The sequence below is a fragment of the Barbus barbus genome, assembly GCF_936440315.1.
Source record: "Barbus barbus genome assembly, chromosome: 48".
Classification (NCBI taxonomy): domain Eukaryota; kingdom Metazoa; phylum Chordata; class Actinopteri; order Cypriniformes; family Cyprinidae; genus Barbus; species Barbus barbus.
In genome coordinates this window covers 10,343,872-10,625,545 of record NC_136726.1, presented here as the reverse complement: position 1 = coordinate 10,625,545, position 281,674 = coordinate 10,343,872, and the positions used below count along the sequence as shown (strand labels likewise).

Below are 281,674 nucleotides of genomic sequence, written 5' to 3'. Positions count from 1 at the left end.
GGTTCCAGGTTTTAAAGGGATAGTTCACCCAAAAATGAAGAATTGTTCATCTTCGGAACACAAATTAAGATATTTTTGATGAAATCCAAGAGCTCTCTAACCCTCCATAGACTGTCAAGGCCCAGAAACGTAGTAAGGACATCTATGAAGCTATGAGAAAACTTTTTGTGTGCAAAGAAAACAAAAATAACAACTTTATTTAACAATTGTTCTCCTCCACGCCAGCCTGGAAGATTTTTGAACCATTTTGGAGAGTATCATGAATGAATGACAGAATGAATGAGTAATGAATGACAGAATTTTAATTTTTGAGTGAACTATCCCTTTAATATTAGGATCCATTTCCCCTGGACCCTTGTGGAGCCGGGCCTGTATTTTTTTTTTTTAATGCTTGTTTATTTATTTAAATGGTGTGAAGTTGAGGGACCTAATGATATGTCTCTCAAATCCATTTCACAAGCATGTATCAACGTGGTGCTAGCAAATTAAAGATAATTAATTTTTTAAAGACACAAGGTGCCGCTAGTATATAACACCCCACTGTGAAAGGTGGCCAAGAGGCAGTGCCAAATTAGCACATGAAATGCGAAATCCCAGTCAGGCCCATCTTGATGTTTGTATTTTGAAGATAGGGGATATATTATTATTATTATTATATATTAGACTGATCATTTTCGGCATGTTGTTATTGAACTGGCTAACTTAATAAAAAAAATAAAAAAAAGTTCTCTAGTTTTAATGTTCAACTTTAATTTCAAGAGAACACAATAAATATAATACATAATAAAAATAATTATTGCTTTATTTACTTTTTCTACAGCTTGATGTTGAATATTGAATGTTTTGAATATTTTTTTAATAAATAAAATATTTATTTATTTTAATTAATAATTTGATATTAATTTGGTTAATTTTATTCAAAACAGAAAATAACATAATGCATAATAAATAATATTGATCTATTTGCTTATTTGTCTCCAGGTTGATGTTAAATTGGTTATTTGAATAAAAAGAAACAAATAAAAATCGGTTACTTTGAAAAATAAATAAATATAATAATAAGATTTATTTATTTACTTATTTATTTATTGTATTTTCTCCAATTTGTTATTGAATTATTTATTTTTAATCAGAGAACATAATGTATATATAAATAAATGTATAATGAATAATCTGTCTGTCTGTCTATCTTTCTATTTTCTCCAGTTTTATGTTGATTGGTTAGATTTTATCAAAGGAGAAAATAATAATAATATTGAATTGGCTTATTATTTTCTCTAGTTTGATGTTTAATCTGTGCAGTTTAATCAAAACATAAAATAAAAAAATATTTATTTATTTATTTGAATTTAATCGATTTAAAATATCTATTTTTTATTTATTTATAAACTTTTTTTTTTTTTTCTTCTTCAGTTTGATATATAATTGGTTGATTGGTTGATCATTGTCATAATTTCTGGTTTTGATATCTGGTCAGTAATGTAGATGAATTTCTGTGGAAAGTGTCTTTGAATATATTGGTCTTTGGCCATACAGCATCACATACTCTCTGTTCTTGGTGGCTACGGTGTGCTGGGCATGAATATTTCTGCCTGAGCTCACCAATTATATGAGTGGAGAAAAGAGCACGCTGGTGGCGCTGACTGGGCGTGAATGAAGCTCGGAGCTAGCAGAGCTGTGCTGAAAAGAGAAAGGAGAGCGGTAAGCAGAGAGAATACAGACCCTGTGTGGTACATCTGTGAATGAGGCCACAGTTTGGTTACCATGGATCCAAACCGTAGTTTTGTGATTCACATTATACATTAACCTTCAACAAAATGAAACAACTTTTGGACTTCTTTTTGTTTATAGAAATTTTTACTATTTGTATGATACAAATTAGTGTGCGTTCCTCTTTATTTAAACTCGCGCAATCAAATTATATGGTCGTATATGTCTGTAGTATATTATGTGTAGTTATTTTTTAATAAAAATATTTGTATTTATTTATTTATTGAAATAACGTCTTCTCAGAGCTGTATCCTGTAATACAGGAATTATTCCTCTAGAGGACACTATTTAAATGGGCAAGCCAATGCAAATACTGTACAGTAAAGCTTGTGTTGGATTAAAAAAATGTTTGAGACTCTTTTATATTTAAATTTCATAACTTTAATGCATTCTTACTGATACAAGCTTTAACATTTGGCTGAATATGTGTAGGAGTAAGAAAATTACTAGTTTCTTATTAAAGTAGCTTGATTTAAATGCATTTTTAAGATGCCTATAAAGAAGCAAAAACTGTTTTTAACTTTGATAATAAGAAACGTGTCTTGAGCAGCAAATCAGTATATTAGAATGATTTCTGAAGGATCATGTGACACTGAAGACTGGAGTAATGATGCTGAAAATTCATCACAGGGATAAATTATATTTTAAATTATATTAAAATAGAAAACGGCTGTTTATTTATAGTATTTTTGATTCAATAAATGCTTGGTAAGCCTGAGACTTTTCTCAACAACATTAAAAAATCTTATTTATTCAGACGTTTAGCAACACTGCAAAAAATATTTTATTTTAAAAAACAAAATGTTAAAATTGAGTGTTAATATTTCTTTTTAATTCAAAGGTAAAACATGATTTTTTTCCTGCCCTATATTGGCAGATATTTTTGTTGTTTTAAGCTTGAAGTCACTTAATTGTGATACATTTTCAGAAAACAAGATTCTGTCATTTTGTTTCTCAAGTAAACGTATCTTGATTTAAAAATATATAGATATTTGTACTAGAAAACAAGACAATAATACTAAGTTTTTTTATTTGCAGTTTATATTTAGAAAAGCTTCTTCGGGGCTAGATGCAAGTTTAATGAAATAAAGAGTTTGAGAGAATCTCTTAGGTTATTTTTAATCATTTTTACAATTGTTTAATTTGAATAAAATGGGGCCTCTCTGGGTCATAACACTATATGTCAAGTCTAGGATTCACAACAATTATCCTGACAGAATTAAATACACAATATGCTGGCATGGAGAAATGGTGATTCTCATGGCATATTGACACTCACAGAAATAAAAACACTCCAGTGTCAAATGCTAATAAGTTGCTTGTTTCAGTCTGACTTTGATTACAGGCCAACCGCTTTGAATCACTTCAAATGCAAGTTCTCAATGCCAGAAGTCACACAACACAGCTTTAAATGAAATGCGTAAATTCCCTGCATTCGTTTTCACACATGCTCTCAAGTGCTTTTCTGCTTGTAAATAGGCTCTGCGACTTAAACTAAAGAACAGCTTTCCAAAGCATCCTTGAGACTGCATGCAGTTTATTGCCTTTATTTCTATACATTGCATTTGACAGAGATCACTTCTCTATGGTGGAATAACAGTAAAAGGATGGAGGGCTCTAATTAGCGAAGTGGCTTTTGATTCGTGCCACAGAATGGCTGGTGCAAATGCACAGGGCAAGAAGATTAGGCGGTTTGCTAGGTGACGTACGGCCAGGCCCTTTTTTGCCTACTGGAAGCCCGGTCATTGAGACTGAGGAGCTTTAGGGTGTTAAGCAGCCGGGGTGCCAAAGGGGCTGTTGTATGGGGTGACAATAGAGCTCCCTGGGCCCAGACAGAGGATGTGATAGGGGAGCTAATGCACCCTCTTGGTGCAAGAGGAGAAGAGTGAGGTAAGCCAGTTCTTGTCTATTTAACATGTGCAGCACTCAGTGCATACTGGGTAATGATTTATGGGTATATTATAATAACTTCCAAATCACAAAATTAACTGTAAGTATCATACTTTGGCTGTTCACACCAAGGACAAGCTATAACAATAACTATACAGTTTTAATAATCATTCCTTATATGAGAATACCCAGCTGGCACATGACCGACCTTCAATGTTTAAATGTGGTTGAAATAATGTCAGTTGTGGTCTCACTCTCAACATTGAAACAACACTGAACAAGATCTGTGCGTTGAATCAGCTTAGGCTACTTCACCAACTTTTAAATCGTTGAGAATTCTTTATCGATAACAACACAGATTTTTAGCTGTATTAAACGCTAGTTTTGCTGCTTGATACTGCAAATTGGTGTGCCTTGCCTTATTATTTTAGTCTATTATCTTAATTATGAACACACTGGTTTGTAATGCAAACAGTTTTACCATTTACTACACGTTCTTATTCTTTTCGTTATTTCCCTATATCTGCTAAAGAACCGATAGTCATGCCCATAGGCTTACTTCCGCGTTTAGGAATAAGTGCAAACAGCCAAACCCTGGATATCTGAGACAATATAGAAATCCTGGCAAGGACGCGTCCCGTAAAAAATGGGCTGTATGGTCACCAGAACTGAACAAAGTTTTTTTAGTACCGTTTGTTCCATGTGTGATCTTCCGTCAATGCAAATGGAATAAAGTACTAAAAACTCTTTGACAGAGCTTTCTGCTTTACTTATTCATGTGTGCACTACAAACTACAGCGCTCAGAAGCGTATTTACCCACCACGCAAAGTACGCAATTGCAAACACCCCCTCCCAGAGATTTGCTTAGGGCCCCCCATAACGTAAACAGTGTAGTCCGATTTCCAACCAAATGGCTGTTATTTTTAGGTTGTGTTTACACACTTCATTTTTCTTGCTTTTCAGTTAATTTTTCTTGGTTCCTTTGGTCTGGACTAAAACGAAAATGATTAATTTAGTCCTGGTTGAACCTAAAGATACAGAACGAAAGGCATAACGATGTGGTCACAACCTGAAACAGTGGTTCTGACTCATGTACTAAACTGTTATGAGCAACAGAGCTCCTATGACAAGAAGAACCAGGTTTGCTTCAGAATTTTGTCCCTTTTAGGACAAAAAAAATATAATACATTTCAATAGACAAGCTGCGGGCCGTTTGAAATTCGTCTACGGGTCGCATTTGGCCCGCAGGCTGGACTTTGGACACCCCTGCTGTAGTGCCTAAGTTCAAGCGGGACGTTAACCAAACATCTCTTACTCTTTACTAATTATAGCACGAAATAAACCTACCGCTACTGTGAAGTGAAGTGAAGTGAAGTGACATACGGCCAAGTATGGTGACCCATACTCGGAATTCGTGCTCTGCATTTAACCCATCCAACGTGCACACACACAGCAGTGAACACACACACACACTGTGAACACACACCCGGAGCAGTGGGCAGCCATTTTATGCTGCAGCGCCCGGGGAGCAGTTGGGGGTTCGGTGCCTTGCTCAAGGGCACCTCAGTCGTGGTATTGAGGGTGGAGAGAGCGCTGGACATTCACTCCCCCCAACTACAATTCCTGCCGGCCAGAGACTCGAACCCGCAACCTTCGGATTACAAGTCCGACTCTCTAACCATTAGGCCACGACTTTCCCGTGGACTTTCCACTACTGGACTCTGGAGCAGTGGAAATTCATCCTGTGAAATGACGATTCATGATGGGCAAGTCTGGTTTGGCGGATACAAGGAGAAAGTTACCTGCCTGACTGCATTGTGCCAACTGTAATGTTGGGTGGAAGAGGGATAATGGTATGGGGCTGTTTTTCAGGGGTTGGGCTTGGCCCCTTACTACCAGTGAAGGGCAATCTTCAGAATCCCAAGACATTTTAGCCAATGCTATGCTTCCAACTTTGTGGTAACAGTTTGGGGAAGACCCTTTCCTATTACAGCATTACTGTGCCCCAGTGCACAAAGCACGGCCCATAAAGACATATTTGGATGTGTTTGGGATGAACTGAAATGGAGATTGTGAGCCAGGCTTTCTCGTCCAACATCATGAATGAATGGGCAGAAATTCCCACAAAAACATACCAAAATCTTGTGGAAAGCTTTCCCAAAAGAGTGGAAGCTGTTATAGCTGCACAGAGGGGACCAACTCCATAGTAATGTCTATGTGTTTAGAATGCAATGTCATTAAAGTCCTTGTTGGTGTAATGGTCAAGTGTCGCAATACTTTTGTCCATCTAGTGTGTATATATATGGAGATATTTTTTTTTGATGGTGCTACATACAATGCAGTTGTGTTTAGTTTAGCAACATCCCTCATCCACAACATATTTCACTTTCATGGCTTTTGTTTCTGACTAGGGGTCTCACTTACAATAAAAATTCACCCATCCCTGAGCGAGTGAGTGTGCGTTAGTTAGTGCATATGCCGGGCTGATTGTGAAGAGGAATGCCATTGAATTTGAACCTTTTTTTCCACGCGCAAGCCTCTTTTGTGCTCTAGCTGAAGAAATCCATTGTGCAGCTGGACACCCTGAGAAAGAGGGAGCTCAGAGCCGTTGTCTGCAGATGCTTCTGCTCGGCCTCAGGGAGCTGAATGGGGTGAATAGCGTCGGAAACAGCCATACCCAGGCAAAACAATACCGCTGGGCAGCTTTGAAGATTAAGAAATTAGGGATGGGGAGGCTGGGGCATAATTACAAATGCTGTTTTCATTGTATTGGATATGCATACGTTTGTGCGCGAGTTGTACTTTTGAGGTCCTTTGTTGCGAACTCTCCAGCCTTTTGCGTAGTTTTCCCAGTTTTTGGACATGGATTGAATATTTCAAAGCACTTCAGCTGGGATTGTTGAAATGTTCCAAATGTGAAACTCTCCTGATTCGTCGGTTTCTTTCCTCCAGTGCCAAATCAAAAGGAACGCAACAACTGGCCTTTACCTCACCGTTCTCCTGTTGCTAGGAAACCCTCGAGCACCGCTTGAGTTCCTTTTTAAGGTCTACTCCACTCGCCACATTTTCCTTTAATTGAAGACAGCTTACATATGAGAGGAAAACAATTAGCGCTTTGAATACTTTGTTTGCTGTTTGTCAGGGTCGTATCGCTCACCGCCTCGCCTGCCTGGTGGCTCTGTTGAGATATAAGAACAGAGTCAACATCTCATTTGAGCTGCTAAGTGTGTTTAATTGAAGGACTTAAACGCTCACAGCGTGTCACATCTGTAAGAGCTGTAGATGTAAACCTTCTCATAGCTGCACAACAGGCTTGTTTTCTCATTCAAATGCCTTTGTAGGCTTTTTATGGATGGCTAGTGCTTTTTCCTGCCATTCTGTGCCGCTGTAATGAAACTTAGCCACTCAGTGCGACTGAACAGACAGATTTAGGCACTGTTTTATTATAAATAAGGGTTCTCCGGTGTTTTTTCTTCAGTGTAATGTTTTCATTGTCAATAAAATCTAAAGATTACATAACTAACCATACAACAACCAGAGTGACACCAAGTCAAATGAGAGGAACTCATTGCACAGTGATTGGCTGATTACACTGTCATGGTGATAAATCCCACCTCTCAAGCCTGAATCCATCAAATTGGTGCAACTGATTACAGAGGAAACGAGTCACTCATTTGGGCAACACCACTTTTGTTTACATTTGAATGAAAATAAACTTGAAATAACTTGAAACGATGATGGTGGTTTTTAACGCTCTCAGCTCAGTAATATTAAAGGTACATTTCTGTGATCATGTGATCACCTATGGTGTTTACTGAGGATTTATTGACTAATTATTTGAAAAGAAGGTGGCTATTAATAAAAAAGTAGATTTTACTTTAATTGTCGTTTCTGATTATTTGACTTTTATTTTAGATGCGATATGAAAAAAGTTCAAAAATACACAAAACGGGCTTATTTTACTTACATGAAAATAATGTTAATATAAACTTTCTAAATATCATAATTATTGTTGTCTGTTTTTAATTATTATGACAATTTTAGTGTGAACAGTTTGTTTCTTGCTTGTGAAGCACTTTAAGCTGTATTGATTTGCTACATAAATAAAATTTGATTGATTTGATTGATTGATTTTGATTCATAAATAAACATACCAAAACAGTTATTGGTTTAAAATTGTGATATATTTATTAAAATTGTATTATTTATATATTCTATATTTATATTATTATGTTTATACTATTTACATAATATATATATTAGGGCTGTTAGTTGATAAAAAAATTTAATCTAATTAATTACATGATGTTTCGATTAATTCATCTAATTAATTGCAATTGCAAAATAAATTTGATTGTGAAAATACCCACAAAAGATTTTTTTAAAGCTATTTTTTTGTTAAATTAGAAAGTATCAAGTAGACATTACAAATTGTAGCTTTAGAAATCTTTATTTGATTAAACAAAAAATGTATTACACATAAACATTTAGGCTACAAAGGCCTAACAAACTATGAAACATAAAAGAAGATAATTTGAGAAACATTCAGTATTGTTTGTTCATACAATGAAGTCATTGGTAACCAAAACAGCTTAGTTACCAACAGTCTTCAAAATACCTTCTTTTATGTTCCAGAAAAGAAAGGTTTGAAACTATATGAAACGATTGTTAATTAAATGAAACTCTAAATAAGAAACTAAATCTGCCAGCAGGTGGTGGTAAATGTCTTTCATTCAATTCGTTCAAACGGCTGATTCATTCAGTAATGAAGTAAACGGCTCTCTTTATGAATGGGCTTTGAATCATTGGTTCTCACAATTCGTTCAAATCGTTGAGTTATGCAAATAACTGCTGTTCACAGAAAGAGGGAAACAAGGTACAACACATGACTATGGGATATCGCGCTCTTGCGCCATCTGCTGAAGACACCTATATTCATGTCTGAAAGGCCAATGACACATGATGACGTGGGCGAGGCTACCTGCCCACAGCATATAAATGCAGTCGCATGCATCATTCCCTTTGTTCAGTCCAGCTCTTCACAGAGCCTCCGACTGCACGGGGCCCAGAGGTGTTGTACCTTGTTTCCCTCCTTCTGGGAACAGCAGTTATATGCATAACTCAACATTCCCATTCAGTCGGTTCACTCGGTACAACATATGACTATGGGACATATATTCACGCCCCGCAAAGTCGCCGAACTAAACGTAAGGGACCAGCACCTCCACATACCCCATGCGTTTCACTGGAGCGACGGGCCTTGGCTTGCAACCCCTACAGTGAGCACGCCCAACTAGCTGCCGAACAAATGTCCTCCACAGACACTCTTCTAAATAACGCCCATGACGTAGACATGCCCCTTGTTGAGTGCACACGCACCCCCGTAGGCAGGGCCAAACCTCTGCTCTTGTATGCAATAGAAATCGCCTCCACAATCCAGTGTGAAAGGCGCTACTTAGACAGCGGCTTCCCCCGAACCGGGTTGGCAAAACACACAAACAGCTGATCAGAAGAATGCATAGCTTGTGTCTGCTCCACATACCTACCTATAGCCCGCACAGGGCACAATGCATGAAGCTTCCTGTCCTTCTCAGAGTCAATAGAGAGGTTTGATAGCACGGGCAGCTCAAATGAGAGCGCACTATACGCCCCTGACAAGACTTCAGGTGTATACGCTGCGTTCGGACACAACACCACTCTCGACCCATCCAACGTGAATTGGATGCATGTGGGATGCACTGACAGCACATGCAGATCCCCCACGCGTTTAGCTGACGCAAGCGGCAGCAGCAGAGCCGTTTTATAAAACAACATCCTCAGATCTAGGGATTCTAGCGGCTCAAAGGGAGGTTCACACATGGCTTCTAGAACTAGAACCAGATCCCATGACGGCACCATTGACTTCGTAATGGGCCTCAAACGCTGTGCCCCTTTAAAGAACTGAACGGCAAGCGGGTCCACGCTTGGCACAGCACCATTTATGCCCTCATGACAGGCCGAGATGGCCGCTAGATACACCTTCAGTGTGTAATGGGCGCAACCCTCTTCAAACAATTCTTGCAGAAACGTCAAAATCTCCGCAATCGGGCACTGATACGGCGATAAGGATCTCCGCCCACACCAATCTTCAAACATGCGCCATTTCAACACATAAAGCCCTCTTGTCGATGGGGCCCTAACGCTCTGAATTGTGGCCACCACATTGATAGGGAAGCCCGCTGGCATTAAGGCCCTGATATACTTCAAACGAAATCAAAGAACAAACTGATATGGCGTCATTTCAAACAAAATCAGGCCGAAACAAAGTTAGTTTTGAGTTCATTTCGGCAGTTCGATACAGCTCACCAAAACAAACTGTCTGGGGAGTTCGTTTTGGCTCCTAAACTCCTTTGAGCTACCATTGGTCTGTGGCGATTAGGCAATCGGTGGGTATGTTCTGGAACTCCACCTTCTTTGACGCGCAATTTTTTCCCCCCGGTTCATTTCTCATTCAACAAAGGTCAGGCAGGAGAACAACATCTCCAAGTCACTAGCGACATAAATAAACTGTGTCGAATAGCTGAGCTGCCACAAATAAATCCGCACCTGTACAATCACTCGCGGGGAGACTTTGAAGATTCAGAGAAAGTATTTAATTCCTAGAAAGAAATCGCAACAAAGCTTAGTGTCGACAACCCGGAGTTATGCAAAAAGCGATGAAGAGAAACATCGGATACAAGTTTTCCAAAGCCGTGAAAATACTGAAACGAAAGAGTTAAGATATAAGGTAGCAAATACCAAATACATGTGTTTCAAATAAATGTTACACCATACTGCTGCTGCTGCTGCTTTTGTTCTTTCAATAAGCGAATTTAAAAGGTAAACAGTAAATGAAATGCCATAACATAAAATAATAATGAATGAATGTAATAAACCTTTGTTTTTATCAAATTATGACAACACATAAAATATAAAAAAGTGTAGTAATTTATCCAGTTTAATAAAAGACCTAGATACACCTTCATTCCATCGTTGTTGTGTTTAGGGCAGATGCGCGAGCGTTGTGACACGCGTTTACATTAATCTACATGCCGCCTCCAGCAGCGCGGGGGTGTTTTTCCCCCAAACGAAGAACGAAAACGAACTTCTTTTGAAGTATACCGGGGCCTATAGTTTCACCCCCTCAGCGGGTAAGCCCACAGAGACCAAAGCACAGCTTGAGGATGCAGAATCTGCCCCCCTGCCTGTGGTGAGAAGCTGAGCGCTTCTCAGGGGAAGACACCACGGCGTCCCCGACAGTAACTCCCTGATGCCCGTGTACCACATCTTGGCTGGCCAGCAAAGCACCACCAGAATCAGTGATAGACCCTCCTGACGCACCCAGTCTAGAGTGGGCTGTATCAGATCCACCGGTGGAAACGCATACAGCAGAGACCTGGGCCATACATGCGACAGAGCGTCCACACCCAGCGGAGCACTCGTCTGTGATTGAGAAAAACAGCAGGCAGTGCGTGTTCTCTTCAGATGCAAAAAGATCCACTTCGGCCCTGCCGAACCGAACCATTCAGATGGCCCGGGACGTGCACCACCCTGAGTGATGCTAAATGTTCGCTGCTCCACATCAGGAGCTTCCACGTCAGTTGCAACAGGGGAAGAGAGCGAGTACCCCCTTGCCTGTTTATATACGACACCACTGTCGTGTTGTCTGTTCTGACCAGCACATGCTTGCCCCGCAAGTGCTGGGTAAAGTGTTCCAGAGCTATGAGTAGGCCATGAGTCCCAGCAGTGTCAACACCAACTGTAAACGGATCCACTTGCCCAGCTGAAACTGAGTCAGACACCTGCGAAAATTCGTAGCAACAGCATAGCTGTGCTCCGTACAGAATCTCTATGGTTTATCTCTAAACCAAGATATGAAATCTGCTCATTTGGAACCAGGAAGCTCTTTTCCAGATTTATTAAGAATCAAAGAGCCCGCAAATGAGAAGCAAGTGCCTGTGTCTGCAACACTGCTTGCTCTCTGCTGTCTGCTGCCAGGAGCAGGTCGCCCATGTTGGGGAAAAACAGTTAAAACCCAAGGACCAGGTATGATGAACAAAGGCCAGGAGTCAGAGATGCGATTAAAGAACAATTTACTGAAGAAAATTGTTTGCATTTTCATCAGCAGAAGTCAGCTTCAACACATGCAATGGAGTTTGTGGGCCACTCTGCTTTACAATTCAAAAACACCAGCAATTATACCCTAACAGAGGTTGCTAATTGGGTCAATGCATAAGTCATCAAAATTCTGATTGGTTCTAAAACCTAGATAAACTTACGCAAGCTTGAAGCATATCTTCTGACGACTATTTTGGTGACAAGTGATCAGAGGTCAGACGCAATGCGTCTCTCCAAAGATGTATATCTGATACGCTGTACATTGGCAGTTGAACATTTGTCCTGGGACTGTCTGAGCTTCTCCCTGTACAGACAGATACTAACACACATACGCAGAGAAACACTTATCTTACTTCAAGGTTGCCTCAGCCCTAAACCTTATCGGGCATGGTTACACACACAATGAGAGCAGCTTCTTAGAGAGTAAAAAGGCAGACTAAAGCCATATTCAACTTATTCTCTAACATGCATAAATGTAACTTTGATTAATAATTATTCAGGAAATATTATAATTAATATTATTATGAAAGCCATTGTAGATCTGCGATCCACTCCTTCACCCAAACAGGCGAACACTCTCATCCCCTGATGCAGTAACGCTGCCTCCACGCATTTCGTAAAAATGCGTGGCACTAGGGATAGGCCGAACGGCAGGATTGAATGCCCCCCGAATGCCAGCTCTTCTGTACTGGTGGAGGGGCAGGCCATTCCACAGACAGCTTTTCCGCCGCTCTTTGATAGAGATCCATGAAGGGATCGTCCCCCGTCTTGCTACCTCCCGCCGCTTCGGTGAGCGAGGGAGAAGCTGGGATTTGTTCTGCCTGAAAAGCGTAGTCAGAGAACTCTTCGCCTGCATCCAACGAGACAGAGTCACTTTCCCGATACCCAAACTCCCCACCGAACTCAGGAGCAATCAGAGGAATTCCTCCTCCTTCCTCGGCCTCCACGTGATCACCCCAGCTCCCCGCGGCTTCCTCAAGAACGGCCAGAGCCACCTCTGTGTCAGCCTCAGAGGACAGAAGCGGACCGTGACTGGCCACTGTCCCACCAAGAACCTGCTCCACAAACGTCACATGCCGCTCAATATCAACTTCTTATTTACTTAACTGTTGTATAATCACATTTAAACTTGTGATATTGGGGACAAACAGCACTCTATGATATTGCTCTCGCTGCTCCTGTGATATCAATTACTGTATGAAATGTAAGATGACATACAGGTTTGGGGGCGGGGCCAGTGCGTTAATTTTTAATAACTAATTAATTAAGCTAACGTGTTAAACTGACAGCCCTAATATATATAGTATATTCAAAGTGTATTATTTAACTTGTCTGCAAAGGAGTGTAAAGCTATATTCAAATACAAATTTAATGTGAATGACTTTACAAAATAAGCAAAATATTTTTTTTTTTTCACAAAATCTGCTATTTTCTATTCTATTTTTTTCTATTGCTATTTTTTATTTCTGTATTAAAATACTCACAAATGTAGCAGATTTCTGGTTTAAATGATTAAATGGTTTAACAAACCATATTTTATATATTATGTATTTGTATTATTATATCTATTTCTATTGTAATGTGTTGTAAACATCAGTAAAAGCAGTGAAAATGAAGAGCGAGAAAGAAAAACACAGAGCGAGTGAGCGACATAAAGACAGCAGTGATAGAGAGAGAGAGATAAAAGCGAGGTAGGCATGGAGTCAAAGTGTCTGCATCTCGCTTCGCCCTTTCTTTCGTCCCCATATTGCTGAGATGCGAAGTTTGTGTGTGAATGTGTAAGTGTCGTCTGTCCCCCATCGGGAGGCTGAGACGTGAGTCTGGGTTTGGCTGTGCCCCTGAAGCTCAGATGAATGGCACTCACTGCTCCTTCTCCTCTTTTCTCTGACAGGGCTCCAGGAACCTGATGTCATTTGGAAGCACTTTGATTTAAAGCCTCTGTTCGAGCCTGTGAAGGAGTTTTTTGTTCTGCTGCTGGTATGTAGAGAGCTCCACGCTGCAGTGGACACAACTCTGGACCTGGAGAAAATGAGTTTGGGAAATGGGACTCATTCTTGTACACACTGGCCTTGTTGCATTCTGGTCCACACAATGACAGTTAATCTTCATAAAGTGTGAATGGTAACCATGGGTCTCCAAACTGACAATGGCTCTCTGGGATTTCCAATGCTGATGCTGCATCAAAAACTCTGAAAGCATGGGTACTGGATTAGCACCCAAGCAATTTCCAAATTATTGTTGGAGACGGCAATGGTGGTTTGAGGGAAAACCACAGTCTGTGGTAGCGGAAAGCTTAACAACTGCATCCAAAACATATCAGGCATTGTGGCCTTTGAAGAGTTCGGTACAACCCCCTATACAGAGCTTCCTAATCAGCAACTTTCCCAGCATTCAAACTTTGGCGCAGTGACAAAACACTGTTGCCCTTCATATCAAACTTGCCATTACGCAAGTTACCCCATTAACATGTGGACTGACTCTAATAGGTGCTGTGAGAGTAAAAAAGGCAGGTCAACACATCATTTGTGGTGCTTGCAGTTTAATGTATCATTGGTTGATTTTCCCAGCTGTATAAACAAAGTAATCTAATAGAATATTATGTTAATGTGGTCGTCACTGATTTTGATTTACAATAAACATTGCAACAAACAGCAACATTGCAAAACAAATGTGAGATATGAAGTTGCAATTATGAGATATATCCTAAAGTTGCAAATGTTGGATTATGAATTCGCAATTATGAGATATAAAGTCACAGTTGTGAAATATGAAGTCATAATTGTGAGCTATAAAGTTGCAAATGTGAGATATGAAGTTGCAATTGTGAATTATGAAGTCACAATTGTGAAGTATAAAGTAGGTAATATAGGATATGAAGTCGCAATTGTGAGATATAAAATCTCACATGTTGAATATGAAGTCGCAATTGTGAGATATGAAGTTGCAGTTGAAATATAGTCACAAATGTGAGATATGAAGTCACAATTGTGAGGTATAAAGTCACAAATGTTGGATACGAAGTAACAATTGTGAAATATAAAGTCACAAAAGTGAGATATGAATTCGCAAATGTGAGATATGAGGTCGCAAATGTGAGATATAAAATCACAATTGTGAGATAAGGAGTCGCAGTTGTGAGAAATAAAGTTTCAGTTGTGAGACATAAAGTCTTAATTTAGTCACAAATGCGATATATATAAAGTTGCAACTGTAAGATATTACAGTAAGTCACCACTGTGAGATATAAAGTCACAAATATGAGAAATAACTTCGCAAATGTGATATATTCAGTCACAATTGTAATATTAAGTCACAAATGTGAGATATGAAGTCGTAATTGAGGTATAAAGTTGCAACTGTAAAATATAGTCACAAACCTGAGATATGAAATCGCAAATATGAGATATAAAGTCACAAATGCGAGATAAAGTTGTAAATTTAAGATGTATTTTTAAATACTTAATTAATTTTTTTAATTTTTTATTTTAACTCTTTTTTTCTGATTCAAAACGTTTCCTAGTACCCTTTCAAAAATATTTTTATTTTCTCGAATAAGATGCTTTATGCTCGACGCTGCATAGAACAGCAGTGAAAACATCTATTTCCCATCATTGCATATTCTGTCATAAGTGACAGTTAAACACTTAATAAATGTTATATTTATTAATAGTACAAGTATTTTGTTATACTTGCATGTTAAATCTAAAAAAAGAGGCATAGTTGATAGTCAATAATGATGTGTCAAAAGTCATTACATCCATTTTGACTTATTTCTTATGCTCCCAAAGCATGCACTCAACTGCGGAGAATTGCACAAAGTTCAGCAAAGGCAATAATTCACTGCTTTGAATGATCTGTTAGCTTTTAGGGATGTTTGCAGTCTTGTCACTATGGAGCACTAAACTCTCGGGAATGTGGAATCCTGTTTTCTTGTGAACATTTAGGCATGTTTAGACTTATTCATATTTGCCCAACAGCAACACACAGCAGAACATATTTTTATTCTGAATCTATGCAAACAGAATACTGACAATCTTTATTTGTGCTGTGCAATGCAAATGTTAAATTGTCTACCACATGCTTATATATGTATTATTTATGAAGAAAACTGAATTTATTAACAGTGTCAATTTTATTTATTATTATTATTATTATTATTACATTGGTCTTTTCTATTATCTTAAATGCATCAAACATAAAAAAATATTTTAAGAGTACAGAACTTAGAAACACTGTTAATTAAAAGGTCATTTAAGGACAACAGGATGTTTATTTGTTTGTTTCTTATTCATTAATTTATTTATTTTTACTGGATGAGATTATAAGTTTATCAAATACACAGAAATAAATATACACCCATATATACAAAACAATGCTGCTCCATGGATGTAAATGCAGTTTTAGTGGGCCCCCGTGAAACATGCAGTTTTGTAACTGAAGAACAGACTCTGCATAAATTAAAGATAATCCTTGGTAAATTATGTTAATGAATTCGCATGGTCTCTGCGTTCATAACATGGGTAGTATATTACTAGTTTTGGGACCCAATTTTTTGTATCAAGTTGAACTGTAAACCACATATTTAATTGAATGTAAGTCTCCAAAAGGCGCACAATATTGAAAATAAAAGCACTTCCAGTTCCATAGCTACTATGCCGTCATCGAAGATGTGAAGGTTACATTATCTGATCTTTCTCCACTGTTTTTTTGTGTGATGCTGATCTTGGTTTGTTTGAGCAGTGTCTGTTTAAACAGTCTGAGCTTGTTGTGCCTAATGAGTTGTGCTTCTTATTAAATTGAGCCAAGTTTCCTCAACAGCCTTCAGAGATAACCTACTTCTGAAGAGTGTTGCAAGCCATGGCTACTTTTCTGAACATGCTGGAAATAGCATATTTATTAGCCAATAAAAGCTAAATTCACAATCAAGATATAGCAAGATGTAAAAGCATAATTCTGACTTTTTTCTTGCAATTCCAAGTTTACCTCTCACAATTCATCTTGCGAGATTACCTCTTGCAAGTTTGACTTTTTTTCCTCATAATTCAGAGTTTATATCTCACAATTCTTATTTTTATTCTCAGAATTGCATTTTCCGTGGTGGAAACTGGCTTTGATATAACACTTCTTTGATGAGTAATAAACATTTACTATACAACAGAAACTATTAATCATTATCATTACAAACATTCTGTACTTTTTCCTCACCCTATAGCCTAGTTTCTGCTAATAGAGTCAACATGACTCACTCTTTGCTTTTGAGTCAAATGTTCTGAACTAACACTGTTCATACAAACGAATCAAGGAACATTCTGATCCCTAAGGATATATCTCATTCAAGCAGTTACACCTCTCTTTCTCTATAACAAATATTTACCACACCTTTTGAAATCTGATCATCACATTTCTCATAATCTCTTTGCATTGGAATGTGTCTTAATGGAATGTGTCTGCATGTGCATAAAAGGGTGCAAAAATGCATATAACATCTTGTTTTCAGGGTCACTGATGATGCTTTAGCTACTCTTTTAGTTAACCAATATTCATTCCCTCGAGTTAAGAGGTCACTGATATTGGCATGGATATTGCATTTAACACCTTGGTCTTTTGTGGTTGTTGCTTTATTTCACAAAATTAATCATACCTATTTATACATGAAGGCCAGTTATATCCTAAATTTAAAAGTAAAAATTAAACATATTACACAACAATACACACGTTGTGTTTCCATGTTTTATGCACTAAAAAATGCTGGGTTATTTTTTTTAACCCAAATGTTGGTACATTTTATTGGGTTCTTTTTAATATTTTTACCCTGGTGCTAGGTATTTTTCTGTAGTTGCTGGGTCATTTTTTTTCTACCCAACAGCTGGGTTGAGCCTGTCTCCGATTAAACAACCCAGCTGCTGAGTTAAGGCCGGGCCACACCAAGCCGACTGTTGGCTTTGGTCGCCGCTAGTTGTTTGTACCGACCTTTACAGTCAGAGCACGGGCTGTTTGAGTCCTCTTCAGGAGAGTGTTTCTCAGTGCCGCTTCCACCGATTTGGTGCACTTATTTAGCGAAATAAAGGTATACGTTTTATAAAGTCTTTACTGTGCTGTAAATTGTATTATTTTACACAACGCAACATAAGGACGAGATGTCAGTCAGCAGCGGGCATGGTGGAAACGCCTTTGGCCTTGCATAACATAAATGGATTTTATTTGTTTTAGTACTGAGTTTAAGTTAATTTGATGTAAAAATGTGTTCTTAATCATAGCTACTGTTTGTTTATGGGCAGGTTATGGAGTCAGTCACGGCATCTTTCAGCTACGAGTGAAACGCGAGGCGGCGGTCTTCACAGTTCCCCCGCGAACAGCAGCCCTGCACCGGCTCAGATTTCGGCGACACACCGGGACAAGAATTAGCACTATTTCGGTGAAAAGCGATTACAGAGATCAGTTGAATACACTTAAATTAAAATGCTAATTTTACTTCACTACTGTCTGCCTCTGTATATTGGCCATAGAACTAAAAATGTTGTCTTATTTCATTTCACATATCTTTCACCTTACTCCACTTGTCTGTTCCCACTGCGTTCAGATGTGAGGATTGCGGAATAAGAGCGGAGCAGAGAGTGGAGTTTTTCTCTCGCCTCAGGAATGGGGATGGAAAACCCGGAGTGGAGCTGGAGCGGGTCGGGAAACCCCCTGTCTCTCTCCGCTCCGCTCCAGACCCAAAGCTTTCAGATCAGTGAACCTTCATTTGGAACAAATTTCATCGATAAAGAAGAAATATACGAACTAACTGGGCACGTTTTGCCTGAAATGTAAGTTACTCAAATTTAATAGATTATGTATAGAGTTGTATAAAGATAATATATTGATATATTTTTAAGCAGACACTTTTATTGTAGTATCTTATGTTAAAGGTATGATCATCTATCATCATATGAAAGTAATAAAGTCACAATCATCTATGAAAGTAATAATGCATTACAGTGTGTATTATAATGCAGTAAGTATTTCTCATAAGATTATTAAATGCAGAATAATCCATTATAGTCTGTGGTTAGAATTATTTTCGCAAAGACTTTCTAATTATATGTTGTACATTTAGGATGCGTTATATATACAGTCTCCATAGAAAGTGTTACCAAACTTTTTTTGTGTGTGGTGGTCTGTGGGCGGCGCGCGCACTTCCAGCCGAACTCACGGTGCGCGAAGCGATGCGCTTCATCCGGACGCGCGCTCATCCATGCAGCGGAGAGCGGAGTGGATCTGACCGCTGAAGGGGGTATCTCCTCCCGTTACCCAACCAATGTGATACCTTCCAGCTCCTCGGGAGAGGTGTTCCTCTGTCGTCTCGATTGTCTTCACCTTGTTTATGCCTAGCAGCAATATTTCTTCGCATTCAGAGAATAATGGAAGCGCTTGCGACGAGATGCGCACTCTTTCTCGCGCAGATCGCACTCTTCAGTAAAACAGGTATGCATAGCAGGAGTCTCTACTTCACTTTATGTGTTTTTAATAAATCCTTCATTATTGGGCTTATTAATGAGTGTAGTTTATGTAATGCAGTACAGTGCTGGATGTTATAGGTTACACACCAAGGGGATTTCTATTGAACTTGGGGTTCAAACTTTAAACATGATGTATTTCTAGCTAAACGTGATCTATGCCCAACATTTCAACGTCGTTCTTTCATAATGAGTCACATCGTGGCAATTCAAATAGGCCTATATATTTTTGTCTGCTATGTATGTTGTATTGTATTGCCAGTCAATACTGAACAAAAGAGCATGAAACATTGTTTAAACGGAGAGTCTGCCTGAGCATATGCTTTGTAGTTATATAATGCCTCTAAATTCATAATCATCAGCTCAATTAATGGATTTTTCTGCACTGTAAAATATTTCAACCATTAAAATTGGAAACTGTAGTGTAATTGCTTTATATGTATGCGATGCCAAATTCACAACACTGATAAGTTCATTCACAGTTTCTGTTTTTGCACATAAAGGAAAGAATACTTGTAAATACTGTTAAGTGGCATTTAGTCACATTAGCTGACAGGAATCATATCAAGAAAAAGCTGTTTTATTCTACATGGAGTGGGTTCCCCTTTATGGGCACTGTCAGGTTGAGATCACATGACCAACAGTGTAATACAAATGGCTAAGTTACTACTACTAATAATCACTAATAACTACTAATATACTAATCAATAATCAGCTAGCACCTGGAACAGGTGTATATTTGTTGAGATTGAATCCAAGAATGTCTATTATAAGGAGGAAAATAATAAATAAAAGAAAAACAGATAAACAGATTCAATGCAAAGCAGAAGCATTTAGTAAACTTCATTCATCCAGACCAATAGGTGTCAGTATAGTCTAAAACCACTGACAATACTGGAACCAATAAGAGCACAATAAGTTCACTTCTAAGGTATATCTACCTTATCTTACCTTTAAATTGACTTGTTGGTCTAAACTGTTAAAGAAAAATGAAAGAAATTAGAGAACGTTTTTTAAGCCTGTAACAAAAATTTGGCTATTGCTGTTTGTAGTTTAGTTTGTTATACAGTGCAAGTACCCTATGTGAAAAAAGCATAACTTGGCTCAAAGTTAACATATGCCACTATTGTTCAAACTTTCCCCGAGCCCAGTTCAGTAGAAAGTGACAAATGCTTATACAAACCCAGGCTTCAATCCTAGGCTCATTATTTTGTCTGCTATCTGTTACGAAGTGCCAAGGAGCGACTGATATGCCTGGATTAATCTTTTGGATGCCGTCTGAGACAAAGCCTCTAAGAGCTGGCCAAAGCCATTTTACTTAGGACTTGGAAAAGCCCTTTTGTAAATTAGCTAGTGAACCAAGATAGTAAGTCGGTACCTGCTAAAAAAAAAAAAAGCACTCAGCTGCTCCTTCGTCCCTTACTACTTTTCTTCTTTTCAGTTTGGTGTTCTAAATGATGCCGTGATGAAATGTGTGGCACAAAGGAAGGGCTGGATCTTTAGGACGCGAGCTAGTGAATGAAATCTCTCTCTCACCATCTGTCTTCCCAAGTGTTGTACTATAGCTAACAAATTTTTTCCCTTCTACACTTTTTTTTTGGCACTGCTCTGTTTTTCCACTGAGAAAGTCCCTGTGTTGTTTGTCGGGTCTTGGGTTTGTGACAGATGGTAGTTGCGGACTGTAAAGTTGTCAGTCTGGGGTTCACGCGACCCCTCCCCTGCCACATGCCTCATGTGTGTTCACCTGTGAGGGACGTGTGGCAGTGTGTGTCTCTACATGCTCCAATTAGTTGTGTGTCCAAGCAGAACTACCGTTTTAGGCTTAAAGGTGAAGTGTGCCATTTTTCAATGTTAAAATACACATCTCTTCCAGAGTGAAACAGGATATGTAGCTAATGGGGAAAATAACTTATACATCACTTATACATCAGTTACAGACTGAATGCAAGTTTGGTAACTAAATAGCTGTTTGACTACATTATCCAATAGCCTATGTGGCCTCAGTGATGTCAGCAGAAAATGAAAGTTGTTTCGCTCATCTGTTTTTGTGCCATTTCTGACAGATTGTGAGCTTGCGCATTTGCAAAGGGGATGTTCAGTGATTTTTTTTCAGCAGGTTATATCGTCAGACCAGTAGGTGGCAACAATTTTTGTGTAAATCACTGAATGGTTCATTCAAATGATTTGTTCAAAAACACTGATTTATTCTGAAAGCAAAACATGATTTATGAGGGAGCCAGAAAATCATTCACTCAACCATTTTGTTAAAAAAAACAAGAATCATTCATGAAAGAAATAAGTGACTCGATTTATGATGGAGTCACATAATCATTCACTTAACTGATTCATTCAAAAACATTGATTCGTTCAGGAATGAAACAAGTAGCTCTCTTAACGAGTGAGTCACTGAATCATTCACTCATCCAGTTTGTTCAAAAACAATGAATCCTTCAGGAACGAAACAAGTGAACTGATTCATTAGTGAGTAACAAAAGATTCATTCAGCTGATTCATTCAAAAACACTGATTCGTTCAGGAAAAAAAACATTTGATTATCTTCATGAGTGAGTCATAGAATCGTTCACTCAACCGATTCATTCAAAACACTGGTTCATTTAGGAAATGAAACAAGTGACTGTCTGAATTTATAACAGTGTACCAGTGTACTTTCTTACTATTTTATCATAGTAAGATATGGTATAAATAGTGTAGTACATACATCTGAATGCAGAAACTGTTTTTAAGATTAAGTCATTGAATTATTCAGTCAAACAATTCATTCAAGATCACTGACTTATTCAGGAGTCATTGAATCAGTTACCCATTTATTCAAAACACTAATTCATTCAGGAAATGAGACTAATAACTGGCAGAGTTTGTAATGTAATTCAACTGTTTTTATGAACGAGACATTCAGTCAACCTCTTTGTTCAAGAGCACTGATTTTTTTTCCAGAGTAAAACAAGTCACTTTATTTTTGAGTGATTTATTGAATCATTTACTAATTTGTTCAAAACAATGATTCATTCATTGGCTTCATTTGGGACTGTTTTCATTATTGGAGCAAAAACAGAAAAAATAACTAGCCATATTTTTTTCTGAAATGTAAATCATTCACTTTTAACTTCTTGATAGAACTGTATAAAAACATTATCTCACCTGCAGTCATGCTATTGTTATGCATATTTCTTTAATCTTTGTGTTTGTTCAGTGTTAAAGCATCTGTTTGTGACCAGCACTTTTTTGTCTGTTTTTCTTTTTGCTCTTTGGTGGGGGCACTTGGGGTAGCTTGGCATCCAGACCCCTGTCCGAATCTACTTGTGAAAGCGCGAGCAGATTTCCTCTCGACGGCAGCGGGGGCATTTGATGAACAGATTATTCGGTATTAGGCTCAAGCACATTCACTCAGGCATGCGGAGGGGACACACTGAGTCTCCGAGTCCTGTCTTTTCTCTCCTTCCCAAGACAGTGGAGGGGCCGAGCCTGAATGGACCGGGGCGGTGGATGGGATGGTGGCGAGGGGGGCTTCAGTGGTGAGCCAAATCTCTGCACCATCCTGCCCATGGCCTTGGGCCAGTCCTGCTTAGTGAATTATGCTGTCAGCTGCTCGATTTGTTTGTGCCTGGCTGGCAAGAGGCGGCCGGTGCTCGTGGACATGCAACAAAGTAGGGTGTCTGGACAGGAAGGGGGGTCTTATTGTATGTGGCATGTGAGTGTGACGTTCAGGAGGGCCCCTGATTTGTCCCAGTGGTGGTGCTCCCATGTCACAAAGGATGGATGAGCGAGTTGGGGTACTTTTGTGCGTCTGTGTGGGAGAGAGGAGTGAACTTGAACTGAGAGTGTCAAAGGCTTTCCTCTTTGCGTTTTTTTTTATTGCGAACACCTATGAGAGCACTGCTGGGTGTATTTATAGAGTTATAAAAGAGATAGTTCACCCCCCCCCCCCCTCCCAAAAAAAGTTCATTTACTCAACCTGATGTTTTTCCAAACATGTATGGCTTGCTTTCTTATGTGGAATGCAAAATATGATGTTTTGAAGGATGTTTCAACTGTTTTTGTCCATATAGTGAAAGTGATTAATTCTATAGTCAAAAAAAAATAGTTTTTTTGGCGAATCTGATCCATTACATTCAGATCCACTTAGATTTTAGTCTAAAATAGCAAAAAAAAAAAAAAAGGATTTTTTAGAAACAGATCCAAACCCTGTGCAAATGTAGTTAGATTTATTTAAAATCTGTATAAAAATTTTTATTTTTTGACCTTCTTTTGCAAACGTATTTCCCTGAGAAACCTTGCATTTGCTCACAAAACTTTTAGTGTTTGTTTGCAAAAATGTTGCAATATAGTTTTTCCTCTCACCTCATATTTCCATCACAAATTTTTGGCAAGCAAATGGAAAACGTTTTCAGGATACTGCATAAGTTTTGCAAGCTAATTCAAAGTTTTTCGGGGGAATGTAAAAGTTTTGTGAGAAAACGCTAAATTATAGATTCATAGATATAGAGTAGAATAGAACACATCATTATTGTCATTGTTAAAGGAACAATGGTTATTGCACATTGCCAAATTTTTATTATCACTGCATCCCTGATTAAAATGTTAGGATTTTTGTAAATGTATGAGTTTGATCGGTCAGACTAGAGTTTTTTTTCTTGTCGTTTGTGACAAACAATTCCCTCCAGAACACCTTAACATCATAAGATAAGACAAAAACCACTTAAAAACTCTTAAAAAACTCTAATTCAATTTCCAGTCTTTCATATGCCATTTCATCTCCTCAGATTTTCCTTTAGCTCTAAATCCAATGAAAGAAGTTTCCCTCACTCTGTGTCCCTTGGGAATCTCAGCATCTTCATCTCAGTGCATATAGATTGACAGGCTCTGCCGGGGCCCCAATGGCTCTCTGCCGATTGGGTCAGTATCCCTGACTTGCCACTTAATTAATGACAGCAGACTAGGGTTTGCTGTCATGCTACTGAAAGAGCTGCTTCCGTCTGCAATTGGAGAAAACAAGAGCAGGTCTGTTGAGTGCTAGCTTAAGATGCTTTGAGATCCCTTCCTGTTCTTTTCCAGGCTAGAGGTGTGTGGTCTAGATCTCTGCTTTCATTCAGTAGACCTTGGAGAGGATGCTGAATACAAATCAAAGTAAAGTTTGGACACTATGATATAGTCGCTTGGTCTCTGACACTGTGTGAGTATAAAGTCTGAGGTCACTGGGAGCACCCAAAGAGAGGACAATCAAAACTGCTTGTGTTTTCTTCTTAAATCACTTGTGTTCTTGAAGTAGCTTCAACTCTGTTTGTATAGAATGGCAGCAGTTTGAAGATTAATAATTGATAGTATGTATAGGACTACAAAAGGTTGTATTGTATACTCTCCTGAGGGGCATGAGCTACTCTACCTTACACAGTATCTTCTGACAAGGATGAAAGCACTATATTTTAGCACATATTTTATTCCTGATTTGAAAAGTCATTCAAATTTAATTTCAGCAAACTGTTACAGAGATTTCAGTCTTTCCCCTTTCAAGATAAGAGCTGTATTGTATATGAAATCGCTGCTTGGGGAGTTATGAATATGGCTGTTGAGTGAACTGACTTATCATAAAGGGACTTTGGTAAAGTACAGTAAAAGTCTGGTTAAAAAGACTTTTACTTCATCAATACTTGAACTTGGGTTGCCAAAGCACAACTATGCTGGATGTCAGATCGCTGCCCACTAGTCTCTCGACTCTGATGAAAGGGTCGGCTTTCAAAGGTTAATTGCAATCTGAACTCATCATAAGACAATCTATACGCTGTTGATGCCTGAATGAACATGTTGACTTTGATACTAGCAGGCTAGTTTTGCTCATATAAACAGACTGTTCTGATCATATAAACACTGAAGGTCTCCTCTTCTACAAGAAGATGACACAGATCCACATCTGGGTAAGGAGGAGACAGCTGGTGGATGAGCTGTGGGTGGTTTGCTGATCTCCCCCAGATTGGGCTCAAATAGGACAAAGACCAGGGCAAAAGCTTATCTCACAATCAAGGCTCTTATAAGATTTACAAGCGCATTTGACAGTGCTGAGTTACTTTCCTCTTATGATGTCATCTGAGGGCTGCAATTGTAGATAAATTATCATCATTCGACCTTATGTGATATATGATCATCATTTTACCCTATGTTGTTCTTATGTTGTTTCTTAGTTATGCAAATGTTAAAGGAACATTCCATTTTATAATTTTGCGAACATTATAGAAGCATTAATGCTCTCAGAAGTTGTAACATTGAAAAAATGTTAGACTAACATCCAAAAAAAAAAAATCCTATTAGTCAGATGATGACTCCATAGACGCCTATTAGAGTTGAGATTTTAAATGAAAAGGTTTCAGTGTCACTCAAGGACACTGCAGCAGTTGACAGTCCTCTGGATACTCTCAGAGTCTTCCCCCATTTGAGAATCCGTGCCCTTTTCAATTAGGATACCACTCCAAATAGCTACTCGCATGGGTCCTCCAGGCCATCAAAGAAATAATAGGAGATCTTCAGAGTCTCTTAATTAGGGCTGATTCTCGTTAATCCAGTTGACCCCGTCTGCACCATATGTCCCGGGGAAAACCGCTGTGGCCCGATGCAGGTGAAAGAACAATTACAAATTCCTCCCCACTTTTTCATTAAACTCGTAGTAATGCTTTTGGAATATGTACTAGGCTGAGTGGGTAATCTCTGGCTTTGAATGAGAGGAGGAGACACATCGGAGAGCCTCTAACACTTCTTGGAACTCCCATTGCTCCAGCCAAGATTCATCATATTAAACTGCTTTATTACTTGGTGTACAAGATACTCTCATACAGACTTCAAAGAGTATTTGAAGCTCTTTGGTTCATATGATGAAATATTCTATAGTCCTGTTTCTTGACAGGTGTTGTGACCCAAAAATGGATTTTAGGTCTATTCTGATTGGTTGGAAAATAATATTCCAGGTAAAAAAAATAAAATAAAAAATGTAAGAAATATTTAAATTGTGAAGTGTTACAAAAAGCTAAAACTTTTCTAAATGTCCAAACCTTTATGCTCCTATTGCTGTCTAATTATGAGAATTAATAATTTCCCTGTTTGTGGTTTTGGCTCTTAGTGAGTGCTGGTGGGCCCTAGATTAAATGTATTTTTGTCTAGGCTGGCTCATACCTAATCAGAAACTCCTTATGTTCCTCATGAAGCCTCTGAGCATGTGGAAATCTGGCTGTAATGATTCGTCTCAGATGTACAGCGCTCTTTCTTCATTGAGAGAATGGCTCTGTATACAAGATGTGCGTCTGTGTTGATCATTTCTCAGGATGTTGTTCTTGCTTAGATGTTTTTTACTGGCATTTTCTTGACAGCTTCTCAGAACATGACTTGACTCGATTAGCTTCCAATAACATTCAAGACGTTTCATCAATAATTAAGTTCTTTAGTTACTAATTGGATATACCACATTTTAAAATCCTGATTAAATGTTTTTAATCTTGATAAAAAATATAAAAAATATACAGTATTACATTTATTGAATAATAATAAAAATAATAATTTTTGGCCGCCCAAAGTTACAGCATGATAATTTTTTCAATGATCAATCACAAATCCAGTCTATTCTAATCCAGATATTATATTACTAAAGACAGAAATAGTTGATCACAGTCACAAAATTTGGCACTAGCACTCGAGATAAAGATTTTGTCTTCTCAAAATAATTTTTTTTCTCATATTGCGCAATTAAAATAAGTGCAAAATGTAATAAAAAAAAAAAAAAGGTTGGAGCCATGGCTTAGAGAACATTGAGCTCTGGTGCTCATGTGGGAGATTTGACTTTGCATCTGGACCGCATTTTGATCACACCTGTTTGATCTGGTTTCTCTTCTCTTTGAATATCTAAGCAGCAAAAAAGAGAATATTTAGTTTGAAGATGTCTTCAGAATGGGTAGTTAAATTGACAGACATGACTTTTAGAGCACAGAATCATTTCATTTTCATTCCAGTTTTGCTCTTGTTTTCTTTCTTGCTTTTCGCATCTTTTTTTGGCCTTTTTTTTTTTTGTGAAACAGCGTCCCTTTTTTTTGCCATCAAAGCACTTTTTCTCTATAAAATAGAAGGCTCAGATGGATCCCATTTTTAAAACATGGCCAATCTAACTATAAATATTTACTGCTGTTTTGCATTTGAGGCAGAATTGAGTGGTACACTTCACTTTGTATTTTTTGACTCAGGACGCTGTTATAGTCACATCAAGAGCTTGAGCTCACTCAGTGAAGTCAAACATTAGTAAACTCGTAACTTCAGGCAAGTCTTTGTGGAAGAAACTGGTCTGAAACTGTGTTCATGGTGGTGGATGTGAGTTGGCCCGAGGTCCATTTGTTTCCTGCAGTAATAACAAAAACGTTTCCTGCATGCTAATTAGCTAAAACGTCTCTTTGGCCAAGATAACCTGTCTTAATGTGGACCGGGGTTGGTATAATTTTCTTAAAGGGATAGTTTACCCAAAAATGAAGATTGTGTCATCCTTTATTCACCCTCATATTGTATCAAACCTATGGACAGGATGCATTTTAAAGATTGAGCTGTGAACTTGAAAGATAGTGATTGAATCATGAAGTAAACTGAACTGGATCAGTCAGATTTATGAACAAATCATTCAGATTGGTTCATTTATTCATTAAGAAGATCCAATTCAAAAGATTAATTCATTCATTAATCAGGGACCACTACATCGCTCATGAACACACCAAGACAAGTTTTTTTTCTTGTCAATCATGTATTTTTCCATAATATTAATTCATTTTAAAAAGGCATAAATTTAAGATTTTTATATTTAAATTGCATAAAATTAATAAATTATGCACATTTGTCAGTTGGTGTTGTTCTTGGCTTTTAACATTACTAAACATAGTGGCTAATGCAATACCAGCTGACAACAGGATGATGAGAAATAAATCACACTTACAAGCAATGTCCTGTCCTTGATGAACCCGGTCGCTATCAGTCTTATCGGGTAACATAGCAGGGTTGATGCTGGAATGCACCGGAGCAAGATTACAGTGCAATTAAAAGCACATCCTCTACCCACACACACTTCAGCAGCATCACGTCTCACACTCCAACAGAGATTCTGTGTATCCTACACACCTATAAGCTTCATCTGCTCAATGTGGCAACAAACTGTTTGCTCACTCTGTTTGCTTGCTGGCTGCGTTATTGCTATCAATTTCCATTCAGCCAGCTCAGTAAAATACTCTTCTATAGAATATTTTATATTAGGAGTAATTATTACAATGTAAAAAATCTAAATGGATGCATGCTATTCCTAAATAGACAAAAATTGACCTGGTCTTGACACATTTTCGGTTGTCTCACAGGAAATTGAAGCTAAACTTATCGAGGAGAGTTTAATAGCGAGCCTTTAGCATAATTCTATCCCTCTTCGTCAATGCCTGATTATAATGTAGCGTTATCATGATAGCTTGTTTAGCATGCTAACAGCTTAGCATGGCATCTGTTGACTAAAATTTGTATGAGCTTTTCATGTTAGCTTGTTAAACAAAGGCTAACTGAACATACAGATAGATGGCCAAATTTACATGCTAATCTTGGCTATGTGCTGTTGCTCACATACATATAGATATACATATACTAGATGACTTCAAAGCTTATTGCCATAGATTAAGAGCTTAGAAACAGTAGTTTTGATATTATTGGATATGAATAAAAAAGGTAGAGGTATATGACTGCATCGTTCTTTGTTTGTTTTGTTTATTAATGAACAACAGAGTTTTTTCAATGAGCTTGGCTGATACTGATACCAAGAGCAATTATATATATATATATATATATATATATATATATATATATATATATATATATATGTATATGTGTGTGTGTGTGTGTGTGTGTGTATACAACACACGCACACATATATATTAGTGCTATCAAATGATTAATCGCGATTAATCGTGTCCAAAATAAAAGTTTTTGTTTACATAATATATGTATATGTACTGTGTATATTTATTATAAATACAAGCACATGCATGTATATATTTATGAAAAATATGTTATGTTTATGTTACATATATTTATATATAATATCAAATATAAGAATATAAATGTACACATGTAAATATGTCATTATTTTTACTGTATGTGTGTGTGTATTTATGTATACATAATAAATATACACAGTACAAATACATAGTATTATGTAAACAAAAACATTTATTTTGGACGCGATTAATCGTGATTAATCATTTGACAGCACTAATATGTATATATATATATATATATATATATATATATATATATATATACAGTCATGTCCATATTGACACATTTTGATTCTCAGATCATCCACCACTGTTGTCCTCTGTGGACGTCCAGGCCTTTTTATGTTGCTGAGCTCACTAGTGCGTTCTTTTTTTTGTCAGAATGTACCAAACAGTTGATTTGGCCACTCCTAATGTTCCTGCTATCTCTCTGATGGATTTGTTTTGTTTTTGAAACCTAACAATTGTCTTTTTCACCTGCATGGAGAGCTCCTTTGACCACATGATGTGGGTTCACAGCAACATCTTCCAAATGCAAATGGCACACTTAAAATCAACTCCAGACCTTTTACCTGCTTAATTGATGTAGAAATAACAAAGGAATAGCCCACATCTGCCCCTGAAATGGCTTTTGAGTAAACTGTCCAATTACTTATGGTCCCTTGAAAAAGGGGGAGGTAAATATTAAAGAGCTGCTATAAATATGGAAGAAAACAGGAAGGGGGCAAAATCTTTTTCACACTACTGTATATATGTATGTTTTGTACTAAGTGCAAGTAGTCGCTGCTTTTTTTTCTGCGATCCTGTCAACAGGATTTTAACAAAATCACCCTTTGGTCTTTGATTTCTTTTTCTCACCTTATGTTGCCCGGGATTAATCTTGAGTGCTGCTCTCTTCTGTCTCATCTTTCGAGATGACTCTGTTGTGTGGTTGCACACCTTTAATTTCACTAATGACAGCTGAGGTTTGAAGTGTCTTCTTCTGGCACATGTCTTCAAGGAGTGGTTGTCTTCTCTCGTTCCTAATGCATTCGAGTGGTAAGGAACAAAGGGTCACCTTCCTTGCATTACCCTCTTGTTACCTTTCTGTATGGTCTTGGTTTCTGTTCCTCTTTAAAGTCCTCATGTCAGTCCTTTCATATCCTTTTGCTGGTTCTTATGGAACCTAAAAATCTTGAGCCAAGATGCTTTGCCTGTTTTTTTTTTGTTTTTTTTTTCATCATTTACTCACCTACATGTTATTACAAACCTATTATTATTCTTTCTATTTGGAAGAACCTTGGGGTCTGAACAACATGTTGTTCAGCTTTGACAATAATTGTAGGAACTGAGCACTGATATTTTTATCCTTTAAATGTTACCTAAATAATTTTTTTTCCGTCATAAATATGATGAAATAGCTATAACTATGTTGATGATTGAAGTGAGTGAACAGTTTATTTATGACAATATATATATATAATTTTTTTTTTTTTTAAATGACAACTATACTGATATAGTTATCCTTATAGGGTGGATATATCTTTGTCCTATTGTAATTTGTAAAAATGAAAGGCAAGTGAACCACCATTGAATGTTTACAGCTTCAAATAAGCTTATAAGCTATAGAGCGTCATTAGAGAAATGTCTGCAAAACATTCGAGTATGTACAGAGTAACCAAACCTCCTCACCTTGTTGTCTAGTATGCAACAGGTCCTTGTTATATTTCATTCACTCTCTGTTACACCATGTACCAGGAAATCAAGCCCATAAGCTCTTGGCTCACATGAGAGCTGTTGATTGGGTGAAAGGGAATATGGGTCCTGTCAGACAAAAGCAATCAGACAGGCAGCAAGGCGTTACAATGCATGGACCAGCAGTCCCGCCGTGGCTGTCACGGCCGAGCCACTGATCTCATTGTTGTGTTTGTATTGATACGGTGAATGGGGCAGGCCATGAGAACGGACATGGGCGCAGTTCAGCGGAAAGGAGCGAGTGAATGGTTGCCTCTCTGCTGACTTCAGAGCTTTTTCATAATTTATTTTCCTTTGTTATTCTTACCTGTGTGGTTTTCAATGTGGCTCAAGTTTCAGTACGGCTCCTTGCAGCTACAGGATCAAATACAATCACTTGATTATGTTGTAGCTGTTATCTTATATTGTTGATTACTGTGATCTTGCTCCTATTAACTAGCTAATTTTACATTTTTCTGTTTAAATTACACTATTGATTCCTTGTAATGCAAATGTCTATAACCTTTTCTTTCCTTTATGAAAATTACCCAGGGTTTTACTACAAATAAAACCAAAAAAACCAATGGTTACTATAGTTAAACCATGGTTACCGACAAATTATGGTTTCGCTGCACTAACCATAGTTTAACCATGGTATTTGTATTAAAACTTTGGTTAAACAAATGATATTCACTGTGTGCCAAAAAAAACAAAGTTACTTTTACTACAGTAAAACCATGGCTAATTTTTGTATGGTTTACTTAAAGGGGCAATTCACCCAAACATAAGGTATGTTTTAAATGTATTTTGACACTAATAGCACAGAAATGACTTTTGTCAAAAGTTTTTCTTTGTTCTCCATTTGAAACTAAGAGCTTGGCTGAATTTGGAACCACAAACTAGCATGCTAAATTTTTTGCCATCATTCTGTCAAATGGTTAATGGGATGTTCAGTTGGCTAGCTAACAGCTTAGCCTACTAGCTTAGCATAGAACTAACTGGTTAAGTAACTGGCAGAAATAGTACAAGTGTGTTAGTGGCTATGCTATTCCATATTTAGTCCTTTTCTAAACTAGTTAGCACTATGCTAACAAGCTTGCTAATTGACGATACATTCACACATTTTTAATAATACATTAATTACAAATAATAATTACGTGATATTTACCTGCTTGAAAATATTTTACATTAGTTCACACTTGAGTATATCATTTCTGTGATGTGTTCTTTTTAAAATTACGCTAAAGTGTACTTCTATTTCATCATTGTAAAAAATGACCATGAATTTAAAGGTAAAAGACTGTAAAAATGCTACAGTAAAAACCTGTTAAATGGTTAACAGTAAGTTCTAAAAACTGTATTTGACATTACATGTAATTGTTTCATCAGGTGACTCTCATCACCATCTGCTTTGGGTGGTTATCAGTGTATTACAAAGGTACAAAACAGATTTCAGTACTTCGTGGTATATTAACATTATATCAGTGAATGAAATTCTGGTATTTAACTGTAAATTAAGTTAAAACCATAAAACCTAAAATGTTACTTCCGTATTTATTATGGTAAAATTCTGGCAACCACAGCTGCTGGTTTTTTACTGTAAATTTTACAGATTTTTTTTTTTAGTTACACAATCAGTAACTCTATCAATTGTATTTTGGCAAAAATTGTGGTTACCATAGTCATTTTTGTTAGGGTAATGTAAAGAAACAAAATACACTTGATTGTTGTCAATATTCCCAGAGCGTGCTAAATTAGTTCAGAAAAGCTAAACCCTGGGTGAGCTATAATTAGCATGTATGACTAGACGTGTGCAGACGTTTGTATGGCCTAACAGGTGCACAGACCGTCTTGAAAGGACCAAAACCAATGTGTAGACAGATAGACAAAAGCTAACAGAAAGATGAGCCAAGACTGTACTTCTGTTGCTAGTGAATAGGTGGGCAAGCCTGTTCAGTGTAGGGTATCCTAACTAAAGGTGCTTCATGTCAAAGCCATTGTTGCTTGTATTGTGGCCTTTCTCCCAAGGGTAAGGGCCCTCTTTAGGGAGGTTTCTTTCATCTTTTAAAAGCATTAACATGGCCAGGTTTGGCAATAGACTGCTGGAACCGAAAACGATGTTGGCTTAAAAGGAATGGAGGGATTGTGTGGTTTAACTTAGTTTAACTTGTTGACAGCTTAATAGACTTCCTTATCACTCCTAGAACTAAACAGTGGGCCTTAAAGGCAACTCTTGATCATCTTGGTCACTCCCCAGGACAGCTGTTTTCTGGTAATTCAGCTCCTATTTACATGAATGGGGAAAAAATGAAATGTTTATAACTGTTGTTGACATTATGTCTGCAACAAAGTCATTCTCTAAAAAAAGAATGATTTTTTTCAGATTTGTTCAGATTTTTTTTCCTCCCATAAAAAACTGAATGGCAAGTATTTATTGACATTGTGATATTATTACTACTTTTATTAATAATGTTGCCAACTGACATTATTACTAAGACTTTTGATTATTTTATTTTTTTATATTTAATTTTATTTGATTTTATTCTAGTTTGGTTTTTAATTTTTTTATTTATTATTATTATTATTTTTTTTAAGTGTATTTTTATTTGATTTTACTATCATTTTAAATAAAAAATTATTTAAAATCCAATAAAATTCCAATAAAAATAATTTTCTAAGATGGTTTTAATATAATTTCAAAATGCACAGCACTGATTAGTCCAAAATCAATAAATTATGGCAAATAAATATACCTGTATATAGGTTTTTTTTCTCCATTCTGTCACAGAGGGAGTTGTGGTTCCTTGCCGCTGTCGCCTCTGGCTTGCTCAGCTGGGGACACTTAATTTCTAGTGATTATCGTCAATTTGATTTAGCAGATACTATTTAAACTAAACTGATCTAGACAATGCCATCTCTGAACTCAATAATGAAATGCCTTAACTGAAAATTGAGTGTTTAATCTTATTTTTTATACATTACTGACACTCTGTCCTCCAATTTGATACTGTTAAGTGCTTTGACACAATCTGTATTGTTAAAAGCGCTATATAAATAAAGGTGACTTGACTTGACTTGACTCGACTGTAAATATAGTAGAAGTGGCATACCAGATCAAGGAAACTACGTTTTTTTTGTAGGCACTTAACAGATTAAAAAATATGTAAAAATGTAATATTACTTAATATGTAGAATGGAGGCTTTTACATAGTTTAATATGGTGTTATATATGGACTAAATACTCAAAGGACATGTTTGTTACCATAAGAATGACCCTGGTATCATAAATATTGCTTATTTAGCTTAAATCACTCAGAAGTCTGGTCAACTGGATTTATATTCTAAAGTAAACCAAATCTATCATCAAAAAGGCAATGTCTCCGTCTCTGTTATAGTTGACTGCTTAGGATGTCCCGTCTGTCCGATTTGTTCTGTTTTTGTTTGTCTGAAAATGGCACAGATTGAGTTATGGACAGTTATGGATCCGACCCACATGCATTAGACATGCAGGCTAATTATGTGCTAATTAGAGCATCGGCTGAAGGCTTTTAGAGTTTATATGCCTCTCCCACTGCATCTGCTTCTCTGTTTGTTTACTAGAAGTCAGTTTTGGAGTATTAAGGGAATACATAATTAATCCAAAAAGTAAAATTCATGTTGTTCCAATCCCATATGACTTCAATGGAACACAAAAGGAAAAATAATAACTCCTTTTTTGTGTGTTTTACATAAAAAGAATGCCTTGGCTTTGGAATAAAAGCAGTAAATAGTGAAATAGTATTTTTCTTTGAAATGCAAAAAAAGAAAAATGATGTTCTCAGAAACAAACTGAGGTAGAAGGAAACTCCATTCCACTGAATGGTGAATAAGTTCTTTTGATAATCAAATAGGATTCAATAGGGGGCAAAAAGTCAATTGTGGGACTAAATGAATCCAGTAGTATTTCGACAAGGATTGATTTGATGTATTGTCTCCTATATAGCATGTGATTGGACCCAGTTCTCACTCACCCAGTTCTATTCTGCTGAATGGATCAAATATATATATTGTATATATATTTGATCCATTCAGCAGAATAGAACTATATATATTGTATATATATTTGATCCATTCAGCAGAATAGAACTGGGTGATAATATAATTTACATTTTGCAATGATTAAAAAAAGCTGAGAATTTCTTATCGAGTAAAGAGATATATAAACAATGTGTATTATGAATATTTTGAATGATTTTCTAACTTCCAATTGTTTTACTGATAATATATTAGTAATGAAAAACATTGTATTAGAAAAATGCAAAATAGACCTTTTGATGACTTTATTCGGTTACACATTTTTATTTAGCAAACATATTTAGTAATTTTGACAGAATAAACTGATATTTTTTTCTTTTTCAGCGGATGTATCAGAAGCATATGGATTCAGATCACAGAAGAAACTCTCAGAGAACATAGACTGGTCGTACGCAGGTGGGTGTTGAATTCTAACTGTACTCACATCTTATTTATTATCTCTGCATAGTGAGCATAGCGATTAGACTTTAGTCTGTATAAAAGGCCTGCCAAAAAGATGCACTCTGAACTGAAGCGCTGGTGGCATCTTCCCCCATCCCAGTGCAGGTTTAGGGATCATCGTTGTCTAAGCATGCAGGGCTTAATGCCACAGATTAAACTCATCCATATCTAACTAGGCTTTCAGGGTTAATATGGCCTAAATTGCAGGTCCTGTCTGATCTCGCCCAGCCAATGCATGTCAAAGTTTACAGGGTGTGTTTGGGCTTTCGTGCACTGTGACTCCATGTTGTGGCTCCGTTGTTATGTTCATCGCTGCTGAAACTGACTTCATGTTGTTTTTAATCCCAGTATACCAGAGATTTTTTTTGTCTTTATAATATAGTGTTTTAAAGTATTAGAAGATGAATTATGAATTTTTAGATGCTTTAGGGGACGTATTTTATACTTTTGGTTGCAGTAATTTAATTTTACATAATTTCCAGGAATTTCTTTGATCCTGTTTAGGCTGCTCTTGATGCCACACCTTTAAGACTTTATGCAAATGACCTATTGTGATTACCTTTGAAGTGAGTAAAAACGCCCAGTATCAGTGAATCTGGAGGGTTGTATTTGAGTGTGTTGAAGGTTGTGATGACAATGCAGTGACCATTTATAAACAATTAGCATGTAGCATTTTAGCATTTTAGTTTTCATGCATTGAGGAAGAAGTTTTGCGTTAGAGTATATCTTTACAGCACATCAAAAGACCCAGCTAATATAGAACGTTCTCAGAAGTTTGGCTAACCTTCTGGTAAGGTTCTCTCAAAGTTATAAACAAATATTCTTCCAGTAACAGTAATAGACTGTTGTTTTTAATAACATTCCCACAACATTAGCACAAAAACTCATTCATGGAAAGCTTTAGTTGGACGCCCAACTGACTTTTTAAAATGTTACTGCTCCGTGTGCCACACAAGTCTTGAAAAGTGAAGCCAAAGCGTCTCAATCGCCCCCAGGTGACTGGATGCAGTATAGGTCATAAACCCCGCATTCTCCATGTATACTAATTGATCGAATAAAATTACACTTCAAATAAATTTTTTCCAAAGATGTTTTCTGTCATTTTAGGTAGTTCTTAGCCTTCTGTTGTACGTTCAAGTGTTCATTTTTCTAATAAGTTTGCTTTTAATTAGTTATTCGATGCTATAAAAATGGGGTGTGGTGTCATGATTGTGAGCTTGTGATTGGGTCTACAGGAGTTTGGGCGGGACTTTGATTCCGCGGCTCCACCTCACGATCACTACTGCGCAGACTTGGGCTCCAAATGATGTCATTTTCACAAGATGACAGCGGCCATACTGTGAATGTTTTGTCTTCACTTTTCTATAGTGGAGACATGTCGTCCGTCTGTAATACAGTCTATGGTTACAACTTACTAGTTTCAGATGGTTCAGAGAACAGAAAAAATAACATTCCAATGATGTTTGCAAAGTGATAAAATGTTCCCTTAAAGGGATAGTTTACCCCAAAATGAAAATTCTGTCATTAATTACTCACTCTCATGTCGTTCCAAACCCGTAAGACCTTTGTTCATCCTCAGAACACAAATTAAAATATTTTTGATGAAATCTGAGATTTCTGACCCTCCATAGACAGCAACGCAACTGACACGTCCAAGGCCCAAAAAGGTAGTAAGGACATTGTTAAAATAGTCCATGTGACATCAGTGGTTGAACCGTAATGTTATGAAGCTACGAGAATACTTTTTGTGTGCAAAGAAAACAAAAATAACGACTTTATTCAACAATTTCTTCTCTTCGTGTCACATGGACTATTTTAGCAATCTCCTCACTACCTTTCTGGGCCTTGAATGTATCAGTTGAATTGCTGTTTATGGAGAGTCAGAAAGCACTTGGATTTCATCAAAAAATATTTAAGTTGTGCTCCGAAGATGAACACTATGAGTCTTATGAGTTTGGAACAACATGAGGGTGAGTAGACAGAATTTTAATTTTTGGGTGAACTTTAACATTTTCTTTAACATTCATATAATCAAGAAAATATTAAACATTTTAAAAAATAGATGTTTTGAACATTCACAGAGCTTTCAGAAATTATGTTTAATAACTTCATGGGAGCAAAATTTTCGTAGAGCATGTTTTTGTAAGCTGGGGAGAAAGAAAAGTTGTGTTTTTTTATTATATGGCCCCTTGAAGTTTGGGAAGAGATGAAGTATCAAATCAAACAACATCAGTGACACATTTTGTATCTCTCGTCTTTTCATCTCCAGCTCTTTCCCGTTTCTAGCACAATGGAGAATTCCCCTGTCTCGCTTTGTTATTGAAAGTAGGCCAGATTTGATATTCTCCTTATTGTTGTTCACTTTTGATATTTAGCTTCTGATCTCTACGATTTACAGATCCTTTGGAAAATGATTTAGAAGATGATCTGAATCTTCAGCCTGGAGCTCAGAGTTTCAGAGCAAACATGTTTAGTTTAGGAAAGATGATCTATTGAGTTTGGATAAGTGAAGAGGTTATCCATCTCCTCAAACCTCTTGTTTTTGACCCGTCACAACAAACTAGATCTGGGTGTCATTGGAGGTTGGCACAACAAATGGGGCATTACAGCGTCCGGACTGCATGCTGGTGGTTGGTCATGCAGATGGGACATTGTTCATCAGCATTACCCAGAATACTGCAGCTCCTCCTCCTTGACCCGTTTTTCACTGTGCATGTTGTTAATGATACTGAGACACGAATAATCAGTCCTTGTTCACTTTATTTAACAATTCATTTTGATTAAACACCACTGAATCAGGTTTCTTGTTCAAACATGATTGCATCTTGTTATACTGACATTACATTTTTTGGCTTAACTTGATGTTTTCATTTTGAAAGAACATGTTTCAATCAAGGAGCTCTAAATAAGTTTTACACTTCAGTTTTACACTTTATATTATGCATAGGGCTGGATATAGGGAGAGAAAATGTTTAAATAAAGTGTTATTTTATGCATGTTTTGCACTTTGACATTTTAAAGACTTTCTGTTATGTTATGGTGTTTTTGGGCAAGTTACCATTGTGGTGAAGTGTGGATCGTGCGGTTGGGTTGAGGACCTGCTAAAAAGAGTCTAAATGGATTTTAATTAGAAATAAAAGCAACTGGGATTGCAATTGGGATTTCACTCCAGTGCAAGTTTTAGGGATGCGCACAGGACCATCCTTAAACTGCGAACAACTAACATCATATGTGTAAATAAAAGTTGTATTTTACTTGCTAGTATGTTATCATAACAGTTTGGCTGAACTTGCATGGACAGTGGTTCTATACTCTAAAAAATGCTGGGTTAAATACAAACCAGCACTGGGTAAAATATGGACGAACCCAGCGATTGGGCTGTTTAGACCCATGCAGCGGTTGGGTTACTGCCCAGAAGGTTGAGTTAAACATTTAACCCAATTGTTGGTTGAAAACAACCCAACATGTGTTCTGTCCAATATTTACCCAGCACTGGGTTGTATTTAACCCAGCATTTTTAGAGTGTACATGATGGAAACATGTTATTTCTGTACTTCGATATTTCACTTAGGATGAACTTAAGCAAACTGTGTAAACTCAACTAAACTTAGACATTTTGTTACTGAACCTTGAAAAAATCATGTTTGTTCAAGCTCTCAGTGTATTTTCTTGGGCAAAAAACGTCATGTACAATGCAAGCATGATATTTGAATTAATTAATTAATATAAGAGTTTTCCCTATTATTCTGATGTAACGGTGACATGCAAACTGACTGATATTCCAAATGGCACAATTACCTGATAATGCCCACATTTATTATTATGTGGTTGTGGTATGTATTTGGTTGAATTCAATATGAGCTTTTCTTTACAGAACATACATGGTGTTTGTTACTTGGCCGTTGCTCCGTTTGTAAAAGAGAGACAGATAGAGAGAGAAAATAAAGAATGAGAGAGAGAGAGAGAGAAAGTGCTCATGATATGAAGCTGGACTGGTCTGTCTGCTGTAAATCTCTTGGCCTTGAAAGGCACTTTATCCATTAGCTTTAAACACCAACATCACACAGACCTGTTCACAGAACTACTACTGCTACTTCTACTACTACACTTCTCCATTTCAGTCAGATTTTTATTTTTTTTATAATCATACCTTAAAAAAAAAACATAATTTAGACTTTGATTCAGCAAGCAACTCTTTCAGCAAGCAATTAATTGCATTTCCCTTGACAGCTGGAAGGTGGAATGGAAATGAGTACTGGTTTGTAAATGTATCATTGTGAGAAACTGTGTACACATGAGTTTGACACACTTTTTCCATTCCTCTTGTCTATGATCATAAGGCTAAAAACTGTTTATTATTGTTATATATTTTGATAATAATATTTTGATTTAAAATAGTGATTAAATATCCAATCACTATTTAGCAGAACAAATATAAAATACATAAAAACTAGCTGCTTGTTCCAACTCTGCCAACTTGCTTGCTAAACAATTTGGTTTTAAATCAGCTTCAGTTTTTTTCCTCCTTATCCTTTCATTCCTTCAGTTCCAGGTCCTTAAAAAGTGTTACCTAATAATAATATGATGGTTTTAAATGCTTAAAACAACCAATAGGCTACTTAAGACTGCATTACGATGATTTTAGAAAACATTTTACTTAACAGAGTTTTTGAAACTTTGTTTTGTGCCTAACAGCAGCTTTTATTTCTTCATTCATGTATTGTCTATGTTCTGCTGTATTTGACTCAACTGTACTGTATTCTACTGTACACCAGTGTTTATGGCTCAGCTGGGGGTGTAATGCAGCTATTGATATGCTAATGGCAGTGACCTAGAACTGCTGGTGATCTGGTTCATGGGCTTTGTTTTTGTGCTGTAGGGACCTCCAGAGAGAGGACTCGGATTAACCAGAAAACCACTACATATCTAATGATGCACCTGTGTGTCTGTGTGTTTGTACTGAAGCACAGAGGATCATCCTCTGACATTTATGAATGATTTTAAGAGGTTTGTTTATATAGTTCATCTCCATTTCCCACAGGAACTCTAAACCAAAATAACTGGGCAAAGAAATACCCGTCATGCAACAATGCCAAACAATCACCAATAAACATTGAGGAGAGCCTGGCACAGGTCAAAATTCAATTCCAGAAGCTGAGATTAGAGGGATGGGCGGAAAAGACATCAGACTCCACTACAGTAAAGAATGATGGGAAAACAGGTGAGAACAACTGTATTTTTAATATCGACCCTTTGTGTATTGTATCAGAGGTGAAAAAATCTTGATGTGAATAGACAGACCATTCATTTCTGTAATGTGTCATTCGTCTCCAGTGGCCATTGATGTGGGAGGAGATTTTTTTGTGAGTGGAGGGGGACTCAGGTCCAAGTTTAAGGTGGGACGTATCACTTTCCACTGGGGCCTGTGCAACGCCTCCTCTGACGGGTCGGAGCACGGCCTCAACAATGAAAAATTCCCCCTAGAGGTATTTCACATAATCAAATAACATCAATTCAAATTTATTTATATGTCTATTTCTATTTATTTATTTCTATTTTATTTTTTTGATATTATATCTTTATTTACATAATTATTTCTTTAATATTTATTTCATTTTATTTATTTATTATTTTTATTTTGATTATTTATTAAGTTACTGCATAATAAGCAGGATAATGTACAGTCAGCCGGTCATTTTCTTGATTATTTTCCAGATTTCTGAATGCACATTATCTCTTACCACTGGAAGAGTGAATGTGTACAAATGTTGATTAGACTGTTTGTTTCTGGTGCAGATGCAGATATACTGTTATGAAGCAGATGTTTTCAGTGGCCTCGATGAGGCCCTCAGTACAGGAGGAAAGATCACAGCATTGGCCGTGCTGTTTGAGGTAAATATGGCAGCTTTATATTTATGTAGATTTCAGTTATTTCTTTAAATATGTTTATTATTCATACCCTGTAAACAAAACCTGCCTAGTTAGCTAAGAAAACATGAACTTAATTCCTCATTTTAATCATGTCTTAGATATTTGTTCTGGAAAACAAAACTAAATTCTTAAGGAAGAGATTTTTAACATTTGTATATTGTTGCTGATTCTCCACAACATCTTTATGTATTGAACATCCTCTCTCCATCAAATTAATAATCTTAGACAGGCTTAGGCACTATTCGAAACCTCACCCCACCCCCACCCTGTATTTAGCCCGAGGTACAGATCATTTTCAGAAATCCTCATCTTCACACGGATGTTTTGATGGTAAAGACTGACATGACTTAATCATAATGTGTTGCTAAATCTTCAAAATATGTAGGTTTTTCCCTGAGGATATTCTGGTATACTGCATAAAGTTGTGTGCTCGTGTATATTGTGTTGTTTTGTCAGTTTGATGCTGCATGTTTTGAGAGTGTAGCTTGTATGAACATGTCTTATTTTGATATATGTGGTTAAGATAAGAGGCAGCAAAATGTGATTTCTTGATGAAAACTCAAATCCCTTTAGTCTAATGCTCAACAAGCACATGTGCAGTGCTCAGGTGTCCACAATCTTTTGGCCATGTAATGTATAATTTATCATGTAACTAAATATTTTCTTGATTTTTTTTAATGGTTCTCTCCACAGATAAGCACTGAGGATAATGAAAACTACATGGCCATCATTGACGCAGTCAACAGTGTCAGCCGTTATGGTAATGCAGACTTCATATATACAGTACATTTACAAGTGTCATATCCTACATTTTTGTAAAATATTACAGGAAAATCTGTTTTCCATGAGACCCCTTTAAGCTTTTCCATGTCCACAGGCCCTTAAAGTGACAGTTCACCTACAAAAGAAAACTCTGTCATCATTTACTGTGTGACTTTCTTCTGTGGAACTTAAAAGCAGAAATTCTGACTGTCTTGGTGGAGCATTTCCGTAAAATGATAATGAATGGAAAAATGCACCATAGAAGTGGTCCATACGATTTATGCTCTATATTCCAAGTTGTCTAATATTACTTTCTCTATGGGAAATAGAAAGTCATATGGGTTTGGAATGCCATGAAGGTGTATAAATAATGACACAATTTTCATTTTCATTTGAACTATTCCTGTTTTCTCTGGTCAGGAAAGAGTGGCCCCGTCTCTCCGTTCACCCTGCAGGGTCTCCTTCCCAGCTCCACAGAGAAGTACTTCACCTATAACGGCTCTCTGACCACCCCACCCTGCTCTGAGACTGTGGAGTGGATCGTCTTCAAAAACACGATGACCATCTCAGATGTTCAGGTCAGTATAATGGACAGTTTTAGAGCACTTACCTGCTAGCATATATTTCTGGAATTACATGAGTTATATACAGATTTAAGGGGGGCCGTTCACCCAAAAATGAACAATCTGTCATCATCTAAGGCTTTCAAGCTTCAAAAAGGACACAAAAGCATCATTAAAGTGGTCCATACACCATATTCCAGATCTTCTGAAGGCATCTTGACATATGTCCAAACTTTCTTTGAATTTACTACTTTTATGATATCTGTATTTTTATTTTCAGTTGTATTACAACTGCTTGGAAAAGAGTGGCCAGCACATTCTTTAAAATTTCCATTTGGTGTTTGGAAATATTTTTGGGTGAACTCCTAATTCACCCAAGGAGACAGTCTCTGTTATTGAGCTCCATGTGCTGACAGATTAAAAGATGAAGTCAAAATGAAACTAAAACACTGCTAACAACAATTGCTTAATATCAACAAACACATTTCACACATAAATAATGAAAATTTCCTTGTTTTGTCTGATACAAGTTCAATTAATAATTCAAAACCTAACACAGGAATTCCACGGCCATAAAGGGAATTCAGTTTTTTTCCTACCTAAAAAACCCTTAGGCCGTCTTCACTTGGACTGATATTGTGACTGTGGCGTCTATTTATCATTCGGCATCCGTTGCGCAACACTAACTCTATGTGACACACACTCTCAGGAACTAAAAACAATTAGCTAGAACTGGTACACAAGCCCAAACATGATAGTACAAATATCAATTTGAATTCAGAGTGTTATCTTGGTTTGATAGGTCAGTTTAGTTTCCTGCGTATGTTTTTACATTGGATCTGACATTTGTTTTCTTAGAAATCTGTTAGGTCATGTCCAATAACTATAACATTAGCTGTGCTTTTGGCAATAAATTCTAAAGTTCACACAAAAAGGAAGCCAACTCCTTCCAAAAGAGGAAGACAACAACAGTTTTGATTATTGTTTTGTTGGATGGCACACATTCAAAAGCAAGCTATCATTAAATGGAATTAGAGGGAGCGAGCGTAGAGTTACACGTCACAAAAGACTCTAAATGCTTAAATACGGCCTTTGTGTTGTGTTGCTGTTGCCCTCGAGTGACTTGCAAGTCGATACAAGCTACAGTTGAAACACACGGTGAAAGCAGGAGTTTTACCGCAAGGAACAAACCCACATCTGTCGACGTCACAATGGGAATGACATTGACTCACACACATTAAAGAGCAGCTTTGATGTCTGAACACAATACTGGGCGTCTCGCCGCTGGGCTACACTGTGTTTGTGCTGTGTGTAGTTTTTGTGATGTATAGAGATTCAATAGTTATGTTATGTTATAAGGTACATTTATGCCTCATAATGAGGTTGTAAACAGGATCATAGCAGTTTATCATCACCTGTAAGCTAAATCATCTTTGCCAATTTATTTATATATACTAATTTATATAATAAAATATTTATTGTAATTTACATTACTTTCAGTCTGTGTATTAGTAGTAGGAATTTTCAAGTGAATCTTTATGCAGGTTATATTGATATGCCAGTAGCTGGTGCAAAGTAGCTGTCTTTATGAGTGAGTCCCTGAATCATTCACTCAAATCAGTTTCAAAAACATTGATTAATTCAGGAATGAACAAGTCTTTCATAATGAGTCAGTAAGTGAATCATTTTCTCAAGCGATTTGTTCAAAAACACAGATTCATTCACGAATGGACATTTGGGGCCCAATTTGCATACCATCTAACCTAAATGCTATTTGAAATTAGTAATCTTGAATGCTATTTAGAGTGGATGGTATACACGTAAACTGAATCATCCACTCAAGCAATTCGTTCAAAAACACTGATTCATTCAGGAATGAACAAGTTTGTTTTTATGAGGAAGTAAATCATTCGCTCAACCAATTCACAGATTAATTCAGGAAGAGACAAGTCTGTACTTATGAGAGAGAGCAGAGGTGGAAAGAATTTTACTGAAGTACAAGTAAAAGTAGCAGTCTAAAAATCTACTCAAGTAAAAAGTAGCTCATTTAAAATGTACTCAGAGTAAAAATTACTTTTTAACAGTGGGAGGGAGGCAAAAATGGGAACGGTCAAGGTTTTCAAACTCAGTTCCTGGAGGGCCACAGCCCTGCATTGTTTAAATATAACCATAATTAAACACATCTGATCCAGATAATCTAATAATTTAGGTTTATTTGAAAACTACATGGTATGTGTGTTGGAGCAGGGTTGGAACTAAACTCGGCAGGGCTGCGTCCCACCAGGAACTGAGTTTGACACCCCTGGGATAGGCCTATAAATCTCAAACTAGTTGTTTTTAATTAAAGAAATCAGTTATTTAGAATAATAAGACATTTGGGCTGTTGCCAGGCAAATTAAATCAGTATCAACAAAATTCGTTTTTGCAATGCAGAGGAAACACAGAAGCTTCATCTGAAGTGGCATTTAGATGTATTTATGTTTTATGCAGGACATTAATGCATTTAACCTGCAGGTACAAATGCAGAAATAATGTTTTTATATATAAGACATACAATTTTGAATACTCATTTGAAATTATAAAAAAAACAAAAGAAAAAATGTATACTTTAAATGTGAAATTAAAACCGCCAGTAGGTGTCAGCAAGTCACTGTTAATAAGTGAGTCATTGCAATTGAACCGAATCGTTTAAACGGTTGATTCATTCAGGAACGAAACACCGTCATTGATCAGAGACGCAAAACTGTGCTGTAGTGGCTATGTTTGGAATTACTTTTGTTGTCGAAATAGAGTAAATAAATAACAAAATATACTTAAGTAAAAGTAAAATGACAGATTTTAAAAATAGAAGTACACAAAAATGCTACTCATTTACAGTAATGCGAGTAAATGTAATTCGTTATTTTCCACCTCTGTGAGAGAGTCATTGAATTCTCTCAAACAATACATTCAAAAACACCTGCATCCCAATTTGCATATTATCCAACCTAAATGGTATTCAAGTTTGTAATTTTTAATATTATTTAGGGTGGACACTGAATTATTCACTCAACCAATTAGTTCAATAACACTGATTCATTCAGCAAAGGACAAATCTGTCTTCACGTGTGAGTCATTAAATCATTCATTCAACCAATTAGTTCTAAAACACTGGTTTATTCAGAAATGCAAATGTGTTTTGCTTATCGTTTTAAGAACAGTGTGTGCAAGACATTTGTGCAATAGTTAAACACATCTGTCTAATGCAAGTTTATATAGAACACAATGGAATTTCTTTTTTGTTAAACCGTTGTATAGAAGCAATATCAATTGCAAGATACTCTTGCTCTGAATATCTAAATGGTGGACATTCAGAGCTTGTATGATATTGCCTACTTAACAGTCAGACTAATGGAGGTAGTATGAGGAGTATTCATTTTATATGACAATTCTAGCTGCTTTTAAACCCCTTCAGATCACAGAAACAATTTAGTTTCCAGATTTGTTGTCTAATCTGTGTCACCGTATGTGTCCACAGCTGGAGATGTTCTGTGAGGTGATGACCATGCAGCAGGCTGGATATGTAATGCTTATGGACTACCTGCAGAATAACTACAGAGAGCAGCAGGAGCAATTTATGGGACAAGTCTTCTCATCCTACACTGGCGTCGAGGAAGTCCACACTCCTAGTGCGTACTTCACAAACACACTTACACGCATAAACAAACTAGGGGAGTATGTGTCTGGAATCGTTCACTCTTAAGGTCGTAAAGCATTCAGGCAGTTTTAGGGTCATGGATCCAATTAGCCGCCAACATGATTCTAATCCCAAACAACTGCTTCTCAATTAAATAAGGTTTCTATTTTTATATGACGAAGCCCTCCAGACATTATCCTACTTTCTATTTATAAATATAGACAGACATGTGTCCCATTTTTAGCCATACGCAATGCTTTCATGACCCTTTATGGATGATTCCCACTCATCTCACGGCTGTTTTATATGAAGCATTACTAATAAACTGATGTAAGATTTTAAAACCCAACAAAAGGCTGTACTTGTTTAATTATTGAATTTTTAATGATAAATATATAAAACTGTCACCCACAAGGTTTTGGAGGCAAATGGTGCTTCTTTAGATCTTAATTTCTAGATTACTATAATAATTTAATCATTATTATTTAAGCTGTAATCTAAAAATGAACACTGTCTAAATGTATAAATTAAACCAAATGCATAGTGGATATATATATATATATATATATATATATATATATATGTAATTTAATACACCTTTCAGAATCTGCAAAATGTTAACTATTTTACCAAAATAAGAGGGATCGTACAAAATGCATGTTATTGTTTATTTAGTACTGATTTTTATAAATTCAACTATTATTTTCTCTTGTGGACTATATGTAAACATCTTTTATGTGAAATATCTTATTCAGGTCAGTACTAAATAAACAATAACATGCATTTTGTACGATCCCTCTTATTTTGGTAAACTAATTAACATTTTGCAGATTCTGAAAGGTGTATGTAAAGTTTCGACTTCAACTGTATATATAAACATACATACATACATATACTGTATATACTGTGTGTATATATTTATATATATATATAGTAAAAAAAAACTTGTATAATTTTTTTTATTTTTTATATTTGACAATAATACATGCCTCTTCAAAAATATAGGTGCTCGGGACTATAATGTCATTAGAGAAAATGAGTTGTGTAGTGTTCATGATTCACAAATCAATTGCTGAGTCTAACCTGTTCATTTTAAAGAACCACTTACAGATCCAAACTGGTTTGCTCTCAGACTTTCCGCTTTAGTAGATCGTTGGTGGAACATCGATGCCCCCATTTCAGATTCCTCCGCTACAGGGTGAACTGGCACGTTTGGCACGTGGGAGTTGTTTTTACAGAGGCCATCGGCAATGGAAAATGTTCCACTTGTGTCCTTTCAAACACAGATACGCTCCAACTTGTGTCTAAGCTCCTGGGGAATGTCATTTACATCCTTAATGCTGCATTATTACTTTGTAAAGACTGACTGATTACTTATGACATCATTTAAACCTTGGGAAAAATGAAATGTGAGGGTGGCAGTGTGCTTAAAAAGATTTAAGGGCTAATATTTACGCTCATCAGTTTGGATTATTGATATTCTTTGCTGGATTTGCAGTTTCCTGTAAGTGCTTTACTATATATATATATCATTCTGTTAGGCATCCTTCATATACTGAGAGACTGTTGCAATCTCAGAATAACACAAAAAGGGAACGTATAGCCGAAAGCAGCCAGACAAACCAGATTTACTTAACCTCTCCTTCACTGTGCTCGCAGTATTAACAAGGTTTACTCACCACTATTCAGTCACATCAATCTCTCTGCCTCTCTCTTTCTCTCTCTCTCTGGGTCATGTATCAAACCAGTTTTGAGTTGCTAGGAAACTGTCTCTTTCTGTTTGCCCCCTCACTTGCACAGGCTGAATTCAGTTCAAACTGTTCACACCTAACAGACCAAAATTTATGTTAGTGTGAACTGATTGCATGAATTTTTCTAAATCAGCTTTTACATTTCCCTTAATTTATTATCCTCATTGTGTTAATTGAAAGTGGTCTGTCACTTGCAGTTTTAATAATTAGATGTTCAATCATAACCTTAGACTGTATACGTTTGTTTGAGATAAATGCAAGACATGACCTATAAATGCACATGTGATCACTCCCAAATGGAATTACGTCAGCATAGGGATGTTTGGAATGGAGCAAACTCCACCTTTGCCTCGTTGAGGTAAATTTCTAATTTACCTGTGTATTTATAGTCCTGTCTGTGCAGTGTTATTTCGTCTGGTCTACTCGTTACTCCCCGGTGTTCCTGGCTCTGTAAGCCTTGCCTTGCTGTCTTCAGTAAAGTATGTTATTTGATCTTACATCCTCATCTGCGTGTTCCTTGTTCCTCCCTGCTGTGTGCACCGTGACACATATGGAGTGAAGAGAGCATTTAACATGACCAAAATAAATGTATGATAGTAATAATTATCTTTCAAACCAATAAAATGGCATATAAAAACAATTAATATGTGTTAGAAAGTCACAAAGTTCTTCATATGTTTTCATAAATATTATACATAGCTATTATTATATAACGTAATCATACATAGTTTTCTTTCATGATAATGAGAAAATTTGTTAAATTGATTAGTAAAAATCAAAAGTGATTATTGTTTGTTACCGGGTTAACAAAAAATATTTTTAATGTATTAAAAGTGCTTTTAAGTACCCTTTATGATTGGATATCACTTATAAGTATTCTGATAGTAGGCAGATTGTTTTTCATCTGCTGGTGCTTTCTGCCCTCTTGTGTTAGAAGCTGATGGGTGGGGGTACAACCAGAAACATTACACATCAGTATGCTTTGCTATTGAGAACTGTGAGGGTGATGAAAATTATGCGGACTGTGAACTAAACCAGGCTATAATCGGCCATAATCTGACTCAATAAATAGTAAAGACATTTAAAGTGTTACAAAAAAAATTCATATAAACCATGTTCTTTTGCACTGTCTCTTCATCAGAGAATCCTGAAAAATAAAATAAATCACAGTTACCACATAAATATTAAGCAGCACAACTGTTTTTAACATTAATAAAAAATATTTTTTTCTTGAGCAGCAAATCAGCATATTAGAATGATTTCTGAAGGATCATGTGACACTGAAGACTGGAGTAATGATGCTGAAAATTCAGCTTTGCATCACAGGAATAAAATACATTTTGAAATATATTAAAATAGAAAACAGATATTTTAAATTGTAAAATTATTTCACAATATTCCTGTTTTACTATACTATTAAATTAATACAGTGTTGGAGAGCATAAGAGACTTACATTAACAAAAAAAATCTTACAGAACCCAAAGTTTTGAATGGTAGTGAGTGAAGTAGAGAAACCTGTTGATACCGTGTTATCTTTTCATCTGACACTTTTGTATAATGTAATAAAAGGTTCAAAGTGCATAATTTTAATTCCATGTGTTTGTGTGTGTTTGCTGTTGTAGTTTGTAGTTCCGAGCCGGAGAATGTGCAAGCCAACCCTCATAATCACACCAGGATGCTTGTGATCTGGGAGAGGCCACGGGCTGTTTATGATTCGAGCATAGAGAGATACTCCATCACCTACCGGCCGGCCAAGGGCGATGATGAATCGGCCTTAGAGTACTTGACTGATGGAGACCAGGATGTGGTAATACATTAACTTTTTGTCATAAACATCAGCTATTAATGAACGCATCTTGAAAATCAGACCTAGATCGATAAGGTCACCTTTCCATATTTTACCTGTTAGAATTTGAATAACATCTGATAATCATTTGTGATTAATTTTTTTTTTTTTTTTCCACTAACAGGGGGCGATCATTCAAGACCTGGTGGCAAACACTAGTTACATGGTGCAGGTAGTTGCTGTGTGCACCAATGGTCTGTATGGCAGAGTGAGTGACCAGCTGACCGTGAACATGCCCCTGGATGATCCTGGTAAGACCAATCGCGCTCGCCGCCCTCGCATCCGTGGAGAATGAGTTTACAACACTCATTCCCCACATAGTTTTAGTGCAAATGTTAGACAAAAACTTACATATGTTAAAAAAAATCCTTTGCAAACCAGTTACCTTGTCTAGAAGATGGTGTGGCGTTTTTAGCCAGAAACATACTTTACACAAGTACGTGTTTATGTAAACATAGATCCGAATGCTTGACCTATGCATTGTAAGAGCATGTGTCCTATTGAACATACAGTTTGTGCTAATGGGCCATTTTCCTCAAGTATTAAAGACTTTCTGACACATTTTGGATTTTAGTGACACACGAACTTGAGTTTGCATAGCTATGTTCACTTATTTGCATTTGACTAAAATTCAGTAATGTAATGTATAGTGTTAAATCAGGCTAACACAAACCGACTGCACATTTGACAACTTAATAAATTGCTGGCAATTTCAGTAGAATATTATAACTTATAAAAATGTTTGAATTTATTTGTATTTATTTATATGCTTTCATTAGTTTGAACTGTAAAAGGAATTTCTGGTTTTAGGTAGACTTTTTAATCTTTTTCGGTGTTCTTATACATACCTGTCGTCTTAAAGGATTTTACTCTTATTTTCTGTCTGTCTAACTTGTACTTTGCCATCACTATCTGCATTTTCTATATATTCAGATATTTTTCTGTCTCTCACAAATACTCACGATTTCAATGGACTATTTGTTCTTTTCGTGTTCTTTCATTGGAATGTTGGGTCTGTATTTTGCTTACTGATTTATAATAAACTTATCTGTCTCTCTGAGAATCCCTGTCATCATATTTCAGTGTGCATGGATATGTGTTGTCATTTTCCAATTGTCACACATTTCCTAAGTCACAAGACACTTTTTTCATTATTATGTTTATGATTGGGTTTACATCAGTGAAAAGGGGCCAGTCTGTCTGATAAAATCATACATCTTCTACCTTTGAATGTTTCCATGCTTCACAAACCGATCTTGTCCACATATCATGAAATTTCTGTCATTGAGTTTGATCCCATGACAGGTAAGAGCCTGCAAGAGACTCTAAGCTCTCTCTATCTCTGTGTGCTGGGAGGCTTTTTAATGCATGAAGGTGTCTAAACTCTCCTGTTGCGTGGTACAATATATATAATAAAAAACCGACCCTTTGACCCAAAGATTGCTCCTTTGTATTCTCTTTGTATTGAAGAATGATCTAAACAAACTTCCTGTTTGGTGGTGGCCTGGTTGACCTTTCCTTCCCTCTTAACCTCAGTACTCTCAACAGCAACAGTGAATACCAAATGCCAAAAAAGTTACTTTAAGGCATTTGGTTTGTCATTGAATACACATTGAAAGTTTGTGTTTTTACGTTTTCTTTTTCTCAAACTTGAGCATTTCTTTGTCCATCAAGGATGAAATTGTAAGCACTGATTAGTTTTCAAATGTATCCGAGGTGTGTGTTTGTGTACATTGTGTGGCACAGTTTTCAAAATTATTTAATTAAATGAAAAGACTGACTGAAAATATTGTTACTATTGGATATGTTTACCAATGATCTTTTCATTATACAATAGTTCAATATAATACCAGATAGTTTAGTTTCAGTGTCATGGACATTGTTATAAAAATGTAAAGAGCATACAGAACACTTACCTATAGTTGACGTGAATCTTTTACTCATACAATTTTTTAACTCTTTTATGTCTGGTTAATTTTCAGAAACAGACAATGACTCTGACTCGTTTGAGTATGATGAAGAGGTAAATGTCAACATTACTTTAGTGTATAGTTACTTAAGTGATTTTTTTCTACAATAGAACTAAACACATTTTTTCTCTCTGTCCATCACTTTCTTCTATTTCAGGAAGACTATCACATCAATCCCTTTTTGATCAGACCTGGCACAAATCAGCTTCCATATCCTTTCCAAACCACTACCACTGGCCCAAGAGTTACTACAACACAGCGCCAGGTCCATCCAGTCTTCAAGACAACACCAAGGACTCATGAAAGAAGACTCCCGGTAGAAGACTCCCAGAAGACTCATGATCATTATTTTCCAGCAGGACACACAGATAAACCTACTGTGAAATACACAGACCAACCTACCGTCCACGCAACTATAAGCACCAGTTTTGTTGTTGATATACATACCACTAGACCAGATAGCTCTAGCATTGTAGCAGGTGTATCCTCAAAGTCTGATGGCCAAAGCAATATCTTCACAGATTCTATGACAAGCGTTACCCCTGAAACAAGAGTCATCCCTGAAATAAACATCATCCCTGAATCAAGCAGAACCCTTGAAACAAGTGTTACCCCTGAAACAAGCAGAACCCTTGAAACAAGTGTTACCCCTGAATCAAGCAGAACCCTTGAAGCAAGTGTTACCCCTGAAACAAGCAGAACCCTTGAAACAAGTGTAACCCTTAAAACATTTGTAATCTCACCTTCGATAGACACAGAGGTTGAGAAAGTGACTCAACCTGTAACCGACTCACACAGCTATGGGAAGAGTTCAGTGACTATAGCCCCATTGCCTGAAATCCTAATGGAATCAACTTCCTCTACCTTCCCCCCAGAGGTCCCTCTGTGGCCTACAACTGCTAGCTTTCCTTTTCCAACCACTGCCGCTTTCAGCACTGTTCTGTTGCAGACCACCCAGCCGGTGTTTAATGGTGAGAGTGCCTCATATGCCCCCTCTGTATCTGACACTTTGTCCTACGTGCATGCAAGTCCTCTGTCCCCCTATTCCTTAAGCAGTGTGTTGTCTGAGCCCATCCCTGACTGGGACATCCCGTACACTGTTTCCATGCTGGTGTATGGTGGTGCACAGTCTATCACTCCTTCCCCTTCCTACCCTACCCTATTCCTCACCGGCTCTGTGTCTTATTTAGACATGGAGCCTGTCTCTAGTGGTGATTGTAATGATGATGATGGTGATGATGATATTTTGTCTGGGTCCATCTCTACTGACCCTCAGTGTAGAAGTACTCTTCCCCTTCAAACGTTACCAGAGGTGACTGCTTCTGTGGTCTCCATGCAGCCAAGCTCTGAACATGACCTCTTTGAGTCCCTCAGTATTTTCTCCACGCTGAGCACTCTAGCACATCTCCAGCCTTCGGTTCCTGTTTCTAACGACTACTCTCTGATGATGACAACCCTTGACTCCGACTCTTCTCTCTCAGGTAGCGTTAAGGACTCTAGACTGCTGACGGAATGGGTAGATTATTCTCTAGTAGCTCCTGCATTTAGTCAAGACAGTGGTGCATCTTCTGAAATCTCTCTGCATACCTCTTCTAACTTCCTGCTGTCCTCCTCTACTTCGGGACTGTCCCCTTGTAGTGGTCTCTTGGGTGACCCATCTAGTCCTGTTGAACACCATTCGTTTCTGTCCACCTCCAGTGCCGGTACTCTTCTGTGCAGCGACGCAGACTTGGACCTCCGCACCGAGGCTCTTTTGTCTTCTCTTCCCATTTCCACCATGCCTTCTAGTGACCTCGGCATTTCTGTTTCAGCCACTGTCAGCAATGCTGCACAAAAAGCAACTGGACAGTCCCAGGGAGTACCTGCTCCCGTAAGGTCTTCTACTATTGCGCCAACCTCTACTCCAGATTTCATATTCATACCTACTCCTGTGGTGCCTCCAACTGTTGCACCAACCTCTGCCCCAGAATCCATAACAGTGGTTGCTCCTGTGGTGCCCCCAACCATTGCAGTTTCCTCTGCTCCAGAGTCTAGTTCCATGCCTACACACTCTGCAGATGGACTGCAGGAGAACAGTGCCTCGGGCTGGGCTCTCGACTTAGACTGGGGCCAGAGCTCAGCATCAGGAGATGACAGTATTGTCCCATACATCACCACTGCCACTCCTACAGATGTACCTCCTGACGAGACAGATGATGTGAACGAGGAGCACTCTTCCTCCTTCTACTTCGAGGGTGAGAATGGGACAGATATTGAATCTACTGAATTCAGAGTCACTCTGCGCCCTAGCCCGTCCTGGACTTTAAGAGGAAGTGGGGAAGAGGAGAGCGGATCAGGTGAAAACCTCACAGATAACGAGACATCTTCAGACTTCAGTATTCCAGAGCGCACTGAGAGGGATTCAGAGGAGGAACCAGTGGAAGGTAAAGCTCTCGGTTGTTGACGTCCATTCCTGAAGGTGCTTCTTGATTTAGACATGCTCAGTGAAGCTTGATCAGTGAAGAGTCTTGAAGTACGTGAAAGCTCTTGCTGCAATGACAACTAATCCATCCTAAAAATGCCATAACCCACCACAAATGTCACCTAAACAGCTAAAACCTCATCCAGAAAGTATTCTGTAGAAGTTAGTTCATTGGGAAGGTAAGATCGAAGAGCACACTACAGTGTCCTTAATTAACATATGCGTCAAGTCTACTGAGAAGTTAGACTAAATGTTAAAGAAACATCATCTTAATTAGAAAATCCCATCATCACAATATGTGTCTGTTTCCTAGTCCCATGTGATTCCTATGTGTTCTGTTTTGTGTTGCACGTTCTTCAAGTGATTATTTGCTAAAATGTGTATTAGCATGCTCACATCTGTCATCAGAAACATACCAACAGCATGTTTTCCATCTCAAGTTGAATCCAAGACACCTGGTTATACATTTAGACATTACTGTAGAGTTTATAGGCTCAATTTGTAGATTTATCCAGTGCTATATGATAGAGTTTCTGTATAGCCATTTAAACAGCATGGAGGCATACCATTTGAGCTAAGATTTGGCTTAGCTATGTTAGCACTGTTTGATTATTCTTGATTATTCTTCCATAAGTCATTTCACTGTTTGTCCAGCAGAGAGCAGCAAATGTCTTATATTTGGTCACTAGTAGGTGACAGCTAGCAGTGGCAGCATTGTGTTTTGGCTGGGATGCCAGGTCATCTCAGACAGTCCTAGGCCAGGTCTTAAGCTCTGAAACGTGTCTGTCTGCAATAAATCATGACCTGTGAACTCTTTAGCTTCTTAGTGTCAAAACACATTTTTGATGGAATATATTAAGTGGTGCTATACCAATCCTTATAGATGACATAATGATTAGAGTCAATATCTTGTGTGTCCGATAGCTTGAACTCAATATGTTAAACAACAAATTGTATTTTTTAGTTGTTTTATGCAGATTTTGAGTTTAGTTCAAAATAGCACCTTTACCAAAAACGCCAGTTTTTATTATTATCCTCTGCACCGTTATTGCATCTACATACTGTCGATATTCATTCATTGTTTTAAGCCATTTTTTACTTTTTAATTCGTTAGTGTAATTTGTTTTTTATTCTCAGTTATTGCATGTATTAAGGCCTACTGGTTTGCAAAAGATGTCATTTTAGAACAGTAAGATAGGTCTTGATCTGTGTTACAAGTTATGTGAAGCGTGATAGTTCCACTTGTCTTGAAGGTGTGTAAAAAATATTTTATAAGGTATGTTTGCATTGTCTATCCTACATTTTTATTGTTTAATTATCTCAGTGCGCCAAATATGTTTGAGTCTAATAGGATTTAGCATTTTCCATCAAGAACATTGATTGCTGATGCTGCTCTGATCTGAGTATGGTGTTTTTAACCCATAGACGCCGGTAACAGCAGTCATGAGTCGCGGGTGGGCCTAGTGAACAGCATAGAGCGCCAGAAGGCGACTGTGATTCCTCTGGCTGTGGTCTCCACCCTCACCTTCCTGGGTCTCATTGTTTTGATTGGCATTTTTATCTACTGGAGGTAAGTCCTATGGGTAACAGCATCTTATTTAATATAGAATTATATATTTAATAGAAATGTAAAACTCATTTACATTTTTAATTAACATAATTTTGTTTTATTTCTATTTTGCATACACTTGCTGACCCTTAAAAATATATACAATTAAATAATTTTTACAACATATTTTTGACATGGATGTTACCCAAGCATATTTTTCTGTGCATTTATCTCTGTTTTGGCATCATTCATGCATAGTCGGACAGGATGCATGGAAAACAAAAATATCCTGCTGCTCATGATTTCCGTCATATTGTTACTAATCCATAATCATAACAATCGTCGATAAGGAGGAGCGGTGTGGCCCCATGAGGAGCGTGTTGTCTGTCTGTGATGGGGGTCTAATCTTGGGCACAGACCCAATCTCACACCCACCGGGTGAGGGACCACCTCAAAAGGAAGCAAGATAAACAAGCCATGATGTGGTGGTGGTCTCTCTCTCTGTGTGTGTGTGTGTGTGTGTGTGTGTGTGTGTGTGAAACCGCCCAGAATTCACACCAAAGCGGTAAAAATGGTCCTTCCACACCAGGATGGAAGTCTGAAATCCTGTTTACCATCAGATATTCTCAACTGTGAAATAAGCAACTTTGGCAATCCCATCAAGAACATGTCTCAGATGTGTAAACAGTTTAGCGGCACAAGATTGTACATTTCTCATTCCGACGAGCCTCTTGCCCCTTCAGCATATTGCTCATGCTTGACTTTTTGTTGTTACACCGTGAAGATTGCAAGGAGATTAAATCGGTAATCTTGAAGCCAGTGATTAAATCTCTGATACGCTGATCTGTTGTTTGTGGGCCTACAGGGAACATATGCTGCCAGGCTGGTGAAAGAACCTCCATGTGATTATGTTCAACACGACCAAGTCATGTTCATGTCTTGTTTGTGCAGCTGTGGGTGGTTCAATCTCAGCAGAGCATGGGCATGTACGACTGCTTGCTCATCTGTAGCTACATGGTGCTCATTTGGAGAGCAGACAGATGCGCTCTTAATGTCTTGAAACGTTAGCATTAAATCTGTGTCGCCCATCATTGTGGTCACTAATCCCTTCCAAGAAGTTTCCGTTGTAGACAAAACAGTTCAGGAAGTCCTCTGGGTGATCCTGTTAAAAACGTGTTGTGGATTAGACTGAATATGGTTTTTGTGTTTATTTTTTAAGCTTAGAGTTCAATCTCCAGCACATATATGGATAAGACAACAACAGCATGTTAGAACCATTTATTTTTTCTATGCGTTTTTATTAACTTTGTGTCAAGGTAATTTGTGTAGTACATCTGCCTTACAATGCTATTCAGTCAACAGTACTTATGTTACATAAAGAGAAGAAAAAGTGTTTTTTGCCGTTACAGGAAATGTTTTCAGACTGCTCATTTGTACATCGAAGACAGTACATCACCCAGGGTTATATCCTCCTCGCCATTGCTGAGCCCTACAGGTAACACATTTTCACAATTGTAATAGGGAATTTCCATTGATACTAATGATATTTGGTATTGGTGACAGCTTGTGATATGATATAATAACTTAATGCTTATCTTTTAATTTACTTAAAAAGAAAACATAAAAATGTAATTCATGTACTTAATTACTTGAAAACACCTTGTCAACGGTGACTGTTTTTAATTTCTAAATTTTTGGGAGGCTTAAATTAAAAAATGTCAAGTGGTGTAACTGTCCTGATATTATAATGAAGGTAAAAATGCCTAATTAAAAACTAAATTCTAGAAAAGAAAACATTAAAAGTAGTTTGGCATAACTTATTAACATAATTTATTATATAAAATTATTTCAACAAAACTGATTGTAATATTTAAAAAACTGTCATGTGGTGCGACCAACTTGCAAAAAAAAAAACATGAAATCATGAAATCGCTGCAACGACCCCTACAGACTCTCTTGTGTCAAGGTCAATAAGTCCCTTAAAATAACAGATCCGTGTCATGTGGTGCAACTCCCTAAAACTTGATGAGATACATATATATATACACACAGTCATGGTCAGAATTATTGGCACCCTTGGTAAATATGATCAAAGAAGGCTGTGAAAATTAATCTGAATTGTTAATCCTTTTGATCTTTTATTTTAAAAAAAATCATAAAAATTTAACCTTTCATTGGATAAAAAGAATTTAAAATGGGGGGAAATATCATTGGCCACAATTAACGAGACCCTTTTATTCAATACTTTTTGAAACCTCCATTTGTCAGTTTAACAGCTCTAAATGTTCTCCTATAATGCCTGATGAGGTTAGAGAACACCTGACAAGAGATCAGAGACCATTCCTTCATCAATCACTCCAGATCCTTTAGATTCACAGCTCTATGCTTCTTCTCTTCAGTTCACCTTACTCATTTTCTACAGGGTTCAGGTCAGAGGACTGGAATGGCCATAGCAGAAGCTTGGTTTTGTGCTCAGTGACCCATTTTTGTGTTGTTTTTAAGGTTTGTGTTTGGATTATTGTCCGGTTGGAAGATCCAAACATGGCCCATTATAAGATTTCTAACAGAGTCAGTCACTTATTGATTTTTTATCTGTTGGAATTTGATAGAATCCATGATGCCATGTGTCTAAACAAGATGTCCAGGACCTCCAGCAGAAATATAGGCCCACAACATCAAAAATACAGCAGTATATTTCATTGTACACATGGGGTACTTTTTATCCCTGTGTTCACCAAACCCATCTTGAGTGTTTGCTGCTAAAAAGCTCATTTTTTTTGTTTCATCTGACCATTGAAGCCAGTCCCATTTGAAGTTCCCGTCGTGTCTGATAACTGAATATGCTGGAGTTTGTTTTTGGATGAGCTAGGATAATTTTTCTTGAATCCCTCCCAAACAATATGTGGTGATGTAGGTCCTGTTTGACAATTTTTTTTAAAGGTTTTCTGACCCAGAGACTCAACTATTTTCTGCAATTCTCCAGCTGTGGTCCTCGGAGAGTCTTTAGCCACTCAAACTCTCCTCCTCACCGTGCATTAGGACGATATAGACACACGTCCTCTTCCAGGCAGTTTTGTAACATTTTACAAATGCTTTACAAACAAGGTTAGATTTTTGTGAGTTTTTTTTAATAAAAGATCAAAAGGATTAATAATGCAGGTTTATTTTCAGAGCCTGCTTTGATCATATTTACCAAGGGTGCCAATAATTCTGACCATGACTATATATATATATATATACCTATCTATATTAAATACAAAACAATATTGATTCAAATGTATTCAAATTGTAAGGAAAATATGTTTATGCATTTAACTGGATGGTTAAACCACATGACATCATAGAGTCATTTGGTCCCCACAGTTTAGGGAAAAGCAGAACCACATGCAACTTGTCTTGTTATTTGTTTTACATCATTATTGATCAATGTGTACCTCAAAATTACGTTCAAATGCTAATCATGCTCAAATAATAATTATAAATGCGTTTCGCTGCTGTTTTGGTCATCAGACATGTCATTTACACTTCCAGGTGAACACGAACCCCAGTCAGTAAAGAAATTTGTGAAGCACGTGGCAGAGCTTCACAACACCAACTCATTTTCTAGAGAGTTTGAGGTTCGTATCCTATCATCCCACTCTCTTTTGACACTCTTCAAGGGACAGCTGTCTCATGTGAGCCTTGATATAGCAGATCAACATGTCATTAAGGCATGTCTTAATTATTTGTTTGGTTCATTCAGGCACATATATTCACTCTCTATCCATTCATGCGTGAACGCAGGTTGCTGGTAATAAATGAGAGTTATAATTAGGTCAGTAACGCACTCAGCTCTATGTTCCAGTCAGGTGCACAAAAAGACCCAGTTACAGCTTCATTCACATCAATCAGTGTCAGATTATAGATTCTCACCATAACATTAAATTATTCACACTTCATGAGATCATGCAAAAATCAAGAAAGCTTTAATTGGACACAAACGAGGCAGTAAACCTAATTATTAGTTCTTGTCATAAGCACATCCTATGAAAAAGTGTTGGATATGTTTCAGAAGTTCCTGTATGCGTTGCTTTTTGTGTCGTGTTCAGGCTGAATTATTTTAGTGATATGTGGTTTGTGGCATGCTATTTATGTTAAACAACTGCACTGATACACACAGTAGTGTTTTGAATGCATGTTTTGTTCAATACATAGCAGCAGGTCTTTGGATTCTGTCCATTTTGATTGATCATAGTTGATATTTGTGGCTACATTCCTTGATTCCTGGATATTTAGTGGCATTCAGTTATTATTTTGACTTTGTTACTCTGAATCAAACTAAAACGTTCAGCATATTGATTTCAAAGATAAATTATTTCCCAAGATAATCATATATTTGGGTATATTTCCACCTTTCTGCAGTTCTAAAGATTAAAGAAAAGGATTATAAAGATATTTAAGAAATAAAGTTTGCATGGAAGCCTGTTTCTGCCTTTGAACTTCATGTAATTTGCACCTAAATTTCTTGCCTTTGCGACTTCGTATCTCACAGTTGTGGCTTTATTTCACAATTATTTCTCATAATTGCAACTATATTATGTAATTTAACATCTAACAATTGCAATGATTATCTTGTGACTTCATACTTGCAACTTTATCTCACAGTTGAAACTTTGTCTCATAATTGTGACTTTATATCTAATAATTGGTCATTTATTTTTAATAATTGAGACATTATCTCACAATTGTGGCTTTAAATAACAATTGCATTTATTTTTGAAACTATTTCTCATCATTGCAACTTTATTTCTTGTAATTTAGAGGCTTTAATTATTATAATTGTGAATTTACAGTATATCAATATAGCTTTATTTTTCAAACTTAATTTCTTCACAGTGCGACTATACGTATATCGCAGTTACATCTTTTTTTAACAATTACAACTTTATTTCTTGTAATTGTGAATTTATATCTCACAACTGTTATAGTTCTCATAATTGCAACTTTGTTGCACAATGTGACTTTATATTCCCCAATAGTAACTTAATTTAATTTTAATTTTGACTTTATTTCTCAGAATTGTGACTGTAACTCACAGTGTTACTCAAAATCTCACAATCTGACTCAATTCTTACTTTAGTGACCAATCAGCATCCAGAACTGAAACTTATAGACAGTTAAATGAGCAGAATCCAACCCAGGCTGTCAGTGCTTTATCTGTGTGCTGTTACGTGTATTTCTGGTGCACAGTTTGTCACTGTATTTCATTGCTTTTTTTGCATTCTCACCCCCCATTAGATATTGAAAGAGTATTTTGAGGTAAGCCATATCTCCCTTTAATTGGCTTGCATTTGACAGCTTTAGCATGAATTTGTGATGTTCACTTGTGAAGAGTCTTTGACTATGTCTTTAGTGTTGTCACTTTATGGCAGGCTGTTTGAACATAGGATTGTTTGTGTTTTTAGGAAGTTCAGACGTGCACTGTGGACCTCGGAACAACAACGGACTGTTCCAGCCATCCAGAAAATAAGAACAAGAACCGATACGTCAACATTTTAGCCTGTGAGAACCACTGCCACAAATAAATATAAGCATTAGATGCATGTTTCTGTGACTAATATAAAATTGGAATATCTTCAATTACATCCTTTAGATGACCACAGCAGAGTGCGACTCGCACCCCTAAACGACAAAGATGGGAGAAGCGGAGGGGACTATATAAATGCCAACTACGTGGATGTGAGAGATTTTACCTGAACTTAGAAGCGTTGCCAGGCAAATCATGATAATTTTATCATTATTTAATCAGTGAGGCATGACTACCTCAAAGTGTAACCGTTTAACTAGAACAAGTGATGAAAACACTTAAAAAAAGCACTGCTGATTTGCTATTGATTTAACTGTAGAAAGGTCAGGCATGGTGGCGAGTGTGAGAAAGTGTTTGGAGCCCCTATTGTAATATTGTGTCACCTGAGATGTTCTTTCAAAGTTTTAAGAATACTTGCTCTTCCCCTTCCTGTAGCTTAATTTGTCTCTTCTTTCCGTTTCACACAAGGGTTTTAACCAACATAAAGCCTACATTGCAGCACAAGGGCCCTTAAAGTCCAGCACAGTGGATTTCTGGCGGATGGTGTGGGAGCAGAATGTGGGAGTGATTGTTATGATCACAAACCTGGTGGAGAAAGGAAGGGTGAGCCATTTTAGTGCACATTCTACCTAAATAGATGAATGCAATATCTGACATTTTAAAAATAGTTTTCTGTCATCAAAAACATTTTCATATGGCTTCAGCGTTATGAAGAGGATAAGAATGAGTAAATTATGACATTTGTTTTTATGGTGACAAGACAATAACAAATATGGGTTCATTCAGCCTGAACACAATAATGTTTGTCCATTTCACAGAGGAAGTGTGACCAGTACTGGCCTCTGGAGAACCAGGAAGAGTATGGATGTTTCTTGGTTACTGTTAAGAGCACAAACGTCCTTGCTTACTACACCCAGAGAACCTTCACCATCAGAAACACCAGCATAAAGAAGGTATCATGTTATGGGCTGATATTAGAGGGGTTTTTTTGCATTTATTTGTATCTGTCGATGTTGGATATTTAATTGTGAATGTTTTACCTTTATTTTTACATTTAGATTACCTGTGCCATCATCTAAAACTCACTTAAAGTTAATATTTAGACACTATAAAACACTATAAAATTATAAACACTATAAAAAGTGTTTATAATTTTATAGTGCAGCACTACATTGCAGCACAATTATAAACACTATAATTTATAAACACTGTAAAAATCACTTAGCAAATTTCAAGATTACTTAATTTTTTTGTATTGTACATCATGCTGTGATGCCTAGATTCACTTTCAGCATTTTAAAATCATAGACTTCATTTTTTACATTTATTTAGACAAAATAATTTAGGATTGTAATATTAGTATCAAATTGTTAATATTAACTGATTAATTAATTAAATGTTGATATTTTAGCATGCTGATACTCTTTCTTTGTGCAAACAATCACAGGATTGCATTAACTTTGTTAGTTTATAGATTACATGTATACTTGATCTTTATCATTTTTTAGGGTTCTCAGAGAGGTCATAGTAACGAGAGGACGGTAATACATTACCACTACACACAGTGGCCAGACATGGGCGTCCCGGAGTATGTCCTGCCTGTGCTTTCATTCGTCTACAATTCCTCTAGATCCCAAACAGAGCACATGGGGCCAACGATTGTACACTGCAGGTGGGCTACAGCACTCTCTTTAAATGTACCAAATGTACCAATTTAACCTTCTGACGTGTGTGTGTGTGGTTTAGTGCTGGAGTGGGCCGAACAGGGACCTACATAGTGTTGGACAGCATGTTAAAACAGATTAAAGCACAGGGGACAGTCAACATTATGGGCTTCCTCAAACACATTCGTACACAACGGAACTATCTAGTTCAAACAGAGGTGAGTGAACAGCAATTAAAGTCTCTCAAAGTCTTCATAGTGCTCTATAAAGAAAAATGATGCATTATTTACGGTTTAATCAATCCTTAGTGTCGCTTAGAATTTGGACTCAAGTTTCCTTCTCAACATCAGTTGTTCTGGTACCCTTACAGGAGCAATACATCTTTACCCATGATGCTCTAGTAGAGGCCATTTTGAGTCAAGAGACAGCGGTGCCATCAAGCCATATTCATCAGTATGTTAACAACCTCCTGACCCCAGGGGCCTCATGCAAGACACGACTGGAAAAGCAGTTTAAAGTAAGTGTGCTCTCAGTTCTTAAGTGATTTCTGAAGAGCACAGCTGGAAGTATTTGTACCACCACAGCTGTAGTTGAATAATAACCTGACATACGTGACAATGACCTTGTCATTGCAGTTGGTGTGCCAGTCGAATGCCAAACAGAATGATTACAGCAGTGCTCTGAGTGACTGCAACAGAACGAAGAACAGAAGCTGCTCTCTGATTCCTGGTGTGTTTATTGTTATTCTTCATTATGGGATGGATGGACGAATGAAAAGAGACAGATAGACAGTTTGATAGACAGGTTGACTGACTGACAGACAGACCGATGGATGGACGGATGGATTGATGGATGATAGATAGGTGGACAGACAGACGAATGGATTGACAGATAGACAGATGGATAGACACATGGATGGTTGGACAGATATTGGGTTCTCTGAAGTGACTGTTGTGTGTTTTGCAGTGGAGAAATCCAGAGTGTGTTTGTCCACATCAGCAGGAGAGACGTCAGACTACATCAACGCCTCATATGTCATGGTGAGACACTCAGCGGTTCTCCAGTCACTTCTCTATAACAGCTTATTTAGATTCATATCAAGACTCATTCATGCATTCACATCAGGGTTATCGACAGAGCAAAGAGTTCATCATTACCCAGAATCCTTTGCCCAGCACAGTGAAGGACTTGTGGAGGATGGTGTGGGATCACAACGCCCAGGTTATTGTTTCATTGCCGGACACGAGTAGCACGGTCAGTACAGCTTTTATCGCAAACTGCTTTATAGCGTCACACTCATTTCCTGCCAGTCTTCCAGTGTTGAATGAAACAGATTGTCCTTTCATTCATCTCATTCACTTTCTCCCTCCCTCTGTCATTTCTTTATTCCATTTCCAGACAGAAGACAGCGAGCCAATCATACTCTGGCCTGTGAGAGAACAGCCAATCAGCTACGAGACGTTCTCTGTGTCGTTAAAAGGGGAGGGCCATGTGTGCCTGTCCAATGAAGATATGTTGATAGTGCAGGATTACATCCTAGAGGCCACACAGGTAACATCATATCTGCTGCACAGCCAATCAGATTCCACAGCTAATATTGGCAACATAAAGAGGATCAGAGATTTTACCCACAATGCACCAAAGGAAGGTAACATACGAAAGCTGAGATAATCGATTTAGAGAGATGCAAATGAGCGATTTCTTTGCGTCATTCCTCCAAAATCGTTCAAAAACATGAACACAGGCATCCGTTTTAAAGATCACAGCTGGTGCCTGCCGTACGATTGTGGAAAATATTAGGAGGAGCAAATGGCTGCTGACGAAAGTGAGAACAGTCTGTTAAACAACACATCTGGTGCTTTTCACAGACTTAGCATTAAACCATCTGTATCTGCTGAAGCATATTGATCATAAACACACACACTTAAAAAAAACAAAATTCATCCAAAAATGAAAATTTGCTGAAAATGTACTTACCCTCAGAGCATCAAAGATGTAGGTGAGTTTGTTTCTTCATCAAACCAGATTTGGAGAAATGTAGCATTACATCACTTGCTCACCAATGGATCCTCTGTAGTGAATGGGTGCCGTCAGAATGAGAGCCCAAACAACTGATAAAAACATCACAATAATCCACAAGAAATCTATAAGACTCCAGTCCATCAATTGATGAAACGAAAAACTGAGTGTTTGTAAGAAACAAATTCACCAAGGTGTTTTCACTTCAAAAAGTCCCTTCAAAATACCAACCAATCCATAACAACACTTCCTCCAGTGAAAAAGTCCATCCTCTGTTAATCCACCCACATATTTGTTAACCTGTTTTGGGCTGTTTTCGCATTGTTTCTGTTTCTAAAAAATATTCATGAAAAAGCGTCTATTAATTGAAATCATGAAACTTACACAATTTAACTGCAATTTATTAAGTCTAACAAAAAAAAATTAAGGCCCTGTGAAATTTTTTTTTTTTTTCATTTTTTTTTTCATTTTCCATTAATTTTCTGGATTCCATTTTAATGGTTTCATAAAATGTAATAATTAAAAGCATCTCTAATTAATTGATTTTATGAAAAAAATATAAATACAATCCTTTTCAGAAATGCTGTGTTGTGTATTTACATTTTTCTGGTAGACCTAAATATTCCTTAAAAATAATGCTTCAATAATAATTTTATTAGTAATAATACTATCATTGCATTAAGTAATATATTTCTGTCAGTTTCTTCAAATTAAACCAAAATTTAATTTCTGTTTGTTTAAATGACATTTTTCTCAAGAGAAACGGCAAAATGCTCATGAAGTGACTGAGAGCATTCTAGAGATCATGTTCATGTGTTCATGTTCTCATATTTTGATTGAGGCGTCAGAGGTTGAAAACCGCATGTGTGTAGTAAACAAAACCGCGCATCTGTGCAATTCATTCACAGAGAGACGTGCAGACTCATTCATATTTAAATGATATTTTTACGGCTTAATGTTCCCAAGCACTTGTCTATCACATTTTGATTTAAGTTTACTGACCTACTTTTGATGTATCCATCCAAAATGGGGCAAATTCCATGACATTCCATGTTTATACAGTAAATAACATCTTTTCGACTGGATTCCACGATTCTGTCCTCGTTTTCCACATCGCAGAAATCATAGGGCCCTACAACGGATTGTAGTTAAAAATGTCTTAATGGATGTGTTTATTATAACCTCTTTTCTCAGGATGATTTTGTTCTAGAAGTGAAGCATTACCGGGCTCCACGCTGGCCAAACCCAGACAGTCCCATCAGTAACGTCTTTGAGCTGATCAACGTCATCCAAAAAGGGTCCGGCTCCAAAGATGGACCTATGGTCGTACATGACGAGTGAGTTGCATCTTGGCCCTGAAGGAGATGCACACTGCGTCTTGGAAAAGACATGTTATTTCTGTTCCAGAAGCTAGTGAGCCACCTCACTGTCTGCATCGGCACACACCCCTGCCCAATAAACCAGCAGGAATTTCCAGTCTGGTTTATGCTGCTCTATATGTTGGAACAGCTGTTGAACTATAATAATAACTGGTAAACAGTAAAAATAGTAAGCATTTGCTAAATAAAATAATTTGCTTTACTTTTATCAGTGTGCTACAACCAAAAGAACGGATTAAAATATTATCTGGGGAAGTATTTAGTATTGTATTTAGTGAATCTTAGTTATTAAAAAGCTGAAGAGAAACATTTTAATTCTAATATGCGGCTGTTAAAATGCTAGGTCCAGTAAGATTCTCTTTTTTTATGTTTTTGAAAGAAATCTCTTATGCTCACTAAGTCAGCATTTATTTAATCATACAGTTAAAATTTTAATATTTTTTTTCTAGTTTCATATGCAAGTCATGGCCAAAAATATCGGCACCCTTGGTAAATATGATTAAAGAAGGCTGTGAACATTTTTCTGTATTGTGAATCCTTTTGATCTTTTATTTAAAAAAATTCACAAAAATCTAACCTTTCATTGGATAATAAGAATTTAAAATGGGGGGGAAATATCATTATGAAATAAATGTTTCTCTCAAATACACGTTGGACAATTATTGGCACCCCTAAAAATTCTTATGAGTAAATATTTCTGAAGTATATTTCCATTCATATTCACAATTTTGAGCACTCCAGGGTGATTATGAACATGAAATGATCCAGCCATGGCTTCCTGTTTCACAGAAATATAAATACGAGGGAAAACAAAGCCCAAATTCCCTTAATCATCCATCACAATGAGAAAAACCAAAGAATATATTTCTGATTTGCAGCAAAAGATAATTGAGCTTCACAAATTAGTGAAGTGGCTTTAAGAAAAGAGCTAGAGCAGTGAAAATTCCCATTTCCACCATTAGGGCAATAATTAAGAATTTCCAATCAACATAAGAGGACGTGTGTCTATATCATCCTAATGCACGGTGAGAAGGAGAGTTTGAGTGGCTAAAGACTCTCCAAGGACCACAGCTGGAGGATTGCAGAAAATAGTTGAGTCTCGGGGGCAGAAAAAAAAAAATTATATATATATATATATATATATATATATATATATATATATATATATATATATATATATATATATATATATATATATATATATATATATATATATATATCAGACACGACTGGAACTTCAAATGGGACTGGCTTCTATCGTCAGATTAAACTAAAAAATTTTCTTTTTAGCAGCAAACACTCAAGATGGGTTTGGAGAACACAGGTATAAAAAGTACCCCATGTGTACAATGAAATATACTGCTGTTTTTGATGTTGTGGGCCTATATTTCTGCTGGAGGTCCTGGACATCTTGTTTAGACACATGGCATCATGGATTCTATCAAATACCAACAGATAAAAAAATCAATAAGTGTCTGACTCTGTTAGAAATCTTATAATGGGCCATGTTTGGATCTTCCAACCGGACAATAATCCAAACACAAACCTCAAAAACAACACAAAAATGGGTCACTGAGCACAAAACCAAGCTTCTGCTATGGCCATTCCAGTCCTCTGACCTGAACCCTGTAGAAAATGAGTGAGGTGAACTGAAGAGAAGAAGCACCGTCATGGAGCTGTGAATCTAAAGGATCTGGAGTGATTCTGGATGAAGGAATGGTCTCTGATCTCTTGTCAGGTGTTCTCTAAGCTCATCAGGCATTATAGGAGAAGATTTAGAGCTGTTAAACTGACAAATGGAGGTTTCAAAAAGTATTGAATAAAAGGGTGCCGTTAATTGTCCAATGTGTATTAGAGAAAAACATTTATTTCATAATGATATTTCCCCCCATTTTAAAATCTTATTATCCAATGAAAGGTTAGAGTTTTGTGAATTTTTTAAATAAAAGATCAAACGGATTATCAATGCAGATTAATTTTCACAGCTTTCTTTGATCATATTTACCAAGGGTGCCAATATTTTTGGCCATGACTGAATTTGTTTATTTTAATAATTAATTACATATTTAGTATTCAGAAACTTTTCTTACCATTAACTTTAAAACAATCTGCTCAATATTTTTTTGGAAACAGTGATACGTTTTTTTTTTTTTTTTTTTTAAGAATTCTGATGAATAGAAAGTTCAAATGAACAATATTTATTTGAAATAAATGTATTGAAATTTGAAATCAATCTTTAACAAATATCTTTTGCATTAAAGCGTTAAATTGGTAAAAAATAATGGTATTTAAATATGTACTTTCTGAATAATTTGAATTCTTAAAATAAAAAAAAATTAAAATAAATAAAATAACTTTTTGACCCCAAGCTTTTGAACTGTAGTGTATATAAATTTGAACTTTATTTATATAACACTTTTCACAAGACATATTGTTCCAAAACTGTTACAGAGAATATTGTAATTAATTAATACATCAAAAGCTCAAACTTAAAGTTATGGTGTGAAGAAAGAGAGATCAAAGAAATTAGTTTCCAGTAACTATGTTAAAACTGCAAACAAATATGAATCACCAATAATGTCAAATTCAGTTTTATTTTGATTAGTATTAAAATATTACATTTTTGTTACTATCGATATTTTTTGTTGTTGTTAATTTTATTAGTTAAAGCTGCAGTCTGTAACTTTAGCTCTAGTGGTGAATAAACAGAACTGCTTTATCCCTGACAGAAACATGCAGTGTCCAAAAACAAGGTATCTTATCAGACAGCATAAATTGGGAGCACATCTTTGATGCCTAAAAATTCTGTGTAGGAGTGCGGCTCACTAGAGTGAAGAACTGAACATGCTTTATCATTGATTTGTTTAATAATCTGTGTGCAGTCATGGTGGTGTGACTGCTGGAACGTTCTGTGCGCTGTTCACTCTACTGCAACAGCTTGAGGCCGAGAGCGCGCTGAACGTCTACATGGTGGCCAAGATGATCAACCTCACGAGGCCTGGAGTCTTCACTGACATTGTGAGGGTTCATCTGCCTGCTTTCATTCAAGACAACTTGTTTTTTGTCCCACTTGTATTAAAATCAAACACACTAAAACATCAACCACAAATTATGATATTTATACTAGAAATTGTTTTATACTATAATACATGCATATATACGGTTATATATAAGACAGTAAAATTATACGTATAATGTGTTAATTATTATAATAATTTTATTGGGTCTATAAAGTATGTCTATATTATATTTATAGGTTAAAAATTATGTAGTTTAATATTAATCTTTTATAGTATGTATGATCTTTTATATTTGAAGAATTTATTTTTGTAACGTTAGTATTTTCCATGTGTCTGCAGACTATTGGCATTTATACATTTTAAAAGAAATGTAGTGTTTTTTTTCCATCTCTCTGGAGTTGGCAGCAGTTCTGATGAGGAAAAGTCCGTCATTAATAATCCTGCCCTGAGGTGGAATTAAGGGAAAATGTAATATTTTGAGTGGTATGTTGTGGTCAAACTACCAAAATGTTCTTGTTTTGTTTTTTGGTGGGATAGGATCAGTATCAGTTCCTCTACAAAGCCATTTTGAGTTTGGTCAGCACCCAAGAAGACGAGCGAGCGTTTCAGTCCTCCGATAACAACAGCACGGTCCCAGGAGGCGTCTCGAGTGCGGCCGAGAGTCTGGAATCCTTGGTGTAACCATAGTGACGAGCCGGCACAGGAAAAAGACTGCTTTTTTCTATCAAAGAATGCTCTTGTTATTCCACAGTCCATCTCTGAACTGATAGCGCTCTGCTGGATCCAGCGCCGGCATTAAATGTGTGCCTTTGTACACTCCACATTTTTATTCATTGTTTCTCTCTTAAATCGCCACCTTGTGCTAATGTCTTACGTACTAATGTCTTCTCATAGAGTCATATTTATTTGCTTAAAAGCTTGTTTAAAGGGAAAACACTTTTTTATTTTAATAAGACTTTTTTTATTAGTCTATTTTTTGTAGTAGAGTTTCAGCCACTGTTTTTTCATACAGATATACAAAGAAAGTGGCAAAATCAGTCGTGGATTTTGGGCAGGAAATAATATTCTAATGTGTAAATAATATTACAGCAACCACGTCGATGGACCAAATTTCTATTTATGTCTAGAATTTTATATTTGAGGCACTAGTGCTGCAAGACATGGCTGCATTTGAATAATTTAGTCAGATTTGAAATGTTTTAATATTTCTGATGCCGCTCTGTTTTGTTACTGATGTAAGATGTTACACATACTGACACCGTTTAGCTGTACCAGATGTTTTTGTCTGTTTGTAGGATTAAACGAATCAAGAAAGCAGACTGGTCTGTTTACACTTGGATATTTCATATGCTTAGAAATGCATAGACTTTATAATTCTTGTTTTTTGACAATATTTTTAAAGGAATAGTTTGTTTAATAATGTTCCAAATTAACCCTAACCCCTAAAAGAAAAAATCAGCAAGGCACTTACAATAAAAGTGAATGAGGCTAATTTGTAAATGTTAAAATACTCAGTTTTAATCATGTAAACAAAACATTATGTGCATATCAACATGCTTTTAGTGTGAAAAAAAATCACTCATTAACCTTTCCTGTGTTTAATATTTTTGTAAAAACCATGATACAATTTTTCAGGATTCTTTGATGAATCTAAATGACAGCATTTATTTGAAATTCAAATGTCTTTACTGTCATTTTTGATCAATTTAATGCATCCATGCTGAATAAAAGTATTAATTTCTTTGAAAAAATCTGACCCTTAACCCTCAACTAATATATTTAATTTAAATATAATGTAAGATTTTATATATGGAGAGAGAAAGAGAGAGTCATATAAATATTACATATAATATCACTTTTTAAGTAAATTATAATAATAAAAATGTATTGTATAAATATTAGTATATATTATTTACATTACATAATTTTTAATTAAAAAGATTACTTAAATCAAAAATGCCTTATAATGTATTATGCATTATATATTATGTACATGGTATAATAATACAAAAAAGATTTTGATACAAAAAATGCCTTACAATGTATTATGCATTATTATATATGTACATGATATAATAAAAATAAAAAAAAATATAAAAACAAAATTATGTAAGGGCTTTTTAAAAAAAAAAAAAAAAAAAAAAGAAAATTTGTAAGCTACAAATTTCTGCATTTAAAATCTCTCCATTCACTTTAAGTTCAAAAAGAAAAACCCAAAAACATTACTTGCTTATGTAGCGTTTTTGGTACCAGTTTCGTGCTTTAGTTTCGTCTTTAAAGTCTCCATAATAAAATATTGTCTAATATTCTGGTTTTCATCTGCCCTCGGGACAGACTCGTGTTGATTACAGTCTCCAGACAGCAGCCGCTAGCCTCATGTCAGCTGTTAATTCTGAACTTGCTTTTCTTGTTACCTCGGCATCCCTGCCAAACCACAAGAGGGTCAGAACAACAGTCCTTAAGTTCTCCATCTGGCCCAAGAGGTCAGGAAAAGAGAACAACGGCAGGTTTCCTTAAAGACGTTTGCCAAATAGGGTTGTTTTTCAATTAACTAGTCCTCCTCAAATTCATCATCGAGACGATGCTTCTGGCAACGAGCAGGTCACTCCTTAAGCCACTGCATCTTCAGGAACCGATTATTATAAATCCACGGCTTAAGGGTTTGGTGACGAAGATGACAGCTACATGAGTTATGACATAATCCCTTTGAAGAATCGCTTGTAATTATTCCTCAATTCTAATCCAAAAGGTCATTTACACAAAAATATGGGTCAAATGGCCAGACACGGTCTTGAGGGGCAACTGGTAACTTCATTTGCATTTTTAACTTCTAATAATTACAGCCCCAATTATCCTGCGCTTGGTGGCCTACTTTATAGTGACTGCACTGATGGCCCCTCACCAGACCAACGCAGACTAGGCCACCAGGCAGCCAACAAGGGTGGAAGAGGGGGTGAAGGGTAATTTCCTCTAATTTCAGTCTAATGAAGATGACAAACAATCATTTAGATGCTTATTTGAAGAATGAATATAAAACAATGAGAGAAAATGCAAATGTTTTATTGGACAAAATCTAGTTTTAAAACTCATTCTCCAGAAGTTCAAAAGAACAGTACTGATTTGAAATGGTAATATTTCAATGTCTTTACTGTCATTATCGATCAATTTAAATTTGAAAAGTCCTTGCTAGATAAAACATTTAAATTTCTAAAATTCAACTAATGTCTAATTTAAATATTATCTATCTATCTATCATCTAAACTTTTGACAACTTGCATATTTTATTGTCTAATAAAAGAGGAGGGGGGGGGGGGTTTAAGGGTACAATAATATCCTGTAATTTCTGTCTAATGAAGATGTTAGACAATATTTTTGACATTTATTTGAAGAACAACAAGAAAAATAAAACAAACGCAAAGGTTTTATTGGGAAAAAAATAGTTTTAAAACAACTCTTTAGACATGCTGATCTTAAAATCGTCTCGATTATTATGCCCCATTATATTATGAACATTTATATTAATGTTTGAAAGTGAAAAAAATAAAAAAAAATCACTACAGTGCCAAGTTTCACATTTAAGAAAATTCAGTTGACATGATGTTAAAGTCTTACAGAAAATGGCTAATTTTATCAGTAGTATTCAACATAACATTATGTTTTGAATAAATATGATGCTACTGCTTGTTTGAAGTCAAGTGAGGCAGACGTTCATTTAAACCCTTTGAGCACAAGGGTAAGAAAACACTGACGGCGTATAAAGTTCATTTTCTATGCCAGGAAGTGCAAATGGGATGGTTCCGTGTCAATGTGCTTTGTGGGAGTTCATTTACACTTCCAATTTATGACAACACTGATAAAAATTAAAACAGACTGTCTAAATCTACTTTTAGATTCAAGATTGAAAAAAAAGTACTAACCGTTGGATCACTCTGAACTTGACTGTTGGACAAGTTAAAGATCTGCAACCGTTCGATGTGGAATATGTGCAGTGATGGATGTTTCGGTTTCATTACACACGTGCCACAGAATGAGTGAGTTTGAGCTCTTAAGGTGTGTGGTTACTCTGATAAGGTGCTCTTGGTGATGCACTGGAGACCCTCCTCCTGCAGTCTCTTCAGAACCAGACTGTAGATGTTCTTCGTCATCGGCACCACGAGTCCTTTAGTGGTCAGTTCACCTGCAGTGGTACATCACACACTCACAATAAGTCAAAGTGACTTTATAGGACAGCGTCTGGGCATTGAGTGGAATTACATTCTGGAAATGTTATATTTAACATTTAAATATTTGAATAATAGTGCAAAATTAAGAACAGATTGCAAACTACTGATGTAATTACAGTGGAATGAAACTAAGAATGCATGAAATATCACTGATATATCAGTATCAGAGAATACATGTTCCTTTTTAATGTCCAATAATTAAAATAGGTATATTTAAGATATAATTATATATTTAAGCCAAAAGGTTATAACCCAATTGATCATTGGACCTCACATTATTGCAAGCTGGTCTACCTGTTATTAAATACAAATAAAATTAAATGTTAAATTAAAATACAGTGAGCATTGTGTTATAACTTCATATTTTTAATTTTAGAAAAAAAAGTTTAGAAATGAAAGTTGACCATTGACTGTTTAATAGCAGGCGTATGTTAAACAGAATTTCTGCAGTTGCAGCTTGGAGAAAAAAAACTAACAAAAAATTAGGGGGAAAAAGGAATCTGCTGATATTTTTTTCCTTTGCATATTTTACACATGTATATTCCCAATAATTATATCTTTATTTAAAAAAAACAAATCAAAATAAAATGGTCAAATATAAAACAAAAAATAAAAGCAAAACAAAACGAAAATAAAACAAATAAAATGAAAAAGAAATAGCTTCATTTGATACACAGAGATTTTTTTATTCATCTCACAAAATGCACACTGATATATAATTTTGGGCAAAATATCACTTAGCAGATTCAAAGTATAAATAATCTGTATTGGCCCAACTTTATATATTGGTGTATCTCTAAAGGAAATTTACTGCTAAATAAGCATTTCAAGTTGAGTTGCACTGACCGTTGAGCACCATACGGGCTGCAATGGCTGCTGGGTAGCCCACAGTTTTGGCCATGGCTGAGTATCCACTGGGATCCCTGTAGACCACCAGACTGATATGTTTGGTCTCCAGCTCGCCCGTTGGGTGTCTGATTCCAACATCGTTCCTCATGATGACCATATCGCGCTCACCTTTAGCTGCGCGAGACAGAATGATCCAAAAACAGCAATCATTTATCTGGAACTGGATTCGTTTAAGACATTTAACAGCAATACAGATGGATGATCTTCAGAAACGCATGCTGAATCTTCAAAGCTCTCTGAATCTCATGACATAAGACAGAATAACATAAAAAAGGAAGAGGAACTGTCTCTTTACCGAAAGACAGTTTGGCCTCCAGATGCTTCGCAACTGCTGCTAAGATGGTGTCGGCGTGAGGAACCGGCTCTTCACTGAGCATCCCGAGCCTGATGGGAGTCACCCAGTCAGTTACTTTCACATATGTACATATACACACACACACACACACACACATACATACATACATACATACATACATACATATACACAACTCGAATTCCGGAAATGTTGGGATGTTTTTTAAATTTGAATAAAATTAAAACTAAAAGACTTTCAAATCACATGAGCCAATATTTTATTCACACTAGAACATAGATAACATAAAAAAAATGTTTAAACTGAGAAATTTTGTACAATTTTAAGCACAAAATGAGCTCATTTCAAATTTGATGCCTGCTACAGGTCTCAAAATAGTTGGGACGGGGGCATGTTTACCATGGTGTAGCATCTCCTCTTCTTTTCAAAACAGTTCGAAGACGTCTGGGCATCGAGGTTATGAGCTTCTAGAGTTTTGGTGTTGGAATTTGGTCCCATTCTTGCCTGATATAGGTTTCCAGCTGCTGAAGAGTTTGTGGTCGTCTTTGACGTATTTTTCGTTTAATGATGCGCCAAATGTTCTCTATAGGTGAAAGATCTGGACTGCAGGCAGACCAATTCAGCACCCGGACTCTTCTACTACGAAGCCATGCTGTTTACATTGTCCTACTGAAATAAACAAGGCCTTCCCTGAAATAGACGTCATCTGGAGGGGAGCATATGTTGCTCTAAAACCTTTATATACCTTTCAGCATTTATAGTGCCTTCCAAAACATGCAAGCTGCCCATACTGTATGCACTTATGCACCCCCATACCATCAGAGATCCTGGTTTTTGAACGATGGTGATAACACGTTGGAAGGTCTCCCTCCTTTTTAGCCCGAAGGACACGGCGTCCGTGATTTCTAACAAGAATGTCAAATTCGGACTCGTCTGACCATATAACACTTTTCCACTTTGAAACAGTCCATTTTAAATGAGCCTTGGCCCACAGGACAAGACGGCGCTTCTGGACAATGTTCACATATGGCTTCCTTTTTGCATGATAGAGCTTTAGCTGACATCTGCAAATGGCATGGCGGATTGTGTTTACTGACAGTGGTTTCTGGAAGCATTCCTGGGCCCATTTAGTAATGTCAATGACGGAATCATGCCGATGAGTAATGCAGTGTCATCTGAGGGCCCGAAGACCCCGGGCATCCAACAAAGTTCTTCGGCCTTGTCCCTTACGCACAGAGATTTCTCCAGTTTCTCTGAATCTTTTGATGATGTTATGCACTGTAGATGATGATATTTGCAATGCCTTTAAAAACAACATTCCTCAACGTCAGATTGCAAAGTATTCCACAATCTTTTTACGCACTCTTTCACAGATTGGAGAGCCTCTGCCCATCTTTACTTCTGAGAGACTCTGCCTCTCTAAGACATTAGAGAGCTAATCATGTTACAGACCTGATGTCAATTAACTTAATTAGTTGCTAGATGTTCTCCCCACTGAATCTTTTAAAAATGTCTTGCTTTTTCAGGCATCAAATTTGAAATGAGCTCATTTATAAGGATAAGGAGGACGTGACGTGTGGCCAAGTATGGTGACCCATACTCGAAATTTGTGCTCTGCATTTAACCCATCCAAGTGTAGACACACCCGTAGCAGTGGGCAGCCATTTATGCTGTGGCGCCTGGGGAGCACCTGGGGGTTTGGTTCCTTGCTCAAGGGTCTCACCTCAGTCGTGGTATTGAAGGTGGAGAGAGCGCTGCTTATTCACTCCCCCCACCTACAATCCCTGCCGGACCTGAGATTCGAACCAGTGACCTTTGGGTTACAAGTCCTACTCTCTATCAATTAGGCCTTTTATTTAGTGGATAAAAGTGTAAAATTTCTCAGTTTAAATATTTGTTTTGTTCTCTATGCTCTATTGTGAAAAAAATATTGGCTCTTGTGATTTGAAAGTCTTTTAGTTTTCATTTTATTAAAATTTAAAAACCGTCCCAACATTTTTGGAATTCGGGTTGTGTGTGTGTGTGTGTATGTATATATGTATATGTATTTTAGAGATGCACATTACAAATACACATAATATAAAAATAAAACAAACAGTGCTTTATTTTCAGGTACAATGGGTGTATTTAGCAGGAGCATTCAATTAAATTGTAGTGTTTTATTTTTATATTTGTTCATTCATAGACTGATTCCTAAAGCAACTGTATTAAAGTTTTTCAGTCAAGAATAGTGAGTGACTTTCCTCTTTGCGTTTTGTTGTTTTGTTAACGTTAACGTTTAGTTCCCCCAAAAATAAATATTCTGTCATCTGTCTGTCAATTCTGTCATAATGTTTTATTTTTATACCATCATTTACTGAAAATTTGTTTTAAACCTGAATGAGTTCCTTTCTTCTGCTGAACATAAATGCTATTTTGAAGAATGTGGAAAACCAAACAGTTGCTGGTCCACAGTGACTTCCATATGATTTTTCACCCCCCTAATATCAAAGTCAATGTGGACCAGCAACTGTTTGGTTGCACGTTCGTCAAAATATTTTCTTTTGTGTTCAGCACTAGAAAGAAATTAATACAGGTTTGGGACAATGTGAGCGAGTAAATAATGACAGAAATTAAAATTTTGGGTGAACTATCCCTTTAAATGACAGTCGGCTGCATGTTTATTACTGTCCCTTTAAGTTTAAGACCTGCACGCATCTAATATACAGGCAGACATCCATTTCTCTCGCAACTGTTAACTTTCATTTTAGACATAACCAAGTCTATATGTAAACCTTGGGTGTATTGACATTATTAGCTCAAAAGAAAACTTAGTTTAGTAATCAGGCGCTGTTAGACAGATGTTTTAGTGCGTGCGCTTTAGGTGTACGGGCTCAGAAAAAGTGCATGTCAGACCAGCGCGCGAATGAAAAGCTTAATCTACAAGGCTTTAAAACACACGCAAATTACGTACTTTTGTGATTGCGAATAAGTGCAGTGTTCCGTGAGTGTACTTCACCGCTGAGTTAACACTGATGTGAATGGATGTGGCATTGTACAGTATATTGACACGGAGCCTCCAGAACTGCAGCTGATATAATGTGCGCTGTAGCACGATAGTATGATATACTTTACATGACAACTTCATTCTGGAATCCTATTACAGTATTTTTCACAAATAAATAAAACAATTTTAAATAAAAAAATTTAAAAAGACATAAATAAAAAGGAAGTAAACACTATAACCAACAGTGCACTCAGTAATCTGGGAACTAATCTAAATCTGCAAGGTTTGTCAAATTAATTGTGTATTAGACATTCAAAGATTTGTTTAAATGATATAGAGGCGTATTTGCTGAATGCTGAAATAAATGAGAAAGTGTTAAATGCCTTTCTATTACTAATAATACTGTATATAATAAAGCAATTGTTATAATACTTTTTTGTATACCTTTTAATTTCTTTGTTTAACAGTTCTGATTATTAGACAGACTTCTATCCGTATAAGGCAGAACTGTTAGATGGCGAGAGCAAACAATAAAGAGGGAGAATGTGAGCGCTGTGTGCTCAGGTGCTACCATACTCAGTGCCGCCAAAATAAAAGTCTCAAACAAATGACTAAACAGAAAAACTTATCGGTTGATGCCGATATTTGAAAAATGTCAAATATTGTCAGATATATCGGCCTTGGCGATATATCAGTCGGCCACTAGATGTCTATAATAAGTCTATAAAATATTGTTAGTAAACTCCTAAACCCACCATCTGAGACTTTGCATTCTGAAGTCATCCCGTCCAACCCGCTCATAAACGGCGTCTTCAAACACACTGCTGCTCACAGATGTGGACAAGCCAATCTGCCTACAGAGAAGCTCTTTCTGTGTATGAGACAAAATGGCATTTACAAATAAAGGTATGTATCAATATTGTTTTGTATTTATAGTATATATTTTCATAAAAAAAAATAAAAAAAATAGACATTTAAGGTACATAAATCCAGACCCATGAAACAGGAGAAGCCGTGTGTCCCAGCAGTGGACAGGGTTCAGTGTTGATGAGTCCCAGTTTGACAAAGCCACTCATTGCAGAGGAGAAGCCCTAAAGACACATACAGTTCATGATGACACACAGGCGCTGGAGCAACACTGAGTTTACACTCATCTTTACATCTCATTAGCATAAATACCCTGAAGCGCAGAGTTCCTCTGATGAGTGTGTGCGCAGACTCAATCCCATACGGCTGTGCGTATTTGGTGCTGTCCCGGTTGGGGAAGCCTTCCAGGTTGAAACCCGGCATGAAGTCCATGGGCCTTGTGACATCCAGGAGAGCCCCGCCGGGAGGAACACTGACCACCTGAACAGACAAACCACATTGTATGTAAATGTTTTTTATTATACTCTTATACGGCTTTCGGGTGGCTGATTGTTAGACACTGCAGAATTGTAGAGGTGATTTTTGAAGTGTCACCTGATTGTCTTTCAGATAGATGGCTGGACTGATGGTGTTGAGCAGGACGCCGTACGGACTCCAGCTGAACTTATAACGCAGAGGGTTGTCTGAGCACTCTGGGGCAGGAAGACCACCACAAAAAGAGCTGTACGATTCCACCTGTCAAGAAACAGTGATTGAAATTTGGAGAAACTACAAGAGCACCATGTGATTTGATCAAATGTTCACAAAGACCAAGCTCTGCCTAACCACTAACTAAGTAAAAATGAACATTCAAGATGCCGTGAACGTTTGTTGAGGTCTGTCAATATGTCTTCCAGACATGGTGAGGAGTGCACCAATGGTGCGACAGTATGTCACTCTATCGCAAATACCCATCAACACATCCAAGTGATAAACAAACACGAGTGCATGCATGCAATACCTACAGTGCAACCGTCTGCCTTGGCCTGGTCGATGCACTCCATGGCCAACATGTGATCAATGCCAGGGTCCAGACCCATCTCATTGACAATGGTGATGCCAGCATCCTCGGCACTTGGGAAACAACAGCCAATCATGGTGAAGCCACACACATATATAAATGAAGTCAACCAGAGGCAGTTTAAAATTCAATAAGGTGAAAGAAAGATAATTTCAGTGACTGATTTGAACCTAACTGACAGTTCTCCAAAATATATAAAAAAAACCTGTCTGATTCATAAATTGTTGAACTTTTCAATTAATTAGCTGATCCAGTTAACAAAACCAGTCTAAATAACTCACACATAAATCTGGTTCTTGAGTTCAACTCACCCTCTCAATTTGTTTGCAACAGTTGAGTCAATGACATGATGCTTATTTTTTTTGTCCTATCTATTCATTTTTTTCAAAAATATCTCTTATGATGACCATGTTTGTAATTTCTGTATTACAATTCATTTTGACATTTTTTGGGTGAGCGTAAAGTCAAAAATGCATTATTTAAAAAACAATTAAGAAAATTCCTCACTAAAAATACTAATTTAAGTATTTTGACTGTTTATATTTATTTCTTAAAAAGATAATAATATTAAGTACAGTATTTGAACAACACTGCTTCACTTCTTTGTTTGACATGTTTGCTCTCAAAATCAATATGAAAGACCAACAAAATTCAAGTGCACGAAAACAAAAGCAAAACACAAAACCAAATCAAAGCAAAGCAAAAGCAAAGCAAGAAAAACAATCACACATCAAAAAAAAAAAAAAAATTACGCTAAACAAAACCAGATTCTCTTCGCCCTCTGGAGAAAATGATGACAGAATTTTCATTTTTGGGTAAACTATCACTTTAAAATTTAATTGTTTTCTAAGAAACAGGACGTCCCCTACCTCTTCTGAAGCTCCTTCATGGCTGGGCTCAAGTAACTGGCGGTCACCATGTTCACCTTCATTTTAATGCAGTGCTTAGCTACTTGTGGATGAAATGCATATGGCAGCATGCTAGACACCAAAAACAACAAAAGATATGACACAAGTTAGCTTTAAGTGTGTACGTTAAAGTAGAATTTCTAATGTCAAAGCATAATAAAGTGAATGATGATTATGCCTGATGACGATGTCGTGGTCTTTGATCAGAGACTCGAGGTGGCTTTCCTGGCGGGTGATGTCCAGCATCACGGCGATGGTGTTGGGGTACTTGGCTGCCATGTCTTCAGCCTGATTCAACAGATTTGATGCTGCGATGCAGAGATCACACAAGATTTTTTTTTTTTAAAGAATTTAGACTAAATGCTACACTGCATTCCAGACGGATTTTGAGGCGGGAACATACCCACTGTGACCTGAGTGCCAGCGTCCCTGGTGAGATACTCAATAACTGGCCCAGACACATAGCCAGCACCCAGCAAAAGCACCCGCTTCATTCCTGCTTTCTTTAGGATCTGCTCTGATTCCCTGTTTGCCAGATGGTACAGCCATTACTACTAACACACACACACACACACACACACACACACTCTCACTGGCCAAGCAATCTGTGAAATCAGAAAATATATCCTGCTGGATAGTGATCTTAAACCGATTGAAAGGGATGCAAAACCCACAAAAGAACATGGGAAGATCTTGTAGGATTGTCCAGGAGATGAAATTAAGAAAATTTAAAACACACCAAAGATTAATTTTTCATTCTACTACAAGAGTAAACCACCAAAAACACAGAAATGAACAATGGCACTTCAAGAGCAGAGAGGGTGCCTAAAAAACTGAAGGAAAACATATAGATATACTTCTAGATCAGCCAGTTCTCCATTCAGAATATAATCAAAGCAGCTTAAGAGGGCTGTTAAATCAACATTTCGCTCCGCAAGTCCCCTGGGAGACACATGTGATCCAAGCTCCCCCGTCGCTCAGCCTAATTGGATCTGATGCGGCACATGAGCAAAAATGTAACACTTAACCCCCAACCACCTGCATGCCTTTCTCAAAATACCATTAAACTAGACATTCATAATAACCACTAAATATGCGTTCAGATCAGGGTTTCACTGCTATTCAGTGCTACTTTTAAAAGCTCTCATAATTAGGTGCGTTAGTTCATAATATGGCACACTTTCATATCAAATAGGAAGGTTTTGCTTGGCCTAACAGTCACTTTTACCACAGTTAAAGGGTGTTAAGGAGCATGAAACCCCTAAACCATTAAAAATTTTACTGCCTCCAGTGGATTTTAGCTTTTACAAATCAGTGGCAACAGAAGAATAATAAAAGACAATTTATCACATGAATGTGCAAAACTACATATTTTTTAAAAACTGTGGGTTGCTTGGAGGAGAGAACTAATTAGTTGAAATACAGACTTGCCAAATAAGCAGGTTGAGACAGAACCGATCACAGGGGTCTCGAGACCCAGTAGTGTAAGATAAAAAAAAATCATAACAAAATAGCATGACACAAAGGCAAAATATGTAGTGCATGACTGCACTGTGTATGTGTGTGTATATATAAAAATAACACTAAAATATATCACATTTAAAAGATAATACAAAAAAACAAGAAAATAAATAATTATAATACTTTAGTTATTTATATTAATAATATATGATATACATTACAATATAATACATATAATATACAATATATAATATTAATGGTTTTTTTTAAATGCTATTATTAAATTTAAAACTGTAAAATATTAAAAATTGAATAAAAATAGAATTAATTCATTAATACTAACTAATCATTTTGTCTATATTGCACTATATATCTCGTAATCAGATGACCTTAGATCAAAAGCAATGGCTTTCTTAGACGGTTTTCATTCAGGATGAGAACAAGTATATCAAAACAAGTCAAATGGTGGGTCTTTAATGCTTTCTATTGATTAAATGGAGGTCAATATTGGCTTGTGGGTGGATCCATTAAGTATATACCACAATGGATAGAAACAGACTTGCAAATTCAGTGTAATGTTTTGTCAACCTGGTTCTTCACAACTGAATGAGACAGCACAAAAGAGTGTTTTGAGAAAGACGTGTTGACTGCGGAAAGCATAGGAAGCTTTGATTAAGTCTTGAATAAGAAAAAAAAAAAAGATGAAAGGAATGAGCTATTCCATTTAATGAAAATGATTCAAAAACGTGATAATCAATTAATGGCCATGAATTGGCACGTGAAAAAGAAGCTTACCTTGGAGAATAATTGAACTTAAACTAAAAAAAAAAAGAAGTGGTGCACTGATTTCTTTTTCTGGCATGCAAAAAATCCCAAGAAAAAGAGCGAGTGGGAGAGACTGTGGCTGCGGTGAGAGAGTAAGATTGTCTACCCATGAGAGAACGCACTCAGCGGACATGTGCTCTAGCCAAGCAAGGTGTTAAGGCAGTGCAGAAGGAGGCACACAACCTGTGTCTGAACAAAAACACAGTCAGAAACTTTTCACTTTACTTTTGCAGTGTATGACCTTACTAAGGTTTAATGGTTCAAATTCATCCTGGGAAATTCATTAACCTCACAAAACGGTGCTAAACAGGCTGTTTCTCATACCGGTTTCATTGGGATTTTACAAATTAGTCTCAAATAATATAGAAACATTTACATTATCATCCAAAAGAAGCAATATGTGTGTAGTTTCTGACACTTTTGAGAGAAATGGGGGTCTATATCAGCCCTGCATTTTTATCTTTTGCATATAAGCAGTGTCTACATTCAGGAGTAACTTAAAGCAGTTGGATCTACAGTGATAAGAGAACATATCAAGGCTACAGGCTGTTGAGAGCTGGGATATGGCAATGTTTTTACCTGTCTTTCAACCTGTGAAGAAATCTTCAGAATAAGTCGGCCATCCTCAGTGTGTAAGCATATCATCCAAAGCAATGTTACAAGAACTTCAGTACCTCATAAAACACATCAAGACAACTGTCCAATTGGACAAAAACACACTCGTACACTTAAAGAGCTATTGTAACACAGGATTGAACATGTGATTGAATTAACTTCAAGGAAATAAAAAAAAGTCCCTTACCTCCTTTCTCGAAGTTTCTCAATGTATTCAAACTTAGGTGTCAACTTCCCATTGGAGGTAATTACAGCCTAAATTGAGAAAAACAATGCATGTAATACAAATAATACTACTGCAATGTGCACCAAATAGATTTAAGATGCTAACAAAAAGTACCATGGTATTGCATTTATTATGCATCATGGTATGAAGTACCTGGAACCTGAAATACCATATTCACTTTTGAATTTGAATCAGTGGAGCAAACCGAATGCAGAATAGCATTTGAATCTGAATTCAAGTAGAATTAATAAAAACTGCAATGTTATTTAATAAATTAACTTTCATTTTATGGTTCATATTTTAAAAATGTATTCAATGCAAACAATTTCTTTAGTATATTCTATACACTTACTAAATACATTCATGTTATTTTCTTGAGATTACACAATAACAATGGCCTCTGTTCATTACTATTCAAAAGTTTGTGGTCTTTAAGATTTTTCTTTTTTAAGAAATTCATATTTTTATTCAGCATGTATTCAATTGATCAAAAGTGACAGTGAAGAAATTTACAATGCCACAAAAGTTTTTATTTTAAATAAATGTGGTTCTCTATTCATCAAAGAATACTGAAACAATTATAAAAAAATTATTTTCACAAAACTATTAAGCAGTTTTCAACATTGATAATAAGAAATGCTTCTTGTGCAGCAAGTAAGCATATTAGAATGATTTCTGAAGGATCATGTGACACTGAAGAAGCTTTGTCATGACATGAATAAATTACATTTCAAAATATGTTATAATAGAAAATAGTTATTTAAAAATTGTATTTCACAATATTTAAATGTTTAACTGTGTTTTTGCTTAAATAAATGCAGCCTTGGTGTTCAAAACACTACAAAAATCTTACAGACCCCAAACTTTTGAACAGTACAGTAGTGTATGTGTGAAAAAAATTCATTATTTTTGCAATTCCTTTCGGTGCTGCTATGAACTTTCAATCTCTGCACTGATCTAAGCCGCGGCCCTTACCTAAAAGTAAACAGAAATGTGTATTTCAGATTTCTCAGCTTTAGTTCCATACTGAAAACCAATGGATGTGTGGATGGGCTCCAGTTGAAACGCCGCCCATTTAGCTCGGAGTCAAGTTTTTCCACACATTTCTGAGTCTGCCTTCTGTGCAGCATTTTGTGCAGAAGTGTACGACCACACACAAACACAGCTTAGAGAAAGCATTTCTCCATGGTACAAGAGCAAAAAAAACACCCTCTTAATACACTCACATCTCTGACTTGTGGAGAGAAGTCTTCTTCCTCTAGCGTTCTGGTGGCGTCTGATGGGAGCTGTGGGACAAAGGCTACCATTACAAATCTGCTCAGATCATCAGCAGCAGTATCCACCACATATTAAATTCAACCAGCCAAGAAACAAAAAGCTCTCTCAGTCATAACCATACCAGTGTTTAAAGCAATCCTCCCCAGAGCAAAGCATCTCATGCTGTTGGTTAATTACTCTCCACCTTGTGTCTAATCTTACCATCTCCCAAATGTAAGGGAACAGCCGGTCCCCAAAATACTCAGTCGCCTCAATGGGCAGCTGGGCGGGCAGGTTATCAATGGAGCACATGAGAATGCCGTTACCTTCCACACTGCAGACAAACCAGATTAAGTATCAGTTTAAAAACTAAAGTTTTGCCAGAGCATTGCTATGGTGTTCTGAGTCGATTTTAGTGCTTTGCTAAGTGGTTTCTACAGTGTTGATGGGGGACTGGCTCTTTAAAGGTTCTTTCCACATAGTAACACTTCTATTGAGAACCATACTGTCTGAAATGGTTCTTTGCGAGAACAGAATTCCCAGAACTTTATTCCTTGTTTTGTTTTTTAATCTAAAACCTTCAAAATTCTTTCAATGCCACCTCATTAATGATTTCTGGAGCTCAGCCATACAACTACACAGTCTGTCAACACATCCTCAACAGGTACTTGATATCCTTCAAATTTTAACTTTAAAAATGGTAATGATTTGGTTTAAAACATTTAAAGCGTAACTGGTTTCCTACCAATTCTGTCCTTTTTTGTTTTAGAATATGAACAGAACATGTAACCAGCTCTTTATTTGAGGATACTTTTCTCCACTAAAAATAAAAGTACCTAATTGACACAACTTGCTGACAGTTTTGTATGACCAGGTACATACAGGAAAAGAAAAAACATTCTAATATTAATAAGTAATACAACAGATAATATTAAAATATACATATTAATAATAATAATAATAATAAATAAACTATTATTGAAAAGGTTCTTTATAACACCATGAAGGTTGTATACAGCACTGCTAAAACATAGTTCTTTATGGAACCATTAAAACTCATTACTCATAAAACTCATTAAAAGGGTTCTATTACACAAAAAATGGTTCTATTGTTACAAACTGACGAACCCTAATCTGGTATGGTTTAGAACCATTTTTTTCCTGAAGTATGCATGATATTCTGGTCTCTAGGCATAACTCGGGTAAGTCTTTGGGACTTCTAGCTTGTTTCACCTTCCTCCAGACCAAGCTTTGTGCTGAAGTTTAATATTCAGTGTCAGGGGGTTTATGCAGTTGGAGGAAGTAGTGCCACACCTGCCACGGTCAATATGCTGGTTGGCATCATACATGCAGAAGGGATTCTCAATAGTGGTGCACTCAGTCATGAACTCAATGGAGCCGCCTGTGTCTGCAGAGATGTCACAAATGGCCAATAATCTGAAATTCACAGAGGATAAGATGTGGTTTTCTCAAGCAAAACTATTGTCTGACTTTATAAGGGTCGGCTTTTATGATATTTTAACAGTAAAAGCTCACTTGTGAGGAAGAGCAGGGCAGCCGTGATCAGGTGATGATGATGCAGGTATAACGGGTCTAATCAGTCGTTGGGCGTCCAGTCGCCGCAGCAGTCTGGGAGTGTGAGGGTCCCAGTATATGCCATTTATCAGGCAGGTTGTGTAAGGGGCCACCTGTGCAAAAACAATGCATTTCAGTCATGTTTGCTTTTCAGACATTCAATAAAAGACAGTCACATTTCAGAGAAATTTAGCAAAATGTGTATGGAGAAATTCCAGATCATGTGGGTTTCCAATGAAATAACTGGATTTTGCCTGCGATGGAGGTAAATGCGACCGTACCTTAAAGGAATAGTTCACCTAGAAATGAAGATTTGCTGAAAATGTACTCACTCTCATGCCTTGCCAAGATGCAGACAAGTTTGTTTCCTCATTGTAACAGATTTGGAGAAATCTTAGCACTTCCTCACTTGCTCACAAAATTAATCTACAGTGAATGGGTGCCGTCAGAATGAGAGACCAAACAGCTGATAAAAACATCACAATAATCCACACCACTCCAGTCCATCAATTAACATCTTGTGAAGAGAAAAGCTGCATGTTTGTTAGAAACAAATTCCTCAAAGAATTTTTACTTTAAACCGTCACTTCTCGCCAAAATACCAGTCCATAATCCATAATAACACTTCCTCCAGTGAAAACTTCCTCTCTCATCAAACTAACATTTGTTTTCTGACATTTGCCGCTTGTAAACAGTGCTTTGTTTTGTGCATATTTCTCTACTGATTCAGATGAAATTACTTTTTCACTGGAGAAAACAATATTGTATAGAAGACTCATATCTTTGCGGCAAGCAACAGTTAAGGGTTTAAAATGAAAAACATCTTAATGGATTTGTTTATTACAAACATGTGTTTTTTCCGTTTCACAAGACATTAACTGATGGACTGGAGCCTTATGGATTACTGTGATGTTTTTATCAGCTGTATGGATTCTCATTCTGACGGCACCCATTCACTGCAGAGGATCCATTGCAAGAGATATAATGCTAAATTTCTCCAAATCTGTTCTGAACTATTCCTTGAAGTCACAGACACAGGGAAAAACAATCAGTTGCCTGGGATATTTTACTTACCGTCTCCCTGAAGTGTGACGTGTAAAGCTCAGGATGGATTTCGTACTCCAGGGGGTCATAGAGTCTGTCGCTCTTTCTTATCAGGTGGTGGTGTCTGCTGATCACTGTGGCGTACACTTTGCTCATGTCTGCAAAGCACATTAACATGAATCAATTTGCACGCACAGCTAAATACTGATTACTGCAAACACCTCAGGTGTAAATACACTTCCTTCTATGTGTAACCATAAAAAACAGGAAAAAGTAACCTCCACTCTCTGAGACTTCTTTCAACTCATGAGGCTCCACGTACTCACAGGGGAGCTCGTTGAAAATGTCTTGGGCGCCCTGGAGAGGATGCATTTTAATTTTTATAATACTAAGCATTCCTTCTCATGCTTCTCTGTTTTTCAATGTAAACATTCGCTACACTGACATGTTTGAGGCACTTAGAGCATCTCAAACTAATTTACAGAACAATAAATGCACACTTACCTTGGACACATTGCCGGTGCCAGTGAACACAAATGTGAGAGGTCCAATGGACTTGGGCATGAGACCTAAGGATATTTCATACCCACAATCCCTCACCGCCTGGATGGCCTGGCTGACGTTTCTGTAGTTGTGCGCCATACCAATGTGCTGTCAAGCGACAAATATGAAAACATATACCTAAAAATTGCAAATCCTGAAAATGCACTAAATAATTTACTAAATAATAAATAACTGAGTACCACGTATAGTGTAATAGGTAATTCAAAAGTAGACATTATAATAGTTATGCAATTCAAAAACAAATACCATAAATGGGGTGTGGTGTCCAAGGGCAAGTAAACGCAGGCCCAGACCGTGTAAAATGTTAATCATTCCTGTGAAAAATACAGACAACATGTTAAACTTACAGCAGGGAAACCATTTGAAGACATGTACTGCCATTCAAAAATTAATCAGGTTGCGTAAATGATCTCAGAATTTTACATTTTGGGTGAAGTAACTCATTATACATCATGTTGACCATCAAAAAGGTCCCATACCAGCAACACCAGCCCACTGCCCAAATGCTACAATTCTGTAGCCATTGGGATCCACCATTTTTTCATAATCAATGAGTCGAACTTCCTAAAAAGGGAAGGATATGATGACATGAGTATCATGTGAAAGCTGCTTGTCCTGAATAAATATTTCCAAACACATATGACGCTAGAGAGAGTATTGAAGTTGGCTTTGAGTGTAAACACTGTCCTTGACCGTGCCATTCTACAAAGAGACTTTCACCTTTTTAAGAAGGTCGTCTAGGAGCCCCATGTTTGCCTCTTGTGCTTTAATTGTGTGAGAGAAGAAGGCGTAGGTCTTGTGGGGGTACACCTTTTCCTCCGGGGGCCTTTTCACACCGATGATGAGAGACGCCTCTGAGATGTCCTCCTGGATAATAGCGCCTGCTTTTTCATAGTACTGAAAACAGAAACATCTTGATTCTACTCAGTCAAATAAGACTTTCATTCATGCAAATTCCAGAAATATCAAGTGGGAAAGGACACGTTAAGAGCCCCAAAACGTGAGGGCAAAACAGAGAAATGAATCCAATCAGAATGGGGATAATTGAAAATTCCTTTGATTACTGATTACATTTTACTTTACCATTTTTATATATTTATCCATTATTTAATTACATGATTTAGTTTATTAAATAAGCGACACTGATGCACTCATTTAATAAATTGACACACTTGCAATGAAAAATAAAATATGATTTATATAATTCATCTCAATTAAAGATATGTAGGCTATTATAATAAGTTCATAAGTTCAGGGTCGTTAATTTTTTTATGTTTAAAAAAAATAAAAATAAACAATTAATTATGCCCACCAATGCTACATTTATTTGATACAAACCCCCCAATAAAAACAGTAATATTTTTAAATATTATCACAATTTAAAATAACTGTCTTCTATTTGAATATCAATCGATATTTATATATATATATATATATATATATATATATATATATATATATATATATATATATATATATATATATATATATATATATATATATATATATAATAAATAATCAAAGTTGAAATATTATTAAATATTAAATATAACTATATTAAATATATTATCAATGTTGAAAACAGTTGTGCTGCTTAATATTTTTTGTGGAATTTTAGGACTCTTAAGCAGAAAGTTCAAAAGAACAGCATTTATTTGAAGTAGAACTCTTTTGACATGTTTTTACTGTCACTTGTAACCAGTTTAATGCATCCCACCAACAACTAATAATATGCAATACATAAATGTCCTGTAAAATACTGTTAACTACTCCATATAATTAAATAATTCAGTGACTCACTCTGTCGTGGATGGCCCGTCTATTGGAGGGCTGGACGAGCACCTTGTGCCCAGCTGCTGTGATCTCCCTGATGTGTCGTGGTGCCAGAGGCGCGCGCCGCTCCCACACGTTGACATCCTCACGGCGGATGGCTATGACGCTCTTGTGATTCTGCTGGTGATGGTGATGCTGAAACCTCCGCTGACAGCATAAACAGCCCCTAAACCCTCGGCTCTGGCTCCTCACGAGACGCAGCATGACTGGACCGGTTTTCAAAACACACAGGTTACAACAACTACACACATCTGAAACTCACACTTGAGGAATGCTGAGAGTGATAGAAGTGCAGACAAGTGATCCCAGAAACCCAGTCTATGGTTTGCAAAGGACAGGACTGCATATGAACAAAGTCATGTCAGTTTTTTAAAATTGAATAAAATGAAACTGACTTAGCTTCTTAATATCTGACATTACTCAAATATATTTTAATATAATGTTTTAATTATAAAAATTAATAAAAATAAACAGTTCAACAATAATTTCACTCTTAATCAATTCCAGATGTTTAATTAGCAACAACTAATGCACTATTTCTGTACATGCTGTAATTGTGCTCCTTTAAAATTTCAGTTCAAAGAGTAGCATATGTCGTATGATCACATGAAACCAGCAGTAAACTGACAGCACCTGGAATGTGGTTTGCATTCTTTAGGAAAAAAATGGCAGCAATGCATTGCACACAAAGCTGTCAGTAAAACACTGGATCATTTTAATGTTAGCACTCCTGCACAGAACACGCATGTAAATAAAACTAGGCTAGCTGTCACACTTGAGCGAATATTTTTCAGGAGGAAGGATATTTTTTAAAGTCTTACCTTTTTAGAGTCAGACACTGAACTGTAAATCTAAAAGATGAATAATTAAATAAAAAGCAGCTATTGAGCATGTCAACTGTTATAAGTCAATGGGGCATGTTGTCACAATGGGAGCTTACTTTGAGAAGAATACCGTTATATGGTACATATCCAAAATATATGCATTTAAACTACGTTATTAAAAAATAATAGTTATTTAAAATAAATTAGTAGGCAATTTAAATAACATAAAACGACTTAATGACACCAAAACATATAAACCACATGTGACATTTATGGAAAATACTATGAAGCTCTCAGTTAAAAAGGTCATTTAGTTTGAAACCAACATAGAAAACCACTGTGAGAAATAAACACGCAGACATTTGCTTCAAAACCTCACAGTTACTGAGAAACAGCCCTGTATGGTTGACTTCCTGCTGTTTATAAGCAACAAGTGACTGACTACATGCCGTGTTTTTCTGATACATACCTGTACCTTTAGATTTAAGTCGTTTCCTGGCACCTACAACGTGGCACCGGTTGAATAATCACATTAACGTAGTATGAAATGCACAGGAGGTTTATATATTAACTGTCGCCGCAGCTCTTATAGAGTGAATGTGTCGCGTAAACGTGATTGACGGAAGAATAACGCCACGGGATTGACCTGTCTCAAGACTTCAGGCAAATAATGTGGCGCTAACCAGACCTTTCCATGCGGTATAGATTACAGCACATATATTTGTTTCTGTCTGGAATGCGTCTCCGCTTCAGTGAAGCAATCTGAGCCCTGGATTAGTTCCCACCAATCCCGACTCAGAACGCGGATCTGCCTCCTCGCGTGCCCTTGACGTCGCGTCGCAGCTTTATGACTGAGTAGCGTAAGGAAACAGGCCCCGCCCCCTTTCCAGCACGCTGCTACAAATACTGTGGCGGGGGTCAAATGAGGTCAAATCTGTTCTTTCAGTTTTGTTTGTTTCTTCGTTCTTCAAGTTCATAAATATATGTTGCGATGTTATTATTAAAAGCACGACTATTCGTGCAAAGACTATTCGTGCAAATAAATGCATAGCCTACTGCATAATTTATTTTTTGGGGGATCATGGGAGCCTTCCTTAAGTTGTCTTACTGTATAAAAACCCATAGTAATAGTTATAATAGAATAATAGAAACTGAAAATTGACTGAAAAAATACAAAAAGGTAGAATTGAATTTGAATGTGTTCCATTTTTGCAGAAAGTTGGAAAAGAAGAATTCAAAGATGAATATCAATACCGTGTTGCCTTGCGTCAGGCATAATAGGGATATTTTTTAGAGAATATTTAGATATAATAATATTGGGAGCTGTTCAGTCTTGTGGTGCTGAAGTTGGCTAGTTTATAACCCCACCCCATTACCACAATGCCTCGAGATCTATTTATGAACGATAAAAACCAAATCACTGGCATCTATATTACAATAAATCCAAATACAAACCACTAATACAAGCTATTTTTTAAAAACATTAATACATTAAATATAGGCTAATCTGACCAAGAGCTTTGGCAACTTTTTTGGCAGAATAGTCTTAACACCTGTTTAGTACCATTACAATTGCAGTGGCCTCTTTCTCATACAAAAAATATATATATAAATTTACCGGTTATAGATCTACTATATATTTCCCAATATACTAAATATTTCCCCTTTTAGTTTCGTCCACCAGAGGGGGCCTGTTCTCTTCATAATGTGCACACAGTATCTACACATAGCCCACTGATTTCTGCAATTATATTAGTGCCAGTAAAGAGCACTAGAATGTGATACTGATTATGGCATTTACATTTTATTTAGTTAAACTGAAATATGAAATAACCGTCATTGCATATGGATGTTGCTCGACAAGAAAGAAAGGACGCTGAAACTCTTCCTTGGCATATTTATATGTCTCGATCTCTCAGAAATTATCTATTATTTCCAAGAATCTTCTTTATAACATGCATCTTAAAAACCGCGGTCTGCTTTTACTCACAAAGAAAAAAATATATATAGCATAAGATATGTTTTATTTATTTTGATTCCCTACCCCCTTTATCATACGTTTTATAATCTTTTTGACAGATCAGATGTCAATTTACAACAAACCTTGCATATATATTCACATTGATTGAACAAAACGTGTACAGTTGGCAAACAGTATCTATAGCTAATACAAAGAACTGTATAAATAATAAACATATAAAATGGTGTTTAAAATACACAGCGGTCACGAGAATTAATGTTTTATATACGGGTTTCGATTACTCTCTTTAAGTTAATGACAACAGTACAGTTTCAAATAAATAAGACTGTCCTTACCCTGAGAGTAAAAAGAATAAATTTACCATTCACAGACGAGCTTCAACAAAGATGATGGTCGCTCAAAATGATACAAATTATAATAAAAATACATAAAAAAAAATGTTGCATGCGCGATTAGATTTTTATTTGTATTTTTCCTGGACACAGAAGAGTTTCACTGCGCCTCCAGGCTCGCGGTGGGTGTCGATGGAGAGAGGGGTCCTGGGGAAATGTCGTGCAGTTTCCTAATGTGTTTCTTAAGATCAAAGTTCCTGCAGAAACCCTTGCCGCATGTCGGACAGGTGAAAGGCTTCTTGTCGTTGTGCGTGTGCATGTGAAATGTGAGGTTGTACACCTGGTGGAAGGCTTTGTTGCAGATATTGCACTTGAACTGTTTTTCTCCGCTGTGGGTCAGTTTGTGGTTTTTGTAGTTTCCTTGAAATTAAAAACAAAAAACAAATGTGAGAAGCAAATCCCAAAAAGCATGCCACATCTATCTATCTATCTATCTATCTATCTATCTATCTATCTATCTATCTATCTATCTATCTATCTATCTATCTATCTATCTATCTATCTTGTTGTTTGTGTAATTTACGATGAATAGAAAATATCAAATCCCTTTTAGAATAACTACCTTTCTGATGAAATCCTTTGCCGCAGAATTCACAAATGAAGGGTTTATATCCCGCGTGAATTCGTGTGTGAGTGTTGAGAGTTGAACTTCGGTTGAAAGCTTTGCCACATTGGTTGCATTTATGCGGTTTTTCCTGCAAACAAATGGAGAAGAAACATTATCACACACAATAAAGCTAAAGCTAGTACTGACCGAAAATAAACGGAATACTGACAAACGGAAATGAGTCCGAAATGAGTCTGAAATTATATATCATGATTATTAGCCTATTATTATTGAAAATGAGATAAATAGGGACCGCACATTTTTTCATCATTATTTTAACCTTTATAGATTTTTTTAAACTTAAACCATTATCTCGTCATGAATAAAAATCCAAAAACTTCAAGAAATAAATATTTTAATACAAAGAAAATATGCAAGCATGATTTTATTCCATGATTTTATTCCATTTTTTAGGCCTACTTGAAAATGGAATAAAACAGACATTTATAAATTCTGAATTATAATTTTCTTTGTATTAAAACAAATAAGCACAATTAATGCTTTTATTAGGCTATATGACTATATTTACCAATAAAATAGTAGTACACTGTAAAAATTATTTTTCAAAGATGTAAATTAAACAAATATTACTAGAGTAGGCTACGTTTTACAAGAAAATATAATTTCAGTTTTTTCTACTTCGAAATTTCACATTTAATTCAATGTGTTACTTGCCGTTTCTTTGTAACAAATTTATCAGCAAATGACAATTGTGTCGACACAGCTGTTTCAGTGTAGGTTAATAAATTGATTTGAGATATTACACCGGCAGCATATGATTTCAATAGTTAGGCACTATTTGTGAAATCCTGATTACCTGAGTGTGGATGATTTTATGGCGACACAGAGTGCTCGCTTGTCTGAATCCTTTGCCGCACACCTTGCAGATGAACGGTCTGGCGCCCGTGTGAACCGGCATGTGACGCGTTAAATTATAATGCGCGTTGAACACCTGAAAATGGCAAACGCGTTAAAAAGTGCAGAATGCAATCTGTGCTAAAACAAAAGATCGATCTCGCTCGTCTCACCTTGCCACAAACTTCACAGGTGAACACCTTTGGTTTGGTTTGAGGAGAGCCGCCGTTTAATTTGGCCGCGGAGTTCTTGAACAGCTTCTCCGATAAGATGTGCGCGCTCTCCTTCATGTAATGGTGCAGGTGAGAGTGAGAAAGCTCCTTAAAAGACGCGCCGGGAGGAGCACACCTGTCCGGTTTGCTCTTCTCCGAGGAGAACAGGCTCTTCTGGCGCGCGTGCAGCGGCGCGTTGAGTAGGTACGACGCCATGGGGTGCAGGTTCACCAGACCCGCGTGTGGCGCACACGCGCTTTCCCCGCAGTTCAGGTAACAGACGGCGGCGCCCATGGCGTGGAACGACGCCTGGTTGACGACGCGCGGCCGGAAGAGTTTGTACTGTCCTGTGGCCGATGGCGTCGCGTCTGGTTGCTCGTTCTTGTAATTCAAGCCGATGCTCAGCAGCTCGTTCGCGTTGTAGGAAAACGCGTCAGGGTGGTCTAATCCATTGACGTGAAGTTTATGAGGCGGCTCGCAGGCGAGCGGCATGAGGGGGATCATGCAGTGCAGCGGCGCGGGAGACTGCTTGGGCTCCGCTTTCCCCGCGGGAGCGTGGAGCAAGTTCGGGAACGGTATCGACTTTGGCTCGGGCGTCCTGGCCATAATCCTTTCGATCGAAAAAGCTAGAGGTTTGGAGCTCGCCATCATGCTTGCTCCCGTCGAAGCCGAAGGTGCGCCGAATATTCCCGCTGAGTGGTACAGCGCGCCGTCCATGGCTTGAGCGCAGCACCTGTAACGTTACCTGTGTCCTACTTTTGTAGATAAGTTTGATTCCTCTCAGTGACCCGCAAGAAAAGACATAATCAAACGCCAAGGCCCCTGGCTGCTCCGCTGCTTGTCAATTGCGGACAATCAGCACTTATGTTCGACCCGGATTGCTCAATAAAGAGTGTTTTGTCAATAGCGCAACTCGGGGCTCACCACGCGCGCGCGTCAAAGACGCGTAAAGCAGCCCAGATGCTCGATTTAGTTATATCAATCACTACAGAGGCTTTTCTCTCTCTCTTTCTCTCTCTCTCTCTTTCTCTCCTTGCACTTATCCTACACACTGCTGTGGGTGACTAACTCAAGAAGGTGCTCTTTATTAGCACTGTAAAGCGCTGGGCGAATCTCCGGTCCCCTCGCGCCTCACTGTGACATCATTGAACCTCGCGCACGCATGCATCATGTTTGTCAACATTTGACATATGAAAACTCCTGAATTACCTGATTTGAAACCGCATTCTCACGAGTTGTTTTTTTTTTTTGGTCGGAGTAGAAGGCGATTTTATAACAACTTTATTTAGATTCATGAGTGAAACGTTTTGTCTGAAGTAAAGCGAACACAAATTAAGACTAAACTTTGAATGGACATCATGGACGCGATATTTGGATTTAGAAGTTTTGTTTAAATGGTTTACTTAAATTTTTCGATTTAAGTATCTCGTATGAATTTTGTATGAATTTTACTGTCAATTTCTGCCATATGGACATCAACTTGACAGTCACCACTGATAAGCTGCAACTTAATATAATGTAGAAACTTTAAAATAGAAACTGAAATTTTCTGTAAAGCTGCTTTGCGACGATTTGTATCGTGAAAAGCGCTTTGGCCTACAAATAAAATTGAATTATTATTATTATTTTTTTTAATTATCTGCTACAAATTTGTTTACAAATATACTTTTCCCTAAACTATTATTACAAACTATAAAACTACCAGAAAAAACAAACATTTTGTGCACGAATATATATAGTGGTAATAAAATGTGCTTGGTAAACACATAATTCAAAACAGAAAATATATAGGAAATATTTAAATTCGAAACGGCAAATAAAAAATCGAAACAAATGCATGTAACTCTAAAACCACAACAGTATTAAAGTAAAAGCCTAAGCAGTAAACTATAGGCTATATTTGAAATCCACAGGCAAATGGCATATTGTCCTGTTCATTTCTTTTTTTTATACTAAGTCTTATAATGTCACCTCAGGGGGCTGTTGGTCACATATGATCGTAATTTTACCCCTGTAGTTCATTTTAATTGGTTAAACTGTTGGTGTTACAACACTTCCCAGTCTCCATAGTGTTGAAGCGGTGGATTCCAGCAGCACCTGTTATCTGATTTAGCCTACAATAAATTCCCAGATTGTTCCCCTATTATGTCTACATACAATTTAATGTGAAATATAATAAAATAATTATTTGTTATGCTTTCGCGTCTCATTAATGAAACTTCACGCGACCATTACACGGTTTTCCATCACGCGCACACAGCTAAAATCATTATAACAAGCTATATTTCGCATCAGACGACCTTCGTTTCCAAACGCAAACTCGTGAGGACATTCATCTGGGAATCGTGCGCCAAACGAGAGGTATTAACAGCAAAAACGCCTCCAAGGAGCTGAGATCATGCCATGAGAGAGTGAGAGAGAGTCGCGCGCGCGTTACAGTCAGTCCGCGAGCAAAAGCAGAAATGAAAAGTGGCAGCTCGGTGTGAAATACAATTGACACTGATTCGATGCGAAGACATTTTTTCGTGAAGGATTATTCAGTTTAAAAGGTAACACATATGGAAAATGAGCGCGTCGATGACATACCGTGCCTTTAAAATATTTGTATGTTTATTATTTATTCCCAAATATACATGCTACTTTGTAATAGCCTTTTTTATTTAATGGCTATTGAGCAGTAAGATAAATGCGTTAAAATGCTAATGTTTGTGTTTTCAGGGCGACTTTAGAACATTGCTAATTTTGACTGCTGTTCAATTGGAAGCAGATGGGTGTCGAATAACCTGCAATTTGGAGCTTTTTCACACAATAAGCAGTCGCTTCACTGTTGTCATATGCTGCTCCTCGGATTTCTTCAGCTGGGCGAAGGCAAAACGAAAAAAAAAATCCTCTGTAATGATATCACGTCACAAATGCATCTTTATATTTGTTTATATCTCAGGTTTGGCTGATTTTGAGAGAGTTTCATTTTTATTTACAGTCCAATTATTAAGTTATCTGATATGACTTGGTAAATAATAATGATGACATGCATATATTTCCATAGAGTATTTTCGCTGCATTTTAGAAATACTAATGGTATGATTCGATGACCTCACAGTCGCGATTTATTTCTGACACTGAAGCCTTGACTTTTTTTTGTGAAAAATTAATAGACTATTTCTTCAAGGTCTGTAGACTAGAATGCTGAATAGAAATTATCACACCCAAAATAGAATTGTATATCTGACTTAAACAGCAAATGGTAAAGTCACATTAGTTAAATGCCATGTTTCTAGCAAAATTAGAATTTAAAAATAATTGTATCTCATACTATTATTGTGACTTAAGTCTTATTTAGTGTAGACGTCTAGAAATAATGGAGTTAGCGCCGCTCTAGTGATGTGTTATGAATAGAATTCCATTTCTTTATTTTATTTTTTTAAATTGTTTTTTTAATACGATGCACAATAAAGATAAAGGCCATTTAAAGTAATGCTGAAAAGAGCACGCTGAATAGGTTTGATACCGAGACCAGCAACTGGCATCATTTTTAATAGTGGCTGAAACGAAATCTAAATAAAATAAAAATGTGGAATATGTAAGGAGATGATATTCAAGCTTTAATAAATGTTTTAACAGTATTGCTAATTCTTTAGTAAATAAACATCAACTAAATTTGCATTTAAAGTTTTTGTTTCCACTAAACTAAAATGTAATTAATTACAAACTAAGCTAGCATGTGACAAATATTTTAAAACGTATAAAAATGTAAATATAAAAATCTCTTTTAATGCCCTTTAAAAAGCATGTTGTTTCAGATTTTTTAAATGTTTCATTTATAGGCTACTCAGCCTTCATGTGTGTCATAATTTCATGCAAAACATTAAAAAAAGACCAGAAAAGTGACATTAAAAACACTTTAATTGTAACACTTAAGACACCTGGGCAATCTCAGGTGCACAGAGACAATAGAAATATACAGCTCTTTTTAAAATCCAGTGACATTTTCTTTCATCTGAAACATAGTCGGACATTGACAGCATAATATACATGACACACTTCTACAGAAGAATCTGAATGTGAATTCATAGCGATTGAGTGGAACAGTGTCACGACTTAATCGAATAAACAGTGAACAACAAGCATTTCATCCACCATATCTGGAGCTCTGGCCTGAGGATCCGAAGCTGATGCAAAAAAAAAAAAAATAGATAAAAAACAGCATATAAGCAGACGCTACTTCCCTCACGCTCTGTATTTCTAGTTTTCACTCCGGTACACCTTGTCTACACTTACAAATCATTGGCTGGTTCTTTGTGGGTAAATTTGTGCCTACGAGTGCTTCCCGAACTTGCCTAGTGATGAGCCACCGTATCACTGCACATCAAATACAGAACGACAGAGACACTTTAGCTGTCTGTAAGTGGCCAATGAGAGTTTTATACAAGCATGGAGACATCGGCTTAGACAAGAGGGCAGTGTAGCACTGGCTGGGGAGCATGAAGCGTGCGCTCCAATCAGGAGAGCTGGAATCCGACCTCTTCGTATCAAGTTTATGACCGTCCGGGTGGGACGTCAACCCTCCTCTTCATCGCTGTCCCTCATGGTAATGCCCTGCAGACCGTCCGCAGCCGCCGTGGCTTCCTCGATAGTGAGCCGGTTGTAAACCGTCTCGTAGCTCTTGTAGTTCAACGTGCCGTCCAACACGCCCTGCAGCCTGAAGTCACGGTACGACTTCTGCACGACACAAATAAAGAGCCAAAACAAGCATGGATGACAATGAAATAGTTTAAGGATACGTCGATTTTACTTTTTGACTTCTCGTACATCAGGATTCGTCTGAAACGGCACTTGTGTACTAATTAATCTCTCATTCTCATGGTAATGGAAGTCGTTGTGCAGCCAAGCTGAACTTGACACTCTTGTCATGGTCAATTAACATCAACAGAGTTTCGAACAAAAACTTCTTCACACTGTATTCTTTTCTTACCTTGACAATCTTGATGAGAGTTTTGAGTTGGTAAACATGCAGCTGCTGGTCGAGTCTGTCCGTCAGCCAGGCGCACACCGCCTTCATCAAAGAGTTGTACCATTGCTGTGCATGTGAGAAAGAGAGAGATAAACCTTGAAGAGGACATAAATGTTATGCAAAAAAACTCTCAGTACTTTAGGCAAATAAAAAGATGTGACCTACACTGGGCGTGAAGGAAAAAGCAGCTTTTTGGTTAATGTTAAATGTTCCCTTTATTTGTGTTTTTCTCCTTCAATTACGCCTTAAAAATTTCACATCCCCACTCTGAAGTTGGCGGTCCTCGAAAATGAATTTATTATACCTCAAGCTTCACATAAAACCTTTTTTTAACCAAAGAACCACCAAGAAACTGTCGATTACCTATTCAACGTATTAAATATTAATTAAGAGTCTTTACTTCATTTCTCATTACTAAACTTACAAGCAAGTATCTTCCCGTGCCCCAAGTATCATTTGAGGTCGCGTTTGCACATAATAACAATCTTAAAGATACCGAACATATTAATTACAGAGCTAACACTTGAATCTCCGTATAAAGGGGTCACCTTGCACTCCAAACAAAATGCAGCTGAAGGGCAGGAAGTCATTTTTTCTCCATAGGAATCAGTAGCAGATGCCTGTTTTTTGTGTTGTTTATATATGTCTTATATGTCATACGTTTATATATTAATATATTATTATATCTCATATTAACAATTTGCACACACAAGTTTTATCCGATAGCTCCTACCGACCGCAGACGCAGGTTTACAAGCCACTTTTTCCAGCGTTTTTCAGTCAATTTCTTGACTTTTCCTTCCTTATGAACAACACATTTTCGTACACGATAAAATCTCCTAGTGTTTTCTCCGTTTGACCAATTTGAGCATTCATAAACAACACAAAAAAACAGGCATCTTGAGTTTCTGCTACTGATTCCTATGGAGAAAAAATGACTTCCTGCCCTCCAGCTGCATTTCGCGTGTCATCAGAATCACGTGTTTGCAAACAACCTATTACCTGTCTTTTCTATGAAAGAAGCCGGTTCTTTAATCAGCAGCGATCAGACTGTGAATCGGTTTTGCATGAGAACCTCTGACACCAGCTTGTGTTTGCATTCAGCCCGGTAATTTCATTTCGGAAATCATTAGCTCACGCCGACAAAAGACTGAGATTGTCCAGGCGCTTAGAATATTATTTCACGCACAAACAACACTGCATCGTATAAGACCACAGCATCGTGTTTACCGGCGAAATACATCACTTAGGAATGTTTTCATTGAGCTTCCCATGCAATTTAACATCAGTCTTACAAATTTGCAACGGGAGCGTAAATGAATCCAAACAGCATACCAATAATCAGCAAAGTCCGCTCCTGCAGTTAACAAAAAGTGGGCAAAACGGAAAGATGAGATGCCACTTAATTGAAGCACTTAAGCTGGTTGGGAAACAGATGACTGTGCCCTAATTGTTTGAGGTGAAAGAATGGCAACGCATTTCTTCATATCAGACGAATCTCCGTCGGTAATCACACGCTTAAGTGTCCACTTCTCTGGTTCATTAGGGAGGCAGGGGAGGGCAGCCTCCGCACCTGTGACCAGGCTGAGGGCCGCGGCCCCTTGCCGTGCAAACCTCATCGCTCTGCTAATCACAGTGATTTAGCACCCCGGACAAACAGACTGCAGCCTGCAAGGGCATGCGGCGACTGATTTTCTTATTTCCTTGAGCGCATTCGCAAAACAGCACTGAATGGTACAGCCGCTCTTTCTTAAGAAGAAACACTCAGAAATATTCACGCCCAAACTTTTAGCCGTCCAGAGATGCGAATTAGATTAAATGTTTTGAAACAGATGGATTCATAAGACTTGAGGCTGCTTGATGAGGAAGTTTCTGTGGTGACACACGCCGACCCTTCTCTCGGCTCGCTCTCGGTGCATGACTGTGAGCATGTGACACACATTAGGGGCTGCTGGTGTGCAGGGCACCTCTATCCCGCTTGCCTGTCTCCATCGGCGGCCTCGGCAAAGGTCTAATAAATCAAGAGAAGACATCAAACACTGCTTTTCTCCAATCTGGCTTGGAATAGAAAGTTTTCAAAGGCAATCTGCTCAGGATTTATAGGGGCGGGAGGGTTGTGTGTACATCCTCTCGAGTGTTTGTGCCGTTCTATAGATCTGCTGTCTCTTGAAGCGGCTCGGAAGGAAGAGCAGTGTGTTCTAAACAAAATTAAGGAGCGAGACGTACGCGTTTGCGCCTTCTTCCTCTCTCTCTCGACGTTGTTTGAGAGTAAACAGGTCAACAGGAGTCCCGGGTGAGTGCTCAGGCACTGGAAGTGGTCACAGTGGGCTGATGAGTGCTCTTGGTGAGGCCTCATTGCCTCTTCCTACAAAACTTTCCCCACCCCTTCTCACCTCCCTCGGCCTCGGCTTTACAATACCCACAGCTGAGGAAATGTGGTGGGAATGCGGTTGGAAAAGAACCGAGACAGAATAAAAAAGGAATAGAATGAGACGTTGGATGTTCATTCACATACATTGGCACGAATGTCACTTGCTTGAAGTAATTCTGCTGGCTTTGCATTGATCTGTAGACTTATTATGAAACATTTCTTTAGGTACGGTGTCTGAAAGCAGTGGAGTGAAACTGAATGTCATTTATAGTGTGTTCATTGACTGGCAGGAACTTACGTCAAAGATTTTCTCTATGTACATCTCGTCGTTCACACGGTCGCGCAGAATATCCTGGTTCTGTCGTACAAAGTTGATATAGGTGTCTGCTAGGTCCATTCCAGGTTTCTGTTAAGAGTGATGGATTCAAAGTCAGTTTGGTCATAAGACTTATTCATCGTGAGGCTTCATTTTATTTTTTTATGCAAAGCAGGACTATCAAATCGATTAATCACATCAAAAATAAAAGTTTGTGTTTACATAACATGTGTACTGTGTATATTTATATGTACATATCGTTACACACACGTATGTCTATATTTAAGAAATATTTACATGTGTATATATATATATATATATTTATATTACATATATTTATTAAATATATACATGTTTGTGTGTATATTAATATATAAATATAAATTTACATAGTACACACATATTATGTAAACACAAACTTATTTTCAATGCAATTAATCGTGATTATTTGCCGTTAATCGATTTGACAGCACTAATGCAAAGCAAATTTGGCTTGAAAACATGCTGATGATTAATACCGAGTCATTCAAACTTTATTTTCATAAAGGTGGACTAAGTGAAACATTTTGCACCTCAAGAAATGTACTATATTTTTGACAAAACATCAGTCAGATCAGTGGCTGAGTAAAAGCTGTTTAATTCTTCATAGGGGCAGGTCCACCTCATGGTGGCGGCAATTTTGAGATCACATGACCAGTTTATGCTAGTACTTCATTTCTTATTGATGCTATTATAGTTGCCTTCTTGGTGTGAATGGGCCTTTACTGTATATTCTACTCTTGGTGAATTGATCAAGAAATGATGTTTTAAAAAATTATGATGACTATTATTATTAATAAATACTAGCAGGTATTTCTGCAATGACATTGTTAACTAAAATTCTTTGCGTTTATATGATGCTGCATTCATGACAATTGTGTTAGTATGAAGTTTGCGCAGTTGTATCAGACAGTCGCATCAAATAAACTAAAAAGACTTAGTTCACCTTTAATTCAAGTAATTTTTTTGCGTTCCAAGGTGAGCAAATCCAATACCAAGTTAAAACACAAATACCAAAACACTGACAGCCACCACCACTATCTCTGCCTGCTGAATGATGTTCAAGAAAATGCTTCAAAAAATAACATGTGTAAACTACCAAAAAGCACCTGTGACACTTATACCCTGTTAAAAGCAATCCTTTTACCTGTGGAAAAACATTTCTATTCACACTGGGGCTGTTAAAACGGGGAAAAAATGTCCTAATAGTGCTGTAATTGCTGTGACACGTTTTCCACCCATGACTGAAGCTGATGTAGCTTGAGGGCTTGAATGCTGGAAAACCCCCTTTTTATTAGAGAGCAAAGAGACACCCGAACATCAACCTCCTGTTCTTGTCAGGCCTCTCTTCCTGTGAGTTTGTGTGTTGGTCATATGACAGAAGCAAGGTGTGCTGAAGCTCTGTTTTTTTCCCCACAAAGAATCCTGAAAAATGTATCATGGTTTTCACTAATATATGGTGTTAATCAGCATAAATGTTTTTAACACTGATAATACAAGTTTCTTAAACAGCAAATCAATATATTAGAATGATTTCTAAAGGATCACGTGACACTGAAGACTGGAGTAATGACTGCTGAAAATTCAGCTTTGAATCACAGGAATAAATTGCATTTTAAAATATATTAAAATAGAAAATAGTTATTTGAAATTATAATAATATTTTGCTTTTTTTTTTTTTTTTTAAATGCAGCTTTGGTGAATATAAGATACTTCTTTCAAAAATCTTAAAAAAAATCTTAATGGCTTCAAAATTTTGATTGGCAATGAATATATATCATTTGATATATACCAGATTTATCTCTTACAAAATGATTAAATAAACAAACAATCAAACATGCCAATAAAACCAGAAAACACCTCAAGCAGTCAAACACACAGATGATTTAACTTGGAAAAAGAAAATTACGACAAAAGATGCCAAATGCAGTAAATGGACTTCTGTACAAGGACTCAAATGAGGAATTCAATCTTGTTTTGAACTGATCCTGTTTTGAACTATCCCATGGCTTGGCTGTAAACTTGAACATGCAACTTGTTGTAAAAACAAGCTTGTTCCTGGAAAAGCGGCGTCATTTTGAAAACGGCAAACTGTCACGCTACTGAAACAAGTTATGTAGTAGCGTCACTAACTATAGTTAGCAATTCCCCAATACTGGACAGCAACACTCACTGGATGGTACAGTATAACCTCGTGACCGCATCCACAGTCGGCCGATATCCAGACAAACAGCACTTGATCAAATACGACTGGGATCTCAAGAGGACTTCATATCGTGTTGAGTGAGAGGTCTTCACAGACATATATTATATTATCAAGAAAGGAAGAAAACTGCCACTTCCTGTGCAGAACCAAGCATATAATATCTCTGACTTATCATGGCACTTGGGTGGAAGCAAGACGGGGTCTTTTTAACCCAACGCCCTTCCTTCCATCTCTCTGACAGGACGACAAAGCCTGTGATGGACCGATAAGCACACCAAAACACGATCTTCTCGAACGAAATCCAACCGGAGGACCGAGGGACAGGCCCGATCCGTCAGGCCAGACAATGCCACGACGGTTGGGTGTGGGCCATGTGTGAATGAATAAATGGAGAGGTGTGGGACGGTGCGATTAAGGCCAGGTTAATGACTGGTTAAGCTGAGCGGATAAATGGCGTGGATGGGAAACAGAGGAGAAAGGGAAGGGGAGACGAAATGCGCAGTAATTACACAGAGCTGCAAGCCTGGCTTCCTGCCACTGCCTCATTCACTGTCCAGGTGCAGGTGTGTGGGAGCGTGTGTATGTGTGTGTGGTGTCGAAGTAGGGAGCGTGTGAAGTGAGTTTGTACAAGTTTTGAGTAAATACTTTGTTGTGGTAGCGCTAATGCGAGCGCAGATTCGAGCCGTGGGTGTGAATGTGTGAACGAGTGTGTTAACAGAGCGCTATCGGGAGGGCGTCTCGCCAGAAAGCCTCGGCACTTGAATGGCAGCCTTCACAAAGGAGCAGAGGAGCTTAACCTTTCGTGACAAGAGCCCAGAAATGTTCAGTGCCAAAGGCCAAACCACAGCCATGTTCTTCCCTCCCTCTCCGGCTGTAGCGGGAGCTGTGAAAGGGGCTTACATGGAACAGCGTTCCTTCTGCACAAAAGCGCAAGGTGGAGGTGATGTTATAATTTGAGGGGGAGATGGGGTGTTCGCCGCTGCACACCTCGGGGAGCCAATGCCAAGAGCTCGGATGGAGCGATGAGGTGTGGATGTGTAGGGACTGACTGACTTTTCTGTTCTTAATCTTGTCGCTTTGCTTTGTACAGTGGCTCCAAAAAGTATTTGGACGCTCAAGTTACGCCTAAAAACCAATAAATACAAAATATCACACCGAGAAATGTTTATCTGAAAGAAGCGTAGCACATGCATAGTTTACGCAAAATATTTCACATAAAGACATTGTTTTAACCAAACAAAAAAAAAATTACTTAAAAATTAAGATGAATTGAAGTGAAATAGTTCATACAATTAAGCCACATAAATGTCTGAATGTTATCGCATTATAGAAAATATTGAAACAGTGTAATGTTTTTAAAGAAACATAGCACAAGCACACTTTTGAATAAAGTAGTTTTTAAAGTTTAAGAACAAAACAAACTGTTTAAAATCAAGACAAAATATATTTAGACACTTCCTTAAGACACCTGTAAATATATATGAATGTTTCTGCATTAGATCAAATGTCAAATCAAGTGCATTTTAAAAAAAGAAATATAGCGCAAAATATAGCACTTGTAAAGTAATTTTTTAAAAGATGCAAATTATAAAACAACAGTTAAACTGTTCAAAATCAAGACAAAATGAATTTAGACACTTAAGTCACACATACAGTAAATATGTATAAATATTAGTGCATTAGATCAAATATAAAATCAAGTGTAATATTTTCAAGAAATATAGCACACTAAGTTTTTTAAGGTGCAAATGATAAAACAAAAGAAATCAACAAAACATTTAGACACGTAAGTCACACTTAAATACTGTATGAATGAATGTTACTGCATTAGATAAAATATCAAAACAAGTATAATATTTTTTTTTTAAATGGTAAAGCATTACAAAACTATTTGAACACGTTTTGGTGGTCAAGTATTAGTGGATCATGTTGGTAGTTAATGTGATGAACTCCACCTGTGGTCACTCCGCAGAACACCTGTGTGAACTTGAGGAAAACTGACCACATACATCCACTAAAATCACTCTTTGATTAAACTTCTGCCCACATGGACTCTGCAGTCACAAAATGCCACAGAAAAACTGTTAATAACGGGTGTTCCAATTCTGCAGAAATCCAAACATTCCCGGCCCTTGTGTGTTTGTATATTAAATATTTTGGCTAATTTGATAATGCTTTCATTTGCCAAAAAAAGTGTAGTTCTCTCAGCCCTGTTGAACATTTTACAATCTTTAAATTTCATTCCACAGATTCCCCCCTAAAATCAGCACAGAAAAATGTCAGCAAATTTAATTCCTCTTAAAAAGAGCTAGTTTTGAGAAAAGGTTTCATATATATGTATTTTTAGATTTTTGCTTTATCATTTGAAATTACATTTATACATTTTTAAGTGTGACATGAGCGTTCAAATACCTTTTAGAGCCACAGCATATCGTTATAAAATTCTATTTCCAATTAATGCTGTTCTTTCGAACATTCTATTAATCAAAGAATTCAGATTAATGGCCAAGAAATACAGTAAAAATGATACATATATATATATAACTATTTTTGATTGAAGATATGCAGCCTTTATAAGCATGATAGATTGCTTTTAAAAATCTTACTGATTTCAAATTTTTGAACGGTGGCGTACTCTATGTATGAACACAAACTCTAGTTTGATATTAGTCACAGAACTAACTGGAATGAGTTGTTGTTCATGTTTTTATTCAGAAAGCCCTTCTGTAATACTGTGGTCTCGGACCAGGAGGTCATGTGATTACTCAGTCTTTCCTTCACCCCGTGTTAGTTTCTTTCTGCTTGCTCACTGTCTGTGCTCTGAACAGTCCTGGTTCCTGGTGATTCATTAGCATCTTTTTCTGCTTGTGACGGCCCATTGTCAACACTGTGGCAGATCGTGAGACTGATTTTAAGCCAATCGGGTTGCTAATTAGTCTTGCTCAGCCAGCTCTGATAGACGCTCCAATCCTGCTTTCATTTGGCCATGAACCGCAAATGATAAAAAAACATATAATCGTGTGAAGTAATGATGAAATAATACACATTAAGCCTTTTTAAATATTAAAAACAAAGCAAGATGGAAACGCTTGGCAAAGCTGAATAGAGAATCTGTTTCCCTAAGTAAATAATAAAACACACACACAAATGCAATGCAGCATGCAAAAATATCCACACAGGGCATGCCGGCATCATGCGCAATTATACGTCCAAAATGACACTTACTGGGACATCCACATATTTGGCCGCTGCTTTTACCTTTAAAAAAAAAAAAAGTACCTGCTGAATATCTTTGGCTTATTAAACGTTCAGTACGAAATGAGATCCCGGAAAGGGGTGTGTGGGTGGGATGAACGTGAAAATACTCACCGTGAAAGACAGGATGGAGGAGAAGAATGTTCCCTCGTCATATCGTGAGAGTTTGGACAACACCCCATCCAGAACAGCTGCAAACTGTGAAAGCAAAGAAGCATGTTTGCGTGACAGGCACATACGCCTTTAGCACAAGCAACAATTAACAATTTAGGATAAAGTAACGTTCGCTGATACAACGGATATAACACTTCCAGATATAAAGAGTCGGCTTGCCGTGAAGGCCAGCTGAAAAGAATGGGCAAAAATTGTGAAATGTGGCAATGACAATGGCTGTTGGGAGTACCTTTGAGACCAAGGAGGAGATCATTTCCTTAAAGGCTTCATCGATCAGGACATCGATTTTTGAGTGGTACTGCTGCTGTAGGACAAGAAGAGGAGGAGAAACATCAAGAAATACAACAGGCGTGATGGGAAAGGCACGGATCGCGAGGCATCCTAAAAGAATAACACGCTCACAAAGACATATTTCGGCAGAGGGAAAAATCCTCCCCGTGCGATAGGGCTGAGTTAAGCAGCTATTAGGCCCATTATGCCCGTGAATGGCATTCCTGCTCTCGTTTAGGGCAAAGGAATTTGAAGGATACTTTTTGTGTGGGCCACAATTAGGGCAGCCTTGTGTTTTTCTAAAGAGCCCGTCCAGCTGCGGTGAGCAAAGGCTCACACTACATTCAATTAATCGGCCATTTCATGTCTGATAAGTCTTATTCACCTATTTTGTGAAAAAAAGGCGAGAGGAGGAAGGAGAAAGCGAGGGTTGGGGGGGGGGGGGGGGGGGGGGGGGTGAGAGAGAGAGAGAGAGAGTGCACATCCATTTGGCCGCGCTGAATAGATGCCTTTGCTGCATGCGCTGCAAGCAGGAGTTCATCTACGCCAACAATGGCCATTCATGGCGAATCTAAAGGACACCCAAATTAAAAATTTCAATCAACAATGCGTGCAGATCGGTGACAAATTGAGGGTGCTAAGAGGTCACTGTCAGCAGCCCTAATTTTCTTGCGCGCAAAATGGCAGTTTGTTCATAAATGGCATTATAGGAGAATCTTGAGGACTTTTTACCTCAATTAACACTTCCATGTTTGCTTTTTATACGGCTAAACAGCGAGGGCTCTTTTTTTTGCATTAGCGCAGATTAAATAGGGAGGTCTTTGCCGTGTGTGTGAAAACCAAAAGAACAATAATTTCTTTTGAAAACATTTATCTGGTAGCCATCCACTTCAGAGTCACTTCAGCGAGATGGCGGCTTATAAAGCGTAACCTTGTATTTCCAAATAAAGCGGCAGGCAAACTTGGGTAAAATAATCTTTTCTTTGCTTTTAAATAAAGTCTTTCACAAACACGCCGACTCGCACCAATGGCCATTAAATTCAATCCCGTGTGAAGGAAAATCAGTTCAGCGTTGAGAAATACCTTTTAACCCAATACTAAGAAGTAAGTGGCGGTTTCTCGCAGCCGTGCGACTATCTCGCCGCACAAGGACACATACTTTTAAGTGTCACTGTTGGAAAAAATTCATCTTTTTTTCGTGAAGTTAGCACCTGTTTTTTTGTTAGCACTGGAGAAGAGTAGTATCGACTAAGACGGCACAATTCAGATGAGAGAGAGAGCGAGATCTCAACTACAAAAACAAATAGTTTACTTCTATTTCAAAAGCTTTCATACATCTAAATTTGCACTAATATGAAGGAGAGAAATAAGTATGGCAGTGATCAAATTGGAGGGTGTCGTTTTTAAACCAAAATCATTTCAAATTACACTTGATTCCACTAATTTTTGATATTTTGAAAATGTTTTAGTGAGTTTTTGTCCATACAATGGAAGCCAATGTTATTTGGGTCCCAACATTCTTAAAAATTAATTCTTTTGTGTTCCACAGAAGAAAGTAAGTCATACAATTTTGGAACGACATGAGTAAATGATGACAGAATTTTCATTTTAAGGTGAACTATCCCTTTAAGAGTTAATTGCACACAATGCATTCTTTCTCTGCTCACATGGATAGGAGATTGTAGAGGGGACACTTACCCACTGCTGCTCAACCTTGGGTTCATGCAATAATGTGCAGGCCATGCAGGGATGAGTCAAAGAAAGACAACGAACAAAAAGAAAGAAAAAAAAAAAATTTGAATGAAAACTTAACTCAGAGCTGGTTAACGGACAGCCAACAGATAAATACAACTAATCTTAAGTATAATTTTGATCATTAATTAGCTAGCATAGGCAATAAACAAACATAACACAAAATCTAATAAACTTGCTCATTTCTAAAGAAAGAATATGAAATGAGATTTAATTTATTAAGGAAGAAAAAATTGCAAACTGTCACTTTAATGTCTGAATCACTAATTCTGGATACAAAACGAAAATAGAAACCTTGTACTCAAAAGTACACAAATGTAAATTTTATTCAGAGTAAAAATTATTTGTAGCCTGGACAGATAGATATAAACCACATTCTCAATTTGAAAATGCAGTTTGAAATCAGATTCAAATCAGATTTTCTGCAATGCGTCTCAGTGTGAACGGCCAATTTGGATTTAATTTCATTTTCTTCATTGTTCATTACGTGGTGCATGTAAAATAATTTTAATTGCCCAATATCTATAACTGATTACTCTAATTTTTTTTTACGTTGTATTAAACTGCGACATTTAATTTGGATTTAAAAACCAATTTGGATTTGTCTGTAGTGTGAACACAGTTTAAGTGACTCCAAACTCTACTCTGAATCATAATAATCCAATTTAAAGCTTTCAAGGATAATCTGAACATCTTTTGCTCCCCAGTCAGAACAATGTTTTGAAAGATGTACATTTTTACTGAAGTTACTTCACTTCAGTTTGATTGAATAGCTACCTTTAAGTAGTTTCTGCACATTAAGCTGGGCTAAATTATTTTTTTAAATGAAAGAAACTACTCCTTAATGAACTTCTATGTTAAATGTTCACACAAAAACAGGAAAATTAGATATCTAAACTAAGTGGAATCGTGCTTGTCACGAAAATGAGAAGCCAGTATAATAATTTGGCTTCTATGAAATTAAAATGGCAGCTCTGGGTGTTGAGTTTGGCTGTGGTTTGTTCAAGGCCTCTGGAGCATAAGGACTTTCTGGTCAAGATTTATCTCTAGGCAGAAGAAGAGGAGGTAATAATATGGCCTACAGAAAGGAAGCACAAAACACTTCACACCAATTGATAACATCTGCGCTAGTTCAACTCAAAAGCAAGTTGCAGTATAAAAGGAGAAACTGATAAATGGATCTTTGCCAATTTACTGCTATTCAAATGACTGATTAGAGTCACGCAATTCAATGTTCTTAATCTTGTTTTCACCTCCCAACTGTCAATTGAACAGAGACGAGATGATTTTATGAACACCATAAGTCTCCTAAAAAACATCTACGGTACTAAGGTAAAGATATTCATCCCTGATAGGATTGTGACGTACCTCCTGGCCTTGGTCAAGAACACAGAGCTTGGAGCACTGCTTCTTGGCATCCATGAGAACATTGAACATTGTGCACACAGACAAGGGGACGCGGAAATCAGTCGACTTGCAAGACTTCTGCATTTTAGCGTCAAAGGCAGCTTTGGTCCTAGATATCAGAGATGGAGAAATTGGTTATATGAAGCCCCTGTCTATAAAAAGGAATGTCATTATTAGTCATTAATTAGCTGACCTTTTGACACAGGCCTCCATCATATCACTAGCCATCAGTTTGAGCCTCTGCTCCAGATGTTTGGCGAACTCCGGCTCTGGCCAGTGCAGGTCCATCACGAACATCTGGAGAGCATCCAGCTTCCAGAATAGATCTTCTGATGTGGCCGAGCCGTTACTGAGGAAGACAGAAACAGTGACATGTTAGCTCATGCTTGATCTTAAAGCCAGAAATTTCAACAATTTTTTACAGCAAATACATTACAAGACTTAAAAAGGAAAGGTGAAAAAATGAAACCTGTAAAATCAAAGTATGAATGCCAAGAGTAAGTAAACAGACACTCTCATGCAAAATAGACCAGTCCCTGATGTCCATGAACATATGATGGTATAAGAATTTTGTGGCATTTCTAACTATTTGAATACCCATGAACTAATGATTTAATGTATTATTTAAAATAATGTTTGTGTTCTGGTGCGTGACTACAACTGGCGTAAAAAATAATCACAACATGCATTATGTGAAATTTTGCCTGGGCAACCAAATTAAATAATAATAAAAAAATTTAGACACTAAAATTGCTCAAAAGTAAATTAAAGTTAAATAGGAAGCTAAATAGGAAAAAAATTATAATTAAAATATAAAAAATTGTTAATGATTATTAATGATTAATAAAAAAATATTACAATGTTAAAATATTAATTACAAATATATTAAAAGCACAAAACCAAAAGACTAAAATTAAATGTTAATTTAATGATTAAAAATATGTATTGAAAAATCTAAAGTGCTAAATATATATATTAAAAAATATAATACATGATGGCAGAAAGAAAAAGAGTGTAAAGAATTACAGCTGGCCTGGAGCATAAATCTTAAGATGTTTTCACATTTGCTCTGTTTCAGGCGTCTAAGAATTTTGATTTATTTGAATCTTCAAAGTTATTGCATGCAATTTATGAAATATCACATTTGACAAATTCATATATCAATTATAATAGTTGTCAGTCATCTGTCGTGTGTGTCATGTGTTCCCGCCTCGTGTCCATATTTGGTTTATTTCCTGTCCTCGTCTAGTGTGATTTATTAGTTAATCCTTGTCCAGCTGTGTTTGTCTCGTTATCTATGATTATCCTGTGTATTTATAGTCCTGTCTGTTCAGTTTGATTTCGTCTGGTCTACTTGTTACTCCCCGGTGTTCCTGTCTGTATCAGCCCTGCCTTATTTGAAGTAAAGACTGTTATTTTGAAGTTTATCTTCGTCTGCGTGTTCCTGTGTCCTCCTCATGTGTGCACCGTGACAATAGTATTATATTTTATAATTATTATATCATAGCAATATTATATTCTAATAATAATATACAATATATTATTAATTATATATCGTTTTATATATTTCTTATATAATTAATATAGATATTACATTTATATTAAATTGAATATATTATAGCATTATATTCTATAATATTGAAATATTGTAATTATTATTTTTATGATTATTACTAATAATTACTATAATTAACATATTAATATTGGCCTTTTAACTAAAATATTAACATGAAATATTCTTTATGTATTACATTATTATAATTATATTATAAGAACATTAATTATTGTATTCTAATATACAAATTAATACATTCTAATATACATTTTATATATTTATATTAAATTTAATATATTCTATATTATAGTATTTATTACTTAAATATTATAAGTATATATAATATATATATATATATATATATATATATATATATATATATATATATGGACTCAAATGTGAAAACACCTTCCATTGTAAATAAATACTTAAATCACTCCAAAACTGCAAAACGCACAGTCAAACGACTTATCAAGCGAGAGAGTTACTATCAGTGTTGCCAAGTCTGCGGTTTTCCTACGGAATTGAGCTACATTAACACTGTTGCCACGGGTTGTTTTTCATGTCCACGGGTTGAAGCGACCCCAATAACGTGATATTTAGCCCCTGGAATGCAAATTTTACTGGAGGATCCCTGCCGAAAAATGTGTATTTTACCCTCTGGAATGAGATTTTTACTGGGGAACCCCTCTTGAAACGGGATTGGGCTAGTTTTGAGTAGAAATTGTGAGGGTTTGTTGCGAAAACCTGGCAACCCTAGTTACTACAAAAGTCAGGCTCTCTTGCACCCAGCTGACTGAAGTGCATCAGACAGAACTATCGGCCTAAGAGCGGCTGTTCCAAGAGCTGCAGGAAGTCGAGATCGACAGCAATTTCTACTGATGTTGTGTGCGACTCCTCTGGGTTCTGATGGACTCAAGAGATCTCCACCAATCCAGACAGATGGAGCGGCACTGCCATGTCAACCGCAGTCACACAGCAACGCCTGCACGGCGCAACTAAAAAAGGCCACTCGTTCCGCTCGCTGTTAAAAGACTGTTACCTTCACAAGTGGCGGTCCGGGAAAATAAATAATTTGGCAAAGTCCGCTGTGCAATTAAAAGGGGCGAGCACAAGCTCCCACTCGATTAATTAGCGGCGGTACGGTCCGTAAGGGCCCCCTCGGGGGTCCGCGCCTCCGCCTCGAGCCCGAGCGAGCAGGGTGAACAAATGGATGAGTTTCTCGCCTGACGAACAGAACCCCCGGGGGAGAACACAAAGTTCTCACCGAATCTAACAAGCAGCTAACCACAAAGTCCCCTCTGACAGACACCCACAGGACTACACCCACTACAGACACTGTTTCAGGCCTGGAAGCTGGTGTGCTTTTGCAGTTCACACTCTTTAGGCTAATTGAGATGGATGTAATTTAACTTTCCGATGTTATTTAGGCTCGTGTAGCTGTCAGAAGTTCTCCTGTTTACATCTCGGCCAGGATAAAAGTGTTTGGGGTCAATATACTATATAGTGTTACTCTGATAACCCCTGACGGTTGAGAGAAAATAGTGTTGGCGTTTATCGTCGCATGCTCACAGTGGGTTTAAACACTCGCAGATTGAGCCGATGTTACCTGGGCACTCCGCATTTAGGAGTAAAATTGAGTTTATGGAGACTCGCCTGTCCATGCGAATCATGTTATAAACAGGTTTCTGTGATTTTGTGAAAACACAACACCAAACACAAATGTGATGATATCACTGGTACTCACAAAATATCTGGCAAATTAATTCCTTGTCCGCTGTAAACCAAACACATGACTGTGTTAAATTTCAAAATGAATCACACAAAAACGCAGCTCCCAAAAATAAGTTACCAAGCCACTTTGGCACAAAACACACTAAAATGAACAACACACCACCAATGTTTTCAAGCAATCACATCACAAACAGGATCTTTACTAGTGCTGGATAGTAACTGATAACATGTAATCTGGATTAGAGAAATTTTTATTACGATTAGAGATTACATTACAGTTAATTTTTTACGGATTACATGATTATAAATGATTCACACAATGGCAGTACATTATTCATAATTTATCGATTCTCCCTAAACTCTTGAAGTCCCCCTTAGATTTAAAGTTAATATTTTAATAATTTAACAACACATTTGCATGTTTTCTGATGTTGGTAAAAGGTCAGATTTCTCTTTTTTATAGCAATAATCCATTTTAAATCTGTAAACAATAGTGCTGTCAAACGATTAATCATGATTAATCGTATCCAAAATAAACGTTTTTGTGTACATAATATTATATTATGATATTATATACAGTATAAATATTTTAAATGTATAAACTTATGTCTTAAATATACATGCATGTGTGTGTATTTATATATGCATGATGAATATACACAGTACACACACATATATTATGTACACAAAAACTTTTATTTTGGATGCGATTAATCGTTTGACAGCACTTATAAACAAGTTATGTCAAAAGTAATCTGAAAGTAATCCAAAAGTAGTCAGAATACATTACTTAAATACATTACTGACTACAATTTTCAACATGTAATTTGTAATCTGTAACAGACTAAAAGTTGTAAGTAATCCACCCAGCACTGATCTATACACTGATGGCAACAGGGATGGGAATCATAAGCAATTTAATGATTCAGATTCTAAAAAAAATTATTCTGGCCTCATGAACACTTCTTTTGTACGTGTGAAGAAGCCCAATATCTTATAAATGGTCTTAGCCATATAAATAATAATAATAATATTATTATTTTTGATATTCAAGTACCATTTTAAACACTTAATACAATAAAAAAGGGTAGATTTCAGAAGAAATTAGGTAAAAAAAGTAGTATTTCTGTCATGTGGGTTTCTTAACTGCAATTGATTCAAAAGTCTAGATTAAAAAAAAATAAGTCGGTAGATTGATTCATACACATGTCTCAATTGGTTTAGACTTGCCATGACTTTTTAGGCAATTCATTAAAAAGAACTTGTAAGAATAACTTTTATTACTGTATTTTATCGTATAAATTATCACCTACGTTTAGCTTTTTACATCTGGCAACTGTATTTAGGCTTCAAAATTCAAAAGTTGTGAAGAGTATCATGATGATAAAGATGTGAAAGAATCATACATTTTTGTTGGTCACTTATTTTCTGCAGTAATACAAAAACCAATGGAAAAATCCTTTTTTTTTTGGCTGGGGTACCAGGGTGATGCTAACTTATGGGTTGGCTACAAAAATACAATCACCACAGCACTTTATTTAATCAACATTTGCAGAAGAACACAGACATTTTTGACAAGAATAAGTATTTTTTTAAATAATGGAACCAGTTCAGAAAAAAAACAGCTTCTTGATTCCATCCCAAGCCGACAGACAAAACAAATCATAACACTCACACAGTCATGCAATCTAGGATGCACTTTAAGGGTACTGAAATTGGAAGTCTAATTCATTGTGCTAATACAAATTAATTTTTATGAATAACATTTACCATGCAAATGCTTATTATAGCAATAACTGAGCTTCACCAAACCAACAACTGGAAGCATTATGTGACATATTTACCACATTACAAATGCATATGCCACAATTGCTTTCCCATTATTTCAATATATTTTAATGGTTTTAAGGCCTGAAGACTCGCTTCGCACAAGCTATGTGGCTATAATAAGCATATGTCAAGAGCAGTGAGCAGTGATGGTGCCCAGCAGGCCCATACACACGTGCTGTCACACAGCGGCCCCATCCAGGAAGGGGCCGAGAAGCTGGGCATCTGAGGGAGGTTAAGAGGCAGGTTGGGAACCTTGGGCAGATTGTTGGTGATGGTCCTGCCGGAGATCAGAGAGTAAAAGAGCAGAAAGCCCTGAGAGGAGGCCGACAATAAGAGTTCATCAGATAAAGAGCAGAATAACCGGCGGATGACTGATCATTCTGAGGCATCAGAAGCTTACTGACAGGGAAGAAATGCACCTTAATTGGAGAAGACGGCATGTTTAGACATAACAGTCTATTCAATACCATATTGTCTTAACCGTCATGTTCAGTTTGGATTCGCCAGCTATAGAGACCCCAGATATAAAATGCTTTTTTTTTTTAATTGTATTTTCTTTCAATGTGTAAAAACATAACTAGAATGGATAACAATAACATTTTGTGAAAAGTTCATGTCTACTTTGTGGTAAAGAAAAGTACAGTTAAAGCTTAAATAAAATGAAATAATATATAACAATTATATATAATAATAACAACAACAACTATTATTATTACGATGATTTATTTATTTTATTATTTTAAGCGCTTAATACAAATGATAAAAGAGTTAAAGCTTCAATAATAATAAATTATATATAATAATTAATAACAACAATGACAACAACAACAGGCAAAATACTAAATTAGTTTATGTCAGAGGAAATGTAAGGCAAATGATTACAAATAATTATATTAATTGCTTACAAATGATTATAAAAGAGTTAAAACTTCAGTAATAATAAATAATATATAGTAATTAACTACTTTTATTATTATTATTATTAGTAGTAATTAATTATTTAGATAAATTATTATCATTATAAATAAAACATAATAATAATAATAATAAATATTTTGATTAGGTCAGAGAAATTTAAAGACAAATAATTATAATAATAAATAAAAAATATTAAAAATTTGTATTACTTATAATTTACTACTAATAATAATAATAATTAATACATATGGATTTTATTATTTTATTATACATTATTATTATTATAAATAAAATATAAATATGAATAAATGTGGTAATAATAATAATAATATTTATGGTAACAATTTATATTAGGGTCTCTTAATTCGTTGCTTATTAGCATGCATATTACCAGAATATTAGCCATTTATTAGTACTAATTAAGCACATATTAATGCCTTATTCTACATCCCTAATCCTGCCCAATACATAAACTTAACAACTACCTTACTAAATATTAATAAGCAGCCAATTAGGAGTTTATTGAGGGAAAAGTCGTAGTTAATAGTGAATAAGTGTTTTTACTTATTAAATGTAAAAACTATTATAATAATAATAATAGTTTCAGTTTATTTATTTACTGAATATTATAAATTATATATATATATATATATATATATATATATATATATATATATATATATATATATATATATATATATATATATATATATATATATATATATATATATATATATTAATCATTATAAATTATATATATATATATATATATATATATATATATATATATATATATATATATTATTAATAATAACAAAAAATAGGTAATTGGTATTATTGCAATTATTATTATTAAGAAGAAGTGTTTTGATTAGGTCAGAGGAATTTAAAGGGAAATTATTATTATGATTATTGCTATTTTTACACGTACAACACAGGGGTCATTGGGACTCCAAACATAAAAACAGTCAAGTCATTCTCATCAGAACATGAGCTTTAAGGTCTTATGTAAGATCTCATTTTCACAGCCAATGTTTTCTTAAGTTTTGCATCCACAGGAAATAGTTTGGTCAAGCGAATGATGACGACACATGTATACGACAGCATGACAAACAGACTTCACATCTGCACCTCACTGCCTTGTGTTCAGTGCCATCAAATTAAATATGGTGAGAACAAACTAGAAACTGTGAAGTAACTCAGAAAAGTACAAAGCATTAATGGAAAAGGATGAGGACAATCTTTGAGGCTCTATTCTTTAACCTCTCTCCAATCATCTCTGAAACATGAACATGTTAGAAATAGCCCAACACGGTTAAACAAACACGACACTGTATTCGCTTAACTGCAAAGAGAATCAAAGAAAACATACATAAAATCACATTGGACTCTAATGGCTTGACATTAAATGGGCTCTTACTTCACAGACTGCCACGTCTCCTGCTCAAAGCCGCGATGAATGGACTGAGCTATTGACGACTCCATCAGGTCAATGTAGCGCACCACCAGAGGGATGTACAGGTCCTGGAGGTGCTTATGGAACGTTCCATTGCACAGGTGAGCTGGAGAACATGAAGGCTTTACAATAATATTTGACAGATGTGCATTACAGTACATTATCAGGCTAAATATTGTGAGCAATGCCATCCTGCAGTGGAAATACATCTAGAATGACAGTTGCAGAAATCATAGACAACTGCAATCATTTTTTATTAATAACAATTAATAAATTAATAATCTAAATAACTACTTCATATAAAATATACCGTTTTTTTATGGTGTTGAAAAACAATGAACTAAACTAATGAAACAAATGAGTGAATTTATTTGCATAACAACTGGAATGATTTCCGAATATCATGTAAACATGGTTTCATTGTGTTGTGAAGCTGCTCATTTGCACATAAATGACTAAAGGTTTTTATAATGAGCAGAGTTTTTGGAGCATTGTTATGTTGTATAGATTGATTGCAGGGGAGGGTGGTGTAAGATGTGTCACACCCTTAATCTAGCAAATTGTGGGTAATGTTTGTCACTTTTTAGAAAAATAATAGTCAATTGATTAACTAATTAATCACACATTTAACCCCACCTAAAGTTTTTAAATACACTTTTTATATAACATTTACTTAAAAAAATTACTTCTATACATAAACCTATTATAATAAATGTCAAAACTGTGCCCTTCAGCAAGTAGAAAATATACGGAAACTTAATAAAGTTATCAAACACTAAATTCTAGATCAAATATAGCTGAATCCTTAAAGCTACAAAAGATTGATTTCCTCTTTTTTCTTTTGTTCTTTGATTAACTGACATCACAGCAGCTGGTTATTAAGTTATATGGCTGCTATTACTTTAAGAGCTGCCGCTGATGAACGTCACATGGAACTGATGTGCATGCTCGTAGATTCATTATGAAATGATACAGGCGACAGGCAGAGCACACCACCGCATTTGTGCGTGCACCTGAAGAGCACATGCTACGAGCACAGTTAATGCATTCATTTAAATCATTAAAAAATAACAAAAAATGCTTAGAAATAATGATATTAAAAATATAGAAATATAAAGAGAAATTATTATAAATAACAACATTTATTTTAAATAATAATAATTATCTAAGTTGTAAATTGTTGCTAAAGGGGTCCAAAATATATTATATAAAATGTATTATATTCAAATATTCTGAAAATTACACCTTTTCCTGGCTGGTTTATAAAAAAGCAAATAAAACAAGACCTTGAAAAAGGTTTGTGAAATGAACCCTTTTCACATTTTAGAAATACATAATACACACACAGTTATAATGTAACTTATTATATATTCAGTTATAGTGGTGAACATAAACTACAACAAATATATATTTTTTGTAATAATAATATTACTTTTTTTTATTTGTCTGACTTTCCAAAAGAGGAAAAAATGTTGAGAGATTAAGATAGTGGGAAGAGAGAACGATGAAAGAAATTTACCGTCAGCCATTGTATTAAAATAGTTTATAATTAACTACTATTCTGTAATTTAACGCCAAGGCGATAAAACACAATGTATAGTCTTATAAACGTACGTTGTTGTTTTTTTAAACAATTTTTAATTAAAACCACAATCTTTTCAGTTGATTGCATACAGCCTGAAATATAATTACTTTACCTCTCATCTCTCCATTCATTTGACAGAGGACAACATACCATATGTGAAAAGTGGCACAGCTTACCCCACTCTCCTGTACATGTAAATGCACTCAATGTAATTAAAGCACTTAGAAGGAAACGGGGGTCTGACAGAGAGAGAGAGAGATTCATGTCTCCTCAGGCATCATTAAGTGTAATTCCCATCTCTCTGTTCTTCATCATTAACACTAGCCTTTTTACTCTCAAGGGTGTTTGAGCTCATTTGAAACCATTTAACAATGATGAAACTCATTTGAGCATTTAGTGTCAATGTCACAACTATTTTTTTTTTGTCATGTGCACACACTCAAAACTGTAAAAAGCACACACAACTGAAACGAATCCCTGTCTGAAATCAGGAAAATGAGAGATTTAATTTGTAATATGCTACAGTGTTATCTGCTACCTACGACTCTCATTTAATTGCTCTAAGGCTTAACATTGAATTCAGAACCAAATCAAATAATGGAATTGTTAAGAGCAGTTTCAAAAAGTCAAGGTAACATTGAGATTTTTGTGCAACAATTTTAATTGTCCCAAATAAAACCACATTATTTAGGATATTTGAATTTGATCTCATTCGGCTAAGAAAGTCATCACATTTTAGTCTCTAATTGTTTGGATGAAATGTAATTCCTTTTTTTATTGCTCAATGAGCATTTTTAATTTATGTGTCTAATTTTTCAGAAATATTTCACATGTACTTCACGAACAATTATTAGATATCCTCCTGATAATGACACTGTGCCATGATGAACCAGAGAAATTATTATTATTTTTAAGTCATTGTTCACTTAAAAAAAAAAAAAAAAAAAAAATCACCAAGACTGCAATTATTTAAATACAGTAAAAACGGTAAAATGTGAAATATTATTACAATTTAAAATAACAGTTTTTTTATTTGAATATATTTTAAAATGTAATTAATTTCTGTGATCAAAGTTGATTTTTCAGCATCATTACTCCAGCCTTCAGAAATCATTCTAATATGCTGATTTGATGATCAAGAAACATTTCTTATTACTATCAATGCTAAAAACAATTGTGCTGCTTAATATTTCTTTATTATTAATGATTCTTTGATGAATATAAAGTTCAAGAGAACAGCATTTATTTGAAATCAAATCTTTATGACTTATAAATGTAATAATAAATGTTATTATAAATGTCTTTACTGTCACTTTTAATTAATTTAATGCATCCTTGCTGAATAAAAGTATTAATTAAACCAAGTAGTAGTAATTATTATATGGCTATTATATTGTTTCAGAAGTGCTTGTATTATTTTTATGATACTTTTCTGTCAAGTTTGAGTGATTTTGATAGTTTTTTTTTTATGTAAAAGAGCAGCGTGAGCATTCTGCTAAATCTCTCAGTCAATCAGGAGTTTGAAACAACATAAAGGTTGAGAAAATGACTAAATATTCATTTCTGAGTGAATTATTCCTTTAAATCTGCCAATTTTACCCCCCCCCCCCCCATTTTCAACATATAGGCTTTGCTCATTCCAATTTTACCTTTAAGAATAAAAGAGATTCATTTAGTGAGAACAGGGCAGAGGAAAGCAATACGACTGGATCTTCTACAAGAAAGTTCATATATGAAACAGTGTGGGAGTTCCCTATATCTTTTTGCCAACTGTCTGTGTTATTAGAGGCTGCCATTTCCATTGTCATGCTCCCTAGATAACCAACCATATCTATTCCAAATCAACTGCTGTTTGAACGAGACAGTAAAGCAAATCTCTTTATCACCGTTGCAAATGTTGCAGTCATGCAAAACAATCTTTGTAACTTCAACTTGGCTCTAGATGCTGTTCTATCAATAGACCAAAAGCTCCTCGCATAATTAACTTCATGCAGTGAAGTACTCAAAACTGTTTCACGGAATATTTCTTGTTGATTACGAGAGATATGTCGGACACTGGGATTTGCAAAATGTCCAGAATTCAGGTGACATGGAGATAATTTACCCTCCAGTGCCAGTAACCGATCACACTGTATTAGCGCGATGACAATAACAGAGCACAGCATGTTAACCTGCTCGCCTAACGAGCATTGTTTTCCAAAGCGATGAGAATATGCGAGCAGAAGTTTGGATAAATGGGAGCAGAAAGAACGACGAAGAAAGGTAAACACTACATACGGTCAGTTCGGAGGAAGTTGTTGAGCAGCTGAAAGAGGGGGAAACTGTCCCAGGAGTCCTGCGGCTGGACGGCCAACGCTGCGTCCATGTCCACCGTGTACAGAGACAGGAAGGTCTCGGCATGCTCCCCCATCGCCTCTGGCCACCAGGAGAAGGCCTGCAAAATACAGACATACACTCTTAAAAATAAAGTTTCTTTATTAGCATCAACGGTTCCACAAAGAACCTTTACTATCCATGGTACTTTTTCATTCTACCAAAGAGTACCACCTTTAGAGTATTTAAATGTCCAACACATTAAGAAAAAATGGTTCTTTTAAGAACGGTTGACTGAAAGGTTCTTTGAGAAACCAAAACCGGTTCTTCTATGGCATCACTGTGAAAGCCCCCTTTTGGAACCTTTATTTTTAAGTGTATTAGGGTGACTCTTCACTTTTGACTTGTTTTGTCTATGTTAAACATTTATCAGGCTATTTTAGTATCACTGATATGTAATTATAGTTTTATTATCATAGTTAGTATTTTTTATTGATTTTATTTTCATATTTCTCTGTTGTCAGAAAATGTCACATGATCCTTCCGAAATCAATCTAATATGCTGATTTGGTGCTCAAGAAACATTTATTATTATCAATGTTGAAAACTATTGAGCGGTTTAATATTTCTGTACAAATGGTGATGCAGAAATTTTAGATGACATTTCGGTAATTTTGTTGCGTGTTTGTCATTTTCATTGGATATTTTTAATTTGTCTGTTTTATTAATTTATTTATTAGTTTGAGCTATTTTAGTACTTCATGTTAAACTAAATGAACTTGAGAAATGCTACATTGGCAACTAGCTGAAATAAAATAAATGTTTATATTGTAATTTATGCATTTAATTATTTTATTACAGTTTGTTGTTTCAATGATTATTTCAAAGTCTAATTTTTCAATGGTTTTAGTTTTAGTTAACGATAAATAACCCTCCCTGGAACAAAGATCTGATCCTGGCCTTGATCAGCCATCGAGCACATTTTGGTAATTATTATTATAATTTTTTCTTTTTCAGTTTTTAGCACAAACCTGGTAAGTCTTTTACTTGTGAAAACAACAAGAGAGACAGCTGTCAATTAACTTTCTATTTAAAAAAATGTTTCTCAATTAAAATTCTCTATTGGGGACCATCAAATTATACATAAACACAAAATGAATTAAAAATATATTTAAGCTTTCACTTTTATTTTTTAAGTGCAAAGAAGAACTTTCCCTGATCGCAATATTGTTATACATTTAGCCTATTATAGAAGGGGAATTGAAACATCTGAGTGGAGAAAATATTAAAAACTATCTATCTATAAAAACTTTTTATAAATGCATTCTTAAAATCATCCTAATGGACAAAGTTTCCCCTTATAAGAACATTAATATGTAAAATACTACAAATATGCTATATATTCTATACATATGCAACACACAATCACAAACAATAATGGCAAAGATTAACAACAGAGAGACAACACTGAGAGCTAAACATGGTACACCATTCTTTGACAACAAAGCACAATAAACCATGGAAATGATGAAACCAAAGCCAGCAGAAGTCAAGCAATACAATGATGCGACCTTGAAAATAAGCACACAAAGATGGAGATAAATACAGAGAGAATGGAAGGTTGTTTTTGCTCCTGCATGCTTGCTTGGCTTTGTAAAGTGCTACTTCTAAACACTACGTATGTATATAGCTGTACAAACCTCTAACTTTAAGTATTATACTTTGATCTTATTAAGCATTACTTGTGCTACATGAAAAAAATCGAATCATACAGCTTCTTGAGGAAAGTTGTGCTAAATGTACTATTTTTCTCAAATGTTTTTATGATTTACTTTGAATCAATTTTTCACTATGAAATTGGTATTACATTTAATAAATTACAAAGAAATGTCAAGTGACATTTTAAATTTCTGACTGTGCAGAATCCATTTGAAATGACTGGATTTAACGTTTTTAAATTTAAATGCAATTTTCCACTAAAGAAGGGATTTTCCATACTTAGGAACCAGAATAAAATAAAAATAATAATGTAAGAAAATACTACTTTAGTCTTTCTACTTCAAAATTTTGTTAAATTCATTTGATGTGTTAATTACTAGCAAACACCATTTTTTCCCCCAGTGAAGTTTATACTATGGTAAACAGATGATTAAGGCCATTTGAAAAAATGGAAATTACATTTGACTATCAATTTCAACCTCTGTTACATAAATACACATCCAAAGTTTTTAAATGTGGAAGGTAACAATCACACACACATCAAATCAAGTCTGTTGCTTCTTAAACTGTTCCACATCTGGAAAAGGGTACCGTACTAGAAAGTAGCAGAATACTGCAACCGAAAAGGCTTAAGTTAAAAAAAGGACAATTAGCCATCCATGTGTCTTTTAAGGTGGACTGTCTGCACAGACCAGAGCACATAAATCCTGCTGAATTCTCCCGAAAAAAGGGAAAAATTCAGCGGCGTCCTCCTACATTGTGTGGAGCTCTTTATTGTCTGCCAGTATGTGCACTGAAGGCCCTTCTGAAAAGATCCAAGTCTATCAATGCATTTCTCTCTTTGCATTCTTCCACAGGCTGATTCCTGGGGACGGCTGCAGCTAACTTAATTGAGAGCATCAAAGAAAGCCTGTCCATGTTGTCTTGTATTCTTTATGCCGGCGCACAAGCCAAGAACTTTCCATCCAAAGCGTTCGCCGTTGAGCAATGAGGATAAAAGTGCAATCAGTCACGGCGAAGAATATGCATTGGAGAGGAGAATGCTGACTTACTAAAGGGTGCTATTGTGTACGGATATTCGTGTGTGTGTGTGTGTGTGTGTGTGTGTGTGTGTAAGTCACTCTTGTCTGACTTGATGTTTTACAGTAGCTGGCCTTGGTTTTTGTACGGTGTATAGCTGACATACAGCAAAACAAATCGTTCACTGCTGTATCGGTTTCAATCTAAAACACTCAAAACCTCTTCCTCATTAAAGTTAAAAAAGATATTTTTAATAACTAGACTAGACTCTTTTTTGTTGCTTCGATGAATGTGTCTGGATTGTTGGCTAGTTGTGAGGTAAACTGTTAAACAACTAGTTAAACTGGAAAATATGTTTCACACATTGCACATCACAGTTATCGACATTGTTTTCTTGAAATGTCCTTTCACGAAGATGCAATAAAAATAAGACAGTGAGTCTCATTCACCAATAATTGTGTAGAAGGGTTTAAATTTATATTGCAGAAAGGTTCTCACACAAACTACATAAATACATTTGTTTCAACGCTATCTCGCGACCAATTCGTACATATTTTACGAGGAGGCTAATTCGGACGACCTCACTTGTACGATTTTGTACGCTTTGTCTAGACCCCAGTGAAGGGTAGGTTTAGGGGCGGGGTTAGGTTTAGGTCGAATAGGTAAAATACGCACGATTTAGCAAAAATCGCATGAATTTGTACGAGTGAGGTCATATTAGCCACCTCATAAAATATGTACGAATTGCCGTGAGATCGGGCTGTTTGTTCTTACTCATGTTATAATATCCACAGTTATTAATTAGCATAATACACAACCAAACCAAACTTCCTAAAAATCTCAGCCTGGATTGCATGTGATTTATTACATTTTTATGCAGAATTGAGTATTATAAATGCAATATAAATATTGCATCACATTAATATAAATAATTTGAAAATATAAAATAACTAAATATCTATACTAAATATAAATAATGCATTAATGCATAAGCTATAAGTATAAACATTATACGTTTTATGTATTCTATATATACTATACTTTTATTTTAACATAAAATATACTATATATTTATTTTAATATAAAATACCTGAATTTCTGAAAAAAAAAAAAAAAAACTATTATACATGCATACATAAACGCATACTACTGTACTGTTAAAAGGTTTGGGGTTAAAAAGATTTAATCAAAAATACAGTAAAAATGTTAAATATTATTGCAATTTAAAATGACTTTTTTTATATATATATAAGCTGAATTTTCAGCATCATTAGCCTACTCCAGTCTTCAGAGTCACACGATCCTTCAGAAATCATTCTAAGATGCTGATTTACTGCCCAAGAAACATTTCTTATTATTATCAATGTTGAAAACAATTGTGCTGCTTAATATTTCTGTGGAAACCATGTTACATTTTTTTCATGTTAAAGTTTATTTGAAATAGACATATTTTGTAACATTGTAATTTGTCTTTACTGTCACTTTTGATTAATTTAATGCATCATTGCTGAAATAAAGTATTAAAAATATTCATTTCAATAAAAAATAAAAAATCTTACATCCACATGCAATCTGTATATCCAATCTGCTTGTAAAATCATAACTGATCAAATAAACGGGGCTGTCCAAAGAAAAGCTGCTGTGTATTTCTTGCAAATGACAGCACAACACAACACAACATGAGAGTGAAATATAAGATTCTTACCTCTCTTCCCTAATGCATTTATAAACAGAGGAAGAGAGAATGAGAGAGAAATATCAGATAAATAAACATTATGTTTTCTTGCTTTCACTGTACATAGTGTGAAAATAATTTCACTAATGTAGATCTGAGCGCACCAAGCACACACACCCTGATGTTTCCTTAGTGACAGCATGTGGGACATTTGTCTTGTTAGGCACAAGCGTTATGGCATCATTGTCTCTGTTGTCTGTGACAGCTGTTGGAAGCTTGAGGACTAAAAATAGCCAGTGTCTCGCGAGCAGATGTCTACATTCACATTTTTATTTAACAAAATGATCACATCTCTATCATCGAAGCCTGAGCACCTAGGATTGATCAGTTTCCTTCGATCTTGTATTTTTTGAATGTTGATGTGAGAGCGTTAGCGGGCGCTGGCCCTGGCCCTGGCCCTGTGCAGATGGGCCGTGGGCGTTGTTTTCCTGCGCCGCTACTATGAGCTGGCATTGGACGGGTAAGCTGTCACTCGCTAACAGCTGTTATGGCAACGTGGCGAAGTAAATGGACAGCGAGACGGTAAATGATCACGAGTCTGCTCTGAAATGATCATGCAATACCTTCTGGAGCAACATGCAACGCCAAAAGGCCTGATGATAAACAAAGATTGATTCTCTGTCTACGTGACTGAAGGCTTCTTTGAACATATGTTGTAAAGAGACGTCACAAGATCAATGCAGCTAGTGTGGAATATAGAAACAAGGAAGAAAAAGCATAAAGACTAAATGAAGGCTTTCTGAGGAGGAAATAGTTGAGACAACGCCACCGTAAACCAGTCTTTATGAAGAGATGTTCTGTGGGTTCTACCTCAGAGTGATGCTCGTCGTTCTGTTGTAACACTTCCATGCACAGCTCTCCTAGTCTGATCATGTCCTCCAGCCTTTTCTCTGGAGACGCCTGACTGCTGTCTGCTGAAATACAGGCATCACAACATTCTCACTAGTTGTCAACCACTCCATGTTTACAGGTTAAGATAAAAAAAGCAAACAAAAGGGCTCAACAATAAGGACTTTCTCAGCTACACTTAAAAAAACGATTTTGACAAACTATCACAATTTTAAGTTTACGTTTAAAACTTGCTATCAGTTAAAGAGGTCATGACATGATAGGGGTGGGCGATATGGAAAAATATCATATTGCGATTTCTTTTTTTTTAATTTTTTTATAATGATTCACGATTTTATCATGATTCATTGTCATGTTTTTTTTTTACTTTGCAAGTTGTCTGAGCATTACAGCCAAACTAATTTGCCTATTATAAAGACAAAGCCTTTCAAGGTAACAAAATAAAAAAAGCAGATATTTAGGCCAAAGTGGGTAAAGATAAAAAATTTTGTCATTATTTTTTCTTTGTTATTAAAAATAAGAACAAAGATAAACATTACAGCTACTCATAATATACAAATAAAACAAACAGTGCTTTATTTTCTGGAACAATAGATGTATTTACCAGGAGCATTTAATAAATTCAATGAACAAATACAATTTGTTTTATAATATAAAAATAAAACACTATATAGACTGATACCTAAAGCAACTGTATTAAAGTTCTTCAGTCAAGAATAGTAAGTGATTTTTCTTTTTGCGTTTTGTTGTTTTATCATCGCTAAAGGAATAGTTCACCCAAAAATAAAAATTCTGTCATCTGTCACCAAACAGTTGCGGGTCCACGGTGACTATCAAATTGAATCTGGACCAGCATCTGTTTGGTTACCCACATTCTTCAAAATATCTTCTTTTGTGTTCAGAACAAAAAAGAAATTAATTCAGGTTTGGGACAACATGTGAGTGAGTAAATAATGACAGAAATTAAATCTTAGGATAAACTATCCCTTTAATGACAGTCGGCTGCATGTTTTTTAGGCTACTGTCTCTTTAAGACCTGCACACATCTAGTATACAGGCATGCATCCGTTTTTCTCTCAGCTGTTTACTTTCATAACGGTTTACCTTTTAGACATACCAATTGAGTCTATATGTAAACCTTGTGTGTTTTGACAGTATTAGTGCAATAGATAACCTAGTCCAGTAATCATGAGCTATTTGACAGGCTTTTTATTTCGCATGCTTCGGGTGTACGCGGCGCTCAGAAAAAGCACACGTCAGACTAGCGCGCGAATTAAACATTTAACCGGCAAAGCTTTAAAGCACATGCAAGTAATGTACTTTAATGTACTTTTGTGATGTGAATGCATGTGGCATTGTACAGTATATTGATATGGCGGCGCCAGAACTGCAGCTGATAGAATGTGTGCTGTAGCACGATACTACGATATTTCTTCAAAAGTAGATCGTGGAGACATTTTTATCGTCCACGATCAAAAATCATCATATCGCACACCCCTATGACATGAGAAACCAAATTTCCCTGATCTTTTGGTACAGAATAGGTCTTTGTATGCTTAATACATCTTGCAAGTTTCATAACTTAAAATGTCTTCATTATCAATAAAAAAAGCATTTATGTAATAACTCTCAGAAAACAGCTCGTTAGATCCTATGGGACAAGGTGAGGTCAGTTAGCCCCTGTCGCTTGCATAAACACCTCCCCCAGAGCGTCACATCCACATAGGCCCCGCCCATTGGTGTTCAGTCACTAACGGCTGACACTTGATCACGCTGAATCTGAGTGTCGTGACGCATCAAAAACAAATAAAAGTTACAATAACTGCCGCTATCTTGTTTACACTGGATAAAGTATAAAGATTTGTGTTCAAGTCTCGAGTCTGTTTTCAGGACAAGTGGAGTGAAAAAACATTCGCTTTGACGTGTTTGGTTTGAACAGCTCGTTCGCATCTTTGTACAGATATTAGAAGGATCCCAGCGTAATGAACAAGTGGATTGTTTTTTTTAATGGCATCTCGGATCGTGTCAGAGGATTGTTCGAAGCTTTTTGTTTTGTAAACGAGGTACAGTGTCATGGAGAGTTCACAAAGAAACATTTTTTGAAAGATGAAGCAGTTCTAGATCTGACTGCATCAACTGTAAGTAATTGATTTGATATTGCTTTGTCTAGAAAGCTTTATTTTGATTATGTTGTCACAACACTCAAAACATGCAATAGTGAGGGGGCGTTGATACGGTTTCCTATATGCAATGATAATAATAACGGTCTAGGATAACTGAGAAGCCTTAAAGGAGCCGCCCTTAAAAACAGCCTGTTTCTGAGTTCAGAATGAGGGTTGAAAATAAACATTTCCCACATATTTATTTGTTTGTTTTTTTGTGCAAAAAAACTTCATTTGCATTATAAGTAAACCTCAAGGAACATATTCAAATAATAGAAAAAAAGACAACTGCACATTTCAAGTTGAGTAAACTTCACATTTTGAGGCAGCATGTACACTTAAGTTCAATCATAAAATGTATATATATATATATATATATATATATATATATATATATATATATATTCACACATTTTATTGTAATATTTTACTGTAATATATTGTAATACAACTGTATTGTAATATACATTTTATTGTAATATATAGCAATATTGTACTGTAATATATTATAATTCAATTGTAATATTGTATTATTAATATATTTAATTTGTATATATATACACATATATTCAATATGTAATTTATTGCTGTGATGTGGAATAAATGTCAGAAACATTTAATAATATTTAAAATACACTGCTCAATTTTTTTTTAAAGGAACACTTTTTAATCAGAGTATAACATCAAGTCAATTAATCTCCTGGGATATTGATCTGGTCAGTTAAGAAGCAGAAGGGGTTGTTAATCAGTTTAAGCTGCTTTGGTGTTAATGAACAACAGGTGCACTAGATAGTCAACAATGAGACAAATCCAAAAACAGGAATGGTTTTACAGGTGGAGGCCACTGACATTTTTTTTCCCTACTCATCTTTTCTGACTGTTTTTCACTAGTCTTGCATTTGGCTAGAGTCAGTGTCACTACTGGTAGCATGAGGTGATATCTGGACCCTGCAGAGGTTGCACAGGCAGTCCAACTCCTTCAGGATGGCACATCAATAAAGTACGTGTTATTGACAGAAGGTTTGCTGTGTCTCCCAGCACAGTCTCAAGAGCATGGAGGAGTTTCCAGGAGACAGGTAGTTACTCTAGCAGAGCTGGCCAGGGCCGTAGAAGGTCCTTAACCCATCATCAGGACCAGTATCTGCTCCTTTGTGCAAGGAGGAACAGGATGAGCACTGCCACAGCCCTACAAAATGACCTCCAGCAGGCTACTGGTGTGAATGTCTCTGACCATACAATCAGAAACAGACTTCATGAGGGTGGCCTGAGGGCCCGACGTCCTCTAGTGGGCCCTGTGCTCACTTCCCGGCACCGTGGAGCTCGATTGGCGTTTGCTATTGAACACCAGAATTGGCAGGTCTGCCACTGGCGCCCTGTGCTTTTCACAGATGAGAGCAGGTTCACCCTGAGCACATGTGACAGACGTGAAAGGGTCTGGAGAATCCGTGGAGAATGTTATGCTGCCTGTATTCGATGCTGCCGGTAACATCGTTCAGGATGACCAGCTTTGGTGGTGGGTCAGTGATGGTCTGGGAAGGCATATCCATGGAAGGATGCACAGACCTCTACAGGCTAGACAATGGCACCCTGACTGCCATTAGGTATCGGGATGAAATCCTTGGAGCCATTGTCAGACCCTATGCTGGTGCAGTGGGTCCTGGGTTCCTGCCGGTGCACGACAATGCCCGGCCTCATGTGGCGAGAGTATGCAGGCAGTTCCTGGAGGATGAAGGAATTGATACCACTGAATGGCCCCCATGCTCGCCTAGCCTAAATCCAATAGAACACCTCTGGGACATTATGTTTCGGTCCATCCGACGCTGCCAGGTTGCACCTCAGACTGTCCAGGAGCTCAGTGATGCCCTGGTCCAGATCTGGGAGGAAATACCCCAGGACACCATCCGTCGTCTCATTAGAAGCATGCCCCAACGTTGAAAGGCATGCATACAAGAACATGGGGGCCATACAAACTACTGAATGCCATTTTAAGTTGCTGCAATGAAATTTCAGCAAAATGGACTAGCCTGCTGCATCATTTTTTAACATTGATTTTCAGGGTGTCTTAGAGCACTCTGTAGGTTGATAATTTTCATTTCCATCAAACGATGTGGCATCCTTTCATTCCTAATACATTACCCAGTCCATATCAGTATAGATATCCAGTCTGATATTTTCCACATTGAGATCTGATGTGTTTTCAAAGTGTTCCTTTATTTTGTTGAGCAGTGTATTTATTATAATATAACATTTTAAATTAAAAATGTAATAATTTGAGTTAAACTTGAGTTAAAAAATGTATTATATTCTTTGATGAATATAAATGTCAAAAGAACAGCATTTTTATAAAATACAAATCTTTTGTAGCATTATACATTTCATTTTTTTGCAGTGACTTTTAATATATTTATTGCATCCTTGCTGAATAAAATAATTTCTTTTGAACATTAGTGTACGTTTTTGTGCTGGAGCCACTGAAAACACTGGCAGGTGTTCTGACTTTTCATATCTAAACAATTGGCGCGACAGGGCCAGCCAAAAAAAATAAAAATCCTTACTGTTGAGCCCTGAAAAGTATTTAGTGAGAAACCTTCGATCTGGGCGTATTCAGTAAGCTGGGAGTAATTGATGAGCGCGGCTTTTTCCAGGCACTTCTGAACTATCTTGCGCATCTCCTCAGGTGGGACCGGCGTGGTGATGTCTTTCATCAGAACCTACAAAATTACTTCCTTATTACACTTTAAGTTATTCTCTCACAAGCTACTACACACAAGACACTGATATAAGATGCAAAGCATGCACAGTTAATTGGCAGACACTCACCCTTTCTAGAAGAGAGAGCGTGGCTTTAAGAGCCCCCTCCGGTCGCCCGAAGGGGAAACAGTACCTACGGGCAAGAAGACAAAGGTACAACTCGAGTGGTAATTAACTGACTGCTTACAAAGAATACCGAGCACAAACTGAAGGAGTCAGTCACAGACTGCTGTTTCTCAGCTATCATGGGACAATAATTACATCTCTTAAATAGAGATGTTTTCCAAAGCCTGTTGAGGAGGGACAGGTGTCAGCGTGCATATGGACAATGCCAGGCGGGATGAATGAAGGCCAAAGGGAAATGCTTCTTATGGAGGCCTCACACCACAGGTGTGAAAGTGTCCCCCTGAACGGCCCTCAGTGTGTTTTTTTCATGTGTACGGGGCAGGAGGCACACTTACCAAGTGACTCAACAAGCTCTATTCAGCTTGGGTTGGGCACCGCGCTTAATCCCCGGCACGCCCCGCACCGGCCTTGCCCATTTGCATAATCCAAGATGTTGTTCGTAGCTTTTGTTTGAGTGGTTTTAGCTGGTTATTAGGTGTCGCTGCAACCGCAAGACTAAAACCCTCTTTACTAGTGTTTCCAGTGCTTTACAGGAGGGCCAGCGGGAGGTCGGTTCAAAACAAGGACCCATGAGGAGGGGGTGTGGTAAATGAATAAACGGTAAACCGGAATATTATACAGGGGTTATCAACTGATTTGGCTTCAGGAACCAGTTATTACATTGTTATTACAAGATTGATGGTTTAAAAATGCTTAAAGGAATAGTTCACCCACAAATGAGCATCTGCTGAAAATGTACTATTCAAGATGTAGATGCAATTGGTTATCAGAACAGATTTGGAAAATTTAACATTGCATCAGTTGCTCACTAATACAATGAATGGGTGCCGTCAGAATGAGAGTCCAAACAGCTGATAAAAGCATCACAATAATCCAGAAGTAATCTACACCACTCCAGCCCATCACTTGACATCTTGTGAAATGAAAATCTGCAATGTTTGTAAGAAACAAATCCATCATGGTGTTTTAACTCTAAACCAGTGGTCGGCAACACGCGCCCGCAGCCAGATTATTTTGATAGTGGCTGGTTCTGAAATAGATTTGTCATGACAGCAACAGTTACTCACAATCAGAGTATGTGAACGGAGCGGAGCACAGAGTGGAGCGGTGTGAATTTGAATGGAGAGAGGAATCGGAGCGTCTTGGTTTTCATTCAATATTATGGATAGAGGACTCATTTTAGCCAGAAACAGATGTTTGAAGTAAACATGTCTTTATGATGGTCTTCTTTATTATAAACATGCAGTTTTTCGCTTCACAAGGCGTAAACTGATGGACTGGAGTGGTGTGGATAACTTGTGATGTTTTTATCACCTTTTATCTCATTCTGACGGCACCCATTCACTGCAGAGGATCCATTGGTGAGCAAGTGATTGAATACTAAATTTCTCCAAATCCGTTTACATGAAGAAACAAACTCATCTGCATCTTGGATGGTCCAAGGGTAAATAAGTTTTCAGCAAAGTTTCATTTTTGGGTGAACTATTTCTAATAATATTATCAAATTGACTTCAGTAACACTACTGGATGAGAACTTAAACTGAACTGAGCTGGATAATGACAACTGTCTGTCAACAAGCTGCTATTAAATCATCTATATTGTATAAAACTCTACAATGTGACTTGACTTGATTATATAGTTAGCTATTATTTGTATTTTTACATCAATTTTTCCATTGTTATTCCTCTGTTTCAGGACAGAAGTGGATGTGGGAGCTTGTTCTACCTGAAATGTGTGATCTGCTTCTCCAGTAAAGTCAGCAGTCTGCTCCTGATCTCCTCAAACCCCTCCTTCTCCTGTTCTGTCACTGTGCCCATGCCGTCCGGTCTGCCAAAACAACAAGGAAACATTCAATGTTCTTCTTAATTCATTACAACACCTGTTCATTAATTCCAACCGCCCTTCAATCCTGTGCTTGAACTTCATAATCAAAAGGATTTCTCAAAGAAAATTGTCAAGTTTCACAAATATTTCAGCAGAACTGAACAATCATTCGACTCACATTGAAGGGTTTCACAATCCAAAACCCTTAAATAAAAGAATATAAAAATAAATGTATCCTTTGTGAATCTAAAAGATGCAAAGCAATTGGAATTAACTTAAATTAACTATTATTTTTTATTCATATGTAAATCAATTTATTTGATAAAAAGGACACTTGGGAGACTCCAAAAGGACACCAAAGAACCAAATGATACAAGGAGTTCATATAACTGATACATTTGTGCACACTGACTAAACACAGCAACATACACAAAACAGTATACTGAACGTGTGCGGAAACAATGTGAATGCACTGAAATGCGTCTGTGCATGAATACAACATATGGTTTGTGCATCAAGAGCGCTCAAACACAGCCTGCTTCCCAATGTGCAACCTATCCATCCTAAAGCCTATGTGATATTAGTCATTTTCAATACTATTTAGGGCAGATAGGGTGGATAGTATGCACATTGGGATGCAGGGACGGTGTATCAGACTCACGCGTGCTTACGACTCTTGTATGTCACCACAATCGTCTTTACCTTGATTGCAATCTTCAATCCTCGACCATCAAAACTCAAATATCAAAAGAAGCTTGTTTGCTTTATCCAGCCGAGAAAAATAGTTTGCCTATCATACAGTGGTGGGATGTTTTGACGTTACGCTCAGTCTGTATTTCACAGCTCTCGCACTCTTCAGAAACAATCACAGCTTGTGTTTTAAAGCGAAACACACTGGAATTAATCATTCACTATCTATTCTCTCCGCCATCTCTTATGGGGGAAGTCGTGGCCTAATGGTTAGAGAGTCGGACTCGTAATCCAAAGGTTGCGGGATCGAGTCTCGGGCCGGCAGGAATTGTAGGTGGGGGGAGTGAATGTCCAGCGCTCTCTCCACCCTCAATACCACGACTGAGGTGCCCTTGAGCAAGGCACCGAACCCCCAACTGCTCCCCGGGCGCCGCAGCATAAATGGCTGCCCACTGCTCCGGGTGTGTGTTCACGGTGTGTGTGTGTTCACTGCTGTGTGTGTGCACGTTGGATGGGTTAAATGCAGAGCACGAATTCCGAGTATGGGTCACCATACTTAGCCGTATGTCACTTCACTTTCACTTTATGTAATCAGTCTGGTTTTCTTTACATTAGCCCTGTTTGGACTGATTGCTTGAATGGATTCGCTTGCTGGATCACTGGACTTTTCACTAGTCTTGCATTGCATAAACTTTCCCGAGTTGAGCGTCTTAAAATTATATGATTGCAAACAGAGAAGCGAACTCGGGGGAAAAAAGGTTTAGAATAGAAATTGTGTTTCAGTAATTTTGTGTTAATTGCTTTAAATTATTTGAACGCGTTAAGGGTTTTGAATTAATCGCATGCGTTAACGTATATATATATATATATATATATATATATATATATATATATATATATATATATATATATATATATATATATATATATATATATATAAATAATATTCATAGTAAAATAATATGAACCTTTAAAAAACCTTATTTGAATAATGTCTAATCTCTTTAATATTATTTTATTTTTATTTAAAATAAAACTATTGTTTCAGATATAAGATTATCAAGCTGTTTATTCAAAATACAATACAGATTATTCAACCAAATAAAGATTATAAAATGAAGTTATTTAACAACTAATAAAATAGAATAATATTGAATAGAATAAAATAAAATCTAATCATTTAAAAAAATGGAATAAATGATTTAATTTTGACTGAACCTATAATTTCTAATCTTCTAAATATGTTACAATCAATTTATTTTGAATGCAATTATTTGAATAATTTACAGTCTCAAATATATATTTTAATTTAATATTTAATGTAATTTTTGAGATGTTTAACATCAGAAGCTATTAAAAATGGTAAAATCTTGTGATTTCTTAAGGATCATGTGACTGGCGGAATAATGCTAAAGAATTCAGCTTTGAAATCACAGGAATAGATTGCATTTTTAAATATATTCAAATAGAAAAGTTATTTGAAATAGTCTCTTCAAAAAAATTCTTCATTAATATTTGTTTGAATAATGTTGAAGTGTTAAATGTTAATGTTTATTCAAAATAATATAAAGAAATTATTCAACTAATTAAATAAAACCAAATAATGTTGAAAAAATTTATGGACTTTTTCATTCTAATCTTCTAAATATGTAATATTTATTTTGAATGCAATTATTTTATCTACCTACCTACATACCTACAAAATAAAATGGTCACAGATTTAAACTAAATAGCTTCTCTCAATACCACATAACTACAACAATCAAATGTAGCCAGCATATGTTCAAGCCCTAAGCTTTGCACAATTGCACTTTAAGAGCTAAAGTAATCATTCTAATGTTCGTTGTAACCGTCGACAATGGGCAGTTTAGTTAAAAGCCATTGTGCCTCGCTATCCAAACCCTGCACACTTTCTGAATGGCACAGCTCAGCGCTGTAAGGAGAGCTTTCCATACACGCAGAGGTAAAGGCAACTTGTAAACCTGTCTGTTCCTCAAATCCCTCTCTCCATTAAATGAAATCCGCCTTTTCTTTTTGACAAGGGCCAGCTAATCCTGAGAGAGCACAAAGAAGGGGTGTGAAGAGCAGCAGAAGACGTGTATGTATGTGCGAGCAGGGGGGAGAGAGAGAGAGAGAGCGAGAGAGAGAGAGATCAGCGCCTGCAAATGAAAAGAAAAAATCTCCTTTTTGCATTATGGTAAAGGCTAAGGAGTGTATAAACTCAACATCAACCCTTTAATCTCAGTGTCTTTGTCTGCCGTTCTGTGTAGGCTCATTAGTTCTGAAGGAAGGTCTCTTAGTTTAACTGCTTCTAACAAGAGGCCTGGGAATTGAACTGTTAGCACAAGGGAGAATCGCTCTATAGCGTCGAGTCCATCCACGTTTGTGGCTCCCAGTACATCAGCAAACCTACGACTAGCAAAGCCTTACGACTTTAGTCAGTAATTAAGTCTCTCACAATTCACACATCCTCCCCATTGACTTGACTAATGCTAAACGAACCCTTCAAACCTTGAAACACATCCAATTCTATCTTACGTAACACTGCATTATTAGTGGTGTCTGCTAAGGAAGGCATCACTTTTGCTATCATTATTCAGGGATTTGCAGTAAGGACGGCCTGTTGGCAAGGGGCCGGTGTGAGAGAGTTTGGGGCCAGATGTTTGAACGTCATTGAATGTTACATTTGTTGATCATGTGCATGTGGTTTTATGACTTTAAAAACAAAAACATTTACTTTTCGGTGACATTTGGTTGTAAATTCTGCTTCTTAAACAGTTGACAATGAAAAACAAAACAAAAACACATGTTTTGCTAAAATTATAATACCTGTATAATTTCCAGCTATTCTTAAAAAAACCCAGATAGTACAGAGCTATTTGATGAAAAAATATAATGTTCATTTATAAATGAAATTAACATAGCATATATATATATATATATATATATATATATATATATATATACATACACACACACCCTGGACCACAAAACCAGTCATAAGGGTCAATTTTTCAAAATTGAGATTTGAATAAATAAGCTTTCCACTGATGTATGGTTTGTTATGATAGGACAATATTTGTCTGAGATACAACTATTTGAAAATCTGGAATCTGAGGGTGCAAAAAAATCTAAATATTGAGAAAATCGCCTTTAAAATTATCAAAATGAAGTTCTTAGCAATGCATATTACTAATCAAAAATTAAGTTTTGATATATTTACAGTAGGAAATTTACAAAATATCTTCATGGAACATGATCTTTACTTAACATCCTAATGATTTTTGGCATAAAAGAAAAATCTATAATTTTGACCCATACAATGTATTTTTGGCTATTGCTACAAATATACCCCAGCGACTTAAGACTGGTTTTGTGGTCCAGGGTCACACGCACATATGTGTTAATTGATATATATATATATATATATATATATATATATATATATATATATATAACCATAATATTGCAATATTATATTGCAAATTGTCTATGCACAAAAAACTAAGATTTGATTAAATAACATTTAAAACATAATAAATAATATAAAATGTATTAAAATAAAATATGACATTATAAATAATAATAATAACAATTATTGGTGGTGGTAGTATATTATTATACTAGTATATATTACTATTATTATTTACTACTACTACCACCAATAATTGTTATATTATGACATATATAAAATAGTAAAATAAAAAATGAATCTAAAAATATCATTTAAAAAGATTTTTAATATATAAATATATTTTAATATATAACATTTAAAATCTGAAAGTAAATATTAAACTTAAAATCAATTATTTTATATTGTCTGTAAATTATTTTTATTGCAAAAGTAAATTAATTTTAGTAAACAAGTATAATGAATACATTTGTGTGTGATGTATAAAGTATAATGAAAAATAGAAGAAATATTCAAATAAACTTCAAAAGAAACGCAAAAAACTTAAAATAAAACGTTTTGAAAATAAAAAATTGTTTTGAAAAATATAAACACTTATAATTTAGTAAAAAAAAAAAAATTAAATACTTGAAAATAAACAATTAAAATAACTTGAAAGTAAATAATAAAGAAAATAAACTTAAATAATAATAATAAATTAACCAAAAAAAGAAAAAAAAAGAAAAAGAATTGGGCTCGTAATCAACTACCTAGCTTTCGGACAGGCAAACACATTTCCTACAGAAAAAGTACACATGTAGTTGTGCTTGTCATTCACATTGTTTCAATAAGTTGCTTTGGTATGAATGTGTCTGCAAAACCATAAACAAAATGCAAAACCAGTCAAACAGTAAGTACACACTCCCAACAAGCTCTAAGATACTTCAATTCAAAGTGGAGGAACTGAAATGTGCAGAAAAATCTCATAAAGCGTGGTTTCCTCCACCTCACACAGCACTGGCCCGGTGGGAACGGGTAAAGTGTGGCGGCCTGTTGGGGGTCCGACTTATTGTTTGCGCCTGATGAAGCAAGCATGTTTGAGACGAGTGAAACGCTGACCCGTCCGGGGCCAGTCAACGAGGGTTAAACAGTGGCGGGAGTCTCGGGAAAGTCTGGCCGTGCCCAAGTCTGTCCAGGAAGATGGTGGTGAGGTTCAGAGCTGTGCGTTTGCAAGGGGAACGACGCGTTCCATCCTCTATGACAGATGGGGTTGGTGTGTATCCGATCATATCAAGACCTCAAGGACGAGACAGAAGTGACAATCCAAAGGGTGCCGCTCCGGATGTATGTCATGTTTACAGTGAGTAAGTGAGTGTGCAGACTGGTAAATACTCTTGTCATGAGGGGCGGCCAAGCATGATGGACAGGCGAGAGACTGACAGGTGAGAAAGAGGTTCACTCGCTGTCAGTCCGTCCTGGTCAGTTCATCTCACACATGAAGCCGCACCTGTCCGTTTCCTCTCGCATACTTGCTTCTCAGTCTCAAGCCTCGTCGAGCTCAGGATTCAACTGTCAGTCAAACGCAGGCGACGCTGACTGAAATGTGCCACGAGGATGTCTGCACTGACAAACATGTCTGAAAGAAGTCTCCATTCACACACACTTCACCGTATATAAACTGCTCCATCGTCACCTAAAACATAACTCTGAATGCTAGAAAAACATTTACAGAAACAAATTTTTATATTATTATAATGTATTATTTTATTATTATTATTATATTAATTACATGTTTTTATTGTGTGTGTGTGTGTGTGTGTGTGTGTGTGTGTGTGTGTGTGTGTGTGTGTATATATATATATATATATATATATATATATATATATATATATATATATATATATATATATATATATATATATATATATATATAAATAAATTAAAATATACATATACACACACACAGCCGCTCAAACGTTTGGGATCAGTAAGATTTTTAATGTCTTTTAAAGAAGTTTCTTCTGCTCATCAAGGCTGTATGTATTTGATCAAAAATACAGAAAAAAACGGTTATTTTGTGAAATATTATTGCAATTTAAAATAACAGTTTTCTATTTTAATATACTTTAAAATAGAATTTATTTCTGTGACTCAGTGCTGAATTTTCAGCATCATTGCTCCAGTCTTCAGTGTCACATGATCCTTCAGAAATCATTCTAATATGCTGATTTATAATCAATGTTGGGAACCGCTGTGCTGCTTCATATTTTTTGGGGGGGGGGACCTGTGATATTTTTTTAGGATTCTCTGATTAATAAAAGGTTAAAAAGAACAGCATTTATTTAAAAAAAAAAATATATATATATATATATAAAAAATATGAATAAAAAGTCATAGTAAAGACTTATATTGTTAAAAAAGATTTCTATTTTGAACAAATGCTGCTCTTTTTTGAACTTTGTATTCATCAAAGAATCAAAGAAAAACAACAGTTTCAACACTCATAATAAATCAGCATATTAGAATGATTTCTGAAGGATCATGTGACACTGAAGACTGGAGTAATGATGCTGAAAATTCAGTGCTGCGTCACAGATATAAATTCTATTTTAAAGTATTTTAAAATAGGAAACCAATATTAGATATTGCAATAAGATTTCACAATATTACTGTTTTTTTCTGTATTTTTGGTCAAATAAATACAGTCTTGATGAGCAGAAGAAACTCCCTTAAAAAACATAAAAAATCTTACTGATCCCAAAGTTTTGAGTGGCAGTGTAGATATGTATGTGTACACATATACTGTATATATTTTGGGGGAAAATGAGTTATATTTTTGGGACACTCAAGACATCCTTTATCATGTGCATAAGTCTCTTGAGTCAATTTCGTTGTTTTTCCTTGAAAATAATGGGTCATCTTAACTGTAACTTCGAAAAGCCCCGGAGAAACCAAGGCAGAACACCGTATTACACCGCTTATGGCTCTCACTTAGCTTGGAACACTCAAAATGAGTTATGCTTTCTGCCTTTGTTTAGCTGCATGTCAATATGAAGTTAGGGTGCCTGCTTGGAGTTATGCCTTTGTTTTACTGACCATTAAAGACTGCCGCGTTTTAATTACGGTGTAACTTGTATACTTTCATACATCTGATCTGTCACTGGAGCACTTTATTAGACAAACAAATTAGATAGATTGCGATCTACCAAACAGCTCCATATAACAAAGCACTGTAAAGACTAGATACCTTGACAGCAATAGATAATTGTGAATAACCTTTAAAGATTTTTTTATTATTATTATTTCCTTTTTGTAATGCAGATTATTCACCAGGCTATCACTTTTAGTTGGACGCATATGGACTCGAATAACGTAGCATATAGCACGATCAATCATAAAATCAGTACTAAAGGTCTCTGCACAATGAAGGTCATTGCACACCGAGCCCGAAATTTTCGCACGGTAAAAAATAAATACGACCTCACGTTGTGTCAGTCACATTTGCACACTGCCTCCGAAACCTTTGTCGGTAAAAAAAGTTTCGGATCAGGTTAGATTTTCTGCATTTTCGCATCCGTAGCATGCATTTTGATAGGAAAGGATGGGGAATACGAAACAACTAGTGCTGTCAATCGATAAAAAATCACGATTAATCGCAAAATTTAAATCCTAGGATTAACTGTAAATGTGTTGATATAAAGGAATGTATGACAAACTAGTTTAAGGAAACAGAACCTTTCACATCTCCGCCAGGAATGAGACATAATCCTTATTATTCTTTTGTTTTAATTCAGCCATTTTCAGCCTTTATACTGGCAATAAAACGTTTACCAAGCCACATCGCTTCAATCCCAGTACACAGTTACCCAACTATTATCAAAAGTATTTCTAAATAAATACAACAAAACATTTTCTTGCGACCTTACATGAAGTATTATGACAAAATGCATTATGAAGAAGAACTGGACCTGTTCTGCAGGTGCATTAGAGCTAACATTAGCATCATGCTAGATAAAACTATTTATGAGATTAATAATACACTTTTAATCAGAACTCACTTTAAACCACCATCGAGTGTTTGTAATAACTTCCTTTTGCGATCACATGTATATAATTTGGGCGGCCACAGTACATTATAAATGTAACTTAGCCCAAAAAAAACGCAACCCACGGCTCTGTAATTTTTCCCACGACTGTATTTTCAAAATAGCCCGCGACCCTGGCAACACTGGTTCGCTGTACCTTTATCACATATGAGTATACAGATCTCTTGCACTCTGTCGCGCTCTCTCTCACAGAGCCCGCCGCCTCATAATCACACAATCCATGCATCCCAATGTGCATATATCCACCCTATCTGCCCTAAATAGTATTGAAAATGACTAATATCACATAGAATTTAGGATGGATAGTGTGCACCTTGGGACGCAGGCAATGATTACCTTCCCCGCAGCGATGACGGCAAGAAGTTGGGCTCAAACTTTATCAAACAATTAATTTCCGTTAAAGTTGACAGCCCTAGAAAAAACTTATTCGTAATCCTAAAAATTCGTCACACACAGAAACCTTGCACACACATATATATACAGTGCCCTCCATAAGTATTGGAACAGTAAAGACAAAATTGCTCTGTTGGCTGTGGAGTCAAGTCATTTGCAAATATGATTAAAAGATGATTAAAATATATTTTTATATAAATAATTTTGTTTTTGATAATTAGATTTTTTTTTCATTTATTTCATCATTTTTCATAGTTTATGTGACTGTAGTTCAAAAACACCGTGCACACATTTTTTGAAATCACTATGAAGAAAATGAATTCCTGGAAGCAAGCCTGCAGAAAGTGTGTGGTCTCTGTTGTAATCTACTAGAGTCAGTGAGAGGAGGATCAGAAATAAAGCTGTCATGAAATGAAGATAAAGAAGACATTTTTCCCTCAGGTTTAAAGCTGCACACTCACCGTGAGCAAGGCTGCACTGTCACTAGTGCTCTTTGAGTTCTGACTGCTGTGTTAGATCAGTTGAGCCGATGCATTCTCATCTGAACTGAAGATTCAAGGTTGTCTGGACCAGTGTTATTTTCTAGCTGTGCACAAGTTAAAAAGCCTTGAAGCTCTTCTCATTGGATAAAAATGATCACATTTGTGGAATTTAGCTTCTCTTTTACCAGTTTTAGCTGATTATAGTTTCAGGTATTTCTCAAAACAACATTTGTTGTATTATTATAAAGTAAAATAGAAAAAAAATCACTTTTATTAAAGGTTTATTAAACAAGAATTTTATCATTTCATGTATGATGCATTTTTAAAGAAAACTTGATTCCGCCACGGGATAAAAAGAAAGGTATTTAAGACTCTTCACCTCACAATTCAGACTATTTTTCTCACAATTCTGTGAAGAAAAGCCAAAACTGTGAATTATAAACTCACATGTGCAAGAATAAGTCAGAATTGTGAGATAAAAAGTTGCAGATATAACTTTTTTATTCTTACTTCCATGGAGGAAGCCAAAAAATGAATTGCGAAAAGTACTCAGAATTTAGAGAAATAAAAAAACATAATTGTTAGATATAAACTCAGAACTGCACGAAAAAAGTCAGAAATCTATGTTCATAGAGAAGTCAGAACTGCGAGATATAAATCTCCGAATTCTGAATTGTGAGATCAAAAATGTGCAATTATCAATTTTATATATATATATATATATATATATAAAATTGATAATTGCACATGTGTGTGTGTGTGTGTGTGTGTGTGTGTGTGTATGTATGTATGTATATAAATATATATATATAAAATTGATATAGCTGTCATCGATTAAAAAAATGAATCAAACATTTTTCTGTAATTTATCACAATTAATCGCATATTAATAAACACATTGATTCACATTGAATCTTCAATACTGCTACTGATATCTCTATTAAACATACCCCCCCCCCCCCCCCCCCAATTTTAGCCATTATAGACATTCAACATTACAGTATAATTGAAAGTCATTTAATAGGCTTTGAAAAATATAACGAGGTCACATATATACTGCATATAATATAATGGTAACATCAAGAATGGGTAAAAATGTCTTTGGAAGATATAATCCATGATATCCATTATATTTGCAGTATAATGGATATCATGCATTAAAGAGGTAATTCTTTTTATTTACTTCACTTTTTGTGCCTTCTGAATTTCCCATGAGCACTCTCTGTGGGCTTCACAGCTGAACTGTCATTATTCAAATGACACCTCCTCCAACAAAAAGCTACTCATGCCAATTTTCCTCATTTGAAACAGGTGATTAGCTAGAGAGGCTAATCATTACTGTGTCTAATTGACTAAATAAGCCATCAAAGACAGGGAACACATCCGTGTGTATTTAACATCTAACAAGTCAATTGACGGCTGATTCGAGGTAAGTGGAAAATGAACAGCTTCCAGTGTACACTAAACACAAAGGACTTCGCCAACAAGTGGACAAGGGACATTGCTCATACCAGAGCCACATTCAGTCCTCTCACCGCTAGCGTAAAGCGCATTTCCATCTTGAACTGTCAATAATTTGCACAATCAATTACAGAAAACCAGCCTGTTATATGAAATTCTGATCCTCAGAGGCCTTATGAAAGAAAAATTATTAAAATGTAGAAGCAGCACAAATGGACTCCGTAATTACGGTTTAATTGCTTTGCGTTTTGAGATAATGGGGAGCCATTAATTAATTTGCCAAGCAGACGCTCTCAGTCTCTGTTTGAGTGAAGCGGGAACATGGCTGCCACGCTGAGCGCCTCCCGAGTGATTAAAGAAATTCTTCAGTCTTGTCGTTCCTTTTGTATGCCCACCCATTGTGTGCAGACAAAAGCCATTCAAAGTGTTTTTTTTCTTTTTGTGATCTATCAAACATGTGGGACTTCTCATTTGTCCAGCACAAATGAAATCCTTGATTTCAAACACTTAATATGTGCGAATTCAAAATGCACAACCTCCATGGAAAGCAAATGTGTTCCTTGCTGTTTGAAAGGGCTGTGGTGTGTTGCTAAAGTGCTTGTTTTTACATAGAAATTATAACAGAACATCTTTTTTTGCATGTGGTCAGGTGCTTACATTATATATTTTTTAATATCTTTCCAATAACAATGAACATATGAAACGTTGCCCTCAATAAAATGTCTACACTACACTACACAAAAAAAAAAAAAACATTTTGTACTATCTAATATAATTGTCTGTGCTAATTGTTTAACATATCTGAATAAAAAAAAATAGAAATAGAATGTTATAGAAACATTAAATGTGTATATTTGTCTGTATTTATGTATGTATGTGTGTGTGTGTGAAATTGCGTTACTTAGTTACTTTTTATGGAACGTAATGCATTATGTTACTTTTGCGTTACTTTTCTCACCTGAGCCAGGCTTGCTTAGTTGTTTTTATTAAAAAAAAAAAAAAAAGTTATATTTTTGGCAACTGTAAAGGCTCTTTCACCACAGAGGTGAAATTAATAAGCCTTTGGTCACTCTCAGTTTCTCTCCACATGGGGACAGGAGAGGTGTCAGTGAATAAATGGGAAAACAAAGTAACTTGCGTTACTTATTTGAAAAAGCATCTCAAATATTTTATTGTAAATCTGAAAGTAACACGTTACTATTTACTTGAAAAAAAGTAATTTGATTACGTAACTCATTACTTTATATATATATATATATATATATATATATAAAGTTAAACTTTCATATATTTTAGATTCATTACATGTAAAGTAAAACATTCCAAAAGCTTTTTTGTTTTAATTTTGATGATTAGAGCTTACAGCTCATGAAAGTCAAAAATCAGTATCTCAAAATATTAGAATATTTACATTTGAGTTTCAATTAATTACCATCCCTACAGTATAAACTCCGGGTGTCTCTTGTTCTCTGAAACCACAATAATGGGGAAGACTGCTGACTTGGCAATGATCCAGAAGACGAACATTGACGTCCTCCACAAAGAGGGTAAGTCACAGAGGGTCATTACTGAAAGGTGTGGCTGTTCACAGAGTGCTGTATCAAAGCATATTAAATTCAAAGTTGACTGCAAGGAAGAATTTGGGTAGGAAAAGGTGCACAAGCAACAGGGATGACCGCAAGCTTGAGAATACTGTCAAGCAAAGCTGATTTAAACACTTGGGAGAGCTTCACAAGCAGTATATATATACACACACACACACACACACACACACACATACATACATATATATATATATATATATATAATTATGCAAGCATGTACATGTATATATAACAAATAATATATCACCGCCACTTACAAGTAAAAATGTTTGTAAAAATATGACACTATTAAAAAAAATGATTTAGTCTTTTATATGAATTTTATTCTGTCTGGACTGCCTTCTTGTAGCTTAAACAGCAGAGAACAGCACTAGCATTGCCAAAGTCAAGGGTTCGATTCCCAAGAATGGCACGGACTGATACAAATGTGTACCTTGAATAAAGTGGAAGTCTCTTTGGATTAAAGCCAAATGCATAAATATAAATTGAATGTCAATGAAATGTTGCATAAAATAACCCAGCGTTTGTGAACCTACTGTAATACCTGTTTCCGTGGACGTGTGAGGCACAGAAGGCATAACTGTAGTGGAGCAGGGTTGGGTCCACCAGGGTGTTGTTATCGGAGAAATCCATCAGGTCTTTCAGGTAGCAGAGGTGACGATGACAGCCCCTCACCCCGTATCGAGCGCAGTACTCGTCCAGAACAAACACCTGGCCTGGGCTGAACCAACCCTGAAACACAACAACAGGATCAGAATAAAACACATTTACTATAAACATGCAATTAGCTGATCTCAGTCATGCTGCAATTAGTTAACAACTTAAAATTCAACATTAGAATAAGTTTGTTGTAACAAATTAAGTGTTCGTGCTTGAAATCATAAGTTTAGTTAACTTTAAGTTGAATATTTAAGCTATCTCAAATGTTAAGTTATTATAAGTAATTGTAAATAAGTAACTAATTATAAATATATTAAAACTAGTTACAGTAGTAAACAAGTATCTGAGTATATGTTACTTTTTTAGTTACTTTTCCTCCCAAAAATACTAGCTCTAATCTGTTCATTCTCTAAGAGAAGAGACTTGTAGATATCCAACTGTATAATGTTTACTCAAGTAAAAAAAATAAAATCATAAACGTTTGTACAGTATGTCTTTGCTTTAATTTGCTCATCACTTCCAACAGCGTCAGACTATCATTCTTGCAATAAACTCTAGAAAGTCTTTTTGGCGCTTATTTTGGTGCTTACTTTGGACCTTGAATACATGTCACTTAATAAAGGCATAAAACATCCACATTCTGTATCCGAAGGCCAATCAAAGCACCAGAGCAAACAGTAAAGAAAAAGCTCTAAAAACGCCGCTGCCTCTGCTCGACCCCTGCAGGACCTCTAAGAGGTCATGACATCTGCCGCGCATACCTACTGTAGCTTCTCCTCAACAACACTGCTACGCTAATTGAACACAAAGTGTCTAATTTCAGCACGCCTCTCATTTCACGCCAAGACACACAAAAAAACAAAACTGCAGCGTGCGAGACGAGCTCTTCCAAAAAATATTGTTAAAAACACCCCGTCTATTTCCAACATTTAAACAAACGAGTGCAAGGTTAAATGCAAACAATTAATTCATAGGCAGAAAAGTCACACATAATGCGGGCGGATGGAGATTGCCGCGAGGCTCCTGTTGCATTCATTAGCTCATTCATCCCTCACATAATAACTAAATTAGGCATGAATCTTACAAACTTAATTAAGACGCCTTCTCTGAAGGAACATTAGCAAATTAACACTTTGAGGGGGCCGCTCGCCCACAACGGTGCGGAGGGCCGCGAATCAGGAGAACTGCGATGTGTCTCAGACGTTCGCGGGAGACCGACAGTCACGAGGGACCGTCGCTCGCGGCACTGAGCAGCAGCCGAGATACCGAGACCCCGCAACCTTCGTGCAGGAGCAAAGACGGAAAGCTTCATTAAAGTCCAATGAACAAAGCTGATAAGCCGTGTATTTTGAGATAGCTCAGTCTCTCTGTCACTTCATCCACGGCCCTTCCTTCATCAAAAGGTCTGTCTGACCTACGCAAACCTGTTCTATTGCCATTTACATTACTTTAAATGCCGTTTAAGTGCTTGTATTACAGTCAGATGCCTTTTAAGCTCTTCAGTATTTATTGATACTAGGCCTACATGAATATGATATGTTACACAAAGAGCATCCAACCTTGAAATCTCAAAGCAAGTTTCTCTCACTCACACGGAGGGGGTCAATATAAACTCGCCACTTTGAGTAAAAATTGGCTTGGGGGAGTAAATAAAAGGAGTTACTCACCAGTTGGCTGGTAACCTTTTAGACATACAAACCATCGACTGAAGAAAACAGCTGTCAAGTTTTCTAACAAGTTCTACCTCTGTTGAACATTTATCTTTAGAAGTTTAACAAAGATGTCGAAAGTTTTTTCCACTCCAGAACTCCATGTGGCGACACAAATGTGGAGTATTTCTATGCTGAAAAAAATTGGGTGTAGAAACTATTTTCACTCAGAAACTGCAAGAAAAAAAAAAAATTCACAAAAAAATGAAATAAAAAACCCCGGCACATTGGACTAAATGTGAAATTTTAAAGTAGAAAGACTGAAACAGTATTTTCTCCAAATGAAGAGTTCATTTGCAAAAACAGATAACTCTGTTTTTAACAAATTTCAAAAATAATGTTTTTTTCATTGTGCATTCCAATTAATCTCAAATCAAACTGAAGTTGAGTGATTTTGATAAGGTAAAAATAACTAAAAATACAGATAACTAACACAATAAGACACTAAATACATGATAACATAACATTTTTTATTTTTGAAATAAACTTTTCAAATATTTTTCTAAAAATGTATAAAATATATACATAAAATATATTTCAGAAAACATACTATTTGCTATTTCCTGAAATTGTTCTATACTCCAAATATCTTTCAAAAAATCAGTTTGAAACAGTGTAATATTAAGCACCTAAAATAAAATTGAGGAAAAAAATGATTAAAATTAAATACCCCCCACAAAACCTCATATACCATGATGCAAGTGAAAAGAAAAAATAAGTTTTATGAACACTAAAAAATCTTTGGTTAATTTTGGGCACTTGCATCTGATGTCCACAGGGCCTCAATAACTTGTGACATGCAAAAATTATAAAGTTAATTACAAACAAATAAAAAAAAAAAATTGTCATGGAGGGACATAAATGTATAATTCTCAGAACATGTTGCTGTACTCTTCTTTTAGTTATTAATGTTTATTATATTCATATTTATTATTAATATTTCTTTGTGATTTGCTCAAAATAATTGAGTTCAAACATTTTTAAAATGCTAAAGTATAATTTTTTGGAGCCAGTGGAAATATTGTCAGGGCAAGTGCAAATCTGAACTACTTTCCCAACTGGTCCAGCAAAAAAAAAAAAAAAAAATGAAGACCGGGGCTACTGCCCATCTTTCCACTTTTTCCCTGCAACTTTCTTCTTTGTCACAGTCCGTCTCTTCCCGTCTTGGTCAGATCTATTAATATTGCACCATTCAGGGCTGAGGCACGGTGGCCCAGCGCCGAGCCGAGTGCCACAAGATGTTCCACTCTGGCAAACAGATGGCCTGCTCGTGTCTTGGCTCCTACCGCTCAATTAACCGCTAACGACCGACTGAGACGGCAGCAGCATCATCCTAACGAACACGGCCCAGTCTGGCTCTCCTTGTCAGGGGAAAAAAAAAACTCACACACACACAGAAGGAGAGACTGACGACGAAACCTTGCTTGTAGATGACAAAACCAATTTAGTTTTTTGGCTTAATTCATATTATACAAGGAAAGTTTACTGAGAGAAACACACTTAGGTTCTGCATGGTAAAAAAAAATAAAAAAATCTGAAAAAATGAAGGGAAAATATTTATATTATTTATTAATATTTATTATATGACTATATATACTTAAGGCTTTTAGTGTTGTCACAGTATATATATATATATATATATATATATATATATATATATATATATATATATATATATATATATATATATATATATATATATATATATGAGAGTATATATATATATATATATATATATATATATGAGAGTATATATATATATATATATATATATATATATATATATATATATATGAAGAGATTCAGGACTTGACCACATATGAAAATATATGAAAAGTATATTAATATTTAATTTAATATATTAAAATATGACAAAACTAAAACACACACACACACACACGTATGCTGTATGTATATGTGTTTTTATTTTTTCATATTATTTTAGTTTCATACGTGTCTCTTGTCCTGAATCACTTTATTTCCAGCAGTAACTGATGGTAATAGAAAGCTTTTTATGTCCCATCTAGAGGCCATTATGGTTGTTAATAAGGGTGAATGTGGAGGAGTGTGTCACAGGGAGAATGTGTGATTATGGGATGGAGGGTGAAGGGGATGCGAGTAATTACATTAAGGTTGGAGCATGACTGGTCATCACTGCCCCTAATTTGAAGACACGTTCACAGCCTGAACATTTTGATTGCAAAAATACACATTTTTTGGAGTCGCTTCTGAAGATGCACATGCAGTCCAATGAATCCAGTGTACACATTCCCTGTACAAAAATGGTACACACACACACATACACATACATACATATATACTGTATATATACACACAAACGCACATGCACAAACATGCTGCATTTTTACATATTTTTTATATTATATTTATTTACTTTGTTTTATAAAAAGCAGTATCTGACTCAATTTAGTTTGTTTTGAACACAAAAAACAAATATAAAAATCAGATTTTTTTTTTTTTTGGACAATGGTCAGATGGAATTTCATGTAACATTTTTAAACAAGCATGTAACGTCATCTAAAGTTCCAAGAAACTCTGGCAGGCTAACAGGAGTGACTGATGCTTTCGACTCATTAGTTGCATTGAAATGGTTTTGTTTGTTTTGGAACATCTGAAGATTTCTATTGCATTTTAGTGCAAAAATTGCACTAGCGACCCATAATCTACAAGATACATTTTGTAGGCAACCATAGTATGCATGTGGTTTACTGAAAAATCCGGTTCCCCCTCTGCTCGTTTGCCTGAAAACAGGCCCACTCCCCCACAGATGTCACATCCCAGAAGGCATGGGAAAAGCAGCACATTCAGGTGGCTTTTGTGGCTCTCTTTTTGCCGAACACAAAAGTTTGAACAAAGGCTGTAGAGCCTTCACAAAGAGCCGAACGCAGACAGAGTCATTCAGAAGCTGAATGGATAACAGAAGGTACTCACTCAGAGCAGGTACGGAGCCACAATGAGGGTGTAAACAGCAAATGGGGGAAAATGACAACTACATATTGTGTACTGAGTTATATATACAAAAACTAACATTTGAATTTGCACCATTAGTTGCGTTTGGTACCTCCACCCAACTTGTAGTCTATCGGGGACAATTCACCCGCATATGTGCCTCATGCGTATGTGTTCCAATTTCATCACACGCACACAGACATAAACATACATACTCAGTCCCCAGCAGGGATCTTTTATTCAAGGCAGTAAATGGAGAAGACGGGATGCAAGCGGATGGTTTTCCTATTTGGGTTGTATTGATTGGAAGTGTTTATCCGCGTCTTAACCGTGAGCCCTGACTCAGCCGGAGGGCTAGAACCCTCCCCTCCAGTCATAGAAACCCCTCCCATATCTAATACTTTCACCAAAGACCTGAATGTGATCAACAGACTTTTTATGCTAATTATGGGAGTGAATGTAAAACATAGAGAACCTAATGATTCCCAAACAAATGATTCTACCAAATAATAATTTTAATGAAGTAAATCAAAACCGTGCAGCACAACCTGTGCAGACTAAACCATTCCTGGAAGAATGATTTTTTTATGCTGGTTCATTATAATGAATCAAAACTATTCACATGACCAGTGTAGTCCAAAGGATTCCAGAACAAATTATCTGGATCTTTTTAGTGAATCAAAAGATATACAGCATATTCAGTGTATCAACTGCTGAGCAAATGATTCCTACAAATCAGATCGTAGGTCAGCCAGCATATGATGATGGTTGATTTTTATTAGCCAGTTCTTCTTAATGAATCAAACCCGTATAGCACAACCAGTGTAGTTCAAATGATTCCCGAACAAGTGAATCATTTCCTTACGATTAATGTAGTCCTGAACGAATTATGCTTATGAGCCATCTTTCTAGTGAATAAAAGACATTCAGCATGACTAGTGTTGTCCAACTAATTACCAAATAAATTATTCTTATGAGTCACTTCTTATTAGCCAGTCAAAACCATATAGCGCAACCAATGCAGTTCAAACGATTCCCAAACAAACTATTCTTTACAAGTCAAACACACACATCTTGGTACATTTATTACTTATTACTAGTGCTGTCAAACGATTAATCGCGATTAATCGCATACAAAATAAGTTTTTGTTTTTGTTCACATAACGTGTGTGTGTACTGTGTATATTTATAATGTATATATAAATACATATACATGCACGTATATATTTCAGAAAAATATGTTGTATATATAAAAAATATATTTATATATAATATAAATCATATCAATATTAATATATACAATAATAATATATTTTCAAAATATATACTTTATGTGTGTGTATTACATGATAAATATACACAGTAAACACACATATAATATGTAAACAAAAACTTTTATTTTGAATGCGATTAATCGTGATTAATCATTTGACAGCACTACTTATTACCTAAATTATATCTTGACTGTCTTTACCAAATTTTTCTTTCTTGAAAGTACAAAAAAAGTTGGGATCATAGAGGAACAAGAATTGTTCAGAGGAATCGCTAACTACCTGAACAAAATACACATTTTATATAATAAGTGTAATTATTCATATAATAACACATCTTCTCCATCACAACACACTTTTGTGCTCTCACCAGGCAGGAAAAGGAGTCGTTCATGCGGTGTATGAGTGTGTGTTTCTGCAGGATGAAGAACAGGCTGGCGTGGTCGAAGTTGCAGGGCATGGCAGAGATGAGCTCCTCCACTCCCTGTCTCTGAGTCTTATCCAAACCTGCGCCAGAAACACACACACACAGTCAGAAATCTGGCACGCGCTGGCATACGGCACCGTTTTGTGCTAAAAATCCCATCCCCACCACAAGAGATGGCCAGTTAATGCCTGTTTGTGCTGTAAATACATAAAGACGTCCATTAGGGCAAAGAAAACAAACATTTAATTTTTTCAAAATAGCATTATATAAAAGGCCAAACATATATCTCAAACAATTTTATATGTACTAGCCTACTAGTCGAATGAAGCCACCACAGTGGAACACAAGTGTGGTTCACACCCTGAAGAGCTGTGTAAAAGCCCGAAATCTGTTTGGTTACACACTCTCCATCTCCGTACACAGCCTGAGTGTTTGCATGTCACCTCTTTTGGCCAAAGCTACACTGTGAAACTCAGTTTTCCACATTTCAGCTGGCAGGCACTCTGAAACGTTAGCGAAGCGTGGCTGTAAACTGCTGTAAAATATTAGCACTTTGTCCACATGCCCACATAAATATCCGCACCAAAGTGCTCTAATTTATCAATCGAGCACCTCTTGCATTCAAACCAGCATTCAGCCTTTTAAAATAAAGGCCTGGCTAAAAAACACCCTGTGGCCTTCTCTAAGCCACGACTGGCTGAATGTTCTGATCTTTAGCGCATTAAATGCTTAAAACGCCGCTGTGTGGAAACAGAATATAAACAATAACGTATGACTTCAAAGCACTTAAAGCAATTTTTCGGTGACTGTTGAAGACAGGTGAGTTGTATAAAAGTGATGTCACTGGTTCTGACTGAGTCTCGACCTTGAGTAAAAGGAGCGCACCTTTGTGAGAGCGCTGTAATTAGGATGAACGCGGGCGCACGTTCGCCGACGTACGCATTCAGACTTCCTGACTCGGTTTGGGCAGAGAGGACGGGGGGGGGGAATTGAATGCGGGAGCGAAAAAAACAAAAAAACAACCTTGCGATGGGGCCGAGGGGTCAGGGCAAGTCAGAGAAAGAAGGAGCTGAGAGAAAGACACGAGGCAGAAAAAGCAGGAGAAAGCACTAAAAGTGTGCCCAAGTTCATTTCCAGTCCTTTCACGAACATCCTCAAAATGGGCTAATGGGAGGTCCGTGAAAAGCCTAACACTTGCTGGCGGCGTGTTGAGAGCCCACATATGTGGAGCGAGGGCCTTCGCTTCTCAAGCACCACAAAAGACCAAGGCTTTTGAGACGCATCTCCTGACGCCTCCATGGCCAGCGGCACCTTTTTGAGACGAGCATTAGTGATTGCTTTTATTAATTCTGCCATTTCTGGCATGCCAACGACTTGGTATTGACGGCAAAAAGCCCTGTTCTTGCCTGGAAGCAGTGTGGGGCATTTGTTGGTTCCCCCCAAAACATCACTTGTTGGGTGCATAGAAGTACCATCTCCCAATCGACAAGCTGTTTTTTTAATTCGATGTAGGTCATTTTACGTTTCGTTACATCGAGAAAAAAAGAGACAAAAGAGGAGCGTGGTATTGATCCACGTTGAGAGTCTGACGAATGGGGTTTGACAGGAGCAGCACATTGATCCGTGTCAACTTCAGCTTACCGCTATTATCCATGGACAAGTGGATGGAGTCAGTGCGGAGGGGGTGCGTCGTCTTTATTCCCAACTGAAGGGGCCCGGTCCAGGCGGTCATGCCAGCAGTCACATCCATCTGACATCTCTCTACAAGGAGGACTGGAGCTTTATGACAGGTATCAACACGGCAGCGGGGGCGATATCGCAGGTACGGCCCGGCGGGTCGCTTCAAGTGAATCCAGCCGGAGTCGGAAAGACTAATGAGGCAGGACAGGACATCGGTGTTCCTTCAGATATGAAACGCCGATCTGGCTATGAGAGGATGCTGGGTAGTGTTGAGCGTAAGGCGGTGAGACATATCTGTGCGAATCAATTCATGATAGGAAGTCCAATGTCAGGATGAGTTTATAACTTCATCGACTCGCCGAAACGTGGCGGATTTTTTTTAACAGGCATCAAATGGGACTGGATTTTAGGTGAATTCATTGGATTCATTTAGTGATGAAAATTCAATCTGTAAGAAGAATAAGAAGTATTTCTGAAAGAATGCATGATCTTTTAATTGGCCGAATACCAAGGTTATCAGTGGCTGCAATGATATTCGCACATTCATGCCATTTTCACGATCCGAACAGGCACTGAGTAACTTTTCCGTGCTCTTTCCATGTTCTTTGTCGAACAATTCGCCATCGTTCGAGGTGGCTTTTGCATTGAACCTTGAATGTGTATGAGGTCCAGTAAGACAAGAGGAAAGAGTTTAACGTTTTAGTTTTAAGCCATGTTTCTTAGCTTTTACGTTAAATGAATGACCCGGAGCTCACAGAACGCTTCTTCAGAGGCGATAATGACATAAACCTCATTCGGCTCACTTTCCGTTTGTTGAAAGTGAGCAAACTGTAGCATTTCAGTTGAGTAAGTGTTCCTCCTTTCACTCAGCAGCAGTGTTTGGGTTATTCAAGCCCCCCGCTGACATTTGTTTAGACTGTGTCTGTGCTGCGGCCCAATGGATCGATGGCTGGCCACCACAACCTCCAATTTCAAAGTCCATTCAGGAGGGGACAGCTGAAGGTGGCAGAAAAAGAGCCCACCTTCTTTTCGCTCTCTGCCTTTGACGGTTTTAGGTTTGAGGATTTTAAAAAACGGTCTGAAATCAAGAAAATCACTATGCAAAAAAACACTTATTGGGATGATATTAGTATAACATAAAACATACTGAGTAAGGACACAGGGGCATCTTTTTGGGCGTTCCCTCCTCTGCAGTTCTGCTGGTTCTGGGCGGGCGCTACTGGTTTATAGGATTGGCCTGTGGCGCGGTACATGGCCTGGACCCAAAGAGAGCGATCCTGATCGTCATTGCTGGCGAACACCACCAGATCTCCTTCTCGGACAGCACTGAAGAAGGCTCTGCCTCCTTGAAGACCTGCAGAGATTTGTTTTAGCAAATTAATCCATATCAGTCAATTCACCCAAGAACACTTCACTAAGAAATACGCTCATGTGTGTTATTGTTGCTCTATTTAGGAATCTACACATCAATCATAATGTGTTTCATGCAGCTGATAATAAAAAATAACGGTCACACTTTATTTTAAGGTTCAATTCTTGCTATTAACAAACCATTACCTATAACTTTTGCCTCAAAAAACTCCTAATTTGCTGCTTATTAATAGTAAGTAAGGTTAGGTTAAATTGGGTAGGATTAGGGATGTAGAATATGGTCATGCAGAATATGTGCTTTATAAGTATAAACAGCGAATATGTTAATAATAGCCATGCTAATAAGCAACTAGTTAATAGTGAGAATCGGTCCCTAAAGTGTTACCAAAATAATCTCACATTAAAGTTGTTTTGCACTCTGATAAACATAAAAAACAACACACACACAAAAACATTTGATAAATAATTATATTTTACTAAAATATATTATTAAAAGATATATATAACTTTCACCAATACAAATATTCATAATACATTTAATATGTATTTATATATATAAAAATAACTTTTAAATATATATTTTACTCTACACTATTGCATTATTGTTATTGATACAAAATGTTCTAAATCTTTACATGTTATTTCCACCTAATTTCATTCTCTGTAATAAATAAGTCATTCCCGCTTCATTTAAGCTCATAATGTGCATCTCTTTCAAATGCAGCAAATGTGAAATTCAAATTTAAGACAGAGGTCACTGAAATTCATTTTAACCATGATTATTCATCCAATTTTGAACTAAAATCAAAACGCCCACATGAGCATTGATAAATAAGGCATTAGTGTTGAAGCGTGAGTGTACCTGGCTGCGGATCGGAGTAATCTACCGTATATCCGTCCAACTGCATCAGCTCATGCGGCTCTGACTTCTTCTCCCGGTAACTGCACATGGCAAACGTGTACTGACTCACCTGAACAACAGAACATAGAGGAGATCATCTTAACACAATCACTTCTTTTCGTCCTAAATTGTACTAAAATATTGCTGTATTTGTGCGCTACACAGAGCTTAAAAAATATATCATTTTTATCTAAACTGTGTAATTTGTGTCACAATTACAGGTAACACCAAACGAAAACATGGCATTTTTATATTTTGTGCAAGGATTTATTGTGGTATTTTACTCAAATTTACCAATTAAAAAAAATGATGATGTCTCAATGTTCTCTGACTGGTCAGCCATATTACTTGCTATTATTTGTGTGTGTGCGTGTGTGTTATATATCAAATTAAACAACAGAACCTGATGATTCATTTAACACAAACACAAAATAATAATAAAAAAAAAAAAAATTCACACACAAAATATTTTTCACAAAAATGATGCCGTTATCTCAGGAGGCTGGTACTTATGTGTAATGTATTAATTTATTTGATTAAATTTTCCTTCAGAAAAACAACAACCACCACATTTGTAAACACAAAATGCATGAGACATTCAAAAAGTCATTTGCTGGGAAAAAAACTACTTATAATTATTTTGACAAAATCATTTGAAAAACTTTTTTTTTTTTTTCCAGCAAATAAATTAAATTTATATCTAAAGCTGTAATGAGGAAATCTGCCCACCTGAACAAGCACACAATATCTCCTCTTCCATCGCTTCCAGACTCTCTGGCCTAAGGCGTAAAGATACCTACACATAAATACATTATGATGAGTGTCATGAATGAATCAAATCATCAGCAGAAACCTCCCTTGATATTCTCATTCACGAACATGATTAAATCATCATGTTAAAATATAACACCATATTCATTAAGTCAAGGTGCAAAACCCATATAGAAAGTTTATGGAGTTTAGTTCCAGTCATTCATTAATTCCCCAAACGCCTGAATTCTGTCATGTTCACTCAATGACAGAGAGGAAAAAAACCCATCTTCGGCTATTGATGAAGCACACATTCTCAGAAATATAACAAAAAGGAAGGATGTGTGCAGAAATATGGGTGAGGTGAAATCAATTCTTCATAAATGGACACACAGTGCCTGTGGGGGAAAAGCTCCAGTCAAGGTTGAGGGAGCAATGAGTGCATGGAAGCGGGCCAATCTGGGTTAACATGTGGCAGAGGTAATCATCCACTTGTGAAAGTGATTTTCAGCTCACTCTCCGACACCTTTCTGATACACATGATCCCATTTAGACGGCAACAATGGCCGGATAACGGCTGGCGAGACGACCTCCGGGTGAACGGGCACACGGCAGGCACTTTCCAGCCGACTTTGGCTCAATCTGAACAATAATAATAATAATAACAATCTTCTGAAGATACAAAACATTGCAAGTAACGTTGGAATAATAGCATTTTTAACTGTTTGATGTGATTAATTCAGAAATACAAGTAATATTTCATTTCACAAAAAAGTATCGCAAAAAAATTAAGTCATAATAGCCTAAATTACAATATGGAAATATGGAGTCAGATTCATCCACTTAAGCTGATGTGATTTATTATTTTTTTCTAACCTACTCAGTAGAAAGCACTCAACCTGTTTGCAAAAAGGCTTCATTTACAAATAACCTGTTCTTCTCAGTGTTTATTAACATCTGGGAAACGTCAATAGGTTTGTCACTCGGATAAATTGCACGATGCAAGTTATGATACTGCATTGAGCTTTTAAACACGATACAAATGTTAACCTCACAATTTATGTCAATATGACTGTAAAAAGTCAAATTAAACATATTAAGAGATCACTATGAGAAAAAGTGGCCTTAGATGTTAAATGTAAGTGGTTATAACAACGGTTGCAGTGCCCCCATGTGGTTTAATGGCAGTATTGCAGAAAGCACATTTTTTTCATTGGGCCTTACTGTGAAACACAAGCAGAACTGATTTATCTGTGGTTTTAAAATAATGGCATTTTTTAATCAATTGGCATTCAGTTTAGTGCCTTAATATATGTTAAAAATTTTTTTAATTTGCATAGACATGTTCTTGTAACAATCAGTACATTGTTTCTTTGCTCTTAAACCAGAGTTGAAAAAAAAAAGTTTTTCAGTAATTTGAATAAAACTGAAATTAAATAAAATTAGTGTTGTCAAATGATTAATCGCATCCAAAATAAAAGATTTTGTTTACATAATATATGTGTGTGTGCTGTGTATATTTAGGGGGAGGGGAGGAAGGGAAGTGGTGTGTGGCCAAGTATGGTGACCCATACTCGGAATATGTGCTCTGAATTTAACCCATCCAAGTGTACACTCAGTAGTGAACATACACCTGGAGCGGTGGGCAGCCAATGCTGCGGTGCCTGGGGAGCAGTTGGGGGTCCGGTGACTTGCTCAAGGGTCTCACCTCAGTCGTGGAATTGAGGGTGGAGAGAGTGTTGGTTATTCACTCCCCCCACCTACAATCCCTGCTGGACCTGAGACTCGAACCCACGACCTTCAGGTTACAAGTCCAACTCTCTATCCATTAGGCCACAACTGCCATTTATTATATATGCATGTATATATTTAAGAAAAATAAGTTGTTTATATTTTAAATATATTTATATATAATATCAGTTATATGAATATAAATATATACATGTAAATATTTTTGAAATATATAGTGTATGTGTATGTATTTATATATACGTACATAATAAATGTACACAGTACACATGCATATATTATGTAAACAAAAACTTGATGCATTTGGCAACCAACTAAAATATAAACTTTTATTACTACAATTACTAAAACGGACATTAAATAAATCTAAAAACTGAATCATGAATAATTAGCATAGAGCACATTGTTCCTTTGCTCTGTGCACTTAACTAAAACTATTAAAAATACAAATATTATTCAAAAAATTAAAAAATTAGGAAAAGCTGTAGGAAAGTTAGAAATGGTGCCTTGGCAAAATCAATTTAAGTACTAAAATGACTAAAACTACAACTGAAAAAGAAGGGAAAAAAACGTATGAGAAAAATATACAAAAACAATGAATGAATCAATGAATGAATGAATAAATAAATGACAAAAAACCTGAAAATATAAAAATACAAGAAAATTCAAAAATATTATTAAATACTATAACAGTATAGAAATAATACTAAAACAACAGTGCATTAAACTCCCATTACAATGTTATATATTTCCGTCTTCATCGCTTTTAGCATAGGTAGTATAAAATATTGCATGCAATAACAAATCAATGAGTCATAAATGCGATGTGTGGCGAAGGGTAAGGTTAAAAAAGATTTTATAAGAGAAAAATGCAAACGTGTAAAAGGGCTTTAATGTGTGCCCTGGCCCTCAAACGAAAGAGGGCAAAGATGGTTTTAAAGGGAAACAAAGAGAAGTAAAAAAAAAAGGAGCATGTGAGAGAAAGAATGAGCCAGTGAGCATAAGTGAGACAGAGACAGACTGATCAGACTGGAGCTGGCAGCTCTCTCTCTCAGGGCCACGCTGGGGTCACTCCACAAAAACTGAATGGCTCCCAATTCTTCAGTCGCTCTGCTGATAAACAGATGGCTTCTTTTAATGGGGTGCACTCAACCTGAAAATCTCCCCGCAGATCGCTCTCTCTCTCTTCCCATGCACTGGGACAGTCATCAGGTGTTTGTTTTTGTGGATGTGTGTGGGTATATGAGTAACTGGACACAGCCTAAGACTGAAATGGTACGATTTTGGTCTCACAAATCTCAAATGAGATCAAAAAGCATCATGAATGTAGCCTGTTCCTCACACAAATGTGGCTTTAGAGGATTTGGAATATGCTGCACGAGTCAAATGCTGCGTTCAAGTCATTCTGGGAAGTCGTAATTACGACGTCAAATGTGTTCAAGTCACTTTGGTCAGAGAAAGATGGCAATGCAACTTTTCTACACATAGGATTAAAACACTATTTTTTACAAAATTATGAATAAAGAGAAAAGCATTGGGTGTGTTTTGTATTTTTGTTTTTATACATATACATATATATATACACATATATGTATCTATATATATATATATATATATATATATATATATATATAGTACAATCAAAATACTAATGTATTTTTTGCATGCAATTTGCATATTTGATTGTAAATGGTGGGGGGGGGGGGATTAATTGCAACAAATTTACTATCAGACGTTGTCTCCATTTGATCAACCATTTGTTTTGCATTGACAGGCTTCCAACTCTGGGCTTAAAGAAATATCTGAATTTCTCACTTGCAGTTACTTTAATAATGACTTTTTGAGTTTTATGACTTTTTGGTAACGTTCATGAGCATTGAATTTGTAAATATGATCATTCTGACGTATTTATAAGTCAAAAGGTCGTAATTACGTCAGCTGTATTTACGTCACTTTGGTCGGAGCAAGGTGGCAATGTAACTTTTCAGCAAACGTATCAATATTTTTCAAATTACTTTTTATTTTTACTAAATAAATAATGAATGTACATCAGGTGTGTTTTTGCTTGTTTTTATGAATCTGTTATACATTTGATCATTATATATTCTATCCAAATTGTACAATCCTATTGTATTTTAGTAACATTTCATTTTTACTTCATTTGTTAACATTAGTTAACAAGAAATAATGAAAATACTTCTAAAGCATTTATTAATCTTAATTTCAACATTGTATCTGTTAAATATTATTTAATGTGCTTGAGCTAACATGAACAATGTATTTTTATTAACTAACATGAACAAGGATTAATAAATACTGTAGAAAATGTCAGTAACACTTCATTTTAAGGTGTCCTTGTTACATGTTACATGTAATTATATTATAACAACAACAACAAATTATACATAATTACATGCAAGTAACCCTAAACCAAACCCTAATCCTAACCAAATAGCAAGTACATGTAATTAATTAATATTACTCAGTACTTAAATGTATAAATACACTAACAAGGACACCTTAAAATAAAGTGTAACCAAAATATCTTGCTCATTGTTAGTTACTGTGTCAAATAATGGAGCCTTATGGGAAAGTGTATTTTGTACATTCAACTTTTTTTGTAAATAAATTCAGTAACACGTTTTTTGAGTTTAGGGACCAATTTTTACTAGTTGCTTATTACCATACCTATAATTAACAGATTGGCTGTTTATTAGTACCTATGAAGCATATATTCTGCATGACCATATTCTGAATACCAAAACTTAACAACTACATTACATTGCATCCGACCTGTTTTCTCACAAACATCTAATAAACGTTGACCCTCAGGGCTAAAAGAAAGTTCAGAGTTGTTGTTATAATTTGTTGTGGCGTTCATGTGCATTCAACTCGTAAATGTGACCTTTCCGTCATTACTTAAAAGACTATTTTCAAGTTTTATTCATTAAAAATATTGTCTGAAGTGTCTTATGGAAAGAGGGTGAGTAAATTTCTGAGAGCAAATCAATAAAATGTATAAAATGCCGCAATTAATACAAATTTGATTATCAATGTCTCAGCACAGTCTCTGTGAGAAAATGGTCTGAGTAAGTTTGTGTCTGTCTGTCTGAGCGTGTAAGTGGTCCTCTGCAATGTCTTGTGAGGTCCGTTAAAAAGGTAATTGCAGGTTGAAGAGGCTTCTTCCAATTACAGCAAGCCTCTCAGGGAGCCGCTCTATAGAGGAAGCACACAGGGCCTCTGTGTAATTATCAGGCTGATGGCACTGATCTGACCCCTGACCCTGTCCCACTGAGGGAAGGACCCCAGCAGCTGGTCCTGCACATCTTCACTGCTGCTACTCACTTCAGAGAACTATGGCATTTACTGACAGAGCTCATTCTGGATGAGCAAATACAGACAGACAGAAGGATCTGTCGTTTATTTCCCCTCCCTTGCAATTTTGTCGCTTTTAAAAATACCAAATCTGAATTCTTGACCAGCAAATTTAAAAAAGCTACTGTTATAATACTTTCTTTTAAATAATTCATTTATTTGTTTAACAGTTCCAAATGTTTAATGTTTTTAATGTTGCTATTCGAATGTTCACTATTTACTTTTTAATTTATAATCTGTTTTTCCTCCCTTGTAATTTTGTTGCTTTTAAACATACCAAGACTGAACTCGTAAACAGCAAATTAAAAATAAACATACTTTTATAATAAAGTTTTGGTTTACTTGTCTAATATTGTCGTTTTTATTTAATGTTGCTATTTATTTTAATTTTCTTTATTTAATATTTAATTTGTAATGTTTTAATGTGTAATTTTGTTTAGAAAATATCACAAAAAAAAACATCTCTAAATTCTTGACCAGCTAATTCGATTAAATTGATTTTCTTTTATTTATATTTTTATATATGAAATTTCATTTTTTGTTTATTTCTGTTTAATCAAATTATTTTCAATATAATCATTCAAATAATTCTATTTAAATTAAATGTTATTTAATGCTGCTATTTATTTAAAATTATATTTTTTATTTATTTGTATATATATTTTAATTTGTATATTTTAAATAAACAAAAATAAAAATAAATTAATAAAAAAATAATAAAAAAATAAAAATAAGTAATAAATAAAAAAATAATATAATATAATAGATAGAGCGAGTTTGGGGGATTTTATGAAAAAACTTAAGGCATCAAGAACAAGATACTGTTTCCTGAGAGGCTCCTAGAGGTCCAAGGAAAAGTAATGTGACATGAGGAGACTCACAAGAATAATAATTGAACACAAGGTGGCACTATAACCACATTTTGTCCAATGCACCTCTTTCATGTAAATTTGCTTCCAGCTGAATGGTTAGTTTATTTTCCCCATTCAATCAAATGCAAACCAAATGCAAACCAAATGTATACTATATATATATATATATATATATATATATATATATATATATATATATATATATATATATATATATATATATATATATATATATATATATATATATATAAACTAACTGACACATACCCTTACCATCATTAAAAGTTTACTTTAAGACTTACATATTTATTCTATATTTATATAATAATTAAAAAATGCGGATTATTTTCTACCTGTGAGAAATGACCCGTGTATTATTCAATAAAACTTATTTATTATTTATTTATCCATGGAATCCATTTCTATTTGTAGTTTTCATTTGTGCAATGTTTTTTTCTCTTCTCATGGCTTGAATAATAACACGTGAGGATGCATTCAGATCCTGGAGGTCAGGATATGAGCATCATTACAGACGTACCCGCTGTGCTTCATGTTGGGGGGCTTGTCCATGCGAATCGCCAGTTTGATTTTCAGATCCACGTCTTGGCTGTTCTTAGGCACTACCATCTTGTGCAACTCTGCCATTTTGGGCCCGTTTGTGGTGGGGTGAAGGACCACCTAGACAAACACATTAGAAACACTTTATTAGGCCTGTTACACCTGAATAGGCAGCTGGAGAGATAGGTGTGAAAGGGATGGGAGACGAGAGAAAAGAAGGGTTAGACTGATGAACGGGGAGAGACGGCAGGAGAAAATAGATGGAGGAAGTGCAGTCTGTTTGGTGCGAGTCTCTAATGGGGAGTCTCCATCTGTTACTCGGGGAGCGTGAGCCCTAATGACTAGAGATTTCCTCGCCTGTAGCTCGCTTTCCTCTCGCACACATACAAACACATGTGCACGCACATCACGGTTCACACACTGTGTGCAGAACATCTGTTCCAGCAACATCAGCCAATAATTGAGCACGTTGTGCAGATCGAACGCAGAGGTAGCTTGATGTAAACCTCAGCAGTGGACGGAAGGACAGACTCTCGTCTCACCCTGCCCAGCTCTTTGTCCTCCAGAGCCAGGACTCCAGTGCTTTCGGTGAAGAGTTTGACTTTGACCACGGGCAGGGGGTGTGTGGTGGTGAAATCTCCTTGTGTGCCCCACCTGTAGAAGAAGAAAACAAATCAGCTGTCACAATAGGAGACTTAATTTTGTATTCACCACTTCTCTAGTCCCAGGATGAAGTGTCTGCTGAATATTTCCTGTCTTTGTTTGATCAAATTAGTATATGGGATGGTAAAGTGTCTATTTGCTCTTGTAAAACTTTGCTTTTGTTGTTATATTTATTTTTATTTTATTAATTTTTTTTACTTCAGTGTTTATTTAATTTTTTTACACGAATAAGAAAGCTCAAATAAAACAGACAAAACAAAAGACTAAAGATCAAAATTTTACTCCAAAAACCAGAAATAAAAAGACAAGACATTAAATAAAAATTGACTCAGGAAGCAAGATTTAAAAATGACTTAACTTAAAAACAAGAAATGACTCCAAAGACAAGACTTAAAACATGACTTAACTTAAAAACAAGAAATGACTCCAAAGACAAGACTTAAAACATGACTTAACTTAAAAACAAGAAATGACTCCAAAGACAAGACTTAAAACATGACTTAACTTAAAAACAAGAAATGACTCCAAAGACAACACTTAAAACATGACTTAACTTAAAAACAAGAAATGACTCCAAAGACAATATTTAAAACAAGACTTGACATCAAGATAAGACAAAAAAATTTTGACTCCAAAAGCAAGACTAAAAAACTAATTTTTACACCCCTCCACCCAAAAAAAGATGTAAAGACAATTTGAGTCCAAAAGAAAGACTAAAAACAAATCCTAAATGCAAAACAACACTCGACTCCAAAACTAGACTCAAAATCCAATTATTGGCTTACAAAACATGACTTCAAAAACAAGACTTATAAATATATAAATATTGACTCTAAAAGCAAGTCTGTCAGGAAAACTGGCAGAGAGTGATTGAGAGTCATCTTTATGTATAGCATGCTTGCATATCAGTCTGTCAGTGCACATCTATATGTGAGTTTCTGAGATAAGATCACTACAAAAATACAGACATATTGCACATCTATAGCTGAGTAAACACTAGGGCTGCACGATATTTGAAAAAAACTCACATTGCGATATTTTGTATTTCTGCGATATATATTGCGATATGAAAAAACAAAACAAAAAAAACAACACCAGATGACTTAAAAAGCTCTATTTGGGAAAAAAAAAAAAATGAATTGGGTGATTTTGTAGGTGAGTAAATCAGCATAGAAAAATAAACAAATTACAAACATAGATAAATATAATAGAACAAAGATATAAAATAGATAAACAACGCTTTATATTTATCTAACAGTATTCTAACGGTAATTCTAACAGTATTCCGGTATACTGGTTGAATAAGCAACTGTGTTTACAAAGATGCTTGCAGAAACATGCATTTTGACAGTTTCGCGCGTATGTATCATTTCAGGAAGTGAACGGAATTGAGTGTTAACGTGCATCTGCGTGGCTCTCACTGTGTCTACACCGGACGCAAGCAGCGCGACAAAATACAATAGAACCCATAATCAGTGATTCTGTCTACACTGGATGCGGCGTGACAACGCAAATCCCTGCGAGTAAATCCCTCATTCTTTTTACGACGTAATGACACAAAGTTCAAAGGATTTGCAACGGTCGATTTGTCGCGTCCAGTGTAGACAGCGCGGGGCGGAGTGACGCTACAGCTGTCGCGAAAACGATCAGTATAAATAACGAGATCAGTATACTAAAAATCGCACATCCTGCGATGTGACTATCGCAGATGTGCACATCGCGATATCGATGCTGAAACTATATATCGTGCAGCCCTTGTAAACACACAACAACCTAATCAAACTAACTCTTTCTCTCAAGCGGGCCAACAGTTGCGTGTGGCAATTTGATTGTAGGAGTTGACTCCCACATCTAATTCAGTTCTTCTGCTTTCTTCTGCTAAAGCCGCCAGACAGTGTTTTGAATGTCATATGGCAAGCCAAGCATGCTTCCTCTATAACATAAGCACTAAAACGAGGCCTGCAAGCGAACTGAACTGTGCAGTATGTACACTTGGTTGAGCTAACATATGAGATCTGTATATACTGATAAAGAAAGTACATGCTTCAGCAGAACAAAAGCAGGAACCAATTAATCTATTGAATCAAATTAAGCATTTAAATCCTTAATCATGATTCAGTGCACAGACACACTCGCACATCTTTTCACAGCTAGTCTAGACTGTCTACAACAAACACTGAGTCATACTGCTGGATCACTGTCTGGTTATACAGTCTATGGTGTCTGAGCCTCTGTGTGAATCCAGGCTGGGTGTCGGTCGGCCTCATGATGTTACCAAGGAAGTGTGCAATATCTGAATATCTGGTAGCATTCCCATTCAACTCAATGGGCTTTAGTCAGTCAATGGAAAAAGATGCTCTCTGCCGCCATAGTTACAGGATCAACCAGCAGATGGGCTAATGCTAAAAATCTTGATCTCTTAAGGTCATGACACACCAAACTGACAATTAAAAACTAGAAGTGACGAAAGCCAACTGTGTTGTGCCTGGGCTAAAAAGTGGCGCTTGAACACATCACAAAGACTACAGCAAAACATGTTTTGCATCTACATAAGGGGAAATAAAGGGATAGTTGACCCAAAAATGAAAATTATGCATTAATTCCTCACCCTCATGTCGTTTCAAATCCGTAAGACCTTCATCATCTTCAGAACACAAATTACGATATTTGTGATGAAATCCGAGAGCTTGCTGACCCTGCATAGACAGCAACACAATTACCACGTTCACGGCCCAGAGACAAATGGGGACCGATTCAATGATCTATGCTAAGCTAAGCTAAAAGTGCTACCGCCAGACCCGGAGATCGGCTGAATGGATTCAAAAACGATAAAACTCAACTGTTTAACTCTAGGGGAGTTGTAAAATGAGACTATTTCCAAAAAAAAGTGGTGTTCCTTTAAAGGTATTGAAGGTATTTACGGGGAGGTTAAAAGTTAAGTTACACTCTGCCTTAAGAACTAACAGTGCAACCAAATTAAGTACAGAGTTAGTTACAAACTAGCTAATAGTTACTAAGACCCTACAGGGTGGACTTAACATTCCAATTTAAATAAGAAATGCTTGTCTACTGTATGAACGGCTGGTCCAACCCAACACTAAATTTCAGCTACAGCTGTTGCCAATGAAACCGAGACAAGATCCTTCAGTCTTCACTCTGACTGACATTGTCTAGACCCCAATCCCGCCTTGGGGAGCTTCATCAGAGGATGGATATTTTGGGAGGTCTGTTGATGTTACTGGCCTAAAACTGACCTCTCACCACCTAGAGGCTGTCTGAACCCATAAAACAAGTAGGAAGGACTATTTATTAAGCAAACTGCTGCCAAGGCAACAAAATAACAAATCTTTCCATCTAATTAACCATCAGCACAATGACGCAATACCGTATTCATATTAAAAATGACTTTCTAAATTTTCGCATTTGTTTGCAACATTATGTCAATAGAACCAGACAATGACATTATTTGGGAATAATAATCATGCTCAAATGGTCTCAGGAGATTTGCAGGGGAGAGTTTAATCTAAGAGTACTTCTGAAAGGAAAAACGAAATACAAGTATAAACACCTTCAAGAAAATGGGTTTCATTATGCTTTCATTTGTAGGTAATGTGCACAAAGCCAATAAAAGACTTATAATAAATGTCTAATGCCTTTTCTGTAACTACATTTCCAGGAAATGACATCACTGGCCAGATTAAAATGTAATTCTAATTAAATTCCAGTATAATACAATCACATATGTCTGACATATGGTGTTCCTAATAGTAGGAACTTTCACTTGCAACACCAATTATATTAAAGAAGTGGTCATATAAAAAAATTAAATAATAAATAAATTATATTATTACGCCTGTATAATTTCAGTCAATTTTGTAATTTAGTTTTAAACGATTTAAAAATAATTTTACACAATTTTGAGAAATTTTTCAGTATGTTTTTCCTTTAACAAAAACGGTCACTTGCATGAATCTTGGGATCCGCAAGATGTGGTTCCTCTGTGCTAATTAACATCATACTGTGAGGTCAAATGTGCACGTTATCGGATTGAACCACACGACTCCAGCAGGTGACGGCACAATAAACACACTGAAATCATCTCACACGCCACTGATTCACCTTGATGAGATTACAAGTGACATTTCAATTTCCAGTGTCTGCTGGAGAAAAATGGGAATAATAGCTGTCTTAGAAATGTAATATAAGAAGGAAAAAACCCACAACAATTGGCTTCCTTAAAGTGCACAACACAAAGTTGCCAATATCATACTAGATTGTAGTTAAGAAATGTTTTACAGTGCTCATAACAGGAGGAAGCTAATTTTCCCAGATCTTATCTTTTTGTGTACAATGAAATCATACTGTAACTCTTACAAAAACAATCCAGTCCAAAAAGACCATCTATTGGATCTGTTTCTTAATGGCAAAGTAACAAAAAAACAAAACAAAACAAAAAAACGGTTGGATCAAAGAAAGGTTGAGCTAAAATGGTCATGAAAAGCCAAAAAAAAAAAATAGATAGCTAGATAGATAGATGTTAGGAGTGACAACTAAACACAGTATGTTCTTTGATGGGCCATTACTTCCAGACTTTACGTTCTTTGCATCCGTTTAGCATATATTGCTAAATGGCTGGGCAAATGAGTGTGATCTGAGTCATCTTTCTATTCAACGCTACACAACACTCTTAAAGGCCACCCGCCTTTCACCGAGAGTGAGAAAGCTCATTTAGCCTTGATGAATTCCGCCTCCTTGTCATATCGCGCCTATACTGGAACACTTGGAGGTAAGGGGCTCTTTTTCCACCCCGATGCCTTGCACCGACCGGTCCACGCAGTAACGTTCCATCCCGAACAAGCCTAAACAAACTATCAACAATGGCGGACGCTGCGTTGCTATTGATGTTCATGTCTTTGCAAACCTACATCGGCATCCAAACACGGCGAATCAAATGTGTTTGCGTTTAGCTGCTATTTCAAATATGGCGGTCCAAAGTTTCTGTCGTCTTGTTGGTCACGGTAACCCCACCCCCAGCCCCTGACGCAAGCGGTTCTTCCTTCTAGCCCAGCAATGCTTTGGTGCTACTTACGAACCGCTTTTCCTGGTTCGGAGCTGGTGCTTTGGGTGTCGAAAGACAAAGAACCGGTTTGAAACTAGGCTCTGGCTCCGAACCAGCACTGGAACTGCCTTGGTGGAAAAGGGGTATTTGAGAAAAACAGACAGAATCCTGCATTTATCTAGTCAAAGTAGCAATAACTTCAAATCCGCAATCAAAGTGCACTAAAACAGTATGAAAGCTACTGAAAGTAACTGCTTCTATAAATATACAATAACTTCACAACTACTCAACAAACAACAAATATGGAACCTAATCAATGAAAACCAATATGAAATCCAGAAATGTGAGGGAGATGTATAGAGTGTCTATGTGTTGACTGGAACACGATCCAGTTTCTTCTAGGCTGTCTTATTCAGCATATGGTTAGTTAGTACACTGGCAAGGGAGGACATTTCTAGAGCTGTCCAATTTGTTTATTTCCTAGTAATTCCCAGAATGCACCTTTAATAGTAAACATCAACTATATCCACTAGCAGAAATGTGTTTCAGTCTTATTAGAGAAGAAATTGTTGAAGAAAGTCGTTATTTTTGTTTTCTTTGTGTAGCTTCATAACATTACAGTTGAACCACTGATGTCACATGGACTATTTTAACGATGTCCTTACTGTCTATGGGAGGATCAGAAAGCTCTTGGATTTCATTAAAAATATCTTAATTTGTGTTCTGAATATGAACAAAGGTCTTACGGGTTTGGAACGACATGAGGGTGAGTAATTAATGACAGAATTTTCATTTTTGGGTGAACTATACCTGTAAATGTCTTGAGAATGAGTGCAAATGTAAATATCGAGCGTAGCGTTAGTTCTGGCAGGTCACGTTAGTCAGTTCAGGTCAGATGCATCATTAGTGCAGATACGCTATGGACTCAAAGGGACCCAGAGATTCATTTAACATTACACAAAACACTGCGGCCAATGATGACCGCTTCACATTTCTGTGTCTCGTACATACAGAGTGTTATTCTGGGATCAGCAGTGTGACAGAGCCACATTTGCACTTCAGAGCTGCGCAGCTGGCATATTTTCAATGTGTCTGCAGTGTCAAAACTAGTCACTACGCTAATGGGGAGCTGATGAGATAAGAGCGATTTCATGCTCAAGGTCTGAAGATAAAAAGCAAGTGTGAGATGTTCCCAGCAGATTTGTAAGTCAGCGTACTATAGAATGAAAATATAGCAGTGACCTTAAAATTATAATCTATAAAAAAAAAAAAAAAAAAAAAAAAAAAAAAAAATCACTGGCACCTGGACTTGCAACTGTTTATAAACATAAGCATTGTTTTTTTTTTTTGAAAGACTCACCAAGACATTTACTTCATCAAAATAATAGTACAAAAACACAGATATTGTGAAACATTACTGTAATTTCAAATGACTATTTTCTATATGAATAAAGTTGAAAATTTAATTTATTTCGGTGATGCAAAGCTGAATCTTCAGTGTCACGTGATCCTTCAGAAATCATTCTAATATACTGATTTGCTTCTTTTGAAAACAGTTGTGTGGCTTAATATTTTTATGGAAACCATGATACATTATTCCTTTTCATAATTCTTTGTTGAATGCAGTTCACAAGAACAACATTTATTTGAAATAGAATTTGATTGTAACATTATAAATGTCTTTACTGTCACCTTTGATTAATTTAATGCGCCCTTGCTGAATAAAAGTATTACATTAATTTCTTTAAATTAAATCTTACTGGCCCCAACCTTTTTGAGCAGTAGTGTGTGTGTGGGGTGTGTGCGTGTGTATGTATATATGTATATATATATATATGTATATATATGTATATATATATATATATATATATATATATATATATATATATATATATATATATATATATATATATATATATATATATATATATATATATATATATATATAACACCAGTATATATCATGTTAAGGGCTTTTATTTGTATTATTGTGATCACCATACTCACTGTGGTCTGGAGGCCTCGGCTTGATCCGTCTGGAGCTTCTGTCCTCCCTCCACCTCCATGGTGCAGTACACGATCCGGTTAGGAGCAACGGATTTCAGCCCCTGCACTTCAATGATCACAATCTGAGCAAAAGAAACAAGACCACATGATTAGACTTCACATGACATCTGAAAAGCATCGAAAGAGCAACAATTTAGATTTCTTATTTTTGTCAAGTGCTTTTTGGCAACTAGCTGTTTAAACAACCCACTCACTAAAAATGGCAAGATGAAGGTGAATTGTAAAGCAAAGATGGCATCTTTGGCCCCAACCTTTTTGAGCAATCAAATATCTACCTCCAAAGAAAACGACAGCACTACGTCAGATTTGGAGAGAGGCAAATCGTTCTCATCGCCGATGTCCAGGAAGCTGTTCATGGGTGTGAGTTTGGGCTTGATTTTGGGCTTGAAGTCTTTGGCCACAGGTTGGCTCTCCAGGTTCGCCATCAGCAGGTTAACAGATGACCTGAGCTCCTCCACATACATCATCTCCATGTCTTTGGAAATAAACTTTGGAAACTTCCTCTCCTGTCGGACGCAGCAGGAAACAGGATGAACACAGAGAGTTTCAGGTACCCGTACAGTTGATTCAACCTTACAATTAGTCAAAAATATATTACACAAAAGACTAACAATTAACATTATTGGGGGGGGGGGGGGGGGTATTGTTGTTTATTTAATATTAATTTACATTATCATTTACTCGTGCAATATGACTGATGAATCAACAATTCATTAAAAAATATATTTTTTTTATTTAATTATTTTTAGTTTTATTTAGATTTAATTAGAATTTTTTTAATGTTTTATATTTTGTATTATTTAATATTAACTCAATAGTGGCTCCAAATAATTCACTGACTGAGTCCACAATGTAACTGACTTAGTCCACAATGTGCTAAATAAATGGCATAACTAATAATATTTTGTGAATTTTTTTTTTTTATAACATTTTTATTCTTATTTATTAGTTTACTTAATATTAAATTCAAAGTTTTTCAAATTTACTTAACAGCTCTGAATGAGTACACAATACGACTGACTTAATACACTAACTAATAAGCTAAAAAGTAGACAAACCAATAATATATGTAATATATATATGTAATTATATATATATATATATATATATATATATATATATATATATATATATATATATATTATATATATATGTAATTATATATATATATATATATATAATATATTTATTTATTTTTTGCAAAATATTGTAATGCTTTTTGTTGTTGCTGTTATTTTATGTTATTTACACCGTAATGGATCCGAGTCTGATTCAAAACTGTTCAAAAAGAAGTTCGTAAGAATCATTTGTCTGCAACTTGTATGTGAAGAAAACACTGATATGCACTCATTTGGTAACACATTTAGTCCACCTTTAAATCTGTAAAAAAAATAAAAAAAAACGTCTTATTTGATTCCATTTTTATCAGCAATTTGTAGGTGTTTTTACCATAAAGAGAGAAACAGCTGAAGTTTTCTTACTCTAGCTATTTTCTCGGCCAGCTGCAGTCGCCCATCCAGCTCTCTGCGGATCTGCGCCGCCTGCTCGTCCACATTGTCCAGCTGCACGGAGAACAGAAGACAAAGCTTATCTATTTGACACGGCTTACTAAACCCATTCCCCACAGGTAGATCTAGATAGATCAAAGCTGACCGTGGTGAAAAGACGGGCAAGATGGACTCAATAACTACCATGATTAGTCATGTAATCTCTTTTGAGCCTTGTGAAGCAGCGGTGGTGCTTGGATGGGCCATTCCGAGGAGATGAGAGATCATAAAAACGTTTAATGTCTATATCTGTTCACTGAGCGGCTCTGGCATGCCCTCAAATGAAGCGTTTTTGGAATGTAAAACACACGCACACACATAAAAGTGACACACAAACACACCCACACAGCACTGCTGGCATGTTGTCAACACAGGGTTTCCTCTCCATGAGTGGGAAATCTCTCTGTATCTCACACACACCACCCCCACCGGAGCACTGTTTCCACTTGATAAGCTCTTCTCCCTTCGGCAGCAGTAGGATGGACTCCGCTCCCATTTCACACTGCACTATTGCTGCACCACAGTAGCTCACTCAAAGTTTTCTTTTTTTAAAATTATAAATTAAGTGGTACTCATAATTTGTGATTTGAACAAACTCCTGACCCTCAAAATTACGTAACTAGCACCGCATCTTTTGTGCAGCAGATACAGTATGAATTGTATCTCATTGTATTAACTCTTTCCTTGCCATTGACAGAATTTTCCAGCTTTCAGTGTTTTTACTGGTGTATGGTAGGGGGTGCTAGTATGTATTATGCATCTTCTAAAAAAAAACGAGCATTGAATGTCTTGATCAAAACATGACAAAAAAGCAGCAGAAACAAGCAATTGCGTATGTAAGCAGGTGCATATGTAAAATAACGCAATCATCAAGTATTAAACAGCATATAAATCAAAACTACCTAAAGTTACTGAATGAAGTGAGGATCTTTTAGATACTGCTCTTTTAGTAAAGGAAAAAGTGTTGAAGCGCCCAGCAGAGCTACAGCATGCTCAGATGAAGCAGCAGCACTGGACAGCAACCTCCGCTGACGCGTCCGAAGCGAAAAGCTGATGTGCATTTGCACTAGGGCTGGGCCGATAGACGATGCCATCTTCCATTGCTGATGGCTCATAGACATCACGATGTTGAGCCGGCATCGTGATGCCACCCCCCCCCCCATACCCCCCGCAACCCAGTACCGTGTTTGGAAAGAAAATGCAGTGTAGCCTACTACGTGACCCCAAAAGGGAATAAATACGTGATGGGAAGAAAATATAGATTTCAGTAGCCTAATTTCTCTCGCTGTTATATCATTGGGTAATTATATTGTATAGCCTAAATTGTGTGCATCAGGGAACCACTATTATGCCTGACATTGAAACGATCGCTTTTTAGTTTCACTTTCGAGATTCACGATGGCACGTACTCTGTTTATACTATGGAGCGGCAGTACTTTTGTTTGTCAGTTGTGCTCGGGATCTGCAAATCATTCACCATCGTCTCAAGCTGGTCGCACACTGGATGAGAAGCTCAGCATTGCATCGCGCCACGTCTTTACATTGTTTTGAATCGTTGCTAGGTGCCGCGAACAGACGCCGAATGGCGCCACAGGTGTGCGTACGCTCATAGAAAATGTGTTTTAAAGATTTTAAAGATGTGGCACGACGCTGCTCTTCTCATCCAGTGTGCGACCAGGTTCAGTCATCTCTCCTTACTCTTGTCTGGTTATGTGGTAAGTAAAATTTTATGTACTGTAACAGGCAACCGCTGGCAACCGTTATTTGTTTTGCATGCCGTTCTGAATACCGATTTATGCTTCGGGCACACCCCCTAACTCCAACCCCTGCCCCCCGATGTCATTGTCCATCGCGACAGGTTGTGGAATGTACCACTCTATGATGTAATAGTGTAGCTAAACACCACCTCCGCAGAAGAAGATCAACACCTGCTTCCACATCGCTGCCCGTTTAGTCCCGCCCATCTATTCGAGAGAGGCAAACGTGCAGGTCTACACAGAAACCAAAGGATAAAGATGCTTCGAACACAACAAGATGCTGTTCAGTGCCAAGTTGTGGAAAAAAACAGTCTTTGCATTGCCTTCCCTTCTGATCCCAATGTTAGGAAAGAGTGAATTAACTTTATTTTTCATGAGGTTCCAGACCGCGTCAGTAAGAACTTGGTTCTTTGTTCACTTCATTTTACCGTGGATTTGTTTGTAAACAAGGCACAATTAGACGCAGGATTTTCAAGAAAGACTGAAACTAAAAGATGATGCTGTGTCGACTATATTGGCTCCGACAGTAATGTCGCAACTCACAAGTGTAACTGTTTTTATAACGTGATTACTATTACTTTGTCTGTTAAACAGATCGTTTGACATGTACTGAGTATTTATGCATTTTTAACCTAAATCACAGCAGTGTCCTTCTGTGAAGGACATAGACTGTCAAACATACACAACTGTTAGCCAATCATAGCAGTGGTTGTATACTTCTGAATCTACAATCTGCCACGTCTATTCAAACAGAGCGATCTGATGAGGGGGGTCAAAACAGGACAGAAAATAGGTTTTAAATTTAGTTTTTTGATGTAAAAATCTTGATAACATTATAAGTGGTCCTCAGAGACCAGTACAAAATAAAAAACAGAGGCAGTTCAAGACCCCTTTAAAGCAGAAGCTCTGTTCTTTGTTTTGGCATACTGCATTTTCAGATATTCATACAACAAAATATTCAGGGTGCCATAAAACTTTAGTGAAAATGATAAAATGCTGGCGGTGGCTGGCAACTTACAAAAAAAAAAAAAAAAACACTGGCAGGGAAAGAGCTAGGTGTGTCATGGTTTATTGAAGCCATCATACTTATATTTGCCCAGGGAGCGATAAAAATGCCAAATAATCCCACGTATGCTACCCTCAAATTCTTCTGGGAAGTTTATACTTACAGACTCAGAAGTTCTACTTATATCACAAAAAACTAATACTACCCCAAATTAAAAAAACAAAAACAAAACAAAAAAACAGAAAAAAACAAGCTCACCGAAGACAAGTAAAAAGTCAGCAATTTAATAAAAATAAGAAACAAATTACAAGCAATAGGACAAACTACTATTCTATTGACTTTTTATTAATGTTACAAAAGTGATTTAGTCAAGAGCAGTTAGAAATGTTCTCTCTTTTGTTGTTTGTTTAACACAGGGGTGTCCAACCTGCGGCCCGCTATCACTCCTATGGCGGCCCGCGAGGGATTTTTAAAAAAATAATACGAATCTGCAGAGGTGTGCAAACAGGCGTTTTCATCCAGCCCGTGAGGCAGTTGTTCCAATATGCAATATCAGTAAAATCCAATAGATGGCACTGTAGCCTGTAGTGCAGTATATCAAATTCAAATTTTATTTGTCACATACATATACATACATAGTACGACATGTAGTGAAATGTATTGTACAACTGTCCAACAAATTGTCCAACAAAATTAAGAAAAACCTCAAGTTTACAAAAATGCAAATAGAAAAAGTACAGTAAACATATACAGAAATAAACTAGCAATAAAATAAAATAAAAAATAGATATGAGAATAAAAAGATATGAAGAATAAAAATAGAATATGATTCTATATAGATTCTATAAAAAGTAAAGTGTATGTCAGTGATAAAGTGTCCGTGTGCTGTGCAGTGCAGTAAAGTGTATAAGTGAGTAAAAGGAATACTAAAGACAGAAGACAAATGGTATGTAAGTCCCACTCATTTATCCTTACGTAACCTTCTACAAATTAGTGCAGATTGTATTTGAAAATGTGCAAAGTGGAAGTGTGGGGTGATGTGCTTAGAGTGGAGAGTGGTTAAGACTCCGAATGGCCTGCGGGAAGAAGCTCCTCCTCATTCTCTCTGTGTTCGCCTTCATGGAGCGGAAGCGTCTCCCTGAACGCAGCAGAGAAAAGAGTCCATTGTTGGGATGGCTGAGGTCCTTCACTATCTTCCTGGCCCTGGTCAGGCACCGCTTGCTGTAGATCTCCTGCAGGTCAGGGAGCTCGGTGTGGATGGTGCGTTCCGCTGAGCGCACCACCCTCTGGAGGGCTCGTCTGTCCTGCATAGTGCGGTTCCCGAACCAGGAAGTGATGCTGCCCGTCAGGACGCTCTCGATGGTGCAGGTGTAAAAAGTCTTAAGCACCCGGGAGGGAAGTCTAAAGTCCCTTAAGCGTCTCAGATGGTACAGACGCTGCCTGGCCTTCTTCACCAGGGTGCTGGTATGACAGGACCAAGTCAAGTCCTGCGTGATGTGAACACCCAGGTATCTGAAGCTGTCCACTCTCTCCACTGGAGTCCCGCTGATCGTGATCGGCTGGTATGACCGCTCCTGCTTCGTACTGAAGTCCACTATCAGCTCCTTAGTTTTGCTGATGTTCAGGTGTAGACTATTCACCTGGCACCAACTCTCCAGGTTCTTAATCTCCTGTATGTAGGCCGTCTCGTCGTTGTCTGAGATCAGGCCCAACACAACAGTGTCATCAGTAAACTTGATGATGGTGGTGGAGTTGGAAGTGGCCACACAGTCATAAGTGTACAGTGAGTAGAGCAGGGGGCTCAGAACACAACCTTGAGGGGCTCCAGTACTTAGGGTGATTGAGGATGAGGTGTGTTTACCCATCCGTACGGCTTGCTGTCTGTCCTTCAGGAAGCTGGAGATCCATTGGCACAAGTATGTGCTGAGACCAAGGACCTCCAACTTGGAGGTGAGTGTGGAGGGAATAATGGTGTTAAACGCTGAACTGTAGTCCACAAACAGCATTTTTACATAATTCCCTTTTCTGCAGTCCAGGTGACTTGTTGTGGTGTGGAGGAGGTGTGAGATGGCATCCTCCGTGGAGCGGTTATGCCTGTATGCAAACTGTAGTGGATCCAGTGTGTCTGGTAGTGATGCAATGATGAAGTCTCTGACCAGTCTCTCAAAGCACTTCATCACCACTGATGTGAGGGCTACAGGGCGATAGTCGTTTAGGCAGGTGGGCTGGGGTTTCTTGGGGACAGGAACAATGGTGGACTGCTTAAAGCATGAGGGGACTATGGACTGTTCCAGGGAGAGGTTGAAGATCACAGTGAACACCGGTGCTAGCTGGTCAGCGCAGGCCTTCAGAACCCGACCTGTGATGCCATCTGGTCCTGCTGCCTTCCTGATGTTCACTCTCCTGAATGCCCTCCTCACGTCATGCTCCGTGATGGTGAATACGTTGTCCTCACCGGCTTCCTCAGCGTGCATGCAGTTAGCACTGCTAGCGCCGCTAGCGTGATTAGCTGCAGCCTCGAAGCGAGCATAAAAAGTGTTCAGCTCGTCAGCCAGAGAAGCGTCCGCATTCCCCGATCTGGAGGGTGGTGTTTTATAGTCCGTGATGGTTCTAAGTCCCTGCCACAGGCTCCTAGAGCCGCCATGTTGGAATTGCGACTCTAGTTTCCTCCCGTAGCGCTGCTTCGCCTCCTTCACCGCTCTGCGCGCGCTGTAAGATGCAGCCTTGTAGTCATCCATGTTCCCGGTGATGAGCCCTGTGTTGTAGGCAGCGGAGCGGGATCTCAGGGCGTCGCGGATGGTTTTGTCCACCCACGGCTTCTGGTTGGAAAACGTCCTGATGATAGTTTTCTGCACTGTATCATCCATTAGTTTCTCTATAAATCCCACAACCGCTTCCGTAAACAAGCTGACGTCATCAGAGCTGCGCCGGAACATGTCCCAGTCTGCATCATCTAGCGCGTCCTGCAGAGCGGCCACCGATTGGTCCGTCCCGCGTTGGACCTCCCTCTGCACCGGGGCTTCCTGTTTCAGCCTCTGTTTGTAAACAGGCATGAGGAAGATGGCGGCGTGGTCCGATTTCCCAAACGGTGGTTGTGACTGTGCCTTGTAGCTGTTCTTGTATGGGGTGTAACAGTGATCTAATGTCCTTTCGCCCCTGGTGGGGCAGCTGATGTGCTGATGGAAGTTCGGTAGTGCACGCTTGAGGTTGGCACTGTTGAAATCTCCCAAAACAATGAATGCGGCGTCCCGGTGCTGTGTCTGGTGAAGGTGTAGTGTTTCATGTAAATCCCATATCGCAGTGTCCGTGTCCGCTTGAGGTGGAATATAAACGGCACTGACGATGACCGAGCTAAATTCCCGAGGGAGATAAAAAGGGCGACATTTGATGGTCAGAAGTTCAAGATTCGGTGTGCAGGAGCGTGAGAGGGGAACAATGCTCGCGCTGTCGCACCAGTGTTTGTTCACCATCAGACATACTCCACCTCCCCTAGTCTTCCACGAGTCCAGCGTTCTGTCCATGCGGTAAACCGAGAAGAACTCGGCCGGCTGGATGGCGTGGTCTGGTACCACTGGGTTCAGCCATGTCTCGGTGAAGCAGAGAAGGTTGCAGTCACGAATGTCCCTCTGGAACTTGACTCTTGCCCTGAGGTCATCGAGTTTGTTATCCAGCGACTGGACATTGGCGAGCAGGACACTTGGTAAGGGAGCGCGGTGTGCGCGTGCCCTCAGCCTGTTCCTGACGCCGGCTCGTTTCCCTCGAGGACGCCGGTACGGGTCGCGTCCTTTGTTCCTTCTCAGGATCTCGCTCGGCCAGGATGGGTCCGGGTTCAAAAACGGCGAAAGGTGATTGCATTGTGCACCAATAGAAATAAGAGTGGCCCTGTCGTATGTAAGAATGGCCATCTTACAAAAAGAAACCGGTGATTATGGTTTACAATACGAAAAATACGAAAAAATAACAAAAGAAGACAAGGTTTGGTCGGAGCAGTCGTGACGGCAGCCGATCTCACCGGCGCCATCTTACATATAACCCCTGATTTACACCATCCCGCCGCTCGACACGGCCTCAATCCGCGGCACGTTTCAGAAGCGGCTCTCCACGTGGCTTCGCCAAAGATAGGCACATAGTCTAGCGTTCAAGCCGCACAGCAAATACAAAATAAAAAGTCAAAATAGCTATATACACTACAAAACTGGCTCAACTGTAAATAAGTTAACGTTTTAAAAATGTGAAAGTGTTCATTTGTTTAGAAAAATGCCTTGTATTGGAACTGTTTTAAAAATGCTTAAAAGACTTTCCAGTATCAAAACAAATGCCAGTGTTATCCTCCTGCTCACGGGTGCTGTAATTTTTTGAGGAAAAACTTTAACAGAATGACAGACAGCAGGAATATTAGACTGCTGTCACTTTAAGAGCTGCCCGGATCCAATATACTGTTACATGCGTTTTCTTTCTCAGCTGTTTGCTTTCACTTAAGACCTAAATTACTGTGTTTATGAGGATACTTGCACAGATGGGAATTTTGACACATACAAGTGTGTGTAACCATTTAAGGCCTATAAAAACGGCCTCTCTGACAGCGCTCAGAAACAGTCTCTTACAAAGACCATGCATATAGGGAAATGAGTTCTCTTTCGCTGCTGTTAGTGTTTCAACAGATTAAAATCACTTGTTTTTAAACCGCAATGCCAAATGTACTTGGAATGTGCACAAAGTGCTAGAAAATAAAAGTACTGGTTTGGGACTCGGTATCGACAGAAATTCAATATTCAATGACTCGAATCGGACTGGGCACAAAAAACTTGATTGGAACATCCCTAAAATAAAACATACAATCTAAAAACATAAATATCTGCTTCTATTTAATCAGTCTGCTGTGTAACACATCATTCTATCTGAACTGATCTGATGCTGTAAACAGCAGAAGAACATGTGAAGACAGTGCTGGTGTCTGCAATGAGACCAGCTAATGTCTGCCATGCTTTACTGAGCAGATCTACTGCTCCCATCACATCAACCTTCATTATCGACTCGTTCTATTAACATATGCAAATCCACAAACGCCTCAAATCTCACAGAAGGAGTGTGTGGGAGAAAGCAGAGCAGATGAAGGCCTCTTGTCAGCCCGGCGCTGGTCTGGTCATATGTGGGAGGCCTTAATGATGCAGTTTGCCACGTCTAGGCGGAAAGAGGCCAATCGGTGAGTTAAAGAAGTGCACCTCTGAAACATGCAGGATGTAATGAGAGCATGACAGGGATGAAAACCTCTGGTAAAATCCACTAATAATACACCTAATGACTCAAGCAACAACAGGTGGTCAAGGTCAGGGTGGGATGTGATCAAATGATCATGCTTGCGGTTTTCTTCTAAGCTGGAAATTGTGAATAACCTTTCTACATCATTGCATTGGTCTTCAAATCTGTTCGGTTTGAAGAATATTTTTCATTTCATGAGCAATAAATGCATAAACGGAAAATTAAAAGATCATAGGGAAGCGAATGAAACACGCATTACGATACTGGCCACTAATTAAGAATTAACAGTGCCATCTATTTCAGTTTCTGACAGGTAATTAAGGCTTGTGTAAAAGCACATAATCAACAACTCATAGCTTATTTATAACTAATTAGCGTCTAATAACTCTTGTGTTTGCTGTCAGCGTGCCATTTAGACTGAGCTATACGTCTGAATGCATGCTGCAAGAACTGTGACATTTAATTAAGTTAAGGTTGGACCTGTAGTCAGGATCAGGGCCAATCAGATTGTCCTTCAGCTTCACTTGTTGCACTCGTGAATTACAAAAAGTTCTGCTGAAATGACCCATCTGTTAGATGCATTTAATATCCTAATCATTTGCAAGAGCTAATGTAATTCATTTTCTCAATGATTTGCAGGAATATTAATTTGAGCAACTATAAACCTTACATAAAATTTTAGTGACAACCTGTGGGGTTAAAACATTTTTTTTTCAGATATTTAAAATTATTATTATTTTTTGTAAAAATAGTAAAATTAAAATTAAATAATTGTTGTGTGCATTTACATTCAAAATGCAAGACAATAAATATTATAAAAATATAGTGTAAATAAAATAATTATGATTATAATTAACAACAACACAAAAAAATATTATTATTATTTAATAATAATTTTGGATTGGATAAACAATTTTAATCAGTTTATATAGTATAATAATGACTAGTGGTCGACTGATATTGGTTTTTTGACAGCCGATGCCGATATCTTGGAAAGCAGGGTGGCCGATGGCCGATATAAAGCCAATACAATTTTATTTATTTAATATTTAAGAAATTTTTAATAATTTGAAATGGATTAAAAAATAAAAAAAAGTGTAAAATAAACATACTTACACTTCAGATGACAAAGTATTTTTCACAAATAAATAAATATTTAATAAAGATAGAATTAAAAAGGAAGTAAACACTGTGACCAACAGGGCACTCAGTATTCTGGGAAGATTGTGTGCATTGGGAATCATATTTTTTCGAATAAAGCCAAGGTAACACTCATTTTACATACAGCACACAGTGAAAATGATATGAATATGACAGTGGGCAAATGCATATAAGCGCAGCATAATTTTAAATCAAGAGTTTAAAGTTTGTGGATCGCGTGTCTCCAGTGAAGCTGAACTCCCCTCCTGTCCGCATTCAACTCACACTGACTTATTTTTGTAATATAATATAATTACTTAAATTAATATTTATAATAATAAATTATAACAATAGTAACATTATTATTACTGTTATTATTATTATTTGTAAAAATGGTAAAGTGATACATTTAAAATGTATGACAAGATAGGATTAGTGATATAATAAATATAATATAATATAATATAATATGCTTTACCTATAGTAATTTATTCAGCCTTGCAAGTGCTGACAAATGTACATTTTTCTTGTTTTTATACAGCAAGTTTTGGAAACCTATTATGATTGGCAGTTGGAAAGTTTGAGATGTCCCCAGCCGGCCACATAATTCTGTCATGAATTGCTGGTTTTGACAGTCAGAATGACCACGTCAGCCATTTCCCAGCACCGTGACGCAAACAGTGGCTGAATAAAGAATAATAAAACACGGACAGCGGCATGGACATCCCGCTGAAATATGCCAGCGCTACAGCGCAGCAGGTTTGTGCTCATGATGCATTAAAATGGCTTGATTGTGGCTTTCTTTGAGGAGAACATGGTCAAACACCTCCCCAGAGCCGCAAACATATGCACACCAGATTCTTTTCTGTTGCCGTGTTACAGACTTGTTCGCTTTTCTTTAGCTGCTCTATTTTGGTTAGTTTGGCAACAATTTCTATGACAACAAGCCTTAGGAGCGGCCTAATGAGAGACGTCACCACCAGCCTGGAGAAAAGCATGCCGCTGTCATGCTCTAATCTTCTCTCAGCTTTCTTTACCCCCCTGATCTAAATTAGCAAACCAATTAAAAGGCAGCCGCCTCAAGTCACTAGCTTTATTCTCGCACGGAACTGAAAAAAAAAAAAAAGGTATGATTGTCTCTTAAGCTCAGGTGCTTTATTGAATATTCACAATAAGTTAATAATGCTTTAGCTGGCCATACAAGATCAAAAAACATTGGAATGATTTTATTTAGCTTTTTAATTCATAACATCATCTCTCATTTAAGCTTTAACAGCAATTGAACAATCAACAAAAGCCAAGTTCTGTGAATCAGTTAATTTCAATGAACCGACTCAGACTCTGACTTCACATTATACTGTTATTGATAAATGATAAAATGCAATAATTATATAATTTTAATACTGCACGTGATAATGAATAACCAAACCAGTTCTACATATGATATTATGGTTATCATGAATTCTTTTGGCCACGATAATTGCCTAGTAAAAATCTGAAATCATGGCAGCCCTACTTTGATCCAGTGATTCATCTGAATCATCAGTCAGTCATATTGAGACATAAGAATGATAATAATTGGATAAAATGGTTTAAAATAAAATTATCAAATATTTTTTTTTTTTTCATTTATGTAGTAAAATGTGGAAAACAATGCCTAGTTTAATGTTAAATGGACAGAGTTAGTGAGTTTGATTAATTTCTGTGAACTGTTTGTGAATCAGTTCACACTGTAATTAGGGCTGGCCGATAAATCGATAACGATAATTATCGCGATATAATTTTCCCCAATAAAACGATATGAAGAGTTCGATAAGTGTTCGATATAATGTTTATGTGCCAAAAGCGGAATGAAACAGCGCGACTCATTTGAAGTGCGCCACTCGGACTGTTTGTCCTCTTGGATCAAAGTTAAGATGTAACATTAATATACATCCAGCCTGTTACTTATGTTTTAATTCATTACCATGTTCAGAACAGTTTTTCTGTAATCAAATTCTATAAAAAGATCTGATCTACCATGACACATAAGGAAATAGCCTGTGACACAGATATTACAAAACCCTTGAAATAAAGTATTTCTTTATGATATAAGTCAGGGGTATTCAATTGAAGTTCCAAGAGGCGCAGTCTCTATATTTTCTATATAAATAAATAAATACATTTAAAAAAAGTAAATTTTTACATGTATTGTATTTATACATTTAGATACATGCGAGGCCATGTGACAGAAAAAAATACTGTTCAGGGTTTTCCTCCTGAAATCTATGCTATTTTAATATTTTACTTAAAAGCATTATCTACTAAAAACAATGTAGCCACAATAATCGAAACGCTCTCATCTTGACCAGAAAAGAAAAATAACTAGCAGTTTATAATAATAATAATTCATTACATTTATATAGCGCTTTTCTGCTTTTCTAAGCACTCAAAGCGCTCTACATTGTGAGGGGTGGTGTCTCCTCGTCCACCACCAGTGTGCAGCATCCACCTGGATGATGCGACGGCAGCCATAGTGTGCCAGAACGCCCACCACACACCAGCTTACTGGTGGAGAGGAGACAGAGTGATGAAGCCAATCAGTGTAAGGGGATGATTAGGAGGCCATGATGGTCAGAGACCAATGGGGAAATTTGGCCAGGATGCAGAGGTCACACCTCTACTCTTTTCGAAAGACATCCTGGGATTTTTAATGACCACAGAGAGTCAGGACCTCGGTTTAACGTCTCATCCGAAAGACGGTGTTTTTTGTTTTTTTTGACAGTATAGTGTCCCCGTCACTATACTGGGGCGTTAGGACCCACACAGACCACAGGGTGAGCACCCCCTGCTGGCCTCACTAACAACTCTTCCTACAGCAACCTAGTTTTCACCGGAGGTCTCCCATCCAGGTACTGACCAGGCTCAACCCTGCTTAGCTTCAGTGGGCAACCAGTCTTGGGCTACAGGGTGATATGGCTGTGGATATCACCCTGATATAAATCCTGTGCATAATCACATTCAAAAAATAAGTGTGATATTGTTTCCAAATTAGAATTACAGAATGTGCATTGTGAAGAGATATCCAACTTAAATTTTGAAAGTAGAGATTTACAGGGATAGTACATATGAAGAATTTTATAGTGAAGTTCTTTTATCTTGTTAGGTAACAGAAACTTGTTAATACCAGCCCAAACTTTAATAGTAGAAAGAAAAGGGAAATTTAGTTTCCACTTATAAAATGCTTTAGGATTAGAACTAAATTTCTTAAGTGTTTTTCTAATCCAGAAATTGTTACATTTAATATTACAAAGCTCCAGACATCCAATCAAATTTTTTGGGATTTCACATTTTAAAGAACTGTAACAATTTGCCCTAACCAAATGTAACAATTTGGGTGAAATGGAATTAATTACCCATTCAAACACTCTAGGTGAGATGTCCAATTCAAAGAGTTCTGAAAATTCTGAATAAGAATAGAAGTTACCATCTTTTTTTAACAAATCTAAAACAAAAATTACACCTTTGTTTTTCACCTTTGTTTTTGTTTTTTAAACCAGTTTTTCATAAAGACAGATTTTTTTTTCCATGCAGCACATTCTGATTATTCCATAGAATACATCTATGAGGGGAAAAATTGTGACAGAAGGCAAGCTTACAAGCGTCCAGAGCTTGCTTATGAAAATTAGAGAGCTTAACTGGGAGTTTATTGCAACTAAAAATCGCAAGCTAATAAAGAATTTAAACCTCCGCATTTTTCAAAGATCATTTTAGGAATATAAAACCATAACAAATTAGGGTCAGCATTCAGGCAACGTTTAATCCAACCTATTTTAAAAACTTGATTGAGAGTACTAAAGTCCAACGCATTCACACCTCCCTCCAAAGTATTTCTAATCAGTGTCTTCCTTTGAACATATTCAGTTTTATTTTTCCACAAAAATTTAAATAACAGAGTCAATAGATGAGCATGTTTTTCGGTCAACATATAAAGTGTTGACCCAACATATAAAGGGTCAACATATATTTGTGTGTGTGCACTTGGATGGGTTAAACGCAGAGCACCAATTTCGAGTATGGGTCACCATACTTGACAATACGTCACGACAAAGACAATGCTGGGTAAGCAATCCTAGAAATACCTTCTGCTTTAGATATCAAAACACAACCATGAATGGTTAAGTTTCTTTGTAACCAACAATTGAAAATATTCTTAGATTTTTGTATCCGTTGCGAGAAATTATCTACAATTCTACATTGTATATAATTTTTGACCTCAATACCTTCTATTTGATCTTTGTTCAGACTGTGAACAGGCATAATTTCACTCTTATTTCGATTGACTGAGAGACCAGAAGCATTAGAAAATAAATTCAAAGCATCCAAAATAACAGGAACCTGCTTCTCATCTTTTAAAAGCAGACAGGTGTCATCCACCAGTTGACTAATTAGAAAAGTATGTTCCGCTACTAGAATACCCTGAACATCTAAGCAATGAGTAATAAAAATATTAAGAAACTCAGCAACCAATAAAAATAAAAAAGGTGATATGGGACACCCTTGTCTGATACCCCTACTAACCACAAACCGAGGAGAAACACCATTAACCAAAGACACATTGCTATTAATATTTTTGTAAAAAATCTGTATTATTTTAATGAAAGAATGACCAAAACCAAACCTACGCAAAGATTCAAACATAAACTCGTGTTCGACCGTATCAAAGGCTTTATAAAAGTCTAAAAATAAAATAATTGCTTTATCGTTTATCAATTCCTTATAGTCTAAAATATCTAACACTAACCGTATATTATTTGCTATGTGCCTGGCTTTCATAAAATCAGATTGGGAAACAGAAACTATTTCTTCTAAACATGGTTTCAGCCTGTTTGCATAAAGGGAAGCTAACAATTTGTAATCTGAATTAAGTAAGGTAATCGGGGGCCAATTATCTAAATACAGGGAATCTTTGTTTGGTTTTGGAATTAAAGTAATTAGCCCCTGCTTCATGGACTCAGTCAATTCACCTTTCTGTACACAGTCTTTGAACACTTCTAAAAGAAACTCTTTAATGTCTTGCCAAAAGGTCCTGTAGAATTCAAAAGGCAGTCCTGGACTTTTATTAAGAGGGGATTTATGAATAATAACCTCCAACTCATCCAACGAAAAATCCATCTCACAAAAAGACATATTATCATAACTTATAATGGGTGTGAATGCCTGAACCCTCTCAAAAAAGCTATCAGAAATGTGTGGGTTAAATGTGGAAGTATAAAGTTGTGGATAAAACTGGAAACAAAATTAGAAACTCTGGCTTCATCTGTTACTAAACTACCCTCAATATATAGAGAAGATATTTTTTTGACTTTTCCTCTTCTCTTTTCTAAATTAAAAAAATGTAGAATTTTTCTCCCCGAATTCTAGCCATTTCACCCTCGATCTAATAAATGCACCCTTGGCCTTTACTGTATAAATGTCATCTAATTCTTCTTTTAGGCTGTGTAGTTTTACCTTATCATCTTCTTCTGTTTGTTGTTTTCCTAGAATTTGATTCATTTCTTTTAATATAGAGGTATACCTTAAAGATTTTGCCTTTGCCAACTGTTTACTAAATCGAATAGAGAATTTTCTACACTCATATTTGAATGAATTTTCTACACTCATATACACTCATATTAACTCCCAATTAGAAGATATTGAAACGGATGGTTTTCCTTTAAATTCTTCAATAATATTCTTAATACCTGAACAATAAGAGGAAAGTCCTAATAAAGAACAATTTAGTTTCCAGTATCCAGGATTTCTATGGCAGCCAGCAGCGGGATCAGATAAAATAAGATCGATAAAAGCATGATCTGTGAGAGGAGCAGGACAGATATCACTGGATTTAATAAAAGGAGACATGAAATCAGAAATCATCCAATAATCTAAGCGATTTTTTTAAGAGATCTGCACTAAACCAAGAATATGAACAAGCATCAGCATGCATAAACCTGTAAGCATCCAATAGAGGAAGTTACAAAAATCATTAATAATGGTATTACCTCTGCGTGATTCTTGTTTAGAAGGAAATCTATCCATACATAAGTCAGGAGCTTCGTTAAAATCTCCTCCGACTATTACTGCAGCAGAGGGATATTTACTTTTTGAAAAAAACTGCTGTTTTGCTTATGATTGTTAAAACCATAAACATTGGCCAAGATAAACAAGAAATCTCCCAAAAGAATAACAACAATAATCCATCTGCCCTCAGAAGAAGAAAAGGACTGAAGAATAGAGCCGCTACAATTACGATCAAGCAAAATAAGAACTCCAGCGGAGTGGTTAGTACCATGACAAAATAAAATATTACCTCCCCATTGATTGCGCCAAAAAGTTTCATCTTTGAAAGAAGAATGCGTTTCTTGAAGAAAATAAATCTCTCTTTTCTGTGACATACAAAATAAAAAGAAAGCTTTGCGTTTAGATAAATCACGAATCCCCCGTACATTTAGAGAAAAACAAGAAAGTTTAACTGACATACGAACAATAAGACATCACGAGAAAAACTTAACCGCTACAGTAATAAAGAATATATAAAATGTAATACAATAAAGTGCAAAACTTAAAACTTATCCAAACCCCTCTTTAACAGCGTAAACTTATTTTAAACTGTCTCCGCTTAACTTAACATATTACAACAATACTGCGTATTTATCAGCTGCTTGTCAATTTCCATACTTTGCCAGTTAACAGTTCCGCAGTGAAAATGGCAATAACCATAACTGGCATAAGAGCACCTAACCTCTAATGTCCATTAGAAGTCAGATATCGTCCGCACAAATCCTCTTTCCATCAACAATAGCAAATGGACCCTTGAAACCAGCACGACGACCCTCTTTTCGGGCTTTCTCCACCAACGGCCACAGTTTATTTCCGGGCTTCCTTCGTTCTCTGCGTCAGGTCCTAATTTTTTTCTGTTTGAGCACTTCTGATTTTTTTGCGTCAGCCCAGACACGGTCACGGTGAGACCGCGAGAGGAACTGTACAATTATCGTGCGAGGACGTGCATTACCCAATTTAGGGCCAAGCCTGTGCGCAACATCAATCGAAGATTGCAGAACATCCGCTAAACTTGGGGACACCTGAAGCAAAATGTCCATTATGACCATTTTGACATTCTCCCCATCGACTTCCGGAACACCTGCGATCCTTAAATTCCATCGTCTCTTATAGGCGTCCAGCTCATCCACACTTTATCCCATAGGCGTTTATTTTCTGCAGCCAAAGTCAAAGACATCTCAGAGTCCAGTTTATCAGATTTAGCAGCTGTATCCTCTGATGTTTTAGCAACAACGTTGACCCTCGCTGCAAGGTCAGAGATAAGGATAGAATTGGACGCGACAGATTTCTCGATCTCCAAAAGTTTCTCCATGAAGTCATCCTGCTTCTAACCCAGTCTCTCTATTGCTTCAAGCAGGACTGCATTTGAAGGATCTGAGGCTGGGCGCCGCATTTTCGGTAAAGGGCTTGCTCCGGGAGACTCGGGAAAGCACGTGTCCAGTGAGTCCAGAACATTAGCAGATTTGGCATAAGTATGCATACGTTTAACACTCTCGGATCTCAAGCAGTCATCCACCTACATTATGACGCCACACCGCAATTCCCGGATCCAAACACGTGCTAGTCGTTGCAGAAAAGAGGAAAAAGCTCTCAAAAATATACAAACTCACTAATCGCAGTATGTTAAATATATGGAGAGCATAAAGTGTATGAACTCAACGCATGAAAACAAATAAAGTCTTCAGGGGCAAAGAAGAGCCGCCAAACACAGATACAGAGAGAGAATTGGGTCTCATTTCCAGCTCAATGACTCTCGACGGATGTGGCAGGGACTGAGGACTATCTGTGCCTTCGGAAAAACAAATCCTCCGCGGAGGTGAGAGCAGATCCGTTGCTGGCCGACGAGTTAAACATCTTCTACGGCCGCTTCGATTGCAACGGCGGCAGCGCGACTCTGCCGTCCAGCGCGTCAGGAAGCAGCAGGCAGAGCAGCGATGATCCTGTAATCACCGTGCCGGAGGATGAGGTTCGGAGGGCGCTAAAGAAAGTGAATGTCAGGAAAGCAGCCGGACCTGATGGGATAACCGGCCGTGTTCTGAGGTCCTGCGCTGATCAGCTCTCTGGTTTGTTCACTTCTATCTTTAATGAGTCCCTTGCTACCTCCGTGGTTCCCACCTCATTCAAAAAATCTGTCATTATCCCTTTGCCAAAGAACAATAAACCCTCTTGCCTGAATGACTATCGCCCAGTTGCCCTCACATCTATAGTCATGAAGGTTTTTGAGAGACTTGTAAAGAGCCACATTTGCTCCTCCATACCTGATACTTTGGACCCTCTTCAGTTTGCCTATTGCCCAAACAGATCTACTGACGATGCCATCTCTCACGTCCTCCACTCTTCCCTCACACACATGGACAGCAACAATGGGAATTATGTAAGACTGCTATGCATTGACTATAGCTCAGCTTTCAACACTATAGTCCCCATCAAGCTGGCACCTAAACTCACAGATCTCGGCCTAAACTCCTCACTCTGTGACTGGATTCAAGACTTCCTCACCGGCAGACCTCAAGTGGTGAAAGTTGGCCAGTTCACCTCAAACCCCATCACTCTGAACGTAGGAGCCCCACAGGGCTGTGTCCCGAGTCCCCTGCTCTACTCTCTCTACACGCATGACTGCGTGTCCTCTCACAGCTCCACATCTATCATCAAATTTGCTGATGATACTGTGGTTCTTGGCCTCATCTCCAACAACGATGAGACAGCTTACTTGGATGAGGTAGAGAGACTCACATCATGGTGCCAGGACAACTGTCTCTCTCTGAATGTGAGCAAAACTAAAGAGCTGATCATGGACTTTATGAAGAGACAGCAGCGACCCTACACTCCTCTTATGATCAGTGGGACCCCTGTGGAGAGGGTGAGCAGCTTCAAGTACCTCGGTGTAAACATCTCCGAGAACCTGACTTGGACTACACACATCCAAACACAGGTTAAGAAAGCCAGGCAAAGATTGTACCATCTGCGACAGCTGAGGAAATTCAGGGTCTCACCAGCAATCCTGAAAACTTTCTATTCAGGGACCATAGAAAGTGTATTGACTCAGTGCATCTCAGTGTGGTATGGAAACAGCTCCAATCAGGACTGCAAAGCACTACAGAGAGTTGTGCGCTTAGCTGAGCGCATCTCAGGGTCTGCTCTCCCCTCTCTGCAGGACATCTACCTCAAACGCTGCAAAAATAGAGCTGTCAAAATAATCAAGGACTCAAATCACCCTGGTAACCGTCTGTTCACCTTGCTTCCATCTGGTAAGCGCTTCCGTAGCCTGATGGCAAAAACTGAGAGACTTAGGAGGAGCTTCTTCCCCCAGGCCATCAGGCTCCTAAACTCTAACTCTGTGTCATAACATCACTTGACTCCATGTAAATATCACTATATCAATAAGCTATTCATAATTTTTTCTACCTCATATTGCTGCTATTTAAATACCCTGGACAACTTTTTTGCACATTCTTTTGCACATTCCTCTTATATTACTATTTAAGTCAACAACATACTGACCTGCACATTTATATTTATATTTTTTATCTTTTATTTTATTCGGTTTTTTTTTCTACTTTTCTTTTTCTTAATTTGTATTCTATACAATTGCACTCTCCTTGGAGCAGACTTGACTTACATTTCACTGCTGGTTATACTCCGTATAATTGTGTATGTGACGAATAAAAATCTTGAATCTTGAATTAATTTAAATATCAACAATGCAAAAAATGCCTTGCTTTTCCCACAAAATAAAAATAAATAAATAAATAAAGAGTAAAGAAATTAAAATTAAAAAAAGAAAAAAAAAGAAAATTAAGGAAGCAAAACCCTTTGTAACTCGATACTTTTTAGCCTTTTAGCCATAAGCCAGTAAGTGTCACTGGGATGCGCCGCCTCTGTTTTTGATGGTCCGCCCTGACCCTGTCAGACAGATATGAGTATCGCTGCGGCATCAGAGGTGGTAATTCATTACCGCTTCTCGGTGGCTCACCTGCGCGGCGCGTCCTCCGGCCCCAGCGCGGCACGCTAACGAGAGATGACAGGGTGGCGAGAGCGCGAGGCGAAGCTGAATGTGTTCATTAGGAAGAGGATGACAGGTGCTGAGAGGAGAACAGCGACTGGCCTCTCTGATCAGAAGGGCAGAGCTGGATTTCTCAGGGTGTCCACCTGAGACGCGACCCGCCTGCCTGTCTGCCCAACCAGATGTTCCACCCCTCACAGGCACTTGATTTATTATTCAACTGACTGATTTAATGGGGTCATCTCATCTATGGTTGACCATGAGATGATATGATTAAAAAGATGAGTTTCTCATGAATTTCTGTAACCTGGTACATTCTTTTAAGGGTTAATAAATACTTTCTTGCATTTAAAAAACTCATTCTAATCTACTGTTGTGTGTTTTTCATGATTTCCCTCTCATTCCCTTCGGTTTGTCTCTGTTTGTATCTACAGTATCCGTTTCCTTTCTTTGTGTTATTGTTCTTTGTTGTTTCTTGGATCTCGTCTGTCTTCATCCTCCTTTACTCAAACCCATCAGTCTTTCCCTCTCAGTCTGTCACTTCTCTACACTCATCTGTCGCTCTTAGTCCTGTTATAGATCTTCCTCTTCCTCTGTGTGACACCCTCCACTTACTGACATTTCAATTGTCATGCTTACCGTCTCTTTCTGTTTCCCTCATTCTCTTCCCTCAGCATTCACTCCGTAAAGGAATATGACACCGGGTGGAGCAGCTATCAGAGAAAAATACTTCTCGTTTAAAAGCAAGACAGATCTAGCCAGGAAAAGCAAAATGAACAATGAACTCTGTGTTAAATAAGTATTTGGCCGGGAAAATAACATGTGATTTCTCCAGGGAATGTAGCTTTAAGTACAGGTATGTCATCCTGACTGACAACATAAAACGCTGATATGAGTAGTTATGTAAAGGAAATACTTTTGAAAAGCTGACATCACAGGGCTCCAGTTAAAAAAACTAACAAAAAACTAAGGAGCCATTGGCTCCTATAAGAAACAAAATTAGGTGCCAAATTAATTTTTAGGTGCCACAGAATAAACTTCTTTTATTTATTTAGGCCTATGTTTATGTCTCATCTTTTCTTGTCTTTATCAGAATTTCAATCCAATTTGTAGATGTCCTAGGAAGTGGGGACCAAATGTCTTCTCCAACTTGAGAACTATATACAGTCACAAAGAATTGCTTATTAATCTGTACTAATATCATGGACCATAACTATGCCAGCATCACTTGTTGTTATATGTCTTTCACACATCCAGTCTGTATTTCTTCATTAGTAACATGCAATTTTATAGGAGGTGTTGAATTTTTCAGTATCTTTAGCTCTTTGCATTGTTTCTTATCATGTAGACAATAGCTTAAGTAAAGTAGTAAAGAGAAAGATACAATGGGTTCATGTGCCGCTTGGACTGAGGCGCTAAAGCGATTGCTTATGTCGCATCAAAACGCTATTTATTATTGAATTTCATTATTAATTTGGCAGAATTTTAAAACTGATCATTTGTTTATTAGAAGGTAACAAAGCACAAAGCTTATTGCGATTATTGGATGGCAAGTGTGCTACAAATAATATGAAGTTCACGCATTACAGAACACAGCATATAGATTATAGAGCTTGATAACAAGAGGCCATATTAGCATCGATTATAAACGAGAACTGTCCACACAGCTGACAGCTTTACCTGTTGTAGTTTGTTCAAGTTGTGCATGACATAGACACTGCTTTTCTGCACTTTTAGTTGCACGTCTGTGTAATTTTCGATCTCTCTCGTGCTGCACAACTGGAGCTGCTTTTAGCAGGTGTGCTATCAGCGCTTGCAATCTGCAGACACGAGGACTGCTTGAAACTCTTCTTTTCCACTAAAACTTTGATGCGCATCGTATCAGTTTACTACCTGTACATCAACATAAAGGATGTGATCGCAAACTAAAAAAAGGTTTTTAAATTTTTAAATCATGACATGTAAATTTATATAGTCACATTTTTATTTTAGTTTTGGTTTGTTTCCTGTCCTTGTTGAGTGTGATTATTAGTTAATTCTTGTCCAGCTGTGTTTTAGTCGTTATCTATGATTATTCTGTGTATTTATAATCCTGTCTGTTCAGTTAGTTTTGGTCTGGTCTACTCGTTACTCCCGGTGTTCCTGTGTGTCAGCCCTGCCTTGTCTTGCCCTGCCTTGTTTGAATTAAAGACTGTTATTTTGAGCTTATCCTCGTCTCGTGTTCCTCGTTCCTCCCCGTTGTGTGCACTGTGACAAAAGGGACTATTGTAATGGGGAAATCAACTGTAAGCTAGTACAGCACTAATTACTAAACTCAAATGAGTTAATCTGTTTCCTAGCAGTTAAAATATAGTCATTTTATTGATTTATTTTTAATTCAGTGATTTTAACTTTTTAGTTATTTAATTTAGAAATATTTCATATTTCAAGTATAATTTATGTGAGAGAGTGGTAATATCATTGTGTTCCTATTGGTCAGTGTTAGAGGAACTTAGTCTAACAGATAACCTGCTTTAGACCAGGTTAGTTTCCTTACGTAAGTTGCCACAGTGACTAAGCTTGATCTGGGCCTATGTTAAATTTGCTTTATGGAATTTGACAATGAGTCAGACGAACTGAAATAAGCCTGGCTTATTTGGTTAACTTGTTTTATGAAACAGGCCTTGAGGCATTAAAAGTGAAAAGCAATCATACTTTCTCCATTGCATCGAATCGCATTGTGTTGAATCGAATCAAATTGAAATCGGATCGCACTGCATTGTAACAGGGGCGCATCGTATCACATCGCATCGGTACCTGCTTCATATGTATCTTTAATGTATCGTATCGTTTGCTATGCATCGAGATGCGTATCGTATCAGCCTGAGTCATGAGATGCACATCCCTAATGTATATGTATGTGTGTATATATATATATATATATATATATATATATATATATATATATATATATATATATATATAGTATAAAAATAATTATTAATAAATTACAAAATCATGACCATTTTAAGAAACTACATGGAATATTTCTACATTTTTACATCACAGGACCATTTAAGATGATCTAATAAACACAAAAAGATGATTAAAATTTTTACATTTGATTACAAAATGCTAATTACAAAAAAAAAACTATAAAAATATTTTTATATGAATTTTCCCCCCAATATTTATACTTTTTAAAACTCATGTCACACCAATTATGATTGAACTAATAAATAACAAAAATAAAAAAATATTATACAATTTCCCTTAAAAAATTATATATATATAAAAGTGTTATCCATCAATTACTCAGCCTTATAAATGTTAAAACTTTGTCCCTCTTTTACAGAATCTCACATGTGCACAGGAATACATTAATCATGGCCATAATTCATTCCCTAGATTTAATTGTGTTCCCTTATTTTAGTTTCATCGTAGCAAGGATGTACAAGTCATTCCTCTTTTCAGTTAAATTCTGGCTACAGTTTAGAATTTGTTCCCACAACTTAATCCATTACCTCGTTTTAGCAGATCATGCCCATGATGTACTAATTGATTTAATCCAAACAAGCCAATGATTGGCTAAACTAGGGAATGAATTGAGTCACGGGAACGAATTCTTATTTTGTGGCCAAAAATGTTATAATTTTTTTCCACGTCATGTTGAGGGCTCCATGATCTCTAAATGGACACACATTGACATACACTCGCACACGCGAGTAAGTCTGAAGGTAGAAAATGAACAGCAAGCTGGTGAGTCAGTGTGCTGGAGTGGAAGATAATAATCAATGAAGGAAACGACCGAGAATGGAAAAATCCAAGAATACCTCCCCTTATTTCCCATATCCTCTCATTTCTCCTTTTTATATTTAACAGTCATCTGCATCCCTTCCTCTGTGTCATCACATTTCTTGACAGCTCAAGTGTAAAATCAGAATGGGTCAGGATGGGTGAGAAGTCGATTAGTGAGACTATGGAGTTCATCTAGATTTTTATTACTTTTTTATGAAGCAGTACATAAAAAACAATAATTACCAAATCCAAAAGTTTTAATTCATTTTTTTTGCTAACATTTTGCAATAAATATTTGAGCCTTTTTTACACTTAAATCTGAAAATATGCCTCTAGTTTGGTCCCTGTCATTAACTCCCAGTCTATTTGCTTTGCTGTACAGCATTCCTTGTATTTTTTACAAAGCCACTCATAAATTCACAATTCTTTTCCCTTTAAACACATGCGCATGAGTGAGTTATCAAATGCTGAACCACCAGCTAATGCTGGATCTAACGTGCAAAGCAAACAAACTTTAAATGTCAGCTGACACGGATCCATAAAATGCAAACAGGTGCGTAAATTCTTAATAAGCGCCGAGAGAGATTAGCACCAGTAGTTCAAGCCTGATTTGATTGGAACCGTGGTGCAACTTCACCTCATTAGTCGACAACAACAACGTACAGCTACAAAAGGAAACGAACATGTGATCTGTGTTCATCTGAAATCTGTAATACAAAAGATTCAAGTCTTCAGAAAACAACACGCCGCCTTCTGCAGTTAAGAAGCAATCCTGTGCTTAATAGCAACAGATCAGACATATGCAGATGAAATGAAGCCTGAACAAAAACAAATGAACTAGGCATTAAACCGAAAGAAAGACATCTCGCTTTTCTTTATTTTAAAAAACGTTACTGATGCTGCTGTTGATTTCAACAGAAAATAAGTTCAATTCATTCCTCAGTTTGTAAAAGCAAGCAAAATTGTTTACAATAATGCATTTTCAATGGAGGTCTAATTGAACCACATTAAAATATGCACTGTTTTGATACTATTGCCTCAATACTTTAACATTACATGTGTTAAAATGAGACTAGTGTGACAGAATTGCTTTCTAAGCTTGTCTAATTATATTTGTGAGTTCAACTGCCTACAACAGTAGTCCTATCACTAAAATCAAGACCACGATTTTACAGTTCAAACACATTTTTATAGGCAGCAATTAATATAAGTGCATAAATAAAACATGCATATTTCAGGTTGGAAACATTTCAGGACACTTGTCCTATAGACTTCCATTGTAAGTGTGTTACTCTAAATGTGATTTTTGCTTGTTTTTACAAAATGAGGAATGAAATTATTTGTATTATCAGTTGTATCGGACCTTAAGATTTAGGGGAATAGCTAATGTGTTGTAAAAGAACATGATAACAGCAAATAAATAAATGAATATAAATTATAAATACAAAAAAATAAATAAAACACTTACAGACATTAAAAATCAATAAATAAACAAACTAAATAAATAACTTAACAAGGACATGAAGATAATTTACCAAACCATAAAATCACATACAATCACAATTAGAAATATTCCAAAACTATTATTCATAATTTTATCTGAGAGACATGAAATGTGTACTTTTAAAGTCATTTGTTACGCCACAAGACCATTAAAAAGAGATTAAAACAATTAAATTTAAACCCAAAATCGTGATATACATTAGTTAATATGTATTAATATTTTAATATAATTATTTTTCTTAAAATAATTAACTTTATGATGACATGAAGACAATTTGTTGAGGACATATTAAGGGTAATCTGATATCCCTTGCTTTTACCCATGATCTCAGGAATAATTACTAAATTATGGCCATTTTTAAGTCACTTGTTACACCAAAGGGACCATTTAAAAATATTTAATGACAAATAAATAAATAAAACAACACATTATATTTGAACTTATAAAAAATAAATACAGCAAATACATAAATACTTTAAAAATGTACTTAAAAAATTGGAAATGAAGATAAACTGAAGACGACATCTTAAGCATAATATTCAGTTCCCTGCTTTTACTCCACCAGAAGATCTCAGTTAGATGCCAAACGTGCCAATTAATGTTGGGCTCAAGCTGCCTAATTGCACTAATCTGCTAACGGCAATAACGATGAAAAGGACCGTCCGTGAAGACCACCCACCACATCTCTCTCACTCCTCCTGTCCCCTGGGGAAAGGCTAGTGACAGATAACACGAGGGCAAGCCAGCTGGCCAATTTCCCATCAACCCCTGACCTTTCTGCGATGTCTTCAAAGCGTCTGATGATGGGCTAAAGCCACCTGTGCTCAGGTGATTACGGTAAAGGGCAAAGGATTAAAGGCACTAAACTGCTTACCGTGATTAGGAGAAACACTCAACACAACGTTTAATTGTAAAAAGTCTCATTAAATTCCAAAAGCCCTGGGTTGTTTGTCATTTGGAAACCATTAAGTTGAGAAATATCATAAGTGACTTATGGCATATAGGCAATTAGTGTGTAGTTTTGAGCAAATTCTGACAAATTTATACAAAGTACCACATTTTCTTAAATGTAAGTCACATTTTTATCATCTGAAAAGTGTTGTGACTTATAAGTGACATTTAGATTTATGCTGAATGAGAGAAGTACATGAGGCCAAGTTCATTTGTATAGCGAATATCCCACATGGCGATATCACTTAAAATAAATTTAAGGCTTGGCGTTTATAATAAAAATGGTTTTTAATGAATGTCACTATAGTTTGTTTGTTTTATACTTTTTTCATTCCTGTTCTGAACGCCATTATACTAAAGGATTTGTTGTGGAATTAAACTATACAGTTATAATGTTTGTAAACATTACATTTACCAGTATTTTACATGATTTTTGAATTTAATAATAACATTTGACTTTTACACTGATTTTACACTGCAATTTAGTCATTGTGCGACTTATAGCCAGGTGCAACTCATTTTGGGGGAATTAAGGAACTGTGGTTCTGCAGAATTGTACAGATTTTCTTCAAGAATGTTCTTTTCTTCAATGTTAAGGAGATCTTGCACTTTAAATCAATTACATATGATGTGCTTGCAAAAGTGAATGTAATTAAAAATAGAAACATTGCAACTCAACTCACCATTTATAGAAAAAAAAGATAATACTCAGAGAAATGTTTCTCTTAGATGCAAATATGTGCAAATTAAAGTACCTGCACAAAAACCACAGAAACGTTTAGGACCTTTTTCAAATGCAAGACTGAAGAAGGTCTGCTGGGACTATAACGTTTTGGGACCAAGAGCATTCATCCAAATCATCTGCTAAAGGAATCTGGGACCCAGCAATTCATTTTTGTCTGTAAATGTCCCTCTGAGGACATCCTGGGTTTTTTGGGCAATTGTTCTGAGACCACACGTCTAAATGTCAGAGAACTCTGAAAAATCAATGTGTTTATGAAAGAAAATCATACGCTGCTTTAAAATCTTTCCTGGGACATTAAGGATTGTGAAAATTAACCACATCTGAATACAATAATATTAATCAAAGGCGTTTTGAATTTTAGTAACAGCCATTGTTAAAAGCCACAGAGATGAAGCTGTCATGGTAAAACCCCCAGACATTTGGTATCTCTCAAAACCAGAGATAAAACTCTGGCAAATATGGTCTCAGTGCAATTCATGAAAAACAAACATCCTCTAGAAATTAAATATAAATATAGAGGAGGTCCAAATGAACCATCCCTTCCATTATACAACAACAAAAAAATCTAATTGCAATATTTATTATAAATAAATAAATAAATAAATAAAAAATTTAAATAATGACTTAATAAAAAAAAGGTTTGCTCCACTTATTTGTAGGGCTGCACAATTTGGCCAAAACTGTGTGATGATATAAATACGGCTATTAATAATAATAATAATAATAATTATTATTATTATTATTAAATAAATTATTTATAAACTTATTAAAAAAAGAAATGTTACTATTGAAATATTTCACTGTTAAATTAAATTTATAGTCTTTAAGAAAATTACATTAAAATAACAATAGTAATAATAATAATTAATAATAATCCACATTGCAACTGTAAAATTACAATACTAATATTTATGCCTCTCTTTATTTTAAATGTCAAGCTTTTTTTCTGGTGTAAAATCACGAGGAAACCTTAAAGCTTCTCATTCTTCTGTTAATAAGCGCTTCTCATTACAAGTATGGGAAATGCAGCATTTTTGTGCTCCTAAATGCACGTTAAAGCAACTGAAACAGAGAACAAAGATACAGAGATGGAGTTTGTGGAACAGCATTTGTTGTGAACTGAGCCACTCTGAGATGCTGAAAACTGATGGATAATGAGCTGCTCATGTGTAAAAACACATTCACTGTAAAATACACTCTGAAACACGCAGTGCATACGTGCATATTTATTTAATGGGGAAAAAAACACACTGTGCCATATTGTGATTTGAGTAGGTTTTTTTTTTTATAAGTAATTACTTCGCGACCACAAAGAGTACATTCTATATAGTATGTGTATGCAGTGTTTACAGACTTGGACTCTATTTGTGGTGGCATTTATGCAAATTCATTCTCTGCCAGCAGGAGGCGCTTTTAGAGCACGAGAAATAGCGGTTTCCGCAGTAACGCTGACAACAAAACAGTGCTCTGCTCACAAACGCTGCTTTATCAGGCATTACATGCAAGACGAAATGAAAATAACATCCAAAATTTTCTGAAGACAGTCGGTACAGTGATATAAAAACACCTGCACATGTTTCGATTTTGATGTAATCTGGACGAACTACATTTGCCATTTTGTCGTCACGTGACCGGCGTCGCGTCACTGCCATTCATAAAACCTCTCCCATGGCCTCATGCGATAGTAAATTGTTCATCGTATGCACACGTAGTAAGCCATCCAGGTACTTTTTGCCTACTCTTTTATGAGTACAATGAATTCGGACATACTATATACTTCGCCTACTATATAGGAAGTAAGAATACAGTTTTATTTCGATTACTCATGCAGCCCTACATTATAGCATCAGTTACTTTCAAAATAAACCTTAAAACTTAGCTAGCACTGACCTGGAGGGCATTGTAGAGCAGCTGATGTTCAAACTTCTTGATTCCCAGGATCTGCTGGAACATCTCATATAGCTGTTCTTTGCTGAGGATGAGTTCGGATACAGCGCTGAAAGGCATGCGTCCTTGCGGCCGCCGCTGGTCCTCTTCTCCTTTGTAGATGGCATCGTATTTAGTGATCCAGGAGCTGAGGACAGTCTCTTTGCTCAGGCCGTCGATCTCGGGCAGGCTGCGCACGCGACGCTCGATGTTCTTCTTGAAGACCTCGCGGAAGTCACTGGCAGAACAGCCTCCGCTCTGTACCATGCGCGCCACTCGCTCGCTCTTCAAGAAGCCCTGATGGAAGAAACGGTGACAGGGTCAATCCATCGGTACACTATGATGAACACAAGAAAGTTTATTTTTTTTACTCATCATTACATTAGAAGTTCAGTTCATTTAGTTATACATAAAATGAATGCACTTGAACACATCTTTTATATGAAGAAAGTGTTTTTAATTTCTGAATTGATAGTTGGATACTTGGTAAATACAAGAAAGACATCAAAGAAAATAAATGTCCTTGAGTATTTAATAGTTCACTGATTCTATTAAAATGCCCATTCAAGTGGTGACCAAAAAAAAAGCAATGAAAATGAAAAAAATAAAAGCAATGCAGTGCATTTTTGGTATCTGTATTTATTTTTTGAGGCATAAAAAGGGTTATACAACTGACCTGCAATCATAAAATAAAAGATAAAAAAAGAAGATTAAAACAGATTTATGTAAAGAAAACCTTAAATTTGAGTAGTTTTACTTTTTTTATTATTATTTTTATTATTATTTCTTAGTAATGACTGGGCAATATCTCTTAAAATTTATGATAATAATTTTGGATGGATGGATGGATTGATAAGGTTCCTGATATTTTTAATATCTCTGAGGCATAAAGTAAAAAAAAGAAATAAATAAAATGTCAGGGTGATGCAACTGTCCTGTTTTCATAAAGAAAAAGAGCCTCATTAAAAAAAAAAAAAAAAAAAAAAGAAAACCCTTACATTGAGTAGTCTGAGTTTTGTATTATTGTTATTTTTGTTATTATTTCTTAGTAATGGCTGGTCAATATGTCAAGGTCAATAAGTCTATTAAAATGTATGATAATTCTAAAAATAAATAATAATAATAATAATAATAACAATAAATAATCTTATCTTAAAAAAGATTTTTAAAAAGATTTTTGAAAATATTAAGATGAGTAGCATTGTTTTCAAGGTGTAAGAATTTTTTATTTTTTTTTATAATGAATGGTTACACCATATGACATTTTATTAACCTTTCGAATTTAAAGTCTAAAATGGTAAAAAAAAAAAAAAAGCTTTCAAACCATATGAAACTAATATGAACACATTTCTAAAAACTTGGCACATGCACTATAAAAAGTGATGCTGACTTATCAATTTTTTCAGTGATAAGAAGCCTATTTATGAAATATTGTTGCACTTGGTTTTTTTTTTCTTTTCTTTATCTTAGACACTCTCATTGTCACAATCTCAACAGTATCTTTGTACGAAGGGTTGTGTAAAGACGGGTCATGTCCAAGTTTGGTGGAGCTTCCTAGACGGCTAACATCATTTACAACACCTTTAATACAGCTCACTCTACTTGTTTTGCACAAATTTGGAGGCTTTTTAAGCACAGAATTACTTCACAAATGGGGTCTCTCTCTCTCAATAAGTGCTTCCATCCATTCATCATTACAAACCAAAGATACACAAGGAAGGAATTGACGTAACAAGCCAAAATTCTATTAAATCCTCAAAGCGGCTGAGCAGCACAGTTTAAGAAGACACAATGACTCAAAAGAGAGCGAAAATGCCCCACAGAGAGAGTGGCAAATCTGCACAGAAGACCATGAAAACACTTCATCACTTTTCAGTAATTTCATTTTTTTTTATATTCGGTGACCGTGTCTGGGGGAAACCGAAGCTGGCGAGGTGCGACAGAGGCGGCAGATGGAGACGAATCGCAGCTCCTAACCGCGAGTAATGGAGCGGAACAAAGACACTTCAGCTGCCTCGTCTTAAGGAGGCAGGGGAATATATCTGTGTCGAAACCGCCGCGATCGGGTAAGACGACAGGGATCGGTGCGCAACAGGAGGCAGTTCTCATAGAGAGAAACTCTACTCAAATTGCTTTTACTTAGACACCTGTAGAGACTACAAAGATTTGATTTTTCTTTCAGATTTGAGGAATGTGTTCATTTTAAAACACGATTTTAAACATAGGAGCTCCATTCGATGTAAGTGAAACAGAAATACAAACGGGATACATACAATACAAAGATATACAACTCAACTTGGTAAATACAATACAGAGAAAAGCCTTGAAATTCCTTCTTGAAAATTCAAAACGAACATAGTTGTTTGTCCATGAACAGTTCATTGGTTCCATTAAAAGCCCATTCAAACGGTGGCAAAAACAATGATATTGGATATCTTGCAGTGCTTCTTAGTACTTTAATGAGTCAGGGAATAAGTGGCTTACTTTCCCGTAGAGAAAATGAATAGTTTCCTCCTGCCTCAAAAAAGGACATGCAGGTGAAGTGACAGACAGGCGGTCATGCTGAGAGGACACGAGCCTGCTCGTTTTCTCTGAAGCAGTCAAAAACTGAATTCAGCTAAATTATTCTGATACAGCTAGAAACAGACATAATTCAGTTTCTTGAAGGTAATCTCTTTTATAAAGCCATCGTGATGAGAGTCCAGTTACAGTATGTGTTCATTTATGTAATTATCTCTGCATTCACTTTTCTTTTTTATAAAAGTAATCAAAGAGAAACAGACAGTATGTACTGTACTAGTTTCCTATATATTATGGGCGCTACATATTTTACATATGTTTCAGTGTTGATTCTCTAGAAATGCGGAAAGTTCTGGTTCTGGCTTATGATTGGTCAATACAGAGTTGTGATAAAATACACAATATATTAAGTTATGATGTCAGGCACAATCTTCGTTTAATGTGAGGCACCATATCGAGGAATCAGCAGAAAATTAATGAAATATAATATAAAATATAAAAATGTAAATAATTAAATAACATGTTAAATTGACAAATAAATAGCAGATTTTCTAATCAGCTAAATATGATGGCGTTTTAGTGCACATTAAAAAAATTAAATAAATCTAAATTTCTGAGATTAAAGTCGTAATGTTTTCAGAAAAAATTATCAAAATTATTAGAATAGTCATAGCAATACAAGAATAAAGTCAAATTATTTTGAGAATAAAGTTGAAATCTTTCAAGAATAAAGTCAAAATATTTCAAGAATAAAATCAAAAGGATGACTCAAAATGTTTTGAGAAAATCGAAATTATGAGAATAAAGTCAAAATATAAAAAAAAAAAAAAAAAAAAAAAGTCAAAATATTTTGACTTTATTCTCAAAATATTTAGACTATTCTCAAAATATTTAGACTATTCTCAAAATATTTAGAATTTTTTCTATTAATTTTTTTTTTATTATACGACCTTAATTTTATAATCTTAGATTTTTTTTACGTGGCACTAAAACACCACCATAGCTAAATGTAATAGTAAATATTAAAATAAATAATATATTTAATTCATGTTTGAAATGTAATTAAAGATAATAAAAAAAGAAATACACACCATAATGAAACTTTTATATTTATAAAATACAAAATATTAAATATTAATATAAATTTTAAAAAAGTACATATGCCAAATTATTATTTTTTTTTTTTTGGCAAATGCTTGTATTTATCCATTTACTAATGGAGTTAAAAAACAATTCATTTTTTGATTTTCAGTTTGGTATCAGTTTTGGTTTTATTGTTACATTAATAACATTTTAAAAGGTGAATTAAATAAACCATTTTATATATGGCTATTTAATTTCAAAAGTCATTCATTTTTATTATGAATCCTTTATGGGCATGAACAATCTGCGTAAGACAATCCTTTTTTTTAATTAATTTAGCCATTTATTATTTTTTAGATTTTATTTGAATATTTAACAAAAAAATCTGTTTATAATATTAAAACATGCAACTGTTTTATTAAAACAATAAAAAACCCGAGGCCTTTCAAGTCCCCTAGATTCAGTATGTTACAATGATACCCAATAAATTCCCTATTCACTGTTTTGCAGAGAAAATAAATGCTAAATTCATGTTGACTGACAAAAGAAACCTAAAAAGGACAGAGTGCTACTTTAAATGCATTAAATCCAGCCAACAAACTCAATGTTTCAGACAGTTTTATTTCCTTACCCCCTCATACGCAGCTGTCCAACCTGTACCACCTGTATTATTTGTACAGTAGACTTCGAGCACTTATATTATATACGCCTCTACAGACAGTTGCAACTACACAATGCCTCCATTTTGTGGTGGTGAAAATGTCAAACATTATTACTAATGAATCGGCCACCTAGGGATTTCCTCTCTCCCTGCTGCTCGACTTAATTGGTGGTTTAAAAGCTCATTCAATTATTTATAACCAACAGTGTGCAGGGCTGTGCTCCGTCTGCAGTGAAGAGATTAATAAGATACAGAGCCATTTGTGTAATTAAAGCTAATATGAGGAATTCATTCTGGCAGAAGAATGAGGGAGAACATCGAAAGAAAGGAATCACGGTCGAGCTGCCATGCTAACAGTAGAAGCAGGTTATGAAGGAAGACTGGGAGATTATATTGGTGTATTTGACTTCATAGGGGGCGCCGTGTCTACGATAAACACAAGGAGGGAGAGATTAGGAGCGTGTGAGAGACATAAGTCTGGAGGGTGATGAGGACAAACATTTTCATTTTTGAGAGGTGATTTAACAGCCGTTATATTAACATTTATTTGTAGGTGTGTTTCGAACACCTTATGTTTATTCTCACATTATTGCTTTGTTACAAAACCTAGAAGTGTTATCTACATAGAAAGCATCATGGACATTTTTAGAGTGGATTGTTTAAACAGATTTTTTAAATAACTAAACTTAATGGATATCTTGTTGATATAATGAAGCAAGGGGACTTAAAAGTCCTTTAGTATGGAGGGCCAAATCCAATTTTTCATAAAAAACAATAAATTATTTAATTGATCAGCTCCTGGGTCAGACGTAACAACCCAACGTTTGGGTAGTTTTTTAGTGTTACCCTGCTCCTGGGTCAGACATAACAAGCCAATGTTTGGGTAGTTTTTTTAGTGTTACCCAGATCCTGGGTCAGACATAACAACCCAACGTTTGGGTAGTTTTTTAGTGTTACCCTGCTCCTGGGTCAGACATAACAAGCCAATGTTTGGGTAGTTTTTGTATTACTCAGATCCTGGGTCAGACATTACACAGCGGTTAAGTTATTTATCACAGGGATTTTGAGTCGTCTTCTGGAGAGAGCAGTTCTAAGCGCCATCGAATTGAAGCATTTCTTTGGTAAGATACAGGTTTATGTACATTTTATTTTATATATAAAATCGTTACTGTGCTGTATATTGTTCAATTTTATGCAGAGCAACATACAGGTGCACGGTGTGAATCACCATAGCTCGCATCTGTCTTTTCGCGTGATGGAAAAGCCTGATGCTTTGCATAAAATAAATGATTATATTAATAAAGATACAGAATACAAATACTTTTGATGTTAAAATATGTCCTCAGAGCTGTTTACTGTTTGTGGGCAGGTTATGGTGACAGTCACAGTATATTTCAGCTAAAAGGGAAACGCAGGGCGGCGGTCTTAGCCATGAGTAGTTCCCCACCGAACACGACTATACGGTGGAAACAAAAAAAACAGAGTGGTCGATTACACATTAATTACTTCTGTTTAATGTTTCATTTTTACTTCTAATGTTTGTTAAATGAGTTTAAATAGGCAATATGTATAGCTTGCAAACAATAAAAACAATGTTGTAAATGAGAAATAAAGGAAAATAAAGGAAGTTATCATGCAAACCAGTGGTTGTGGAGTATTTTACAAAAGTTTAGAGGATTTAAGTTAATCTGTAAACATTATTTCATGTATAAAAGTAAAATAATAAGCTAGTATTTAAAATAAAAAATGAACCAACATTAGCTGGGTTAAATCAACCCATTATGATGGGTTAAATAAACAACCCAATTTGCTGGGTAAAATTAACCCCAAATGTGTTCTGTCCTATATTTACCCAGATCTTGGGTTAAAAGCAACCCAATTTGTTTTTTTAGAGTGCATGCATTGGAGAAAAACATTTATTTCATCATGAGATTTTCTCCCCACTTTCAATTGTTTTCCTTTAATGAATGGTTAGAATTTTTGTGAATTTTTTTAATGAAAGATCAAAAAAATTAACTATTCAGATTTATTTTCACAGCCACCTTTGCTCATATTTACCAAGTGTGCCAATATTAGTGGAAGGCACTGTATTTGATCAAAAATACAAGAAACAGTAATATTGTAAAAAAAAAAAAAAAAAAAACTGTTTTCCATTTTTTCCAGCAGTCATTACTCCGGGTCTTCAGTGTCACATGATCCTTCAGAAATCAATCTAATATGTTGATTCATGTGTTATTTAAGTTTAATTTGCCGCCTAAACAGAACATTCCAAATCAAACATTTACGGGTTCCTCCATCTATACTACATGCAGTACACAGCAAGGCAGCTCACTAGACTTTAAAAAAATGAGCTTATGTAGCTGTCTTGATCTGTAACACAGGATATGGATGACTTTCCCATGCCAAAACACAAATGTATAAAGTTTGGTATCAAATTTTAACAAATACTAAGCCAACCAAACTAAACTTAGGGGCTGCAATTCACTACTGATATACCAGAGCCTTCAATGGTCAAAAGTTAAAGACTGTTTATAAAGCTGTCTCATAAGGTCTGGAAAAGACTGAGTGCAGCAGACCGTATTATACGCTTCCTCATGAATAAAATATAACTGTTATTCACACTGGGCGGCTTGAAACATTAAAAACATTTAAATCCTCTTGCTTTCTCACCCCCTTTTTCGAAATCTAGATGGAGTGACTTGATTAACAACTATAGGATGGCTCATAGCTCCAGAGCTTGAGAAAGCTGCAGTGTGATTTGTGCTCTTTTGTTTGATCTCTTGAACAATAAGCAATACCCTTACATGTGTATTTATATGAATACGAATGTTGAGTCACATCTCCCAATGGCGAAAAACATGCTCCATTTATATCTCTATTGTGTTTGTCCCTTTTCACAAATTCGCTCAAGCGTTTCCTCTTATCGGGTTTCAAGTTCTGCCCTCAGACTCGCTACTGGCAGTCCGATTATTCACATCTGAATGGAAATCTGTGCTTCTTTTCCAGCCTCAATCGTTCTCTGAGAAAAAATCTGATGGGGAATCAACTCAAACCTGAGGAAGAGATATTTTGTGCACCGTTGATGCAGTTTCGAAGACGTATGGTGCAAGTTTCCATTGGTAATGGAAAGGTAGCTAATGACAAACAGTTTGGCAAGACACAATACCACTCTGGAAAGTTTCGATGAGAAAAAGCAGAGAAATAAGGGACTGGAAGTAATGAGCAGAACAGGATCATGTCTGGACCTACGACAAGTCAGAGTCAACTCTATAATTGGATCCTCTCAAACCCCAAAATACTAATCAGACCTACAGTATATTGCAGCCTGGCCTCATTATATTAGTACATAACGTCAACAAAACGTGCAATATTGTACCTTTTTATTAAAGCAGAAACGTACAATTTGTATGTATTTCAACGTTTAGAAAAAAAAGCTAAAAATAGCTAAAAAACTTAATTTACAATTCTTCTGTATCATTAAGATATTTGTATCAAAGCATGTATTGGTAAGCAATTTTAGGCCCCTTAACCTACCCCTAAACCTACCCATTTTATAGTGAATATAAAAAGATATAAAACATAATTAACCAAAATGTGCAGGAAATTAATGTTTTATTAACCAATATAGGATATAACTCCTACCTCTAAACCTAATCATTACTATTATTTCTGTACAGAATAAAGAAAAAACATGACAGATAGATGTCATAAAACCTGTCGTAAAGCTTCTTGAAGTGGCAATTTTTTTTAAAGAGCGCATAAGCATGGGAATTGATGCTTACGGTCGCTACTCAGGATGGAGATGAAGATCGCAAAATAAAGGCTTGAGCTTGGTTCTGTTCCTCGCAGTTGTATGGATTCTGAAGATTTGGATTACAGCATTCATTCCTTTTATAATTATGTTGTGGTGTTGGTGTTTTTTATGGTTCTATTGTCAGTCACAGCATGTCGGAAAAACGCCTTTTGTGTCCCACAGCAAACAAAGTAAATATTACACGATTAGGCTATAATTAATGGTTAAACAATTGCAGAAATGTTATCCATTTTAAGGATTTAAAGTGTAGCCTTGTTGAACATTGTGTAATCTTCTAAACAAGTTGGCAGCCAAAATCACACAGAACAGAACAGAACAAAATGTTATCATTTCATTTTAAGTAAATGAGTAAACAATTTAATAATGCAATTGAATACATAATGCTCTTTATATGACAACTGAATAAAATAAGAATCAAATAAAAACCTGTGAAGTTCATACGTAAATAATTATCAATATTGTACTTTTAAATGCTGAAAATATGTCTGCATTTTTATGTTTAAATGCTGAAGTAAATGTGTAAGTAAACATACGTTTTGTAGAACCATATTTTACGAAAAATACATACGAATTATCATGAGATCACGTTGTATATTGAGTTTGTCTGGAGCATCTTTTGAATGCAAAGAAACTGATGAAGTATGAAATTGGAGCCAAAAGAAAAAGGTAGAAAAGTAGTAGGTATAGAGAGTTTTTCATTAGTTTTGAAGGAAAGAAGTGGAGCAACGGTGCAAATGAGCGTCAGAAGGAAATGTAGAATGGGATTGAGAGAAAGAAAGAGGGCCAAAAACCTATACTTATGGCTCTGACAGGCTTCAAAGTCGGCGCCTGCAGCTATTCTGTTTGCAATACTGTCAAACAGTAATCCAATTGAGAACCACAGGGTGGTAAACACATGGGAAAAGAGTAAGAAACAAATGTGAGATGGAGAGGGAGAGGGAGAATGTGGAGGGGCAGAGGAACAAAAAAAACAGCAGATCATGACAACCTCAGGCTCAATGTGTAGAGAAATGATTCTGCCCTGGCTAAAGGGAAAATAACTCGGAACAAAACAAACATATCGGGACTCTTGTCTATTGTGTTGCGTGTTTGTGTTAGGAATGGATTTAAAGGAAAAGCCTGGTTGATTCCTCAAGACACCCTGTAAGTCAATGATGAAAAAGTCAGAAGCAGAGGGACTGGTCAATATGTGAGATGAAAAACTCAGACGCGATGATAAATCAACCACATGGTGCATTCAAGTCATGTCGGACCGATCGTATTTACAAGTAGAACGTACATGAACACCACCACAAAGTCATAGTAACGAGAGGGAAACTCTAAATTTTCTTTAAGCCCTGAGTTTCCCAGTTGGGTGCGTGTCTGTGAGAAAACGTGTCGGATGCAATGGATGCAGCCAAAGACTAGATATGCAGTGTCTGTATTGATGGTAAATTTGTTGAAATTAATGAAATGATTAATTTTTTAATTAATTCATCTGAGTCACTCCTAGAAGGCAAGGCAAGGCAAGTTTATTTATATAGCACATTTCATACACAGTGGTAAAGTGCTTTACATAAAAGAAAGTGAAATAGACATTAAAATCAATAAAAACATGGAAATAAAAATAATAAAAACAAGGAATTTTAAAATGATATAGAAAATGATTTAAATGAAATTTAAAGAAAATGATTATACATAAAATGTATTGCAGTCAGTTCGGACATATAGCACAGTGCTCATTCAACAAATGCACAGTTAAACAGATGAGTTTTGAGTCTTGATTTAAATGTGGCTAATGTTTTAGCACATCTGATCTCTTCTGGAAGCTGGTTCCAACTGCGGGCCGCATAATAGCTAAACGCAGACTCCCCTTGTTTTGTGTGAACCCTTGGTATCGCTAGAAGAGTCCTCGCTGTCCAGAGTGTGTCTTCACCCGTGTAGCACGCTGTTTATTAAACCACTCTTTATTAAAATGCTGAATTTAGTATTATATCAGCGTGATCCTATCACTTGATCCTTCTCCCCAATTGACAGGACAAGAGTGACACCAGAAAATAAATATTCATCATTTTGCTAAACTAAAAAATACGTAATTATTTTAGACAAATGATTGCACAGTGTTACATCATTTAAAAAAAAAAAGTTTTAGATATTGCACTAAATAATGTGATTTGTTTTCATTTTTTTTAATTAATAATTAATGACCTCTTGGGTGATATTACTATATCTGATACTAAATTCAATTGTCTAAGCTTTCATTTTTGGTACACAATATTGTTGCTATCTATTATACATTTGCATCGTTTTGAATGTTGAACAATTGTATCAATATATATGTATATTCTATATCCCGCGATCCAACAGAGGATAAGAGGTACGGAGAATGGATCAGTTTTTATAGGGAAAGACAGCCTAGTTAAATGTTTATCCATGTCACTCTTGATTTTTGAACTAATCAATCATGTTAACAACGTTACAGCACTTGTTGTGAATTTCACTGACACTGTAGTAGGGCTGCTTTGTGAAAACATCTAAATGGTTAATTATAGATATAGTTAGACAGAAACTCAGCTGTTCCCCACTCATATTGGTCTGAAAAGGTAAAGAGGTGTTTCAGGTCTCGGGAGACTAGCGTAAATTGACCAACAGCGCCATCTGCTGTTTTGGAAAAGAAACTTGCTCAATTGCACTCGTGTGAGAAAATCAGCCTGTCTCATTTGTGAGAAAATCTGCCGGCACACGTGTGAGAAAATCAGCCTGTCTCATTTGTGAGAAAATCAAGCCAAGTTTCCTCATAAAAAGGCAAATGAGTCTCACAGTTGTAAGACACAATACATATATTTGTCCGCACCTCTGCATTTTCTCTCATAGAGTTTTGTATTTGAAAATCACTTTGCGTTTGTTTGAAAGTCGAGTTTTTCTTTGCAAAGCAGATTGTGTTTATTTACAAAACACTGGATTTGTTTGATAAATATTGGCACAAAAATCGCTCCATACTTAAAGCGTTTCCTTGGTTTCCGCTGTAGACACAGCAGTGCTGCACTTAATATGCATTATACCACAGAGGCAAGATGAAAAGAAAAAATGCCATCTAAATTCTCTTAAGACAGTAAGGTCCCCTCAGACATACATTCATATTGTTTAGCATCTCAACCGATTTGAATCGTCACATATTTGAATGGATTTTCAACCGGCTCACGGTTAATCGTTACATCCCGCATCATTTTCTGGGCTTTGAACGTGTCAGTTGCATTGCTGTATATGCAGGGTCAGAAAGCACTCGGATTTCATCAAAAATATCTTAATTTGTGCTCTGAGAATGAACAAAGGTCTTACGGGTTTGAACCGACATGAGGGTGAGTAATTAATGACAAAGTTTTCATTTTCGGCCAAACCATCCCTTAAATTCTCAAAAAGTACATGATTATTAATAGTTTAGGCACTATTTTACACTTTATCAATAATAAGGTTCAATATGATAACATTAGTTAATGCAGTAGCTAACATGAACTAACAATCATTAAGTAATCATTTTAAAAATGAATTTAGATCAATAAAAAAAGTACAAAATGTTCACTGGTAGTTCACTTTATCTAATGCATTAACTAATGTTAACAAATTGAACCTTATTGTAAAGTGTAACCTATTATTCGATTTAAAACCAGACTAATATTCTACAACATTATCTTCATTAAAGTGCTGTTACATTATGATTGAATTCATGAGGCGGATTATACATTTGGGCCAAGGGGCGCAGGACTTCTGCACGACACAAGCACAAAAATTACAGACCACTGTGCTGCATTACACAATCAGCCATCCATAAAACGGGTCTTATTTTATCATAACTCATAACTACCAGTTATGGCCTTCAGGCGACTCATACAGCTCGTCTATACGGCAAGAGGGCTGACTTCATTACCTAATCACTACAATACAGCAAATCCTACAGCCTCTCAACACTAATTCCCTGCCCCGTCTGCCCTCGTCGAGCACAGCTGAAATCATTTTCATAAACAGCACTGAGAAAATAAGTGCTCTAACCTGCGGGGACCCGAATACAGCTTTTACTGATTGGCTGTTTTTTCCATAACAATAGAGGGAGGCTGAAGGTTGAACTTGTGGAGGCATTTTATTACTATTGGCGGTGGACATGTTAGCCTGAATAGACCCAAAAGCATTAAAAATAAAGTGCACAGTGAACTGAAGGAACCTTTATTCTTTGAAGAAGTGTTCAAATTTATTTGATACCATTTCTTTTTCAAGGCCATGGTGATTTTAGGTTTGTTTTTAATTGATGTGATTACCATGTCCAATTTAAATTCAAATCACTGCTACAGGAGTGAAATTAGAGAAAACGCAATTAAGCAAACTATTTAGGAATACCAATTAAACACTACTGGGGCGCCTGAAGAATACGGGCGTCTTAACTTATGCAAAACTGCACAACTCTTGGTAAAATTAAAGTAAAAGGTCATACGGTAAGTAATGCACCCCAGGATCGATTTGATTCTCACCCCTTTATCCATACCTGGCCCCCACTTTCTCCTGACCTTTCAGATATCCTTCTAATTCCACAATGGCTTTCTCATCGCGCAAAGCTGCGGAGGATGCTGTGAAATGTTTTAGGTGTGTGTATTCCACCTTAGCTCCGCCATGTATATGTCCAGCATGTAGTCACGAGTCAGCTAGTCTCACAGTCCATCCACTGACCAGTTCCACACAAAACTGAACTGGAAAGTACTTCTACAAACTGGAAAGCTCAAATCTGATAGAAATCTGTTAGAAACAACAAAGACAGTATATTTTTAATATTTGCTTAGTAGCATATTTTTTTTTAAACTGAAGGAGAGTATCACTGATACCAATACTACTTATGTCTCTAGGAAATTGTATTTTTTTCCCTAATATTTAACCGTTGACTATAACCATTCAACATTACAGTATAATTGAGAGCTATCAATTTTTTTTTAATTTTGACTTTAAAAAAATAACAACTTTAATTTAAGTGAACTTAAAACAATCTGCACATAAACCCATTATAATAAATGTTATATTTAGCTACCTGTGCCCTTCAGCAAGTAGGAAATATACAGAAATTGAATAAAGCTATCAAACACGAAATTCTAGATCAAATATAGATGAATCCTTAAAGCTACAAAAGTTATTGATTTCCTCTTTTTTTCTTTTGGTCTTTGATTAACAGACATCACAGCAGCTGATTATTAGGTTATTTGGCTGCTATTACTTTAAGAGCTGCAGCTACTGAACGTGACGTGGATCTGACGCACATGCTCGTATTTTCATTCATGCTTTAATATGAAATGATACAGGCGACAGCGTGCACCGCCGTATTTGTGCGTGCAACTGAGTACATGCTACGAGCATAGTATAACGGCTGACAGGACAGGACATTTAGTTTTTACTGACAATCGGCCTGACAACATCTCATCCACAGTTCACTGATGTTCTACTGAAGCAGGGTGGCTAACCCTAGCCCCGCCCCTGCGCTAAATATTTTTAATGCTGTTAAACTGGAAAAATTAACTCAGATCCGTGTCATGTTCAGCAGCGGCAACTCTTAAAGAACTATCAAGCAAATAACCTAATAACCAGCTGCGGTGGTCTGTTCATTAAAGAAAAGAGGAAATCGATAACTTTTATAGCTTAAAGGATTCATCTATATTTACTTAGAATTTAGTGTTTGATCATTTCAATTTCTGCATATTTCTGCTGAAGGGCACAAAACAGTTATATATGATAATTTATATTTATTATAATTGGTTTATGTGAAGATTGTTTTAAGTTCACTTAAATTAGAAGTTTTTTTTTTTTGTCTAATACATGTTAAAATTGATAGCTTTCAATTATACTGTAATGTTGAAAGTCTATAGTCAATTGTTAAATATTAGGGGTAAAAACTATTTTATAGAGACATCAGTAGTATTGGTATCAGTGATACTGGCCTTCAGTCATGGTCAGAGAGCTCTCTTCAGGCATCAAAAGATGCCATTAAACAAATATTAAAAATATACTGTCTTTATGTTGTTTGTATATTAATTTGAAGTTTGAATGTGTATAATTGCAATATAAAGTATATTTAAAAACTTTAATCTTAGGATTAATCGCAATTAATGTGTGATTAATAAATTTTTCAAACCGATAAATATAAATATATAATTATATAATTATAAATAACCATTGAATTCTTAGAAAATAGCTAATGCACACCCGAGGTGGTGATGTGGCCATGATATATATCTCATTAGTAAACTATCTTTAAACAACATGTCAAATAATAAAAAAAAATAAAACTATGACTGACCACTTTACATGTCAGTCAGATGGCTCTTCCTGTCGAAGTGTGCTGTTCATGGCCAACGTGCACTAGACTCTAGTTTAGTCAAATGTCTGGCTATTAGACTGTTAGTCAGCTGGTGTGAGTGGTTCAAACTAGATATAGCCAGATTAATCATGGTTTAGAGCCTCTTCTTAGAGCCGAAAGCGCTGTTTGAATCTCTAAATCCATTTGGACTGAACGGTGTTTGCGAATTGAAGATTACTTCAACATTATTTTTCGTTACGTGAAACTGATTCCATCAAGTCACAAGGGCTCTTATCGCCCAAATAATTTCTGAGAAGAGCACATCATCGAAATCAGTGACATGAATGACACAAAAACTCTCTCTTTTCTAACAAATTTCCCCCAGCAAATGTTATTTCCAACAAGAATCCAAGTCAATAAAACTTGGCTACTTGTCATTTATCAGTCTGACAGCCAGTAAAAATAAAGTTTATATTATCGAAAGAAAAGAAATAGCACACCTCTCCACAAAGGTGGAAATAGCACACCTTTCTTCAACAAGCCGTATGATTTGATGTATCATTCGTGTCTGAAGCGTCAATGGAGCAGCGATGAGATATGCCCTAAAATGCAAGCTTAGATTAGGTTTAAAGGTTTTTCTTTGAATCTCCAAAATAAATGTAATCAATAATGCCTGTTTTGAGGGGTGACCTGAGGTCAAATGTCTCAAAGGGCACAAAAATCTTTTCAACTTTCCAATTCACAGGTCAGAAATCTCACCTATAATTATTATAATGACCAGCCCTGACCTTTTATAATCAGGCTTCCACCACCCATATGGTGCAAAATCATGACTTTTAAATTTTTATTAGGCAGTAATGGGAAGGTTGATGTCATTATTGATAAAAATAAGTCTATGGCAACATATCGATGCCGTGCACAATGAAAAGCTGCCACAGTCAATAAATGGCAAAGGCTGAGGACAGAGGCGGAAAATGGCAGCTCTTCAGCTCTATTATTATAATTGAAGATGATTTGACAGGTCCTCAGAGTGTAATAAAAGGAAGTGTGTTCTAATTCAATGTGTTTCTGTGCTTAGTGCCAGTACAGAGCGGCTTAACTTGGAAAAAGCAAGCACTAAACGACTTCTTATCAGTCCTTTATCAAACACCACAACACGCAGCATCTGCAAATGCAGGTTGCTAGAGGAGATGGAAGATTGTGGGAAATAATAAACAGGCTGGAGGAAATATGCTAGACAGCTGGAAAATAAAAAAGGATGCATAAAAAAATTAAATAATGGCAGAATATTCCATGTTTTCTCAGACCTGAATACTGTAATTAAGATTTACAGTAGCAAACTGTATTTTATTTACAGTTGCAAACTGTAGTTTTACACTAAATTACTGTAAAAAATGAAATGAATCAGTATACTTCTGTAATTCATTCATTTTAATATAGATTTCATTAGATTTAATAATTTTTATATAGAATTTTTTTACTACTGGTATTCAATTAAAATAGACACAATAATTACAAAATATCAAATTATTTATTTAAAACATTGCATATATAACACTTAAAAATACAGTCTTCCGATGCTGGAACAGTGCATCTTCACCATTTCTCCTGTCAGACGTTTTGCAGTGCATTATGTTGTGTCCTCTGGATTTAACCTCACAAAGAATCTTTAGGCAACAGAAACATAATGGGGTAAAAAGACAAGCAGCCAAAGATTACATAGCCATCTGCAAAACCCAGGTGCTGCCAAACGTGGCCACCACCTCTGCTCACCATCCACTTTATTAGTGACAGAAATGTCTTCCCTGAAAAACAAGAAGTAGAAATGGCACACTTTTAAAAAGCAAACCCCATATAGAATACACAAATCTCTTAGTTAACCTAATGTTAATATAAGATAAGCGTTGCTCGTTAAAAACTATTTTAATTCGGTAACTTAATTCAATAAACTGACAAAATTAGTTTGAAATGATAGCACAGTTTACCATGGTAAGGTTTGTTACTGCCATGTTTTTGATGGGTAGGGCCTAAATGTTGCTAGGTTAAAACTAGTGTGCAAAAATCTTACACAAACACACAGACAAACGTACATATATTTTCACCTTACTTGCTGGCTTATTCTCTCGTAAGGTGCATCGACAGCGCAGATGTTCTCCGGAACTCTTCCACTCTCGCGGGTTCATCCCTGGACAAAACCCGCGGCGAGGCCGCACTGCTTCCGTGTCTTCCTCGGACATGGCGTGACTTGACGGTAAAGTGATGCCCCGGTATATTTCTGATGTACATATGAACTCCAAGCGCTCGCGCTGTTTCTGACATGAAGGACAAACGGATTTTCCAATCATTACAAGCGATGTAACACATCCAGTCAGTCCTAAGCTGTTGCGGCGTTGTAGACACGGTGTAAGGCAAATCTTGTCAATCCAAATGTAAGAAATGAGGGAAATAAAACAACCTCAATAGAATGGCACCAAAGAGGCCGTTACAGCAAATACAGTAGCACACAGCAATTTTTTAAAATACAGTATGTCTCTGTATGTGGGGTCTGACATCACAGAAAATTCCCATGATGCAAAGGGTATTACAGTTATTTACTGTAAAGGGAATTTGCAGTATTATACTGTGTGATATACAGTAAATTACTGTAGAAATGATAGAAATGTCTAACAGTGTGGGATGCTCCCACATCCTGCAAACACACTAAAAATGTCTCAGCGGAGAGGAGAGGAGGGGATCTGCAGGGACTAATCCTACATCTTTAATTCACAGCACATTCTGTCATAATCAATGAAAGCAGTGGCAGGCAGCGCCTGCTTGACTGACGCGCTAATGAGAGTTATGACTACACCGTGAAAATGAGATCTATTTTTTGTGTCAGAAACAGCACTTTTATCACTCTTAAGAAAGAGCGTAGATCCTCTATTGAGTATTTTATGAAGGTTTTACATTACCGGTCACCACACAAAGCACATGACCCTTTATGATCCACGAGTGTCTTACTTTGCACCAAAAAAACCCCAAAGTGACTCCAGTTTTCCATACACATGAAACGATAAATTAAGGGAATCACTCTCATATTTAAAGAAATGTTTGTGTGAAAGCTCTGAGACACAACAGGTAGCTTGGTAACCTGGCGTTCTGTGCGCGCGTGTGTGTGTGTGTGTGTGAGATGTATGAGATCTATTTTTCTAGGTGCCACAGAATAAACGTTTAATTTTTTAACACTTCAACATTTCAGTCATACTGTCATGTTTATTTCTCATTTTTTCATGTCTTTATTATAGCATTTCAATCCATCTTGTAGATGTCATGGGAACTAAGGTTCACTTAAATCGGTAACAATGTCTTGTCCAACTTGAGAACTATATACAGTCACAAAGAACTGTTTATTACACATGAATCTGTACCAATATCATGGACCATAACTATGTCAGCATCACTTGGCCATTGAGTGTAGTTTGGGCTCCTCCTCGATGCGTCCTATAAGGGCCATTCTACAGAATTGGTGTAAACTGCTGTCCCACAACCAAAAAAGTATATTATTTTAGTCATTTAGCAGACGCTTTTATCCAAAGCGACATATAAATTAGGACAGCAGAGGCAATAAATTGTAGTATTTGTAGTATTACAACAACTAAAAACAAATCAAAAACTAAAAGCTAAAACTTTATAAATACTACCTATACACATTTAAAAAATAAATTAAATAAAAACGACAAATGCATACAACAAAATTTCAAAACTTAACATTTAAATGAAAAACAAAAAAATAAAGCTACAAACAATTCAAAATTTTAAAGAACAAAAGGTTCTTTACATATATAGATATATATAGATTGAATTTATAAATGGTGTATGTATTAGGAGGTCGACCGATTTGGGTTTTTCTCTGGCCGATGCCGATATTTAGAAATCAGGGCAGCCGATGGCCGATATATGATGCCGACTTTTTGGGCCGATATGTTTGGCCTATTTTCTTTCTTTCTTTTTAATTTTTTTTCCCTTCATCTCAGGGATGTTCATTTTTTTCAGTAATTTATCAAAATATTTAAAAAGGTTTGCTGCATGGTTAAAATATGCTGTGAGTATAAAAAAAATTGAGTTTTTTAGAGAGAGAGAGAGAGAGAGAGAGAGAGAGAGAGAGAGAGAGAGAGAGAGAGAGAGAGAGAGAGAGAGAGAGAGAGAGAGAGAGAGAGAGAGAGAGAGAGAGAGAGAGAGAGAGAGAGAGAGAGAGAGAGAGAGAGAGAGAGAGAAAAGTCACGTATAAGTTGGACTTTATTATTTCATTCAGAAATAGGCCTAATGCCGACGCAAAATGTTTACAAACATTATAATAAACACTGTAAACATAGCTAGGCTATTTTAGTTCCCCTCACTCCACAACAAATTCTTTCAATATAACAGTATTTAGAAAAGAACAAGAATTAAAAATATAAGAAGCTAGCTATAAACGACTTAAGCCAAAACGAATTAATTTAGGCTAAAACGAAACTGAAACCAACGTTGGGTCTCTCATTCGACACAAAATCAAATGTTTCCCTATTCGCGATGTATTTGAATGCCAAAATATTATTTATGTACAGGTGCATCTCAAATTAGAAAGTGGTTTTTTTTCTTGGAAGTTATTTCAAAAAGTGAAACTTTCATATATTTTAGATTCATTGCCTGACCTGAACCCTGAATCTATGGGGTATTGCCAAGAGGAATATGAGGGACACCAGACCCAACAATGCAGATGACCTGAAGGCCGCTATTAAAGCAACCTGGGCTTCCATACCACCTCAGCAGTGCCACAAACTGATCACCTCCATGCCACGCCGAATTGAGGCAGTAATTAAAGCAAAAGGAGCGTCTACCAAGTATTGAGTACATATACAGTAAATGAACATTCTTTCCAGAACACCAACAATTCACTAAAAATGTTTTTTTATTGGTCTTATGAAGTATTCTAATTTGTTGAGATAGTGAATTGATGGGTTTTTATTAAATGAGCCTAAATCACAATTAAAAGAACCAAAGACTTAAACTACTTCAGTCTGTGTGCATTGAATTTAATTAATACATGAGTTTCACAATTTGAGTTGAATTACTGAAATGAACTTTTCCACACATACTAATTTATTGAGATACACCTGTACTTCACAGAATTACTGAATTTCACAGGAAAGATTTGTTTATTTTTTATAAATAAAGAACTGTATTTCTTTAGTCAATTATTGAAGTTTTACATGTCACACGGCTGGTTTATTCATTTTTAAGTATTTGGGATTTTACATTCGTTTCAAGACGCGCACCGTGGGGCAGAGCGGAGCGAGTATGAGAAGCATTCAGAGACAGGGGCTGTGTGTGTGGTCTACTGAATTAGCGAACATATACACACTGAGCTTATGGTCATTGAATGGTTATTTCTTAGTTAAATTCTGCTTATTCTGAGCCCTGCATACCAAATAACTGCAAATAATGTCTGATATCAATTACATATACAGTGTCATCAGAATCTTATCAAATTCCCCAAAACAACCAACTTACACGTAATTCACTATATCATTAGATAATTATTCAAAACTGACTTTTGATTTGACAACACTATCATTTGCGAGCAAATCTTTAATTAAGGTTACAGGAACTTTACCTGGAATAATAATAATAAAAAAAAAAATTCTAAAATGGGTAATTGTGGTCCTGGATGCTGATTGGTCAATACAAAGTTCCATGTGTAAACATTTGTAATATTTAAAATAATAAAATATAACATTGTAATATAGTTATGATATGTTATTTAGGTATTATACTTAATACCTCTTTTTCACAGAGTATGACAATAGTTTGGTCTATTTCTTATATTATTTACATGGCTAAAAGTAATAAAGTTTTACTAAACATTGATATTTTGATATATTAAATCCTTACATTTAATATTTATTATACATTAACATTTACATTTAAACATTTGCTATATTTACAATTTAATACAATATTATATTTTAATATTTAGGAATCACACAAGTACATTCTTATTTAGGAAATATATACAGCAATGTTTTGCTGTTTAATATGCAATGTTTAATATATTATTCTTAAATTAAATATTTATGATACATTAATTTACATTGAAACATTTGTAATATTTAAAATGTATTACAATGTTATATTTTAATATTTATAATGTGTTAATACTTAATATCACTTTTTCACAGAGTCATGGCTGAAAATATAGCTTGGTCTCTTGAACCCTATTATTTACATAGCCTATTACTTACATTAAATATTATGAAAGCAGTTCGAAAAAAATTAAACAGAAGAATTTCTGGCAAGATGATGGATACACAATGGAAAATTGTACAGGTAAATTAAACCCTTTCCCTCACAGTCACCTTTAAAATATTTCTAACCCTTCAGGAGGAAGACATTTATATCCTGTCAGTGAAAACAGCATTTAAGCAATCTGAAATGTATGACAGACTAGTAATGAAGATCTCTGGAGCCTAATGAAGCTAAACTGGACCTCAAAGATTAAACAGAAAGGGCGAACATTTTCAAAACTTCAAGAGAAAGAGACCGGAAAAGCGAAACTCTGTTTGACCCGAGGTGAGAAGTGGAAAAAGATGTTTAGATGGTCTATATTTACTTCATACTGCAGATGATAAAGCACTCTTAAAGTTATGCTGCATGACTGCGTTTCACAAGGATAAAAAACATTTCTGTCTAGGTGTGAAATGTATGCGACAACCACTGGCAAAATGTTAATTAATTCAAAATTAATCTTTAATTTATGTAGCCGCCTACATCCTGGATGTCAAAATTGTAAATAAGGAACAAGAACATGAATCAAATGACATGCGGTGAAAAGTGTGGCGTTGGAGCTCTGTATCATAAAAAGCACAAACAATTTAGGGTAACACTTTACAATAAGTTTCATTAGTTAACAACACTAGTAGCCATGAACTAAGAATGAACCATACTTCTACCGCATTTATTAATCTTAGTTAATGTTCATTTTAATTTCAGCATTTACCAATGCATTATTAAAATCACAAGTTGTGTTTGTTAACATTAGTTAATGCACTGTGAACTAACATGAGTAAACAATCAACAACTGTATTTTCAACAACTAATTAGTATAGTACTAATTAGTAATATTAACTAATGTTAACAAATGACGCCTTATTATAAAGTGTTACCCAATTTAAATTCACACCTTTTTTCTAATGTTTCTGTATCTGGAAATGCACATTGCTGTATCATTGCGTCTCAGCTCATCTGATGTTTCGGTCAGTTATGTTTTATGTAGTATAGTTTCACAAAACTAAAGTCAGACCATTCTGTTTTTGCTTCAAATTTTGAAATTATACAGTCTATTTAGATGAAATAAATGCTAATGCTGCATGTATGTCTTTGTTTGGATCATGATTCAAATACAGTGGTTGCCTCCAATTTTAAATGGAAAGAGCTCAGACAGAGCTCGCCCCCTCACTCGGACTAACCCGCGCCTCACTCAAGATGATTGTGAAAATAGATTTTAATTATGAAATATAATGGTTTATTTAAAAAAATATAGTTGTCAAATGCATAGGCTTACAATAGCAACAATTTATCGGTTGCAATGAGCTTGTGTTTCATTGTAAAGCAGACACAATTAAGTATTTCTGGTGGTTGAGTTGGTATCACTTGTCTGTATTTGTGGTAAAACTGCTGCCTAAGACATATTTATTCCCTGGATGACAGATTTTTGAATTTGGTGGCTATGAGATTTTGTTGACACTTATGCATTCCATACACGTTGCATGATTACCCATTTTTACTCTCTGCACTTAAAGTGATGCAATGTGACAAAACTAGAATGCAATGAACAAGTGATAAACTAACCAAGCAGTTAACTACTAGTGCAACCCCTATCAGTCATTTCTTGCTCCTCTTCATCTTCGAAACAATGTTCACTATAGAACCACATTTAAACTCCTACAGTGTCCACAAGTCCCTGGTGGCACACTTTGGCGTATGCTACAAAAATGCCCAACAGAACCCGAAGAGATGCTTTGATAAAGAGCACGATGGCCAGTGAATGAAAATAGGGAACTTTGATCAGCCAACCCAGAATCCTCCACATGTACATGAGCGACTATCAGACCCAACTTCAAAGAGCTGCTTCCCATCCAGTGCAATTAATAGAGCGGAGAGTCAACTGATATGATATGATGATCCTATTAGGACATGATAGGCATGTCCTGTTCTAAAAGAAAAAGAAATTAAGAGAGAGTGATGAAAGCAAGAAAGAGGGTGACTGACAATTTAAGATGTGAAAGGTAAAAACACTGATTACAAAGGCTTGTTTGATGAATATACTGTACATAGATACGGTCTGATTCAGCGGACCATCTGTTGTGCCTGTTCGTTATTCTCTGGAAACATTGCATGCCTCATCGTATCGTTAAACGAACATGAAAGACATGAATAAAGATAAAAAGTGACTGTCTGAAAGAAAAAAAAAAAACAGCGTGGAAGCAATTGAAGGAAAGTCCACTCGAGCAGCACTCCACATACAGAATTCAGCCAATCAATTTTCAATAATTTATCAGCTGACCACAGCACAAAGCTCCAAGCATTTCTCCTGTGGGTGTTTAAAAAAATCTCTCTTCTTGGATCTGGGTTTTTGTAGGTCGGTTCAAGAGCTAAGAGAAAAGAGACACTAAAGAATTTAACTTTTTTTAAACTTGCCTTCAGGCACCATTTATAATCTCATCATTAAAAACGCAGTTGGAGTTGACAGATCTTACACTGTGCATGATTGAGAACAGACTTGGCCTTCAGATTTTGGTTCCATCCAGCTTGAAGATTATCATGTTTGATATTTTTAGCATTAGCATTTGTCATGCATCTAACAGCAAGACATGTTTCTGCATGAGTTTGTCATGTTCAGAACGCTTGAGAGTCTGGTAGTGATGATGCTAACCCTGGAACAACATATAAAACTCACAATCGCAAAGTTTAATTGCAACATATAATCATTGCAGTTAATAGTGTTCAACATCTGTTTGATTACGTGTAATTTGTAACTAACTGTAAGGTTCTTACTGTACATTTCTACCATAGTCACCACTAATAACCTACTCCTAAATATAATGTAGAAACTTTGCAACGATTTGTATCATAAAAAGCGCTATACAAATAAACTTGAATTGAACTGAATTGGTAGTGTGTGCTTCTCAGGCATTTAGTGTATTATTCCAATTTTTCTCTGTAACCGTTTACAAAGTCAGTAAGTGTATGATGCCTAATGTTTTAAAATCATCATAAAAACAGTCATGTAGTGTATTCCAGCCTTTAGTCACACTTGCTTTCGGATGAGATCCACAAACTTGAACAAAATGCACTTAAAAACAGATGTTTTTAGCAGGTACGAGCTGAAATGGCACAGCTCTATTCTGGAAAGGTGGCAGGAGCAGCAGCTGATTTGGATTCTGCTTCCACTCAAAATAGGCATTTTCAAAATGATATAATAAATGATCTGTGGTGTATTTTGAGCTGAAGCTTCACAGACACATTCTGGGGACACCACAGACTTCTATTACATATTGTAAAAAGGGGCATAATATGTCTCCTTTAAGTAAAACAAGTCAATAATCTTCAAAACTTCAAAAATGTTTTTACAGTGTTTATAAAACTTTTAAATGGTTGTGAAATTTGTTCCTCATCAAAATTCCAGCTGTAAACATTCTGGTCACATCCTAACTGCCAAAAAATGTGAAAGTCTATTTGAAATAGAAATGAAAATCAGAGAGTCTTGCCTCATAGTAACTGCGCACAGCGTTGCAGAAAGCCTCATCTGCGACAATCTGCGTCTCTCCTTTCAAGAAGGCCTGGAAACGCTCCTTCACCACCTGGAACTGCTGCTTGTTCAGCTGAAAACAGACAAGAGAAAAAAAACAAGAGTTAACTGATGATCTATCTGTGGCATCTCATTTTCATTAGCATAAATAAATAACCATAGGAAAACAGAGTTTATGATAATGCTCACTGTAGCACCTCTTCTGGCAACACTAAGCATGTCAACATAAAAATGCCATTTTCTGCTAAATGATGTTATTCTTTAACTGCGGTTCACTTCTAAAGCACATGAAAATGGCTTTCCATGAGTACAAATCCCCTCATTTTACTTGTTTGTATTCATAAATGTTGATTTAGGCGCGTGTTATTGATGTTTTGGTAATGAATAATGAGTGGGAAAACACAATTATTTCCCCATCCTTTAATGTGCTTCCAAAGCTGATGTAAACTCAGCAGGAACTACAGAACAAATGCATTGGTAATGTTTTAGAGGAAAAACATCTTTATTCAAAATAGCGATATTTTTCTTCAGAAAAAAATACAATAAAAAGTATGCTTGGAAAAAAAAACATTAGTCATAGCCTTTGATGTTATTTGGAGGGGGTTATTTCTAAACAAATTTACCCAGATGGAGCATGAAAGGAGGCTGCTTAAAAAAAATCAGGACTATTAACTGCTTTTCTTAGCCATAATCATAGTTATGACTCATCATAAATTGACATCCAGGATGGCCATTTTGAAAACCGGCTTTTGCAGAGACTTTGTCTAGAGTTAACACAAAAATGCATGGTTCCCACAAAAATATTAAGCAGCACAATTGTTTTAAACATTGATAATTATAAATGTTTCGTGAGTTTTCAAATCAGCATAATAGAATGATTTCTGAAGGATCATGTGACACTGAAGACTGGAGTAATGATGCTGGAAATTCAGCTTTGCATTAAAGGAATAAATTACATTTTAAAATATATCAAAATACAAACATTTTATTTAAATTTTAATAATATTTCACACCATTACAGTTTTTACTGTAATTTTGATCAAATGAAAGCAAACTTGGTGAGCAGAAGATATTTCTTTCAAAAGCATTAACCCAAACTTATGAATGTGCTTTTAGGTACATCCGATTTTTCTCCAATATATTTTCAGTAGGAAATGTTATGTTGTACAAAGCATAAACGATGAATAAAAGTCAGATTTGTTTGCACATAAGCCATGTAAAGATATCAAGTTGCACACCTATCTCACAAATCACTCTTGAAGGACATATACTTCTAAGGACATAAGCAGTCATTTCAGATGTAAACACTATTATATCAAAATGTTTTAGAAATTCAAGATGCATCGTATTAGAGCATAAAGCACCAGTAGACCCTGACCGTGATCCTGAAGAGCAGTGAAGTTGTGTAGCAAAATGCTCTGTTTATTTTGCTTCCTGTCAAATGCATGGTGAGCCCACAGGCAAATGTAACAGACATTAAATGTGCTATGACAGTCAACGGTTTTATAGTCACTGTAAATTCTAAAATTCCCACCGAGTTGTTGCAACCTACGGGATATCCTTAATTTGATGGCATGAATCTGCTGAACATCTGACGCTATGCCTCATGAAGTCTTTAAATTAGCATTCTAGCAAACATCCGTTTCTAAATCCGTTTCTACAAACAGATCCTATGCAGATTCAAACATACTGTACACACATACTGTAACTGGAGTTGTTTACAATGTTGAGAATATGTTTCTGATTGCAGACGCTGTTAGCGCTTTAACCAGAGGTGGTCATTAATAAGTGCAATAGAGCACTTGTTTATGTCATCAGCACCAAGCTACAGCACAGTGCTTGCATTTCCTCCATGTAGCACTCACTGTTGTCTCGCTTTCAGTGGCTTATTCACTTTCAGTTGTGATCGATTCGGCCTCGTCTCTTTGTGAGCCAGCAATTCAATTGTTTGTAGGCAATGCAACCATTTCAAGCATATGGACAGAGTTGCTTGAAATATCCCTTATACCTGCATGGAGTGAATGGCAAAGAAAAAAAGTGATGAAATGGATAAAACTGTTGCAATATCAGTACTGATGATAAATAAATATTGATAGTGTTAAAAATATTGCAAATAATTCATCACTAATAACTGCCTTCCTGTAGTCTAAACAGCAGAGCATAGTGCTAACAACACCAAGATCATGGGTTCAATTCCCAGGAAAAAGAAGAACTGATAAAGCGATAAAGCATGTACTTTGAATGCAATGTAATGCCGGGCATACACTGCACGATTTTAGCCCTGATTTTCACTCACTGACAGTTTTGTGGACATCACCGACAAATGCCCAGAATCAGAAGCAAATCGGTGCTGGTTTCTCACGAGTGATAAACGCATAATGTGTGTTATCAAAGACGTGATCTGAGAGATGCTCTGATGCTTTTGCAGGATACTGTTTTTGACAAACAAATCTATTCTTGCATGAGAACACCTGTCTCTCGCATGATCTTGCATTATTTCCTGTATCAAGTCTCATATATGAAATGTCATTTGGAGACCAGACAGAGTTGTTGGTGATTCTTCCTATTGAGAAGTTGAGTAATGTGTGTCCCCCTGTAACTGATCCATCACCAATCGCAACTAGACGGTACCCTAGACAGTCGTGCTGTGTGAGACAAGCAGCGTCCTACAACTTTGAAAATCGTGCAGTGTGTGCCCGCCATAAGTCGCTTTGGATAAAAGCATATACCAAATGTATAAAAGCATTTGTTTGACACTCCAACACAGAAGGTGGCAGTATTCCACCTTAATACTGGTGGCCATGCGTCATAAAAAAAAAGCAACCAAATTTCCATAATTTCTCTTTAGACTCCGACAATCGCTATTGTGCCTCCCCTAGTGCACACAGAGAGGAATTTTATTGCTCGAGGTTGTCCTATGAACTAAAGTGAACAGTAGACTGTTCAACTAGCCATATCATTTGAAATGATCACAAATTAGATGTGCTGCAGTAAAAACTAGAGGAATACAGTTTGTAAACAAACTTTGAAGTTGGCTTGAGAAAGCCTAGCCTGACTAAAGCAGCTGTAAAAGCTTGAAGTTTAAATAGATAAGATTGTTGATACCATATTGCAGCACAATTTAATACATTGATAACGATTTAACATGTTGCCAGCATGATTAGCATGTTGTTAACATGTTGATAGTATGTTTCTAGCATAAATAGCTTATTGCTAACATGAATACCATGTTGCTAGCATGTTTTAACATGATTAGCATGTTTTAGCATGATTACCATGTTTTTAACATGTTAGCATGATTAGCATGTTTTAAGCATGATTTACAAGTTTCTAACATGATTAGCATGTTGCTAGTATGTTTCTAACACAATTAGCATGTTGTTTGATTAGACATGTTTAAGTACGTTGCCAGTATGATTTATCATGTTGTACTAGGATAATCATTCAACTTTGCTAGTGACAGACAGCTTAAACACTCTATGGCCTGGTTTCACAGACAGGGTTTAAACTAAGCCAGGATTAGGTCATAGATCAATTAGGACATTTAAGTAATTTTTTATAAACATGCTTAGAAAAAACATTACTGGCATGCATGTTGAGACAAAACAAAGGCACTGATATATTTTAAGATCAGTCAGTGCAAGTTTATTTCAGTTGAAACAGCTCATACTTACATTTTAGTCTAGGACTAGGCTTAAGTCTGTGAAACCGGGGGTATAAGTCTTATTGTACAAAAGTTTTGACCCCCCTCAATTAAAGTCTATGGGACTTTTCATAGTTTCGATCGTCTCATTCAGAAGTCAAATTTTCATAAGAAAATCATAAGTCGGATAAGACTCGCAACCCGTGTTATACCAGTCTGAAGGTCTGACCCGAGTTTGGTGGTTCTAGCTTGAAAAATCTAAGAGGAGATACGGTCCAAATTTTGTCTCTGAAGAAGCAGCATGTAATAGCATGACTTCTAGTAACTGCAAGATGCTGACGGTGAAAAGGGCATTACGGTATTTTTTACAGTATATTGTCTGGTGTGAAAGTGGTTTTTCGAGGGTCTGTGAAAAAAGTGAAAAATGGAAAATGAAATTCGCATTTAGTCGCACTTAAATAGCTGCTATTTGTACATAGTGGTATAAAGTGGACACGTATATAATGAATATAATAAGAGACTCGCAAAGACAGCTAAGTACTGGGATCGAACTGTCAAACAGTCGTCAAGATATCAGATTTTCACAACACAATTATCATGGTCAAAAGAACAGTGTTGGAGTGTCAACCAGATACTTTGATATACTGCAATACAGGTACTGTATATTGCGCCATCCATAAAATCTAACTTAATTTTTTCCAAAGCAAGTGTAAAATCAGCCGAGGACAACCTGCTTGCTGGGTAATGGTTGGAGGTAATTCACATGAGAAGGATAGAAATCAAAAGTTTACTGGTTTGTGGCTCTAATGGTGAAACTTTTGAGAAAATCTCTCAAATGGTGACTGTGGTGGGCGAAAGCATTTTAGCCTTAGCGTTCAGGTTTACTCTAGTTCACACACCCACCCAAAAACACAACAAAAGCACTTAATAAACATCATTATTGCTCCCAAAGGGTTCTGAGGGCATGAGACCACCTCATCTAGTGTGTATATATATAGTTGCTCACTTAGTACAGGTTTGTGAGTTTCTTTTTGTTTCTTTTGCCGTTATATCACAAGCCTGTTATACAGATGGTCTCCATTTTCTCATTCTTAAAATTTATTTTTCTTTTGTTCTCCTTCCATTGATGGCATTTTGCTTTTGCCACTCCCTGAGCATGACAACCCCTTCACATCGTCATGGCAACATCATCCACTGCGTGGCTTCCAAGGACCAGCAAGTCGCTTTCTGTTTTTTATATCAGCGGCAAAGGGTAAAACACCAATCATGAAACGAATACCAGCTGCCACCCTTCCTTGATGAGTACAGACATTCAGATCATCTTTTAGACTAAAAATATGTCTGAAGTATTTCAAGCTAAGAAGTCAAAGTTCTACAATAGATACAGTTTAACAAAATTAAAAGGTATTGAAATTGTTACACAGGCACAGAATGAAGCTAAAAGTTTTGACAATTCGGTTATGATTTACTCACCTTCATATCGTTCCAAACCTGTATAAGTTTCTTTTTTATGTTGAACACAAAAGAAGATATTTAGAAGAATTTTGAAGTAGCAAAGAGTTGTTTGGTCCCCATTGACTTTCACAATAAGAAAATAAATACTATGGAAGTCAATGGGGACCAACAACTGTTCGAAATATCTTCAAAATCATTCTTCAAAATATCTTCTTTTGTGTTCAGCATAAGAAAGAAAATCATACAGGTTTGGAACGACATGAGGGTGAGTAAATGATGACAATTTTCATTTTTAAGGTGAACTATCCCTTTAACACCATCAAGGAACTAAAAGACTATCATGATTCATAGTGATCACTGTTGAAAAAGGGTAACTTTTCATTCATTCCAACATATCAAGTATCACTAGACTCAAGAGAGTAAGTCCACAAGTCTGTCTGGGAACAGGTGTCACCTGGAACTCTCGTCCCAAGCCTTGACAAACATACACTCCTCCTACTAATCAAACATACACTCACCTCTCCTTCAACAAACATGCCTCAATGCATCTCTTCACTGAAACACCAGTAGGCCTATGTAATATTAGATAATGCAAAGCACAACAATCTACAAACAAACATCAAATTAAGGAGATAGCCAGAAAGTTAGACTGTGAAATTATACTCCATAGCATCCTATACTCAAACAGCGACCTGCCAACTATTTTTTAAGTAAAAATGTTATGCAATGACAAACACTTCAAACACAGCTTCATATGACATCAAGTACATGTTTTATTAAGCGAACACAGTCTATCGAAAAAATACAGTTGTATATCATCTTATTTATTTTCTATTATTCCAATTTTATTAAAATAAATAATATTAAAAAATGAATAAAAATAATGAGGTTTCAGCAATGAAATGCAGAGCTGATATTACTTAAAAAACAACAACAAATAAACAAATAGCTTTTTGGGATACATTGTCCAGCACATCCAGCTCTGTTGTACATTGCACATTTTTGGCAAATTAGATTATCCAGATATCCCATACAAAAAGAAAGAAAAAATATATATTTGCATGCTATGAGCAGTATACATATTATATACATCAAAAATAGTAATATAGTGGTAAGCCATGCTGAGCACAGCCTAGGATTAAAATTTACAACCCTGCCATGTGAGCAATTACTACAGACTCACAAGCGTGTTACATTTGACTTTGTTAGAGAAAAACGATTTAGTTCAATCAGAAGCTACCTGACAAGCTTCCTCCACTCCATATAGGCTCAGGTCTACCTGTGATTGAGTTTTTCCTAAACAAACATTCACCCCTAGCAATTCCTATGAGTATTAACTGGCAAAAAGCAAAGAGAGAGAGAGGAAAACAGAGAACAATAAAGAGTGAGGAGAGAACATGTGTATGTGTATACTACAGTGATTCCCACTGGCACCACTGGGAGCTAATGGAGAAGAAACGCTGCAGACATTTATCACAGAACAACATGCAGAGCTAACAACTCTGATGGCTGCTCCTGTCTCCGCCACGAGCCTTTGTTCAAGCCCATTAGTGGAAACGCATTGCCAAATGGCACCAAATAGCCACTCAAACCAAAGTGTGCCTACATTTAGGTTTGGAGTGTTGTAAACCTCAATATTTGAGGGTAACAACCAAACTTTCTGAAAGGTGATTGCTCTCTAAGTGAAAGTTACCAGCACCATTTTCTGCCAGAGACCTAAGGTCAGGAAGGAAATTCTCTGGCTTGCCGTTTATTCAGTCATTTCCTATCATTGTTTATGGGATAGTTCACCCAAAAATGAAAATTATCCCATGATTTACTCACCCTCAAACCATCCTAGCCTATGTGTATTCGACTTTCTTCTTTCAGACGAATACAATCATTAAAAAGTTATATTATAAAGCTTGTAAAAGCAGGACATTTCTTAATGGCAGTGAATGGTGGCCAAGATTTTGAAGAAAAATAAAGTGCATAAATCCATCATAAAAAGTGCTCCACACAGCTCTGGGGGTTAAAAGGCCTTCTGAACTGAATCAATGCATTTTTGTAAGAAAAATATCTATATATAAAACTTTATAGACTGTAATCTCTAGCTTCAGCTAACTGTTGTACGTGTGTTCACGAGAGAGTAGCGTTCCAGCGGACGATCTAGGATGTAAGCGTAAGCTCTGGTGAGAACATGCTAGTCTCGCAAGAACCAAGTTTTGTTTACAGCAAAGGAAAGCCAGTCTCCTTTTGGCTTATATCGAAATCCTCCAACATATCTCTTTACAAATCCTCGTTTTGTACTTATAATTTGTGACCAGTGTTTTGTTTCACTTTCTCCGCTGCGCTTCCACGTTTGTCACTTCTCACCAGAGCTTATGCTACACCTGCGTCCTACGCCATCCGCTGGAACGCCACTCTCTCGTGAATGCACGTAGACAGTTAGTTTGTAGAGCTTTAAATATAGATCTATATTTTTCTTACACAAATGGATCGATTCGCTTCAGGAGGCCTTTAATAACCTCCTGGAGCCGTGTGGAGCACTTTTTATGATGGATGGAGGTGATTTATTTTGCTTCAAAATCTCAACCACCATTCACTGCCATTTTACTTTTACTTTTAGTCATTTAGCAGACACTTTTATCCAAAGAGACTTACAAATAAGAAAAAGTAACTAAAACTAAAAGTTAACACTCTGTAAATAATCTATACACACCCATTTAAGAAAATACAGAAATTAAATCAAATTGGCAAATGCATACAACAACATTAAACGTAAAAAGGAAAAAAAAATAAAAAATTTTATAAAAATAAAAAGCGATACTTATATCCTTTGCCGGTGTCATTAACTGAAGCTTTCAGTTCTTCCGTTTCATTCTGTGTTGATTCACTCTCCTCCATGTGTTTAAATTACTTCAATATTACAGGAAATAGTCCAAACTACCAACAGAGTCTACAGTAAGCCTTTAACTCGTTTTTTATATGGTCTAGATGTGGTTTTCGTTCATGTCTCAAACTTATTATATCTAACGGGAAATGATTGGCCCATGAAAAAGAGGTTCCAGATCCTTCTACCAAGTTTATAGTTGATTGTAGAAGACTACTCTCCTACTGAAATGCAACCCTGAGCCACTTTTGAAAAGGCTTTCTGACCAAGAAGTGGAGATTGAAAGTCAAGTTCACTCTTGAAAGCATCTCAGAATCAGAAAGAGCTTTACTGCCAAGTATGTTTGCACATACAAGGAATTTGTTTTAGCGTCACTGTGTCACAGCATCCAGTACACAGAGAAAACAACATTATCTCAATGAAAACACTGACAATTTTTTTTCAATCCACCTTTTTGCAATTACGTCCATGCTAACAAGTTTTTAAACACGCCATTAACTATAAAAACTATTAGCAAGATTTCAGTAAGGCTAATTTAACTCCATTATTTAACATTAACCAATAGCCTTTGTAGCCAACATGCCAGAAGTAAAGTTTTGTCAGAAGGGAAGTACTGTGATAAAACATTACAAAGATGTTTTCCTTTAAAATAACATGCTCAGAAGAGAACAATAAGACTAGGAAAAAGTAAACCATGTCAAATATGATTTCATATTGACTTTACATAAATCAAGTAGGACAGAACTCAAAAGAATAGGTGGGAGTAACTTGTGAAGAGAAAGTTGAAGACATTTACAGAGAAAAAGAGACAGCAGGGAACAAAGACAAAGATCAGACATTCAGACGAGACGAGTGATGGGCTGAATGATATTGAAGATGGAAAATAAAAGAAAAAAGGAAAACATTTCCCCATGGCTATTCTTTCAAAGATGAGAAGGTTTCTAAGTAGTGGCACAATTAGGTTGCAGTTGATGGAGACACTACATGAAACAGAATAGCTCTCCTGGCAAGCAATAAGAACTAGCCTCAAATGATAAGAACCCACACAAATGCCTGACTGAAAATAGCTCTACCGGTAGAATGTAGTGGGTGGATAACCAAAAAAAAAGTACCAAAAGCAGCACCATGAGTAATTATTAAGTAGGTATATACTGCATGTACTACCTGTCAGAGCTCACAAGTTGTCGTGTCATGTCATATCAAATTATCCTGACAAACAGTCTGACAGTGCTGTCAGTGGTCTGAAACACATGGATGTGGACAGGAGATGATGTGATGACAAAATGACAATGAAGCTTGCTTGAAAACTTCCCCAGAAATCCAAACGCTGTCAATACGTCTGCTACTAAGTCAAACCAATTTTATCTATCTGAAACTGAAGTGTACTTTTTTAGGTAAGGTCTAGTGTTCATGTGAAGTGTTTGTCCCTTCCTATTGTGTTCCACCATCTGCTAAGGCGAAAACACTGATTCCTTGTGTCATGTTTGGATCTTGCTGGTCCTTTCCCACAGGAACTCACAGAGAAGGTGCTGTGGGTAACAGCAGGGGAAAGGTACCATGGTACATCTTGCTGTCCTACAGGTCTGTCACGACTCTCGTTGCCCTGAAGCTGCTCTCAGCTCACCACTGATAAAGAGCTGAATGCTGTGTGTGAGTGTACGTTCACACACCCACACCATGTTTTCAGCTGTTCCTGCTTATTTCCGAACCCTCGCATTGCTTTGAGAATGTGTCATAACTTGTTGAGGGAAGCAAACAAGGTGTTCTGAAGGTCCTGCGCTTGTCTGTTGGACAGATGCGATGGAGTCACCTTGAATATCATTATGAGACTCAGATACAAACCATCAGAAAGCTTGACACGTGTTATCCTGGTACCTTTTTACATAAATGGGTGGAGAAAGAAAACTTGTTGATTCTGGCCTTTCTTCTTTGATTGATGATTCTAAAGGTGCAATTTGACTTAAGAAGAAAAAAGGTAGCAAGAAACAGACGTACAGCCTGCAAATGTGTTGTACTGTTGTGTACTTGGATGTCGATAGTTCTGCCGACAGTTCCAGTGTACAACAAAACATGGGATGGGACCTTAAATCTGGATGCACACTGCACGATTTATAAGTCCTTTACAATTGTTGCTTGTCAGACTGTACGAACATGATGATCATGTCACACTGTGGGATCTCAGATGTCATTAATGTCAGCGCAACCGGCGTTTATTGTAGCAAAGGCAACATATCATAGGAATTCTGTGAGCGGGGGACGTGAGCGCCGGAGTTTATGGAGATTAGATAAATCTAGCATTAATTCTGATCTTGGTTTGTCTTGAAAAACTAAGACAAATTGACGTTTGTAGTAGGAGAAGTCTGACGCTGCCAGAATTTTGGTAAAATTTGATCGCAACGGTAATTAATCAGTTGTCGGTGAACATGCCAAACTAACAAAGACAACAGATTTTAGCCTAGGATCGAAGGAATCTTTTAGGATTTACTAAATTTGTCAAAACCAGACTTCTACCCTGCCTTGTTTTTGTTGTAATCAAATTAAATACATTTAATATGTTTATGTCTAGGCAATCCAGTGGGACTCATTGTAGCAGGGTACACTATTCCTTTTCAGAGTGGACAGCATTCAAATTTCTGCTCATTGGTTTCCAGCATCTCGGAACCAGAGATTGTCCCTCATTGAAGTGCTGTGCAAGTGAAGTGCATGCGGTCTCTGAAGGGTACATAGGTGTTGATTGAGGCACATTTATCTGCATACAGTTGTCTTTTATGGCCGATTTCTCACTTTCACCTCCTCTCATTCAACAGCATCCGCTTCCTCTATCTCTTCACTCCTCCTCGCTTTCCGTTTTCAGCCCCCATTCTGGTACTATTCTGAGTCACGCAAAACGTGATGCAGGAGGGAAGAGGGAGCTTCCGGGGGCGTCCTCGGGAAAAATGCTGGCAATTGCGAGAACAGTTACCCAGATAAGGAGCTTGCAATTATGCTTTTGACCCAAGTCCCTTGACAAGCCCTTCCTCCTCCACGTGCTCTCGACCTTCTGTCACTCTTCAAAGCGGCCGAGTCAACCCCTCAATCTCCTGATCTGCACTCTCCTCACATATCTCAAGCCCTCTCTGAAGCCTTGATTTTCTAGCTCTTTACTTAATCTGAGCTCAAGAGACTCAAGGCTCTCCACTTCATATCACAACAATGACCAAAGAAATCTGTATTGGGTGTGAAGGCGGAACAAGAAAAAGATACTTCGATACTTAAATTGATATTTCAGTAGTCTCACAAATATCTGGAAACAGGAGACAGAGTAATCATTTAAACAGTAAACCAACCAAAAAATTATTTTATTGACATTTGGCCATTTTGAAATGATCCAAGTTTGAATATGTGCATGTACAAGATTTGAAATGGAGGGCAAAAAGAATTTGAGTAATTTAACCAGTAATTGAATAAAACATTGACAATTTCTAAAATTTGAAAGTTGTAGTCTAAAAAAAAAAACAAGCTCACATGCAAGTGAATAAGCATCTGCCTAAGGGCACAACCATTCATAAAAGAAGAGTTTAAAACGTACTGTAACACACACAAAACTGAATCAGAGTATAGTGCAAGCTGATGGATAAGGCATGAAAGTCAAAATGATCGCTTATATAAAGTGTCATTCCCAATTTCACACGAAAGGGTCTACTGCAAGCACGGTTTATTCAATCAGTAGTGGACACACACACACACAAAGTGCCTGGGAAGCTGGTTAATGATGTTTTAATACTGTAAAGTCTGTATATTTAATCAATTACACTTATATTGCCTTAGATATATAAACAATTACTATCTTCCATTTCAGCATTCGAATCAAGTCCTATTCAAGGCACAAAAACAAGACTGTGGGCTAAACCATATCATGTAGTCACCAGTAGGAATGATTCAGTTTTTTTTTGAGACAACAGGTGTTCTGAGAGCAGTTTGCCCAATTAAATGAGTATTTGCTTCTACACTGCAGCTGTTTATTCATGATTTATTCAACATATGAACTATAAAATAACAGACTTATAAAAGCAAAAATTGAGAATTTCAGCAAATAATGGCGTGATGCTTCAACAGATATTCATTCCATCAACCAAACTCTAGTGAAGCCAAATAAAACTACCTAACACTGAGACAAAGCACAAAGCTTGTCAAATACAAATCTGCCATTGGCTGTAACTAAATAAGAAGCAACACCCTGGCGAGCATGTTAAAAACCTTATGGGCATCATTAGAGAGAGAAACTGACTGACTCAAACCATTCAAGAAATAGACTACAATTTAATAGGGATGGAGGATGAGGTACGGATATCCGGATAGCATTGTATACCGGACAAACATTATTATCATTAATGACGACAACGGCGCACAACAGAGATAAGATAGCAATGCTGATAGATTGTATGTGCTCTGCACTTTCGCCACACTACAATGTTCCTGCTTGGCTTCTAGTAGAGCCAGAACCTTTTTCAGGAGGAGGCAGATTACGTGGGTAGGTGGGTAATGGAATTACCCAATGCAAGACATTTCGGCGAGCGCAACAATTGTATTTCAGAGTTGCTGCCGCTCCACACCGCCTCATTATGCACCTGCTGTTCTCTAAAGATTCTCACAAAGCTGATTTTTCTGCAAGGTCATAACCTACCTGCAGATTCCTCGCAAACAATGAGTTGCTCACAAACTGTCAGCATTTGAATACTTCCTTTACATAGTGCACTTGCCCTAAACGTGCCTCATAGAGCAGAGTGCCAAGTGAGGTAAGCACCCGCTGAACCTCACTGTGCCTTCCTATTGTTGCACTGCAAGGAGATGGCCTTACATAACACTGTGTGGAGATATGCATCTCATGGAGAGCAAAACTGACAAGGGAAGGGAAATATGACAAAGAAGATGGGACTCTGCCTCCAGCGAGGCATCCGCCTGCCATTCTCCCCCGCCAGAGTCAAGGACTCATCTCCTGTGGAGAAACAGAGGCAAGTCTGCTTACATAAACTAAATCACACAGCTATTCAGAAGAGGAAAACAGGCCAAAAAACTATGCACAAGACTGTGCCAAGGGATTAGACATATGTGGAGGGATGAGTGGGACATCCATCCGTGTGATTTCCAGGCTGCTGTTCGCCATCAAGAAATGGATAAGCTATCATAATAGTGAGCACATGAACGCAAACATATGGGGCTTCTCTTCAGAATACTGAGAAGCAATGAACAGATGAAAAAATGAAGGTGAAAAGAGACTGAGAAAAACGAAGAGGGAGGGATGCAGAGAGAAAAAGGTATGAAAGAAATGCAGTGAGACAGCTAGAGAGAAAAGCCTCAGCCCACTTGACAGTCAGAGTAAAGCAAAGGAAAGCAAACAATTTGCGAGGACAGAAGTTAGCTCTCATCTGCAGGGAATCTGGCTCATAAACAGAGATTAGTCTCCCAGTGGGCAGATATTCACATTTAGATTTAGTTATTCAGCAGACACTCCTACTCATATTAGCAGAGTCCAAACATACTGTACAAGTAGCCATTCCTGTATTTATACTTGTACCAACATAAATCAAACTTGATGATGCTACAAAATGCTTTGGATCAAAAACATCAAGGTTTCTCAACTAAATATTTTCAATTTAGAAAATGGGATAGACAACATATTACTAATCTGTGTTTGTTCAGACTCAGCACCACCCTAAAAATCTATCCAAAGTTACTTCTTGTTCACTTTCTACACAATGGCAGGGTTTAGCAAAATTCAAAAAATGAAGAATTGGCTCCCTTTCAGTTGATTAGTTCAATCTGAATTGAACTGGCCATGCCCCAGAGGAAATTGAAGTAGAATATGAACTGCAATGGCAAGAGGAGAAATTTACTGAATGCTAATTCAACAAAAACTCTTCCACACTGCCACACAAATATTATTAAACGTGCAGTATGTAATACTGACAGTTAGTGATTGAAATGGGTAGGCTACTGCAGTGCAAATTCAAAATATTGTTTCTCCCGCACCCACCGCCTCAGACTCAACAGTCAACACTCACATGGGTTGCCAGATTGAGGACAAGCAAGATGAACGAGTGCAACTGACAATGGAAGGCGACGTGCCTTACACAGCGAGTTGTAGAGTTCATTTATCCATGTTTTAATATTCCTCTGGTCATAAAACGTTTTAGATGGATGCCGAAGCTTTTTAGGCCGTGTAGAATCTGCGATCTCTGACACACTTGTTTTTGCTGGCTTCCATGGCTACAATACCCTTTCCGCCAAGTGGCAACTCTGGGTGTCGAAATACTATTGGGTAAACTGGCAGTAGGCAGAATCGCACAGACCAAAACAAAAACAGACATATATTAATAGACGTATTTTTATGGGTTTTTTTATGCTTATAGCTTTGCTATTAAGTCAAAAAATTACATATATACAGCATCTTTAAATAAGATGACATCTATAAATTACATATTCGTTTCATCTAACTTCATCAACCAATTTATCCATCTTTCCATAAGGTCTATAAAACTTAAAACTTTCAGGCTTTTAAAAACCATTTATAGTCTTTGTCAAGCAAACATTCAATTTTTCTTTTTTTTTCTTATACTGTGCTTTTCTATTAAAAATACAGGATTTCCATTCATTTAAATCTACTTCCATTTAAATTCTAATTTCAAATCTGCGTCCTGTTTGCTACGTCAATTAAAATTTAACAACTGAATTGGAATTTAAAAAGCATTCTTATTCAATTTTGATATAAGCAATATAATCCAATATAACCTCTCTCCTCGCTGTGAGTTCATCTTGCTTCTAGCTATGCAGTGTTCAGTCATATTCTGGCAAGCAGATAAATGAATAAGACTCCACAGGTGAATCTCACGAAACCTGCCTCATGAGTGATTTTTTTTACCCCCCCAAAAAAAACTAAACAAAAAGTAGTCTGGCTCAGAATCTGTCCAGCAAGTCATCAAAGATTCAACCATGAATTTCACATTACTGAAGGAGAATGTGAGGGCATCTTTCAAAGGGCTGAAGCTGAACCGTATGGACTGCAACAATATAAAGGCACAAAACACTCAATCAAATCCATAAAGGAATGGATCAAAGAGAGTAAGGCAATGGGAATATCAAATCCCAGATCTTTATCTTACATAAATGCTTATATGACATAGCTGAACGCAGTTTGTAATGGTAGAAGCTCCATTATATAGTGGATCTATCACATTAGTAGATGCCACATTGCTCAAGTCTGCACAACTGTAACAACAGAAACACAAGGATGTTTTTCTTTATGAAAATGTATTGTTACAATTGAACATGTTGTAGCATTACACTTCTGACAACATAATTTACAGTGCCCTCCAAAAATATTGGAACAGTAAAGACAAAATTGCTCTGTTGGCTGTGGAGTCGATACATTTACAAATATGAATTAAAAGATGAATATGAGACAAAACTACAGAATGTCGCATTTTATTATTGGGCGATTCAACACAGATGTTTTACCAGCTAAGAAGTTCAGCACTTTTAGAGTTTCATCCCTCTATCTGATGTGAGCATAAGTATTGGAGCAGTTGCCTCACAGGTCTTTCTAAGTGATCAGCTGTGTCCTGTTGCATTAATTCTTCAGGTATTAAAAGCAGGGAATGTGTCGTATCACTTATATCCATTACTTCTGTATTCTGAATCTTGCATTCTATGATGACACACACAAACCAGGATGAAGATGAGGGAGATGACTTTGAGAGAAAAGCAAGCAATTTGGATGCTAAAAGAAAAGAGGAAGTCAATTAGAGCTCTAGCAAAAACAAAGGGCATGGAGAAATCAAGAGTTTGGAAACCAGAAGCAACCAACAACGACCTGATCGGCTGAGAAAACAACAGTAGTTGATGACAGACAAATCATAAAAGCTGTGAAAATGAACCCTAAAAGACGTGTCTGTAAAATCACCAACAACTTCCAGAAAGCTGGGGCGATGCTCTGACAATTTACTGTCCTCAGGAGACTTTGACACAGAATTACAGATGCTACACAGCAAGATGCAAACCTCTGACCAGCACCAAAAATAGAAAGGCAAGATTAGAGTTTGCAAAAAAGCACAACGGTGAGCCAGAAGAGTTTTGGAACTGTGTTTATGGACCAATGAGACAAAGATGAACTTTTATCTAAGTGATGGGAAAGCAAAAATGTGGAGTAAAAAGGGAACTGCAATGATCCCAAGCATACAGCCTCATCTGTAAAGCATGGTGGAGGTGGTGTCATGGCAGGGGCATGCATGGCTGTCTCTGGAACAGGCCCTCTCAACTTTACTGATGACTTAATGTATGATGACAGTAGCAGGATGAATTTGGAAGGGTACAAAACCATCTTACCTACCAATATTCAAGAAAATGCCACCAGATTCATTGGGAAGTGCTTCATATTGCATCAGGACAATGACCCAAAACACCCTGCCAGTTCAGTCAAGGAATTTATAAGGGCAAAGAAATGGAAAGTCTTAGATTGCCCAAGTCAATCTCCAGATTTAAATCCGATTGAACATGAATTTCACCAGCTGGAGAGGAGAGTAAAGGCAGAAACTCCCCAAAACAAGCAACAATTGGAATCGGCTGCATTAAAGGCTGGGAAAAGTATTTCAAAGGATGAGACCAAGAGTCTGGTGATGTCTATGGGTCCCAGACTCACTGCTGTGATTGTGCGCAAGGGATCTGCAACTAAATAATATATTTTAATCTTTTATATCTGCCTTATGTTCAACTGTCCCAATACTTATGCTCACATCAATGAGTGGGATGAACTCTAAAAGTGCTGTTCTTTTTATTTGGTAAAACATGTATGTGTTGAAACGGCTAATAATAAAATGTGACATTCTGTAGTTTTGTCTCATATTCATATTTTAATCATATTTGTAAATGTCTTGACTCCACAGCCAACAGAGCAATTTTGTCTTTACTGTTCCAATACTTATGGAGGGCACTGTAGTTTATCATCAAGGATAAATATTACACATCAGTTTAATATGAAACATTTCCCACACTGGCATACCACTGGGAGATCCTTGAAACGTACTAACAACGATGTGAACAGGTGCATGAGGGGCTTTCTGGGTCTCAGTCGTGTGAGTAATCCATTAAGAGTGAGTACACAAAATCTGATTAGCAACAGATTACCTTCACCTCTCCATTAAATTTGAATTTTAATTACCTTTGAAATAGACATTTAATGACACCGTATTTTTTTGCCATGAGACAGTAATGTGCGATAATGCCTACAGGGACGTCTGTTTTACTTACAGGTGAAGCACATCTTGGCACCTTTATTACACCTTCCATATTTCAGGTTACAGAACTAGCCAGTGGCAATAACAACATATAAAGCCATGACATTCAAATAATGAGTGCAATCTGGATTACATACAAATAAAGGGAACAGACTGAAGCTACTTTTTCAGAGTATCTGCTGAAGACAGTGTCCAGTGAATAAAATGGCTCACGTTAGTCATGGGCAAAAAAGCTGTGGCAAAAATCATGCATAATATAGAATGATATAGCTGGAACATATGATCGTCACTAAACATGCTGTGAATTAAGAAATTTAAAAAGAATAAAATACTTCCTAAAACAAATGACTAACTTTTTCCATAAGTTGGAGTAACAGTGTCAGCCAGCAGTGAATTTGCTGTATTTTGTAAGCTGAAACATTAAATGTAGACACGTTTATTTCTTTAAACAAGTATTATACTATTCATTCTGTTAAACTGATATTTCCACCCGCCCACATATTTTTACAAAAACTTCAAAATCCTCACAAAACAAAATGTCAACAAATGTTTGCTTCTATACAAACATGCAGTCAATAAGTGTTTTGCCCTTTCCATGTCTTATCTCACTAAAAATAGTCCTGGAATAAACTCTATGACTATATAAATAGTTATAACAATCACACTTTGTCCCAAAATGCAAAAAACGCTCCATAGTTAGTACACTAGCCAATCCAGGATCAAAGCATTCATTTAAACTGTGTGTGGTATAATTTTGCATGTTTTAATCCAAATGAGGCTTCACAACATATTCAAGATACCCACATTCAAATCCATTGTTCGTTTGCACTGAATTTTTGTCTAACAGCACGTGCTCCAAATAAAAGCTCTGCAATGTACTTGAATAACACAAAAGAGGGTTGACAGCATGATGGCTTTGGGAAAAACACATAAATGTCGACTTCCTTGTGCCCAAAGCTACTTATCATGAAGACTATAAATAAGAAAGAAAAACACTGTATGAGAAGTCCTGACAAAAGAGAAGGTTAAATCCAATGAGGGCAAAACTACAATGCTAGTGCATGACCGTTCATGATCAGATACCTTTTGATAGCACAGACTCTAAAAGGCACTGTTATTTTGACAGTGTATCTGCGATTATGCATAACAATGCCTTCAGGTTCAACACGGCATACGAAACACATAAGATCTTGTACAAAGTCATTCAAATACTTTGGACAGCTCAAAAGACAGAAGATGTGTCCCTAATGACTGTAAAAGGGTAACCAGCAGCATACTTACACTGACTGACTTCTATCATGTGGAGTAGCATATCAAAAGTGAAGGATGACTGATCACATGCAGTGCAGTAAAGGAGTCCTCTCACTACCTGCATCATATCCAGGAGGAAAATAGTGCCTCAAGGAATACTTGAATATCACCTGATCAGATCTGCGAAGCCGGGAAGGTTACCTTCTCATTTAGGCAGCAAAGATATTTCTATGAGCCATGACAGAAAAATCAATAACCTGCCCCTAGCTACTCTCAAGATCGCCTGCAACTGAGAATATTTATTCAACAAAGACTAAAGGTAGATTTATTTCTTCTCGGTTTTGTGTGTAAATAAGGGTGATACTTGTGTCATCCGACTTTTATGGCGAGGCCATGGTTGTGCCCTTAAGCATTTTGATTGAACAATAGGCCATAATTCTAAATTAAATGGAGGTCATGGGGTCTTATTGGACGCATACACTCTAAAAAATGCTGGGTTAAATACAACCCAGCGCAGGGTAAAATATGGACGAACTCAGCGACTGGGTTGTTTAGACCCATGCAGCGGTAGGGTTACTGCCCAGAAGGTCAGGTTAAACATTTAACCCAACTGTTGGTCAAAAACAACCCAGCATGTGTTCTGTCCAATATTTACCCAGCACTGGGTTGTATTTAACCCAGCATTTTTTAGAGTGTATAACTCAGCTTTCTTCTGCTTTTGCACTATATGACTTGGAGGATCATATAGACTCAAATTTGTGGAACTTGTAAAGATTAAAAAATGTAATGTAAAGAAATAAACATGTACAAATCAGCAGATCTCCAGGAATTCTTCTTTTACTATTTCTGTCTACAGTGTAAATTTGTTTAATGTGAAGAGAATTCAAGTAAACTAAACTGACAAGGTGGTATTTTTGTAACGCACATTGCACTTGAAATCCACACAAGTGTAGCTAGTTTATGAAATAAAAAGCATAGAAAAATAATATAATAGTAGTGTAGACCACCATACCCGCATACATGGTAATTCAACAAACTGGAATAACTAAAGTGCCTTTATGAATACAGCCACTAAGGGGTCAAGGTTTGGCTTGCTATCATGACCCCAAGAAACATTGCTGGTAAATGCCAAAACTACACTGTCTGGCTGCAAAAATCTACTTTCTTGATTGTTTGCCATTCAAAATGGTCTGTGTTTTCAGACTTTGTCTTTTTGATGCACAATTTTGTTATATTGTAGATGTTTTTCCAGTGCCAATTTGTGTTTTTAGGGCTCCTAAAAGTATTTGAAACACACTTTTTACCTTTCTGCTGCCCTTCAGGATAGTCACATATTGTGCCTTCAGCCAATCAGCATCGTTATTATATCATTTCCTGTGTCTGAATGAGAACGCTTACAGACAGCTTTCTTATATAGATTTCTCCTTAACAAATCGCCATGAACACGATAACTTTGAGGAAAATATTTTATTTTCTCATTTGCCACCTGTTGTTTATCAGTCTATACATAAAATTAAAATTCTGAAATATTTCTCAAGCTTTCCTAGAGCAAAAATAAAGTTAAGATTAGCACCTGGAATTGGAATGCAATTTACATGTCCCACAGGTGCAAAATTGATAACTGGTTATTATCAGTCCTTTTTTAAACAATTGCTTTGAGGATATTTCCAGCTATAGAAGTATGATTACATGCATTAGGCAGAAACAGAAACTAAAATCACTTAATAGGTCGATTCAAAAAGCTGTATATGTTAGAGGTAGTTGGTGTGTGCTGGTAAAAATAGCATATGTGCCTGTTCTCATAAGTGATTCTACATTTATACCAAGAGGAGAGAAATAATTTCACAACAAAGCTGCTGTTTAACCATTTAAGTTCTTGTTCTCATATTTACTTAAAAGAGATAGTTCTCCCAAAACTTTAAATTCAATTACCAATTACAAACCCTCACGTTTAAAAGCCCCAAATTGAAAGCTTGAAAATGCAAATTATCTAGACTTTCAATTCATGATCAAAAATGATGAAAGAATATTCAAAATATTTTCATTTGCATTCCAAAGATGAACAAAAGTACTTGTGGGTATGGAGGAGGGTGATCAATTAAATGATGACCATTTTCATCCTTGGATGAACTATTCCTCCACACAATGTACCATGGCAAAAAAATTATATTATAATGACCATGACGCAGTGTAACCAAGAACATTTTCCCTAAGTCATCCCTTTAATATTATCCATCTTATCTGCAAGAACTTGTGAATTGAAGACAAGTGCTTTATTACCCTGAGGCAACATGGTGCACATTTACCATACAAATGAAAAGAAGACTTGAGGCAGCATGTGGGGTTCCTCAATCTGCCACACTGGCAGAACCCTCTTGAGAGCCTCTAGGCACCCTTCTGAAGGTGCCTCAAATATTGAGTACACATAGAAGTTCAAAATATGTTTCAAGTGCCTCAAAGCCTTTCCCTTCTGATGGGGTTACTAAGGGAATTGTTTACAATCTATATAGTTCTTGCATGAAGTTGCAAGTTATTCAGGGAACTGCCCTTTCAAATGGGTGCAGGTTGTCCAAAGAGTTCTACCAGTGTGGTCTGACAACCCCAAACAGGTCCTGAAATAATAAAAATTATATTTTTGCATATTTACAGTGATGTTGCACCATGTTACCTCAGGGCAACAAAACCATTTTGTACACATTTTAAACACGATGCATACAATATGACAACAAGGTCAAATATGAACCAATAAAAAAAACAATAAACCAATAAAAAGTTGTGTTTTGTTTTATTTTCTTGGTCACACTACATCCTGATGGCCATTTTAATATCCTTTTCTGGCATGTAGCACAGTGTTGCACATTTTTATCTGAAGAACTACATTGAGAAAAGCTATTTTAATTGATTTTTCTCACATTATAAATAATTCACATATTTGTATGCTGTTATTTATGCTATTAGGAATCGCTTAAATGTGTTTTTTACAAGCAGGCACTATAGAATAAATGCTTATTGCAGTTGTCGTATATAAAACAATTTGATGTTATATGTCTTAAAAGATTTGATGTTAGAAATTGTCTCTCTTGCAAAACAAAACCAATTTAACATTTTATAATCTCATAATATCTAAAAAACTAAGCGTGATATCATTGCTAACCTTTACTTACACTATTTTATTATCAATACATAAACAATTTAGCTTGACAGGTAACACATAGGCTACTGTATGAGCACAGTAAACAAACACATTTAAAAGTGGGATGCGCAAGAATTTGCCGTTGACAGTCTTACAAATCTCCTAGAAAAACTGTAAAAGTACTCTTTGCAACTACTGAGCCCCTGACCGATGCGTTGGGAATAAAAAGACAAAAGTTTGCCTCAGGTTTTTGGCAGCGGCGGCTTCAATGAATTGAGGTGAGCGGAGCACGCGCGAGTTAATTTAGAGCGCGAAATATTCCAAAGAGTCACTCACCTTCTGCTGACGGCGAGCCATATCTGTGGGCTGTTTGGCGTTAAACGGATACGCGATACATCTCAACACAAACACATAAATTTGTAGTTTAATTTTCCTCTCCGCTTCTTCTTTCTTAAGTCTCTCCTGCTCGATTTTGTCCGCATCGGCGGGAGAAGGGACCGGATCCTTGGTTTGGGTTCGCGGTGCGTCCGATGTCTTTTCAGGTTTGGGACTCTTTTTAACAGGTTTCCCGGTTTTAACGGGCGGCTCGTCCTCAGGTGGTAATTCGCCCTCAGATTCATCGCTGGAGGACGGGTCCAGCATAGTCGACACTCAAGAGGCGACAACTCCTCGCAGCTGTGGGAAAAGCGAGGAAACCCGAGAGGTTTCTGACGACCTCGAACACAAAAGCGGAGTTTTTTTTTTTTTTTTCCTGAGAGGATGTCAAATGTGTCAGTCGCGAGACTATTGAGGGCGGAGTCAATCCGAGAGCGATTCTGAGAAGGTTGGATTGAGCCACATTCTTTATTTCTCTCTTGTGAAGGGAGCGTGAGGAGGTTAGTGCAGAGTTATGTGAGACAGGTAGGCAACCTGTGGCATGGACAACATGCAACACGTGGGAGGTTCCCTTCTTAAAGGTGCAGTCAGATACCGATGCAACTTGCAAACTAATGTAGCCTATTCGTGTAAAATTTACACCACTATTAATTGGTCAGAACATTAATACATTCAACACTGCACCTATTCATTTTTATTATCAAAATCCAATGCTAGTCAATGCCACATAGACAAACAAGTTCAGTATACAAGACAATTGTATACCCCAGTCTCTTGGCAGGCAGTGTATAGATATAAAAGATACAAACTAGAAATGGTGATTAACAAACTGTAAATTTTAAGGGCATATATAAAATACAGAAGCTGGGTTAGTGTAAAATGCACAAAAAAAGTTTTGGCTGTGCAAAGGTATATTAAACCCTAATCAAACAAATATGACATGTCTCTGAGAATTAAATTTACAGTCTGCTTTGAAATATTCCATCAACTGAATGATCAACAGCAAAGGGAAAAAATATTACAATCCATTATAAGCTCTTTATCCTTCACAGGCTCGTTTTCAGTTACAGATAATTAAATATGAAATTGCAATTGAAAAATGTAACCTTCAGACCACGGAGTATGCAACCACCAAACCAAAATCATGTAGCCTTCTCCAATATGAGAGGGTCAGTATCACTGTAGGGTGCCTTTTTTGGTGTCCTGTACATAAACAACTCATTTGCCATAATAACTTACATAAAAATGACTATGAAAGGGTGTGTTATATTAGGCTAAGTTTTTATATTCATAACAAAAGCATCACTTGGTTCTTTAGATACAATTTCTAGATTTTTTTTTTTTTAGGATGCGTGTTATTTTGCTATGTCCCATGCACTGCTCATTAAATTTGAATGATAGTAGAATATTGTCAAATCATAAATTTTTTTAATTTTGTTCTCCTATTAATATTTTGTTAAAGGTGCTGTATGTCAGTTTTTGACTCTTCTAAAGCCAAAAAATAACATAATATGTTTGTAGATATTTAGAAAACATGTTAGCTGTTTCTCTGAAAAATAATGCTATAGCCAGTAATTCTACTCTGAAATGTGTGTTTCGGGCAGATTCCGGGCCGGAATTGCAGAACCATTCGGGCCGGAATTGCAGAACCATCCGGGCCGGAATTGCAGAACCCATTTCAACTGCTAGCTGGCAATATTACATACTGCACCTTTAAACTGTATGATACTGCCCACTTCCAGTTGTCGGAAAACACAGCGTATTGCTATCAAGGAATCATGTTATGTTTACATAGCTTTTTCTCTGAAAAATAATGCTATAGCCAGTAATTCTATTTGTTGAAATGTGCGTAGTAGCTCCACAGTGCAACAGAATGACAGTGACAGGACAGGACACAGATAATAAAATATGTACAAATATACAAAATGGACAATATGCAAAATAGAAAATAGACAATTCAGTATGTACAGGTATGTTAGGTGTAAATTTGAAATGTAATATGTGTGTTAAACAAAAAATAAAAAGTATGATAGTGTTGTGTGTTTCATGTTTATTGTTAAGAGTTCAAATCTTCATGAGATGAATTGCCTGAGGGAAGAAACTGTTCCTATGTCTGGCTGTTCTGGCGCTCAGAGCTCTGTAGCGTCGACCAGACAGTAACAGTTCAAAGAGGGAGTGTGCTGAATGTGAGGGGTCCAGAGTGATTTTACCAGCCCTTTTGCTCACTCTGGATGAGTACAGTTCTTGGAGACTGGGGAGGGTTGTACCAATGATTCGCTCACCAGTCCAGACTACCTTCTGTAGTCTCCTGTGGTCAGATTTGGTAGCTGAGCTGAGCCAGACAGTTAATGAAGTGCAGAGTACGGATTCAATGATGGCAGAGTAGAACTGTTTCAGCAGCTCCTGTGGCAGGTTGAACTTCCTCAGCTGGCAAAGGAAGTACAACCTCTGCTGGGCCTTTTTGACAATAGAGCCAAAGTGAATGTCCCACTTCAGGTCCTGAGAAATTGTGGTGCCCAGGAATCTGAATGACTCCACTGCAGTCACAGTGCTGTTCGTGATGGTGAGAGGGGGGAGTGCAAGGGGGGTTCTCCTGAAGTTCACGATTATCTCCACTGTTTTGAGCGTGTTGAGCTCCAGGTTGTTAAGACTGCACCAGACAGCCAGCTCCTTAACCGTCCTGGATGAGGCCGATCAGTGTGGTGTCATCTGCAAACTTCAGGAGCTTAACAGAGGGGTCTTTAGAGGTGCAGTCGTTGGTGTAGAGGGAGAAGAGCAGTGGGGAGAGAACGCAGCCCTGAAGAGATCCGGTGCTGATCGTACGGGTGCTGAATGTGTATTTTCCCAGCCTCACTAGCTGCTGCCTGTCTGTCATTAAGCTGGTGATCCACTGACAGGCAGAGGTGGGGACGGAGAGCTGAGTTAGTTTGGGCAGGAGGAGATTTGGAATGATAGTGTTAAAGGCCGAGCTGAAGTTCACAAACAGGATCCTCACATAAGTCCCTGGTCTGTCCAGGTGTTGCAGTATGTAATGCAGTCCCATGTTGACTGCATCGTCCACAGACCTGTTTGCTCTGTAGGCAAACTGCAGGGGGTCCAGTGATGTCCTTCAGATAAGGTAAAACCAGTTTTTCAAATGACTTCATGACACAGATGTTAGAGCCACAGGTCTGTAGTCATTAAGTCCTGTAATCTTGGGTTTCTTTGGGACAGGGATGATGGTGGAGCGTTTGAAGCACGAGGGGACTTCACACAGCTCCAGTGATCTGTTGGAGATCTGTGTGAAGATGGGCGCCAGCTGGTCAGCACAGGATTTCAGACAGGCTGGTGTCACACTGTCTGGCCCTGGTGCCTTGCTTCTCTTGTTCTTTTTGAAGACCTGGCGCACATCATCTTCTCTTATCTGCAGTTCAGGTGTGGGGGAGAGGGGGTTGCTGGAGGTGTGAATGGTGTTTTTTCAAACCTGCAGTAGAACTTGTTCAGATCATTTGCCAGTTGTTGATTCTCCACAGTGCTGGGGGATGGTGTCTTGTAATTGGTGATGTCTTTCAGACCTTTCCACACTGAAGCCGTGTCACTGGAAGAACATTGGGTCCTTAGCTTATCGGAATAATTCCTCTTTGCCACTCTGATCTCCTTTTCCAGTGTGTATTTGGCCTGTTTATAAAAAACTCTGTCCCTGTAAGCATCTTCTTTGGTCTGACGGAGCTGTCTGAGTTTTGCAGTGAACCACGGTTTGTCGTTGTTGTAAGCTAGATGAGTCTTTGGTAGGAATGCACATATCCTACGGTCTCTGTGAGCTCGTCCAGATCCATTGCAGCAGCTTCAAAAACACTACAATCAGTAAGGTCGAGACAGGCTTGTAAAACCCGCTCTGTCTCATTAGTCCATCTCTTTACAGTCCTTAATACAGGTTTAACAGATTTAAATTTCTGCCCGTAGGTCGGAATAAGATGAACCAAACAGTGATCAGAGAGTCGTAAAGCTGCTCGTGGAACAGAGTGATATGCATCCTTTATTGCTGTGTAACAGTGATCCAGTATATTACTGTCTCTGGTGGGACTTGTAACATGCTGTCTGTATTTTGGCAGTTCATGGGAGAGATTTGCTTTATTAAAGTCCCCTAGAATGATTAAAACAGAGTCCGGGTGTTTTTGGTTCTGTGTCTGTGATCAGATCAGCGAGTTTCTGTAAAGCTGAGCTCACATGCGCTTGCGATGGAATGTAGACACTCACGAGAATGAACGAGCAAATCTCCCGCGGTGAGTAGAAAGGTTTACAGGTGATGAAAAGAGTTTCTAGATCTGAACAGCACATCATCTTTAACACTGTTACATCTGTACACCACCTTTCATTGATGTAGAAGCATGTCCTGCCGCCGCTCAATTTCCCCGTTGATTCTGCGTCGCGATATGCTCTGATCAGCTGAAACTGATCGTGAAACTGGTGAAACTGGTCGTGTTTGACAAACAAAAAATAGGAAAAACTAACAAAAACACTAAAACAACTGGAGAGCCAAGCACAATGGCTGCCATGCGCGGCGCCATCTTGAGAAACATATTAGAACACAGTATTTTCAAAATATGTAAGAATCAGAATCAGAATCAGAATGAGCTTTATTGGCCAAGTATGTTTACACATACAAGGAATTTGTTGTAGTGACAGAAGCTCCACAGTGCAACAGAAAGACAGTAACAGGACAGGACACAGGTAATGAAACAAAATAACAGGAAATAGCCAATAACCAATGTACAAAGCAGCAAAAAAAATAAAAAATACACAATATATAATATATAATATAGGCGACTATGTATGTACAGGTGAAGTATGTGCAAATTAGAAATGAGAAAATAAAATAAGTGAGTGTGGTGAATGGATAATGTATTAGTTGTGTGTTCTGCGTTTATTTATTGAGTGTTCATGAGATGTATTGACTGAGGGAAGAAACTGTTCCTGTGTCTGGTCGTTCTGGTGCTCAGAGCTCTGTAGCGTCGACCAGATGGTAACAGTTCAAAGAGGTTGTGTGCTGGATGTGAGGGGTCCAGAGTGATTTTACCAGCCCTTTTGCTCACTCTGGATAAGTACAGTTCTTGGAGAGTGGGGAGGGTTGTACCAATGATTCGCTCAGCAGTCCGGACTACCCTCCGTAGTCTTCTGAGGTCAGATTTGGTAGCTGAGCTGAACCAGACAGTTATTGAGGTGCAGAGGATGGATTCAATGATGGCAGAGTAGAACTGTTTCAGTAAGTCCTGTGGCAGGTTGAACTTCCTCAGCTGGCGAAGAAAGTACAGCCTCTGCTGGGCCTTCCTGACAATGGAGTCAATGTGAATATCCCACTTTAGGTCCTGAGAGATGGTGGTGCCCAAGAATCTGAATGACTCCACTGCAGTCACGGTGCTGTTCATGATGGTAAGTGGGGGGAGAGCAGGGGGGTTTCTCCTGAAGTCCACGATCATCTCCACAGTTTTGAGCGTGTTAAGCTCCAGGTTGTTGAGACTGCACCAGACAGCCAGCTCCTTAACCTCCTGTCTGTAAGCAGACTCGTCACCGTCCTGGATGAGGCCGATCAGTGTGGTGTCGTCTGCAAACTTCAGGAGCTTGACAGAGGGGTCTTTAGATGTGCAGTCGTTGGTGTAGAGGGAGAAGAGCAGTGGGGAGAGTACGCAGCCCTGAGGAGCTCCAGTGCTGATGGTTCGAGTGCTGGATGAGAATTTGCCAAGCTTTACTAACTGCTGTCTGTCTGTCAGGAAGCTGTTGATCCACTGGCAGACGGAGGTGGGGACGGAGAGCTGAGTTAGTTTATTTTGAAGGGTTTCCGGGATAATGGTGTTAAAAGCAGAGCTGAAGTCCACAAACAGGATCCTCACATAAGTCCCTGGTCTGTCCAGATGCTGCAGGATGAAGTGCAGTCCCATGTTGACTGCATCATCCACAGACCTGTTTGCTCTGTAGGCAAACTGCAGGGGGTCCAGTAAGGGTCCAGTGATGTCCTTCAGATGAGCCAGAACCAGTCTTTCGAATGATTTCATGGCTACAGACGTTAGTGCCACAGGTCTGTAGTCATTTAGTCCAGTAATTTTGTGTTTCTTTGGGACGGGGATGATGGTGGAGCGTTTGAAGCATGAGGGGACTTCACACAGCTCCAGTGATCTATTGAAGATCTGTGTGAAGATGGGGGCCAGCTGCTCAGCACAGATTTTTAGGCAGGCTGGTGACACACCATCTGGACCAGGTGCTTTCCTTCTTTTGTTTTTCCTGAAGACCTGGCACACATCGTCTTCGCTGATTTGAATTGTAGGTGTGGGGGAGAGAGGGGTTGCTGGAGGTGTGAATGGTTGTGTGGAGGGGTGTTCTGGGCGGGTGTGGGGTGATCGTTCAAAACGACAAAAGAACTCGTTTAAGTCGTCTGCCAGGTGTTGATTCTCCAGAGTGCTGGGGGGTGGTGTTTTGTAGCTGGTGATGTCCTTTAATCCAAGCCACACTGAAGCCGGATCGCTGGAAGAGAATTTGTTCCTGAGCTTGTCAGAATAATTCCTCTTTGCCACTCTGATCTCCTTTTCCAGTGTGTATTTGGCCTGTTTGTACAAGACTTTATCCCCCTTTCTGTGAGCATCTTCTTTGGCCTGACGGAGCTGTCTGAGTTTGGCAGTGAACCATGGTTTGTCATTGTTGTAGAATAGATGAGTCCTGGTAGGAATGCACATGTCCTCACAGAAACTGATATATGATGTTACAGTCTCTGTGAGCTCGTCCAGGTCATTTGCTGCAGCTTCAAAAACAGACCAATCAGTCAGGTCGAAACAGGCTTGTAAATCCCGCTCTGTTTCGTTAGTCCATCTTTTAACAGATCTTAATACAGGCTTCGCAGACTTAAGTTTCTGCCTGTAGGATGGAATAAGATGAACCAAACAGTGATCAGAGAGTCCTAAAGCTGCTCGTGGAACCGAGTGATATGCGTCCTTTATTGTTGTGTAACAGTGATCCAATATATTACTGTCTCTGGTGGGACATGTAACATGCTGTCTGTATTTTGGCAGTTCACGGGAGAGATTTGCTTTATTAAAGTCCCCGAGAATGATTAAAACAGAGTCCGGGTGTTGTTGTTCACTCTCTGTGATCAGATCAGAGTTTCTGTAGAGCTGTGCTCACGTGCGCTTGCGGTGGAATGTAAACACTCACGAGAATGAACGAGCAGAAACAGAGTAAGTTTAAATATACCAAATTCTCTTCAAAAACTAGACTAACTATTTAGCTAGTCACAGTTTGGTGTAAGCTAATATGCTAATTGAAGCTCAAAATGGCATTCATTTGTAGTTAATATTGCTAAAAACTAAAATGAATGGGGGGGGGGGGGGGTATACAAATGTGATTGAGGATGTAATTATATTATTTATTTTTATTATTATATTATTTAAAAAAAATGTATAATAATATAAAGAAAGGGACATCATACCTTTCAGAAAATATAATTTGCATCTTAATTTTGCAATGAAAACGTATTTAACAGTGATATACTGTATATGTCCATGACAGGGTGGACATATCTTATGGTTTATGCTTCGAACAATGGCCCATAATTATCTAAAAAAAATGTGTGGGAGCTCAGCTAATATTTTTCTATAGTACTTGTGTCTACTATTTATGATATGACAAAGCGAATGGGAAATTAAAACCAAAATTTTGAGTATTGTGAGGGCTAAAAGGCACTGTATGGTGATATTGACCCAAGAGCAAAATGAGAATTATCAACCATTTTTGTCGAAATGTTCTTCTGAACAACAGAAAATTATCTCCAATAAAAGGAGAGTAAATGTTCTTTTACTGGAGATATCAACAAGCACATGTTAGGTATGTAAATATATGAAGCGTTCACTTTGACTGTCACTAAGGGGCGAATTGCCTCAATCGTAACCAGAGGTCACAACAGTAAAAAGGCGCCTTACCCAGTGGCAAAGTAATAGAAATGTATTTATGTGAAAAATATTTGAATATTAGAAGCAAACCACTGTTCATATTCAGCTTGCTGTGCACCCAGGGAGAATGACTGCAATGACTCACAATAAGGCTTGCAGAAAAACTATTGCCTGATTGTTAAACTCATCAGTCCTTGCACAATCATTAAGTATATAAGAAGTATTAAATAATACATAATCAGATTAGACCCTTCAGACAGCCCATCATTACCTCAGACATAACTGAACAGTGACCTTGAATCGCAATGGCTGCAGGATCCGAGCATGAATTTTCATAACGTGGGTGGTTTAAAGAATTAGTTCTCATCACTGCCTCACTCTGAGAACAAATATTAGCCCAAGCCCATTCAAATGGCACATTAGAGCCTCTTTTATTTTACATCAGCTTTAAAGTCTCATATATTTTCATTATTATACCATTTTATTTTGCAATCCTTCCCCCTAATTAAAATGGGAAAGAAATATTATTAGGACAGATATACTTTCAGAGCCATTTTTCTGTGTAGGTGCATTACTTATCGCTAAACAGCCACCGCTGATATTCAGAAATAGATTTCAATTTTTCTCTGTAACCTCATTTCATCAAAGCTAATCTGCCTCTTGAATCGCTTTGATAAGTCTGCCACCCAGACTAGATTTGTCAAAACACTTAATTTTGAGATTCAGTAATTAGACATGAGACAATCCATTTAGTGCACAGTTCAATTAACATTGATACAGATTGCAATGTTTTAGCATTGTTTATTAAAATCAGTATGAATTCCCACTAAAACATGATGACTCTGAATGGTTCCAGATGTTTATTTAAATGTTTTTATCTTTTCAAAACAGTGAGACACACGAAGAACACACAAGACAGGAAGTAACCGTCTCAGAGTTTGTCGCAAGAAGAAACATTTTACATGAAACATACAGTGTGAACAATGGATGTCAACCAAATTTGATGTTGAGTTTCCATTCAAAATTCTATTATAAATAAAAATTATGTATGGGTGAATTTTAAAATAGTATAGAAACAAACATAAACATAGTAAAGTTTAAAATGAAATTTATCCTCGATATTTGAACCAAAAACCTGTTAAATGATCTAATTCTCTGACTGATGCTAGAAATGCTCACTTTTTGCAAGCCAAACAGCTGAGTAACACACCTAAAATCAATAGCTATTCATTTCTAGCCACTGTTATGTTTGAGTTTGTGTCTAATGTTGAAAGTGAGACGGTGTACTTTCTTGAATTTTTTTGGGTTATTTACTCTTTAGATCTCCTTTGTTCACAATGGAATTTCAACATTTTACTCGTGCAGTTCACTTACATGTATATATGTACAGGCTAGCATATAGCAAAAATATACAACTCTATAAAACACTAAGTGCTATGTTAGCTGACGGGACTAACCCTGTCATGCAAGCTCTGCTTAAAGCTAAAGAAATATCTTTAATATAATACATTTTGTATAAAAATTGTACTGTTGAATTGTACACCAAACGTCCTATTTTTAGCTGGTCTCTTTGAACCCCTCAAAAAAAAAAAGTAAATGGTAAAAGGAATCACGGTCATAAGCCATTGATGACAAAGATTATTAAAATGCTTAAAATACAAAAACATAAACAAACAATGACATTCAAACTGAGCATCTCATGGAACCCAAATCTTTCAGTCTGTTGTATTGCCTAATCCAAGCTGGTCATACAATTTTGCCCTAGTGATCCAAATGAGTAATCCATTTGTCAACAATTCAGCAAATGTCAAGGGATCCCATGTAATTTGAAAACCATACAAAGCTCAGTTACTGTACAATATAAGATTTACCATTGACATTCTATAAAATGTACATGTGAAATGACTTCCAAAGGAACAAAATCGTAGGGACTCACCATGTCCATGGTTGTTAGATGACCATATGTGAAGACAATGGCATTAGGAGGATTAGAAACCGTGGGAATCAGCATGTACAGAGGGTTGACTGCAATTGCCTCAGCCTAATAAAGATCCTTTGTGATGAGAACAGCCCACAAAAGTGATGTAAAAGTAATATTCTACATATATTGAAATTACACATACCAAGGGGGCCAGAATGGGCAAAAAGATTGTCATTGTGGCAGCATTGCTGGCCATCTCTGTGATAGAGGTGGCAATAAGGCAGGTAATGGTGACAGTGGCTAAAGGAGGAAGACTTCCCAACAGAGTCAGCAATTCAGCAACCCAAGTCAATAAACCAGAAATCTGTTGGGTGAAAAATAAAGAAAAAACTTCAGAAAGATAGAAGGTAAGTGAAAGTGTCCTGACAAGATATTCATGAACCCAAACGAACCCACTTTTAGAAATGTACCAACATCTCTTTGTCTGCTTGTCAACAGAGACCGGAGTCATAATTTAGTTGTTTGTCAAAATACGGCGTCCAAACAGATGTTGCATATGGAAAGTGCAGCACAGTAGTCACCCTTTCTGCTTTGAAGATTTTAAAGACTGGACTTGCCATGACATTTGGGTGTCTGGATCAAAACAGGGCTGGAGCCTTGATGATAAGACCCCACCCCACCTACACCAGGAGAATATTAAGAAGCAGATGCTCTTGTTTCCAGCCTTTGCGACTGACATGAGGAAGGAGCCGTTTGTTATGCTGAAATGATGTGCTTCAGTGCCAGTCTTATAATGGAGGCATGTAATTAGCTTGAATGGAACGTCAAAGCAGACAGAGAGTGACACAGTGGGATTGTTGTTCTCTGCTCAACGTTAATGGGTTGCACGCTGTTACGAGGCTTTGATGTGATCCATCTTTTCATTTATTTCTTTTAAAAGGAAATTAATGTTTAAGATTATGAGTAAAGGGTGCAATTGAGCTGTCCAGGCCTGTCCAAAGCCACTAGTGAATTAGACTGGCTTGTTTAATTGAATCCAGGCATGTAAAACGGACCATTAATTGATTCATCTATTAATGCAGCCTTGTACTTTTCTTTTCATTTCTATCTTTTCTTCTCTCACAGATATAGTTGGGTTTCCATTAAATCATCCTACCTTTGTGTCTTCAGCCAAAGCGAAACCACCACCCACAAGCAGACTGATCTCCCATGGCATACAGGCCTGGAAATCCTTCTACGTTATCAAGGCCTCTGTCACAGGGATCGACAATGTTAATCAGCAAAAAAACTGCCAATAGTGAGCCTCTAATCATTTGGAAGGGTTTCAAGTGTGCACAAAGGAAACGAATAAGCTGTACCGTAGCACTCTGTATTTGGTTTGTGCGCGGGGATCATGAAGAATGTGAAACCCAGCAACAGCACTACAGTGGCATCCGTAGCGTATCCTGGGTAACTGAAGAAGTAACAAAATAGGATAAATAAGAAATCTAAAGGCAATTATTGAATTGAATGATGACTTTCTCTGAAGTGCAGTAGTATATCTACATCAAAAGAAGTTGATAAATGTGAATACACTCACTCAGGAAACAGTGACGACCAGCCAGGCATGAAATCTGGGTTTCTTGTAAACCACAAAATTGCCATCAGAATGAAGATCATCATGGTGATAATCCCCTGATAGCTGGATCAGTAGAGAAATAGTGTTACAGAGAAATTATCAGAAATTCATGCATGTCATCGCCCAAAACACTGAAATACACTACACAATGTTTGCCCCAATTTACTGAGAAATATTCACAAGAAATTTGCGTAGTGTGTGATGGGCACAGACTCCAGGTTTTTAGCTTTAGACTCTGTCCATGTTTGATATTTTTACAGTAACTGAATTTAGAATACTTGTTTCTGTTTGTAATGGTTCTCCTAGCAATGAGGTGCATATTTATGTTTTTTTTTAAAAATTTAGTGTCTTTAGTGTATGATGCCAGTTTTTCGCTGTACCAGTTTCAAAGCCGGCATGATACCTAGTGTTTAAAAAATCTGTTCCGATTTTAAAAGTTGATTAGTGTTCCAGCTTTAAGTAAAAATAAAATTTTATAATAATAATTTAAATAATAAGGACATAATCAGGTCGTGAAATACTTCTAACCTTGCCACTCATGTTAAAAGTCTGCATGAAATCAAAAATTACACTATTTACTTTGTTAGCACAAATTGCTAGTCTTGAGGTGAACAATTAATCCATGCTAAATTAATCCACTGAGAAAAAAAAAAAAAAAAAAGTTTGTCTTGGTCATCTTTAATCAAAATCTGAAAAATTTGCTTCCGCTCTAAAATGGTATTCCTTCTCTGATGACGTTACTTTGCTGTGAGCGAGAAAAACAATGGCAGGGAGGTATGCTAAAATAAAACCATGGCGTCTGTTTAATATTCCATTTCTGTTGGAAATTCATCACAATACTAAAGTAAAGTTGGCAGCAACTTCTGGATCACATGGACTGTTTGAAAAAAAAAAAGAATCCCTACACCAAAATCATGCTATTGGTTGAGCAATGGATTCAGACCCAACAGGGAAAAATAAGTACAGTTCACATTTTTCAGAGCTTTAAGATCTTTTAAATTAAAAGAAAAGTTCCAACCTTATGGGCCCTAGTGAGTTGTACTGATCCCGGAGCACTCTGGCAGTGTGCTTTTCCTTTTCGGATCGCTGTCTGGAGCACAGACTGGCACGAAACCTAAGGATGAATGAAAAAGCAGATATGCTTTTATTGTTCAGTTCATTCACCGTCATATCAATGGACATATGTAGTTAATTTTGATGAGCAAGCGAACTGACTGAAACATCTGCATATGACAAAAATCTATTTAAACTACGCATGAGAACAATCACATCTCTTGTCACAACGTCAGGTGTTCATATTCTGTGAGTGATTCTTCATCAGGGAAAGAAGAAAATCTCGATGGGGTGAGATGAAGAAGGCTGCTCGATGAAACAGGATTATACTAGAGCGAGGAGAATGGGAGGATGTGAGTGAGTGAGACACAGAGCAGGATGAAGAAGATTGAGGACATATTGAGGAAGCTGAAGTGGTGAGGTGGGAAAAATGCAAATGACAGCGTGATTTGAAATGATGAATTTAAATGAAAGCCAAAGACGAAGAGTAAAAATGAGGAACAGAGAGGGGTCAGGGAACGACTTATTGAATAGGAGACATCACGATCACTCATTTGGATCCGAGGTACATTCAGTGCAGGAATATCCATGACAAAATCAGCATAATTATGCAGATGGGAAGACAAAGCACGAACCAGTTCCCAAAATTAATGACAGTGCAATCTGGGTAGTACCTGAGGAAATGTAACAAAAAGCATAGTTTAGATGGATAGACTGACCAAACCATATAATATAGAGTAGAAATAATGAGATTCAATTAGTTCCACACTTCAGTTTGAAGCCAAGTTGTAAACTCACTGATAAATGTATTCAGCAAAGATTAGGTTTGTGGATGTTCCTGATAATGTGGTCAGCCCCCCAATGGAATAGTAGGCAATGCAAAGTGACAAGCCTTTGCACATCATGTGATCTTCACGGGTCCTGTACTTACCATTATATGGTGGAGGCGCCAAACAAATATTGAAAAATCCCATTTTATCAGAAAGGCAAGGAGAAGCATTTTGTGCATTTTAATGTCAGATTGTGCATGTTTTACTGACCTTAACAGTTTCTGGTTCCTCAGGAGCTGTCTGAACTGGCTCTGTAATCCCTGCTTCGATGCTGTAAGTGTACACAAAATCTCATTCAGTCTTAAAAAAATCAATTGTTTTCAATCAGTTACCTTTTCGTTCATTTTATATATGTTCACCATTTTATCTTCTCAGACTGGTCATGCTGGGCCTCAGTATCTGAAAACAGATGTTTAATAATTAAATGCTGCACAGCTCTAAAAGATTAAAGGTTAAAATTATTATGAAAGCTGCACCAGTTTACCTTCAAGCTGAAGAGCAGGGTTGGAGATGCCATTTAACGCCCCCTTGTGGTCCTTGCTGGCCTCTTCACTTGCATTCAAAACCTGCTGGATCACTGCCTCCACAATTGGCATCACCATCGCCACAGTTGAGGTGTTGCTCAGCCACATGGAGAGGAAAGCACAGCCAACCATGAACCCGAGCATCAACCTGTGAAACAAATTTCACAGTAAACAAGCAGATTTAATTCGGTCCATCCTACTATGACTCATCATGACATATCAGAAATCTTAATAAAATAAATGGCAGGATTGACTCCAAGTCCAGTCAACAATCTGAGGGCAATTCTCCAGTGAAGACCCCATTTCTCAATGGATGTTGCTAAACAGATGACACCAAGAAGCAACAAGTGGAAGTCTTTGAAATATACCGATGCAACCTAAAGAAACACTGTCGGTCAGTAGCCATCCACTTTAGAAGTCCAGAAATACTGCAGTCAGATGGTATTGTTTTCCAAGAGTAAAATGGCCAGTCCAGGAAAGTGTACCTGTGAAGACTTCATGATTCCAAAAAGAGGGAAAAGCAGTGTGGGGAGAAGTGCTGTCACAGACAGAGGCAAAACCTCCGTCATCCAGTATACAGCCATTAATATTAGGATATATGCACATTCTGCTTCCTAGTGGAAATGATATCAGGGTTGTTATCCAGTAACACAAAAAGGACTGAAGAAACTGAAATCAGCATCTTTTTCATTTTTCTTGGAAAGAATGTCTTTGTCTTGGCCAAAAACATGTCTATCAAAATGTATGTTTACAAAAAATTGAGAGCAAAAGACAAAATAATTGTTAAAGACATTTCAAAGGCAATAAATATGTGCCAAAGTATTTCATAAAATATACTGTACATTGTTTTAGATACTCAAAGAAAAGACTTCATTACTCTTACTTGATTAAATAAGTTTTACTCAACGAAAATACATTTTCACATTATTCTCATTCAGATCTCCATATGTGTTTGTAGCATGTTCTCCACGATTATCTCCACTGTTTTGAGCATGTTCAGCTCCAGGTTGTTAAGATTGCACCAGACAGCCAGCTCCTGAACCTCCTGTCTGTAAGCAGACTCATCACCGTCCTGAATGAGGCCGAACAGTGTGGTGTCATCTGCAAACTTCAGGAGCTTGACAGAGGGGTCTTTAGATGTGCAGTCGTTGGTGTAGAGGGAGAAGAGCAGTGGGGAGAGAACGCAGCCCTGAGGAGCTCCAGTGCTGATGGTACGAGTGCTGGATGTGGATTTACCAAGCTTTACTGCTGTCTGTCTGTCAGGAAGCTGCTGATCCACTGACAGACGGAGGTGGGGACGGAGAGCTGAGACAGTTTATTCTGAAGGGTGTCCGTGATGATGGCGTTAAAATCGGAGCTGAAGTCTACAAACAGGATCCTCACATAAGTCCCTGGTCTGTCCAGATGTTGCAGGGTGAAGTGCAGTCCCATATTGACAGCATCATCCACAGACCTGTTTGCTCTGTAGGCAAACTGCAGGGGGTCCAGTAAGGGTGATGAACCTATATCATAACAATGTGATAAACTGATAGGGACAGCATTGAATTGGTGGTGCGTCAATACAGGTGTGTATACGACCTAGTCGAAACCACTGAGGCAAGCATCTCAGATCATAACTGAGGCTGAGACGACACATATGCTGCTCTAACTGACAGCACATGTGAGGCAAGCGACGACAAATCTAGGTTATAAAACCTCGCGAAAGTGCTGGGTGACGATCAGCCTTCCGCCATACAAATGTCCTGAATAGATATGCTGAAGGAGTGGATGGCAGATCTACAATCGCCTTCATAATAAAATTAATTATAATATTTCTTGAATAATTATTAATCAGTTACATTCATGCATGTTAGAGAATAAGTTGATTATGACTTTAGTCTGCCTTTCTACTCTCTAAGAAGCTACTCTCATTGTGTGTGTAACCACGATATAAGTGCGCACCACACGTACAGGGCACAGCAGGAGTGTATTAAGCGGCTCCGCCCCGGCCGGCGTTTCAGGGCGGAAAGCAGATAGTGTTATGACCTGCACTTTAAATGGAGTTGAAAGCACTTTAGGCACATAACCTTTTCTAGGCTTCAAGGTGAGTCTGCAATCACCTAGCCCGAATTTAGTCGTCAATTGGAAGCGCCTGCAGGTCCCCAACTCGCTTAACAGAGGCCAGCACGAGCAGGAGCGCTGTCTTGAGAGAGAGCGCTTGCAAGCTTACTGATAGTATGGGCTCGAAAGGGGGTCCCGTGAGAGCGTCAAGCACAAGCGTCAAGTCCCAAGTGGGTAGAGTGGAAGGGCGAGGAGGGTTCAGCCTTCTTGCTCCTTTTAAAATTCGTATGATCTGGCGCCTCATGTATAAACGTTGAAAATCAGTTTAAAATCATTGTTTACTTCATTACTCCAGGAAAAAGAGTGCATGCACAGTCAAGAGCATCCGTACGGTGCGCACATATATTACGCAACATATCAGTGGATAAGTTTATTTTTTATAAATCCAGATATGTGCTTGGAAGTGTATTTTTTATAAAACGCTGTTTTCCAAGCACATATCCGGATTCATAAAAAAAATGTACTTGGTGTAAATATGTGCGCACCGTTCGGATGCTCTTGAATGTGCGTACGCACTCTTTTTCCTGGAGTAATGAAGTAAACAATGATTGTGATACACACAAAGTATGTTCACAATTGTGTTTTTTTTCCTTTTCTGAATATGTATATGTATACAGTTATTGCATTAGTTTTTTTATGCAGTGTTGAAATGCAAATGAACAAATGTATATTTACATTTGTATGAAAAAAAGGACTCTTATTTTGACATTCTGGCTGGAGAGTCGCGAACGGAACTGCGCATGCTTCCTCATATCTGCAGAGGAGCTGTATAAGAGCAGACGCGACTCTCTTGTCTCTTTCTTTGAATCCTGTTTTACAGGTAAAAATATAGATATACAAAAGAGAAACCCTTGAAAAATATCACAGCAATTGCACTATTACCACGTTTGGTAAACGTATGGAGAATGTAAAATGTTAACTGTGTTTATATGATAACGTTTCGTTCGTCTTGATGTATGCTGTCTATAACGTGAAGAAAATAAGTTGTTATGCTCCAGTGGTCATTATAATCGAACTAGTATTGTATTAATAGTTGTTTGATCATAAAAAGTTTGTTTGCTCGTGTTAATGAGTGAATAGGTAGAGTTAAGTGTATCTTTGAAGCTCACTCTGTGATCACATTTGCCGCGCTTGCCAGTCACGTGACCAGGCACTGAGGGAAGCATAGAAAGTTTCTGAATCTTTCTGTATTCATTAATATCCATTCCTGTGGAGGTAAAAGAGTGAATTGTGTTTCACAACTGTTTTAAAAAGCGAGTGCCTTTTGGAAAACAGTCTTTCCCAGTATATATGAAGTACATTCATATTAAATATCATTGTGTTAATGAATATTTCTATTACTGTTTATAAAATATAATACTTATATAAGTTAAATGTTAACTAAAGATGGTAAAGTGAAGAAATGAGACTTCTGATTCTGAAAGTGATTTATTTTGATGTTGGTGACAAAAGTGATGTGATGAGACAGACAAAAGAATGTGAATTAATGCTTTAAAAGCAACTGTTGTGCTAAAATTGACTTATTGTGTATAAAATAAATATATCTGCAGAGGAGCTGTATAAGAGCAGACGCGACTCTCTTGTCTCTTTCTTTGAATCCTGTTTTACAGATATCACAGTAATCTGTCAGCTGGGTCTCCTGAACCGGGGCCTGCAACAGATTCTTGGGGGCTCGTCCGGGATCCACTCCAGGTGACGCTAGGAGGCGGATCCAGAGATTCCAGGACCGTGGGACAAGGTGGCACTGGAGCTAGAGGCCGGTGGCTGCTGCACTAACGGTGACGACGAGGCGCACACAGAGGGCTGAAAACACGGCTGTCTTCATCCTGAGGTTAAGACCGTTTCGGGAAGGACAACAGAGAACGACGCCATGGCAGATCGTATAAGGAAACGTGTGGTGTGGGACATCAGAAAAGACCTGATTACACTGCCTGCTGATGAACTGTTTCGCATCACCAAGGTCATCGGGCCGGTACCAGGTAAAGACTCATTTGAACTTGACCTGGAAGACAGTGAGGGTTGTTTCGAGTACATCGATGCCTTCATGTCAAGTGAATCTTTGCTCGAGACTGAGGACCGAGGTATGAGTGAACTGTTGTCATTGCAAGAGACTGTGAAATCAGCAAAACAGATTTGCACTGCTGTATGTACATCTGATGTTGATACAGACACTCATCTTACACATGTGTTACATCCATCCACCACTGATAACACTTATCTGACATCACATGTTGCACCTGACTCTGGGAGTGTTAAGGGGGCTGTACCTGAAACAGACAAAGACATGCGTAGAATGATTGCAGAGTACGAAGAAATTGGCAGAAAAATTCGCCAGTACATGACACCTACTCAGAACACTAACTTAACTCACACTGTAGCACAGGGAGGTGCCACTGCAGCACACATGTACCAGACTGAGCAGCCCAAAAGTGTAGCTCATGACTTTACGGTCCCTATGGGGGGGTTTAAATATATCCAGCCCCGTGAGTTTAAGATACATGGAGGCCAGATTGGAGATAACTCATCAGACATCACGTTCAACAATGTCTGCAGGCAAATAGACAGTGGCCTAAAAGAGAACTTCAGCGATGCCGACGTTGTTAGAGGGGTGCTGCGAATTATCAAGCCAGGTATCTTTAAAGATATGCTGATGAACAAAGACGACATGACTGTAGCGGAGCTAAAGGGGTTCTTGCAATCACACTTGGGGGATCGAAATAGCACAGAACTGTTTCAGGAACTGATGTGCACCAAGCAGAGTGAACATGAAACCCCTCAGCAGTTCCTGTACCGAGTCATGGGGTTAAAACAAAAAATACTCTATGCAGCTAAACAGGCTGACTCAGACAGGAAGTATAGTGCAGCTACAGTGCAGGACGTGTTCTTACACACTGTTTACCAGGGTCTAAGCCACCGATGTAAAGATATTCGTAGCGAGCTGAAACCCTTGTTAGCCGATAGTGATGTAACTGATGATGCTATCCTCAGGCACGTTATGAAAATCACAAGTGACGAGAATGAGAGGCTGCGCCGACTGGGCCCACCAACCAGAGCTAAACCATCCATGGCTAATAGTGCCCAAGTTAGCGATGAAGTTGGCGGAGATGTGAAAGCTGCAAAAGGGGTTGCTGCGCAAAAGGGGCAGGACGATCAGATTAAGCTTCTTACTGCCAGAATTGATACTCTAACCAGCATGGTAGACGCTATACAACACTCCATGACAGTACGAACTGAGGGTGGCTGCCAATGCTCCTCCAGCCAACCATCCTCCCGCCGGGTGAGCCGCTGGCGTTGCTGTCCACGGTGTGCGGACGAAGGGCGACAGGACTGTACACACTGCTTCATCTGTAGTGAGGAGGGACACCAGGCAGTGGGGTGCCTACGACGACCTCAGCGACAGGGAAACGGGAGCCGGCCACTGCAAAGGGGCAACCAGTGACCGCACAGCAAACGCCCCAACCAGACGTTTCTTCCCCGAAGCCTAAAAAGGGAGAAGTGCTAGGACAAGCAAACAAGCACCAGAGACTAACAAACAAATCTATAAATGAAGTGAGGTCCAGGAGTCAAGGAGCAGGTGTCCTGGACCCCTGTAAGACCAAAAACGACAACATAATCAAACTAATCGGAAGCAAGGCACTGACCAAGTGCAACTTGAATGGCTTGACAGTGAGGGCCTTACTTGACACAGGTGCCCAAGTCAGCATGGTGGACCGTGAGTGGAAAGAGAAATATCTGCCAAGTGTTGAGGTGAGACCGCTTCGGGAACTTCTTGGGTGTCAAGATGATCTGAAAGTCTACGCTGTAAATGGAGACCTTATCCCATTTGACGGCTGGGCTGTCATCACCGTCAACCTGCTAGGGAATGAGGACCCAAGTCTATCCATTAATGTCCCATTCCTGGTGAGTAAGATGCCAATTGAGAGACCACTCCTGGGTTTCAACTTAGTAGAAGAACTGATTCAGGGGCAGTCTGAGCAGTTGATGCCAACACTTACCTCACTACTGGCCGGAGCCATTGATATCCCTCACGAAAAGGCGCAAACTTTAGTCAATGTGATCCAAGCTGCTGAAGAAGATAACGGAGACGGACACTTAAAGGTTGGCCCAAGAGGAGTAGTTATCCGGGCGGGACAGGTGACTTGGGTGAAGTGCAGAATCCCTTTGAAGATGGCACAGTCTGACATGGTTGCTTTGTTTGAGCCTCATGAAAATAATGATCACTTAAGATTCTTGGACATTGGAGAGGGGCTCTTAGAAATAAAACCCCAAATTGACCCTTGTGTTTCCATACCCATTGGAAATACCACAGTGGGTGATGTGACCCTGCCACGTGGTACAGTGATTGGAACATTACAGCGGATTGAGAGGATATTAGTGGAGCCTGGAAAAACAAGTGAGCCAAGGCAGACAATGATCCAAGCTGCGACCACTCTAGAGGATGAAGTAAGAACATCATTGTGGCATCCACCCGTCAACCTGGACCACCTTGAAGAGGGCCAACGAGAGGTTGTTCAAAGAATGTTGTATGAGGAGTCAAGTGCCTTCAGCAGAAATGACAATGACATTGGTTGCATACCCAGCTTGCAGATGCCAATCACACTTAGGGACGACATCCCGGTTCAGAGAGCGTACTCATCAGTGCCAAAACCCTTGTTTAACGAGGTGAAGAGCTACATACAGGATCTCCTAGCGAAAGGATGGATCGTCAAATCAAAGTCACCATATGCCGCTCCAGTAGTCTGTGTCCGCAAGAAGGATGGCAAACTGAGGCTCTGTGTTGATTACCGTCTCCTGAACAGGAAAACCATCCCTGACCGTCACCCATTGCCTAGGATACAGGATCTGATCGACACCCTTGGGGGATACTCCTGGTTCAGCATTCTCGACCAAGGCAAAGCGTACCACCAGGGGTACATCGCAGAGGGATCCAGACACATGACAGCATTCATCACACCTTGGGGGCTGTATGAGTGGGTCCGGATTCCCTTTGGTTTGTCCAATGCGCCTGCTGCCTTCCAACGCAGTATGGAAGAAATGCTTGATTCTCTCAGGGATGAGTGCTGCATCCCGTATCTAGATGATGTCTTATGTTATGCACAGTCCTTTGAGGAGCATGTGGAGAGTATTCGTAGAGTGTTGAGGGCCCTCCAGTATCACGGTGTAAAGCTGAAACCTGAAAAGTGTGAAATGTTCCGGAGTGAAGTCAGGTACGTCGGACGGCTAGTGTCAGCAGAAGGAGTGCGGATAGATCCTAAGGATCTGGAGGCTGTCCGATCTTTGACCACCAGGACTCCTGAGACAGTGGGTGATGTGAGGAGATTACTTGGGTTCCTCAGCTACTACCGTGCCTTCATTCAAGACTTTTCCAGGACAGCCAAACCCTTGTATGAATTACTGCAGGCGAAGCCTGGGACAACACAGGTTACTCACAGTAAGAAGAAAGCGAAAGGCCCACAAGTTCCCTCCAGGACTCCAGTAGAATGGACCAGGGACCACCAACAGATCCTGGAGGAACTAATTGGTATGTTAGCAAGCCCACCTGTACTGGCATATCCGGACTTCAACTTACCCTTCACGCTGCACACTGATGCATCCGAAAGGGGTCTAGGGGCCATCCTCTACCAGCGTCAAGATGGAAGGTTGAGAGTTATAGGATATGGATCCAGAACATTGACAACAACAGAGAGGAACTACAGATTACACAGTGGTAAACTTGAGTTCCTGGCATTGAAGTGGGCGGTGTGTGAGAAGTTCCGGGACTACCTGTTCTACGCCCCACACTTCACAGTGTACACCGACAACAATCCCCTGACATACGTGATGAGTACGGCAAAGCTCAACGCAGTAGGCCATCGGTGGGTCGGGGAGCTGTCTGATTTCCGGTTCGATATCAAGTATCGGCCAGGGAAGGTCAACATCGACGCAGACACCTTGTCCCGTCTCCCTTTGGACATTGAAGTATACACATCAGAGTGCACGGAAGGGCTACCCGCGGGGGCAATACAAGCAGCATGGGAGGGCAGTCATGTGTCGAAGATGAAGGACGTGGCCTGGGTTGCTGCCCTGTATATGTCCACGGGGGAGGATGAACCACGTCAGCCCACCACCTGTTTGCCCACAATAGGACAGGATGAACTGATTCAAGCCCAGAAAGAAGATTCTGTAATCTCTCAAGTGAGACAATGGAAGGAGGAGGGTGTCACCCTCACAGACGAGATGAGGGGAGTTTTGACAGGAACCAACAGAAAGCTGATGTATGAGTGGAAGAAGCTACAGCTTGAGGGAGGACTCCTATATCGACGAACGAGGGAGAGAAAACAGCTTGTCTTACCGAGCAAGTACAAAAAGCTGGCACTTGAACACCTCCATGACAAGATGGGACACGTGGGTACAGAGCGAGTACTGAGCCTGGTGAGGGAACGGTTCTACTGGCCATACATGAAAGCTGAAGTGGAAGAATATGTGACCAGGAAGTGCCCTTGTATAAAACAAAAGAGACCGACTTTACATGTTCGAGCGTCCATGGGTTGCATCACAACACACTCACCTATGGAGCTGGTCTGCATTGACTACCTGCACCTGGAACCGAGCCGTGGAGGATATGAATATATCCTGGTCGTCATGGACCATTTCACAAGGTTCGCCCAAGCCTACCCAACCAAGAACAAGTCAGGGCGGACTGCAGCTGAACGCTTGTTCCAAGATTACATTCCACGCTTTGGATACCCGGCCAAGTTACATCACGACCAGGGCCGTGAGTTTGAGAATGAGCTTTTTCGCACTCTCCAACGGTTCGCTGGAATCAGCCACTCTCGAACGTCGCCATACCATCCCCAAGGAAACCCAGTCGAGAGGTTCAATCGGACCCTACTACAGATGTTGAGGACACTGGCAGACAAAGAAAAAGAAAAGTGGAAAGAGCACTTACCTCAAATCGTGCATGCCTACAACTGTACACGGCACGAGTCCACTGGATATTCTCCCTTTTACCTTTTGTACGGACGGCATCCTCATCTTCCAGTAGACCTGATCTTCGGCCTGGTGGAGCCAATGGATGGAGTCACTCCAAAAGGATATGCAAATCAGTGGGCGGCACGGATGGCTGAGGCATACAAGATTGCTGAAGGAAACAGTCGCCAAGCAAGTGCGAGAGGGAAGGCTCAATATGACCGAAAGGTGAGAGGAGTGGTACTGAAAGTTGGAGACCGAGTGCTTGTCAGAAACCTTGGAGAACGAGGAGGTCCAGGGAAGTTACGATCCTACTGGGAAAAGATGGTCTACGTGGTGAAGGGACAGGTGTCTGATAACCCAGTTTATGTAGTCTCCCCTGAAAATGGGGACAAGAAGAAAACTAGGACACTGCACCGGAATCTACTACTACTGGTGAATGACTTACCTGTGGAGGCTCCCGCGACGGCATTCCAATCGACAAAACCTGAAAGACAGAAAAAGACAAGAGGTCAGTCACCCAACCGAGAAAACAACAGAGACGGTGACGTGACTGACTCAGATGAGGAAAGTAGTGGAGGAGGATACTGGCTGAGGAGCCCAGTTAGCTGGACAGAACCAATGAATGACCATCCACCTGAGCAAGCATCTGTAAGAGGAGAGTTCAATCAAACACAAAGAAGGGAAGTATCAAGAACACTGGAAAAGCTACCAGAAAGAGAAGTGAATACTTACCTGTTACCACCTGTGGGGGATGATGTGGACGAGGAGAGGGAAACAGCTGCTTGTTTTGAACCAGAGGGAGTAGCAGGAGAGGTTGAAAGTCCAAGTGTGGGGGATGAAACTGCAGTTAGAAGGTCTACAAGAGAGAAAAGGCCACGACAGATCTACACTTATGACACTTTAGGTCAGCCTGTGCTACAGCAATACCCAACACTCAATGCAGTGACAGCATATCCGATCACACATATACCTGTCTGGGGTATAAATAGTTACTTACCACAAATTGGTTATCCAAATTCATACACTCCACACGCATACATGCCTCACAATTTCACTGTGCCTGTGTGTTGATTGCACATATAGGAGATAAGGGGTTGACCACCGGGGCTTTTCTTATTTTGTCAGGGAAAGTGTGATACACACAAAGTATGTTCACAATTGTGTTTTTTTTCCTTTTCTGAATATGTATATGTATACAGTTATTGCATTAGTTTTTTTATGCAGTGTTGAAATGCAAATGAACAAATGTATATTTACATTTGTATGAAAAAAAGGACTCTTATTTTGACATTCTGGCTGGAGAGTCGCGAACGGAACTGCGCATGCTTCCTCATATCTGCAGAGGAGCTGTATAAGAGCAGACGCGACTCTCTTGTCTCTTTCTTTGAATCCTGTTTTACAGGTAAAAATATAGATATACAAAAGAGAAACCCTTGAAAAATATCACAGCAATTGCACTATTACCACGTTTGGTAAACGTATGGAGAATGTAAAATGTTAACTGTGTTTATATGATAACGTTTCGTTCGTCTTGATGTATGCTGTCTATAACGTGAAGAAAATAAGTTGTTATGCTCCAGTGGTCATTATAATCGAACTAGTATTGTATTAATAGTTGTTTGATCATAAAAAGTTTGTTTGCTCGTGTTAATGAGTGAATAGGTAGAGTTAAGTGTATCTTTGAAGCTCACTCTGTGATCACATTTGCCGCGCTTGCCAGTCACGTGACCAGGCACTGAGGGAAGCATAGAAAGTTTCTGAATCTTTCTGTATTCATTAATATCCATTCCTGTGGAGGTAAAAGAGTGAATTGTGTTTCACAACTGTTTTAAAAAGCGAGTGCCTTTTGGAAAACAGTCTTTCCCAGTATATATGAAGTACATTCATATTAAATATCATTGTGTTAATGAATATTTCTATTACTGTTTATAAAATATAATACTTATATAAGTTAAATGTTAACTAAAGATGGTAAAGTGAAGAAATGAGACTTCTGATTCTGAAAGTGATTTATTTTGATGTTGGTGACAAAAGTGATGTGATGAGACAGACAAAAGAATGTGAATTAATGCTTTAAAAGCAACTGTTGTGCTAAAATTGACTTATTGTGTATAAAATAAATATATCTGCAGAGGAGCTGTATAAGAGCAGACGCGACTCTCTTGTCTCTTTCTTTGAATCCTGTTTTACAGATATCACAGTAATCTGTCAGCTGGGTCTCCTGAACCGGGGCCTGCAACAGATTCTTGGGGGCTCGTCCGGGATCCACTCCAGGTGACGCTAGGAGGCGGATCCAGAGATTCCAGGACCGTGGGACAAGGTGGCACTGGAGCTAGAGGCCGGTGGCTGCTGCACTAACGGTGACGACGAGGCGCACACAGAGGGCTGAAAACACGGCTGTCTTCATCCTGAGGTTAAGACCGTTTCGGGAAGGACAACAGAGAACGACGCCATGGCAGATCGTATAAGGAAACGTGTGGTGTGGGACATCAGAAAAGACCTGATTACACTGCCTGCTGATGAACTGTTTCGCATCACCAAGGTCATCGGGCCGGTACCAGGTAAAGACTCATTTGAACTTGACCTGGAAGACAGTGAGGGTTGTTTCGAGTACATCGATGCCTTCATGTCAAGTGAATCTTTGCTCGAGACTGAGGACCGAGGTATGAGTGAACTGTTGTCATTGCAAGAGACTGTGAAATCAGCAAAACAGATTTGCACTGCTGTATGTACATCTGATGTTGATACAGACACTCATCTTACACATGTGTTACATCCATCCACCACTGATAACACTTATCTGACATCACATGTTGCACCTGACTCTGGGAGTGTTAAGGGGGCTGTACCTGAAACAGACAAAGACATGCGTAGAATGATTGCAGAGTACGAAGAAATTGGCAGAAAAATTCGCCAGTACATGACACCTACTCAGAACACTAACTTAACTCACACTGTAGCACAGGGAGGTGCCACTGCAGCACACATGTACCAGACTGAGCAGCCCAAAAGTGTAGCTCATGACTTTACGGTCCCTATGGGGGGGTTTAAATATATCCAGCCCCGTGAGTTTAAGATACATGGAGGCCAGATTGGAGATAACTCATCAGACATCACGTTCAACAATGTCTGCAGGCAAATAGACAGTGGCCTAAAAGAGAACTTCAGCGATGCCGACGTTGTTAGAGGGGTGCTGCGAATTATCAAGCCAGGTATCTTTAAAGATATGCTGATGAACAAAGACGACATGACTGTAGCGGAGCTAAAGGGGTTCTTGCAATCACACTTGGGGGATCGAAATAGCACAGAACTGTTTCAGGAACTGATGTGCACCAAGCAGAGTGAACATGAAACCCCTCAGCAGTTCCTGTACCGAGTCATGGGGTTAAAACAAAAAATACTCTATGCAGCTAAACAGGCTGACTCAGACAGGAAGTATAGTGCAGCTACAGTGCAGGACGTGTTCTTACACACTGTTTACCAGGGTCTAAGCCACCGATGTAAAGATATTCGTAGCGAGCTGAAACCCTTGTTAGCCGATAGTGATGTAACTGATGATGCTATCCTCAGGCACGTTATGAAAATCACAAGTGACGAGAATGAGAGGCTGCGCCGACTGGGCCCACCAACCAGAGCTAAACCATCCATGGCTAATAGTGCCCAAGTTAGCGATGAAGTTGGCGGAGATGTGAAAGCTGCAAAAGGGGTTGCTGCGCAAAAGGGGCAGGACGATCAGATTAAGCTTCTTACTGCCAGAATTGATACTCTAACCAGCATGGTAGACGCTATACAACACTCCATGACAGTACGAACTGAGGGTGGCTGCCAATGCTCCTCCAGCCAACCATCCTCCCGCCGGGTGAGCCGCTGGCGTTGCTGTCCACGGTGTGCGGACGAAGGGCGACAGGACTGTACACACTGCTTCATCTGTAGTGAGGAGGGACACCAGGCAGTGGGGTGCCTACGACGACCTCAGCGACAGGGAAACGGGAGCCGGCCACTGCAAAGGGGCAACCAGTGACCGCACAGCAAACGCCCCAACCAGACGTTTCTTCCCCGAAGCCTAAAAAGGGAGAAGTGCTAGGACAAGCAAACAAGCACCAGAGACTAACAAACAAATCTATAAATGAAGTGAGGTCCAGGAGTCAAGGAGCAGGTGTCCTGGACCCCTGTAAGACCAAAAACGACAACATAATCAAACTAATCGGAAGCAAGGCACTGACCAAGTGCAACTTGAATGGCTTGACAGTGAGGGCCTTACTTGACACAGGTGCCCAAGTCAGCATGGTGGACCGTGAGTGGAAAGAGAAATATCTGCCAAGTGTTGAGGTGAGACCGCTTCGGGAACTTCTTGGGTGTCAAGATGATCTGAAAGTCTACGCTGTAAATGGAGACCTTATCCCATTTGACGGCTGGGCTGTCATCACCGTCAACCTGCTAGGGAATGAGGACCCAAGTCTATCCATTAATGTCCCATTCCTGGTGAGTAAGATGCCAATTGAGAGACCACTCCTGGGTTTCAACTTAGTAGAAGAACTGATTCAGGGGCAGTCTGAGCAGTTGATGCCAACACTTACCTCACTACTGGCCGGAGCCATTGATATCCCTCACGAAAAGGCGCAAACTTTAGTCAATGTGATCCAAGCTGCTGAAGAAGATAACGGAGACGGACACTTAAAGGTTGGCCCAAGAGGAGTAGTTATCCGGGCGGGACAGGTGACTTGGGTGAAGTGCAGAATCCCTTTGAAGATGGCACAGTCTGACATGGTTGCTTTGTTTGAGCCTCATGAAAATAATGATCACTTAAGATTCTTGGACATTGGAGAGGGGCTCTTAGAAATAAAACCCCAAATTGACCCTTGTGTTTCCATACCCATTGGAAATACCACAGTGGGTGATGTGACCCTGCCACGTGGTACAGTGATTGGAACATTACAGCGGATTGAGAGGATATTAGTGGAGCCTGGAAAAACAAGTGAGCCAAGGCAGACAATGATCCAAGCTGCGACCACTCTAGAGGATGAAGTAAGAACATCATTGTGGCATCCACCCGTCAACCTGGACCACCTTGAAGAGGGCCAACGAGAGGTTGTTCAAAGAATGTTGTATGAGGAGTCAAGTGCCTTCAGCAGAAATGACAATGACATTGGTTGCATACCCAGCTTGCAGATGCCAATCACACTTAGGGACGACATCCCGGTTCAGAGAGCGTACTCATCAGTGCCAAAACCCTTGTTTAACGAGGTGAAGAGCTACATACAGGATCTCCTAGCGAAAGGATGGATCGTCAAATCAAAGTCACCATATGCCGCTCCAGTAGTCTGTGTCCGCAAGAAGGATGGCAAACTGAGGCTCTGTGTTGATTACCGTCTCCTGAACAGGAAAACCATCCCTGACCGTCACCCATTGCCTAGGATACAGGATCTGATCGACACCCTTGGGGGATACTCCTGGTTCAGCATTCTCGACCAAGGCAAAGCGTACCACCAGGGGTACATCGCAGAGGGATCCAGACACATGACAGCATTCATCACACCTTGGGGGCTGTATGAGTGGGTCCGGATTCCCTTTGGTTTGTCCAATGCGCCTGCTGCCTTCCAACGCAGTATGGAAGAAATGCTTGATTCTCTCAGGGATGAGTGCTGCATCCCGTATCTAGATGATGTCTTATGTTATGCACAGTCCTTTGAGGAGCATGTGGAGAGTATTCGTAGAGTGTTGAGGGCCCTCCAGTATCACGGTGTAAAGCTGAAACCTGAAAAGTGTGAAATGTTCCGGAGTGAAGTCAGGTACGTCGGACGGCTAGTGTCAGCAGAAGGAGTGCGGATAGATCCTAAGGATCTGGAGGCTGTCCGATCTTTGACCACCAGGACTCCTGAGACAGTGGGTGATGTGAGGAGATTACTTGGGTTCCTCAGCTACTACCGTGCCTTCATTCAAGACTTTTCCAGGACAGCCAAACCCTTGTATGAATTACTGCAGGCGAAGCCTGGGACAACACAGGTTACTCACAGTAAGAAGAAAGCGAAAGGCCCACAAGTTCCCTCCAGGACTCCAGTAGAATGGACCAGGGACCACCAACAGATCCTGGAGGAACTAATTGGTATGTTAGCAAGCCCACCTGTACTGGCATATCCGGACTTCAACTTACCCTTCACGCTGCACACTGATGCATCCGAAAGGGGTCTAGGGGCCATCCTCTACCAGCGTCAAGATGGAAGGTTGAGAGTTATAGGATATGGATCCAGAACATTGACAACAACAGAGAGGAACTACAGATTACACAGTGGTAAACTTGAGTTCCTGGCATTGAAGTGGGCGGTGTGTGAGAAGTTCCGGGACTACCTGTTCTACGCCCCACACTTCACAGTGTACACCGACAACAATCCCCTGACATACGTGATGAGTACGGCAAAGCTCAACGCAGTAGGCCATCGGTGGGTCGGGGAGCTGTCTGATTTCCGGTTCGATGTCAAGTATCGGCCAGGGAAGGTCAACATCGACGCAGACACCTTGTCCCGTCTCCCTTTGGACATTGAAGTATACACATCAGAGTGCACGGAAGGGCTACCCGCGGGGGCAATACAAGCAGCATGGGAGGGCAGTCATGTGTCGAAGATGAAGGACGTGGCCTGGGTTGCTGCCCTGTATATGTCCACGGGGGAGGATGAACCACGTCAGCCCACCACCTGTTTGCCCACAATAGGACAGGATGAACTGATTCAAGCCCAGAAAGAAGATTCTGTAATCTCTCAAGTGAGACAATGGAAGGAGGAGGGTGTCACCCTCACAGACGAGATGAGGGGAGTTTTGACAGGAACCAACAGAAAGCTGATGTATGAGTGGAAGAAGCTACAGCTTGAGGGAGGACTCCTATATCGACGAACGAGGGAGAGAAAACAGCTTGTCTTACCGAGCAAGTACAAAAAGCTGGCACTTGAACACCTCCATGACAAGATGGGACACGTGGGTACAGAGCGAGTACTGAGCCTGGTGAGGGAACGGTTCTACTGGCCATACATGAAAGCTGAAGTGGAAGAATATGTGACCAGGAAGTGCCCTTGTATAAAACAAAAGAGACCGACTTTACATGTTCGAGCGTCCATGGGTTGCATCACAACACACTCACCTATGGAGCTGGTCTGCATTGACTACCTGCACCTGGAACCGAGCCGTGGAGGATATGAATATATCCTGGTCGTCATGGACCATTTCACAAGGTTCGCCCAAGCCTACCCAACCAAGAACAAGTCAGGGCGGACTGCAGCTGAACGCTTGTTCCAAGATTACATTCCACGCTTTGGATACCCGGCCAAGTTACATCACGACCAGGGCCGTGAGTTTGAGAATGAGCTTTTTCGCACTCTCCAACGGTTCGCTGGAATCAGCCACTCTCGAACGTCGCCATACCATCCCCAAGGAAACCCAGTCGAGAGGTTCAATCGGACCCTACTACAGATGTTGAGGACACTGGCAGACAAAGAAAAAGAAAAGTGGAAAGAGCACTTACCTCAAATCGTGCATGCCTACAACTGTACACGGCACGAGTCCACTGGATATTCTCCCTTTTACCTTTTGTACGGACGGCATCCTCATCTTCCAGTAGACCTGATCTTCGGCCTGGTGGAGCCAATGGATGGAGTCACTCCAAAAGGATATGCAAATCAGTGGGCGGCACGGATGGCTGAGGCATACAAGATTGCTGAAGGAAACAGTCGCCAAGCAAGTGCGAGAGGGAAGGCTCAATATGACCGAAAGGTGAGAGGAGTGGTACTGAAAGTTGGAGACCGAGTGCTTGTCAGAAACCTTGGAGAACGAGGAGGTCCAGGGAAGTTACGATCCTACTGGGAAAAGATGGTCTACGTGGTGAAGGGACAGGTGTCTGATAACCCAGTTTATGTAGTCTCCCCTGAAAATGGGGACAAGAAGAAAACTAGGACACTGCACCGGAATCTACTACTACTGGTGAATGACTTACCTGTGGAGGCTCCCGCGACGGCATTCCAATCGACAAAACCTGAAAGACAGAAAAAGACAAGAGGTCAGTCACCCAACCGAGAAAACAACAGAGACGGTGACGTGACTGACTCAGATGAGGAAAGTAGTGGAGGAGGATACTGGCTGAGGAGCCCAGTTAGCTGGACAGAACCAATGAATGACCATCCACCTGAGCAAGCATCTGTAAGAGGAGAGTTCAATCAAACACAAAGAAGGGAAGTATCAAGAACACTGGAAAAGCTACCAGAAAGAGAAGTGAATACTTACCTGTTACCACCTGTGGGGGATGATGTGGACGAGGAGAGGGAAACAGCTGCTTGTTTTGAACCAGAGGGAGTAGCAGGAGAGGTTGAAAGTCCAAGTGTGGGGGATGAAACTGCAGTTAGAAGGTCTACAAGAGAGAAAAGGCCACGACAGATCTACACTTATGACACTTTAGGTCAGCCTGTGCTACAGCAATACCCAACACTCAATGCAGTGACAGCATATCCGATCACACATATACCTGTCTGGGGTATAAATAGTTACTTACCACAAATTGGTTATCCAAATTCATACACTCCACACGCATACATGCCTCACAATTTCACTGTGCCTGTGTGTTGATTGCACATATAGGAGATAAGGGGTTGACCACCGGGGCTTTTCTTATTTTGTCAGGGAGAGTGTGATACACACAAAGTATGTTCACAATTGTGTTTTTTTTCCTTTTCTGAATATGTATATGTATACAGTTATTGCATTAGTTTTTTTATGCAGTGTTGAAATGCAAATGAACAAATGTATATTTACATTTGTATGAAAAAAAGGACTCTTATTTTGACATTCTGGCTGGAGAGTCGCGAACGGAACTGCGCATGCTTCCTCATATCTGCAGAGGAGCTGTATAAGAGCAGACGCGACTCTCTTGTCTCTTTCTTTGAATCCTGTTTTACAGGTAAAAATATAGATATACAAAAGAGAAACCCTTGAAAAATATCACAGCAATTGCAC

At 37.3% G+C, this 281,674-nt stretch overlaps 4 protein-coding genes and 1 pseudogene across 10 annotated transcripts; 1 reads left to right on the top strand and 4 right to left on the bottom strand.

Moving 5' to 3' along the window:
- The first annotated feature begins 18,977 nt into the window (after positions 1 to 18,977).
- Positions 18,978 to 71,187, top strand: LOC306866871 (receptor-type tyrosine-protein phosphatase zeta-like). 2 transcript variants are annotated; one of them, XM_079412277.1, is made up of 30 exons: positions 18,978 to 19,261; positions 35,469 to 35,540; positions 40,627 to 40,806; positions 40,920 to 41,071; positions 41,382 to 41,477; positions 42,210 to 42,276; positions 42,699 to 42,856; positions 46,359 to 46,509; positions 49,892 to 50,076; positions 50,240 to 50,366; positions 52,098 to 52,138; positions 52,243 to 53,056; positions 55,972 to 56,116; positions 57,505 to 57,590; positions 59,627 to 59,712; positions 61,373 to 61,393; positions 61,540 to 61,636; positions 61,728 to 61,813; positions 62,130 to 62,264; positions 62,480 to 62,614; positions 63,170 to 63,333; positions 63,408 to 63,543; positions 63,696 to 63,842; positions 63,961 to 64,054; positions 64,292 to 64,365; positions 64,451 to 64,579; positions 64,724 to 64,876; positions 66,539 to 66,681; positions 69,606 to 69,741; positions 70,281 to 71,187. In XM_079412277.1, the coding sequence occupies exons 1-30, from the start codon at positions 19,198 to 19,200 to the stop codon at positions 70,422 to 70,424; spliced, it is 4,218 nt and encodes a 1,405-aa protein (XP_079268403.1). In that variant the 5' UTR covers positions 18,978 to 19,197; the 3' UTR covers positions 70,425 to 71,187. The 2 variants fall into 2 exon arrangements, with proteins under 2 accessions (XP_079268403.1, XP_079268402.1); XM_079412276.1 differs by having other exon boundaries at positions 52,243 to 54,508.
- Positions 71,188 to 72,787: 1,600 nt separating this feature from the next.
- LOC306866805 (alpha-aminoadipic semialdehyde synthase, mitochondrial-like) lies at positions 72,788 to 92,061 on the bottom strand. Of its 3 annotated transcripts, none has more exons than XM_079412170.1 (25): positions 91,703 to 92,025; positions 91,231 to 91,260; positions 90,377 to 90,615; positions 89,297 to 89,473; positions 89,056 to 89,140; positions 88,823 to 88,890; positions 88,517 to 88,663; positions 88,291 to 88,369; positions 88,043 to 88,170; positions 86,930 to 87,081; positions 86,708 to 86,830; positions 85,616 to 85,727; positions 85,363 to 85,422; positions 84,098 to 84,165; positions 81,413 to 81,534; positions 81,188 to 81,317; positions 80,971 to 81,081; positions 80,046 to 80,154; positions 79,636 to 79,776; positions 79,354 to 79,521; positions 79,170 to 79,265; positions 78,930 to 79,045; positions 75,171 to 75,259; positions 74,813 to 74,989; positions 72,788 to 73,920 (listed from the first exon to the last, which is right to left on the bottom strand). In XM_079412170.1, the coding sequence occupies exons 3-25, from the start codon at positions 90,611 to 90,613 to the stop codon at positions 73,802 to 73,804; spliced, it is 2,814 nt and encodes a 937-aa protein (XP_079268296.1). In that variant the 5' UTR covers positions 90,614 to 90,615; positions 91,231 to 91,260; positions 91,703 to 92,025; the 3' UTR covers positions 72,788 to 73,801. The 3 variants fall into 3 exon arrangements, with proteins under 3 accessions (XP_079268296.1, XP_079268295.1, XP_079268297.1); XM_079412169.1 differs by having other exon boundaries at positions 79,158 to 79,265; positions 91,703 to 91,987; XM_079412171.1 differs by lacking the exon at positions 91,231 to 91,260 and having other exon boundaries at positions 91,703 to 92,061.
- A 1,645-nt stretch (positions 92,062 to 93,706) lies between these two features.
- On the bottom strand, positions 93,707 to 95,997 carry LOC306866606 (fez family zinc finger protein 1-like; the record flags this gene model as incomplete). The annotated part of the gene is made up of 4 exons (XM_079411862.1): positions 93,707 to 93,966; positions 94,169 to 94,301; positions 95,031 to 95,165; positions 95,242 to 95,997. 4 exons carry the CDS (start codon positions 95,995 to 95,997, stop codon positions 93,707 to 93,709), a joined length of 1,284 nt encoding a protein of 427 aa, XP_079267988.1.
- A 3,169-nt stretch (positions 95,998 to 99,166) lies between these two features.
- On the bottom strand, positions 99,167 to 250,122 carry cadps2 (Ca++-dependent secretion activator 2). 3 transcript variants are annotated; one of them, XM_079411890.1, is made up of 28 exons: positions 249,735 to 250,122; positions 227,735 to 227,848; positions 203,529 to 203,861; positions 175,350 to 175,430; positions 174,144 to 174,374; positions 173,809 to 173,930; positions 166,622 to 166,733; positions 166,060 to 166,199; positions 159,505 to 159,571; positions 158,737 to 158,845; positions 157,651 to 157,857; positions 154,767 to 154,903; positions 148,331 to 148,518; positions 135,561 to 135,662; positions 133,778 to 133,841; positions 133,545 to 133,668; positions 128,757 to 128,860; positions 123,437 to 123,593; positions 119,539 to 119,680; positions 112,275 to 112,430; positions 112,043 to 112,190; positions 110,621 to 110,635; positions 108,882 to 108,956; positions 108,593 to 108,676; positions 108,449 to 108,481; positions 102,961 to 103,068; positions 100,253 to 100,357; positions 99,167 to 99,999 (listed from the first exon to the last, which is right to left on the bottom strand). In XM_079411890.1, the coding sequence occupies exons 1-28, from the start codon at positions 250,038 to 250,040 to the stop codon at positions 99,838 to 99,840; spliced, it is 3,726 nt and encodes a 1,241-aa protein (XP_079268016.1). In that variant the 5' UTR covers positions 250,041 to 250,122; the 3' UTR covers positions 99,167 to 99,837. The 3 variants fall into 3 exon arrangements, 1 of the variants encoding a protein (XP_079268016.1); XR_013783952.1 differs by lacking the exon at positions 110,621 to 110,635 and having other exon boundaries at positions 112,039 to 112,190; XR_013783953.1 differs by lacking the exon at positions 110,621 to 110,635 and having other exon boundaries at positions 112,039 to 112,190; positions 128,757 to 128,857.
- A 9,310-nt stretch (positions 250,123 to 259,432) lies between these two features.
- On the bottom strand, positions 259,433 to 267,604 carry LOC306866605 (solute carrier family 13 member 1-like; annotated as a pseudogene). Its single transcript has 17 exons — positions 267,572 to 267,604; positions 267,378 to 267,504; positions 266,842 to 266,939; positions 264,118 to 264,246; positions 263,849 to 264,009; positions 263,593 to 263,780; positions 263,468 to 263,507; positions 263,315 to 263,379; positions 263,077 to 263,227; positions 262,833 to 262,952; positions 262,244 to 262,339; positions 261,187 to 261,288; positions 260,966 to 261,060; positions 260,764 to 260,858; positions 259,810 to 259,971; positions 259,623 to 259,727; positions 259,433 to 259,447 (listed from the first exon to the last, which is right to left on the bottom strand). The product of its transcript is annotated as a solute carrier family 13 member 1-like (transcript).
- Between the last annotated feature and the right edge of the window lie 14,070 nt (positions 267,605 to 281,674).

Bases quoted from the DNA above. Each gene is read 5' to 3' on its own strand.
- LOC306866805 (XM_079412169.1), bottom strand. From the start codon at position 90,613: ATGCTGCGTCTCGTGAGGAGCCAGAGCCGAGGGTTTAGGGGCTGTTTA. The intron at 88,370-88,516 runs GTAAGTGTGCAT...CATCCTCTCCAG, and splicing joins GCACCGGCAATGTGTCCAAG to GGCGCCCAAGACATTTTCAA. The intron at 85,728-86,707 runs GTGTGGCACTAC...GTTTGTCTGCAG, and splicing joins CAGCATATTGACCGTGGCAG to TGTGGAAGGTAACGGCATTC.
- cadps2 (XM_079411890.1), bottom strand. From the start codon at position 250,040: ATGCTGGACCCGTCCTCCAGCGATGAATCTGAGGGCGAATTACCACCT. The intron at 175,431-203,528 runs GTCAGTGCTAGC...TTCTCCGTGCAG, and splicing joins TGCTCTACAATGCCCTCCAG to CTGGACAATGTGGACGAGCA. The intron at 100,000-100,252 runs GTAAGAAAAGAA...TGTGTCGTGCAG, and splicing joins CTCTCATCAAGATTGTCAAG to AAGTCGTACCGTGACTTCAG.
- LOC306866871 (XM_079412276.1), top strand. From the start codon at position 19,198: ATGGAAGCGCTTGCGACGAGATGCGCACTCTTTCTCGCGCAGATCGCA. The intron at 41,478-42,209 runs GTAAATATGGCA...TTCTCTCCACAG, and splicing joins CATTGGCCGTGCTGTTTGAG to ATAAGCACTGAGGATAATGA. The intron at 63,334-63,407 runs GTGGGCTACAGC...TGTGTGGTTTAG, and splicing joins CCAACGATTGTACACTGCAG to TGCTGGAGTGGGCCGAACAG.